The 285441-nt window shown below is 40.0% G+C and overlaps 19 protein-coding genes and 1 non-coding gene across 34 annotated transcripts in view; 8 read left to right on the top strand and 12 right to left on the bottom strand.

Annotated features, from left to right (window-relative positions):
• Nucleotides 1-62218, bottom strand: part of frmd5a (FERM domain containing 5a) — a 65413-nt gene extending 3195 nt beyond the window's left edge. The window contains exons 1-13 of one of the 2 annotated variants that reach the window (XM_030731782.1): nucleotides 61859-62218; nucleotides 16544-16648; nucleotides 14276-14318; nucleotides 13005-13083; nucleotides 9302-9399; nucleotides 8509-8632; nucleotides 7495-7582; nucleotides 7229-7317; nucleotides 6469-6532; nucleotides 6280-6371; nucleotides 5283-5357; nucleotides 3121-3189; nucleotides 2828-2934 (exon numbers count right to left, since the gene is read on the bottom strand). In XM_030731782.1, coding sequence (XP_030587642.1) covers nucleotides 2828-2934; nucleotides 3121-3189; nucleotides 5283-5357; nucleotides 6280-6371; nucleotides 6469-6532; nucleotides 7229-7317; nucleotides 7495-7582; nucleotides 8509-8632; nucleotides 9302-9399; nucleotides 13005-13083; nucleotides 14276-14318; nucleotides 16544-16648; nucleotides 61859-61960 — 1135 coding nt within the window. In that variant the 5' untranslated portion in view covers nucleotides 61961-62218. The remainder of the gene's footprint in view (nucleotides 1-2827; nucleotides 2935-3120; nucleotides 3190-5282; nucleotides 5358-6279; nucleotides 6372-6468; nucleotides 6533-7228; nucleotides 7318-7494; nucleotides 7583-8508; nucleotides 8633-9301; nucleotides 9400-13004; nucleotides 13084-14275; nucleotides 14319-16543; nucleotides 16649-61858) is intronic. The other variant, XM_030731783.1, reaches the window with a different exon arrangement.
• A 618-nt stretch (nucleotides 62219-62836) lies between these two features.
• On the bottom strand, nucleotides 62837-62908 carry trnah-gug (transfer RNA histidin (anticodon GUG)). Its single transcript has one exon. It is a non-coding gene; the product is annotated as a tRNA-His (tRNA).
• A 1708-nt stretch (nucleotides 62909-64616) lies between these two features.
• Nucleotides 64617-71954, bottom strand: malt3 (MALT paracaspase 3). Of its 2 annotated transcripts, none has more exons than XM_030731845.1 (15): nucleotides 71815-71954; nucleotides 71527-71594; nucleotides 71271-71395; nucleotides 71016-71154; nucleotides 70738-70913; nucleotides 70518-70614; nucleotides 69993-70028; nucleotides 69676-69879; nucleotides 68811-68988; nucleotides 68621-68695; nucleotides 68307-68434; nucleotides 67098-67247; nucleotides 66403-66557; nucleotides 65700-65816; nucleotides 64617-65605 (listed from the first exon to the last, which is right to left on the bottom strand). In XM_030731845.1, the coding sequence occupies exons 2-15, from the start codon at nucleotides 71561-71563 to the stop codon at nucleotides 65270-65272; spliced, it is 1953 nt and encodes a 650-aa protein (XP_030587705.1). In that variant the 5' UTR covers nucleotides 71564-71594; nucleotides 71815-71954; the 3' UTR covers nucleotides 64617-65269. The 2 variants fall into 2 exon arrangements, with proteins under 2 accessions (XP_030587705.1, XP_030587706.1); XM_030731846.1 differs by having other exon boundaries at nucleotides 71527-71612; nucleotides 71815-71906.
• A 1261-nt stretch (nucleotides 71955-73215) lies between these two features.
• alpk3a (alpha-kinase 3a) lies at nucleotides 73216-86325 on the top strand. 2 transcript variants are annotated; one of them, XM_030730720.1, is made up of 15 exons: nucleotides 73216-73346; nucleotides 73659-73929; nucleotides 74738-74859; nucleotides 75298-75415; nucleotides 75542-76871; nucleotides 79745-82109; nucleotides 82434-82581; nucleotides 83123-83250; nucleotides 83357-83392; nucleotides 83512-83786; nucleotides 83864-83952; nucleotides 84058-84275; nucleotides 84372-84420; nucleotides 84507-84842; nucleotides 85115-86325. In XM_030730720.1, exons 2-15 carry the CDS (start codon nucleotides 73802-73804, stop codon nucleotides 85170-85172), a joined length of 5400 nt encoding a protein of 1799 aa, XP_030586580.1. In that variant the 5' UTR covers nucleotides 73216-73346; nucleotides 73659-73801; the 3' UTR covers nucleotides 85173-86325. The 2 variants fall into 2 exon arrangements, with proteins under 2 accessions (XP_030586580.1, XP_030586581.1); XM_030730721.1 differs by lacking the exon at nucleotides 73216-73346 and adding an exon at nucleotides 73524-73567.
• A 702-nt stretch (nucleotides 86326-87027) lies between these two features.
• On the bottom strand, nucleotides 87028-93326 carry slc28a1 (solute carrier family 28 member 1). The gene is made up of 18 exons (XM_030732172.1): nucleotides 93289-93326; nucleotides 92981-93060; nucleotides 92829-92905; nucleotides 91911-92002; nucleotides 91576-91765; nucleotides 91336-91477; nucleotides 91033-91146; nucleotides 90468-90545; nucleotides 90305-90385; nucleotides 90111-90191; nucleotides 89872-89997; nucleotides 88819-88949; nucleotides 88550-88718; nucleotides 87904-88101; nucleotides 87674-87755; nucleotides 87476-87574; nucleotides 87281-87389; nucleotides 87028-87148 (listed from the first exon to the last, which is right to left on the bottom strand). The coding sequence occupies exons 1-18, from the start codon at nucleotides 93290-93292 to the stop codon at nucleotides 87028-87030; spliced, it is 1974 nt and encodes a 657-aa protein (XP_030588032.1). The 5' UTR covers nucleotides 93293-93326.
• Nucleotides 93327-97674: 4348 nt separating this feature from the next.
• Nucleotides 97675-105612, top strand: znf592 (zinc finger protein 592). Of its 2 annotated transcripts, none has more exons than XM_030732171.1 (9): nucleotides 97675-97812; nucleotides 98270-100509; nucleotides 101026-101204; nucleotides 101295-101468; nucleotides 101555-101714; nucleotides 102103-102366; nucleotides 103242-103354; nucleotides 103439-103556; nucleotides 103671-105612. In XM_030732171.1, exons 2-9 carry the CDS (start codon nucleotides 98290-98292, stop codon nucleotides 104160-104162), a joined length of 3720 nt encoding a protein of 1239 aa, XP_030588031.1. In that variant the 5' UTR covers nucleotides 97675-97812; nucleotides 98270-98289; the 3' UTR covers nucleotides 104163-105612. The 2 variants fall into 2 exon arrangements, with proteins under 2 accessions (XP_030588031.1, XP_030588030.1); XM_030732170.1 differs by having other exon boundaries at nucleotides 103439-103580.
• A 1131-nt stretch (nucleotides 105613-106743) lies between these two features.
• Nucleotides 106744-111620, top strand: kti12 (KTI12 chromatin associated homolog). 2 transcript variants are annotated; one of them, XM_030731825.1, is made up of 9 exons: nucleotides 106744-106958; nucleotides 108964-109015; nucleotides 109097-109149; nucleotides 109241-109296; nucleotides 109391-109470; nucleotides 109563-109722; nucleotides 109856-109918; nucleotides 110783-110851; nucleotides 111413-111620. In XM_030731825.1, the coding sequence occupies exons 1-9, from the start codon at nucleotides 106808-106810 to the stop codon at nucleotides 111554-111556; spliced, it is 828 nt and encodes a 275-aa protein (XP_030587685.1). In that variant the 5' UTR covers nucleotides 106744-106807; the 3' UTR covers nucleotides 111557-111620. The 2 variants fall into 2 exon arrangements, with proteins under 2 accessions (XP_030587685.1, XP_030587686.1); XM_030731826.1 differs by lacking the exon at nucleotides 111413-111620 and adding an exon at nucleotides 110359-110398 and having other exon boundaries at nucleotides 110783-110826.
• A 1823-nt stretch (nucleotides 111621-113443) lies between these two features.
• On the bottom strand, nucleotides 113444-114476 carry ch25hl1.1 (cholesterol 25-hydroxylase like 1, tandem duplicate 1). Its single transcript, XM_030732227.1, has one exon. The coding sequence runs from the start codon at nucleotides 114459-114461 to the stop codon at nucleotides 113625-113627; it is 837 nt and encodes a 278-aa protein (XP_030588087.1). The 5' UTR covers nucleotides 114462-114476; the 3' UTR covers nucleotides 113444-113624.
• A 4830-nt stretch (nucleotides 114477-119306) lies between these two features.
• LOC115781835 (uncharacterized) lies at nucleotides 119307-124170 on the bottom strand. The gene is made up of 12 exons (XM_030731710.1): nucleotides 124005-124170; nucleotides 122729-123302; nucleotides 122178-122237; nucleotides 122013-122065; nucleotides 121784-121928; nucleotides 121357-121697; nucleotides 121044-121272; nucleotides 120822-120936; nucleotides 120526-120637; nucleotides 120319-120430; nucleotides 119638-119750; nucleotides 119307-119479 (listed from the first exon to the last, which is right to left on the bottom strand). The coding sequence occupies exons 2-12, from the start codon at nucleotides 123287-123289 to the stop codon at nucleotides 119410-119412; spliced, it is 1911 nt and encodes a 636-aa protein (XP_030587570.1). The 5' UTR covers nucleotides 123290-123302; nucleotides 124005-124170; the 3' UTR covers nucleotides 119307-119409.
• A 900-nt stretch (nucleotides 124171-125070) lies between these two features.
• On the top strand, nucleotides 125071-126128 carry ch25hl1.2 (cholesterol 25-hydroxylase like 1, tandem duplicate 2). Its single transcript, XM_030732364.1, has one exon. It carries the CDS (start codon nucleotides 125071-125073, stop codon nucleotides 125902-125904), a length of 834 nt encoding a protein of 277 aa, XP_030588224.1. The 3' UTR covers nucleotides 125905-126128.
• A 1968-nt stretch (nucleotides 126129-128096) lies between these two features.
• LOC115781243 (tetraspanin-3) lies at nucleotides 128097-133014 on the top strand. Its single transcript, XM_030730779.1, has 7 exons — nucleotides 128097-128309; nucleotides 129277-129468; nucleotides 130744-130818; nucleotides 130998-131099; nucleotides 131234-131386; nucleotides 131501-131584; nucleotides 132158-133014. Exons 1-7 carry the CDS (start codon nucleotides 128247-128249, stop codon nucleotides 132248-132250), a joined length of 762 nt encoding a protein of 253 aa, XP_030586639.1. The 5' UTR covers nucleotides 128097-128246; the 3' UTR covers nucleotides 132251-133014.
• A 610-nt stretch (nucleotides 133015-133624) lies between these two features.
• Nucleotides 133625-142750, bottom strand: pstpip1a (proline-serine-threonine phosphatase interacting protein 1a). 2 transcript variants are annotated; one of them, XM_030730776.1, is made up of 15 exons: nucleotides 142562-142750; nucleotides 141470-141570; nucleotides 141316-141390; nucleotides 141167-141201; nucleotides 140968-141074; nucleotides 140788-140850; nucleotides 140147-140251; nucleotides 138727-138772; nucleotides 138335-138414; nucleotides 137901-137999; nucleotides 137708-137804; nucleotides 137448-137532; nucleotides 137271-137347; nucleotides 136717-136814; nucleotides 133625-136116 (listed from the first exon to the last, which is right to left on the bottom strand). In XM_030730776.1, exons 1-15 carry the CDS (start codon nucleotides 142712-142714, stop codon nucleotides 135985-135987), a joined length of 1353 nt encoding a protein of 450 aa, XP_030586636.1. In that variant the 5' UTR covers nucleotides 142715-142750; the 3' UTR covers nucleotides 133625-135984. The 2 variants fall into 2 exon arrangements, with proteins under 2 accessions (XP_030586636.1, XP_030586637.1); XM_030730777.1 differs by having other exon boundaries at nucleotides 136717-136811.
• rcn2 (reticulocalbin 2) lies at nucleotides 141683-147124 on the bottom strand. The gene is made up of 8 exons (XM_030730778.1): nucleotides 147009-147124; nucleotides 146494-146634; nucleotides 146291-146393; nucleotides 145580-145776; nucleotides 145384-145497; nucleotides 145170-145263; nucleotides 144903-145042; nucleotides 141683-143374 (listed from the first exon to the last, which is right to left on the bottom strand). The coding sequence occupies exons 2-8, from the start codon at nucleotides 146632-146634 to the stop codon at nucleotides 143231-143233; spliced, it is 933 nt and encodes a 310-aa protein (XP_030586638.1). The 5' UTR covers nucleotides 147009-147124; the 3' UTR covers nucleotides 141683-143230.
• Nucleotides 147125-148096: 972 nt separating this feature from the next.
• scaper (S-phase cyclin A-associated protein in the ER) lies at nucleotides 148097-208982 on the top strand. Of its 2 annotated transcripts, XM_030731516.1 has the most exons (31): nucleotides 148097-148478; nucleotides 153976-154093; nucleotides 154879-154955; nucleotides 156066-156263; nucleotides 158831-158931; nucleotides 160153-160266; nucleotides 160816-160931; nucleotides 161029-161315; nucleotides 161813-162157; nucleotides 164032-164199; nucleotides 164359-164425; nucleotides 164513-164630; nucleotides 165062-165173; nucleotides 165593-165733; nucleotides 165855-166010; nucleotides 166115-166257; nucleotides 166761-166842; nucleotides 166937-167089; nucleotides 168908-169015; nucleotides 174726-174862; nucleotides 179168-179233; nucleotides 179743-179869; nucleotides 186926-187041; nucleotides 193746-193869; nucleotides 195416-195645; nucleotides 197232-197387; nucleotides 199443-199677; nucleotides 201119-201268; nucleotides 206739-206930; nucleotides 207942-207990; nucleotides 208282-208982. In XM_030731516.1, exons 1-31 carry the CDS (start codon nucleotides 148308-148310, stop codon nucleotides 208377-208379), a joined length of 4455 nt encoding a protein of 1484 aa, XP_030587376.1. In that variant the 5' UTR covers nucleotides 148097-148307; the 3' UTR covers nucleotides 208380-208982. The 2 variants fall into 2 exon arrangements, with proteins under 2 accessions (XP_030587376.1, XP_030587377.1); XM_030731517.1 differs by lacking the exon at nucleotides 161813-162157.
• A 1365-nt stretch (nucleotides 208983-210347) lies between these two features.
• Nucleotides 210348-214554, bottom strand: isl2a (ISL LIM homeobox 2a). Its single transcript, XM_030732178.1, has 6 exons — nucleotides 214319-214554; nucleotides 213705-213894; nucleotides 213091-213350; nucleotides 212435-212721; nucleotides 211450-211617; nucleotides 210348-211011 (listed from the first exon to the last, which is right to left on the bottom strand). The coding sequence occupies exons 1-6, from the start codon at nucleotides 214374-214376 to the stop codon at nucleotides 210895-210897; spliced, it is 1080 nt and encodes a 359-aa protein (XP_030588038.1). The 5' UTR covers nucleotides 214377-214554; the 3' UTR covers nucleotides 210348-210894.
• A 3144-nt stretch (nucleotides 214555-217698) lies between these two features.
• etfa (electron transfer flavoprotein subunit alpha) lies at nucleotides 217699-225686 on the top strand. Its single transcript, XM_030731629.1, has 12 exons — nucleotides 217699-217830; nucleotides 219503-219652; nucleotides 221046-221127; nucleotides 221324-221406; nucleotides 221622-221721; nucleotides 221850-221960; nucleotides 222099-222200; nucleotides 222347-222415; nucleotides 222512-222594; nucleotides 223706-223771; nucleotides 224185-224265; nucleotides 225304-225686. The coding sequence occupies exons 1-12, from the start codon at nucleotides 217792-217794 to the stop codon at nucleotides 225337-225339; spliced, it is 1002 nt and encodes a 333-aa protein (XP_030587489.1). The 5' UTR covers nucleotides 217699-217791; the 3' UTR covers nucleotides 225340-225686.
• Nucleotides 225687-226106: 420 nt separating this feature from the next.
• On the bottom strand, nucleotides 226107-255064 carry tmem266 (transmembrane protein 266). Its single transcript, XM_030731628.1, has 11 exons — nucleotides 254494-255064; nucleotides 253031-253130; nucleotides 248625-248813; nucleotides 233878-234032; nucleotides 232751-232824; nucleotides 231778-231834; nucleotides 231495-231633; nucleotides 230825-230940; nucleotides 230275-230467; nucleotides 227504-227566; nucleotides 226107-227424 (listed from the first exon to the last, which is right to left on the bottom strand). The coding sequence occupies exons 2-11, from the start codon at nucleotides 253042-253044 to the stop codon at nucleotides 226787-226789; spliced, it is 1638 nt and encodes a 545-aa protein (XP_030587488.1). The 5' UTR covers nucleotides 253045-253130; nucleotides 254494-255064; the 3' UTR covers nucleotides 226107-226786.
• Nucleotides 255065-257296: 2232 nt separating this feature from the next.
• Nucleotides 257297-258340, top strand: nrg4 (neuregulin 4). Its single transcript, XM_030731070.1, is given in 5 exon segments — nucleotides 257297-257303; nucleotides 257427-257523; nucleotides 257651-257672; nucleotides 257674-257804; nucleotides 257946-258340. Coding segments are annotated over 5 exon segments (339 nt in total). The 3' UTR covers nucleotides 258028-258340.
• A 955-nt stretch (nucleotides 258341-259295) lies between these two features.
• lactb (lactamase, beta) lies at nucleotides 259296-263713 on the bottom strand. Its single transcript, XM_030731905.1, is given in 18 exon segments — nucleotides 259296-259463; nucleotides 259466-259537; nucleotides 259540-259761; nucleotides 259764-259806; nucleotides 259809-259868; nucleotides 259871-259933; nucleotides 259935-259986; nucleotides 260100-260151; nucleotides 260154-260258; nucleotides 260350-260382; nucleotides 260385-260420; nucleotides 260423-260440; nucleotides 260443-260545; nucleotides 260547-260621; nucleotides 260623-260640; nucleotides 260764-260954; nucleotides 263094-263160; nucleotides 263272-263713. Coding segments are annotated over 18 exon segments (1602 nt in total). The 5' UTR covers nucleotides 263629-263713; the 3' UTR covers nucleotides 259296-259428.
• A 2063-nt stretch (nucleotides 263714-265776) lies between these two features.
• tpm1 (tropomyosin 1 (alpha)) lies at nucleotides 265777-276868 on the bottom strand. 8 transcript variants are annotated; one of them, XM_030732469.1, is made up of 10 exons: nucleotides 276621-276868; nucleotides 276103-276228; nucleotides 275809-275934; nucleotides 272442-272575; nucleotides 272067-272184; nucleotides 271826-271896; nucleotides 270964-271039; nucleotides 270727-270789; nucleotides 270540-270609; nucleotides 265777-266885 (listed from the first exon to the last, which is right to left on the bottom strand). In XM_030732469.1, exons 1-10 carry the CDS (start codon nucleotides 276732-276734, stop codon nucleotides 266803-266805), a joined length of 981 nt encoding a protein of 326 aa, XP_030588329.1. In that variant the 5' UTR covers nucleotides 276735-276868; the 3' UTR covers nucleotides 265777-266802. The 8 variants fall into 8 exon arrangements, with proteins under 8 accessions (XP_030588329.1, XP_030588326.1, XP_030588325.1 ...); XM_030732463.1 differs by lacking the exons at nucleotides 265777-266885; nucleotides 275809-275934 and adding exons at nucleotides 268672-268907; nucleotides 269846-269924 and having other exon boundaries at nucleotides 276621-276867; XM_030732462.1 differs by lacking the exons at nucleotides 265777-266885; nucleotides 276103-276228 and adding exons at nucleotides 268672-268907; nucleotides 269846-269924 and having other exon boundaries at nucleotides 276621-276867.
• Between the last annotated feature and the right edge of the window lie 8573 nt (nucleotides 276869-285441).

Raw genomic sequence — 285441 nt, 5'->3', positions numbered from 1 at the left:
ATTATTATTAATAAAAGTGAGTAATCACTAATACTCTACACTAGTTAGACACTCACACACACCCTGTACTGTAGTTCTCGTATGAGCTGCTGAAAAAGTTTGTGTTTGTTCAGCAGAGGTCTGTTACTAAGTGCAGACACACAGGCTCCACTTTGAGAGCTGAAATTTGATCATGTTTTCCCCACAGCCAAGCAGTTGATGTGCATCATTTTAGTCTGTATTGTCCCAGGGGGAGATGTGTTTTCACAAGTCTGCCTACACAAACTATGGAAATAACCATGGTACAGCATATTGCATGGATTCCCCCATTCCAACCAGTGTACACTAACGCAAATGAGCAGTAATAAAGTTTGCTTGTTCAGTTCTTTGAAAAATCCAACATTGCCAGGATCACTAACATACTCATTCTGTATGTACATACCCTTCAACAGCAAAGCAAAAAAGCAATGTAGGGTCTTACACAAGGAGAGCTGGACAGGGCAGTAGCAGGACATCAACCCAACAGCAGGAGTGGTATTTTTTCCTTTGTGTGAGTAGGAACAGGAGGAGCCCTACCAAATGACCTCCAGCAGGTTACTCACACATATTTCCGACCAAACTGTCAGAATCAGACTCCATGAGGGTGGCATGAGGTCCCAGGCCTCCTTTAGCAGGACCTGTGCTCACAGAGCAGCACCATCCAACTCAGCTGCCAGTTTGCAGAGAACAACAGAACTGGCATGTTCTCCAGTGGCTTCAAGTCAAGCAGATTCACACTGAGCACATGTGACAGACATGAAAGAATCAGGAGATGCCATGGCAAATGTTATGCTGCCTGCAACATCATCCAGCATGACCTGTTTGGCGGTGAGTCAGTAATGGTTCTCTCTCTCTCTTTATCTCTCACATATATATATATATATATATATATATATATATATATATATATATATATATATATATATATATATAGATGCAAAAATGCCATAAGGCAGACCTGCTACTTGACCAACAACAACAGGAACATAGTGTTACAAGCAGCTATTCAGCAGAGGTTCAAAGACAAGCCAGATATACAGCACTGCACAGTTGAACTGATCACTCTGCAGTAGAAGAAATAGTACAGTACAAGAGAGGCACTCTACAGTGTACATATCAGTAAAGATGAGCTGCGGTTGAGATCTTTGCTGACGATATCACATTCTCCACCATGTCAAAGTAGCAACATTACACCTTCACTATAAAGAGAAGGGATTAAAATTCAGCTTTTAATGAGGAAGCACAACATAAAAAGGACTTTCTAAAAACTGTAGGAAAGTAGGACAGATTATGTCCAGCACCCAAGCTTCTGCTGACACCAAACTCCAGTCAAGTGAAAAGAAAGCAGCATAAAGGCTGGGTGAATGTCAGCAGCTATCTTTACTCGGAGAAGATCTGCCTCAGCTTATCCTGTGTTCTGCTTACAGCAGTGAGCTAGTGAGTAGAAAATGTATTATCTGCCATATTCAGAGCTCTTAATTTTGAACACTACAGCATAATAAAACTTTTACCACACACGCCAAATGAATATGCCGTACTCCTGAAATAGTACAATAGTGATTTAAGGTTAATAAAAAATTTTTTTTAAAAAGACGAAGCCCAAGTTTTGAAAAATGCTTGTCCAATAACCAGGAAGCACAGACAACCGTGGGAATTGTACGACTCTCACCTCTCTGAGGAGGCAGACACTAATTTAAAATATAGATTTGGCACATCCATGTAAAGCACACTCCTGGCTGGCTCTCTAATCAGTTTACCTGGGGGGTTGCTGGGCTGAATGCAGGGCAGCGGAGTGCCAGTAAGAGGGGTAATCTTGGCAGACCCCTGTGGCCCAGTTAAGGCCGGGTAGAGGGGCAGGATGCCCAGGGCCTTCCCCAGCATACGAGGCCCCAGGCTCAGCACGCGAACCTTCACATCCCTGTAGCAGTGATTGATCATACGCAGGTGGACGTTCACCCGTGTGGTGATGCGGATCAGACACTTCACCATTGCTGCAGACTGCACGTGCTTATCCTGTCCTTATGGTCCCTTTTCAGTCCAGGCCAGAGGGTGTTATTGTGTTAGGCTGAAGGGTTCTGCATTAGGTGCGGAGGTGAAAGAGTAGGTTTCTACAGCAGTACTACAATCACTAGCATTGGTCTGGGCTGGTTTGGCCGCACCCAACCCAGTGACATAAATGGAGTAAAAGACCCAGGTTATTTTCAGCTGGGGTATTAATACCACTGTAAGTCACCCAGTCAGCACACACTGGGGGGGCTGACTTTCTTGAACCCAGGGCAAAAGACCCTCTAAGACGGTACACCTGCTTCTGACCTCCATTTATTTCAGTATCCACTGAGTTGTGGTTTGTACTTGAAAGTCAGGCAGACCAGATCTAACCCAAACCCATGAAGGGGTGTACACCTGCTGTGTCCATCTCACTAACAGAAACACTGAAACCACCTGTTCAGGCCCAGTAAGGTCTGCAGGTGGGCTGAATAAGTGACTTTGGCAGCCACTGCTTTGGCCCAACATGCACACAGGCGCGCAGACATACACACATCTCTGAAATGCCGCACTGATGAGAGGCACTCTGACTGACACACACACCTGCAGCATGTCCCACCAGCACCAACTGTGCCAAATGGCTCTAGTTACATCATGTTTATGAAAGAGTGTGCATGCACAAGCGCTTTTTCTCAAGACGAGTAGGATCTCACACATAAGATCGAGATTACATCTGCTTATTGATAAGCAATGCAAATACAAATTATGTGTGTTACTGACTCAGTGTACAACCCTTGCTGCTTGGGTGAAACTCAGTTCTTACCCTCCATGATAGAAATGTGCACAGCTCTCCGACGCGTGCGCGGTACACTGCTGAGCCGAGGACCGTGGGTGATGGATGGACAACTTCTGCTGGGCACGAGGCCAGCCCTGCAGAGACAAACACAGACATGAATGCATAAACATCACCACACTGAGCTGTGAGTGAAGGTACTGTGGCCAGTAGGCGCTGCTGATATAAAGACATCTACAGTAGCTTGGTTCCTAAGAAAATGGAGGAAATTAAACAAAAATTGTGATCAAACATTCTGACCTCTCCTGAGTTCATAACTCTACCTGTGTATTTCTGGAGGTTCGCGTTTGATTTTGGCACTCTGCTCCATCACCTCTTTTGCCACTCGCCCACTGTTATAAAGCACAGAGACGATGCTCAGGATGAGTTCCACATACACACGCGCACACACACATAACCATTCACCCACCATGGTCTCACCCAATGCTATGAAAGGTCTAACTGCAGTGGATGAGTACAGTAGATGAGCATCATGATTGATTCGTCCTGGTGAATTCAGCGATATGTAACTGAATTACAACCAGTAAGACAAATGCGCGCACACAGACTTCTTGGCAAAAAATATAAAAACAATGATCATGGTTTGCCCTTTAACACTAAACTCAACATTTAACTGACTTGAGTATTTTGGCATCGGCATACTGTCTATTTGAACCTGGATGTGACAAGTCAGGAGAGGCTCTTACTGAGAAACTGAGGCTGATCTGAAAGTAGCTGCACCTTTATGCATACCCATCCCTATTGTCATATTTACTCTAAATGGGATCATCAAAATGAACATGACGTTGTATTAAATGAGACTTAAAATTAGTGATTAAGACCACAAATGTATCATAAAAATAAGGTCATAAATCAATTGAGAAGTGGGGTTTTCCGTAAATTGCTATACAAGTGCACTTCTTTTTAGCGACCTGAGGAGTCTCACCTTTTCCAGCCATTAGGGGAAAAAAAAATGTGCATTTTAAGGCACTGCCTCATTGGCTTTGTTTTTGAGACCTAGAAGCTATTTATGATTTTTTTTTTTTCACATTCCTTCAGCTGTATTTATGCAGACAGGTTCAAGTTTATCTTCTGAGATTTTACATCATGGCCATAAAACATTCCTTATCATTAGTGTTAGCTTCACTAATAATTCTTCAAAAGAAGAAAGTGTCTTTTCAGAAACAGTGTTGCACTAACAAATTTCAAATTTAATTTTTCATTAGAAACTACGTTTCATTCACCCTCAGAAAAAGCAATATCACAAATGGATATATCTGAAAACCTGCATAAATAAATGTAGAGTAGACTAATATAGAGAGGAGCAATAATAAAAAAAGAAAAATACACTCTGGTCACTTTATTAGGTAGATTGTTAAACAGCCAATCACATGGCAGCAACCTGCTGAAGTTGGGCTGGTCTGGATATCTACTGGCATTTTCCCACACAGCCATCTGGGTGAAAACGTATTGCTGATGCCAGAGTTTAGAGGACAATGGTTAGACTGCATCAATCGATAGGAAGGCAACAGTAACTCAAATAACCACGTGTTAAAACCAAGGTGTGCAGAAGGGCATCTCTGAACGCACAACACATCAAACCTTGAAGCAGATGGACTACAGCAGCAGAAGAGCACACTGAATGCCAGTATTGTGATCTAAGAACAGGAAACTGAGGCTACAATTCACACAGGCTCACCAAAATTGGACAATAGAAGATTGGAAAAATGTCGCCTGGTCTGATGAGACTCAATTTCTGCTGCAGCGCTCAGACGGGAGATTCAGAATTTGGTGTAAGCAACATGAAAACATAGCTCTATCCTCCCTTGTATCAATGGTGGCAGTGGTGTCATTTTCACTTTGGGCCCCTTAGCTACTAACTGAGCATCGTTTAAACCTTTAAGCCACGGTTAAGACTGGTTAAGAGAGGATGTGGTAGAACAAGAGAGTAGCATCATGAATGTGCACCCAACAAATCTGCAGTAACCGTGTGATGCTATTATGTCAATATGGACCAAAATCTCTGAGGAATGTTCCCAGAACCTCGTTGAAGCTGTGCCATGTAGAATTAAGGCAGTTCTGAAGCAAAAATAAAAAAAAAAAAAAGGGGGGGGGGGGGGGGGGGGGGGTCAAATCCAGTAATAGCAAGGTGTACCTAATAAAGTGACCATATTTTATAATTTTGTCATTTCTGTCTTAATATAAGTTTAAAACAGATACAAAGAGAAAACTTGTCATGACACCATTCCCCTTCATTTCCCCCCTCTGTGTCCTCTGTCTTGTGAGGTGTCAGTCCTTTCCTCCCGGCAAAAGTACCCTGACATTAAAGCACAGAAGGCCAGGAGGCCATGTCTTCTGGGAACACTTCTCGCCACTCCAGCTGGGGGTTTTCTGCAGTGTCCTCCCCTCCCTGTCATCAGTCATATTGCCTTGTCGTGTACTCTACCTGTAGCGGAAACGGCTGCCCTTGAAGAATAGGTTGCTGCTGGACACAGTGCGAACCTGACTTGACTTCTCAAGCCTGATGGAAAAATCAAACAAGAGAGGGAAAAAAAAACACAATGACAAACAAAGAGAGCAAGAAGGAAAGTATAGATAATCTCTAATGTATTCTTGGAAGAATATGGCCTTAATATGATCACACGGTTAAACTGCGAATGCCTGTGATCTTTGCTTTCTGAATATCAAAACAAACCACAAACTGGGATCAAATATCCTTTCATCAAATTATGCATGTCATCTTGTTGCACTTCGGGGCACTTAATCCTCAACACGGCTCTATACATCACACAATGTTTACATTGTCATACTAAGTGAGACATGAATATTTGATTTTTCATGTTTCTTTTAAAGGATATGTGTGCTTCTCTTATGTGTTCTCTTTTACTCCCACAGACTTCCTAGTACAGTAAGATTTTAATAAATGGAAAGCTGATAAAAGATTTTCAGTCTGCCACTTCAGACTCATCGAAAGGGCCACGTAATATCCCCTCTATCTGTGAGTGTGCTAAGCTCGACCCATCTCATGACCTTCTTTCCCGTGCTCTTCGATCTGTTAACCTCGCCACACACCTGAGCCATTAGCCTGACTCATTACACCATCACTCCCAGCCTCTGAGCTCACACACTGAGTTTTTTTTTTTTCTTTTTTGGGGGGAGGGGTTTCGTTAATCTGGAGAGAGCAGAGGAGACTCACACTATTAGTCATAGCAGAGACAGGGGAACCATATCTCAGAAAGAGCGCTGAAGTGCTTGTGGTCTCATGCCAGTGTACAGTCGTTCACTAAAGGTCAGCAGCAACTCACACCTCATTTTCTCACGGATAAACAACCTTGGAGTGGAAGGGCTTTTGAGGACACTACCCTGCTACCCTGACTGTCAGTCTCTGGGGGCTGCGGAGCAACTACATCATGATGAAAGGATAGAAGAATTAAATGACTTACTTGTAGAAAGCTTGATTCTCTACTCCACACTTCCAAAGATGCTTGCATGCCTCCGGTGTGGGTGCAAAGTATGTCAAGATGATCTTTTTGTCCTGCACGTTGAAAATAAGTGGGCGTGCAGGACAATATGACAAACTTTCCATAGACATTGTCATTGAAACATGCTTTTCCAACAATTCATGCTCTCACCTCCTTCTGATTTGCATATATGTGAAAAGTCTTGCCTTCAAACTTGAGTTTGGTCACCTCGTTCCTGTCCAAGAGACAGTGCAGCAGCAGTTACACACACAGCAAGCACAAACACAAAGCCACAGCCTCTTTAAATATTCATGATAACCACTTTTGAGATCAGATAAACAGTCACAGAGGTCTATGTTTTGGATGTCAAAACAAAAAAGTGTTAATATTCCCTGCAGACAGGAAATGGAGAATGAGCGAAACCTGAGTGCTCCTGTTGGCAAGAAAAGCCATTAGCTTAAATACTGAAAATATATTGCATAATAACTCTGGCTGTATAATCGTAACCATAACCTCTTGACTTAAAAGCATGCAGGCAGATGCTTAACAGAAATAAACCATGTTGTATAGACTTTCATTTAATCAATGAAGCATTTGCCCAAATTCAGTTCAGTTTGAATCAGCTGCAAGTACAAGCTCCTGGTATCAGGCTCTTTTCCTGATCTAGTTTACAGTCTAGCTGCTGTAATTAGCCATCTGTGCAAATGCGAGCCCCCGGCTCTCGTCACAGGTAGAGGCAGATGGAGGCACTCTGTTGACTGTGACTGTACATCCAGCTGTTGTGCACATGCTGTTTCATGTAGCTTACTCTGCATATAAAGCATGTATGTCAAATAAGATAAATTCAAGGTCTGCAGTAACAGCGTTAGTCTTCTTACAAAGAGTCTGCTGCACTTGGCTCGCACGAGAAAATGTTTCACATTTGGCTCACCATTTGAGAAAATGGACTCTCTTGTTCCCCTGAAGCACCACAAAACCAAACGGTGTGAAGGCGAGAAAAGCAGGGTTCCCAGACACATCCTTAAGCACACAAAACAATTTCAAAATAAAACTTCAACGCACATATTTAGCTAAAAATTTAGAATACATCAGACATTTGTTTTAGCCCGTGTGTCCCACAGAAATATGGACAGAAGTGTGTTCAAAATATTTATTGTGTGAAAATAGCACAGCAGTAATTTAAAAACAACACCCAACCTTGCACGGATGCGGATCAACACCATATGTCTCCAGCATCTGGGCTTTCTGCAGGAAATTTCGCTCTGATGTTTCAGGTGTCTGGCCGCTAAGAGAGACCAATTTTCTGTGTCAGTCCACCATAAACATTAAAAATGAAACACCAAAATGTCTAAAATTTAAAAGGCTTGTGAGAGAGGAACAAACAAATTGATTTCCAGTAATGAGATTGATTCATTTAGAGAGACTGAAAGAGGTTAGATAGATAATAGACAAAAGATCAGATATTAACACAAGATCAACTGAAGCAAATAAAACATAGGCAGACATATTGAGAAGAAAAAAAACATTTATTATTTATGTGAATTTCTATTCTGGCTGTCACATTAACCTAAGGATTCAGAGCAGCCCTGTGCTTACATGGCAGTAAATTAAAGAGAAACCACTAGTGGGCAGCAGTGTCTCATCCAGTTTGTCCTGTGACCACAGCATCAAAAGCAGACTTTTGATACAATTCTACCTCTGTTATGACTCAGGCTATATCTTTTAAAAAAAATTGTTTGTTTTACTTGCCCCTATTTTTTCCAGACAGCATTAACTATTAAACAGCCTCTAAATAATGCAAGATAACACATTGGCTCATTCATTCATCTTGAGTGAATGAATGAATGAATGAATGAAAGGCTTGATCAGCTCAGCTGCTGTCTCTGAAGTGTGGTCTGGTTCTTTGCTTGTGCCTCTTCACGAACCCGGTCTATCACATCACTTTCACTGCTGCTTTTCCAGTTAATGCTGTGGTGAGGACCCATCACTAATAACTGTTCAGATAAAGGGCGAGCTACAACTAAGTGCTTTTCTCTGCTATCTGCTCAAATAACAGGCAATAATCTCTCTATCCAGCCAGTACAAAACCAATGATATCTCATTAAGGCAGTCAATTACATAAATGTCAAAGGAAGTCTAGTGTTTCTATTGGCTGAATGATTGCAGGATCTGCAGGTCAGTGGAGGAGTAGTCATATATTTTGGTTCTTACATCAACTCCGTCTTGTGTATGTCTGCAATCCTTCGCTCCAGCTTCTCTGAATGTTTAGGAAAGAACTGGAACTTGGAGCTATAACCTTCTGGATGCTTCCCAGGGTCGTAATCACCAATCTCAGCTGAAGTAAGGATTGAAAAGAGTTAAATTTTAAATATATTCACAGACATTCACATCAAATAGAAGTTAGAATTACATGCCAGGGGAGACAGGCTAAACACGGCCAGGTTTGTTTGTGGTCCTTGCCGTTTTGTTCTCCCTCAGATGACCCTGATGTTGATTTCTCTCTGCAAAGAGGAGCTGACCAGGCAGCCTATGTTTAATTCATCAGACCATCGTCCTCAGAAGGACCTGCCTCTTCTCAGTGTGCTCTCTGTAAAGCCAGCTGAGACACCATGCGTGATGTGTGTGTTTACTGTGTAGGTGCATATGGTGCAAAGATGATAAGATGCCAGATAACTTCAAAGACTTTATAATAGAGCGTGATTTCTGGTTCATTACCTCACAACTGAGGTAATCACCATACAGTATCGAATAGCCTTTCATTTTTTGTGAGTAGATATCAGTTTGGTAAATCACATACACTGAGTGTGAAATTTTCATTGCATAATATTAAGGAACTCTCTGAGGAGTATTTTTTGTTCTTGTGAAAAATCCTCCGAAAATCTATTTGCTTGGCTGGCAGTATTTATCAGGACGGTGCACTGTGAGGCACAGCAAAACAGAGGTTGAGAACACAGTGAGAAGCAGAGAGTGGTACAAGTAATTTCCATCTGTCACTTTTCATTACCTTGAAGGATGTAGGCAGCTAGCATGGCCGCATCCGAGGTTTTGCACAGGAGCCGACCGTGATAGAGGTCTCTCTTGAGTTGCAGGAAGACAAGATATCTGCGAAGGACAAAAATCACGTCAATCACTCTCGCTGCTTTTAAGAAAACTGGTAATAAATACAGCTAATTTTCTCAGTGAACATTAGGAAGTAAACAATGAAACAAAGAGAGCGCAGGAATGGCAAACCTGATTTAGCTCAAAGGCTACATGTTGTGTTCATGTTCCCTATGGGTGGTTTGAATATTTCTTTTTGATTTAGCGAAATGAGGGTTTTGTTTTTGGGGAGGAAAGGATGGTAGAAAAACCCTGAGGGAAAAGCTGCTATTGATGTTGTGCTTTTCTTAAAGCTTCCAGCCTAGTTTCAGACTCACTGAACCAATCAGCTCCTGGAGTGTGAACCTTAATGATTTGCAGCAAAGATGATGATGAGTGACAATAGTGATGAGTATTATTATTACCATTATCATTACTGTTGAAAAACTACTGGGATTATTTAAGATTTGCTTTCTTCTCTCTGTCTAGAACATCTCCCCAAATGCAAATGATTGTTTTTTAATGAAGATATGCCATTAAAAACCTGCTTACACATCCTGTGTTATTTGCATGGCAGCAGATTCACGGACCTTTTTAAAAGTGATGAGCAAACTGCATGGATAACAACATCCCCAGCTATTTGGTACTGATGGCTGTTGATTTTTTGATTACACTTTAAAACATCTGCACACTGATGTGAGGTTTGAAACACTGCCAAGTAATTCTTTAACACAGCAGTTGTCATAATAGCAATTTTCACCACATGATTATGAAGGCTAAAAGAAATACAAGAAGACAAATACTTTAAGAAAAATAATCATTAAGTGTGTGTTTTGCCTATATTTAGTAAATAAATTAGATGCAAGTATAGGCTGTAGCCATAACCATACCAAAGTGTACTAAAAGAGCAATTACATTTAACTGATTGTGAAAAACCAACCAAATTTACTCATATACAGAACAGCCAATAGGGCTCACAACTGCAATCAATTTGTGGGTTCAGGTGCAAAGAGTTTGTGTATGAGACCGTAGGCTGACATTGCATTATACATGTAAATTCAACAGACCATGTGGTTAGTACGGTGCTAGATTCTTCTTCCTCTCCATTTTTTGCTGTATGACAGGTGGTAAAATTAATACCACAACCAGCCACATGTGTGCCACCTGGCACTGGATTATTTACCATGTTGCAATAAAGATACCCTGCAACAACAAAGTACACTCACTGACCACTTCATTAGTTACACCTTACTAGTACTGGGTTGGATTCCCTTTTTGCCTTCAGAACAGTCTTAATTCTTTGTGGCACAGATTCAACAAGGTGCTTCCTCAGTGACTTTGGGCCATATTGGCATGACAGCATCACAGAGTTGCTGCAGATATGATGTAAATCACCTGTTCTACCACATTCCAAAGGCGCTCTATTGAATAGAGATCTGGTGACTGTGGAGTAGAGTGAACACACTGTCATATTCAAGTTTGACAGGAATGCACCCAGTGTGGTCTTCTGCTGCTGTATCCCATCTGCTTCAAGGTTTGAAGTGTTGTGCATTCAGAGATGCTGTTCTGCACACCTGGGTTGTAACAAGTGGTTAATCTGGTTACTGTTGCCTTCTGAGAAGCTCAAAGCAGTCTAGTCATTCTTCTCTGACCTTTCAACAAGGCATTTTTGCCCAGAGAATCTATAGTCTAATAACATTTAACTTCGATTGTTCGGTTAGAAAAAAAAATGTTTCACAAAGCCATGTCTGGGACATAAATGTCTATTTGTACATTGTGACTATAGATAAAATGTAGGTGATGATCAGGTTACTGTAGGTAGGAGATGATTAGGTATCTGGACTAATGAACCACTCATTTTCCTGTAGATCACGTCCTACTAAATTTCACTGGATTTCAAGGTGTAACTAAGTGTAACACACGTTTTTTGGGGGGGTTTTTTTAGCATCTGGATACTTACAAGCTGGTGTCGGCATAGTGTCAAACCAAAATGACACAAGATACTGAGAAAATAAAAAGCAAGAGCAGCTTCAATTTAATATTAACTTAAAATTAAATTAAATTTTTATCTCTCAGTGTGTAAAATTAACTTTTGAAGCCCGTCAGTCCTCAAAGTCAAAAATCCCTTTTCTTCCCCTTTCTGATGGCCAGCTTGAACTTCAGCAGGCTAACTTGACCATGTTTACATGCCTAAATACACTGAGTTGCTGCCATGTGATTGCCTAAGTGTGTTAACAAAACAGTTGAATATGTGTTCCTAATGAAGTGGCAGGTGAGTATTTATATATTATGTAAACGCTGCCTATTTTGCATTTCTATTGAAGTTTAATGTGGTATTAACACAGAATCCAAACAGTTCACACCCAAAACAATGAGTGATCAGTGAATGAGTGCATGACTGATTGTCTTCTGCGATCTGCACCATGCTCTGCACTCTGCACTATAATGATCATGAAGTCACTCCTTCCTCTCTTCTTCATTTCCACTTTCAATTAAAAACCTTTGCCCCCACCACCACACCCCCACCCCCTCCCCCTCCCCATCTCACTTACCCACTCTATTCTTTAGGTATAATAGAATACAATGTCATGTTATTATGAGAGAGAGTGTGGACTTCTCTCCTGTTAGTACATGTGCAAACACTGCATACACTGTGCATATACTCACAGCTATTCAGACCGAGCGAATGTGTTACTTTTCACCAGTTTGTGCAGATTAAGGTGATATATTATTACAACAGGACCAGGACCAGAATGTGTACAAAAATCTTCCATGATGTTGCTTCTAATCTTTTACCCATTATCTTTCAGAGCCACTAGAGAAGGCTGTTCCTCTGAAATCTTGTTCTGCATACTATTAATCGTAATGCTTTAGACAGTAAAGTACTCAAGCATTTTAATTATGAAAGCGCATGAATAATGTTTTAGAAAGAGACATGTTTGCTCTGTCTAAAGGTTTTAGAGCACAAATTGTACTACAGTCTAATCTGAAGAAGCAAAACAATGACAAAGCACAGTTGCCATCTCTCTTTTTTTCCCATTACAAGTTGTTGCAACTGTAACAACTCAAGTTGTTTCCTGTTACAAGTTCTAGAACACATAATTACCAGGTCTCAGTAGATCTTAATGGGGTGCACATGAGCCTCAGTGTCTTTATTCACCATATCAATTCAAAAGAAAATGGCTCAGTGAGAACTGGGAATAAGAAATGCTAAAATTATAATGAATATAAACCACTGAGAATATTGTCACTTTCTGCGATTGGCATTATTATGGTAAGAACTAAGTTGGCTGAGATTTTTAGTAGATGTGTCTATGGTCATCAATTTGAAAATCCTAGGTGACAACGTTCTCGAGTTATCAAAAATTTGACCTCTGACCTTGAACTTTACCTTGAGGTCAAGGCTGCCGAGACTTGAACTTGTCTGAAATTTTAAGCATCTACGGTGTGAATTTGAACATCCTAGGTCACATGGTTCTCGAGCTATTGCATTCACAATGTTGAAAGTTGGCCGCCCGCCTGCCTGGCAGGGTGACAAAAACGCCATCAGCCTTTTTGGGCTGAGGGGTAAAACTCCAAACAGCCTTTATCAACTCGTCTGAAGTGAAAGCCACCACAGGAGGTCATACCGGGTGATTTCCTCCTTGAGAGCAGCAGGATCAGGAGGGTAGAACTTAACTCTCAGACACATGGTGAACGGAGGCTGAGCTGGAGGAAAGAAACAGAAAACATTTAAGATAAAGGCAGGAATAATGTCAATAATTGCTAACAATCAGCAGAAATATGAGTCCTGGTCAGTGATTTCAGAAATGCCTTTGGTCAAACTAATTTATAGGTCTTATGTCTTTTGATCAATGCATACATTCTGTCAAATTAACCAACAGTTTTTCCCAATATATTAATCTAACTTTAACTGTACCTACCCATCACAACTGGAAAACCCAAACACTGAATTTAAAATGATGCAATTCATGTTATTTTGTTGCTTTTTACTTACCCTAATGTAAATTCACTTAAACCTGTATTCTCTGTCCATCTGAAATCCTGTTTTTTTAAGGATATTCAGCATGAATGCTGGGAAGTATAAGCAAATTGCCCAGCAATGTTTCTATGTATCATTCTATGAATGAACTGATCGGACATTTAATCAACTAAACTCATTCAATTATTTCAAAAGTTTTGAAAATGACAACAACACATTTGTTTAAAATCTATTTTTCAGTTAAACTCTTCAACTGCATAAGTCAGCAGAACCTTCTCACTTTGTAATGAATCACAGATTAATATCCAAACTTATCAAGACTTTCACTTTCACTCAGGCTAGTTCGATTATTTGGTACAGTTTCAGTTTTTCTAAATCCAGATTAAGATTTTATAAATTTTGGAGAAATATTCAGATTTCACACCTAACAATACTGTAGTATTATAATGCAACATTGTATAAATACTACTGTACTCAACATTTTTATCCAAGTAAAAGTCTTACTGAAATAAAAAATCTCATTTTCAAGAGTGACCTGGCCGAAATGCAACTGACACCCAAATGCAACAACAAGGGCAACTTCAAGAGCAATCACATTGACCAAGAGATCTATTTGCCTTTTAAATGTATTGAACTAACATGACATTCACATTCAAGTACAAATACCTCTAAACTGAAGCACAGTTCTTCAGACTTGAGGAAACTGTTCACATTTCTCTCCTCAGACTGATCAGCAAATGTTTTGAGACCCTTTTTTTTCATTGCATCAATGACTTAAATGACTAAACAACTATCTGTTTCTGTTCTGTCAAATGTATATTATATGGATACATAATGTATATTTTATGTCATTTTAAAAGATTTAACAACTTAATTTCTAAGTCTATAAATATACAAAAAGTAACTGAAAGTACTTACATTTCATTTGCTTTGCAATTGACTTTGTGAACTCCAACCAGTGCTGCATTTGACAGAAAAACAGACAAATACGAATGACACAAACATCTCCTGTGAGTAATCCATGCATCAGCTGACACGTTCAGCTGTTACTACTGACAGTTTTTTGGGGGAAAATCTGTTAACACCATGCACAGTGTCATAAAAGCGCAGTTTGAGCAGTGCAATATGTGAACACGGCATTGCGCGGCAAATCATTAAATGCTTTGGCAAATAAATTCAAATGGCTCTGTTTGACATAACTGCCCATTTGGAAAAGTAACAGAAAAGATTTCTCATTCCCATCGATATTAAATGTTTACCATTTGATTATAAACTCTTATATATCTCATAATTTACCCACAATAATAAGTTCAAACATTTGGAAGTGGCTGAACAGGCAGAAAAATCCCATTAATTAAAGCTACACTCCTGGATTTAAAAGCTGAAAACTAGAAATAATATTTGTAACTCTCACAAACAGCTTTTAAAATGATTTTTTTTTAAACCAAAGCCAAATGAAACATTTTTATTTTATTAGAATTAGTACTGATCCATAATGTGTCCTCAGCAATAAAAAAATTAATCTACTATTAATCCTTCATTTTAAAAAAGAAATAATTTAACCGATTTGGTCATATTTCATCTGGTCTCTTATACTGAAAAAAAAAAACAAAAAAAAACAAAAAAAAAATTTGTACATGTTTTGGGTGTGACTTTGATTTTACTCTGAATTTTATTTGTCTTGTTCATCATATGCCAACTTGATTATTTTTTATAATTACTATAAATATGTTATTTTAGAAAATCTGAAATGGGAAACGTCCATGATTAAATCCAAGTGTGAGTCATATAAGTTTTATAAGACCTACAAAACATAAATATTTTTTTTCTATTTTGTTTCCATATGGGAGGAGTCACTTGAGAAAACAGGAAGAGCCTGGCTGGTTACACTGGCTCTGTTTCTACAGCCAGATCCAGATCCTCGTTTCATCTGAATTATATTCTCTCTCCATCTTTCTCCCAGGCTGTCTTCTCACCAACCGAACCCACCCACAGCAACAACCACCAAAATAGCCCTGAGTGACAGCATAGAAAACGCAGCATCAGCAGGACTCGGTTCTTGTCTGAAGAGCTACAACATGATCTGTGAACATGTTAATACTTCATGAATCCTGCAGCGCAACTACATGCCTCACAGCAGAAGAGTCTGATGGGGCGGCCTTCTGTCTGAAAGGTGGCGTGAGTAAGAGAAACGGAAGAACACAACTTTTCACTCTGAACCACAATCTGGCCTGCATTCTTTGACTAAATCAAAAACATTCAAATTTTAAACTGCATGTCATTTTGACAACAAGCAACACAGTAATGGGAGTATAAAGTCATTCTTAGTTCACATTCAACAGCTTCTGCTTTTAAAAGTTTGGATGAGATTAAACAAGACAGTTTACAAACCTAGCGCTCTAATTTCAGCTCAAAGACTATCTCACGTTGTCTTACCACAGAAGTGGGAACCGCATGCCTTTAATTATCTAAAACACCAGGCAGGAGGCGGGGACTTTTTTTTGAGGAGCCGACAATTCACTTTCTTACTAACAGATTATAACAATAATAATACTTTCATATATATTTGTCATGAATTAAGTAAGAAGCAGGGATAGATGTTGATAATATTTTATTGATACCAATGAAATTAATAATGACTTTATTGGGATGTATGATAATCTGCAAATCCCCTTATTGAGACCTGATCTTTTTTTAAGTGCCAATAAGTAGGATTGCGCCATTTTTCACCTTCTATGCAGCTTTATTAGAAACCGATAAGCATGTGACTCAGATACCATGAGTTTCATGTCATAAAAACATTTAGAGTAGAAAATGATAATATTTGAGGTGTATGATTTTGATGGATTGAACAATTTGGAACAAGGTCTCAGCTTGAACTGGTTCTCCATTCCCATCCCTCGTAAGAAGGTTAACCCATCAGGCATTAGCCAAACTTTGTATCAAGACATGAAGCTCATGCAAAAACATGAGACTAATTAAGGATAATCTTATCTGACCCCCAGCAGGAAACAGATTCCTTTTTGCCCTAATGATATTGTGTACTTAAAGCACATGCATTTATTCCTCTCAAAACGGTCGACTAGAGTAGACTAGAGTTTACCTTACTAAGAAAACCATAAATGAAATGCACATTAGTATGTACACAATCAACCCCTTGCCATGTTCACAGATACAAAGACTTACACGCTGCTTGTCTGGATCCACATATCTGATGCCAAAATAGTCTTTTTCCAGTAAGTTTAGGTGATGGCAGATGAGGTCAAACAGATACTGTCCCTTTGCGTCCCGCTGCAACAGAAGAGCAGAAAAACTCAAATTCAGCAACCATGTCAACAGGACCAAATCACGTATTCAAACACATGGCTCAAAATTTTCAGCCAAGAAAAGACAGGCCTTTAAAATGAGAAATAATTCCTGCTAGAAGAACGCTTTGTTCAGTCCAGCAGAGATATCTTGGATTCATCTAATATTAATACACAGCCAGAGCCATCTGAAGTGTCTGGAATAAACCCCGTCACACAGCTACAAAAGAAGCTTAAGGAGAGAAGGGATTAAAAGTGCTGAGATCTTTCTGGGGTTTTGCTTATACTTTGCATTCTGAGTCTCATGAGGAAGCTTCCCTCAGAGCAACGGTTCTCAACCGGTGCAGCAGGGCCCACTGGTGGGGCACAGAGCCACTACAGGTGGGACATTGAAGACCAGGGGAAAATGTGACATAAAAGCTGAATAAATATGAGGATGAGGAGGTGGGAGTGACGGGGTGGGGGGGGGGTAGAGGGGTAGAGGGTGGAGGGCTTGGCAGAAAAAGAAGCCTGAATGTGCTCTTTGGAAACTTGTCAAACGAAGACAGTACAGAAGCAAATTAAAGTTGCTCAGTATAATTTGTTTGTTTACTACTAGAAGTGCTTTACACACCTGCAGCTTTAATTGGCTAGTACATTAAATGTGATTATTACAACTGTGTGCATCACTACAGCAAGCCAGGTAGAGTAATAACTGAGTGTGCAGGTGCCATGCAGTCCAATTTCACAACAGTATAGATCCTAGTATGGAATTCTAAATGATGGGAAACATGAGAACTGCCAAACTAAACTCAAATAACCTCAAATAGCAAAGCAGAAATTTTAAGTGGATTGAAAAGCCTTAACTGGCAGGAGGTTAAATAGGTCTAAAAAGTTTTAATTAAATATGTAAAACTGAGATTTCAACAACACTTCAGTGTCTTGAATTCGGTGGTATTAAAGCGTTACATCAGAGCATACGTCTGGTAAATGTGACGAGGTTAAAAGGTTGGTGATTAATCAATATCAGGAAGACAGCAACATTAATCCGCTACTCCAGTGCTGTCACTGCTCAACCACTCCCTCCATGACTGGGAAACATCGGGCCAGATGCAAGATCAAAGCCAGGCTTTCTTTGACTTAGCTGGCTCGCCTAAACGATAACAGGGATCACAACAACGGTTATTAACTTTCTCTGTTAAACTGGGGTTTCTCTTTCAGGCTCTGTGCACGCTCACATAAAAAAAAAAAGGCATTTCACACATCACCTTTGAAACAAACTTAGCAGCAGATTAGAATCAATTATAAAAAACATTTATACGTTTTCTGCATCACCAAATTAATACATGCAACAAATAGTTTGCACTTCACTCAGCAGTTTTAGGAACATACAGCTTAACAACTTGCACATATAAAAAATCCAGCAGAAAATCTGTTTGCACTTAAAACGTGCTGGATAAAACAATGAAAACACAGCGCTTTAGATTTTAAACTGAGACTCTGAATATAATGTGCTATGTGTTCAGCAGAAGTCACCACAGTGATTTAGCCAGGTTAAAAAAAAACAACAAAAAAAAAAACAGGTTGTTTTGTTTCTTCAAACCATAACTTCACTGCTTTTTGTTGCATTTCAAAGTACTCAGCACTATCATTTCCGTAACACTTTTCAGCAAAAGCTCTAATGACGCCTATGGACACTCTTTGCTCACAAAAAAAAAAAAAAAAGTTAGACAAGCTTAAAAGCTTATCTTCTACAAAAAGCTCTGCCCCTTAGCTAACCTGTCAACATTTCCATTTTGTTTTGTTTGTTTTTTGGGGGGTTTTTTTGACAGCAAATGTAGGTCAGGAAAAACAAGCACATTGATAGATCACAGTGTTCACCTGCAAGCTTTTAGTATCTCATTGCAAATATTTACTGCCATTCAGTGGAGCTACTACACAGTTCTGTGTTGATGGAAGCTTTTAGAAGCAAAAAGGACAGATATTTTCCTCAAGCGCTATTTCAAAGCCCAACAAGCCTACAAGGACAGAAAATGTTGGGATTTTCATTTCCATCAGGGGCTGGAAAGATGACTTTTTTAAAAATCAGATATTCTCTGAACTAAATCAGTAATTTTAAATAAATTTTTCAGTGAAGTTATTTACAATAATTAGTTTAATGGGTATTTTTTAAGTCTCAAACGCCTGCATTCAAATCTAAAACAACATCCAGCTTGTGTCCATGCCTAATCAAATTAACTGCAGCCTTCCTAGCATTCAAGTCTCAGCACTCATAATGACTAATGAGGAGGTCAGCTAAGGTCAAGGTTGAGCACCCACAGTCGGCCGTCTGTCTTATTCCTCCTCCTTCTAACTCTGTACTCCTTTGCCCTGTAATGGCAAGTAGAAGCGTTCCTGGCAGCACACTCCTGCATGTCATTACTCCGGCTGTAGATAACAGGCACTTCATTAGGAAAAAGGCCTGTCAATGCCGAGCTTGTCGCTTGCCCACCATGACTCTCTGTGCCAAATGCCGAATGGAGCTCTGCGACTGGAGGTAGATGACCTTTATGTAGCAGAACTGAGGGGCTTCATGGGTGCTCGCCACTGTCACTTCAAGATTATTACTTTATTGTAATATTACTAACCGATCTGACGTGCCTGTTTAAAAACGGAGAAGGAAGAACATATCTTCTGCCTTCCTATAGGTAATCACAATAATTTTGTATTGACTTGCAGTGACCCTGGAGCCAACGCATGCCAGCTAAATGCAAAATGGTTTGGGGGTTGGGGACGAACACAATTTCCCAAGAGCTCAGATAAACAAATAAAACAAAAATGATCATTGTTACTAAAGTTATTAAAGTTTAGTTATTAATCCAAATGTTGGTTTTAATACTGGATCCCAGAGCCAAGCTATAGGAAAACACAGAGAGCAACAAACCTTGCACATTAAAAACGGCTCTGTAACAAAAGAGTCAGAAAGGACATCTGTTCCTTTGTTACGTGGAAAGGGCAAGTTTGTTTAGTATTCAGCAGCACCCTCATCTATCCTACCCCCCCCCCCCCCCCCCCCTTCCCCTTTCTTGCTCCCTGGTGCCCTCTACTCAGCACAGCTGCATTATCCTCCCACCATTCTCTCTAATTACAAGATTGAGGTGATTGCAAAAGAGAAAGGATGTCCTGAAATTTCTAATTAACACTAATGAACCACTTCCTCGCTTTGATTCAGAATTTTAATATAGCACTTCAGGAGCCGCAGCAGACTTACAAAGGGTTTTATTGAATTAAACCTGTGGCAGAAAGCATTTCAACACAACCAGGGAAGAAGGTGTGACCCTGTTTCTAACACCTGATCATGATTTGTTTAATAAATAGACCTAGGTTCAAACCTTAAGAAAAAAAAAGATCTAAAACAATCTAAACCAAGAATATACCTTAAATCTGAAAATGTGCTTACTAGGAATTTCACATGTGGCCAAAATATTAAAATAATTCATAATTCATTGCTTCAGCTTTATTTAGTGAGTTTGAATAAGAAGAAGATGCTGTTTCTTGATGTTTGAGGCAAAAAAGAGGCACTCAGTTTTAACTTCACAGCCTCAGTCTTGTTTTGAAAATGCTGAATGAATCAATAATAATACATTATTATAGAGCTGCTCTCTCTGGTTGCTTAATTAATATTTAAGGCCTCTCTCGGGCATTTTTCATAATCTGGCTTTAGGACAGCTCTCAGAATAAATGTTGTTTTTGATAGACAACTTCTACGTTTCAAGGTTGATATGAGTCTTGAACTCTAGCTTTGATTTACAGATATCGTAATGCTTTATTATATCTATTTAACACTTAATGTAAACCTACAGCAATTAGTCATTTATTCAGTTTTGATCAACAGAAAATGTATCCACAGTTATTGACAATAATTAGTCTTTTTTTCCTGTAAAAGTAAATCTCTGGCTCATATTGGGCCCATTATTTAATCTACTTTAGCCTTTCTACAATTGCTGCAAGCTACTTTGCAAGCCACTTGCACTCCAGTTACTTTTTGTCATGCTGTGTTTTACTAAATCTGTCTCATATCTAGTCTTGCTGCTGCTCTCCTCGCTTACAGCTTTGCATATGCGCACAGCGGGGTGGACAGGTCCCAGAACAGACACAAAGTAGAGCTCAGTCTCTGGAAATAACAATCAGTTACTGTTGTGTTAATCACTGCACAGTGGTGCAGTGGTTAGCACTTTTGCCTCACATCAAGAAGATGCAAATCTGCCAGCTAGCTAGATCCTTTCTGTGTTGAGTTTGCATCTTCTCCCTGTGCCTGTGTGGGTTCTCTCCGGGTGGATTCCTCCCACAGTCCAAAAAAACATGGTGATTCTTAACTGGTCACAGGTGTGAACGTGAGAATCTGAGTTGTTTTAGTCCTGTGACAGACCGACAACCTGTCGAGGGCGTACGCTGCTAATCACCTGATGAGAGCTGGTACAGGCTCCAGCACCTCTGTGACCCTAAATTTTTATAAGCAGTTAAGAAAATGGATGGACTTTGACTGGTCTGGACTGAAATGTGTTTGAATCTCTCAGGTTTCCTGACCAATCTGTTGGTCTGTTCTGATGCATGGAGCGGACATACCCGGACTCTCTTATCATCGTACTTGGGGACTTTAATAAAGCCAGCCTGAGACAGGAACTTCCCAAATATAAACAATATATCACATGTCCGACCAGAGAGGAGAAGACACTAGACCACTGCTACAGCACGATAAGCGGGGCTTATCACGCAGTGCCCCGCGCTGCACTCGGCCTCTCTGACCACGACATGATCCACCTGATCCCCGCGTACAGACAGAGGCTGAAGCTCTCAAAACCTGTGGTGAGGACAACAAAGCAGTGGACCCGTGAGGCTGTGGAGGAGCTCCGCACATGCTTCGAAACTACAGACTGGGACTCAATGAGGGCTGCCTGTGACAGTCTGGATGACTACACGGACACTGTAACCTCGTATATCCACTTCTGCGAGGACAGCATTGTGCCATCACGCACCAGGGTGAGTTATAACAGTGACAAACCCTGGTTTACTCCCAAACTGAAGCAGCTGTGGATAGAGAAGAGGGAGGCTTTTAAAAGTGGGGACAAAGACTGCTACAAAGAGGCCAAGTACAGGTTTAGCAAGGAAGTGGCCACTGCTAGATCACATCACTCTGAGAATATACAGCAGCAGATCTCAGAGAACGACGCGGCCTCTGTATGGAAAAGTTTTAGGCAGATTACCAACTACAAGCCTAAAACCCCCCACTCCACAGACGACCTACAAACTGCAAATAGACTGAACGAGTTCTATTGTCGTTTTGATGGTCAGTTCAGCAGCCTTCACACCTCCACCAGTCCCAACTACAATACAGCCAACACAAATATTCACCCCCCAACCTCCCCCACTCCCCACACCTCAGAGAAGCCCACATCATCAAGGACTCCCACCCCAGAGTCCCCCTCCTCCCCCACCCCCACAGTCTTTTGTATTCAGGAGGACCAGGTGCTAAAGCAGTTCAGGAGTGTCAAAGCTCGCAAAGCTCCAGGTCCAGATGGTGTCTCACCTGCCACACTGAGACACTGTGCTAACGAGCTTGCCCCATTGTTCACGAACATCTTCAACTCCTCACTGGAGGCTTGCCACATGCCTGTCTGCTTTAAAACCGCTACCATTGTTCCTGTCCCCAAGAAGCCAAGGATCACTGGACTAAATGACTACAGACCTGTGGCACTGACTTCTGTGGTCATGAAGTCATTTGAGCGTCTGGTGCTGTCCCACCTCAAGTCCCTCACAGCCCCCCTTCTGGACCCCCTGCAGTTTGCCTACAGAGCCAACAGGTCTGTGGACGACGCCATCAACCTGACTCTGCACTTCATCCTACAGCATCTGGACTCCCAGGGAACCTACGCCAGGATCCTGTTTGTGGACTTCAGCTCTGCCTTCAACACCATCATCCCTGATCTCCTCCAAGACAAGCTGTCCCAGATGAACGTGCCAGATCCCATCTGCAGGGGGATCATTGACTTCCTGATGAACAGGAAGCAGCACGTGAGGCTGGGGAAGAATGTCTCGGACTCCCGGACCATCAGCACTGGCACTCCTCAGGGCTGTGTCCTCTCTCCTCTGCTCTTCTCCCTGTATACCAACTGCTGCACCTCTGACCACCAGTCTGTCAAGCTTATTAAGTTTGCAGACGACATGACTCTCATCGGACTCATCTCAGACGGGGACGAGTCGGCCTACAGGATGGAGGTCAAACGTCTGGTGTCCTGGTGCAGCCACAATAACCTGGTACTGAACGCCCAGAAGACAGTGGAGATTATAGTGGACTTTAGGAAGCACACAGCCCCTCTACCCTCCATCATCCTGACTGACACCCCCATCACCACAGTGGACTCTTTTCGCTTCCTGGGAACTACCATCACCCAGGACCTCAAGTGGGAGCCCACCATCACCTCTGTCGTCAAAAAGGCCCAGCAGAGGATGTACTTCCTGCGGCAGTTGAAGAAATTCAACTTGCCAGCAAGGACCATGGTGCAGTTCTATACTGCCATCATTGAGTCCATCCTTACCTCCTCCATCACTGTGTGGTACGCTGGAGCCACCACTAGGGACAAACAGAGACTACAGCGCGTTGTGCACTCTGCTGAGAAGGTGATTGGCTGTAACCTCCCATCTCTCCAGGACCTGTACACCTCCAGGACACTGGGGCGTGCAGGTCGGATCACAGCCGACCACTCTCACCCTGGGCACAGACTTTTTGACCCTCTCCCCTCAGGCAGGAGGCTACGGTCCATACGGACCAGAACCTCCCGCCATAAGAACAGTTTCTTCCCCTCTGCTGTTGGACTCATGAACAATTACCCTAAGACTGTTACCACCACCCTCCACAAACGCTGATGACCCTATGTCTATGCACCTGTCTGATTGCACTGATGTACATATTAGTGGAATATAGTCTACATTCTTTTATCTTTTAATTAGTCTCTGCACTGTATATTTTGTAATTTTGTAATATTGTGCTATAGTTATAGCTCTAATATCTCTGTATATTTGCAATTTGTATACTTGTATATTGTCTTATAGTTTTTATACTTATTTGTTTTTTTCTGTAAGCACGAAGTACCGCAGCAATTTCCTAATGCTGTGAACCTGTTCACCCATATGGCAATAAAAACCTTCTGATTCTGATTCTGATTAATGCAATCTTTCTGATACGGCACACTGGTTCTCCAAGATCCTAAAGATCTCCCAGTGTACAATGGGCACTTCCCCTTCAGATTAATCATTAAAATGGTCTCCATGTCAACACATGAGCACAGGCCATTAATAAAAGATTATATCACTTTATAGTGAGTGGAAACCTAATGCCATTTAGAGTGAGTGAGTGTGTGTGAGTGTGAGTGTGAGTGTGTGTGTGTGTGTGTGTGTGTGTGTGTGTGTGTGTGTGCAATGTAATACTAAAAGCTACCTTGTGGCCTGGGGTGATTTCTTTGGTTTCTTAGGCAGCTTGATTTCTTTTGTCCAAGCAGATTGAGTGATTGCACTGGTTAATGTTTCCAACAGATTCAGTCTCCTGACTGAGCTGCTGTAGTTCAAGTCATGACCCCGCCGCTTCAGCAGGGAAAGGAGCACACAAAGGGCAACCCATAACTACTTACAGGTAGCAGGAGGCAATCCTTAGAGCACACTGTAAATTAAGTCTGCTCCTAGCAAGTCTTTGCTTCAAAGAGCAGAAAAACATTAAAACAAAATGCACTGTTTGCTCCAGAGTGCAAGATCAACTATTTTAGATTCAAGTAGTGGACATCTGTACTACACTGGGTATTTTTGGTGTATGTAGGTCATTTTTGACTTTTTACACTATTTTGAACTCCAGTTGCAGAAAATAAAGTATGCAAAGCTGATTTTAGAAACAGTTATTAATCAGTAGTTTGACAATGAACAGACCAGGGGAAATGTTCACACTCTATAAAGAAATGGCATTAGTTCAATTTCAAACTCATAATAATGTCACATAAAGTTAGTGAGAATGGGAATAGATTAAGTCCCAACATTTTTTTGAAATTTGGAGATTTTAATAGTTGTTCCACATAAGCTTTGGAGCAGTTAAACAACAAACACTAACATGATGGGGGGGGGGGGGCACCTGGGTGGCTTAGTGGTAAAGCTGGCGACCACATACACATGCCACGTTGCGGTGCGGGCGGCGTGGGTTCGCATCCCGGCCCGTCGCCAGCTTGCCCGCGTGTCCTCCCCTGTCTCTTTCCCCCATTTCCTGTCTCTCCCTACTGTCTACAAAAGCCGCTGTGGCCAAAAATGCAAAAAAAAAAAACATAATGGAATGCAGCATTAGAGTAATGAGTCTTTGCACAAAACACAGGAAACAGTTTGCAGTACAGTCTCACTCGGCGAAAAGTGGGCCATCAAAACATGATGGGAACGTGCAAGGATTTGCCCCAGAAATGGGAGGAATCAGGAGAATAAGTAAAGCAAAAGGGAGCTATGGATAGAGCGATACGGATAATTGCTTTTAAAGCTCTCTCAGCAGCTGAATGGGTGAAATTTGAGTTCGCATTTAAAAGAGGAACTCATGAGAGAGGAATGTTCTTTGTAATGAAATGCTGAAGTGCTTTTTTTTTCAAGACTGCCCCCAAATTATTCGTAACTGACCCTGAATAGGTGACCCTGGATGAAACCGATGAACTGCTTTATCCGTTTGCAAAATGCAACCCATCTTTATCTTCAGTGACATTCTTAATACTATTCAGGTCAACAATAACAATCTGGGAGAATATTTTTTTGGTTACCTCATCCAATTTTGCAATAAAAGGACTGGAACTATGGTAATGCTTGGGATGTCAAGTATTTATAGGAGGAAAAAGGAAACCAGAGTCCAAGTAAAATTATGATGAAGGCATGCAAGAAAAACTGCAAATGACAAGCTCAACAGGGTGACATATGTCACAGCAGCGGTAAATTTCTGAACTGCTTTAGCTGGCATTAGATGTTTATTTATTTGTTAGGATGGCTGTCGCTCAGGAGGTGCTGCAGGTCAACTACTAAGCATAAGGTTGTGATTCGATCCCTGACTGCTCCAGTCTGCATGCTAAAGTGTCCTTGTGCAAGATACTGAACCCCTAGTTGCCCTCGATGCACTTGTCAGAGTGTGAATGTGTGCAAATGGTAGATAGAAAGCACTTAGATGTAGAAGTGTAGGGAAAAATGGTTGCATGAATGGGTGTGAATGGGTGAATGAAGACATGTGTAAAGCGCTTTCAGTGCTCAAGTAGAGTTAAAAAGCACTAAATAAGAACCAGTCCATTTACTGTCACTATAAAAGATTTCAAGGCATTCATTTGTATCAGAAATTAATCAAGTAGCATTGGAACTGCTTTTAATGCATACAGGCTATCAGATCTTTTTTTATTATTATTATTTTCAATTTTTCTTTTAAAGATAAATTAGGCTGAATAATCAGTACTGTACAAAAGTCTTCAGACATCCATCATTTTTTATAGTTTGCTAGGATGATGGGAAATAGGTGCAGCAATTTATTTATAGTATAATAGTTCTCCAGGATTCTTGAAGGCTATTTCAAAACTCTTCTTTGGATGCTGACTGCCTTTTGCCCCTTCTTTTGTCTCCTGTTCTCTGCTGGGATGATCCCACATTGCTTCAATAATGTTTAGGGCTGGGCTCTGGGGAAGCCAATCCATGACTGATAGAAAAAACACACAATGGAACACTATTTTTAGTGGATTGGCAGTGTGTTTGAGATGTCATGCTCTGATTTTCAGTCCAGTTCTTGTGTAGGTTGGCATAGTTCAGCCTTTTCTCCCTGTTTCCATTCCTTAAGAATGGCTTCTTGACAGCCACCTTCCACTGAGACCATTTCTGATTAGGCTACGATGAACAATAGATGGATCAACTGAATGGCCAGATCCATCTCTCAGGTCCTGTGTCAGGTCCTTGCAGGATTCTTCCTATTTTGCGACAGGCTGCTTGCCCTTACCAGCATACCAACATGCTCGCAATGAAAATCCTAAAATGGTGATTCTAAGACTATATGATATTTACCATTGTTTTTTTGTTGGCATGTTAATCATTGGTGAGTTAACATTAGCACTGAACACACAGCATAGGCGGTTGGGATTGTGCTTTTTATGTATTTCATCATTAACCAAATTATTGATCACAATGAAATTTTGACCTGGATTTCCTGAATATAAAGGCAGATTGATTTACAACATCTGTAATGACTTCTGTTATTTGTAAGCAGCATGTGTTGTTTAAATGTGTTTCTCAAGAGTTTTGGATTTTAAAATTTCAAATAATGAAGTTATTAATGTGTCAACTGTGTAAAAACGTCTGCAAATCAAGATCTGCATTAGTAGACCATCAAGAGTATTTATACAATTTTTAGGTCAAGAAATCAACATAAATAAAGAATAAAATGATAGAATAATCAAAGCTAATGTCAATCAAATTACTTTTAATGAAGGACACTACATGTAGAAACTGAATAAGCAGAGAATTTCTTGGACTGAAGAGGTGGGAAAATTTTAATTATAGCCTAAGTTTGACACGTGAACAATAACGAGGCCTTTCGATAACCATTAAGGTGTCAAATGCAAATGTATGTAGCGTGAAAATGCTCCTGGCAGAATACCACAGGGTGCCTTTGGTTCGCTGCTCACATACATTCATGTTTCCCCCCAAACATTAGAAATTGTTACATTTCCAGGTAATAAATCATTTACTTTTTCACTTTAAACCACATATTTTATTTAATTTTGTATTGTATGAAAAATTCTACAGTTTAAGGACAATACTGCAGTTTTGTGACACTTTAGCTAATTCTGGTTTCAATCTTTACTGGAGTTTTTATTCCTGTAATGTTCACAAGGGTTTGGATGGAGGCTGATCAAGGAGATCAGTGAGGACTTTTGCTTGTGTCCTTGTTTTAAAGTGAACATCATCCATAACAGCATGGTACGATTAATGATTAGTCTTACATGCATGCTTTCTGGGTGACAAAGAGGATGTACCCTGACCTGAATTGGCTCTAGAAGTATATTTGATGGAGATCTGTTTGTGGCATGTGCTTAAATGAGCCTGCAGGGATGAGAAAATGAATATGTTTCTGAGTCATTAGTCTTTCAGCCCACCAGTGATGGATTTCATTGCTAGTTTTACTCTAATGGCCTTTCTGTCACATTTCTCAGCTGTACACAAAACTGAACACTGGGTACCAGGTTTTACAAGATACAGCTACTTTAGACCACTTTGTAGATCAAGGTTTTAAAGAATCAATGTGAGAAAAAAAAAAAAAAACCCTAGTCACTGGATTTGTCGTATGTTAGCAACCAAATATTTTATTTTATTTTGTGCATCACTGGTTACTACATCCATTTATGTGATCTTGGAGTTGTTCCCCCAGTGCATAACATTTACTAAAAAGTGTGACAAATACCCCCAAAACAGAATGAGCAGCACAATTGGTGTCATGCTTGGGATTAGCATAATAAAAACAATGCCTCTTTTTTTTTTTTTTTTGGCATTTGCACAGCTCTGGTGCTGATGCGCCAGTTCAGTCTCCCCCACTGTAGAGAGAGGCTGTCGAGCAATGACTCAGTGTGGCAAATTCAGACTACATCAACCCCACGGACCTGACATTTATTCTGATGCAATGTTAACCTCTAAATGAAACAACTGGGCAGTCTTACAGCATGCAGCATTATCATAACCACAACTAGGTTTAGCCCACAAGATGACACATTTTTACCAGATATGCACATTTGGGTTTCTGGCAAAGACACACACTGACTAATATCTATTGTTACACTGGGAGAGTAGCCATCAGCACTGCTCTGTAGATTTCTTGAAAAGGGGTGGCTGTTGAGTGCCTGTAAACTTTTTAATCCAGAAAAGGCATCTAGGAACATTGGACCTTAAAAGAAAGCACCCCAGAGCATTTGAGAAGTGTTAAAAGCTGCACTGCATGGTTTACTACCTGTCACTGTTCCCAGGCTATCTTCTGTGCCTCAGCAATAGACTCAGCCTTGGGCTTTTTCTAAACAATGAGGCGGCTAAATCATTGCTCCATTATCCTTCTCGTTGCCAGCACTAACCCCCTGTCAGGCAATGGCAGCCAGAGCCTTTCAGGCAGTCTTCACCAATGACTCTGCCTTTCAAGCCTGCCATCTCTAAAAATATGTGAAGACACCCTTCAGGCCTATTGTTAAATGACCATGCACCTTCTTTATGGCATGATTATCAATGACAGATCCTGATAATGTGAACCCCTTTTCTGTGACAGTACACAGATTTCATGGGTGAAATTGTTTTATGGATTATTTCAAATGGTCCATTCCTTTTTGCCTCCTGTGTCACACTACAGAGTTGGCTTGTGAAACTGTTTAACAATCTGCTGACACAAACAAAACAGCTGGTTAAAGCATTGCATCTACAGTAATAAAACAGCAACTGTCAGATCCTTAATGAAAAGCAAGACCACACAAGATAGAGGGCAGGAAAGAAAAAAAAGGGACTTCTGGGAAAGAGGAGAGTTCACTCAAACGCTGTATCTTTTTACTGTCAAACTTCAATTTCCCTTCTGAATTCTTGGTCTTTTTCTGTTACTACCACAGAGGGACATTTCCCAGCCGCCTCTTCTATTTTTGTAAAGTTGGCTGATTGAATCTGAAGGCACAGGAGAAATCAAACAGAAATGGCCCTTTGGTGGTGTGCACATGTTCAACTGCATGGCAAAAATACTGGATATTTAGAAAAAATATGTTGATACAGCATTTAAATGGATTGTTTTATGTAAACAGTACATCTAACAGATGTATTTTTTTTTTCAAACAAGGACCTGTTCTTATGTGTTATGTCTACCAGAATTCATAGAGTTTAGCATAATTTGGTGCTATTTGAAAAGAAGCATTTGCACCACAAAGCAGCCACACTACCAATAATTAATATTCTGGCTCCTTGGAAGCAAAATAAAGAAATGGGGGTTGCTCAAGACTTTTCCACAGTACTGTATATAATCAAAATATTTATATAAGTTATTATTTGTATAACATTAGATGTAGATAGCAAGTTGTTAGTCCCAGAAGTTTGCATAGTGATCCAAAAAAAAAAAATAAATAAATAAAAATACAGAGCTATCACTTTGTGTTGTTTGGATACCTGAGAAGATAGATTTGTATATCATAGTGAGTTTGAGTGCAGTGACAAATAAGCCCTAGGGCCCCATCAATAGAGATTTTAGTTCCCAGGATTCACTCCTCCTCCTGTGTCACATCCAGTTAGTCTTATGTGACGCTACCTCGTCCAAAACATTCATCTCGTCTTAAAGCCAAGCACCAGAAAAGTGATGATAGGTGGGGTGTTAAGCAGATAGCGTGAAAAGAGAATAGAGTTAGAATGGGGTCTGTTTATGCTGTGTTTCACAGCAGGTGTTGGAATACATATAAGAACGAAATGATTGGAGAGGTTGCAAATGAGAAGCATTACAATATATCATTTTTGCTGTCTTCGAATGTAGCTGGGTATCCTTATTTGCACTGGAGGGAACCAACTAAACCATTCAGAAAGCCTGGCTGAGACTCACAGTGCAGACCCATTGTCTCTGTCATAACTGCTAATCACAAAGACAATGACAACAGCCACTGAGAGACTAATTTATCACCTACAAAATAGGAATTTATAACTTACTAAATGCAGCTCTCTTATATATATATTTACTACCACAAACAACTCTTCTAGTTTCCTTACATTCTAAGATGCACATTGATAAAACAGCAGCTTACTGACAGATTTTTGTGACAGCATTCCCTGCTTCCTCAAACCTAGACCACAAAAAGGCTGCAAAATTATAAGCAAACTGCACATTTGCCAGGAAAAAAAAAAAAACCACACAGTGATAGGATTGTTTCTATAAAGTCAAAAGGCAAAACATCAAAGTGAGTATAAAGAGGAAAAAGCTTCAGAACCCTTTTCAGTGAAGTCAAGCTTTTCTGTAGTGAGTAGGCGGAAGCTTCATTTTTCTGGCTCTGCTCATAAAGTCACATCCAGATGGATGATAATACGTGCTCGACAGTCACACTTTTTTTTTTTTTGTGACACGGTGGGAAGTCACTGTCAATCAACGAAAGCAACTTTTCAGAAAAAGTAGCTGAATTCCCTCTTTTAGTATTTTTAACTATCCACTACATGGGTGATTATATCAATACTGTTAGGACACAAGTCTTTTTATATCTTCATAAAGACAGGCAGAAGCATGGAGTTAAGTTGCTGGAAAGCAAACCAAAAAAATGAAATACGTGGCATGTTAAGTCAAAGTACTTATCACTTGTCAGTCACAAGAGGCTAGCCAATGATCACATCAGATCCACCCCCTGGCTGGTCATGTACACCTGTACACATGTAACACCAAGATGGTGATGGCAGAAATGTTCACAACAGATCTCATATATTCACTAGGCTACATCACAGTGGCTGCGTCCATTCATTATACAGCCTATTGTATGACCACCTTATGTTCACAACAGCCTGCTCTCTTAGGCAGCTTTCTTGTAATTTCTTTAAGTAGCCTTCAGGAATAGTTCTCCAGGCTTCTTGAAGGACATTCAAAGCTCTTTTTTGGATGTTGGCTGCCTTTTGTTCTGTTCTCTGTCAAGATGATCCTACACTGCTTCAATAATGTTAAGGTCCGAGCTCTGCAGAGGTCCAACCGTCACTGATAGCGCTCCACTGCATGTTTTTCTGTCTGGCTTTTAGTGCACTGGCAGTGGATCAAAACCTGACAGTGTTTTTCTGCTTTCATAATTCCATCAGTTTTGGCAAGATCCCAACACCACTGGCTGAAATGAAGCCCCAAACCATGACAGAGCCTCCACCATGTTTTACAGTTGTAGTTACTCACTGTTGTAACTCTCTCCTGATATTCATGATGATTTGAACCAAAAATTTCAAATTTGAATTCATCACTCCATAAGATCTGTTGCCACTGGTAACACCTCAATTTCACATATTTACTCGTTAATCAGTCTGTTCAGCCCTGTGAACTAAACTATCACTGCTAGGCTGTGTAACAGCTACTACTTTCCAGACTTACAGTAATGTGTGCATATCTGAATACCCAGGTCTCTGTGTGTAAGAGTAGTACTAAACCACACAAGTTGGCTGACTGACCAGAGAAAAGATGTTAAGGCCCGTTTCTCAGAATTACCACCCTCGAGCTATTTAAAATGTCTTGTGCTTAATAGAGTGACCCTCTGTGATACCACTTCACCCTCACCATTGTCTCTAGAGCCCAAGGAAATATCACTTTACAGTGGTGAATCCAGCCATAAAAACGCAGAGAGCTGTTTGGCCCCGGAGACCGGCTGCCTGTGCACACAGGCGTGAAAGACCCACCACTGCCCCTGTGTGTCAATGCTCTAATGGAGTCCCAAGGGAGGTGCAATCTTTTCAATAAATGATTCAGAGAAACACTGTTTTTGTAGACTGCTGCTCCGTATAGTTATGACAAGGTTAAATGTGGCCAAGGGTGGGTCATGAAACATCCTGTTGATAATTTGGAGAGAAGACTGACTCGGTTCAGTGGGGAATCACAGTTTAGAAAAGAGAAGACAGAGATGGCTTTTGTTATTGGGATTTAATGATAATTAAAATCTTTTTTTTTTTTTTTAGGCACAGACTTCACAGAGAATATCAAGCTGTAAAAAGTAACTAGTTGTAGATTCTCAAGTATCTATTAGTTTTCTTAATGTTCTATGACACCAAACTAAATGTTGGAGGTTTTGGAGGATTTTGAAAAAGAGTGACAATATTTTGATAACAATTCTCAATCAGTGTAATCAAGAAAAATAAAGAGTAAGTATGCATGCACTTATAATACTAATGTATATGGGCTAAAGAATACCCTGAAACATACCCTAAAATATCACACTAAATATCAGGCTCTCATTAAAGTCAAGTTAATGTTAGGCTCCACTATAATGTAGAAAATTAGGAAATAATCTCATTGGTCACAGACAGCTTGTTCACCCACTGGGAAACAAAAAGGATATTTCAATGCCAACAAGCTCTGCTGGGTCTCATTAAACTGACCTGTCACTGAAAATGCCAAAAGGACACTGTAACAAGCCCTTCCACTGTAGGAAACACAGCCACAAGGCCTCAATCCCATTCTGATGACAATTTTACAGAAGTGAACAGTTTATAGATTTATAAAGTGTCTTGGAAAAAAAAAAATGTGCACTGAAGATAAAGGTCCTTCGGATGTTTTTAAATGAGAAAGACATTTTGTAAGGTTTAACAATGCAATGTTTCTGCTACACTATTTGCTGTTATGCCATCTACAGTATTATCTACAAGCTGTTACAGCTTTTTCCATGGCGGACGCTACAAACTGCAGACCGTTCAAATGTACTTACTGAGTTTGTATGAGGGCCCAGCAGGTCACTACTTACTTTTACTACAGAGTAAGAACAATCATTTCTTTTTCCATTGCTCGGCTATGTAGTGTGACAGCCATGAAGCCTGCAGCCCACTGTTCTGTATCTGGCAACTAAAGAGCTAACTAAAGAGGTGCTGTTGAGTTGCAGGCCCAAGATTTAGAGTGACAGCTTATTTGAGAGATTTCCTGTGGTGTCATTTATAGAGCTTGAGGGACGAGTCTCCCAAACTGGACACACTTGACATTTTTTTTCTTTGATCAGCATCATAATGGAGAGGACAAATATAAACAAAGTCGTAATCCACTGAGCAAAATACAATATATTGCCAAAAGAATTCACTCATCGGCCCTCACATGCATCTGAACTTGAGTGACATCCCATTTTATATCCATAGGGTTTAATGTGATGTCGGCCCACCCTTTGCACCTACAACAGCTTCAACTCTTATGGGAAGGCTTTTCACAAGGTTTAGCAGTGTGTTTATGGGAATTTTTGACCATTTACTACAGGTCGCCAGTCTGTCACAGGGCTGTTCACAGAGAGACAGACAACCATTCATGCTCACATTCATAATTATGGCCAAATTTTATGACCAGTTAACCTAACCCCATGCATATCTCTGGACTGTGAAATGAAGCCAGAGTATCCAGAGAGAACCTATGCAGACACAGGGAGAACATACAAACTCCACACAGAAAGGCCCCAGTTTGGATTCAAACCCAGGACCTTTTGCTGTGTACTGAAGCACTGTTCTATCCATTCCCATTCCTTCAGTCCTTTAATTTTTTTTATATGGAAAAATGCCATTTCTTGGATCAAGCCCATCAGATTATTTCACAGTTTTTCCTTTTTGTCTTCTCTGAAAGTAAACTCAGTAGCCTAGGATTATCTTCTGCAAAAACAGACAAACTGGTGACACTAAGAACTCGTTTGATAAGTGATTTGCAAAAGGCAGCCTTGATGCCACATGTCATAGGAAATACCCAGTTGTGACAGATGCTTTTGATGCATGTGGTTTAGTCAACTGTGTGGACAGCTTGACAGAACTTTTCAGTAAGTTGCCCTCAGCTTGTTCAGGTTTCCAAGTCTCAGCCAGTGACAGCAGAAGCCTCTGCGGCTAACCTTGCCTGAGGTTAACCGCGAGGAAAATGAAGAAGTGCGTAACATAATTGGTTTGCACACTTAATTAAAAGCTGGTATTTTGAGAGCAATCTGATTGTACAGCTAATATAAATTAAGCCTCTTAGGATGAATCTCCAGAAGGGGAGCAAAAAATAGAAATTTCAAAGGTAGCTGTGAGAACTCTTCTGGTCATCTTTCACTTCCATGCAGCTTAGTTTGATCTCCTCAGGGGAGCTTGGTGGTGATTGTCTTAAGAGTCACAGAAACTAAAGGTTAGAAAGGTTTCATGCAATCATACTTGGATCCAGTAACATCATGTGATAAGACAAAGCAGAGACTGAATGAGCTTTTAGCGCTCAAGAAGTTTTTCAATGGAAGATGAGGAATTACTGAGCTTAAGAGACAGACGCATTAACCAATCTGTCACGCTGTTAAAAAAGGTGATTAAATAACCGTATTTCCACATAACCATGACGATTATGTCCAGCAAATCAAGGGAAGACAAATTGATTATTTTGCTACAGTCCATAGTGCAATAATGCTCTCATTTTTGTCTCATGGTATGAATCCATGAATCCAGCACAGGCCTTTCATTTAAAATATCGTGCCTTCACCTCGTCCTAAAACTGCCTGCCAGGCTGTGTCAGCTTTAATTTAGCTTGAGCCAAGATAGCAGTAAAAGACACTTTGGTCAACAGGAAAGGTGATTTGAAACACTTTGGCTTCAAGGACTCTGATTTAAAAAAGAAAAAAAGAAATACAATAAGTTTTATTTTTAAATTCACAAATTCATAATGTGCACATAGTCAGTGAGTAATTATGTTCAATAATCATGATCTCAGTATTGATTAGTAATCATATTTATGATTTTTTCCATAAATAAGCAGCAATGCCCCCATGGACCTAATGAAAACCTTGATGGATAAATCAATCGCTTTCTCTCCCTGGTATTCCTCTGATAATATTATTCCTTATAAGCTGGTCATAAAGCAGGTGACAGTGAAGATGAGACAGGAGGAGAACCTTCCTGTACTTTTACCGCACCAGTTTCTTATTCTTGCTCCTTTGAATAGAAGAGAGCGTACAGCTGCATGTTCACAGAAGAAGGTTTAACATAATTATGGCATATGGGCAAAGCATTAGGTGGTAAATATGTTTTAACTTTAATCACAACGGTGCCCTGCTTCAAACACGTCTTTGACAGTCTCATAGCAACAGCGGTATCCATGAGCAGCATTTCTTAAAAGCCTCTCTTAGTCGGGCCCCTGCTCCTCATTTCATGCCCTTTGAATGAAGGTAGGCAACTTGTTGCAGGACATGTACAATGTAAAGATAGCACTCGGTCTTCCTCAGTCTCAAATTCATCTTCAGCTGTCTCCCACACAGCTTACATAAGGTATTGATTTGAGTGTGCCAGACTTCAAATGGAAAAACAAGTGAGTAAGAAGCAACTCTAAATAGCTTTAGCAAATAAAATATTACAAATTTATCAAAAAAACAAATAAGATCAGTAACTCAACATGACTTTTTAAAAACTTGAAAAGAGAGCTAATTGACACTTCAGGGTAAAAATGAGCAACAAAGCCAACTAAACGTGCAAAACTCCAAATTTAAGTATTAAGTTTATCAAGAGACAAGCAGGTGCTGTAATATAAAAAAGGCAACATAAAAACATTTGCAAAGTAAATGTATTTTCACATTCTTCATATTCTATATATTTTCAGTTCTAATGTTTTACATATTAGTACATAATAACAAATCACCCGGTCCTTAGCAGTTTCTAAAATCATTTAAATACAACCTCAGAGAAACAACAGCACATGACATGTAACACCTGTCACTGAGTTTATTGGCATTTGTTTATGCACAGTTCTCTTAAGGTCCTGCTATGGCATTTCAGTTGGGTATACTTAGTTTTTCACACATTTTGACTTTATTTCGGTTAAAGATATAATAACACGGTGCAATATATTGAAGTTGTATTTTCCTACTTTTAAAACCTGCTAGGATCTGACCATATTTTTATTGTGCTCTGATGTGTAAAAAAGAACTGAAACATTCATGAGAATAAAGGTTAAGATATGCTTTATCCCAAAAGTTGGGAAATTACTATGTCACTGCAGCCAAAACATAAAAAAAAAATAGCTTAATACAAATAAACAGAATATCATGAAACAAAATAGCTAAGACAGGTTAAAAAAAATTACACAAAAGGAGCTCAGCAAAATAGAAAATATGATGAGAGGGACAGCCCCAAAAACATAATGCCTTCAGCTACAGCTGTTGCTAGCACAGAGACAGCTGTGCTCTACTAACCTCTTAAGCTGCTGTTAATTCGAAAGTATCCTCATCTTAAGCTTCCTCATTTAGTTTACTGCAATAATTCTCAGAATTAAAACCAAAAAAAAAAAAAAAAAAAAAAAAAAAAAAAGGCCTCAAACAATACCTCCAGCATGTTGTTGCTCTGAGGAATGCATATATCTGTAGTAATCATGCTGGCAGACAGAGCAGACACTCTCAGTTCAGCTTCTGTCACCCTCCAAGTGCCGTCATGCTAGTTTGGCTCAGCCCAGTGAGACTCTAAAGATGCAGCGTGCATGCAGCCAAATGCTTTTTAAGGCGATTTGGAAAATTGAAGAACACAACTTCCAGATGCATTATACAGTGAACAGGACCGCTGCTTACACTCCTAAAACCTACCCACACTGCATTTTTGCATTGCTTTAAAATACAGAATCATTACTACAGAAAGCTGATTTTTTTAATATATATATTTTTATCAAAACCTTGTTTGGAGGCATTAAGTAAAGACTGGTTTTGAAATCAATGATACTTAAAGGGAAAGGAGTAAGGCTTGCTTTTTATCTCAAATGAATTTATTTCTGTATCTTTATATCTTTATATCATTGATATATGAAACTTAACCTAAGTATAAAGTTATATCTAAAGCAGTGGTCCCCAACCTTTTTTGAGCCGCGGACCGGTTTAGTGTTAGAAAATATTTCCACGGACCGGCTTTTAAGGTGTGGCGAATAAATACGTCAAATAAATGATACGACCATAACCAAGTGTGATATTTTCTACGTATAATAATAAAAAACGTGAATCCACTTTGTATTCGTATGCAACTCTATCAGCAGCGTTCTCGTAACATCCCGCCTCAACATGAATAACAGGCTCTCTGCCCACAGCGCTCCCTGGTCAGCTGTTAGAGCCATGGTAAAACATGCCTTCAAAATAAGATACACCGCAAAAACAAATACAGTAGAAATCACCTCAGTCGGATTCAAATGGCCCAGTTTGGGGTCTATTATCGAATTTCGCTGCAATGGCTTCTGCTTCATCTATGAATTTGCTTCTGCAAATTTTATAATCTGGAATTTTACTCGTAAGTGCAAGTTTGTAGCTTACACTTGCCACGATTGTCCCCGGTGAAATGAACTGATATAAACACTAAAACAATTTCCAGGCGTTGTTAGTGTGTGTGTAGTTGTGCATGAACGAGCCGATGCATGGAAGTGGGCGGACAGGAGCTGAGGAGGGTTTTAGCGCTAAACTCATCCAGTTTATGCGATCACATTTAACTGGAAATTTATTACAATGGGACCAGATTTTTCATCCGAGGTAGGTGAATATCCGACGGATTTATGTGATGATTTTATTGGAATTAATGTTAGAAAAAATCAGGACCTGCAGATGCCATCCAACTAGAGCGAAAACCCGATTTGTGCGACTTCGACTTAGGTGATTTTTACTGTATAAAGCGCATGAAAAATACAACTCACCATAACACTGAATCAGTGTAAGCCCCCTGAGCTTGTTTCTCTGATACTCATTTTTGCTGGCTTCTGGTTTGACTGGGTTCGGCCGATTTCACATGGAGCGTGGCTGCAGAGCCGCGGTGTCAAGCGCTGGAGAGTCAGTTTGATGGCTGGGTCTACCTCACTGCTATCCCCGGTGTTGATAAATAAAAATGGTAAATGGACTAGTTCTTACATAGCGCTTTTCTACTCTTGTTGAGCACTCAAAAATTTAAAGAAGCGTTATGTAGGTCAACCAACCGATTTCGTTAGACAGGCCTGAAGCTTCTGGGTTTAATTTTAGCGGTGACGTATCATGTGAGCAGAAACGTCTTGACACGTCAAGAGGAAGTCATGGAGGGAAGTAACGGAGCGAATCCGCCCATTTTTCAAAATAAAATATAGTTTAGGCGCAGATGATAAGTAAAACGGAAATAATTTAAGTTATTTATTCTTTATGTGCGGCCCGGTACCAAATGTCCCACGGCCCGGTACCGGTCCACGGCCCGGGGGTTGGGGACCTCTGATCTAAAGCATACACTTTCAGAGATCAGTACATATCTAACACAGATTTCATGAGAAATACAAACAACTCTGCTGCCTTCTCTCATTCTTTTCTGAGCATGGACATCATTAAATATCAGTGAAAAGGAGAATTAATGCATTCTACTGGGTATAATGGGACTCTTGCCCACAGTGGAAAAAATGGGATGTCAGTGTGACCAAAAATAAAGAGACCCTTGTATTCCGTATTTTGTATTCTAGCCTGAATCATTTGACCTGTTGCAGATTACCAGGGAGCGACTTGTTATTGATCAATCTACAGTACATGTTTTACCCAGCTATTGATTTTTTTAACAATACTGAAACTAATCTAATGATTACCCCTTAAACGGTCTCTTGTAGGAGAACATCTACACTGACAAAGGGTCGAAGCCAGTGATATTTAAACATCCTTGTATTTTTCCCCTTGCCTTGCTAATGAAAATGATACTCTTTCATCGTTAAACTACAGACAAAAAGTTTGCTGACAACTTTGTGGTTGTGTTTTCAGGGCTTTTTATTTTGCAGGTCAAGGCTTTTTGAAAACCTTGATCGTGACTGAATGAGGTTAGCGGATTGAAGCTGCAGGTAAAAAGAAGCAGGAGTCTGCTGACTGACACAGTGGAGAGATGACATTGCCCCGGAGGGCTAATGGGAGTGCAGGTGCATGCTGGTCCAGCCTGCCCACTTTGGACCTTGTCAGTTAAACAAAAAGTATTCTGGCCCTGGAGCATCCTAAAACCATTAAAAGGACCGTGGGTTTAAGAGAGTCACTCAAATATCAGCAAAATACCTTCAGCTCTCATTCCACTCTCTCACTAACGGAATCCATATTGTCAAAAGACTGCAGGATGTGGATGTCATATCTGATGTGCAATAAATCTGTTGCACACTGACATGAAAGTATGCACTGTTATAAAATTATGAGGTGCTCAGTAAATTCTACTATTAATGCATTTAACGACTGTAAAAAGAACTCAAATTAGGACAACTGCACAGGATTACCTTTCTCAAATACACTGTTGCATACTTGGAAACAGAAAACCTAAGTTGGAATGAGCAATTGTTTTCTTTTAAGAAAGCCAAATCATTCATGGTTTATGGTTTGCTTTAAAGGCCACAAACCATGAAACTCAACACGAACCATTACTGATGGTTTGCTACAGACATTTGAGGTGATGGTTCATCTCTGCATCTGTGCCCTTTTCTATATGGACAGGTCCAAGCAGAAAAATCAAAAAGCAGAACCGGCCTGGCCACTTGAGCAAAGCAAAGGCTGGGCCACTTCACAGTAAGCAGCCAAGAGGAACAGATTGCTTCTGCATGATCACAGTAGGGACTGAAAAGGGTCTTTGTTTGCCCCAGGGAAGCTAGAATGGCATGGCTTGGCTGCACAGGGTGGCATGTGGTCTGGTGTAACTGGGACCGAGGTGGGATGGGAGGCTGCACTTTTTGCTGTATCCCCCCCCCCCCCCCCCCCCCCCCCCCCACCCCCACCTCCCCCCTCCAAACCCCCCACCTTTCCAGCATCTACTCAGTCATGCAGCTGTGGGTGCAATGATGTCATCTGATGCTGCAGGCAGCATGCAGCCTCCCCAGTGGGTCTCATAGAAAACATGCTACACAAAGTCTGAGATTTAACAAAAGTCTAGGAGACAGATGTGTTTCCTACACCCTGCACTGGATAAAAATGCTGCAAACATAACACCCTTCCACGAGTTAAATGAGAACAAGTTTCCTTTTCATCTTCAATGTCAACCTGTGATGCGTCTGTGGTGTTCTTACATGCATTAACATTTCCCTCAAATCCCAGAGGAAGATGGTTAGAAAACTAATTAGCAAGTACCATCAACAGAAAATTGCAACGTGAGCCAGGGAAGCTAAAAATTCCATCTGTTCACACAATTACTGTGCAGAAATCTCAGTTCCATGTCTTCCAAAAGGCTAATTATGAAGGTACACTACACACTATGACTGCAAGAAGCACTGTATGACTTGATGAGTAATGCAGAGATCAATCATCTCAAAATAAAGCAACAAGAACCAGGCAGTCTGAGAAGAAAAGAGTATATTCTTTGCCCACTGTGCTGCTGCTGCTGCTGCTGCTCTACTCTAGATGGATGAGCTGTTCTGAAACAAAAAGCTCATCAACAATAAGATCTGCTTAGTCTGCAAAGCAAAACTGCAACTGGAAATGTGCAGGTAGATTTGTCAGCATACTTAAATTTATGACTCTTGCGTGATCCAGGCTACATACCAAGCAAATGACTAAGGTAAGGAAGATGAAATAAGAGATGAAATAAGAGATGATGCATAATGGACAGGAAAATTAAAAGTTTAGAATTTCACAATTTCAAAATGGATCTGACACATTCAGTCACACAACTGAAGGAATAAATGATTAATTTTTAAAAGTGAATACATCAAAACTGTTTTAGAGAGAAACACTGATGTATGGGCACATCACTTGGTTCATGGAACACATTTCTGTGCAACAGGAGTCAAACAAAAAAACAAAACACAAACAAGTGTGGTTATACCAGAGTCAGGAAATGCCAGAGGGACACAGTTCGGGCATAGGTTTGGTTCAGCAGATATTCAGTGAGACGAGCAAGCAAACACGCACACGCATGCGCACACACACACTCTCACACACACACACACACCAACATCAGACAGCAGTCACTGTATGCCTGGTTGAGTGATGATGATAAATGAAGGCAACATATCAGGAGGACAGAATCTGTCCTTCATAGAAAGATATAAGCAGCAGCTGTTCCTCAGAAGACAGAGAAGATTGCCATTAATTACAAGGCTGTCCCACTTGAATCTTTGTACTGTCCCTGAACAAAGCACCAAACCCCAACTGATCCCAGAGTGGTAGATGTAACCCAAACAATAGGTCATTGGGTTATATCCAGTGATGACATGGATTATGTCTTGTGATCTAGGCAATGTCATAACAAAATGCATGGAGGGTAACAAATTCCCTTAAGACACCCATAACCTTGAGTCAAATTTGCTTGAAAAAAGTAAAAAAAAAAAACCCTTCTAAAGTGAAATAGTCCTCTAACCCCTACTTTAGAAACCCAGAGAGAACTGGATCTTCTGCAAAACCACCAGCCATGAGCCCAAACCGCTGATCTCATTACCACCATGTAATCAGCCCTTTTAATGATTAGGGCCCCCTTTCAGCCTCCCCTCACATCATGTCATCCATCTGCTCCACTGGGATTCAGTCCTACTCTCCTAGCGCTGAGCCCACTGAAGCATCGGAGCCGGATTAGTAGAATGTGCTAATGCTGCACCCTTCAGGCTCTAATTACTGTACCAGAACAAGCAGATATTCATCTGGCTGATATATTGTTCACTGTGACGCCCTGCCAATTGCTGTCACTCTCCAGTCGTTACTGCTATGCTGATTTTGGACATAAAGGAATGGAAAAAGTGCAGTTTAGCGAGCTAAACTGAAATCTTGGCTTACACACTGGGTAATATGGTGGCAAAATATAAGGGGAAAGCTAGGGCTAATCATGACTGTCATAACATGAAGCTCTGTCATGATAAAGAAAGGAGGTGGGTAAGGAAATGGAGCAGGAATTGTGACATATTTGTGTACAGAGATAGTTTGGGCAAACATTACACAGCACACCTGGGAAGCAATGACGAAATGAGCAGTTGCCATGGTGATCAAGTTGCACAGCCTCGGAGAACTCGAAGGACGGGAAAATGTCCCTTTTTTTTTGTTCCTTGGCTGCCACTCCAGAAACACCAAAGATGAAGAAAAATACAAAAATTACAATATGACACAGCTCAGTCTCAACTGAACGGTAAGTGCAAATGCAAAAGATCAAAGAAAGGATTCTTGTAAAGATATGTTTAAGGACATCTCATACGATGCCTTATGAATCAGCCTGAAATATTAAACCGACCACATTTCACACCAGAAGAATTATTATTCACATTCACCATATGACAGAAAGTAGGGCCGCATCTTCATGGCTCATTGGACTAAATTCTAAAAGCAGCGTGTTTTTCTATAATCCTCTCAGGCTAGCAGTTACATAAAACATCTTGATTGAGAGAAATAACCCACTACTGGATATGAGAACAGGGTCACAGAGAAATAAACCTGAAGAGTGGGCTGTGATCTAAACATAAGGGACTGTGTGCAGAAGGAAGTGGAGATGCAGGCAGAAACAGCTAGAAAACCTGCATTAAACCTTCAAAGCTGCAACTTTAAAGCAGAAATATACTGAGTATATTTGTGAATTAATATTGGATGTGGCCTTCTCATCTATTTATATGGAAGACAACTGAATAATAGAAACTAGCTTCTAATATCACATTTGATTCTCTGTGTATTATATCTCGGCTTCCTGGCTGTGACTCTATTCTTTGCAAGAAGTGAGACATCCATCTGGCTTTTTTGGTGATGACATACTGAAGGATTTCTGACTGTGCTTAAATAATATTATATTGTTGGCTTGGCAGTTTGCTGTGCCCCCTCTCCCATTCGCTCACTGCCTCCCCACAGTGACTCATCAGGCCATAACCTTGACAAACGACCTTCATCGCCCACACTTGGCATAGCAACACCGACAAGATTTACAAAGCCCTTTAGCATTGGCCTTCATTTTCTTCCATCTGTCATCTTCCCAATTATGTAGGTCTCCAAGCATTTATATACTAATGATTCACTCATTGGTTGGTGCAATACAGCATATTATTGCCAGATTCAATACAGAATTAGCTGTAAGTCCATGCTGTACCTGGCTGGTTAATGAGCCTGCACAGTCTTGCTGACTGGCCCTTTAACCTTCAAGTTATGCACAACACAGGGCTGTAATAGTTCTTCATTCATGTTGAAAATGAAAAAGGATTGGTCATGAAAAAATAATAATACTACTAATATCTGTCACCAGTACACAACAAGGAAAAAAAATGGAGCAGTGCAATATGCCAAGCACTGTCCTTAGAGACAAATGCAGTGTGCAGCATGTATTACTGCCAAACATCACTGTGCCTTGAATTGGGCCAAAGAAAGCCTCAGAGGAAAGTATAACCAACACTGTAGGTAGTAATGAGTCTAGTAAGGCGTCTTACTTTTGAATAGTAAATGATGTGTTGCAAGATATTTAAAGACAAAAAAAGGCTATTAAAAAAAAAAAAAAGTCTTGCAAAGTACTGGTGTAAAATGTTGTTGAAATAATAAAGAATTCATAAAGAGCTCATGGTCCACGAAGAAGCAGTGCAACTCCTTTCTCCAGCTCTACAGAGATTCAGAGCACTGATGTGCTCACATGTCTAAATAGAGGTCTGTTTAGACGTGTGAGCACATCAGTGCTCTGAACACTGAATCAAAGTCTGTTTGATTTAGTGTTTTCAGTAGGAAGACTAATAATTGTATTTTTCCCATCACCAAGTGAACCAAGTGTGTGAACCAGATCTCCATATGACTGCGCAGTGTCCACAAAGCTTTATCTTTATTCATTACAAGAGTTAGTGCTGATCACATTAACAATGTGATGTTATTTTTCTACATGAGTCATGTGGCCCAGCACCAGCAGTCAACTGAGCAGAGCTGGAGAAAGACGCTAATGCGCACGCATTACTGAAAGTGAAGACACCCTTTCATCAATGATTTTGTGGCAGCTAAACAGTTTTAATCATAAAGGACAGACTGCTTTCATCTAATGTTTTATGCATCCATTGTGTAAATAAAATAATTAAATTATAACAATTATAAGTCTTCGTTATTTCTCTGGCGTTCCAACACTATTTCTTATCCCAACGAGGCAGAGCCTGCTTCTGTCAGATGTCCTTCCCACAGTCACCAAGCTTGCTCAAAGGGGAACAATCAAGCTTATCAGTGCAATAATGTAATTACCCTGATATGACGTTAAAGTTATGATTTGGTGTTATGTACACAGAACTGAAACTCTTGGACTGAATTAACACAAACTGAGAAATAAGGGATCTGAGTTGTTTAGCGACACATGCACCAGTGAACAAAGATCCTAATATACCCACAGATCCTTTTCACTTGTTCACATTTAATGTATTTTCCTTTTCTGATATCCTCAGTGCTCCTTAGCACAATAAACATAAGACTCTCCTTGATAATGATCCTATAAGGTTAAGCAATAACCATCATAATCATATAGCTTTCTTAACAGCACGATCTTCACATTGGTTCGGCTACTACATGGCAGAGGAGGACTGTAGTTGCAGCCAGTTAGAGCTGAAGGGCATGTGCACTTGTTCTCATAAGAAGAACTCAGTAACACAGCTGCCAGCAGCAGCCAGAGGATAATCAGCTGGATGGTACAGGGCAACATCACTGAGTGGCATAACAGCCAATAAAACAGCCTGCCTCTAGTGTCTCTCTGGACTAGTGATAGCTTCTAAAATGCATGCTACCAATAGATAAATCCTGAGGTAAAAACTGACCGCAAAGCCCACAAAAAATAAATAAACAGCACAAAGAAGCGCTAGATCACAATATTAGCATGTAACACTGAATGTAGGAAATGCTTAAATTCTTTGTGTAGAGACTGAGCAATGACATTAAATCAAGGTGATGTTTGCAGTGAATGAAATGGGCAGTGAAATATTGACTGCAGAGTCTGGCCAACATTCACAGAGTCAACAGGGCCTGACAGCTGGGTGGTAATTAACGCACCATTCGCAGAAGGGCACCATCTTGGCAAAGACTCAAACACTAACATTTGGTCCGCACTACAATTGAGAGGTGCAAAAGGTTACAAGTGAGTTCAGTGTTACAGATAGGCGTAACACTGATTTCTGCTCAATTAGCAGTAATCAGCCTTGGTCATGGTGAAATGGCACACATTTTGTTTCATTAATGCAGCCAGCAGTGTGCTGTTTCCTAGTAAAAAAAGTAGTGATGTCTTAATATAAAACATCCTCCGCATTCAGTACCAAATACATAATTCATATCCTTCATCTATTATTCAGCCACTTGCAACTTTAAGGCCCAGTGTAGCTGAAGCAATTATGTAATTAATGCAAAATAACAGAAAAGAAACTACATCATCTATTACATGTAGACCCTGGTGGCTGAAATGGTAACTTTTAAACATGCTCTACTGTTTTTTCATTTATAAAATCTCAGTGCAAGGACTGAAACTTCGTGTGACCAATAATCAAACTAATCTACAGATTAGTGATTGAAGGATAGAAAAATTATGATGAAAAAAAATATAAATAAGCACTAAAATGAAGGAAAAATAATGTATCGACAGCAGTTCTGCAAGCTTTCTAAGTTTAATGGAGAATAAGCAAAACTTCACGGTACAGCTGTACTTCCCACAAGCTACATCACTTTTTTGTCTTGATTTCAACTATACAACAACATTATCAAGCCAGAAGCGACAGGAAAGGGGTAGTAATAGGTTGTCCTGAAGGGCATTTCTACCTAGGGGCTTTCTATAATGCGCTGCTACCACAGTTAGTTACCCTCATTAATTATAGAGGCCAGTTAAAGCCTAGCATAGTATAGAAAAGCCTTTCGGGAAAGCCCAAAGGAGGAGTCAGAACAGTGGTCACTGAGCCAGCTAAACTCAGCAGCTCATTCAGGAGGGAAATTTGAGTCCTTCCTGTTCAAGAAGAGAAAGTAAGAATGTACAAGCAATGAAATAAATAAAACTCAGTACTATTAAGTAGATGTAGGGGTGACAATACAATGCTCATAAAACAAGATCATATAACAAGGCGGATCAGAAGCAGTCCTTACAGAAATATCACGCTACTATAAAAGCTCAAACCTCTGAGTATGTGTATAACTCTGGACTCAACTCCGGTGTCCAAAGACTATGACACACACAAAAGGATTTTTGAGTCCCGTGTTCAGAGGCTCTCTGTATATTTAAAGTCCCTACAGAAAAGATTACCTTTGCAGGTTTAAATTGCTTATTTCTATTCTTGTAAATGTCTGTATTTATGTGCAGTGGCTGAAATACTGTAGCCAACTCCACTACAACTCAAGTAAAGTAAATGGAATAGCCACCACTTTGACACTAAACTACGAATCTAAAGAAAAATGATGCGTATCTGACACAGCAATTAAGTTAAGCAACAAAAGACTAGTAATTAGTAGAAGGCTAAGTGTAGTCAGTATTGTCAGCTTGTTTCCAACACTGCATTTGTTTTTACTGCCTGAACATATTCCATTTTGTTGAACTTGTAAGTTCTCTCAGTATCTCTGTATTTGCAGCTCGTTTGTTTATATCACAATTGAGTTGTTCATATAATGTCGCAATCATCCCTGCAGCATGTGCACCTGTTTTGTGTCATTCATCAGAGAAAGAGGCCATAGGCTGCATATTATGTAACCTAGTAAATTTTCTTAGATGCCTTTATCATGAAAGGGAATCAAACAGAAGCATAGTATGAACAGTTCAATCAATCCAAGATATATGAGCGAATCTTCCCAGAGCGCTTGTACTCGGGGCACCAGGAGGTTAGATATTGATAGTTGCAGATGTTTTTCATGATTCATGGCCTTTGCATTGTGCTTGAGGCATCATGTGGGCAGGGGCTGCCGAGGCCATCACTTCTGTTGAGTTTACTCTTCAAACCTGCACAGAGGACTGACTGCTGCGATAAATAGCTAAGCTCATCACAAACCAGACTGGAGCATCATCACCCCCCACCCCCACCCACCCCCGACCACAGGACACCTATTGATCACCTCATTGACTGAACTGATTCACACCTAATTGCTTTCCAATGAACTGTTATGAGGAGAAATTAGGTTTATTTGAATTCAGATTTACAGCTTTGCCTCATAATGACATTACCACCATCAGTGTAAGAGGGAAGCCACTGGATTGGAATAAACCAATAAAAGCACTTTAAAGGCAAACAAAGCTGCATATATATTTTAAACAATTGCAACATGTAATACCTGATAGCACACAAAGCACTGGAAATGGATTTTCTCCTCACAATACTGTATGCAGCCAAAGAGTCCTAGGGCAATCTCATTCTTCTGTAACAGTTGGGAGACGAACATGCTCAGTAGCCATGCAAACAGCCCTTTATTTCCCTCAGTGGCACATGTCTCCCACCCTTGGGGCAGTGGGGAATCTCTGCAAACCCCATTTATTGAAAGGACAGCACAACTGTTTAAACAGTGCCCTCGAGACTGCTATTCTACAGCCATATGTCACACCTCTGTCTGTCTTCTAAGTCAGAACAATGACAGAGCTGCCACCAAAAGCTAAAGCTTTTCCAGAATCATTTTTTGTGCACAAACTCTGCAGGGTTTTTTGTACCAAAACCAAAAAGACAGCTCTTTTTTAATATTATATATATATATATAACTGCTTGAAGAGGCACCAATGTACCCATGCATATTCTTTTTTTAAGCTTCACTATGTCATACAGTTACATGTCCAAACCTTGTCCATAATGAGGGTTTCTCCCAAGAAAAATAATCTTTCTCATCTACTGTGAGTGCAGATCTGCACCCAAGCAGCCACAGTATGAGTATTATCACATTAGAGAGCGCTACATTTGTTAAGTGGCACACAATTTTCACCCTTTAAGCACCTTGTTAACCCAGTGAGCTAGCTAGCACTAGACTTAGCTGATGATTCCCTAGCTCTAGCCAGGGAATCACTAGTTATAGGAGAACAATACAAACTAATACAATCACTAATATTTGGTCCGCACTACAATTGAGAGGTGTAAAAGGTTACAAGCGAGTTTGGTCTTACAGATAGGCAAAACACTGAGCTAAGTGTCACTGTCTAAAAACAAAAAACCTACATGGCAACACCCAGGCTGCTTTAAACTGGTAGGAAAGCATCAGTAACACAAATAACCAGTCATCATAACCAAGGTATGCAGAAGAGCATCTCTGAATGGAACACACAGCACGACAAACCTTGAAGCAGATGGGCTCCAGCAGCAGAAGACCACTCATCAGATGCCACTCCTGTCAGCTAAGGACAGGAAACTGAGGCTACAATTCACATTGGCTCACCAAAACTGGACACTAGATTCTAGTGTCTAGTTCTAGTGTCTATAGTGACTAGAATATTGGAGAAACACGGCCTTTGATGAGTCTTAATTTATGCTGTGACAGTCGCATAGTAAGGGTCAGAACATGAACGCATGCATCCATCCTTATGACCACAGTGTACCCATCTTCTGATGGACAACGAGGAATGTCACAAAGTTCAAAACATCTCAAGCTGGTTTCTTGAACATGACGATGAGTTCGCTGTATTCAGTGGCCTCCACAGTCACCAGATCTCAATCCAAGTAGTAGTATTTTTATTCAGTCATTGCAGCTTTTTCATTATTGTGCATTTATTCTATTTTATGATTTACCTGTCTTTTTAATGTATTTCATAAAGGCTTTCTTTTTTTTTTTTTACATGTTTATTATTTCATTGTTCTCATTTTTATCTGATGTATTCTTAGTCTAGGCTATTTCAAATTTAAATTTCTTTCTTTGATGTTTCTTTATTATTTTTTTTTTTTTAAATTGCTTGTTATTGAACAATATATTTTTTCTTTTGTTACTTCTTAGGTTTTATTGTCACCCAGTTTGATTTATTTATCAGCAGTGAGACACATCAAACAGAGTTCATATTTAGGTGGTCTGGACTGAACAGATGGACTGCTTCTGTACTGCTTATGTCTCATGTCTCAGTTTTAATGTGAATTTCCAGTAAATATTAATTCTTCGTAAGAACTACAGATACCAGGTACTATTAACTCATACCCACTCTTCCAATGATAACATATTATAGATTGTATACAGTAAGTGTATTTACCAAGAGTCTTCAATATTTGGTGGGAAAGAAATGTAATAATTTAATAATAAAACACAGCCCATCTCTGGTTTTACATAACAGGGAACCACACAGTACACCTTAGCTCAGAAAATATCAGAAAAAAAAAAAACTCCATTCAGTTAATAATAGTGGAACAAACACCCCCAGAGAAATGCACACAGTGAAGATCATATGCACAAGTGCTAAGCATGAAACCCAGATTACTAGGAGCTTACTACTTGTCCTGAAAACCCATTTTCCTCAAGGTGCCAGTGCAAGTGTTCAGCACTAACATGCTTCCAAATGTGATACATGCGAGAATGGGGTTCCCATTATACTTACATACATTACAGGGCACACAATGACATTTTTCTGAACCAAACAAAAAAGATGATTATGATTATGACTGACATAGTGAGTGAGGGACAAATGAAAACATAAGGGACAGCGCTGGAAGAAGTGGAAAGAAGAAAAGTCATACAATAACACATTTTGATCCTGGCTTGCTGTCTACTATATCAAGACACACAACTAATGAACCAGAAATAATGAGAATGTCTTTTCCTTAACTGATTTCTACCAGCTGTTGGCAGAGAGAAAAGAAAACCTGGGAAATACATTTTTAACAGGCAGCAGTTGTCACTGAAACTCAGTGACAACTGCTGCAGTCTCAGGGCTCATTCCAGCTTTGCCAGCTAATCAAACTCAATATATGACTCAGAAATGCATTGGACAGGAGTAATGTAGAGACAAAATGTGACAAAGTTAATGTCATCCCTTGTCTTTGTTATGCTTTCTGTGACAGAAAATCTATTACCAAGTAATACCAAGTAGAGCCCCACAATATAGGATTTTTAAAACTGATACCAACATTTGGTGAACTAAAAACCTGATATATATTCTGATATTTTTTTCTTTCAGACACAGGAAACATAAACAGCTGTTATACGTAGTTATTTATCTATCCTCGCAAAAATAATATGACAATGCAGTTTAAAAATAAGCCTGTTTTACTGTTACAACATTTCGTGGATTACTTGTTTATGCTTTGCCCAACACTGCTCAGATCAGCTGGTTGTTGTGATTGTAGCATGTCAAGGGGAAACTTACAGTGTCCTCTAGTCAGTGGACAACCTATAAAACATCAACACTTATAATATAGTTAAAGCGTTTCTCCCATTGCTTCTTTACTTTTTTTTTTTTGGCTTCTTTAAAACTACAAGGCAACACCCAGACTGTATTGGCTATATTGGCAAATAGTCAATAATATCGGTCTGCAACAAATGACCATTTTCAGTCACGGTTTTGCTCTGGTTTCTGTTCACCCACTCCTATCACTTCCAACCAACCATTCCCTGCTTTCCTGCCTGTCTGGTCACCTGATTCCACTGTGCTCACCAATCCCTGCAGTATATTTTATACCATCAACTCATCACTACTCATCTACCATGCACATGTTTGTGCCTCATGCCTCATACTTGCCACTTTATTAGTTAATGCACAAACAAGCATCAATGACAATAGGTAAGAACAAGGATTTAAGTGACTTTGGTTGTTGGTGCCAGACAGGCTGGTGTGAGTGCTTCATAAAATGCTGATCTACTGGGATTTTCTCACAAAACCATCTACAGGGTTTACAGAGAATGGTCCAACAAAGAGAAAATATCCAGCAATTGTCAGTTCTCTGGGAGAAAATGCTTAGCTGATGCCGGAGATCAGAGATGAATGGCCAGACTGCTTCAAGCTGATGGGAAAACAACAATAACTCAAAGACCTTGAAGCAGATGAGCTACAGCAGAAGAAGATCACACCGGGTGCCACTCCTGTCAGCTAAGAACAGGAAACTGAGACTACAATTTAGACCGGTTCACCAAAATTGGACAGATCACTGGAAAAACACGGCCTGGGCTTATGAGTCTCAATTTCTGCTGCAACATTCAGATGGCAGTGTCAGAATTTCAGAGTCTCGATTTCAGATCACAGGGTTAGAATTTGGCATAAACTACACGAAGGGATGGATTCATCCTGCCTTGTATCAACAGTTCATGCTGCTGGTGGTGTAATGGTGCAGGAAATATTTTCTTGGCACACTCTGGGTTCCTTAATACCAACTGAGAATCATTTAACACCACAGCCTACCTGAGTATTGTTGCTGACGTGGCCATCCCATCCCATCCCATCCCATATATATATATATATATATATATATATATATATATATATTCTTACTACTAGACAGAGAAGCCTTTTAATGGCAAACACTGCAGACTGCAAACACTGTTACTGCTTTTAATCAAAACACATTTGCTGAATTGAACCAGAACCTGCACTGGACAGCTGTCTTTGTGTGTAGGGGTTGTTGTGTATTTTCACTGGCCAGCCTCTTTGTCCTCCTGCGTGCATTCATATATCTCCTCTCCAGAGACACTCATCTCTTCTGACTACTGCGCTGACACACACACAAAGGAAAGAGAGACTGATTGCATGCATGAATAGCTGTCCGTGTAATCTGCAGGCCCTGACACACGTGGAACAACAGGAGCCACCCAAGCCTTTATTTGATCCTAAGATGGAATAAAATATTGACAGATCAATGATGTTACATGTAAATATGCTGTACATATGCTCACAGAAACAATGAAGACATAATCTAGACAAATAATTACTCTCATAAAGCAACTCTGCTATCCAACTACCCACTGGAAAATAAAACTCTTTCTCTGGAGGAAAATAATCCGGAGTGGGTGGCAAATTAGACTTAGATGAATTAAACACAGAGTGTAATTTTTCAACTCAAAACACCAAAAACAAATCCGCCTCATCTCAGCATCTTCTTGTTTCACTGTAAGCTTCTGTTCTTTTCATCAACTGTGTATCATGGCACATCTGACAAAGTGTATATTGTCACTCACACATAGATAAAAGACAGTAAGGGAGAGGATACCAGGATAAACAGACCCTGTACTCCCTAAGTGCAGCTCAAGTAGCCCTCGTTACAGGCTCCCAGCCACGTCTGCAGAATGATCACAGGATCTTGTACATATATTTCCATGGGAGCTACACGCTGTTTGGCGGGAGTGGTTTTCCCGAATGGCCACTTTCATTATGATGCACAAGATCAGCTGCCTTCCACCTGGTCAACGGCACAAAGCTGTAAAGCACACTCTGCTTCAAAGGAGTTAACTTTATGTCTGTTATTATCAAATACAACACTATGAATGGGGACAAAGTATTGCAATTCTTTTCCTATTTCAAATTACCAAATTAGTCCCTAGTTTTGTTTTGCTTCATCAAAACAACTACATACCAGTATATGGTATGTAATATATATTATACTACATACCAGCAACAATTTTCAAGAGTAAATCAAATTCAGATTTATCTGTTAATACATCTGGAGTGGTTGAACATTGTGCTACAATATGGTATAATCACAATACTTCACTCATGATACAATATTATTGTTCATAGTACTCCCAGAGTATTTTATTTAATAAAATATCAATATTTAATGTCTCTGTATGGATACAATAGCGCCATGCAAAATATTGTGATATGCTGCATCAATTTTTTTTGTTTTGACCACAGGCATCTTGGTTTGGCTGCGTCACAAGCAACGACTGCATCTGACTGTTGGATTAAGAAGTGGATTTTACTCCATTTTAACTCCAGGCTACAGTCACACAGACCTAGAGACCGGTGGTCAACCCCCAAGTAAGAACAAGTTGAAAGGGAAAATATGTATTCGGCAAGTGGTTGCTGGCTAACACTTTGTAAAACACAATTACTTTGGTCAGTAGCAGATTGCCTCAGTCATCCACAGTTCACATGGAAGATGTCAGCTACTTGAGCGGTAGTGAAACTGTGAAAAGTGTGATGAAACCTGGAAACAGACACCACAAAGTGTTGGCTACAGCCGTAAGGCTAATTTTTTTTTTTCTTTCAAGGCAAACACTCTCTTTAAGTTTGCACCACGGTTTGTCAAATTTTATTACCTCCTCAGCAAATAGCTGGCATGTGTTTGCAGACAAGATGGCATCTTCCAGGCAAACTACAGGGAAACGCATCAATCTGTTGGCCACCAAAGCAATCACAAGGAGGTTTTTGGTGCAGAATCCTCTTTGCAACTCCTCTCACAGTGACTGGAGTATTTTTAAATACACTTCATTACAATGTTTTTGCAGCCAGAACAGTCGCCCCCTGTTGGCTATTAGAAAGAATGCACATGTAAGATATTCTGCATTTGCTTCACTTACAGACCCATCCATCATTTTTAATAGTCTGTGGTACAGACAGAATAAATAAATAGATCATGAATCCCAGTTTACCCATTCAGTTATTCGAATCTGGCAGTAGTTTCTTTGCAGGAGCAGAAACATGCAAATCTTTTCCAGCTGCAGTGAGTAGCGGCTGTGTTGTGCATTCTGAGACACCCGAGACAGTCTGCTTTTTGTTAATCACACAGACTCTTGGCAAATGCTGTGCATCAAATGTCAGGATGCCAGTAATTTCCAAGATGTCAGAACCACTCACAAAATATTGCTTAAAAGATACTTTTTAAATAAACTCTATATGAAATACTGTCTGAACAGAACTGTTTACAAAATGGGTACTGATGTCATACATCTGCAGTGTTTAAATGCTGTTTGTATAAGCAGTTATGAGACAGAAAGATAAACATTCCAACATTTGCCTTTTATTGAATACATTACATGTGAAAAGGGAAGGTCATGTCATCCCTCCTCTCAAATAATAATACTTGCTAAGTAATACAGGGGACAGGATCCATAAATACAATTTACATTAACTTGGAAAAAGAAAAATCACTCTTGGCCTAGCTATTGAAAAAATCAACGCAAAGCTAAATATACTGCATTACAGTGTAGTGCAAAAGTCTTGAGCCCCTTTTCACTTCTTCACATTTTGCTTCCAAGGAGCCAGACTTTCTTGTAATTCTTTAAGGCTGCCTTGAGCAATAGTTGTGCAGCCTTTCTGATGGTGTTTCAAAGCTTTTCTGTGGACAGTGGCAAAGAATTTTAAATTATATCTTAAGGCACTTTGTTAGTAGTAGCTTGTTGTTCCAATCCCCAAAAAAGAAAAAAATACAGCAAAGAACTGACACAGGACCTGAGAGATGCATGTGGCCTTTCAGCTGATCCATCTAAAGATCACTGAAGCCTCATCAGAAATGGCCTCAGTGGAAGGATGGCTGCCAAGAAGCCATTCTTAAGGAAGGCACAGAGGGATGGAAGGCTGAGGTTTGCCACATTACACAAGAACTGGATTGAAAATCAGTGGCAGTAGCTCTTATGGAGTGATGAATCCAAATTGGAAATTTTTTGGTTTAAATTGTCATCAATATGTACAGAGAAGGTTAGGAGAGGGGTACAACAATGAGTGTCTACAACCAAACAGGGCTGCAGTTCAGTCAGTGCTGTTGGAGATCTTGTTGATGGAATTATGAACTTAGAAAAGTACCATCAGACTTTCATCTGCCACGCAACACCATCTGAGAAATACCTGACTAGCAACAACTTCATTTTTCAGCATGACAATGACTGCCAATGCAGTAAAAGCATACCTGCATAGAAAAACACTTAAGAAAGCTTGCTTAAGATAGTTCAGGCTGTGCTGAAGAATAAAAGTGGTCTTACCAAATATTGACTTTCAAGCTAGTAGAATTGTACAAACTGTTTTTTTTCCCCCTTATATGCTGTATTCACGTGTATGTTTGCACATGTTTCAATAAATCGATGCACCTATTTACTAGCAAAATTGAAAGAAATGAAGGGTTGACTCAAGACAGTACTGTAGATGGTACTATTCATACTCAGATAATGTTAATAAAAATCATATTTATTTGTTGATGCCTTCTTGTTTACTTGAGCAACAGTATTTCAAGTACACTTAAAATCTCAAAACTGGAACAGAAAAACAAATTAGTCCTTGCTATGCCCCTTTTTAATAGCAATGACCATTCAACGCATTACAGAATTGATGTCTCACAGAGAACAGTGAGTACATAAATCTGCTGAGGAGACAAATAAGACAACTAAGACAACAAATGGATGGAGGCAAGGGGAGATGTAGGACAGAAGGAAGGAATGGCAATCATTAGCTCATAAAAATCCTGCAGTGAGACGGTGTGGAGCTGAACCACAAGCCTGATGATACAGAGAGAAAGAGGTGACCCGTGGAGCAGATGAGGGCAGGATGAGAAAAAAAAAGAGAGAGGAGAAGGGAAAGAGGAGAGCTGTGTCACATAAAAAATGACAAAAATGCTCCTTTGTAACACATAAATCTTGAGTACAATTAATACTGAACTAAGAGCTGTAAAGTAATCTCTAATCTCTGTCAGACCACATCTGATTTAAGCTCAGTACCTGACCTATATACTGATGACACCTACTCTAGTATAATTCTCCACCACAAAGCAACTTTTGTATTGGAGAGGAGATCACTCACAAGTAACATAACAGCTAGACTGACAAAGCGCAAACTATATTATGTTCTGTTACAGAATTTAAATGCAAAGAATTTACAAAAAATTTCTACTTGCTGTTGTGCAGCCTAAGTCAAAAAGCACCATTCTGCTTTTTTCTGCTTTCATTGTAGTAGTCTGAGCCTATCCCTGTGCTTCCTCATTAGTCTGCAGAGGCACAGGGCCTTGAAGTACAGAGTGAGACAAAGGCTGATTCTCTCGTACAGCAAAGGGCCCCGAGGCCCAAAGACAAACAGGAGCAGGGCAATGAAGAAAAGCATGGAGGAAGCATGGCAGAGAGGACAACAAATAAAGCCTGACTATGGGTAGCAGCATTGTGCAATGTGTTTAACTTTCAGCACCAATTTGAGTCAGTAGTCTATGGTAGTTCCAATTTCAGAGATAATCTGAATTTCAATTAAAAAAAATTTCCAACCTTTTCTGGGGAAACACACTGCAGATAGAATAAAATTGCATTTTCCACATCCTTTGCAGCAATCTGCAAAGCTGTGGCCAAGCAAGACAAAACAAAAACAAGAGGGCAGTTACACAACACAAATCCTTCTGCCCAAAAACAAAATATCACTCATTATAAAAGATAACCCAATATCCAAATATTAAGGTTGCTGTCTTCCTCCAGTAAATCCCACGTGTGATATAACATTGCAATTAAAATTCTGTTTGATTATAAATTGCACTTGCAAATTTTTTTGAGGTCACTGCTTAAAGGCAGCACTTATCTGATTTACGCTAAGGCTTGTGGTGGTGGTGGTGTATCACTCCTGTTCTGTCACGACTGCAGGTTACAAACATCCTTTGTTATCTGTAATTAATCAAAGCTTTGTTTCCCCCTCTTAAATGTGCTAAGCAATCCACAACTCTCAAAGTCACAGTCTCTACCAAGAGTTGCCTGCACCATACTATATCATTAATGAGGCCAGTGAAGTATGTAAATCAATCTAACGAGCTGTGCAATCTGTTTGCATTAATATAGCTGTAGGCTGTCTCCCATTAAAGTGAACCTAATCCTGAGAGGGGAATGGGCTCATTAGCTGCTCTGCTCTTGTCCGCTTCTCTGATTAGCAGACCAGTCACCACAAGGATATATTGCTTTGGTAGTGTGTTTTAATATCCATGCTTTCAGGTGGAGCACAATCTCAAGCCCCCTCTCTGTTTCTCTTTGTCACACAAGACATCCCAGACAGCACAAAGGCAGCAGACTGCTCCTGTCACAGACAGACTGCCTCCCTGCTCTCCATGCAGCCCCCCAACTCCACACACAAAGAGACACTGGGGAACATAAGAGGGCCATTTGTTTAGACAGACCCAAACAGGCTCTATACCCACCTATGACAATGCAACAAATTAAAAATGTTGTTGACATTTTTAAGAAAAAAAAAAGCATAAAGTGCTCATGTGTGAGCTCATGTTTCAATGAGTGTGTAGCAAAACGTCTTTCAGCATCTTGTCTTCCGCTAAGCTCTTTCATGTATCCCAGTAAGCCAGTGCAGGTCAGGCAGAGTTTAATTTCCATGTACTGTAATACTCTGCCGGGGCATTTGAGCTGTGTGTGAAACAGCAAAGATCTCATCCAGAGCGCACCAGCGGAGCAACGGCTCTTTGCAGTCTTTACACAATGCAGCAGCTCTTTCATTCTCAACAAAAACTCACTGATAAAGTGTAAATGACAAGAAGCCGCTCCCACATATCAAATCCCAAGAAAGGAGACTGGAGACGCTGCCCTGCCCTGCTCTGCTCTGCTCTGAGGACAGACGCTACAGCGAGGTAATCCTTAATTGCAACCAGCCATGTGCCACAGGTTCAGCCAATCATGACACTGGTGTGCAGCAATGGTGGTAAACACAAATGGCAGATTACTTCTCATGAAACATTTAGACCTAGCACAGATTTTAATCATTTATATTAAGCATGGCAACAGTGTCAGCCCCTGTGAGATCTGAGCACACAGACATATGCACTCTTTCAACTCTGGCATTTAATACACACATCCTGTGTGTAGTAAACCTGGGCTGGACACTTCTGAAGGTCCTCACAATGTAAAGTCAGCCAAGATATAGAACTGCAGTCATCACAGATCAGTGAGTTTTCACACCACTTATCCACAACAGTGACCGATTAATTAATTAATTAAATTTATTATTTACACTAGTGTTTAAATGGAATGGTGCAGAAATTCAGGTACTATATCTGCACGAGTATCAGAAAATGCAATAATTTACAGCTCAAAACAGCTTTTTTTTTTTTCTCAGTTTACACTACCTATAATATTAAAAACTATGATAACACCACAGGAATTTCACGATTAAATATGCATCAATGAAACAAATTACCTTCCTGCAACTGGTAACGGCCACATCTTTGTCAGTGGCCTTTGGAAGAGGAATCCCGACCACTGAGTGATCTCACATTTTGTTAGAGTAACTGTGGAGTCCCCGTAGCAACAGCTGAGCCGCTGGCACCGTGCTTCAATGTGAAGCACCCTCAATATAGCTACCATCCCCCTGCAGCCTCCTCACCAAGAGGTCAGCAAATCTCAGGAAAACTTCTATAGGATCAAATTTCCTCACTGTTGTAGTGAAAGAATAGAAAACTTATGCAAACTCCTTATCTTAGCATACGTTTTTCTGGCAAATGATAGAAGTGAAACTGGCCTGCAAGCTAGTGGTTTCAAATAACAAAACAATTATTAGAAAAACAAGGACAAGTATAGGTTTCACAGGAGGTAAGCTATAATTTACTTCATCAGTGGAGTAGTTGTAGGGCTGCTCCACTGTGGCAAAAATAGCCATCACGTTTTTCTGTACTCCTTAAATATTAAATATAACTCAACTAAAAAACAAATACTTAATGGTGGAGATGGTGGGAAATCTAGACCCAGAGACTGTTACTGAGCCCACATAAAGATAGAGGCTATACTGTTTTATCTCAATTATCTGGCAATAATTGTCAGAAGCCAAAATTGTAATTGAAAATAAAACTGAACTAACAGCCAAGCTAGCAGCACTGCAGAACAGTGGTTAGCACTGTCATCTCACAGCAAAGAGTCCCTGGATTTGAATCCATTGGCTAGTTAGGGCTCTCGCAGTCCAAAAACACACATTTGGCAATTCTAAATCGGCCGCAGGTGAGTGTGAATTGTTGTGTGTCTCTCTGTGTGATAGTTCTGTGCTGGAGTCCAAAACAGGGCTGCTATCCCTGGAAAGGACAGTCTCTACCTCTCATCCTATAACTCTCCCCCTGAGATCCTGAACTGGATAGGAGGAGGGAGGGAGGATGGATGGATGGCACACAGTGTTATGTTGAATACTCCAGGCCTGCAAACTGCCAAAACCTCTGCTTTTACAGAGGTGCTCACATTTGCTGGTGATCAGTTAATCAAGTGCATCTGATTAGTAGCACCTGGCTGCACCTTACCCCTCTAAATTCCTATGGAAACAGTAAGGATGTACTTAATTTTTCACACACTGCTTCTGAATTTTGGATTAGATTTGTTAAATAACTAATGACACAATATAATATTCCACGTGTTGTTGTTGTTCATCTGAAGTTGGTTTTACCTCATTTTAGTATAGGACCAGATGATTTTTTAATCACATCCTGATAATAAAAATTTAGAACTGAAAACGGGTGTACTTTCTTTTTCACATCTGTATAATAAGGGGACTATATATCCCCACAAAGGTGAAATAATGTTGGGACCGAAATCTGTTTTCTCAGTGACAGGAGTTATAGCCCCACACACACACACACACACACACACATATACACACACACAGGTTCACAGTTTAAAAGCAATATCAGCTACATAATTGCAGCTGGTAATAATGCTGAAGTTTTGCTTCAGTAGAAGGTAAAAAATGAGTGTATTTACAGTGAGCACACCCACTGTCCATAAAAAAGAATAATATGGCATTTTTCTTTAAATGTGATTCATCTGGTATTTGCAAGAAATGACAAAAATGTGAGGCACGGCTAATTCTCAAGCTGACACTCTGTGGCAACACTGCATTGAAATCACAGAGCAGAAAAAGCCTGAGGGCAAAGAGGATTTCAGGCACTTCCATCAACCTGCACCTAGACAAGAACTCATTCTAGGGCTTGTCTAATGAGATGTGCTCACTTTCCCTTCCCCAAACATAGTGAAAAGATCCATAATTCATTAAAGCAAAACTTATATTCGTGCATTACAGCTGCCACCACTTTAAGAAGACGGACACATTTTCTGCCCTTCTTCTGAAAGCCCTTGGTGCTCTGCTTTGCTCTGGTGCATGCGTACTTTGTGCTTCTAATTTCTGCTGAAGGTGGTTTTATTATGCAGACACCATGGGGGTGGTCAGAGTCATTGAATAAATGTTACCTGATTAGATGTCAGAGAACAGAAGAAGGTTGATGTGAGCCATGGGCAAAAATATGAATACGGTGCCTTTGAAAAGTTTAGCAAAAGGATGAAAGTGCAAGGGGGAAACAAGAGAGGATCAGACAGAAGCTGAAACATAAAAAGAACAAGCAAATATATGACCTGCCTCTTAGTTTGCATACCCTCTTTTTGTTTTCTTGGCAGGCCATAAAGCCAATGTGGATAGTCAGGTGGATTATACTCCTCCCTCCCTGGGCCAGGTTAGATAGAAAGATAACCAGGATGCCAGACAATCACAGCAGAGCTAGAGCATTCTCCTCTTTCACTCCACTCTTCTCTTTCCACCCTGGTGACGTCAGCCCCCTAGACCACACGACTCTGCTGCAAACAGCACACCTGCTGGCTTCACAGTCCATCTGGCCCTGCTCCATCTCTTCCTCGGCTCTCCAAGCAGAAATGCAGATCTGTTTACAACCTGGGCACACAGTCACGATCCTACAGTAACTGCGGTTTCTATTTCACGCTTGCTTGCTGGGGAAAAGAGGAGCGATAGCTCTGGAGCCTGCTGATGACAATAGATATTAAAATGACAACAATCACGCGTGTCTCATTAGTGTTTCATTGTTCCACATTACAGGTTAAATGATTCCTTGGTATGCTGCGAGAGGGGTTGCAGTGTGTGTGTGTGTCTACATGCTGCTGACTAATCAGGAGAATTCTCTCAGGATTTCCTTACATCCCTTTCCTACAACTGCAGAGCATCCACAAACAGAACAATTGCTGTCTTGTAATTGAAGTGACAGGCCCCCTCACCTACTAGTAAAATCAGCATGAACATAAAACTACACCATCATCAAAGCAACACTGGGAGTAGAGAAAGACCAAAGGAAGGGAAAGACACTTAATATCAGGGCCTGGGCTTGTTTTAAGTTTTAAAGAAATGTGTCTGAGCTGACAATATCAATAGTTTGTTCTAGGCAGTAGAAAATCCCTCTTAAAGGAGGAGATTTGCTATTCATGCACCCGGGATGATGTGATCGCTTAATGGCAACATTTAATCCTGCATCAACAACACATGGCACATTTTTGGTTATGCTCCTATCAGTGTACTGCCACACTGTGCAACTGAGGAGGGACGTTTCATGGGATACCCTATGTGCATTACATTATGGCAAAACCAACAAGCATCCCTTCTCAAGCTTGGCGATAATATGAGAGAAAAAAAATGCTTTCATTCATTAATTTAGGAGGATAGCGCGCTTCTGGCATCCACTCAACCCGAGCTTGAGTGATGTCTGTACTACAAGGTTCCCTGACGTCTCTAATCCCACGACCAAATTCTCTGGTGGTTGAGCCAATAGTGGGTCACGAGAGGGAGAATAAAAAAAACACTTCCCTGATTAAGGTTTATACAAGCCTATTCGGGATGGGGGGACGACACGTTTCTATTTTAGGTCTAATTTATCTTGGTTGACACCAGCAGCGGGGCATGCAGGCACTTGCTGCCCCCCTGTTAAATCACTTGCTTTTCTGTCTGCCAGGTCAGACACAATCGCAGCGCAGCCCAGGCGCTCTGCGGAGTGAATAAACAGGTGACTAACCTGAATGGTGCACGTATATTCCGTATCGTCCAGCAGCCTGACCGTGCAGCTGTACTCCCGCTCAAGATTCCTGACGCTGCCACTCATAAATCGGCTCAACATCTTCTCTCCCAGATATCGCCGCTCTGCGTCTACAGGACCAGAACAATAAACTCAACACCAGCGTGCAAGTGAATGTCACATTGACCACATTTCCCGGACCCCTGAAGGACCAGCAGCCACGGATTCAGCCGCCGAGGCGAGCACCATTGTTGTCCCGTTAAGTTTTCGTGCTGTGGGGCCCGTGCTAAGAGCAAAATCCAAGGATGCCCGCATCCAGATCCAGAGGCAGTTCAGCCCTGCTGCTGTGTGTCTGTCTGCGTGGAGCTGAGGATTATCTCTCACCATTCACCGCTGCCACTTGAGCAAGCGGGCGGGTCCAAATGAAAACTGACGTCAAAGTGAACCAACGGGAGTGTGAGGCATTATATCTGCGCTTCAGTGTACTTTTTTTTTTTTCTTACGCCTAATTTTCCAACGACCGCCAACTATCCACGAACAAACTTTCAAAAGAAATTGGCTTCTTTTTTATCACTCACCCACTATAGACTTAAAATTATTCACTCAAACTATGCTATGCGAGGAACAATGCCATAACGTAAATCGTCTAATGTGTCTTTCTAGCCAGACTTCTGGTTCATGATAAACCTTTTGGAAAGAAACCAAGTTATACCTGCCTGCCTGCCTAAAACCAGTGGCATCGGGTGTTACAGAAGTTCCCAGGTGATGGATATTAAATGTATTGGGCTGTCACCTGCAGGCCATTCCTCGTCATTGCAGCAAGCCAAATGTTTCATGAGGCCAACACTGAAATGTGTGTGAAGGCGTGTGTTAAAACGTTCTCAAATTTTTTACATCAAGCTGACGTAAGCGTGTGTTGACAATTTCAATAACGAAAATCTAAAAATAGCTTTTCCCCACCTTCAGAAGTGTCCTCTCTGCCGTGACCCGGATTCGAACCGGGGTTGCTGCGGCCACAACGCAGAGTACTAACCACTATACGATCACGGCGAGCTAGTGGGGACTGAGTGCACCCCGCATTTTTTTGCCCTTAAGTCGAATACATGATCATGAGTTATGCTGAAAATGTAACAAAACATATTCGTGTTATCTTATTCTCGCAGTACTTCATCTCATTTTGGTTTGCTGACACCAGCTTGTGATTTTCCACATGTTAAAAGTGTGTTTTCAGCTTTAAGTGACAAACGTCGCCTACCCAACCTGATTACCGCCCACATTTTATCTGTAGTCACAACGTACAAAAAGACATATGTCCCAGACGTGGCTTTGCCAAACTTTTCTAACCAAGCAACTGAAGCTAAATGTTAGATTATAAATGTATGGATTCTCTGGAGGAAAGTGCCTTGCTCAGAGGTCAGAGGCTAGACTGCTTTCAGCTGCAATGGTAACTTTTTTTTACATTTCCATTAATAACAGACTACTTCAAACACAATAGTCATATTTTTGATAAAATGAACATATATGTACACTAATATTATAGTTATTTTCGCTAATACGGAAATAAGGAAAAAGTCAGTGTTAGAATTGCCCCCTCAGTGGGCAAATACATCATATCAACCTACTATATATATATATATATATATATATATATATATAAATATATATATATATATATATATATATATATATATATATATATATATATATATATATATAAAAGCAGCCGTCAAAGTAATCACATTACTTGCACAAAAGTCACAAATCACCCCTCATTATTTTATATTTTGCTTCTAATGAGCCAGATTTTATTGTCTTTTTTTAAGTGGTCTTAAGCAATAGGTCATCAGGCTTTCTAAAGGCCTTTCAAACTTTTTATTTGGACATTGGCTGCATTTTCATTCATTTTCAGTCAAGTCCTTCTACCTGACAATTTTCAGAGGAATATTTGTTTGTTTGTTGTTGCTGCTTGTTAAGCCACTTAACAGTGACCAATGAATCATTCAAACATAAAGAGACACCTAACTAAAGGGATGAACCGGTGTTGTTTCCAGACTTATCTATATCTTTAGGCACCTTGTTGCTAGCAGCCTGTTACAACAACATAACTTATTCCCATTTCTTTACACAAATCTGGAAAAAGTGCCATACTCAGAAATGCTGAGTATGACCCAAAGAACATCATCCCCAGAGTTGCTTTTCTGCTTTTCCTCGGCCACAACACTGAAGATGGGTTGTGGATGAGTCTTCCTGCATGACAATGACCCAAAACATACCGGCAAGGTAACAAGGGAGTGGCTAAGAAGAAGCAGATTAAGATCATGGAGTGGCCTAGCCTGTCCTCAGACCTCTATCCTGTAGAAAATCTTTGGAGGGAGCTGAAGCTTCGAGTTGTCAAGCGGCAGCTAACAAACCTAAAGGAGGTTTCTGTAAAGAGGAACAGGACAAAATCCCTTCTGAGACATGTGCAAACCTTGTGACCAACAACACGAAACATCTTACCGGTTTGCTTGCCAACAAGGGTTTCTCCACCAAGTACTAAGTCATATTTTGCTTGGGGATCAAATACTTAATTCACTCAATGACATCCAAATCAATTTATAATCAACTTCTTTGTAATGTGTTTTTTCTGGATATTTGTTTGATATTTTGTCTCCTTCAATTAAAATGAAAGCACTAAACAAGTTAGAGATTGTATATACTGTATATACTTACAAATTCATCAGGGGATCAAATAATTATTTCCCCCACTGTATACCGTATTTACATGTATGCTTGCACGTTTCAATAAATCACTGCACCTGTTTCCCATTTTCTGAGCAAAATAGTAAGAAATAAGGGGTGGCTGGAGTCTTTTAACTATATTAATCCAACTTAAAAATATTTAGCCTATATACTTTCAAATTCATTATCTGTTGGGTATTCTTCGCTGTCATAGGCTATGCATTCAAGGGGAAAAAATCTACTTCTATTTTTTCAGAAGACTTAGCAACTACTTAGCATCACTGTCAAAAAACAACAATTAAACTGTAGATTTTAAAGTTAAACAGCACAACACATTTACATCATAAACAACCAATTTTTATAAAAAATTATCAAAGGAGTAGTCTTTATTAGATAAATTACTGACAGTACTGTCTTCATTTAATAATTTAGGCCAGCCAGCTTGCCACTGATGCAAAAAAAAAGTGTTACATACAATTAATGTTTTATAAGCACATAATTTATGATGAAATTAGTGGACAGTGCTATTGTGCTTACTGACCTAACAACTGAAAGATGGTAAAATAAACACAAACCTAAATCACTGACTCACTTATTCATTAATTATCATCATCAGTCATTGAAAAGTAACGCACATGATCACTGTAAACAAAAAAGGATTTCCAATCAGTATTTACAAAAGTAGTATTATCAAGGTTTAATGGGACAACTGAAGTCATTCTCGTCATTCTCTTCAGGTTCATTGCTCCATGTAACTGCAATTTCAGCAGCACACACCGCCTTTCTAGTGAAAGGCCGGCATGACCCAACCAGAGTCTGATGCAGAGGGGGTTTGCTGTTTGAAATGTTGCCCATGCTTTTAGCAAAAGGGCACTCTTGTTTCCTGTCTGGTGCTGCATGAATCCTCCTGTACAGCTTGCAGGAGGCCACAAGAGGTTTTCCAATGTCCACCCGCTGGCTTTCTGTCTGACGCAGCTTACTGTTTGTGTTAGTATAATGTAGATCCACCTTTATGACCATCGACTCCTAAAAAACAAACAAATGAAAAGCAAAGAACATTTACTGTAAAGAAGTAAGCATTTCTTAGAAACAGAATTAGGACAGATACATGAATGCATACCTTGAGCTTTTGAAGAGCACAAAGTCTCAGAGTACAGTCTGGGTTCTTATTTTTCATAAATAGTAGTGAGTCCATTTCATCTGACCTGCCAGTTCTGGAAAATATGTCTTCCATTGTCTGAGGATTCAAAACACAAATATTATTATATATATAATAACCAGCTTCATCAATATAAATAAATAGCTCTGTATGCAGAGCTGATTTGGCACTGAATCATTGCTATAAAGTGCTGTAACACATTCATAAATTAGCCACTAGATGTCAGTATTACGCAATTGCGAGAGTCAGCCAAACGGATGGAAGTATTACGCAAGAGAAGTGCTGCACATAACCATTACTGCTTCCTGATTTGTCTGCGGTTGCAGTATACAGGAAGCCTATATATGGGCAGAACTTCCTCACACATGTGAAATGTGGGTGTGAATGGTCATCATTGAGAAATCCATTTTGTTTAATGGAAACTGACAGCATTTTGCCATGAGCCATGTGGAATTTATTCTGCAAGAGCGCGCTAAAAAATTTTTTAACCAAATCCTGAGTTTACTGAGGAGCTTTACCAAAATCAAAAGCAGTTATGTAAAACGGTGACATTGTGTATTGTAAGTTAATTATACTGCCATTCGCAATGCTACTGCCTTTGTACTCAAGTGGCACTGTACACTTAGGCCTGTTTGAAGAGGAAAAAAAAAAGAGAAATACTTACAGGTATGCTACTTAGAGTGACTGTGCAGTCCTGAATGAAGGGGCTTGTAGTCTTTACAATGGCGAAAGCTATGAGAACATTAGAGTACAAAGCTGAGAAGCTGACTTCCACTTCAACTCCACAAAGAAACATCAGCCGCTTCTTCTGTGGTAGCTCTAAAAGGAGATGTGAAACGTTTTTTTTTTTGTTTTTTTTTAACAGAAGCGGAAAAAAAGCAAGTCTAAAAACAACATGCACCAAAACTCTCTGACAATTTGATGATACCTACTGGACTTTCAGTCACTCATTTACTTAAGCCTCAGTTCTTTACCTTACATCTAATTCGATGGAGACATTCTCACATCAACCCACAATATCAAGATTCAGTTTGAGTAAATGTGTAAAAAGAAAATACAAGGAAGTCTGAGGTGTCAAAACAGACTTCCTTCCATCAAAGAGGAAAATGCACACTGTAAAATGAACCAGTTCCTTTTTGTATTGATCAAAAAAGAATGAATTGTGCTGAAAATATATTAAACCACAATGTCTACATGTAGTGTGTCTCACTTTGAGTAGGAGGTCAGACAATACACAATTTGTTTTGTTTCAGTGGAAAATAAAGAATATTTGGGATGTGTATACAGATGTACATAACCTGTCACCTACAGTAAGATTTAAAAAATAAAATAAAACAAACAACCACTAAATGTTCTCACCATTTGCTTGTCTCCAGCAGGCGTCTCGCAGGTGAAGCTCTCTTGTGTGGCCGGTGGTCCGAACTGGATCTGCAAGGGATCGTGGTTCCTTCAGGGTGTGTTTGATCTCCACTGCCTGCTTGCCTGTGATTAGAGGATCTCTGCCCAGATCTAGTGGAGAGGAATGGAGGTTAAAGTGCAGGTAAACACACTTTTTTACTCAGTCCTCCTTGGACAATTTGGAGAAAATCAACACTGTTTACAATCTTTGCAAAACCTTCAGTTCACTTTACCTAGTACTCTGTCCATCATGGGACCTGCCTGAGTTTTGTAACAGCAGGGAGTGAGGAATGTTTCAGAAAAAAAAAAAATTGAGAGATTCATCAGAATCTCATGGCTGTATTTGAGGAACTTTGGGATGTTTTAAAAAACATTGTTAAAATTTGCACTAACTGACTTGGTTAGTTTTAGAAAACCCCTCTTCACAAGATGACAAAATTTAAAAGGAAAAAAAAATAGAAAAATTTTCATAACCAACACCACATTTATTCATTTAAATATTTTCACATACAGAGAGAGGGCTGCCAGCAGGATGTCCTGTTCTGCTATCTCTAATTTGTGAGTGAGCCCATGAGAGCACTGGCAGGGAGTGCCCAAACTGCAGAGCAGCTGTCTTGCACTCTGCAGCTCTCAAGTTTCTTGCTGCTCTCTATCCAACAGTGTGAATTTCTAAAGAATGAGGTCACATGCTAGTGGCACTTTGAAAATTTCTTCTGCCAGAGGTCCATCAAACTGATAAACATGCTTAACATCTCCCCTTCGACTAGATAGTCATTGCTTTACTTTACAAGGCGTGAGTATACAAGATTAAAGTGAGTTGAAAGCAGTTATAAAGGTTGCCTGTGGTCTATGAAGCATACCAAAAAGCAATCTCTTCCCCTCAGTTCCGTTTACCCTGCATCTCTGTCAGCCTGAATACTGAATTATGTATTTATATCTCTGGTAAATTAAAAAGAAATAAACAGCAGAAAATGTACATTTTTAGCTGTGAGTGGACATGTTTTTTTTTTTCCCCTTAGAAATGAAACTGTAACGATTTTGGTGTCAGCTACCTAAATGTCCACTCACTCAGAATTCCACGTGTTTATATTAGATCCCAGGCATTTTGGAAATGAATTACCATGTACACAAAGTAAAAACCCCATTCTTGTTTTTTGAATAAACACTTACCCTCTGAAACCTTCTCTAAGACATGCGTGACTTTCTCAGCTTGCAGGATGTGCTTGTTCAAGTACTTTGTAAAAATTCCAGTACTTTTGCCCCCGTCCTGGACCTCAAACGCCTCAGCGTCTTCGCACCTGTAATAGTTAAAGAAGGAAGTTTAGTAAACACAGAAAACTAAAGGTTTGGTTCTGCCTGTTTTTATTATACACGACTTTCTACACTTTCCAAAAACATTCTGCACTATGAAATCAGTTAATTGATTTTTTTTTTCTCTATTTGCAATTAAATACATAACAAAGCAAATACATAATAGTACATACGTGGCATAACCATAAACTGTGTTCCCGCTGGGTGCCAGTGGCATGATGGCAGATGGTATGCAACCCTGGTTGTACCTACAGAGTGAAATGCAGTTACTCAAAGAAGGAATTCACTTTACATTAGCTGAGCTTTTAAAAATAAATGTGCAAATTTACATATCTAAGTGCAGAAATTTATTATTGCACTTACCATTTTCTACAGGTGTCCAGTAGGATTAGACTCAGTGCAGTCTGCCTTTCCTGCATGCTGAGCATGATCCTCTGCACACAGACACAGTTTTCAGTTCGGTATGGTTGAGGAGCATCAACGGCCACCAAGTAGTTCCTTCCAGCATGCTCATAACCATGGCCTGCATAGTAGAAAAGGCCTGTGAAGAGAATACACATTTAGTTACCACTACAATAACATAAGTGCCGCAGTAATTCTGCAATCCTGGAATACATGGCATGCAAGTCCCACATCATCACAAAGAGGCCTGATTCATGAACAACTTTGTTTCATTATTAACAACAGAAAGAGAGAATAGCAGCAGGCAGTATCACTTTATAGCAGCAACTTAATTTCATATTACAGCTCCATGATCAAACTGTGTACCTGCCTGCTGTTCAAGAATAGTAGCTGTTGAAGCTTAATGTTTTTTTGGGGGATAATCATAGATAGAAAGAAGGAAATTTAATTGACAATTATTCTCCACAAACACCATATAAACCTGCTCTCTTAACATATTGCAAGCATTCAGAAATATGTCTGTGTAGACTCTCAGTCATCCAGGTCATGATAGTTTCAAGAGCCTGAAAAAAAAAAAAAATGGGCCACTGGACTTCCAACTCCAATCTGTCAGCTCCGCCCAGATACGTAGAGAGTCAGCTGTTATCATGTGTGGATAACAAGATAAGAGCCACAGAACATGACAAAGGAAGTAGGTCCCACATAAACCTCTAAATAACAATATCAGCATTTTCTAAGAACATAAGTTGAATATTGAGCTAACGAGAAGCTGTTTTAAAAAAGAAGTAGACGGGAAGGGAAAAAAAAAAGAAAAAATGCCACTCACCGTAAACGCCTTTATCGAGGAGCTGAATGAACTTGTCAATAGCAGCGAGCATCTCCTCCCTGGTAAGATCCAGCAAGGAAACAACTCTGAAGCCAAGCTGCCGCAGGAGGTTGCCCAGCTCGTGTACATCCACAACGGGAGCCATCAAGGCCGGGTGGTTGAAGTAATTCAAGTTGCCAATAAGTAGCGCTACTTTATCAGTGGCTGAAAGAAAGTTCAAAGCCTTATTCAAAATCCCTGCAATGCAAGAAAATTCTCAAACACTGATAGTTTTCCTCTCCACACATTAAATGATACTTTTTCCATTAAACAATTACCTGTGAGTGCTGCTGGAGGAAGTTGATCGCTTTGTACTAGAGAATGTAAAAAGAAATAAATAAGCACAAAAAAAAGTCAGTTTATGTTAACCAGAAATTTGAACTAAAGTAACAACTCTGTCTGGTGAGTGTATGCAGTGCAGTACAATTCAACAATCAAGAGTATTATCTGTGAAAGTCACTTTTATTCCAAGTAAGTTATAAACAGGAGAAATACTTCAAGAACTAGTTTCACTTCACATCATTTTCCTGTCGTGTGTGTATAAGGCTCAGACTAAGTACTATTTGGAGAACAACTTCCTTTTTTAGTCTGTAGAAATGGGAAAGTACCTCCAGCATAATGGAAACAACTTAACGCCTTAGAGCTAAATCAGTGGAATAAAAGGAGTGTGAAGAAAATATTTTTTTTTTTCTTGACACTTTTTATTAGTAATAGAGGAAGTAAAGGGAGAGGAGAACGCTGTGCTAAAATTGGGAAAAGACAGGTATTACTGGACTGATTTAAAAGTTTCACTTTCAGCTTACCAATGTCAACATCCACCGGCTCACTCCATCTCTCTTCTAGTGTGTTAGATAGTGAGCATAGGTACGTTCCTCTGTGTTCACCTGTTGCACACTCAATCTGCAAATGTAATAAGTCATATTGTTCATCTATCTGTACCACAAGTGAAATATTACCTACACTGTTTTTAAATAAATTACACAGTGGGGTGAAAGCTAACACTCGCCCGCTGTCCCTCCTTACCTGCAGTGTGTCACTTGTCTTGTCCAGCAGTGGTCGTCCATTTCTGTACCACTGATAACGAGGAGCAGGGATGCCAAAGGCAGTGCAGCGTAGAGTGAGTTTTGTACCTGACTGAATCTTCTGCGGCTTGGGGTTGATAGCAACGTACGGCTCACCCTGCCAGTCTACGGGCAAGCCTGGCATTTCAAAGAAAGAGACAGAAATTAATATTCACTCACAGTGTGTAAACAGGCAAAGCTATACAACAAAAATGATGTGCAAGCAGCACAGTGCATTACCTGATTTATCAATGTCCAACACCTTCACCTTCACCCAATCACTGAACACACAGTTACAGTACTGGTCATTCACTCGGCACACGTAGAGCTGAGTTTGTTGAGCTTTGATGGTCAAGTCTGCTTGAGTACCACCAGGTACCTTAGGGAGGAAAACATTAAGAGCAACAAGGGTCATTTCCACGCTAAATAAAACAACTGTGCTTGAGTAGATTAACTCAAAACCAACTTTTTGTGACTTGAGTTAAATTCACATACTTCTTTTGCACCATCAGTAAACCACTGGTACTTGAGGATGCCTTTGCCCTCAGCACGGACGCGCAGAGTCACCTTATGGTTCACAGGTACACAGGCAGAGACAGGATGACGCACTATCACAATTTCTGAGGAAGGAAAAAAAAGCGAGGACCTCAGTTTCCTACAATCATGAACTGAGCACAGCCTGAATTGAGTTGTGTTTAACTGGAAAACGTAACACTACTGAAGCGGTGGCGGTGCTGTGAATAAAACCTACCATTGATCATTATGCGCTTGGGGAAGGATCCAGTCATCTGTGCATTTTCTTCTTCTTCTTCTGCCGAACTGTAAGAAAATCACTGCCTATAACATCACCACATAGAGAAAAACTCCAAATGAATGGCGCAAAAAAGGAAATCAATGTGTTTAACCCTTAACTTCTCATTTCTAGTGTCAGCTGTTCACTGTACAGCTCAGTGTACAAAACTAAGATACGTTAAAAACGTCCTAACTGAGTCAGTCAGTGTTTAATATGACCGTAAAAATTACATGTTTTACTGCATACCTGCCGTCAGCCTCGCACCAGTTCAGCAGCCTGAATATATTTTCCTGTTGTCGAGCTTCATAACTTCAAATATATAGAGCAAACTCTTCCTCCCTTTCCCGGAACGAGACAGCGCACGCACACATCACCGTTATGTCTGTAATACTGGAGCACCCTTTCAAGAAAACAGTAAAACGCAACCTATAAACAACCATAAATCTTCTTTTAGTTATAACGTAAAGGCATGTCTTACACGTAAAAAGCCAAATAAGAACACTCCCGCGCCTGTTAGATCTATGTAAATAATTTAAATTAAAAGCCAAGCCACTTTTTTCTGACAATACGGTAATGAGCAATCTGGCCCCTTTTCAGGTGCTGCATAATCGCAGACTGAGGTCAGAGTCTGGAGAGTCACGAAGTTAAAATGTGTCTTTCAGAGATAGTGCCTAGCTATTTGAGTTTCAGTTAGTTACAGAAGTCATATGCTAGATATCTATAGGGGGATAAAATTAATATGTGCAAAGGAAACATACTTCAAAACATTTAAATGTGCCCGTCTGTAAACATGTATCTGCAATACGTGTTTAAAATGTATCTTTATATAATTTAACAGCTCTTATGATCAGTTATGAGCTCTTATTGACTGCTTATAAGAATTTAATTAAAAAATATTCAAACAGTATGTTTATTGATGTTTAACATGTACTTTTAATTCGTATATATTAAAAGTATATAATTGAATATTTACTTTTTTCTATTGGAGATATATGGGTATATTCTATTTTTACAAAAAGGCATTAAGTTTTATTATAGATACAGGCTTGATTTGAGGAGCTTTACAATTTGTTTGTAAAGGCTACATTTTATGTAAATGTATTCCACCCTGAAGGCAAAAAGAGTCAGAACAGCCAATTTGAGACAAACCAGAAAAATGTAGCAATCCTGAAAATAATTTTAATATTTTATAAACAAGTCATCAGTAGCTATTCCTAAACTCCCGTACATTATTCAATTAAAGCACAGGTTTTGTAAGCCTGTTTTTGTTCGATAGGGTATGAGCAACAAGGAGCTCAGTGTGATTTGTCCATGTGTTGCAATGCAAAGTGGGGGGGGGGGCTGTCCTTTAGCAACTCTTGAGCCAAGCATAGGACAGACCATACCATTGGTCGACACCAGCTACATTCATTAACCAGGTCCACATATAATTCACAGAAGTGTCTCACTAAGATGGGAAACAGCTTTTCCAACTTGTTGAGCAGGATCAAAACACAGCAGGGAGAATTTTACATTGTGTCTGTTAATGAAAAGACAGATTTGAAAGAAATGTGTTCTGGTTTAAATCGTCAACTTTTGCCCTAAAAGCAGCTTGTTTGTAGCCTTCTTTACTAAATGTCTAAAGTCTAGTTTTGGAAAATCTGATGTGCTCTTGGACCTATTTGTGGGCCTGCTATAAATAGGGCCCCTCTGGCAACACATGCATGTCTATGATAGGAGGTTACAGAGATTTCCTTCACAGACTCTGGCTCCAAAGTAACACTGACAACGTCTTAATGGTAAGTTAGAAAATTTACAGTGTTTTACGGTGAACAAGAAACACATCACTTGTATTTTTAACACATACAAGTGAATAACTTCTTAGGTGTGTGTTTGACCACTAACAGCTCTTTCACAACCTGATAGCTGATCCTATTTATAACTTGCTCCAATGCAAGTGCTTTGCTTGGTCAGAAAGGACAAGCACTGAGGCTGAAATGTGTGTTTGAGTTTCATTTGGGTAAATAACCCAGAGTGTGTCTTTTGCTCTCATTAATTAACATCCAGCAGGTTTTGTTTTCATTCTGAAGTGTTTCTTTTATCTTCCCCAGGAGCTCCTGCATGGACAGCAACATTTAATCTGAGCCTTGATCTTGGAAAGCCGTGGATGTGAAAGCAGAGTGGTTTTGTAGCGTGGGTAATTTATCTCAGTTATCTTGGATTGTACATTTTTGGCGTACTACCTCAGTGGACAATGACTTCTAGAAGGCCGATGACTCGATCTTTTTCTGGCAATGGGAGGACAAGCAGCTTCAGTGAAGAGGAGGTTCCATCTTCCAATGGCCGCAATACTTACCTCTCAAATGTCAGGCCTGAAAACAGGTAGACAAGCTTATCTATTATTTATGTATTCATGGAGTATGTTAAACTTTGTTTGTTTTGTTTTTCATTTTTTTTTTTTTTTGTGAAGCACATTTGTATTGTAAAAGAAAACAATTTAAAGCACACAGTGGTCAAGAAAAAGCTTCTGGGTCAGGCAGGGGAAATAAAAAAAAACAAACATAAAATATACTAAAAATTTCTCTATTTTGTGTCATTTACCTGGTATAATAAATGATAAAACTAGTCCCATTACATAACGTTTGCCATATAAAACACAAACACTGAACTGTTCAGATAAAATCCCGTACATCACAGAAATAATGCGTGTGTATTTCTTATCTATGAATGACAGAAGGAGGGCAGCTGTGAAACAATTTTACTGAGGTAGATTCCAGATATGCAGACCATAATTAATCGCTGTCGTTGCTTCATTTGCTTCTTCTCTGAATAGCTATTCAAGGTATTCTCACTACAGGCCAGCGAGGTAATCTCTACTTTAAAACATTTCTCCCCACTAACATCTTAACTACAAAAACTGGTTTACCCCGAGAATGAAACCAACACAAATTTTGACTGACCTACAGTGGTTTCAGTGCTGGGTTGGCAAGTTTGTTTTGCTTGACATCTCACAAGTTTGTGTCAACCTTATCACTACCAGAAGTTCCGATTAACATCCTTTCCTGTTGTTTAAAAAGTAATTGGAGCGTACTGCTGAGGGGAGAAGGTCACCAAAGTGACTGCGATCAAGTGTAAAACTATCTACTATTTGAAGCAAGAAACTGACTAATGCATTCCTAATTCTTTCCAGGAGCACATTGTGCAGCGTTATGGCTCAGCTGACTGAGGACATACAGCCATCTTTCGAGACTACCTTGAAATCAAAGGCAGTCTCAGAAAACTGTAATGTGAAATTCACCTGTGTGGTATCAGGTAGGCCTACTTCAAGGGCACGTCTGTGCTTGTTGTTTGTCTAAGTAACTGAAACCTTTCAGATTGAGCCTAGTGTGAAGTGACAGGATGTGACTAATCTGAAAACAAGAAAGAAGGATTTCATTTCGAAGGCAGCACTTCTTCCTGAATTCCTTTTTAAACACAACGCAATTTTAAGCTTGGTTTTCAAGATGTTTTAGCCACAGGCAAGCTAGATGGGTGGACCCATCCAACAGCAGCAGCTGTTCCTTTGTGACACATCGCAAACATGATGCAATAGCCAAAATACATTCAGGCCAATGCTTCCTCACTGTGTTTTGTTAATCATTCAAGTGTTTTCTAATATAAGGGGATTTTCGCTGTTCAGTATTTAGAGCACAAGGAGTGTAATGTTTACTGGCCAGAGGCAAGATATTCATTTTAGTATTTCTTTGTCAGGTTACCCTGTTCCAGAGCTAAAATGGTATAAAGATGATATGGAAATGGATCGCTACTGTGGACTCCCAAAATATGAAATTCATCGGAATGGAAAAACCCATACTCTTCATATTTACAAGTATGTAATTATATATGTATGTATGTAATTTACAAGTAAATCATACTGTATATACCATCCTTTAAATTAGTTGATAGATAGCGCTTTGTTTGTTTTAATGATTCTAACAAGAGTTTGTGTTTTCAGCTGCACATTAGATGATGCAGCCATCTACCAAGTCTCAGCCAGCAACAGCAAAGGTATTGTCTCCTGCTCTGGTGTTTTGGAGGTTGGCGCCATGAATGAGTTCAAGATCCACCAGCGGTTCTTTGCTAAGCTGAAGCAAAAAGCAGAGAAGAAGAGAAAAGATTTGGAGGAGCAGACAAAGATGGAGAATAAAGAAAATGTTCAGAGAAAGAAACCACTGATTAGCCCAGAACATCCTCAAAGGAAACGGTCTGTCCCCCCACCAGAGGACAGGGTAGTAGCCAAGGAGTCTGAGGCTATGGAGGAACTGGGAGCTACTGCAGAACCTAATGGAATCAGCTCAGGAGTCAAGGAAATAGCCCCTTTGGCATCCCTGGACAGAGGTCTGGATGATGAGATGGCACAATCAGAGGAGACCTTGGCCACTAAGAGAATAAAAATGTCAAATGGTGTAGATGCTGGGATTAATATCAGCAGAAGCCATAGTATAGGGAGTGGAGGTGAAAACTGTTACGATGGAGGAATCAGTTTGGCACAGTTTTTGGCAGAGACTCTCCAGTCCCAGGCTGCTGAGGAGAAAGAGAATTCATCTCAAGCAGAAAAAGATAAAGAGGTGGATAAAGCTGTTGCCAGTGACAATCAACAGCAAGAGAGGGATCAAGAGGAGGTGCAAAGCAAAAGAGAAGAACAAGAAAAAGTATTACAGAAAGAGTGTGAAAAAGAGAAAAGAAGAGAGGAAGAACTAGCCATCAAAAGGGTGTCGCATACAGTAGCCCATGGCAAACATGGTTCAGAAGGCAAACATCACAGCAAAGGCCATAAGGATCATGACCACCACAACATCCAGACCTCCATCTCCTCTGTGCTCCACTCAGTCAAAGACTTCTTCTTTGGCAAGAATAAAAAAATCTCTCATGATCACACAGAGAATGAAGGGGCTGATTTTGACCACTCAGTGGAGCCTCCTAAACCAGAAATGCCACCATCATTTCAGCTCCAAACAGAGCATAACCCAGAGGTTTCCAAACCTCTCACAGAGGAAGCTGTGCCGATGGAAATGGATAAGCCCAGGGAGCTTTCAGAAACTACTGTGGCTACAGACCACCAGTCACTGTCAATAGAGCCAGATGCATTTAAGTATGATGAATATGTACAACACACGGCCCTGCCACCATCGCATGAACTGCCACAAGAGAGTAAAGAGGAGTCCACAAGGCCGAGTGTGACAGGGGGTGGTTATGCTGTGGAGGCCATGGAGGTGTCTGTGGGGATGGAGAGCAATGGTGCAGGTGAAGAAATGTCATCGTCCAGGGTTCAAGTTCTCACTGAGGTATGTACAGAGGTTTTCCATGCTAGCTAGTTCCCATTTGAGAGTTAGGTTTATACTGCATTTGTGTGACACAATAGAGCACAGGGTGACCACAAGAAGAGCTTCATTACCACCCACCAAAAACTTGTGGGTGAGCAATGGTGATGAACTTCCACCAAAATGGAAAGATGTGCATGTGCACCTGGGGTTGATGTTGTGTGGCTGTCTGATCACAATCATTTCAACACCAAATATGAGTCAGTTGTATTAAAAATTAACAGCTAGATGAGATATCCACTTTGCATTCACGTTCTAATCAAATTTAGTCTGTCTTTAAATATCTTTCCAACATCCCTAAAAAAAAAACTTGTCACCTTCAACAAGTGACATCTTGTTGAAGGTCATATATGGCTGACCAGATTTACCCTGAAAAAACAACACAAGTTGATCCAAAATTTAAAAGTGGTAAAGAAGAAAAATCATGATTGGATGCCACATTCATGGGTCTCCAGGACAGTCAAATGCAAACACTCTAGCAGGAATATGTAATATCAGCGATCAGCAACTGGTGAAGTGAGTCACTCTGGATTTTTGACACAACTGTTTTGCAGCAAAGATAGCTCACATGAGGGACAAGCCAAACAAAACAGTGTAGGTGAAATAGGGAAGTTTAAGACAAGTTTCACTAAATATATGCAGGGGTGGGGGATGTTGTGCATCCACACTGTAAGGTAGGCTGCAGAATGATTTGCGTGTTGGCTGCGGTGAATGGGGCAGCAATGCGTCAGAGATCATGATGAAACCTGAATGTCAGAAGGGGCTCTCGCATTACAAACAGGGCTTTGCATTAAAGAGGTCCAGCGGTAGTAGAGTGAGTCCAGCGGCAGGTCTCGGCATGAAAGAGGGGCCGTCTGACACAGGACACATTCCTCACTACCCCCCATACCTTAAAATAAACCCTTTCCTCATCGAGAGAAGAGAGAGGAAGGCAGCACTTCTGTCATATCGATGTCCAACGGCTCACTGTCAGAAAATTGCCTTTTTCTTTTAGGTTAAACTGATGCAATGCATGGGCCTATAGGAATCTTGCCATTTATAGCAAGCAGCATCAAACTAATCACAACACAAAATCTTTAAAAGGTACAATTCTGAGATTTGACTTGAGCTTTTCTTTAACACTTTATCTCAGCAGTTACACAATTAAATATGTGATAATATTAAATTGATATTTACTTGAAAAAGCATTACACTATTACCTTTACAATTTTAAACTAGACCTAGTAGTTGCGTAGCCTTAGTTGCACATATTAATTACATATTCATTCTGTTTTGGTTTTGGGGAATTTTTCTGTTTAATTTGTTGTCTTCTTGAGGAGAAATGGAAGAATTATGGGATAATATGTGATAACTTAAAGTTTATGTGGGTATTATGAGTCACATTAAAATGCCACTGAAAGTATTTGTAGCTTTAAGAAGGTAAAATTGTCCACATTCAATTGCAAGCTCTTCTGATTCAGATTCTGGTTTGCTGAAACCCAATTGTACTTTACATTCACAAATTTCTTGGGGGGGGGGGGGGGGGCATTTGTTTGCTTTTGTCAATGGTAACTTAGCGTTAATATCCAAGCGGTGCTAATGATCTGTGGAAAAGGGAACTGAAGTAACTATGTTTAAACATTCACCTGCAGAGCAATTGCATGTCCGTAATGTGGAACTACAACTGTAGCTTTGTTATGTTGTGGCTCAGTGTAAGGTTTTATAGATGAGTAATTGGAGGAAGTCATGGCTTTTATTTGAACAATGTTTTCTCACATGAGTGTGACACCTATTTATACATGCTACACAGTTGTGACCATAGCTTCATTTTTAAAACTGAATGTGACACCAGTTCCTTTCCATTGAAAGCTGCAACTTCTTTTTTTCTTGGTAGTCACTACCGGCCGCACTTGTCACGAGGTGTCATGTGTCTGCGTTATTGCTCTGTATAAATTTTAATGATGTGAGTGGGAAAAACAAGAGCCCAAAGAGGAATAAAGCAAAGCTAACTAATAACACTTCTTTATGTAACATGAAGCTTGAGTATGGACCTCTAAATGTGTTTAGATTAGAAATTTTACTCTTCAGAGTCAAGTTTTGTTCTTTTTTTTTAATCAGTTACAGTTGAGGCTTGAGGCTGCCCAGTGTTTACAACAGATTCCTGTTTGTCATGCACATTATGACTGGTCTTTGGCCACAAGACAAGCTGTCATTCATTCACTGCCCAGCAAATACTTTTGTGTGAACTGCACATCTATGTCAGCTATGTGGGAATTCCCCTGTTTGTCTTTCAACCTCAGAGGCAAAACAAGTGCACTTTCAAACCCAGTAGCACTTTTTAATACACACCTTTTTCACATTGTTTTGTCCTTTTTACAAAGAAAAGCTTTTAAGTGTTTAATCCAGAAGATCAGGGAAGGTTGATCAGTTAGAGCTTACAAGAAAAAACAAGCAGTTGCCTTGCACATGACAAGAGTTTTTTTTTTTTAGACAAGGATATATTGATTTCCTATTGTGGTTCTTGTTTAATGTTTACTCAAAAAAGCATGTAACTTTGTTAATGAATTACTACAGTACTCTTCCTTTCTTGTGGGGGGTGAAAGATGCTTTTGTTGACTTATGGCAAAAAAACTTGTCACAGTCTAAATATGCCACACAGTCATAGGTCAGAGCAGTAAGTTTGCTGTAACAAGCTTCTTAAAAAGACTTGACATAGGTCTGAAGGACATATAGTTCCTCTGCAACTAGCAAATGAAACTGGTAAAAATATTTGAATCCACAGGATGCAACAGAAGGCATCTCTAGAGTTAATCTTGTACTTGCAAATGCAGTCACGGTGCTTTTTTACTTCCAATCAGGCTGAAGAGAAAGACTCTGATGTGGTCGCAGTTATCAAAGCAGTTCCCATGATCCAGAAAGAGCCAGATTCACCACAGCTTAATCACCACCCTGAGAGCGATGAGTCTTTTCCACAGAATGAGAAATCTGTCTTGTCACAGAACCAAGGCCCAGCTGATAAAGGGGAGACCCCCACTGCCAGCCTCAGCAGCTTGGGAGAATGCTGGACTCTCCCTCAAAGTGTTATCTCAGCAACAGACAACCACAGTCTTGGAGAAACGCCCACTGAAACTTTTCAAGAAGAGGAGAAACAAGGTGGGCCTGACATGGAGGAGGGCTGTTCTTCACATGAGTTATGTGAGGACGAGAAAGCTGAAGTGAAATCAAACAAGCAGGCATTTTCAGGTATAAATGGATCTGAAATGACTAAATTGTCAACATCTTCTCTGGAAAGCCAAATAAAGTCATGCGAATATCAAACACCCGATCAGGTGCTTTCCTTTCTTTCTGATGTGGAAGCATTCAGTGCAAAGGGAGATCATGTAAAAGAAGAGACCAAATGTGCTTCACCGATTCAGGAAATGAATGCAGGATTTCCGCCCACTGCACTCCCTGAGAGTTTAGACAAGGCTGACCTAAAAATGCACCATAAACCCACTCATTCTAGATCACAGGAAATTACAGAAGTCAACGATGTTAGTGCAATGCAGAGTTCAAGCACAGGTTTTACAATAAGCGAGGGAAGATGTGAACAAAACAAAGCGATGAATTCTGTTTTAGTGAAAGAAATAGAGCGTGATTTGTGTGACAGTCTACAAACACGTGAGCAAGCATGTCTAGAACTAGAGCGCACTGAAGTGAGTTTACAGTTTGAAGCAGAGATAGAAAAGAGGACTCCAGTGAACATAGAGGAACCAGTTCAAATAAAGATAGCACAAAACAATCTAACGGAGGAACACAACAATACTGCATCTCAAGACATCAGTGAGAGTGGTTGGAGTGATGAGCATGCGTGGCCTTCAGAGAATATTCCAGCAATCCAAATATCTACTACTGAAGACATCACAGATACTAAATCAGCTGTGCCAGATCTAAGCCAAAGTGAACAATTTCTAATCCCAAAAATTGAAATAATGGAGCCTGAGCTCAAAGAGTCCACTCTGCCACTAACTATTTTGGCCCTAGACAAACTGGAGCCAAGTAATTTGCAAAAACATGATGCAACTCATGTGCCTGACTTGCTGCCCACGCAGAAAGGTATGCAAAATGATTATCACATTTCACCTACGGATAAAGTAGAAGAAGTTGCTCAATTACATGACAAGACAGAAAAGCCACACGTGGAGAGGAGAGAAGAGCTCCCACAGATGGGTTATGCATCAATTCCTGTTATAAATGTTTCATTTACTGATGACAAGGAGGGTGATGCATGTGTAAACAACCATGTCTCACACACACAGCAGGCTGTTGAAACTCCAAGGGGGCCTTTGTTTGTTGTGCCACCGATTTCTGTCACTTGTCATGAAAGTGATCCAGTACTCAGCCTGCCCACTCACAGTAAGCAAACAGAAATGGAAACTTCAGATGACACGCAAAGGGGAACAAAGAATGACAGTGACAAAAATGAGGCTGTGAAGCCTGAAAGCACTCAAAACAGAAGGCAGGACCTTGAAGAATCAAGTGTGAAAGAGACCACTTCCACTTTGCTATTTGAAGCTCTGAAACCAAAAGTTGGTGACACTGTTCCATTATTCAGCAAAACAACAGTGGACATAATTGTTCCTGAAATCTTGAAACCCAAATCCATAAAAGATGTCAAGACAGAGAATTCAGTGTCTGTTGATGATCCCCAGAAAAACAGATTTTCCGTTGAGAGACTCAGCTCAAAACCCCCGACGAGTCCCGCAAGTCTTCGCAAATTAATGTCCAAAGCTGCTCCAGACTCAGACAATGAGGCTGCAACAACTGAAGATCTAAGCGGAGGATCAACCCCAACATCGTCTCTTTCCTGTGAAAGCAGCCCCCGAATGAAGCGCAGAGACAGTCTAACACTCATACGGTCTGCCACGCCTGAGGAGTTGGCCTCTGGAGCCCGCCGCAAAATTTTCATCCCAAAACCTAAAGAAGATGTAGAGGGGACACCGGTTGGTGTGCTAGATACTCAAGGGAAGAAGGAGACCCCTTACATGTCACCCAGCCAGGCCCGCAGGGCATCATTACTACAGGCTCAAAAAACCCCACCAATTGAGAGACGCTCTCCGCTGCTGAATCGCAGAAAGTCCACCTTGGAGGTACCCAAAGTGGTGGGGGAGACTCCCACAGAGGAGCCAGCTGGCACTAAACGAGAGGAGAAACCTGCTGAAAAGAAGACTGACCCTTTGAAAGGTAACGTTTTTGGGGTTTTTAATTTGGTGAAGGTATTCTGAAGTGAACAACTGGTTTTTGTTTTTGTTTTTTTGTATTCATGCTGCTTTAATATTAATTACAAATATGTTTAGAATATGAATAAATAATTAGTATCTGTAGAATCACAAGCAACTATCTGTTAAATTACAGTCCACTGTGTAGTAGATTTATCTTGTCTAATTTGCCTGTTTTTATAGTTCTCTCAAAATATATTATACAAAAGGTACCTAAAATACACCACCACTCTTTTGCACTATATAAATTTCCTCTGCCCACCACCGCCACCTTTCCATGCATCACCAGCCCCGCAGGTTATCCGTAAGATCCGAGGAGAGCCATTTCCAGATGCCTCTGGACACCTGAAGCTTTGGTGCCAGTTTTTCAACGTGCTCAGCGACTCCACCATTAAGTGGTACAGAGATGAAGAGGAAATTCTAGAGGTGAAGAGAAGGTAAGTTTCCTTATTGCCTCATATTAAAGTCATCACCACTCAAACCACCTGTAAAATCATATTCAATTTGTTTTAGGTATTAACAGAGCTACTTTTCACCTTTCCTGTTGCTATTATTCTGAGGATTTCCAGCCAAAATGAAAACTGGGCAGGTTCCAAATATGAAACAATAATGCTTCCAGGATGAACAGGATTAATTTGGGCCTCAGAGGGCATCCCGTGGTCTACTGTCATTCTCATATTCTCACTGCAAAGATGTCCAGCTCATGTGACTGTGAACGCCACAGCTGTGACACAGAGAGGTGAATCTCTGGCTAGACACAGAAACTGTAACCTGACACAATATTTTCCCATCTCCAGGGTGCATTAAAAGTCTATATATGTGCTAATGGTTGCTGTGTCAGCAGGCTGCTGCCACGCAGCACGAGCCTCTGTCTCACAGTGACATCTTGTGGGTTGTTTGCGAATTGGAGTCTCTCGATCTAATGTGTTCGTGATTGTGTGCACGCGTGTGTTTATTTTCCCTTTTTTCGTTCTCAAGCGGAGGAGATGAAAGTCAAGTAGCACTGGCAATTGTTCTGGCATCCAGTCAAGATTGTGGTGTATACGGCTGCACGATCACTAATGAATATGGGATCGATACAACCGACTTCCTCCTCAGTATAGACAGTAAGAGACAGCATGTATGGAAAAATATTCAAAATTGTCTTTTACATTTTACAGCATAATATCACTTATAATTTATACAAGGTGTTTTATGTTTTCTTTCTTACAGTTATGTCTGAAATACTACTAAAAGATGATCTGGAAGGTACTTTATAGTTAACCACTCGATGCATCACAGCTTTTTTTCCTTTTTGTTTTTTTTCTTTTTTTTTTTAATACGCTTTTCTTTAACTGAATTCCCACCATTTTCTGTTTTTGCTTCAGTTGGAGAAGAGATAGAAATGACCGCACTGCTGTTCACCAAAGGCTTGGCTGATTGCGGCACTTGGGGTGACAAGTATTTTGGCCGCATCATGACTGAGACAGTGCACCTTGGGGAGGGCTGCATGCACAAAGCCAGCAGGGTGAAGGTCATTTATGGCCTGGATCCTGTTTTTGAGTCTGGAAGCACTTGCATTATTAAAGTTCAAAGCCCCATTGCTTATGGGACCAAACAGGAGAGCAACCTTGCAGAGAGAAATCTAGAAATTACTAAGCATGTGAGTATCATCTAAGAATTTTTGGTAAATTGCTCCTTGTATATTCCAAGTGTTTTATGAAAATCTTTGTTTTACAGGAATGCAAAGTCCAAAACATGATTCGGGAATACTGTAAAATCTTCTCAGCTGAAACGAGAGTTATTGAAAACTTTGGCCTGTCATTAGAGTAAGCAGCGTAAATTAACTCTGATAATTGAATCCATTACAAATATATTCTATACAGTATATTACTGCTTGTGATCATCCCACTAATATTTCATGTTGCTCACAGAGTGATTCCTCGATATTTGATGTACCGGCCTGCAAATTCTGTGCCCTATGCCACAGTGGAGGCTGATCTTACTGGCTTATTCCTTAATTATTGCACGATGGATAATAAAGGCAAACTGACTGTACAACAGATTTCTGAGACAGAGCAGAAATGCTGCAGCTTCCAGCACTGGATCCATCAGTGGACACATGGCAATTTGTTGGTCACTCAGCTCGCAGGTACGCCACACATGAAATAATCATGAAAGCAATCATTTAGAGTATATATTAGTTGAATCATGACTATTAAACATTCTACTTGTTTTTTTCCCTTAGGTGTTGAAACAAAACTTACAAATGTGAGGGTTGTCACCAAATCAAAAGGGTTTGTATCACAGTCTCTGCATGCACGTGGACTTGTTTGCTTGCTGCTAGAATAGCTGAAATAAAATGTTGTACCCTGTTTTTCAGATACCAAGGATTAACTGAGTGTGGCTCCCCTGAGGTATTCGACCAGTTCCTGACACTCCATCAGTGCAACTATTACTGTGGGCTCCTTGGGCTGCGCCCGCTTAAGACTATGGACAGTTTGCAGCAGCCCGCCAAGGCAAAGGGCTCTAGAAGCCCTCTGCTCAACCGCAAACTGGGGTCTACCAGTCCACAGCCACAGCGAAAAGGAAACAGCCCTCAAATGTCTAGAAAGGCAAATTCTAGCCCAAAGGTGACTAGAAAGGTTCAGGAGACAGAGGACAATAAATCAAGTGTGAAACCCAAGCCTGCAGAAACTACTGATGCGGTTGAAAAAAGGTAGGAAAAAGGGCTTCTTGTTTCCAGCAGTATTTCATTGTTTTTAATGGTTTAGCATTAAGTGTTCCTTTCCAGTTATCAAAGATGGCAAGAACTTGAAGAGTAGGAGAAAAAGAGTCATTTGTCAACCTGATGTCATAAAAACTGACTGTGAATTTCTGTCAGCTGTGAGGAGACGTCCATCCTCAGCATAGTTAAATGGTTTGTGATAATGTGTGGCATGATGGGCACAGGGATTTTCACCTTATATTCTGCTTTTTTTTTACCTTTAGAGGAGAGGAAGCACTGGGCCATATTAAATTTGACATAACATTTCTAAAAAATCTTTAAACACCCGCCTCAGAGTATTATCAGCTCTATGAGTGGACAAACAACTCTCCAAGCAACATTTGCCGAATAAGCCGACAAGAGATGTCAGCATTTAAGTGTTTTCATTTCAAGAAATGTCGTGTATAAAATGCACATGGCCACAGTGCCACAATGGGCGTATGTATTATTAGCAATCGAGAATGTATTATGGGTAAATGCTGCATGTTCGCATCATGTACAGAAGGTGTGTTGATGTCATTTATGAGATAATATTTATTGTTAGCATTAAAACTTTCTTCACAGTATTTCTTTACACAGCAAAGTTGAGCTCATGCTGTGGAATAACAGCACCATTTTTAGGTAAAAAAAAAAAAAAAAGAAAGAAAAAAATTTTAGTGTGCACTTTTTTCTGTTTTTTTCTTTTTTCCCCCCAATCAATATTGTAGAATTTATACAGCTGAGTATGAGTTGCAAAACTGTATTTTAAAGCAACTGAAGGGATTATCCCAAAGAGGAGAGTCGTTTTGGCAGTTTATCTTTGGTCAGTAGAAAGCAGGAACTTTATTAACCATTTAATTCTTATGTTATGCAAAGTCACCAGAGACATTTGGAAAAGATAAGCATGAAAACCTTCTCAGTTATCTCATGAAGTTTGTGTTATTGGTTAACAGAGGTTGGTTTTCTCTCACAAATAACACAGAATCTGTGTGAAGAGCAAGCTTTGTGAATTTCTGTCTCTATTATTTCTTAATAAATGTCTGTAAAAGAGTCCAAACAGCCGCTCGTAAATTTCAGCTGCTGCCACTTGTGAATTGACTAACTGCATGAAGCCTTATAAATGAAGGAAAAATACCAAAGTATTTAAACTGAATATTTGAAATAACAAAATAAGGTGATGATGTTGCATTGTTTTCATGTGTACATAAAGTAAATGGACTAAATATCCAAAGTAGCGTGAAGAACAATAATAATTGAATGAGGGAGCGTGTGAGTGACTGAGTAAAGGAATAAATGTTTGATTACAATGTGCACAGTCTTTGTCACACTATGTCTGCTTTTTGTAAATAAATACTTATGTAAAATATGTTCAATTGTGATTTTTTAAAGTATATTTGTCTAAAGATCATAAACATGATAAAATTAAGGAGCTTTTCAGTTTTATTTAGAATATTTACATTAATCAAAGTCCTCTGAGATTATATCTCAAAATATTTCTTTTGATTCCCAGTTTTGGCTTTTAAAAGCGAATGTTTAGATTCATTCACAATATAATACTGTACATGAAAAATAAAATCATAGATATACAGGTACTGTAGGCTTTGCATTTTTACAATAAATGTGACACAAATATATAAATTGGCATGTGGAAAAAAAAAAACCAGACTGGACTTCAAAGCAAGAACCATAATGCACTGATCATAATGCATGAATTTGAGCAAATAAAATAATACATAAAGAGGAACTTGATTGCAATCAGCACGTGATAATTTACTAAGTGGTTTTTCTTTTTTTGTTGTTGTTTTAATATTTTCGCTTTCGATGTACTAATGGCCGTGACTCCATCTGATAACAGCTCTAATTTGTTTACAAAAGCTGTTTTTTTAGTAAGTAATTTCATGTCAATCCATTCAGTTAATATTTTATTGTTTTGGTACTTTAATATGACTTCTGACAGTGCTAAACTTGTCAACTAAAGCGGATCAGGTAGCTTGTTGGCAGTTTTTGTGGGCATAAGTGATTCACAATAACCTTTTCCAATTAGACATTGGTGAATCAAGCAAATTGAACACTTATACTTGCAAACCTCACAGAAAAAATAACAGAATAATAATAGAAATGTTTTTGCATGTGGCTTACTGCTATGTATTGCTCTTCTCTATATACAAACATCCACATCAGGAAGACCACAACACTGGCAACATTTGGAGAGAAATATTGTGGCATTTGCTACATTGTTCCATATTCCTTCAAATGAGATGGTCCCATTCTTTATGGTACTGCAAAAGAATTAATTTGAGATATAAACATATAGAAACACATTACAAAGAGATACTTAATTGCCTGCATACACATTAGACATGTACTCATAACCACAAGCCTTTTTTTTTAATTAAAATGTAAATGCATACCTTTTAATGAGGTCTTGACAGCAAGTTTGAATGTTTGAATCTGTGGGATTGAAAGCTGATGATGCCCCAAAAAGCTGCACACAGTCAAATGGAGGAACAAAGAGGATACCTGAGAAATCAAAGTGAGAGCTGCTCAGTAAAAACTCCACAGAGCAATGCTGTGAAGAGACACTGGAAACACAGGAAAAAAACTACCTGCAATGCAAGCATTGACGAGAGATACACAAGTCCCAGTGATCATGGCTCTAAGCACCAGAGCTGAGATGTCATTTCTTCTTGATGGGCATATAGATGCTTTGAGAGAAGAAAATACACTGTGTCAGAAATCTTTACTGAGAGAATATATTCTGGGTCAAGACAAAAAATGTGACAATGATATGATTAAATACTCACAAAGGCCTCCAATCACAATGCCCAGTGAACTGAAATTAGCAAACCCGCAAAGAGCATAAGTGGTAAGAGTTTCTGATCGGACCTGAAACAAGAAAAACATGTTATGTGACTGCACATCATGTAAAAAAAAAAAAAAAGAATTTAGAAAGTCTGTTTTCTGTGCAACGAATAGTGGCACATTCATACTGGCAATATTTAAAATATACTCCAAACTAAAAGCTTTTACTCACAGATATCCACTGTTTTCCATCTTCAGTAAATTCAGGAAGTCCATCGAGCCTGTTTTGCTTCAATTTAGATAATGTCTGGTAAGCCACAAACTCATTGAGGAAGAGTTTTGTGCCAATTAGCTCAGCCACAATGAAACTCTCGTCATATGGCACTCCGATCATGAAGGCCAAGGGCATAAACACATACGAGCAAATTAACTACAAACAAAGAGAAGATAGTGGTTATTTGGAATTTGTTAAACTAATATGTTAAATTCTCAATAAAAAGTAAGCAAACACTGCTTCTGCATTTTGGCTCAGTTTTTGTTAAATAAATAATGACAGTGTAATATATCATGTTTTGTAGTTCATAAGAAGTAGTATTTACCTAATTTTTTGACCTGCTATGGACAAGATGGTTTTACATGTTACATGCAGTAACATGTAAAACCTTGGAAATTAATGACCTATCCCAGATATTAAAATGCTAAATATTACAATATCATTATTGAAATTATTAAATATAGGTGTTCATTATTAGATAACTTTCTATTGCCATTAGCTGAATTTTCATAATAATATTACAATATAAAAATCTAATTCTAAAACCTAAGGAGTTTCCAAAATTATCAAGATACCACAGTAATCTTCTTTTGTTAAAACACACCTGAAATGTGACATCAGGATTTCCCACCATTCCTCCAAGCCATTTCAAAGCTGCATTTATAAATCCAAGGATAGCAAGAAAGGCTATAAGATTTGCTGCAATGTTAGCAACGAGACCTATTGACGCGGATGCTCCACTGCTGACTGCTTCCAGAATGTTTTGCTCATCGCTAAAAAGTTAAAAATGAATAAAACAAATGCAGGGAAAATATTAATAATTTTTAAAAAAAATGAACAGCATTATGAGAAGAGATTCAAATGTGTACACACCCAGAAGCCACTTTGATATTCTGCTTTGATTTAAAGCGACTCTCCTCTGTTTCTGGGTAAGAAAGCTTGGAGATTGCCAGCGCACATGGAGCAGCCATCACAGAGGCTGATATCAAGGAAGACGCATCAATCTGTGAAATACAATTAAAGAACATAACATAACAGTGTAGCAATTAGTGTTGTGACTGACTAGAACTGCACATCAACCTGACAGAGCAAATAACACATGTTAAATCATGTAAATTGCATCTACATCGCAAACTGCTGACAGCTAAAAGCTGTTGCTGGTAAGCAAAAGTAAGTAAACACAGCTACTGATATCAGTCCTCATTATGTTTTTATTATGCTTGTTCAGCTTTTTACCCATATAAAAATATAATGTTAGATAAGATATGGAGTCACACCTATCTCTCTACCAGCTAGCATCTTTTCCTGTTTAATTCTGGGTGACGTTGCTTCCCAGCAGAACTACCAAAACTGAAAATGAAGCTAGGACACTTTTCAGTGACCCTTTCCTCCAAGAAACCTCAGAAGCTGCTTTTTTCTCAGCTCCAAGACCTAACTGGTCTGTGTTGGGTATTCATGTGTATTTCCAGGTAGATGCACCCCAGGGTTCAGTCTGTTTTTCTTTTTTCCTTTTAATGTTGACATTAGGAGGCTTTTTTTTTAACTGGCTGCTTATTTGACATTGTTTGCAAATCACTTCAAAGCCTCAGTCCAGCTGAGCAGTTACCTCCTTACACTTAATGTTCCTGCGGTAACAGAGACACGGTGCTGTGCTTGTTCTGTCTCAGCAGGTTAAATTAACAGCAAATGTCCTTGAGCCAGAAATCAGTACTGGATTGTTTTTAATGTACCAATTATTAATACAATTTTCTGGCTCCTGTTTCATTTTTTATGCTCTTATCTTTGTCTCTTTCTTTTGTATGTTTTATATGTTGCGAAGCACTTTCTAATAAATACTTATATATGTGATAAGATGCATTATACAAGTATAGTATTCCTAATAATATATATGTGCATTATATACTGGTAAGAAAAATTTTATCTCACCCCAAATGAGATGAATGCCCCCATGACACTGCCTGCAATTGTGGCAAATCCACCAGTCATAACAGCATGGATCTCTGATTTGGTCATGTCCTTCAAATAGGGACGAATCAGCAGCGGTGCTTCAGTCTAATGTACAAAAAAAGTATTTTTTTTCAGCAGTTATTCACAACCGCGCATACAAAAATGCAAATAAAATGTTCTTAAATTAGTGTCAAACAAAACATTTTAACAACAAGTACCTGCCCAACAAATATATTGCCTGCCACACTCAGGGTCTCTGTGGGAGAGGTTCCCATTGTTATCTGCATAACCCATGAGATCTGCATGAACAAAAAAGAAAAACATGGCCCTTTGGTCACAGATTATTACCGTATAAACAATATGCACCCGGACCTACAGAATCATTCAGGATGCTGCGAGGGACACATTTTACCTTCAAAATGAGCCACTGCATAATCCCCAAAAAGTAAAGGACAGACATCACGCTGCTAAAGAAAATAACAATGGGCAAAGCCTGAGGAGAAATCATAAAACTCAGGTTAGAGTTGAAGTTAAATCATTTATAATCATGGTTGAGGGCCCACTCATTCACTTACTTGAAAGGCAAAAATATCTTCAATCAACTTATCGCCAAAAACAAACGATGACCCTTCTTTGGTATAATCGAGAAATATCTGAAATTATATTGTAAAAGGGAAATTCTTGATTACATTTCATTGCATTATTAATTTACTTAGTTAATGAATTTATGAGAGTTTGGATACACATACCAGCACATTTTACTATGGGAAATAAAGCTGCTGATTAGTAGAGATAATAGGTTGTAAAAAATATTATGTATTAATTACCAATCCACGTGCCTATGCACACACTTAACCCTTGGAGGACCGACCAAAGTGTAAGGCTGAACATGATAATAAAGCAGCTCTAAAGATAAGCATGCGTGCCTCCATAAATTAAATGTGCCCAGTTCGATGTGTCATACAAGTCTCCAATTTAAATGGAAGGTAAATGGATAATAAAATAACAGAATGAATAATAATGTTAATTGGGAGCTTTATGCTGAACAGTTAATCCTTAAATTGCTAGTACAAGTCGCCTTTATATGAGCCATCACTATAATTTACAATAAACAGTCAAATACACATTCTAATATAATACCTGCACTTGTTTTCCAAGCCAGTCGAAAGCTATAAGTCCAGGCTCCGTTCGTATAACAAAAAGGCCGATACAGAACTGCAACCCGAGACCCCAAAACACAGGCCTCCATGATACCTAAACAGATATGAGGAAAAAAATACTTCAGTTATTATTACTAGGAAGCACCTCAGCTAAACCTTAAGATGGCAGAGGCACAAGTTCAAATAATATGAGGAGTCTCAGCTACACATCAGATATGACACCCAAGACTCTTTCAAAAGAGATGCCATTGTAGTAATGGTTATGACTCAGTGGAAAACTAACCATTGCCCTGTGCGCTGAGAAGAGGAATATAAGCATGACGAACATGCACACACCGCCAAATGAGATCAGCTGCTCAGGACGCTTTCTTGTGTCTAAAACGAGCCATAACACAAGCAAGACCACAACGGCTACAATGAAAACCCTGCAAAACACATTAAAGCCACACACCATGACTTACAGTATAACAACAAGTTGCATCACAAGGAGTCTGTTATTTCACTAAACTTTGATTTCATTTACCATTTTAGCCATTTCAAGTTGGATTTAAAGCATCTGACAACAGGTTGGAAACACCGACCAATGCTTTTCCCCTTGTACTTCTTCAAAAGTTCCAGTGATACAGCAGCAACAGCCAAACTGGTCAGGACCACAAGAGCGATGGCCCTGTGGAAATCCAATACACATGCTGCAATGAAGTACGCCACATAACCTACAGAAGAGAAAGGCAGTTGATCATGATCATTGTCTATACTGAAATTATTTTATTCAAAGAAATTTCACAAGTATTCCCTGTGTAAGGGACATCCTACTGAATACATTTCTGCTGAATAAACTGATGGTTCATAAATTATTACCTGCTCCAAGTATACCCAGGACAATGTATTTGAAGGGTTTTGAATGAGCCTTGATGTAATTCTCTGTGGCATTAATTGGTCTGGAAACTTGGCTGAAGTACAGAAAAAAAAACAGAAGTAAAGTCAAACTGGGTATAAAGCATATTTTCAATGCAGTTCTCTTGAGTAATTAGAAAATGATTTGATTCTACTTGTTTTCAAGTGCTGTATAAACTATATGGACAAAAGTACTGGGTCACCTACACGGTACACGTACAGGAGCTGCTTCACTATGGAAGCGAATGCCATGAAGCTCCTGGCACACAGTTTTTGTGCTGATGTTAATGGCAAAGGAGATTTGGAGCTCTGCAGTTGCTGACTCACATTGGCGACTTTTAGACACTAAACGCCTCAGCACTTGGTGACCTCACTCTCTAACTTTAGCCACTTTGTTGCTGAGTTGCTGTGGTTACTAAACGCTACCACTTTGCAATAATATTTACAGTTGGTTGTAGAACAACTAGGAAGGAAGAAATTTCACAGACCTACTTGTTGCAGCTGTGGCATCATGTTACAGTGTTACACGCCCAAATTCAGTGAACTCTAAAACTTTCTTGACAAACGCTTGCAAAGGCAGACTGCATGATTTTATACAGATGTGACAATGGGACTGAAAGCACCTGAATTCAAAGATTAAAAGTTGTGGCCCAAGATTTTTGTTCATGTAGTGTAACAATAATCCAATCTTAACAGTCACAGAATACAGCTACACATATTTTGTGTAACATATGCACACAAACTTTGATATAAATAAAGGACAGGAGAGCACCTGCTGTAAAAACTACACCCAGAAATACCGAACTCACAATAAATCTGCACTACAGTATCTGTAGTTGCTGTTTTAAGTTCTAAAAACAGCAACTACTTGAACTGACATACCTTAAGTATGATCCCAGCCCCTTTTTGGGCTTTTTGGTCTCACTTTTGATGCTGTTAGACTCATTAATGTCATCCTCCTAAGAAAATACAGGCATTTCATTGTTAAAAAAAAAAACATTTTAAAGTAAAATATAGGAGGATGTAGCACATACCTGTATTTCAAAAGCCTGGTTGTCCACACCATTTCCATTAGTGTAGCTTATCTTATTAACATGGGCACTGCTTTGGTCCGCTGAAAAACAGAATCATCATTCACTTCCATGCAGCTGACAATGAGAAAACAGCTTCAACCTGAACAACCCGGAGCGACAAATAAATAACAAATCACATCTGTTTTTGCTCTGTGAGATAAGGGAAGCCTAAAATATGTCCACATAATCCTGAAATTAGATCTTGTGAAAACTGTTGAGCAAAAATACAAGTTTACAACAGCAGAACAAAAGCAGAGTTAATGGCTTACTCATTGTGTGTCCTCCTAGACCCAGCTGTCAAGTGCTGTGCTGTAAAATACACTGCAGCAAAACATACTCTGCCCTCAATGAAACATCTTATCATTAATTAACAGACACGTAATGTACTGCTCCAGTCTCTCAGGAAGTACATGACAGGGATGTTTGTTTCATTCTGGGGAAACGATTTAACACACCTTATGAAGCAATACTTTTGAGATGTGAGGCTGACCACGTTTTTCATGCCCCGAATCGCTGAAATGACGCAAGATAAGCCTTGAATTTGCTCTCAATAGGCTGATATTAGGTAATTTCACTGGAAACATAGTGGCTCAATCATGACTTTATCTTTAGGAGGGTGTGCTCCATCTATAAGTCATAGAAAAGTCCCATTTGCAAAGATGGCTGTCTAAAAATAAATTTCTGTCAAGCTTCTGAGTAACGCATATGATAATCAAGAATAAGTAGCCATTACATCACGGTTTAGTCTACAGTTATGTTAATGTACCTTAAAAATGCTGCTCAGTTTGTGGCTAATAACTTCAAAATTAAACCCCTAAAAAACATGTAACTCTAATTTTAAAAAAAGTAACCATAATATTTGCTACCATTTATGCCCTGAAAGGCTTTAATACATACTCTTTTTGGTGAGTCAAAGCCAGCAGTGTCTAGTTAATTTGTATTAAAGCTTTTTTTTTTTTTTTTTTTTTAATGATTGTTTTGAAGAACAATCACACTCAATACTCCAGAATCAGAGAGCATTAAAATCAGCCGCAGCTGTTATCTGGTCAATTAAGTATATTGCAGCGTAACCTGTACTTTACTTTAATGGTGATGATTCACGATTGGATATAACACCAGCTGTTTGTTCTGCTTTCTCCTGGTTAAATATAATCTTGCCTAGCACATAAAAATCTATGATTCCTTTGAAATACAGTTAGTGCATGCTTGGTAACACTCAATGGGAGCTCGTTCTGTATGGAGGAAGTGATAAAAAATAATTAATATTTAAAAGTGCAGGTCATTTGCCTTCAGTTAGAAAGCCTGGCAACCTGAAATCCATTAGCAGATCTTAATAACCAGTAACAGATTTTGTAGCACAACATTAACATTAACATTCAGCAGCCTGAGGTGTTCTTTTTATATTAATTTCCCAGCACACTCGGTTTGGCAGTCAAATGTGATTAATGTACGGTTAATGCAGTAAGAAACCCTCTATTTTTTCCATCATTAACCTGAGTTTGATGAATTTGTCAATTTATATTTTAGTATGTATGATTCACAAACCAGCAAAATAAATTTGTCTTATCTCTCAAATATCAGTGCATACAGTCACTAACATGTTACTTCTGTTAAGGTTACACTTCATAAAGCTTTTATTTGCTTATTGTTATCAAATGACAAAGTGCATGAGCCTGTAAACTTAATGTGTGGCTTCTGGAAACCCTGATTATCGGGAAGAAGACTATAATGCCTTCATAGCCCTCGGCTCTGTCTTACAGGACAGTAATAACGAGCTCCTTCACTAGAATATTGGCTCTTTCCCAACTGCTCTTTCCCAACTGCTGGGGTCATGTATCTTTCAAAAAACCCTCCTTACCAAATGAGACTGGTGCAACTGGGCAGTACTTTCCAAATTACTGCCAATAAGACAGTTTTACTTACAGTTTTACGACTGCCAGTTTAATTTCAGATTGTACTAGCGTACCAGTTAACTGGTAGCCTAATAAACCTTTTTTTTCCCCCTTTTATTTCACTTGGAAAACCAATCCTGCAGGAATGCTGCTGGCCAGGAAATCCTTGGAGTGCAATAAAAACCAACAGTAAAACAAATGCTCATCTTTAGCTGCGTGTGCCCTGTAATTTACAACCTGGAGCCTTTCCTTTGTTTACATCTTGATTATAAATCAAAAGGATGATGAAGAACCAGATTGCAAAAGTGGACTTGAGGACTGAGCATGCTGCAAGATCAACGTCCAAGTGGTAGTTAATGATGTTGGTACGGTTCTAAAAACATTATAAGATTAAGATTAAGATTTAAGATTAAGATTAAGATTAAGATAGTGTTTATTTGTCACATGCACAGTTATACACAGTACAATGCACAGTGAAATGTATTTTGTACCTGCAACCATATATACACACACATATAAATAAGAAGAATAAAAATAAAAAAAGTAATTCACACTATACACTATACTCTATATACTATACACTATACACACTTTTATAAATTATAATATTTACATTGTGCAATAATGGTCCAGTTAGGGCTCAGAGTTGAGCAGACAGATGGCTTGTGGGTAAAAACTCTTCTTCAACCTTTCAGTCTTAGTCCTCAGGCAGCGGTAACGCCGGCCTGATGGGAGCAGGGAGAAGAGAGAGTGTCCGGGGTGGCTGGGCTGTTTTAGGATCTTCATGGCCCTCAGCCTGCACTGCTTGGTGTAAATGTCCTGCAGGTTGGGGAGGGTGGTTCTGATGGTCCGTTCAGCTGAACGAACCACCCTTTTTAGGGCCATGAAGTCCTGCTTGGTGCAGTTTCCCATCCAGGTGGTGATGCTCCCACGCATGATGCTCTCGATGGTGCAGGTGTAAAAGTTCCTGAGCACCTTGAGTGGGAGCTTGAAGTCTCTCAGCCGCCTGAGGAGGTAGAGACGCTGTCTGGCCTTCTTCACAGTGATGTTTCTGTGATGAGTCCAGGACAGGTCCTGTGAGATGGTCACTCCCAGGTATTTGAAAGTGTCCACTCTTTCCACCTCAGCACCACTGATGACAAGTGGATGGTAGTCCCTCTGCTGCTTCCTGCTGAAGTCCACAATCAGTTCCTTCGTTTTGCTGACGTTGAGCAGGAGGTGGTTCTCCTGGCACCAGTTCTCCAGGCGGGAGACCTCTCTCCTGTAGGCTGTCTCCTCATTGTGAGAGATTATATTTAGCAGAAAAAAATAATATGCGCATCTTTGTCCAGATCTCTTTGTTTACATAATCCTGATTTAAACATATTTGCAGAGTGTTTTACAATATGTCGCGGTATTTTGCTTTCATCTGGACCTGAGAGATTTTCCTCAGGGGTTTCTGGTGAATAGCACTATTTGGTTGCATTATGGGAACTGTATGATTTAGTGTCTTTGGAGCTTGACTTTTCTTTAAAACGAGTTTAGTATAGCAAGGCTTGATTACTGCAGTTGCCTTTCAGTTAACTAAAGTTAACTAACTAAAGGCAAGAGCTTTAAGAAATTCATAAAAGAGCATAGGGACACCTGGTATGATGCTGAATTGGTGCAACTGCAATCAGTGTTAATTTCGTTGATGAAATATTTTCGTCATAGTTTTCGTCGACGACCCTTTTTTCATGACAAAAACGAGACGATAACTAAATAAAAACTACCTAAAAGGATAAAAAATGATGACGAAATTAATTGATACTTTCATCGACGAATGAAAACGAGATGAAAATGCTTGGCGAGGACAGCATCCAATCAGAACTGATTTAATTTTGTGACAGGGCGGGACAAGTTAGGAAAACATCCAATCAAGCGCACAGTTGCACAAATTTTCTCTAAACCCGGGAAGGCCAAACTAGCCTGTGATTTGTCGTTACTTCCGATAGAACTAAGTTATGTAAACAATGTCAGCAGGGAGAAAGAGAAGAGCCGATGTATGGACACGTTTGTCCTTTGACGTTGTGACAAACAAAACGATGTATAAACCATGTAGGGCAACTATCTCCGAGATAGTATCTCGGGTAAAAACACAACAATTCTCTGCAAACAGTCATCCAGATCTCAATGCAAAGGTAAGTATTTTAATGTCATGCAGGGTAAAGTGTTTTTCCCAGTTTAGCGTTTGTGTTTAGAGAAAATCACCACACCGCAGTGGATTATCATTTTCCTAATCTTAGTCCTAAACACTGCCCTGTACCTTTCAGAGCTGTCCTGCTGTAAAACGCTGGTATTATCTCAGTAAAGTAGTGTTAATGATCAGGTGAGTGGGAAGCAGGTGAAACGCTAATGTTAATATTATTAATAATATTCCATAACTTTTAATAAATGTTTAATTTTGTATAAGTGTGTATAATGACTAATTTAAGGGAACTGAAGAAAAAGCATTTACATTTTACACCCTTTATATTTTAGTGACTAAATCGACTGTAGATTTGGTCGACTACATTCTTAGATAATTCATCGACTAAAACTAGACTATAACTAAAACAATTCAAATGACTAAAGCTAAATTACATTTTCGTCAAAAGACTATAACTAAAACTAAATCAATATTTGCTGTCAAAATTAACACTGTAGTGGACCTTTAATATTATCGTAAAGCGGTCACTGTCGCAGCAACCTCAGGTCTGTAAGACAGTGCCGAGGGTTTGAATCTCCCATAGAGGAAAAGGAAAACGAAGTTAACGTCAGTAGCTTGTAGCCTAGCTATGAAACCTTAAAACAGCCTAGCCTAGCTTGTGAACACTTAGTGCAGACAGTTAAATGGCTGTATAACTAGTTTACTAGAGCTGTTTAACACACTCGGATCAAATGGTAAACACCCTGTGCATCGATTTCTGACGCGTTTACTCCTTTGGCTGAATTATTTGCGCTGTAGCATGTTGCTAATATAGGTGCTAACTCGCTTGCTTGGCTCCGTTATGTGGCTAACTTTTAGCTGGCACCTGTGTACATCTTCTACAGCATTTATCCACTGAGTGGGTTGTCGAGAGCTTGAAAGTTTGTGCTGTATGTTAATTTGCATGTGATGTGTGTTTTATTGCATGTTTAGCGTTAGCTGCACGTACGCTGCAGATCTTGCCCATGTTTAGCTTTCTAGCTAAAGCTAGCGTTGACATATGACGCTTCCCAGCTGCTAAATAGTTACTCATCAATTCTTAAAACAGTCGTTTTTTATTTTAACGCTTATTTAAGCTCACTCCCTGGTGTCTGGTGTGTAGTTGAAGTTGAAATATAATATGTTAAGTTAAAACTGCGTGTGTTTTTGTAGGTTTGTGAAACCCTACAGCCATGGGTGACATGAAAACCCCAGATTTTGATGATCTCCTGGCGGCTTTTGACATCCCAGATGCAACTGGATTGGATGCCAAAGAGCCCATCCAGGGGAGTCATGAGGAGGCGGAAAGTCAGTTGAAACACACAGGGTTGTGCCTGGATGACGGCTTACTGACTAACCAAGCTGTCCCACCGGCAGATATCCCAGCTGTAAGTGTTATTGTGAAAAATACAAGTCGGCAGGAGTTGCTGGAAGATTTTGGTGATAGGCTTCACCCAGGACCAACATTACAAAATGGATTTAGGGGACAAGAGACCAATGTGGATTCTGCTGAGACAACTAGTGCTGGCTTCTCCAAATCATTTGCTTCCGCTTTAAATGGGAGAACTTCAAGTGAACTTCCTGGAAAGGAACCTATACCCAATGAGGCACCATTGTTTTCTCAGCCACTGTCACATTTTAGTCCGGTCTCCAGTCCTGAGCATGAAGACAACCAGTCAAGCAGAGATGAAATGCATCCAAAAGAAGAGAGACTCTGTTTCCCAGAAGCTTCAATTTTGGACACTTCAGGCCCAGACAATCCCAAGAAAATGGACTTCAGCATGTTTGATAACTCTTCCAAGAACTCTGATATTTACAAGAACATACAGAGGATTAAAGGAGCAGAAAATACTAGAAGGGAGGAGCCTTCTGACATTTGTGGTAGTAGTGAAGCAGCGAAAATGCCTGGACTGCACAGTGAATTACCCCCACAAATCAGTAACCAGAACTTCACTGAGACCAACTGCAATTCAGGAGCGACAGTGGATGTTCCCATCTCTTATCCACATGTCAAGTCTCAGACATCTAAATTATCCTCTTGTCTAGATGCTCTGGCAGCTCTGAATGCTAGAAAAGATCCCAGTGAGCAGACAAATCACAGAGAATACCCAGCTGTTAAAAATGACTGCATGAAATCTAGCCCCAAGGTGCCCATATCCCCACGAAGTCCCAGAAGTCCACTTGAAGTGGTAAAACGGTTAAGGAAACCTTCTGACAGCCCTGTGAGTATCTGCAGTGATAGTAGTGGCAAAGCATCTCCTGCAGTGGTATCTGGTTCACCCCCAGCCATACCCAAGGTCAGAATTAAGACCATTAAAACCACATCTGGGCAGATAAAACGCACTGTCACCAGTGTGCTCCCCGATTCAGAAAATGACGACGCCCATTCTGCCTACGAATCCTCTCCATCGCAGAGTATGATTAGTGAAGATTCGTACTGTAACTTATCTCCACATCAGTCTCGAACTCCTGATAGCATTGTTGGGTTACAGACTAAAGGTAACACAGCCAATACACCTCCAGGAAAAGTTTCAAACAGAAAGTCGGAGGAAAGCTCCCGGAGGTCAGGTCTAAAGTGCCCTGCAACAGTAGTCCATAATACTAAAGTGAAAAGATCTGCCTCACATCAAGTGCAGAAACCAAAGAGAGTATCACCCACTACAGGCAATGCAGCTAGCACAAACTTCCTACCAAAAGCAATGCACTTAGCTAGTCTAAACCTTGTCCCTCACAGCGTTGCTGCTTCAGTAGCTGCACGGTCCACCTCCTATCAGCAAAGTCAACACACACTCTCCTCCACAGTCTACAGTACTGTCCCATTAGTGCATCAGGTCAAAACAGCCAGCCCTTATCCCCGCACATCAAATCCGAACACAGCTGCGGGAACCTTAAACAGACTATTGACCAGTGCCAACCCTGTGCCTACATATGTGCCAAACTTGAACCCCCCTCCTGGGAGCAATATCAACCTTCCACCACATGGATACTCTTGCCTTGAGTGTGGGGACTCCTTTGGGGTGGAGAAGAGTCTTGCATTTCATTACAGCAGGAGGAGTGTTCACATTGAAGTAGGATGTACACACTGCGCAAAGACTTTGGTGTTTTTTAACAAGTGTGCCTTGTTGGCTCACGCAAGAGAACACAAGAACAATGGCACGGTGATGCAGTGCACACAGCTCAATTTGAAGCCCATAGCGGAGGAAAAAATGTTTGTGCCCCTGAGTACTGAACCAGTCAATGTGGGCGCTTACTCCTCACCATTAGGCTTGCCTAAAAGCGAACCTGTCCTGCCTTTATATCCGGAAAGTGTCATCCGCCATCGACCTCGTTGTTTGGAGTGTAACAAAAAGTTGCCTGACTACAAAGCACTTGCAGGCCATTACCAGAAGCTGTCAGAAGATACAGAAGAGCTGGTGAGTTGTTAGTTAGCGTATTCAAGTATAAGCGTATTCAACAACAATTCACATGAAAAGGCCAAAACAGTTTTTCATCTGCCTTGGAGAATTTAGCAAGTATCCAAGCTTATTAGCTCTAACTCTTAAATGGTTTTTAATCTACAAATGTCACTCAAACAGAAGTAAAAAAGTGCATTTTGGGGGCTACTTTAGCACATTTGATATACACTTCCCAGGTTTATCATAATGGTATCATATCATGTCTGGTTCCATCGTGTGGCTAATTGATCTGATTTGTTTCTGAACAAAAGCTGATGTGTGGATGACTAAGGTGATTCTAGCTACAGACAGGCTACTTGTTTCTATGATAAGTTCCTACTTTATTTTTTTAGAGTTGAATTTATTTATTCTCTATAAAAAATAATATAGACATTCTCTATATCACCAGACTTGTCCTTTAAAAAGCACTGTTGTTTGTGTTTTTTCCATTTTTTTTTAACTATCTTTTTGCTCTTTTCTGTTGTTAAATAACAGATCTGTAAAGTTTGCTCAATGTTGCTGCCCAACAAGTGCAGCTTCAGAGCTCACCTACGCATTCATGCACATAAGTCCCCTTATTGCTGCCCTGAGTGTGGTGCCCTGTGTCGTTCTGCAGACATCCAAAAGCATGTCAGGGAAAACTGTCTGCACTATGCTCGCAAGGCTTGGTACAAGTAAGTAACTTAAGAAATGCAAGTTTTATTAAAAATTCCCCACTGTGTACAGGACATTGTTACAATAAATATTTTTCTTTTCTTTCCCAGATGTCTTCACTGTGATATGGTTTTCCGGACTCTTCAAGGACAAAAGGTTCACATCGAAGAGAAACACTGTGAAGTCTTGTATAAGTGCTCCATTTGTCCAGTTGCATTCAAGACCTCCGACAGCTGTGAACTGCATTTGAAAAATAAACACAGCACTAACAAAATAACTCCTGAGTAAGTTAATGTCTCATGACCTGCCTGTTGAAAGCTGTGGGTTACTTTTCACAGGCTCTTGTAATGGTTTTCTCTTTCTTTTGTAGGTTAATCTTAAAGTGCTCCTGTGAGAAAATTTTCAAGAAAAAGCAGATACTGTTTCAGCATTTCCATCAGAATGCCAGCAAGCGTGTTACATCTGTATTCAAGTGTCCAGAATGCAACTCGGTCTTTCCCCAAAAGCAGCTGTTAATGCAGCACTTCAAGGTTAGCCCTAAATATATGTACATTTTATTAAGACATACTTTATATGTTTTATATATATATATATATATATATCAAATAGTGATCTCTATGAGATGACTTTAGGAGTTTATATGTTTGCCCACACCTGTTTTTAGAAATCTGAAAAAGACAGCTTAGTCCATAGAAACATTACTAAATGTGTCCAGTGAAAGTAAGGTTTTGTTCTGTTTCATGTTGTTACTTTGTTAAACATTTCAAACCTGTACGTGATGCAGAGAGAGCAACATGGTGCACGGTCTAACAATATTGTTCTTTTGTCAAAACTCTGGCATACAGTCAAATGTTGCTGAGTAAATACTGAATTTAATACCATATTAAGTAACTTGAAGCACAATTGTGTGTTCTGCAGGGTGTGCATGTAGGAAACATGACAGAAGACACAGAGAAGAACAAAGAAACAGTGCAGGCTGACTGGTACCAGGAGTCTCACTCTGCCCAAAAACTGAAGCGTCACTACCCTGTTAAACAAACAGGTGGTCCTAGAGAGAAGTCTGAGCAAAACGGCAAAATCCCAACTCGCGTGAAACCCGCTGGCTGGACATGTAGCGAGTGTCTCCAGCAGTTCACTGAGCGAGACACCTACGTTTCGCATGTCAAGACCAAACACGGAAAGGTAACGGTGCATTGATGCCCACACTGGCGTGTGTTGAAGCAAAACATTAACGGGTGTTGCACTCTTAGATGCATCTTGTTTGAGTTAATATCTTCTTAAAATCTTTGATAAATATACCAACAGTGTGACACAGAAGGTAGCTCAGACTGCAGCATCAGTAAATCATGCAAAGACTTGTCCAGATTCATGTATTAAGACTATGGTACTTTCTGATCCCTTGAATTTTCATGTTGCTATCAAATAAAAATATTTATTTGATTATTTTGTTCTTACCATCCCATGAATGGTAGTGAATTGGAATTATTCTGGAATAAATATACTGCTACGCCCCCATTTTTATATAAAGAAACACTTTTACCTCCAAGTGCATCATGGAGAAAGCAGTAGCGCCTGCAAAAAGCAAAAAAAGAAAAAAAAAACAAAACAGGAGAATTTCCAACTGAAGAAACTGAAACAATAGCATCTGAGGAGACTGCGCAGACTTTTCCAAACACGTGTTGGGTCGTAATAAAAGTCAAATAATTGAACCAACAAATAAACACTTGCTCCACCAGTTCTCTTCCATATAACCACATTTTCTACCTGAGAATTGTGTAAACATAAACTCTTCCAACAGCCGTGAGTACCTCATAAGCAGTAATGCTGAAATGAGTCCAGGACCTCTAGGTCAGAGTGGATGGATGCCTGTTTGGCATGAGACAATCAACAGAAGTTTTTACTCTGTTTTGCTTAAGCACTGTTGGTTATTCTCAACTGCTTGACATTTTCAGTTTGACTTTTTGTAGTTTTATTTAGTTTTTTTTTTCTGACTTACAATCAATGCCGTATAAATCAGTGAAGCTCATCTGCTCTCTTCTCAATATTTTTGTCAACAGTCAGTGAAAAAGTATCCATGTCGACATTGTGAGCAGTCTTTCAACACTGCAATCAGACTGAGACGACACATTCGCAATGACCATGATGGGAAAAAGAGGGCTTACACCTGTTGGTAAGATTTGAAAATCTTGAAAAACCAACAAATAACTTTAGTCACAAATCCGTTTTTAAATGGTTCCTCCTCCCTCTACATTAGGTATTGCACGAGCAACAATACAATATTCACGACAAGTGTGATGTTGAAGAACCACATCAGTCTTATGCATGGAATAAAAAATCCGGATCTTGGCCAGATGCCGAAAACACCAATCCTGGTAGGCATAAATGCTTTGGACAAGGTAGAAATTTATTATTTCTCAGCACAAACAACATAAATGCTGCATATTGTGCTGCTCACCAGTATTAAGTGTCCTACTTGTGATTTTTAGGGGCTTGTATCAGCAACACCTGATGCGAGCAAGCAGATGGAGGGTCAGGATCCTGCTGGTAATCTCGAGGTTCCTTCAGCTAAGCGTCTGAAAATGCAGTTCCGCTGTTCAAAGTGTGGCTTCATCACAGACAGCAATGCAGAGTTCCAGCAGCATATACCTCAGCATAAAACTGATGAAAACACTCCTCAGTGCCTTCACTGTGGCCTGTGTTTCACATCTGCGATGTCTCTCAGTAGACATCTTTTCATTGTACACAAAGTTAAAGATCCAGAGAAGGAAGAAGTGGAAGATGTTCATGAGATGGAGCATGATAATCTGCCAGTTGGATCAGCAGAACCTGATGAGGAAAACTATTTGTTTGAAGATCGAAGCAAATCTGATCCCTCACAGGCCGGAGAGCCAGAAAGTCCTCACTGTTCCAAGAGCACAGACTGTAACTTAAATCTGAGCACTCACTCTCAGACAAAAGCAGTCTCTCTTCAGCAGTGAGAGCCACCTCAGCTCCGCTTTAAAGCTGCTTTAATATCCTTGGTTTTCATGTGAAAGTCATAAGGGGTGCTTAATGTTTTTAGGCAGGTGGTACAAAGATAACCTATTAAGAGGCAGTGCAGTATATTCTACCAGATCCATATATTTAATACAGAACAATATTTTCATATTCTTTTTTATTATTATTTAACCTTGTATGTTGGTAATATATTAACCTTGCCTTTCAGACATAACTGCACTCATACTACAGTTAAATAGTTCCCTCCCACCCCACACACACAAAAAAATGTTTCATCCACCCAGACAGGAGACTCAGGAATGTCTTTGTTTTATGGTTTGGTGTTGATTATTGTAACAGTGTAAGGGTGGAGTTTCACTTTTTGTAATCAATGATAATTTAAATTTTATTTCAAATTCTTTAATACTTCACACTAAGACCTGAGTGAAATTCAGGCTGCTTTTTTTTTTTTTTTTTTTTTTTAAAGATTAGTAGAATTTTATACTTTTTAACAAAAAATTGTTCACTATTCATTTAAAAGTAGTGCTTTTGCATTCATGGATTGGCCTTTATTTTTATTTTTTTTGTTCTGTTAGTTTGGGGTTTTTTTTCTTTCACGTGTTTGGGAGAAACAGAGGTATTACATGTGTTCTGCAGCAGTATTGAAAATACCTCAAATTGCCAGAAGTGTATTTTTCCGGCAAGCGAACAGTCAGTGTTACGTCAAATCAGGGTACATTTGTTGTGGATGATCCAGAGCAGGTGTGAGAGTGGAATTCATCGGCATATCAGAGTTAATGTTTCATAAATCAGAACCTGGGAACCTGAATAAATACACAGTGACTTAAGAGGAAAAATATTTCTTAGATTAATGCCTGGAAAAGGGGATACTTTTTGTTTGTAGGCTCTGATATGTGAAGCAACACCTCTTGTTTTGTATTGACTACGTGACAGTTCCTACCTCCATGGTAAATGGCAGTGATTGTTAAATGCTGAAAGGCTTTGAGAAGTTGCAGTTAATCTCAGTGCAATGTAAAATAAATTAAAAAAAATAGTTTAAAAATGTATTATCCCACATTAATAAATTTTATAAATTATTCTGGGAATGACATTAAGTCTTTTTATGGTCATATTGACTTAACTGACAAATGAACTTTTCTATGAAAGTGCTGTGAGCTCATTGATTCTCTGTAAGCCCTCTGTATCACCACACTGCAGATGTTTACCTGCAGTGGCTGAGAGGAATTACTTGTTCACGATTTGTCTTTTATAATGCTTGCTGAAAGATATTTGTACTTTTGATACTGTGTACAGTGAGGACTTGATTAGGAATTTGTGTACTCTACAGTAGCCAATTAAACCTGGATTTGCAACATTTCTTAAGCCATAACATCTGTTAAGCATGCAGTGGCCCACGTGCCTTGCTGTTACATTAAAGTACTCACAAATAAATTGGTGCATTTAATTACAGATCTGCTCTATCTTGTCTTTTATTACAGACATGGTGGGGTAGAAAGGATTTCTATGTAATCAGGCTTTGATAATTAGCAGTTTTGCAGTAAGGTCTCGTACTTAAAATCATCATAGCAAGTCACAAAGGCACGAGGCACTCTAATGTGCATCATGCATCCAATAAGCAACAACCACAGATGGATGAGCTCATCCCATTAGAATATTAAGCCCATCCTTTCTCAGTATAACTGCCTGTACCCAAAGTAACAGAAGAGATTTTTTTTAATTAACCAGCTCCAAATTAACTGAGAAATGAAAGGCAGTGTGACAACGATCTGCAGAGGAGGACTCCTGTCTTCTTTCATCCTTATCTCATACATTGCTTTGACAGCTTCAGTGACTCTTGATCTGACTGAGCTGAGAAATAAAGTTTCAAAGCTCAAGGTGAATCCCAGGGGGAATCTGTGGGCAACGGGTAAGTAAAAAATACAGTATATATAGTTGTGTATGTAAATGCAATATTTACTTAAGAGTTTTGCATGTTTTATTTAACAAGGGCATTTCATGGGCAAGAAGAGCATTGTGGATAGTTCCTTTGTGCAGTCTGCCATTGAGAATATAAAAGATCCTACTGGAGTCAGAGATGTTAGCCCTCTGCACAGAGTGGGAGACCTGCAGGCACTGCTCAGGATGCTGAAAACTGCCCAACAAAGACAACGAGAACAGGCACGAGACATGTAAGTTATTTATTATTACTACTTCAAAAGTATTGATGTTAATCCTTCAGTTTTACAACTTATTCTTTTGTTTTGTTTTTTCCTTCATTCATTTAGAGAAGGACTTCCAGCTTGATCAGCTGTTGTATCCTGATGATGAAGAGGAGGCTTTCTGCTCTAGTGAAAATCAGCTAAATTATGTTTTGTGTTTTGTTTTTTTTTCTAATGTAACATATTATGTTGGCAAGTGGCAAATCTTTCTTTTGGTTTACTTTAAATTGTGTATGATTTTATTAAAAAGCGCAGAGAATCTAATGGAAGTCTGTGTTTTCATTTGTATTGAAGTCTTGACGTTAATGAGGTTTTTGGCGCCTCCTGCTGGTCGATAAATAAATCTTTTAGTGATCATATCCGGGTGAAAGTAGCAACGTGGGTTTTAGCACAACTCAGGTTGGTGAAAGTGGTAACTAACTTCAATTATGCCCCTAATAGTGGTGTGTGGTTACCCCTGTAGTGGTAAGTCACGAAGGGCAGAGGAGCTGAAGGTCTATTTTGAAGAGAGCACAGAAAAAAAGGTTCACGTTGTTGGAGACGGAAGCCTGGGCGCTGAGAAAAACATTGTTTACGCAGGCAAGTACGCTTAGCTTAGTGTGTTTGTGAACGCTGTTACCTTATCTTGGATTTCAGTCCTAGTTGGCATGCTTTTTGTATGTTATTAGCTGCATAATACTGAGGAAATATTACCGCTAATCCACGACCACCAGAAGATTAGCTGGGGATAAGTGAGTAACAGAAGCGTAAGTGTTGAATACATTAGAGCTGAGTTTGGCGTGCCTGCCTTATAAATGCAACTGTTATTCAGTGTCATTCAGCGGGATTAAGCTGTGTTTTCTCTTTACAGTTTGGTTCAATTTATCTTTATTTGCAACAATAATCGTCCCTACAATCTTACTGAGAAGATAAAGTAAAGTTAATGACATTCAGTAGTGGCATATAATGGTGCATCCTGGAAAAGCCCCCAGCAGCCTGTCTAAAGCTACATTCGTAAGGGACTGGATCCAGACTTAGCTATAATATTATAACCAGAAGTTCTCGGGGTAATTTTAAAAGTAGAGAGTGTGTCTGTGTCCCAAACCCACAGCAGAAGAGCCGGATAACTGAAGGCTCTGTCTCACTGTTGTACGCTCCAGGAATCACATGTAAGAGCAAAGTGCTGCATAGGGATAGTGTGGAGAATATCGCAGTCAGATTAAATATTCCTTTATTTTCATTGCATATACAAGCATACGCAATGAGATTCGGATGCGCTACTTGAACAGTTGCTCTTGCAGTCAAAAAATGTTAAGGAATAACTAAATAGAGTAAGTAAAAGAAAATAGAGTAAGTGCACACAAAATAGTAAAATAAATATTAAAATTAAATACAAAATCCACAATCAAATAAAATTTTTGGTGTTCAGTGTCAGAGTGGAGAATAAAGCATCAAAATTATATCATGATATTTCAAGAAAATTTGCAATAATGATATTTATGACGATGTAGAAAAAATGTTGAATATTTTATCGGTGCTTGCAGCTTGCAGGCAACAGCATTTATAGGTCTAAGTAACCAAAGGGCATTTTCTATCCTTTTCCAGTGAGGTACTGGTATTGATGCCATACTATCTCATTTGAAGTGTGAATCTATTGCCACAAGGTGCCAGCAGCAGCAGCATTATAGTGCAATAGTAGTAACACAGTAATAAGTACTTTGACACAGCATAAGTCTAATGTAAGTACAGAAGTAGCCTAGGTAGTGTTTTCCCTGTAGTGAAAGTATAAAGTAGTTGCTGAGCACTTCAGTTTAACAATAACTGAAGTAACTTAACCTTGTAGCGCTTCAGGAGCTGCACAATATAGTCACATAATAAAAATGAAAAATATTTTCTGCCTGGGATGTTTCGTCTTGGGTCGAGCTTTTTAATCAGCACTGCTTTTCCACCATGTAGCCCCATCAATAATTTCCATCCACCTTTTGGTCTTCCAGTCATATGGATTCATTTGTTTACTTTTGGCTCCCACATCACCAGCTGCTTATATCTCCTCCTTCATAGCCCGGTTTTACCCAGTGGCGAAACAAGTTTGTTGTTTCTGCATTTAGTGAGATTCCCACATATTTTTGAAAAGAACTTTGCTTTGCTGGAAGTTGTTCAAGTAGCTCCCATTTTTCAGCTGCTAAATCATCTCGCTCTCAGACATACCTAGGCTTGTCTTGTTGTGCGCACTAGGGAACATAAATGCATGGTGTTGCTGTCACAGTATCATGATATGACACTTTTTATATCACATAAACCAGTATTATCATGGGCAGTATGATATGGCACAGCCCTATATGGTATTGGGAGGTCTTTAAGGAATTATTCTGCCTATACTGCTAATACCCACTCACAACAACTGTCACTATGAATAAATAACATTGGCAGCTTATTTTTCTTTTACAGTTAAAACTGTGTTTTTTTTTTTTCCCCCAACATTTTCCCATTATAATGAAGGAAAAAAGGTTGTTTAGTGATGCATTTCCTTAATTGTTGAGATGACCTAGAAGACTTGGACTGGGTAGATTTGTGCGCTGACTTAACCTTACTGGGTATGTTTCAGATTCACAAAAGGAGAAAAATGTCCGAGCATCTCTCAAAGCTGAAGTGGAGAGGTGAGTTTTTCAGATTTGTTGTAGGATTTGATATTACACAACTGTCACACACATTTTAATGCAATTTATTTGTTTGTTTAGGAAGGTCAACAAGGATGACATTGTTATTCTGGACTCATTAAATTATATAAAAGGTAAATCTTACTAATAAAAAGTAGTAATAATAACAAATTATTATTATATTAAATATTTTGATTTACTATTTAAAATTTAAATACCTTACAGGCTACCGCTATGAACTGTTCTGTCTCATCAAACACGCACAGACACCACATTGCCTGGTGAGTATACTGAAGAAAGTGCTTTAATATATGTATATTTTTAAAACAGTTGTTTTCAAATGTAATATTGGCGTTGTTCTTTTTTTCTCTGAAGGTCTACTGTTTGACATCCGACGAGCAGAGCTCATTATGGAACACAAACAGAGATCTTGCTGAGCAGTACAATCAGGACATGTGAGTGTGAAGCCTCAGTATAGGAGCATGTCACTCTTACCTTACCCACGCTGTTGGATCTGTTTTTGTAAATTGTCTTGTGTGTTTTGAAGCTTTGATGCATTAGTTCAGAGATTTGAAGCTCCGGATTCCAGAAACAGATGGGACAGTCCTCTCTTCACGATCCTGAAAGACGACACGCTTCCATTTGAAGCCATTTCTGATGCACTTTTCAAAAGAAAAGCACCCCCGCCGAACCAGTCTACTCAGAGTGTAAGGACATCCACAGATGCTAGTTATAACCAGTCAGAACATCTACAATGCTTACTACATGCATGCCGTGTTGTGTGGTCTTTTTGACTGATTGTGAATGAGACTTTTTTTTTTTTTTTTTTTTTTTTTCCAGCAACCGCTCTCATCTGCAAACTTCTTGTATGAGTTGGACAAGATTACTCAAGATGTCTTGATGGTATGTCTTTTTTGTTGGTTTGTTTCATTTAGTAGTCATTCAGGTGGTTTCCTGTGACAGTTTTTTGTCACTGAACCAGACTATATTTTGTGTTGTCATATTTTAAGCGAGACTCAGGCACTGAAAATCCAAAACATAACAGAGGGGTCATTTTCAGGTCATTGTTTCATTTAAATCTTGAGTTACAAAGTGCCTGTTGGGGTGTAAACATTCCTCTGCATGATCTAGGCTTTGTTCCATGAATAAGAAGGTATTAATAGGTATTTATAACCAATGGAAAGTTTCCAGCTTTAGATTTTACATCCTCATCCAAGCTGCAATTCTGGCTGAAACCCATAACAATACCAAAATGCCTAAAAACCTGTGAGAGTCCTTTGCTTAAGGTTAATAAAATGCATGTATTAAAAATACCTATTTTCCAAATTTATTTTTCACTGCAGTCCAACCAACTTATAGATGTGACGATCTGAACCCCTGCAGGTTGTAAGCATGGGAATTTCTTTGTTTGCTTTTCTATATGAATGTGGCATGAGTAACAAGTCAAGGCAGCAGAGTGATAACCTACTGGGTAATAAAAATTAGAGACAAATAGATTCAGTAATAAAAATAAGTTCTTCTATGTCCTTGATTTGACTTTGAATACATGTATTAGTGTGTTGCGTGTTGCTCTTCCTTCTTTTTGCACTGAAGTAACTTCACACAGATCACGATGTTCTGTTGCACAATATCTGCAAATATTTCCTGTGAAATAAAATTAGAGTGAATACTTCTCTAATTCAGATTCATTGTTCCCTAAATTCTTTGTGCAGATCGTGTTTTCCTCACTTTCATGGGATGTGTTTAAATGTAATTTAAAATTTTCAGGCAATTTTTAACGTCCAAAAAACGAGCGTTCCCGGGGACCTCATCTCAATTCCAGGATCTTCGGAAAAGATATCCTTCTTAAACTTGGTCTGCACGTGTCCATTTATTTTGAACACACAGTTTTGATTTATCTTTGCACATTAAACAGGTTTTTGTAGTTCTGTGAGAGCCGTCTGCCACAATTTACGACTGTGTGAAATATATTACCTCTGTTAATTTCTGTCTGCCTCCTGGAGGTAGATGAATGTGTGTGCATCACACGACTTAAAAGAAAGGTAGCGCTACTAAGCACTGTTAAAGGTCTTGCCTGTAATGAAGTGTTGTGGGATCTGTGCGGTGGGGAGAAACCAAATTATTTTTGTGGACTTTCATTGGTAGCAGCACCTTCTCAGAGCCGGCCACTTTGATTTTTTTTTTTTCTTTGAACATTAGTCCAAGCAAAACATGACCTAAACGCACATTAGGTTCTGTACTGTGCAACCTCTAATGAAATGGGCATAATTTGAATTTGAAGTGATGCCAGTAACATTCAGTACAGGTTCTATCGTTGTTTTGTCCTCCTTAAAAGTTGAAATGTTACGTTACGCTCAGGCTGTTGGAATTTTCATGCTCCTTAACTTGATGTTCAACGTTGAGCTCACCAGAAACATCAACATGGCGGAGCTGCGGAAGCTACGGCGCCAGTTCATCAGCTACACCAAGATGCACCCAACAGAGAACACGGGGCAAATTGCTAATATGTTTGTTCAGTATTTAAATAAGAGTCTGCACTGACATTTTTTATGAGATTTGTTTATTTTACATTTTCTGTGACAAATAAATGTTCTTAACAACAAAATTTTAATGCACTGTTTATTTTTGGTGTGTGTGTGTGTGTAGCTCTATTTTTGATTAAGAAATGTAATCATTACCAAAATTTAGATATAAATTACAGATTAATTACTATATACTGGATACTTTATTGAGGGGAGCTTAAAAAAAAACTCTAATCATGAAGTTCACTGACTTTCAACCCATTTGCACCCGTTTTGGCCTCCCTCACCAGATTGGATTTGTTCAGTCTAGGTGAAACGCAAAGTAGGGTCATTAATTTATTTTCTTGACCTACTTAGACTAAATGTGCTGCTATTCATTTTCAAGAACAAGGGTGATGTGTAGGGTTCTTGTAACTACAGGGTGGTAAAGCTGATAAGCCATACCATGAAGGTAAAGTGATCAGGGAGCAGCAGTATGGCTTCATGCTGAGAAGAAGCACTACAGATGTAATGTTTGCTTTGAGAGTGATGATGGAGTTGCACTGTGTCTGTCAATATAGAAAAGGCATGTAATAGGATGCCAAGAGTAGAACTGTTGTTTTGTATAAGGAAGTAAGGAGTGGCAGAGAAGTATGTGGTGAGGCATGCGGTAGGAGTGACATGGGTTTGAGGTCAGTGGTTGGCTCTGAGCCCCTTCTTGTTTGTGATGGCGATGGAGAGGCTGACAGATGAGGTCAGGCAGGAGACTTCATGGACTATGATGATTGCAGGTGACATGAGCTGTAGTGAGAGTAGGATGCAGGTGGAAGTACCCACTGGAGAGAAGAGGAATGAAAGTCAGTAAAAGCAAGACAGAACGTGGGGGAGACAGGTGTAACAGTAAAGCTGCAAGGAGCAGAAATAGTGAACATAGATTAGTTTAAATATCTGAGGCCAAACAAAGCAACAAACAGTGCACAACAGAGGTGAAGAGGAGAGTGCAGGCAGGGTGGAGCAGGAGGAGATGAGTGTTAGGGGTGATTTGTAACACAAGGATAGCAGCAAGAGTGAAAAGGGAGGTTTACATGATGGTAGTGAGGCCTGCTATGATGTATGATTTGGAGACAGGTGGCAGACTTCAAGATGTTAAGATTTTCATTGGGAGTGACCGGGATGGACAGGATCAGAAATGAGTGTATCAGAGGGACAGCTCAGGTTGAGCAATTCGGAGACAAAGTTAGAGAGACAAGGCTGAGATGGTCTGGACATGTGCAGTGGAGGGATAGTGGATATATTGAACAAAGGATGTTCAAGATGGAGCTGCCAGGCAGGAAGAGAAGAGGAGGACCTCAGAGGAGATTTGTGGATTTAGTGAAGGAGGACATTGTGAAAGAATTGGTGTGACAGAGGAGGATGCTAGGGACAGGGGTGAGATGGAGACAGATGATCCAGTGTGGCAACCCCTAAAGAGGCTTCCTTTTCAAGCTCCATAGGAGGAATGGCCTGGTTATTTTGCTTATTTAATTATTTAAAATTACTTGTATATTCAAGTCTGTATAAATTTATGGAGTCAGAGCTCAGCAATATTGAGGTCAGATTAATCTGAATTCCCTTAATTGTGCCTTGCACTTGAACTCGCTGTGACAAGCTTGACAAACAGTAGTTTTCTTGTTTATGAACTCTGTTTTCCTTTGTGGAATTTGGAAGCAAAATATAGCTGACTAAGGTTCTTTCAATGGTTTTATATTACGTAAGAAGATTGTTAGAAATCCCAGAGTCCAGGGAGTTGTTTACAGCAATTTGCTTGCGGTTATGAGTGATTACTACAGCTTCGCTGCAGTGTTGAATGAACAATGATCACATGCACACCTGCCAGCTTTTTTTTCACCTTTTATTCCATTTAACTGAATGAAACAAGGGCAACAGATTCTTTGTAAACAAGATCCTGTTTTTAATTCAAAATTCAGTGAGTGCTTTTAACAAAGTTCACTGAGAAACCAAATGTGGAGGCAGCAAGTCATCAGTAATTACAGGATACAGCATTAGAAAGAATTTTTCAGTGCTAACAATGTGACATAAAAAAATAGACTTTATTTACAGAGCAGTTTTCATTTGTTATTCTGAGTTTTTTTCTTCAAAGGAACAGCAGTGCCAAAAATTCTGTCCCAGTGGCTGAAGAAAGGAGCGTAGTTACTGCTTGGCCTCTGGTGGTGCATGTCGTGCGCTGGTGCTCCACCCAGCAGTCCCAAAGGCACCACATGGTTCAAGGTCCACGGCAAGTCGTAACCTATGTGGTCCTCAACAGACATCCAGATACTAAAAACTGTAATGCACCATGTGGTCAGTGGGTGACAGTTTAGAAGAATTGGGTTGTAGTTGCTCCAGAGTCCCACACTCATCAGTTCTGGGATGCTGAGTCGCTCAGCTGCCCACGAGAAGGGTGCCATGTATTCATGATGGACTGCATGGATCCAGCGGTAAAGGTGAGGATACTTATGATGCATGAAATGCCAAATATAGTACTGAGTGTCAAAGAGCAGAATCACAGCCAGGCCATCGATAAACAGTTCGCACACTGTGGGAGCATCTCGTGGCAGTGGTGGTGCAGGCATAAAGAGCGTACCAATTATTACAGCTGGCAGAACAAAGAAGATGTGGTTATAAATAGTGACCATGAAGCTGTTACACATCATTTTCAGAGTTGGTTGCTTGTCTGGCTGGATCTTGTACTGATGGAATAAGGGCACCTTTTCTCCCAAGAGGTCCAGCACAGCAAAAGGCAAGCTGAAGAAAAAATAGCTAGAAAAGCCAAGCAATACAGGAAAAAATGGAGATGAGATGAAAGGCATGTAGTGAATAAGTAAATAGTCCCAGAATGGCTGCAGAAGATGGTTTGAGGTCCTGCAGGGCAGGAACTGCAGAGATGGTTCACTGATGTTCAGCATCTTGGTGCAGTACCACTGAAGTCTGCTGCTGGTGGTGCAAGTCTCAAGATCAAGGCCTTATATAGTGGAGTTTAACCGAAGGGGCTTTGCTCTCAATCACACCATCAGATTACTTTCCCAGCAGCTTAGTGTATGAACATAAGATTACAAGGTCAGAGAGAATAGCAATAATTAGTTTATGTAAGGAAGGCTAAACAGTTTTTTGTGAATATCCCCAACTTTTGGGTGTCCCACTTTGGAGAATATATCCTTATCTCACAAATAAACTGCTTGTTTTTTGTTGATAAACTTGCCACATGACATGTGATGGTGTTATCTCATCTTATGGAAAACGATACAAATGAAAATGTTCTAGTTGTGTTGTTTGGTTAGTAAATGGCCAAAGCTGTGTCTACAGTAACTCATTTGTTTTCACTTTGCATATTCACATGATGCTGGTCAACAATCTGTCAGATGTTATGTGCTTTAAAGATGAAATGTGCTATTTCCCATTGTGCTGTTTTCCCAAACGGGTCAGTCAAAATAAATAAACTTTCCCGAATATATTTAGAGCCCAGCCTGTCATGCCAGGTCTGAGTGTTGTGTTTAAGTGAGATCTCGTAATGACATGTAAATATGTTGCTTTCGTCACTTGGCAGCATGTCTGTCCATGGATGTCCCCACAACCAAACTTGTGTAATCATGTAAAAAAAAAAAAAAAAAAAAAAATATATATATATATATATATATATATAATGAATTGAGTGGACTCACGGTCCTGTTAATTATTTATTACCACTGTCAGTGTAATTTTTATAAAAATAATTATGAATTTCAACTAAAGGAGTTCAGAACTTAAACATACGGCCGCAGCATTTATGGGAGTATGTTTTTAATGAAATGAATATACCCTTAAGAAAATCTACTATGGTTAACTATGGTTTTTATGCAGTAACCATGGTGGTTACTGCAAACCATAGTGGTAAAAACCATAGTGGATTTTCGTAAGGGTATGCGCGATATTCTCAGTCACATGTTTTCCCCCTTATGCGCAGAAGATTCAGTCAAACAACGCAGCCGTTTTGACGTGCCAGAATAAAGCCCACCTTCCATTTAGCGCTATTTGGTGATGTGTTCCATTTAACTTCAATATTTAATATGAAATAACCTCAAATGCAACAGCACAAGACGCTGTCGATTTACAAAATAATAAATAAACCTCCATTTATATTCTTAAGAGAACAGCCTGCTCCGATGACCGACTTTTTCTGTTTTCCTGCAGCGTGTCCCCTACTCTTTGACCCATATCTGCAAATCTCCAGACATGGGGAGAATCTGTTACATTTCCTGAGATCAGCAGCACACTTTCGAGATTAAGAGTTCATCTGAAAATGACCCGACTCTGTAATGAGTTTTACAGCATCACAAATCCGCAGCGTCTAACTTGTGAATGACGGTAAATTCAAGTTAGTGCTGATCTTTTCAAACCAGCAAACGGTGCGTTTCATTTCTTCGGAGATGCCCTTCATAGCTGCAGGATGTGGCAGACAGAAGTCTCGGTTCATAGCTGCTGTAGGAAGAAGCTGTGCAGCTCACCTTTTTAGGGAATTCTGAAGTCAAGTGATCAGGCAAGTGTTTGTAGGAATATTTCGAGGATTTTTTTTTTATGAGTCTCCTGACGCTCTAAACCATGCCCGTTTCTCTTTTATTTAATTAATTGATTTTTTTTTTTAACTCTAGTACAGCGGTGCTTAATGGCTCAAAGAAAAGGTCATCTGTCACTGATTGCAAGTGCTGAAAGTGAAAGTCAGTTTTTGATTTTATTGTTGTTTTCGAGGTAGACCGTACTGAGCTGGAAAGTCAATATTTGGGATGACTACTTTTATTTTATTTATCTATCCAGGTATGCTTTTACTGGACTGGCTGATCTGCTGTCAATCAGATGCTTTCCAGGTGGTGCTACATGGTGAATTAAAATCTACTTTTCTGCATTCCTAATTGCTTCAGTTTTGACAAGCTCTCCAACACCACTGACTGAAATGCAGCCCCACATTATGACAGAGCCCTCACCGTGTTCTACAGATGGCTGCAGACACTCACTGTTGTACCTCTCCTGACCTCCTCCATACACATTGATGATGCTGTGAACCAAAACTTTAAAATTTGGATTCAGAACTCCAAAAGATGTGTTGCTACTGATTTTCAGCCCAGTTCTTGTGTAATTTGGCATCCTCAGCCTTTTCTCCCTGTTTTCTTTCCTTATAGAATTTATTAAAGGCATGACATTTAGATACTGTTCTGACATTTAGATTCTTTAGGAATTAGGACAATTAGGATTCTTTTGTCCTCAACTTGTCCAGTTTTCTCAAATTTTTTTGGTCACATCCAGCGAGGAAAAGGTCATCTGGGGTCTGGAGTGAGCAGACCATCTTGGTCCAAAGCAAACCCTGCACAGCTCAGAGGTCTGGTGGTGAAATAGGTACATCAATAGGTAGTGAGATGTGCCAAAGTTGTTGCTCAAGCATAGCAGAGGCAATGGAAACAGTGGGAAGAGACTGATAAGAGGAAGCTTGCTTCGAAGGAACTGTGGAGCATGGAAGCTCACCGAAGCAGCTTCTTCATTTATTCCATGTGTAATGTCCTATCATCTCCAGTCAACCTGAAGCAATGGTATGGAGAAGATCCAAAGTGCTTGCGCTGTTCTTCTCCAGCCAGCCTGTAGGCCATTACACCCTGCGGCACAACCAGTTGTTGAGGTGCCTTGCAGCTGAAACCAGAAGGACATCCACCAAAGCCCTACCTCCTCTGCCACCTAAGTCTATCCCTGTAATAGCATTTGTGAATGCTGGTACAAAAACAAAAGCAGGGAATACGCTTAAGGAACATCTCAGCCACTTTGTGGGGGGCATGGGACTGGAAGCCGGTGGTGGACTGAACTCAGCGGTTGTGCTTCCCTCCAGAGATTGTAGAAACTAATTTTCAACCCGACCTTGTGCTGTGGTCCTCCTCCCTTCGCAGAGCTTTAATTATTGAACTAATGGTGCCGTCAGAGGAATCCATGTACAAAGCCCATGAATGGAAGTGCCTTAAGTATGCCGACCTCGCAGCTGACACAGAGCAACACAGCTGGAATATGACAGGGTTTGTGGGCATATCAGCCACTAGGCTGTTGAAGGACTTCAGAATTAAAGGTGAAATCTTGCGGCAGTCCATCAAACTCCTCACTAATGCAGCGGAGCATTCCAGTCACTGGCTCTGGCTTAAGAGGAGAGAGACCACCTGGGCTCCAAAAGAGCAGAACCGATGGCAGTGTAAGAAGAAGCCACTGCAGAGGGAGGCACAGCTGGGATGCCAGGTGCTGCTGATGCACCCTCTGGAGGTGTTGTGGAATCATCATCGAAACACCAGGGAAGGAGGGCACCCACCTGATGACCCCAGTGAAGCTTGTGATCCTTCTTCTACACATACTATGATTCTACCGCCGAGGTGCTGGTGCTTGTGCCAGTGCTGGTGTTGTTTTCAATGAACCGGTGAAATGCTTAAGAACGAGCCTGCGTTTACATTGCGCTTTGTGAACTGATCCTTTACATATGAGTGTGAGCGGGTCCTCATCTGGACACAACATGCTGTTGTGCTGCAAACATATTTTATGGTCCAAACAAAATTACTGCAGCATCTGTGTGCAGCACAAGGTAAACAGACAGCGATTATGAGCAAGACAACAAGTACGCACTTTGTGTCCTTTTACCTGTGATATGAACTGATACAAAACAGCAAGTTCAGCCTTAGGGCCCAAACTAATTTACAGCCATGAAACTTGTATCGCTTTTCTCATGTAGTAATACACACCATGCAGTGAAATGGTAGTAGAAAACTGCAGGACTGCATGCCCTTCTGCCGCTTTCGTCACACATTCTTGGTTCCAGACCAGCTAGCTTGCGGTGCCGGAGTTGAACCCATTTTTAGGCCAAGCACCGAGTGCATTCACGGTGGAAAAAACGCTGAACGGTTCGAATACTGGCTCCGGTACCCATCAGTGGAAAAAGGGCCACAGTCAGATGACCCTGACCACATGGCAAGAAAAAAGATCCCCCACCCTGGGTATGTGTTGGTTTCTAGGGATTGTTTTATCTAGTCCTATCACAGAACTGAACTGAATACACAGCATGTCATGCTGAGATAGGCCAAATTTTCAGCTATTAACTCCTGTCAAACTGTTATTTTTTTTTTTAGCATTTTTCATAGTCAACTAAAGAAATGAGGAAAAAATTGCTTTTTGCAATAGGCTGCTTGAGACAAAACCAGTTCATCCCTTTAGTTAAGTTTCCTTTTTGGTGCTTGAAAGATTCATAGGTGGGTGTTAAATAGCTTTAAAAAAAAAAATTCTCTGAAAATGATCAGGTACAAGGACTGGACTGAAAACAAGTGAAAAAGCAGTCTATTGGTCAAGACCACCTTAAAAAAATTCCAATAAAGTTTGGCTCCTTGGAAGCAACATGTGAAAAAAAAAAAAATATGGGGTGACTTGAGACTTTTGCACTGTATCCAATTTCAGAAGCATTGTGGCTTTAGACCATTTATTATAAGAGGATCAACCCTGTCAGATAGATTAGGCTGACTAGGTTAAGCTTAATGTTTAATCTGTGTAATGGGATCAAATGACCTCATTATGCTTTTTCAGTCACCAGGTCAATCCTTCTACTAATTTTGCCCTTTCTTGGACATATGACCTCTGGAAATGTCATTTTAATAACTAATATAATATTGCAAATACTTGTACACTTAAACCCAATTTAAGTCTAAGGTTCATGTTTAATCCTCAGACTTTAAATACCAGATCATAATAACTAACACTTCTCACAGCGGTTAATGATGATAAAAACACAATTTATTGTGGAAAAGATTCATCACAACTCGTGCATCATAATGATTTGTGATGAATTAATGCAACAGGGCTCTTCTTCACCAACTACTTCTTCTCACCGCCGGCCTTCCTTGAAACTGTTTTGTTGGTGCTGGCATATTTCTGTCGATCATTTCTGAAGAGAAATGAGAATAAACTGATTTTTTAAATCACTGATTTAAAATAATAATAATAATAATAATAATAATAATAATAATAATAATAATAATAATAATAATAATAATAATTCTTACTTATCCCATCAAGTTTTAATCATTAGTTAACATCAATTACCTGCTCATTTTGACTTTGTTTCTACATCCCCGTCCTCCCTCCCAGTGGGTGGTGTGCATGCCTTTTGTCATCATGCCCCCACAGCTGATGCAGGGCTTTCTGTTGCCATATGGCTGCAACAGCAAACAAGGTGTGAATGAAATTCAAATTCTGTTACCATTTAGAGATAAAGTCTAGCATCTGCCATGCACTTGTTTCCAGACATAACCAAATGTATTTTTAATTAATGAATAATAAATATGCAACTCCAATACAGCCAATCCTTTGAGCTTTCCTTTTGTATATGCAGCCCTTCTCTACTTTATGTGAAGCAATACAATGTTTAGGGATATTTACTCATGAATTTCACATGTATATAGTCTGACATTATCTTCTGCTTAAGCCAAATAGTTAATATGAAGATACATTGTATGGCTATAAGAGTGAAATGTAAAGTATTTGATACACAATATGTTGTTTGGAGATGTTTTTATAAACTTTATGCTACTTTTTTATGTTAAAAGGCACAGCAACTGCTGAAACACTGACCTCTATGCTATGTGCTAGTCTTGGTGTTTATCTTGGCTATTAGACTTTCAGTGAGCAGACTGTATGGCTTATACTATTACACAGAGTGGACATCAAGCCATGTAACAGTAAATGCTTTATAAGATGTAATTACACTTCAAATCTATAGTCTACCTGTTCTTTGGCACAGAAACCACAAATCATCCGTGTGGCGAGTTCCATGGGGTGATCCTGGTTCTCATCGTGACACACATCACAGGGGTATGCCCGGCCGCAGCAGGGAAACCTGAGAACACGGGCACAAAGCTTTCACCAACTTCCACATGCATTTCTTAAAGTTCCTGTATTGACACATAAAGAGAGAAAGGTCAGAGATAATACCTTAACCAGCGATGGCTTTGTTTGAAATGTTTGCATGTTCCTTTTTCTGGCAGTGGCTTCCCCTTTTGCACAGCAGGATCTCTTAACTTCTTGTAATTAATAGCACTTGAATCTGCACAAAAGGAGAGGGGAAAACAAAATATCACATTATTTTGGCCTTTGTGGTCTGATGAGATATAAATGTCCATACTTAATGTATTGTGTAACTTTTTAAATAACAACAACAATAGGGTGATCTGGAAGAGGCTCCCAAACCTTCATTTATCCTTTGATATCAAATGTAGGTGAGCTCTAACCTGTTTTATTGATGCGAGGCTGAATGTATTGAAATTTTGTGCTCTCGGTCAAGATGCTGAGTTTTGTGTGGCAGTTTTCACAATTAAACTCCTTTGTTTGTCCGTAGACAAGGTTCTGATGAAAAAACAAAAAAGGCCCTTTTACAGAAGCTCATAGCTTCAGTCGGATGACATTTCACAGTGCTGATGTTCTAGTACGTTAAGCAGGACATGTTTCATCACCTGCACTGGGCCCTCCTGGGAACAGCTGAGACAACCCACAGTGAGTTCGCAGTCCCGAAGTACCAGGTCAACAGCTGTAGCGTTTTGGAGGTCCAAGTAACCCAGGACATCACTGTAATGGTGCAGCATGCACGGCCTGAATGCTGCACTTATGCTTGTGCTACAGTTGTCACACTGAGCCGCACAGGGTGTCCTTCCACTGAGTGTCAGGTCTGCAGTCACCTTACACCTGTAAACAGAATGAGTAAGTTAGAAGTGTGGATGAGTTCTCAGTCTGGAAAAACAGTCTCTAGTGTTTGTTCATTTTTATAACCTGTTACACTGAAGAGAAACAGTAATTTGTGGGGCAACTACGGTGGCTGTGTTCTCTCCCAGCATCAGTCCTAGCAGCTTCACTTCTGTGCCCCTGCGAGGATCACTGATCTTAATGTTCTCCACCAGACGACTCGTCTCCTCTTGCTCCTTCCCCTCATCACCACCTAGATTCTCCTGCTGCACCAACTTCTCTTCCTCCTCTGTCATTTCAATATCCTCATCTCTGTCTGCAGCAGCAACATCAGATGCAGGCTCAGATGTTTCAGACACAGTTGCCTGGAGCTCCTGATAGGGTATAAACTGAAGTCCAGCTTTTTCTAAATCAACGTCTTTTTTCAACTGCAAAAAGAAACATATGTAGATAACGTAAAGGTCATTTTGATATATATTGAGCTAGAAACACAATGATAAGATTTCAGGTTCACCTGTCGGGCTCCTTCAGTAAACAGCCTCTCCAAACTGCGATCTAGCCAGCGAAGAAAAGGCCTGAAAAGCAGCTCTACCTTTCCCATGAGCTGATTGGTTGCATGCTTGGCTTGAAGCCACTCCAATGATGCTTGCTGTACATGTCTATGTAGCCAAAAATTTATAGTGATGACTGTAACAGCTGTCACTGCAATGAACACATAAAAAATGAACTGTACCTGCTTTTACCTCGCCATTACTGGTGGCAGATCCTGATCCAGGGGTATATCCAATGTAAAAATCTAAGCAAAAAAAAATGTATCAAACTGATGAGAAACTGTTCTTTCCATTACAAGCATTTGTTGTATTCTATATTATAGAAATTGTGATCTAAGTGGAAGCAGTGGTCCTTACCTCTTGGGGGTAATTGTCTGGAAAGCTCACCATGATGTCAATTTCTTTCAGATCAAAAGGCTGCAAGTTAAAATGTAATGTCAATATATTTCCAGATAATACTGCAATGATCTGTTATGTACATCTTTTTTTAAGATGAAGACAGGTGGTATTAAAGGTGGCTCATAAATAATTGTGGCCTAAATTCTGATTACTGAACTAATAGTTCTTGCTGGGGTTGATGGCTAACAGACAAAAAAGGAAAAATGAGTAGTACAATTGTAAATACAAAGAAATACTTACTTTCATGTTCCAGTTTAACCGATGCTAAATTATACTATACTAATTATAACTAAACAAAAATGTACTTTATGTGCTTTCATATTGTGTTAGAATAGTAGATGAGCTGCAATATTTGTTAATGAATGACGTCATTGGTCTCCTGTGTTGCTCAATTACGGAGAGAACCTGTTTAGGGTTACAAATTGAAACTGCACTGTACTGTTAGAGAAGTGATCTGCATGTGGATTTTCCCACTAAGCTCATAAAGAACAAGAAGAGGACATGTTTACCCAGTCTGGATCGGTGGCCTCCACAGTTGCCCTGTAATAAGTAACTTTCCCATCACTTCGTTCCTGAATAATCAGCTGGTCTTTGGGAAAACGCTTCTTTAGCTGCTTGATCTCTGTGTCTCGTAGCTGTTTGGCGATATCCTCTGTCATGTCGCTGAGCTTCACCTCCTGGAGAACACTGGGGCGGGACACTGGTTGAATCCTCTGTTCAGCTCTTGTTTGATTGCCAGGAACAGGCTGGTCATCCAGTAGGGCTAACTCTGGTGGATGCCAGAAGCGGCATCTGCCCTCCATGGTGCAGTTCCCTGCGATGAAGTAGCGGCATGGCCGGCGGACAGCTGCTGGGGCAACCCTGGTGCTATCAGTGGGTGGTGGCCTGTGGCCCACTGATTCATAAGTTTCCTTCTCGTGAGCTCTGGCATCATCTCTTACATGCAGAAATTTACACTTCTTCCCAAAGTTGCAATGCCGTCCTTGAAAAAAGAAGCGGCACAGCTGCTGTGTCGGAGCAACTGCCTCTGAGGCACCTTCTTCTGCCCCCTCTTCCTCACTGTTCACCATATTTTATTAACACCTGATTAAATGAAAACATGTTTTACACAGGTTATAGAGCGGTATCTACAATTTAATAATCAATTCTCTCCCAGACTGGATGATTGCTTTTCCTTATTTTTACTTTTACTTGAGTAGAAGAAGAAGAGAAGGTATCCAGTATTTCACAAGAAAAAGAAAATCTGAAGAAACTGAAAATATTTCGTGTAACAAGAGGATCCAGAGATGGCCACTCATGTTTTAACTGAGACTAAATTCTAAGAACAGATCATGCAATATCATGCATGCCACACTGCCCTTTGGTTCAAATAAAGTGGGAGGGAGCTCTGAGCATGCGCAGTCCATTGTTAATTGCAAACTAGTTTATGGGACAACTTCAACCAGTTTTATTAGTCACCTTGACCTATTTAAAATCTTTCTGAGTGTGAGAATGAAGCTGAACATAAATGCTATTGTTGAAATTAGCTAGAGATAACCTAATGGGGGTCCTTCTGCCATCCGCACTACCTAGAGCTGTAATTAGAAATAATCCATTTAATTGAATAAAAGAGAAATGGGCACGGTGTGGAATCTTGGACAATTTGGACAATAATTGGTTCTCATCGTGACCACCTTAGTAGTAATAAGCCAGTCAACGTGAAAGGGAATAAAAAAAAAGTCAAATCAAAGTTAGCTAAACGTCTGCTAGCGTTTACTTAAAGGAGTTAAATTGAAAAGGCATTACCTCGGCTATCCAGACGTCCGCGTAAAGAGGCTTAACCCGTGTGCTAGTGTGCTAATGACAACTACAAGCGTTTAAATAAAAAAGCTCAACCTTTTAAGGCTGCTGGATATCAGGTGACTGCACGGTCAGCGATACGTGCTATAAAACGTCCACACCGTAGGCTGTAAAAACATCAGCGCGAGAGTTATGCGTCATTACATGCGACCAAAAAAAAAAAAAAAAAAAAAGCCTTTTAATGATGTTTTTCTCGAAAACAATATGCATGTATTAAAAACTGATGCCGGGGCAAAAATATTGGTAGGGAGGATAAATAAAATATTTCCACGGAGAATACATAAAATAAAATAAACTTTGATCAATTGCCAGTAGCTGTTATGGAGGCTTTGAACAGAGGAAAATAAGCTAACGTGGATAATCCTCAACTGGGGAAAAAAGAAAGACATTTGAAACTGCTGTAGAGTGAAACCATCATCTGCTGATGACCATCCTTTATTGTGAAGGAAAGCATCTAATTAACTACTAATTGGACCTTGTGGTGAGGTTATTGGAACCATTCCTTCCCCTCTTACCTAATGCAGCTACTGTATGAACTGCTTAAATACGCATGAACCTGTTTTCATTTGAAATATATTTATTTTCCTGTAAAGACCTGATAGTTGTTTATGTGGTTTTCAGATTCATTGTAATTCCCATACTATTGAAAGTGTGACTCTTGTGTTCTTTATACCTCTTCTTTAAATCCTTTGTTCTGTAAATGATGGCTAGCCTTGTGCAAGATCTTCCAAGTATTTTTTTTATATTGGTGGAAATGACAAATGCATTATCCTAATAGGTGATGCAGCATAAACAGAAGACAGAATAATCCCCTATACATTACCAATTCCTATGTGGAGAGCTATAAGTTACCTGGTGTATAAATAATTTATTGTACCTGGTTGCCACTTGATACCACACAGACAGAAAAGCCTAAGCAGACACACATGGATAAAGTGTTTACCAAAGCTGCTGTTTCTGGCTGAAGCACCTTCTTCCCTCAGACACCGCTTGTAGTTTTTTTTACTTCAGGATGGATCTTGTAGAAACCAGTGTAGATATTTGGATGAGTTGGTTAGGAGAAAAGTCTTTGCTGCAGCCTCTGTGGGACAGCCTGAGGCTCAACTACAGAGACTATTTGCGATCTCCACTCTTCCCCATTGTGCTGACTGTCTCTTCATACTTTATCTTCTGCCTCCCTTTCCTTCTTTGTGACATAATGGGGGATAAATGGCCATGGGTTCAGCAGTTCAAGATACAACCGAGCCGTCGGCCAACGGCCTCTGCATTGCTGCACTGTGCAGGCGTCACTTTGTACAACCATGTGTTTCTTGTGCTTCCAGCATCAGTGGCCCAGTGGGCATGGAGGCCACCCGCGGACCTGCCAGACCAGGCTCCATCCCTGCTGGAGCTGAGCGCCGGCGTGATAGCCAACCTCCTGCTCTTTGACTTCCAGTACTTCATTTGGCACCTGTTACATCACAGGATCCGCTGGCTGTATGTCACCTTCCACGCCATCCATCACAATTACTCATCTCCCTTCGCTCTTGCCACTCAGTGTCTTGGTGGCTGGGAGCTGGTCACAGTGGGCTTCTGGACCACCCTGAATCCTGCGATCCTGAGATGTCACCTGCTCACTACACTGGCCTTCATGGTGTTGCATGTGTATGTTTCTATAGAAGATCACTGCGGCTATGATTTCCCCTGGTCCACATCGCGGCTGATACCATTTGGCATCTATGGAGGGCCCAGCAAACATGACGTGCACCATCAGAAACCCAACACAAACTTTGCACCGCACTTCAGTCACTGGGACAAAATATTTGGCACACATGCTGATTTCAGCTTCTCTTCAGCTATGAAGTAAACTATTACTCGCAGTGAAACCCATGCTTTTGTGCTTGTTTTTCAAATGACGTGCCTGTAAAACATTTAAGTGTGAATGCTAAAGAGATTTTCCTTAGTACACAGAGCAAAGCTGCTGTCAGTATTGTGCTGAGAGTATTCTGTATCTTTAGTGACATTTTGCCAATTTAATATTATTATGAAAATATTTGAACTATGTGCATGATTTAAATGCGTGGTTTGTGAGCTTGAGCTTTAGGTTTTGCTAATCATTTTCCCCCTTATGTGAAACCTCATGTTTCCAGTGCATGTTTTATTTTTTCACTTTAAATCTGCAACAGGAATTTATCTAATTATCTTATTAGCAATGCAATTGTGAAATTCTGAGTCAGTGCTAATGTTAAAAATAATTTGAGCAATGAGATTCTAAGTTCTTTTTGTCTGGTCGGTTCTTTTTTTGTGGTTATTTATTCGAAGGAAAACAAAGAAGTTGTTATCGTTTTTACCTGCTTTAAATTTTTTCAGCTCATCATTATTTATCTTTGAACATCTACACAAGCACAAAATTAATGTGACACAACAGATAAGCAGCTACTGCTGATATTTGCTCATAAAAATGTACTACTGATGCATACCTAATGATTATACATTAATACATTTCTGTGTATAAACTACAACAAAATGCAAATTTTTGTGACTGCAGATGCTTTAATTCTTTTATTAAAGAAAAAAATTAGCTTCCCTTAAATCTGAATCCCTATTTTTCCTAACACTTTTCATCTTCTGTTTTTGAGCACATATAGTCTGACCAGTAATTCCACACTAATGAAAGTCTACTTGAAATGTTTTATGTTTGAGGGACAAGCAAGTAACCAGGGATGTAAAGCATGCGCCCTTGAGGCAAGAGCCAGCCTGCCAGAAGGTCCGTTTTGGCCCACTGGATGATTTTGTGTGAAAACCACTTTCTAGAGTGCAGACAGGGTGGAGTGAGTGGAGATGAGTGTCAGGGGTGATTTGTGACCTTAAGAAAAGAGACCTTTAGAGAATTATATGTTTTTGTGGAATAGTTGTACTATGGTGCATAGTTTGTGGCCCATTAACTAAAATGAGTTTGACAACCCTGAATTAAACTATACACTCACCAGCCACTTTATTAGGTACACTTTACTGGGTTGGACCCCCTTTTGCCTTCAAAACTGCCTCAATTCTTCGTGACACAGATTCAGCAGGGTGCTGGAAACATTCCTCAGATTTTGGTCCATATTGACATGATAGCGTCACACAGTTGCTGCAGATTTGCAGGAGTGGCACTTGATGTTTTCTTCTGCTGCTGAAGCCCATCTGCTTCAAGGTTCGATGTATTGTGCCTTCAGAGATGCTCTTCTGCATACCTTAGTTGCAACGTGGTTATTTGAGTTAACTTTGCTTGAAAATATCAGCTCAGTCTTTGCATTCACCTCTGACCTTTTTAGCCCAGAGAACTGCTGCTCACTGAATATTTTCTTTTTTTTTCTCTGTAAACCTTAGAGATTTTGTGTTGGTGTTTGAAAATCTCAGTCTGACACCAACAACCGCCACAATCAAAGTCACCTAAATCACCTTTCTTCTCCATTCTGATGCTCAGCGTGAACTTCAGCAGGTTTTCTAAATGCTACCACGTGACTGGATGATTAGATAGTTGCGTTAACAAGCCACTGAAGGAGTTTCCCTAATGTAGTGGCCAGTGGATAGATTCTACATGAAGTGTCTGCATAGAGGGTGCAGTGACACATTTTGAGCAGCACAAACACAGTCCTGGGTATATGCAGATGGAAAAATCTGGCACATGATGACCCAAGCTGTAATGCTGACATAGCAAATAAAACCGACTTTGTATATCTGATCACTGACGCAGTTCAAAAGTCAGTTGCTGCCATGTCATGTGACTGGCTGATTTGATAGCTCCCTTAACAAGCGGTTGAACAGGTGTACCTAAAAAGTGGCCGGTGAATGTATATTTTGCCACTAGATGGCAGCTAACCACTATATTTAACTGTTTCAGTTGACTTTTAACACTTTTTTTTAGTATTTCTAATACAAATAAAAGCCAGTTCTTGGCTAGAGAAAAATATTACTTAGAGGGTGGTCAGATTAACTGGGCTGTACCAGTCACCATTTTGGGGGGAGTGGTTAACTCGTGTGTTTGTGTAGGGCACGGTGTAGGGTGTGTTGTTGCAGTTGTCGGTGGTGGCGCTGTGACGCACCCAGCTGTCCAACAGTGTGCTGGGGTTATGGAGAGCGAATGGTGCAGCCAGCTAGGAGATGTCTGAGTAGAAACCTGCATTGTTTTTCCAACACGAACAGCGTTAAATCCCCGTGTTGACGATGGGGCAATGTGGTATCACGTCGTCGAAGACGGTTTTGGTCTTTCTTAACCTGATTTTTTGGGTAAGTTTGGAGGTTTGTACCGGTATTAGACGTGCGTCACATTGCACCGGCTATAGCTAGCTGTGTGTTTGTGTGCGGACAGCTGCACAGCTAGCTGCGACCTTTGTCTCGCAAGGGAGGGATTAGCTTGAGGAAGAGATACTTAATAGGTTCGGTAACTTCAGGCTATCATCTTACAGTAAATGAACCATATGTTGGTACACTTTATAGGGAAAATGAATTGTTTGCTATGTTGATTCCTGGAGTGAAGTTTTTGTGTGTCTTAGAGTTATTACTGTATTATTAGTACTTATAAGTACGTAGTAACTTATAAGTCTATGCTATTTAAAGCAAAGACATTACTTTTATTAATTTATCCTGCAGTATGTGGCCTGACGATGACTACAGAGTAATTCTCTAACTTACTGCATATTTCTTTAAAATGCACTGCAGTGTAATATTAATGGCTACTGTATTTTCTGTGTAAATTTCTCAGAATAAGGACTGATTAACTGTAGTTGTGTAAAAGCAATCCTAGCATGTTGTTTTTAGCTTTAATGTTCATCCCTAGTGCACAAGACACACGTGAGACATGTTTCTTGTTTCGTGTTTTTAAATGTGTATTGCCACATTGGTGGTGGTGGTGCAGTGGTTAGCACCGTACCCTCACAATAAGAAGGTCCTGGGTTCACGCCTTTCTGTCTCCCCATGTTTGGATGGGTTCACTCTCTCTTCCTCCCACAGTCCAAAGGGGTTAGGTTATTTGGTTATTATAAATTGGCCATAGGTGTTAATGTGAGTGTGAATTATTGTCTGTCTCTCTGTGTTAGCTCTGTGAGATCCTGGTGACGTGGCCAGGGTGTGCGCGCTACCTTTTACCTTATGACAGCTGAGATAGGCTCATGACCCTGAATGGGATAAATCAGAACATCATAGCTGAATGGATGGATAGTATTTATTATATTGTTTGGTTTTTTATTGCCCACAGGCCGCTGCTGGAATCCTTTGCTATGTTGGAGCCTATGTCTTCATTACATATGATGACTATGATCACTTCTTTGAAGATGTGTACACTCTTATCCCAGCGGTAATCATCATTGCAGTTGGAGCTCTCCTTTTCATCATTGGGCTCATTGGATGCTGTGCTACAGTGAGGGAGAGCTACTGTGGACTTACAACGGTCAGTAAAATAGTTTAAGCAGTATACTAAACAGTAAAGGTGAATCCAAAGCAGCATTTATGAATTAAAAGGTAGGAACAAAGTAACTTGAACCAGACCAAAGACAACCTTTTCACAACTGTCTTTTTGTCAATTTTTAGGAAACACAATATTTCTTTTCACTGTTTTGCTGATGACATCCAGGTGTATATGCCCGTCAAACTGAACCGCAGAGATCCATAGGAACCCCTGCTGAACTGTCTAAGTGACATTAAGTCCTGGATGAGAAACAATTTCCTAAATCTTAATGAAAGCAAAACCGAGGTCATATGCTTTGGCAAATTTGACCCCTCAAGCAACTCCTCTGGCACTCCGAGTCATTTGGCTCCTCACTGTCGTGATGCTGTAAAAAATCTTGGTGTCATTTTAGATAGTAGTTTTAAAATGCAGAAGCAAATAAGTGCCAAGGTAAAACCTTATCTCCCGCAACAGGACCTGGAAAAAGTTATTCATGCGTTTATTACTTCCCGCCTGGACTACTGTAATTCCCTGTATTTTGGCATAGATCAATCATCTGTGCACCGCCTGCAGGTAGTCCAGAATGCGGCAGCTCGTCTTTTAAGTGGTATAAAAAAGCATGAACACATTACCCCGGTCCTGTCATCCCTTCACTGGCTCCCTGTCCATTTAAGAATCAATTTTAAGATTTTATTGCTTACTTTTAAAGCCTTAAACGGACTGGCACCTTTGTATCTGTCTGAGCTGCTTCACAGTCACACCCCTGTAAGAGCTTTGAGGTCATCTAACCAGCTGCTCTTACAGAGGCCTAAAACCAGACTAAAACAGAGAGGTGATCGAGCTTTTGCAGCAGCAGCACCAAAGCTATGGAATGATCTACCTCTCCATAGCCGCACAGCTCAGACGATACACACATTTAAATCTTTATTAAAAACACATTTTCTTTCCTTGGCATTTGACTGCAGTACTACCTCCTTTTAGACGATTGCTTCATGGTATTTTATGGTATTTGTTTTAAATGTTTTTAGTTGTTTTATGTTATTTATTGTCTTTTAATGTTTTCATTTTATTTATTTATTTATTTTTATTTATTTATGTATTATTATATATATATTTTATTTTATTTTTTATTTATTTATTTATTTTTTATTTAGTATAGTCCTTGGGGTTATAGTTCTTGTAAAGCACTTTGGTCAACGTCGTTGTTTTAAATGTGCTTTATAAATAAACTTGACTTGACTTAACTTGACTTGTCAAATCTTGAAATTCAATCCACAGTTTGTCGTCATTCTTCTGCTGGTTTTCATGACGGAAGTGGCAGTGGTGGTTCTCGGATATATTTACAGAGCAAAGGTAAGAGAGTGCAAGTCAGTTCATGTTTGTTTTTCTGGGCCTTGTTTCATATGTGACTTTAAAACACAGCAGATCTCTCTGGTAACACCCAGACTGTCAGATGGCATAAAGTTGATTTGACCAAGGAGATGTGTCAACAGACTTTAGCTCACCATTTTTTTTTTTTTAACCCTTTCCAGGTTGAAGATGAAGTTAATAGTTCTATCATGAAAGTTTATGATGAGTACAATGGCACGAATAGCAACGCCCAGAGCCGTGCCATTGACTACGTTCAGAGACAGGTGATGACAAAAATAATTTTTCTTTTCAAGCTGTTTGTTTGTGTTTGCTTTTTTGTTTTTTTTTTTTTTGTTTTTTTTTTTTAAACCTGTGTGTTTGCAAAAAGTTGACACTACTTTTGACTTTTTGTTTTTAGCTTCAGTGTTGTGGGATTCACAATTACTCGGACTGGCAACACACACGCTGGTATGAACAATCAAAAAACTACAGCGTACCCATCAGCTGCTGCAAATCTAACGCTGGAAGTTGCACGGGCTCTCTTACTCATCCTGAAGATCTTTACCAAGAAGTAAACAATCTCTAATCTTTGGTCAAGTTGTCATGCTAGAGACACAAATTTTTTTTAATGTTTTTTTTTTTTTTTAACAGAACATGTATCTAAACATATTGCATGCTTGTGCAGGGGTGTGAAGCGCTTGTTGTGAAGAAACTGCAGGAGATCATGATGTATGTCATTTGGACTGCGCTGACATTTGCTGCCATGCAGGTATTTAACTCAGAAAGATGTCACAATATCATCAATATTCTTGAGTATTAGAGCTGGGTACTGGATACTATTAAGTAGCAGGTGACAGGCTTCAGCTACACACCACCTGTATCTGTCATTTAATCACTGTTACTGCACAGTTTCTGAAAACCATGTTCAAACAGCAAGAAACCCCAATCAGTAATTTTGCATTCCCTTGACTGCAGATGAGTTTGTGTTATTTTATTCCCAGTGAAGCTATGAAAACCCAACATCTCCAAGATTACTCTCAAGAAACCAGTTCCACACTGATGAAAGCTTAATTTGTATTAATCTGGCCAATTTTTATCCTGATTAAATTAGCAATAAATATTAGGGAAATGTGTTCACTGGATTACGAGCAGCCACTACGTGATGCGCAGAGCTCAGTTTTGGGAAAAGGCACGTAACACAGTGCTAAACACTTATCCATCTTACTGCATAATGAAAGTAACAGATATTTGCCATAATACATGCTTCTATATAGTGCAGCACTTCACACCTTATAATGATTGACGAGATTTAACTGAGTGGTATACTGTCTCTTTCCTGTAGATGCTGGGGATGCTGTGTGCATGTGTCGTGCTGTGCCGGAGAAGCCGAGATCCTGCCTACGAGCTGCTAATTACCGGGGGCACCTATGCATAAAGAGAAAGTATTTCTCACCATAATATTAAATGAGAATTTATAGGCGAGAACATGGAAAATAACCTATTACCACACTAACCTTAATGCACTAACCACAGTTAAGTTTTACCTGTTTTTTTTTCCAAAAAGCTATTATCCAAATTCTTTAAAGGTCACTGAGAGTCAGACGCTCATGTTGTTTGCTCTGAGGATGGCATGAGGTTTGTTCCTTTTTACCAACCGAAACCTGGATGATAATGCTCAGAGTTCTATGTGGGTAGTGCAATTTCCTCGTTGGTTTGCACTATATCTATGGCTAACACATTGTATTTTATCTTTAAAATCTGTCATGTACTTGAAAGAAAGCATATAATTTACTTTGTACCTCAACTGCTGTTACTTCTGATACTATTATTCTACTATGACAACTACCCCTGCAGCTCCTGCAGCTCAAATGTTATTTTTAATCAGCAGTGTTTTGTCAAGAAACAGTAAAACCACAGTAGAAGTAAAGGACACCGCATGTTTTTGTGTGTAAACTATGTAACTTCACTGGCATTTGTGTATTCGATCGTTATTTTTCGAATCCTTTAGTATGTGGAGTATTTCAAATAGTAGCGTATTCTTATGACTTCACCTCATAGCTGCTTTTGTTTTTGTTGCAGTTTCCTGATGGTAGTTTTCGAATGTGACTTGCTGATATGTAGCAACGGCAAGACTCAAGAATGTAAATGCAACATATTTAAAGAAAGGAAGTTTAAAATTAAACCAAATGTTTCCCGGTGTGTGGGTTAAGTTTCTGTTTATTTTGTTCTTTGTTTTCTTTCTTATGCCCAGATAAAAGAGTTAAAGATGTCACCCATATTGAATCGGTGTGAGAGGTTCTACCACGCTATAATTTCCTCTCAACACAAAAGTGCGTGGTTGGTATGACAATGCAGTTTGCTTAGCACTTTAAAAGTCCTCAAACTGTATTCAAGGTTTGTGGACTTAATGGAAAAAAAAAAAAAAGAACAGTATTGTATCAGCTTCAGTGACCGCTTGCTGTAACTGATCAAACATCAAAAACATTTGCACACAGTTGAAATGATGGTAAAAGGGCTTTGGTCACATGATAAAGACTCAGCACCCGCGCCCACTCCTAGGTAACCAGATAGCACAGACTTGTCAGCCACAAAACCTAAGAATAGAGCCATGACTGATCTAATAATCCACCTAAAAAATAGTCTTAAGTACAATGCTAAACATGTTCAGGTTTTTTTTTTTTTATTATTAGTGGGGGCTAAACTCGGTGATGATTAAAAATTTGTGTTGGTGTTTAAAAATTACAAGTGCAGGTTTTGTCTTTAAAATATTTAATAAATATAAATAAACATTGAAAACATTTAACCTTCTTTTGTGTTTATAATACAAATACCTGCACATTGAAACTGTACAAAAGCCATTTCTACGTTTTCTGTTAATTAAAAACAAGACAAGTGATGCAATGTGCTGCTGCTGTTACACTTAAGTTTTAACCATCTTGGTCAAATTCATGAGGTGTAACATGCATTCATTTCTGCTGCAGTCTTTTATATTGCTGCCACTAGGGACTATGGAAAGAAATGAGTCTCACAAGTGTCACAAATGTGTATGATATGATCTGCAAGGGTCTTAATCGGCATCTATGTGATCTTCCTATTTTCAGCTTCATCTTCAACATCCTTCGCTCAACGTGTTCACTAATCCCTCCTCTGCAGCCTTGGCTCTCTGATTTGCGTGTAATTTTGAGTACTCAAATCCACACACAGAAAACAATTTGAAAACATCAAACGATATTATAAAATGCATGTATAAAAACCTGAATAAATAACAATCTTTGGGATATTTGTTTCCCTCACTTACAAAGCTGGCTTAAATGTGTGATCGACAGATATGCACAGATCATGTCACATGCATATGGAAATTTAAGACATTTCACCCTTTTAGCTTTGCCTAGTGTGCTGCATTCAGGTGCTAGTAGAAAACAGGCAAATCTGGGCTCCCTATTTTACTTCAAATGAAACAACTGTTTTTCCCCCCTAAAGCAATACCTCGAATAGAACACATACACTTACCTAATATAGACACTATTCAGTAGCATATGAAGGTTAATATCTATTTGTAAGTTTTGGAAAAATAGCTGTAGACAACATGATGGAATATCCTGTGTTTCATAGGTTAAGTTATTACTTAATATGTAATCCTGAACTATCAGCATTTTGCCATCTGAATTAACAGGTTTCTACTAAATCCTGTAGATTAGTTAGCTCCTATAGCATTAATTTTTCAGTCAGCCCATTTTGATCTAATATCTTTTTAGTCTGAAGTACTCTGAAGTGAGACTTTTCACAATAGTATATCACAGTTCATCATGAACACCTGTCAGACAAATTACATTATGGTACCAAGTTTAGTCTGACAACTGTAATTAAAAACAACAGTCAAGTAAAGGCAAGTAATGTGAGTGGCTTAATTGGTTGAAAATAAATTGCAATCTTGCATAGATTCAATTGATTTCAGGGTTATACATTCAGTTTATTCCACTGCACTGTGTTGAAAAAAATGTGGCATAGTCCTACAATCTATCATCTTTGGTTTAATGTCTGAAATGCTGCCAGTGGATCTGTTTTGACCAACATTTCACTTTATTTTTGAGCTTCTTTGGTGCACTCACATTTTAAATTAATGATCTGTATTATTACATTACATATCTGTGATTATATGTAGGTAAGCTGTGTCAAATATGAGCAATTCCCATATCATTTTCTTCTGACAGTGTGACCCCGTATGCAAGTTGGTTAAAATAGTTCAGTATCAATCTAAAAAGCGTGATTTCAGTGTGGCTCATGTACTGATGAATACTATTTGGGGGAGGCTTTTTTTGCTTTATGCCACTGTAAACTATTAATTGTCCTCCCATCTAGTTTCTCTTTATGGTTCTGATTGCACAAGTCCCTTCAAAACATACACAAAACTATCCTATAGAAACAAAAATCTTTCTGCATCTGCATGTAAAAAGAATGTAAAAGAAATATTTATGTTTTTATCATGACTGTAGCTTCACCTCACTTCTCCTTTCTACATAGTTTCCATTGAAGCACGACATAGTGAGACTGCAACATACACCACTGACTTTTGCTATTTTTGAGTTTGTATGTAGTCAAGAAATAGTTTTCACACAAACTATGTCATGACTTCTTCAGCTTTCACAGCATGTTGAAAGAAGTGCTGTTGAAATTTAGACACACTGGACCCGAGACATTTTTAATAACAACTCTCTTTAAACAAGACAAGTGTTAAAGGCTTTAGTGATTTTACCCAAGTTTGAATTTTCTTTGAACTGTCTTTCATGTACTTTAAGATTGACTTTCCCTAAAATCTTGATTTTTATACACCCTATTGTGTCTATTTTTGTTACTTTTAAGCAAGATATTTTGTGACATGTCTGGTTTTTTTGTTTTTTTTTTTGAGAGCAAAAATCAGATCTGTGAAGCTGAACTTTAAAAATTGTGCATACATGATTATACACATTTGTGACACTTTTGGGACTAATTTCTCTCCTTAACAAGGTGTCAAAACTTTTAAATCCTTACTGGGGCTTCAATGGTACATTTAAAAGAAAGGTAAATGGCAGATAAGATGAAACTTCTGGGTTATTTCAATTCCATGGTCTTTACAACATGTACACAGAAATGTAGTAGTTATACAGCCTTACATATAGCTGTCAGATAGACTCATTCTTTAGCCAGATAAGATCCTGGAACCAATCCAGATGCACCATTTCTTTGCACGGTCCACCAGCCATCTTCACCTTGGTCTATGACAACCACAATATCTCCAACAGACAGAGGGAGTTCATCCTGTCCCTAAACAAGTACAGAAACAATCAATCAAAGGATGATTCTTCAGATTATCTAAAAATGGTTTGAAAGGCTGTAAAATGCAAATAAAAGTAGAATGCAATGATTTCAAATCATGTAAACCCTAAATTATAAAATATACTGTATATATAAACATATCATATTGTAGTTTTCCTTTTTCATTTTAACTGGTGACTTTACCTGGTGATATTAGCACCTTCACCCTAAGGTTTTTTTATAGTTCCAAAACCTATTTTACCCTAATCCTTTAATGACATCTTACTGTTGATGGTAAAATCCCAGAGGTTTTTTTGTGTGTATGTGTGTGTGTTTGTGAGGCTGGGGTGGGGTGGGGTGGGGTGGTGGGGGTGATACTTTAAGAAATGTTCTCTAATTGTTCAAGTATTTCCCCACACAGTCGTTCCTGGAGTGATGAAACTAGATAAGCACTCTTTGTGGTGTATTAAATAAAATACAGGCTTTGACAGATTTGTAAATCATTGCATTGGTTTTGTTTATACGTGCCATCCCAACATTTTTGAAAACTGTGTTATAGATATGAAGGTGTCTCATGTAGAAGTTAAAAATCTGTGCCAACAGCCTGACCTGTGCCACATAGTCGTATATAGCCTTGTACTCCTCACTTCCCATTTGGGATGTCTGGATTCCAGGAATGGAAGCATATACTCCATCTGATGATTCTGCTGAGTAGAAATCATGCGTTACTGTGTGTAGCCACTCACAAATTTCAACTCAGAGTGCTACATCTCATCAGAGCTTTTGCTAGCTGAATGAATAATTTGTTGTTGGGTGTGGTTTACAGCAGTATTTCCCATTTCCTCAGACTGAAACCACAGCCAGATAAGGTGAGCTGAAGTACTCCTTCGTTAAACAAGCCAGTTGGGTTCTAATTGTGCACGTTTTTTTTTTTTTGTTTTTTTTTAATGCAGACTCATTAATCAGATTAGCTGATCTGCTTCCACATATCCCATCATAACTGCATAAGTGCACACTGCAATTCCCTTGCTTGGGAATCATTTGTTTAAAGAATACCAACTTGCAAAGCTGTTCCACACCGTGTGTTGCCAGGATCAAATGGCTTGCACATTTGTATATGTCCAGTTACAAATTGCAGTGTTATCCTAACTTTGGTACATTACCAGTAGGCCGAGCAACTGTTTCATTGATGTTTGTTTTTGCGCCACTGGAAGAGTTCCCTTGCAAAAGATTTGAAAACCTACAAATTGGAGAAAGAATTCAGTAAGGGATACACAAAAGGTATTGAACAAGAAGTGTGAGCTATGTTTCTTATTATCTTCATTTGGTGGCATTCAGACCTCTTCATGACTCCTACAAATCCAGCACTGCCATTTCTCTCAGCTGGAGAATTCTTGTCGTAGTAATTTTGGAATTCAACCGGAGCTGTGAAAAGAAATAAAACTCTATTTTTCCAGCTGCAGTGGTGTGTTACACCATTAATTTTTCCTGTTTCCTGTGGCATTTCATTGCATGCTTTAGAGTTAATAGATAATATTAAAATTTTTAGCTTGGAACATATTCAAATCCAAATCAGGAAGGCAGCAGGATGAATAACTACCTGGTGGGGTTGAGCCAGTGCTTTTCATCTCCACAAAGCCGTTGTTGTCTGCAACAATGTCACACATTTCCAGTGTCTTCCTCACATCTTCATAGCACTGAAAGAGCAGTTTGTCCAGAATTTATTTCAAGTGCACGAACATTTTGAGAGTCTGTCCAATATAGGTGTGCAAAAAAAAAGCAGCTGCACCCACCTCGTCATCTTTCACACATTGCATTGATAAATGGTTACAGTGCACCCACAGGGCATTTCTAATTACACTGAGGCGGTCTTCTTCTTGCTGCTGAAATATCTGCAAAATAGCAGTTTGAGTTAATATCCATTTTTTTTTAAATACAGTTGGGAATGGCTTTGTCTGTAAATGTGTTGGGAGTTGCCATTTGAAAGTGACCTTATTGGTCACTTGCAGTTGCTGAATGCCTTGATCAGCTTTGTTGCTGTTATCAGATAAAAAAAGACTTTGTCACCTGGATATGTTTTGGAAACACTAATGACACTGTTTAGTCTGTGAATGGAAAGTATTACACATCCTCACTGACATGAGATTCAGATATTGACCTGGTACAATCTAAAAGTCACAGTCTGTTCTAATTTGAGAGAGAAGAAATGCCAATTTTAGATGCATACCTCACATGTGTCAGTATGTGTTGATTCCCACTCTTGGCGGACCTTGTCAAGCTGTTCAGTGTTTGACATGTACTGTTTCTCTAAAGGAAATGAACAAATTACAAGGAACATGAAACTAAAAATTTTGAGTTTTAATGTCTCATTTACACACACACACACACACACACACACACACACACACACACACACACACACACACACACACACACACACACACACACACACAGCACACAGTACATAAGATTATGTGCTGCATTTTAAACTCTTCATGGTGTCATCAAGTAAAACAGGAGTTCACATGAGCACCATCCTGAAACAAGATGTCTGGTAAAACAGTTTCCTACACACATTACAAACATCCCTTTTCATTTTACTTAATCAATGATCCTTACCAGCCTCTTCTGCAGCCTCTCTGCACTGTTTAAATTTGTTGTTCATCTGGGAAAAAAAACGGGGGAAAAAAAGAACAAAAAAATGAGACACTGGCTGTGCAAACATATAGAACACAAACAGTGATATAAACCTATAGCTCATTACTCAAACAATAAAATCAAACAAGAGGATTCAATTTCAGTAAATGAAACAGACTCACACACACACATGCACAATATCTGTCATAATAGAAAAATAAAAACTTTTTAATGAAGATTTGTTTCAAGTATGCATCATTAATAATATTAACAGTTAGACAGATATGACGGGCAAAAAGAAATAGGATGATGTCTCTTGGGCATAATGTGGGTTTGCCCTAAAAACTTTGGCTTCTTACCGCAATCTAAAGTCATGCATATTACCCTAACTCTAACTTTGCCATAGGTGTTGGCATAAGCCCTGTGATGGACTGGCAGTGACCTCCTCTCACCCTGTTTGCTGGGTAGACTCCAGCCCCTAACCGTAAATTAATTGGATGGATGGTAAGTAGATTGTTATGTAGCTAGGTATTTGTGATTTAACATACTGACCAATTAGGTCTTAATGCTGACTCAACCAATAAGTGACACCAAACTATCACTTCATTAATCACAATCATGAAGTAATAGGGTAATACACAGTAACTATGCATCACTTTACTTAAAATTCTACTTAACCTTTTTTTTTTTTTTTTGCACAGAAAGAGGAACTAATGAGTCAGTTTGGGGGCAAATTAGCAGCTGGTAGTTCAGTAAGTTGTGCTTTAGTCACTTGAAAAATATACGGACTATCAACTCTTCATTAGTTAATATATTATGTTATCTAGTAACACATTAACTGCTCCAGAGACACTCATCCCGAGTCGATATAAAGTGCCCAGTTCCTCATTTCTTAGTAAACATCTTTCTCTGTAAAGTGTTGTCTTGCATTCATCGGAAACATTAAGGGCACTTGAATCGACTAAATGCAAATGCCAGTCTTGATGTTTTTGTCAGTCAGATATTTGAGTTTCTCTGCTCAGAAATGATGCATGCTCAGAGTTTTACTCTAGAAAGCTTTTTTTTTTTTTTTAAATTCATATTCATTTGCTAAAGTTTCTCTGAGCTCACCCTAAATTTGAAGATGTGTGCATACAAGCCTGACTTGATGGCATTGCATTACAAGAACAAAAGTCGAAACTGTGAGTCCACAAACACCGATGACTGATGTGTGTAAAGCTGTTTCCAGCAGTTAAACCATTGAAATTATTCATTTTAAAACTATATTCAGAGTCTTCTTGTGTGTATTTACGGATTTAAAAATATTCACTGAATGGTAGCGACTTTGCGCTGAATGAAATAGGACATGGGGGGGGAAAAAAAAAAGGTTACTCAAAAAAATCACACAGCAGAGCTAATCTACCTTTTCAATCTGTTTGGGAGTGGCTGTGGGTGCGGTGCCCAGCTTCTCAGCTGTTAGCTCTGCCTCATCTGCCTCTTTGCAGCGCTGTTCATAGGATCTTTTGGACTGGAGGGGAAATCAAACAGAAACAATGTGAAACTGTAACACCCGTGCACTGCACATTAGCATGTTGCTTCACAAGGCTTTGACAGGAAAAGGGGCGGGGGTGGGGGGGCGCTTGGGCGATTGGGGGGGGGGGGGGGGGGGGGGGGGGGGGGGGGGGGGGGGTTGGTTGGGGCAGAGACAGTAGAGGTTCAGTCAAAAAAAGAGATGTTAAACATGTGCAACTGGAGAAACAAAACAGTTCACTCACTTCCTTCCTCTCAACAGAGCTCAGGCTTCTATGATTATCTACAGTATCGCACCAGGGTGCAAAATCTGGCATGTTTTGGCCTCTTAAATGATCTAAGCCAGTGCTTTACAGTTACAGTGATGCCCAAAGTCCATTTCCTTACAGAAAAAAGTCAATGAGATTGCTCAGTCTGTCATAGTTATACGAGTGATCAGTCTCCTCACTCAAACTCACACCATTATGAGCGTGTGAAAGAGATAGCTATTACAAAGCTTTGGTTTCTCACCATGACAGCAAGGACTGAGCTCACCTCTAATGTTTTCTTGTGGAGGGAGACTTTTGTCTTCTGGACCTTCTCCATGATGACTTCATACTAAGAAGTGAGGACAAAAAACATTGCTGTTACCAGGAAACCAAAGAGAAGCAACTCTTCTTAAAAAAAAAAAAAAAGTCCTCTATGCAAATGACAAAAAAGCATTCAAATGGGTACCTTTTTTCTCTGTTCTTTCTGTCGCTCTCTGAACTGCTCCATTCTCCTCACCTCCTCCTTTAAGAGCCCCGACAGCTGAATGTGCAAGTTTCCTACATTTTCAAGTTCTTAAAAACAACAAAACACACAGCAAAAAGCATAAAGGAATGAAGGATTAAAAAAAAGCTTTTGGTAAAATGAAGTGATATGTTGTACTTACGTGTTTTCATTTCATCAAAAGATGCCTTCAAAGTGCTGTGAAAGCAAAACAAAGGACATTTATAAAAATGAAAGCACTGACATAATCCTATATGACATAATTATCACTTAGGTCAGTGTAGTGATGCGCAATTTCTCCCTGATACCTACCAGATCTCATACAAACCGCCGGCCTTGCGGGCAATTGTGATAAGCTCTTTGCCATATTTCTCCTCTGCTGATGCTCTGTATTGACATTTTAAAATAAGTTCAGCCGTATATTAATGCAACTTTATTTTAATCATGCACAAATTGTGGACTCTACCTCATTTTCAAGAGCTCCTCCACTTCTTTGCATGTTCGTCGACCATCGTTAAGCCTTTGCAGAATAGTCTCATAACCAACATTGCTGATGAAGTCTGATCCCTAGGATCATGAAACACCAGACACGTTCACTAGCGAAGCTCTCAACCATAATAGGAATCACACACAGATATTCAATAGTGGAATGAAAGCCCAAATGAATCCAAAACAATTTATGCTCATTTGAAAGAAAATCTTCCTGTTGCTCCAAATTTAAATAATCAAAGGAAACACCTTTAGACGGGAGCTGAGGATTTGAATGATAATCAGTGAGGCTTGCTTAGATTTTTTTTTCCATGTAGGTGCACTGTACATCTCCTCTACAGTCAAATGGAAAGTGTTATATGCTGTTACATGACAGGTCCTGAATGGAAAGCAACCATGTGGGAGGAGTGCCAAACGTCTCTATTCGTGTAAAAATGAGTTACATTTGGCACAAAGCAGTACGATCAGGTGAATAGGAACAGGAAAGCGAGGCTTCTGAGTTATAGAAGTTGATTGTTCCTTCTGATTGCCCAATTTTTGAGGCTTAGCTCATGTATTTAACATAAAAGTTGAACCACTGCATTGTGGTGCATACATGGTAAAAGGTGTTCTGAAAGGCTCAGAATCAGGCTATCTGTATCTGCCTGATGAACAGGAAGCCCACAGTTGTGGTGAGCTATTATTTTACTTATTTATCATGAAAGAATGAGCTGAGAGAGAATTTGTTCGCTCACGTGACACAGTTTAGTTTAGATAAACTGGAGAACATGAACACAACCCAGACACAACTTACCAGCACTTACTGTAACAATTCAGTGTGTTTTCAAATGAGAAAAAGAAAAGAATTAAAAGACAGGACAAAGGAATTAACTAACTACAGACAGGCTATGACAAACTAAGTAAATCTCTGGCATATAGTCGGTAGTGTATAGACATATTTTGAAAATATAAAGTTTGAAAGCTCCAGTGAACATTGGTTTCGTGGTTCAATAGAACTCAGTCAACTTTAATTTTGCACATGCAAAAGACTCACAAGAAAAGAGGAATTAGTAGCATGATAACAACTCACCCAAAAGGCATCTTTAAACTGTAATGCCATCCTGGCAGTATTAAAAAAAAAAATAGTCCCTGCTGAAGAATACACTGAACTTTCAATCACTTTGTACTCCAAGCAGCATGAACTGCCTGTGGCTTGATGCAAATGTAACAGATCGTGACACATTCAGGAAGCGAGGCTTCACGCTGCAGTTCTCGCTCCCTTACTCATTTGATTTAAATGAGGAAGAGCTGCAACATGTCAGCACTTACCAAAAACTGAAGTGATAGCTGACACAATTTGAAAAACTGTATCATGTAACCAAAACAAACTCTGGTTTGAATCAGCAATGGGGTTGGTTTTGAGTTTGTTTTTTTTTTTTTTTTTATTTTAATTTATATAAAATGTCCTTAAAAAGTTCTAGAAAATTGCACTGTGAAGTTCCTTGCTCTTTAAGAGCAATAAAAGGAATTCCCTACAATATTATGCAATCCAGTACTTTGCCCTGTAACATGTACTTTTGTGTAAGGCTTCAGATGTTGCTCACATTTTGTTATTTGTTATTATACATGTACTGAACAACAGGTCATATACTATCACAAAGGAAATACCACAACTTATCTATGACAGACTGGGAAAAAAAAACTACATGAAATCTTTACTGAAACCAGGGACACCTCTACAGTAAACCAAAACAGATGGTTATAGTTCATCGTGTGACAGGTGTAGATGTCTGCCATAGTCTGTCACTTCACTATTTATGAAAGTTTCTTGATTTTTCAAAACTTCAGCCTCTGAGATCTGCTCATCTCCATTAAGGTCCATTTCCTTGATGAGGTGGAGAGCCTGTTGATGACAGGAGAGCAAAAAATATCAGTGAATATGCCACCAAACCATCTTGGAAAAAAATAAAGAATTATAAAACTATACAATAGTAAGCAGAGAAGCCTCATCTTAGGTCAGATTTAAGATCATTTTCTAAGACCTCTGGGCAAGCAAGGGTGTAAATGTAGGATGTGTGTTCACCTTATTTCTAGGTACGACACATGCTTTTAAAAGGTGTGGTTGGTCAATTAAAAAAAGAAAGACAGAAAGGAAAGCAAGCTACAGTCTGTGAATACTACCATATAATGAACACCTCTCTTGAATTAACTGAAGACACAGACCTACTTGCACAGTAACCCAATCACATGCTGCTTTATCTAATCAAATCTATCTGATATTAACATGTTAATAGCTTTCCTTAAATTACTGCTGTGAAATGAACCGTTACATTATGAGACTGTTACAGTAACTCTGCTGAAGGAAGATAATGCGAGTGCACCTCTTAGGACACAGAGTGCTGTGAGGCAAGTTTGGGTGTGCCTTGGGATTTTCTGACAAACTTACATGATGTCATGAAAATGCACAAAAACTGATGAATGATTTGTTAGTTTAGTGTATCAGAAGGTGTCCTTTGTTTGGTACACCTATTCAACTGCTCATTAAGACAAATATCTACTCAGATATATCTACCCAATCAAATGGTAGCAGCTCTATATATGTATTTATTTAACTTAATTTTTTATTTAAAAAAAAAAATCTATGTATTTAGGCATCTTGACATGGTCAAGATTTGTTGACATTCAAACTGAGCACTGAAGAAGACAGGTGACTTTGAACTTTGCACGGTTGGCGCCAAGGCTGTTCTGAGCATTTCAGAAACTGCTGATCTACTGGGATTTTCCCAAACAACCATCTGTAGGGTTTGTATTTTTCTCTGGGAGAAAATGTCGTATTTATGCCGGAGAATGGCCAGACTGCTTTGAGATGACAGGAAGGCAACAGTAACTCAAAGAACCACTTGATACAATCAAGGTACGCAGAAGAGCATCTCTGAATGCACAACCTTTAAGCCGATGGGCTACAGACCATGTCAGCTACGATTCACATGGAATCACCAAAATTGGACAATAATCCTAAGATGGCACCCCAGCAAGCTAAAGAGGCACTCAGGAATCAAACATCCCCTCGAAAAGAAACTTGGCCTACTTCAAAAGAGCACCGGATCTGAACAACAGTCCATGTGTTGAACTATGTCAAAGTGTCAGATAAGGTGAGTAAGGCAAAATAGAAAGTGACAAAGAAACAGTATTAAATACTAGTGGGACTTGGCCTTAGCCAGAAAAAATTTGAAAACCATTTGCATAGAAGATGGCTCACAAATATTACTGTAACATTATTGTATCTGTAATGCTAAAATAACTCAGTGCCGTTCAGAGTTTAGAAAACCTGCCTCTTGCCCTATGACAGCTGGGATAGGCTCTACCCCCCCCCAACCCTGAACAGCATAAGTAGAAGAGAATGGATGGATGGATATGCTGGAACACATTACTTCTTCTCTTGCTGATCCATAGCTATTTGGTGCAACCCAGCGGAGCTGCTCCTCTCGATTCAACTTGCCATCCTTATCTTGATCATAAAGTTCTTTAAATCGCACTGTTTCTTCAATCTCCCACTTTGAAGGGGAACCATCTAATTAAAAAAAAAAACAACAACAACAACAGAAAAACGTTAACACTGCACAGATGATAAAGACTGAGCACTGCAGAATAAAACAACAACCAGGCCGCAGTTTTTGTTTTAATCGCCGCAGCCTTACCATCGCCACGAACGTCTCCGATAAATTCACTTTGACTGATGAACCCATCTTTATCTGTATCATATTCACCCAAGACATCCTCAATGGCAAAATCCTAACAGAAAACAAAGAAAACCAATTAGGATTTTTACATGAAATCTAAAGTGCACTCTCTGGATGGAAGCATGCATTATCATATCAGGTTTTGCAGGAGTAGGACTTAAAAGTATCTCACAGCCATGTGATCCACTTCAGAAGGGTGGGTGAAGGCTAGAAACTCTGTCACATTGAGTCCAGGTGTGCCGTCCACATCAGCAAATTCAAAACGTCTCCTCTCCTTTTGGTGGAGCTGTAAGGGATATGAGCCTGTATTAGGGTCTGATAGATATATTAGTCTGTAATGTGTAATAAGAGAATTAAAGAATGCTCACATGTCTAAGAGACTCTTGTTCTGGATCCTCCAGAACAGCGTTATCATCAAAACTAAGAAGCTGGTCATGAGCCACGCTGTTGTACTCCTCCCATGTTACAATACCATCTTTGTTGGTGTCAAACTCAGGGAAACGCTCCTCCACATCATCCAGAGCGTATTTTCTGTAGACGTGCTGAATCCAGAGAGTAATCTCCTCTGTGGATAAAACACGCAGGCTGAATATGACTATTACCACCCTGAACTCTCACACTCACCCACCGTAACTGTGCAACACCCACATCTCTGTGCAATATTAGATTATTCATACTGAACAATATCTAACATTCCTATATTGTGTAATATCCAGTATTCATTCACTAGTGCAATATTCATTCACCAAGTGCAATATTCATCATCTTCATTATTATATGTATACACTTATTTACTTTTCTTACAATGTACAGATGCACCAATGTATGTATATATTTTTATACATTCTATTTTTTGTATATTTTATACATTGTTTATTTTCTGTATATTTCTTGATTATACTAGATTATAATATTTTTATTTTTATTTTAGAGAGTTTGATTTTCTGTTGCATGGCACTGAACAGGAGTGGCCCTCCAATCTCATTGTACATCCTGTATAATGACAATAAAGGCATTCTATTCTATTCTATTAATCCCTTTTGTTTGACTTTGCTTTGCTGGCAGAAACTTAAATGTACCTGCACTTAGTAGATTATCACCATTTGTGTCAATCTTCTTTACAATGTCCATCATTTTTTTCCTCTGGTCTGCTGGGCTGAGTTTCTTTATTTCATCAGTGTTCTGTGTAAACGAAGCAGCGCAGAACGTGAGGAGATGCTGAATGCAGAACAGAAACAGGGCTGAAGAATGCAAGAAAATGAAGAAAACTGTTAAAAGCCACCTCATCTCCCAGCAGTACACTCATGTCGTGTTCAGGGTTGTGCTGCTGGCCGATGTAATGGTCATCATGCAGATGTTTATGGGAGCTTTGTCCATACCCAAGCTGAAGAAGGAGCAATACCAACAATGTAGATGATACCATCTGTTGAGTAAAAACAGACTTGGAGTAAAATAACACGCGGGACTTGAAAACAAGTGCACACTGAAAACAGGCCCATCAAAATGCAACTGTGCTATCTGGTGGCCAGCAAGTGTAAGCTAAAACAAAAAGCTGATCAGGCTAATGTGAAACGCTGTGTCTGCCATGGTGAAAGACATGGACAAAAAGGCAAAAGGTCACCTAGATATATTGGAAGTTGTCGAAATGCTGTTTATTTATTCTGTTCAGCTGCTTAAAAGAGAGCGAGAGTGAGAGGATGAGACCGACAACCATACAGGAGTCAAGGAAAAACAACAGCGTTATCTAAAACAAAGAAACAAACACAAATAAAAGAGAAAAAAACAAGCCAATAATACCTTCACTGCAATAAAACATTCAAATAATATAGAACAACGTGGGTGTTATTAGCACGGAAAGTTCTTCGTACTAATCAAGTCTCCACGGTAGGGTCTTCCTAGTTCAAGGACATACATCCGATTATAAAATTCAAAATAAAACTATTATGCACCAAAATAATCACCTAACGGCAAGCAAGTGCACATAAACCCATTTCATAAATATACGTATACCACTCATACATCTATGCAATTTTGCGCTAGTCCAAAAATATTTTGTCTGTCAGCATACCACCTCACAAATGTGATATGTGTGCTTCATCAGTTTACCTGTCTAGTGTAAAAAAGTTCAGGAGCAATCAAACACCAGGTTTGTAGCCCCATTAAGCAGTTTTTTTTTCAGTATATAGGAAACTTTGGGAAAAACAAAAAAAGAGAACTGTAAAAAACGAAAAGAGTGCATTAACCTAGAATATAAACGCAAACTTAACACATATTAATTGAGAGTTTAGCAGGATTTTAAATCTGCTGCAAAAAGTGCCCATAGTTTGTACTTGACTTAGAGACCATGTTAATTTGTTCCACATAAGTTGTTTATAAAGCTTCATTATTTTTGTTATTACCCACTGAACATCAAGCAAACCGATTTCATAAAACCCTTCTAACATCCCAGGTCCCAGTGCTTAATATTAATATACTTAACTTACTGAATGTGTATACAGCAGGGGGAAAAAAACAGCTGTAAGATAAAAATTAAACGTATATACAACTGTTGAACAACATACACTGTCAACTATTGTAATACTAGTGTGTAACGTGATGTACTTGTAAAATGGTATTTTCACGTTTTTCGCTTCTTCTTCTTGTGATTTTAATGGCAAGCCTTCACATTTTTTTTTTCCAGAAGACCTTTATTTTGAAGTCAGGTTCCTCCCTCTTGTTTTCTTCCTTCTAGTTGAAGATGACTTCACATCCTACCAAATCAACCAAACTTTCTTGAATGTCCCGCCTGATCTTAGTGGTTGCCATGGTAGACAATTTGAAGTCCCGCCCCCTCAAAAAATGTATCCCACCCTTTGACCTGGATCATAAACTACATGATTGGCTGGCGCCCATGTTGTTTCCGCCTTACGACGAATTCATTGGACCATCCTAACGCCTGTCAAAAATGCAACCTCAACAGACTTCCTGCATCTGTTAGGCTGTCCGCACTGTCATGTATTTATCTGACATGTTTTCCCCATCACTTCTGACAACAGGGCGACTTTACCCGTAGACTTTTATTTGCCACCGACTGAGCGTTGAACATAAAGCGGGTCGATGTCCAAAGACAACCGCCACGATGGACGGAGGCGCGGAGCAGGGCAGCACCGTCTCGGCCCGAGAGTTAGCAGCCAAGGCGGGGACGGGAGGGAAAGGTCTGGTAGCAATAGCTCAGGCTCCTCGCATGGAGGTGGCAAAAGCAAGAATGCATCCATAACGGCTTTGAAGGTATGTTTCGGTCTGTTGTTGGCAGCTAATAGCTGAAGTAAAACAGTTAATTTAATCGAAAATTCCGACGCATTCCTTGCTAGGAATGCAAGTTCTCGCGATAAATGAACACACTTTGGGAAACCATACCTTCTGAAGGTGTGATATTGTCTGATCTCGTTTCTCCTGTTTTTTTTTTTTTTTGTCCTCTTGGTAAAGAACTATGCCTGTATTAATATTGTTATTATAACTAATTTACGCAATAAATGTGAGATTTATGTGAAGGATTAGGTATTCTCTGCATACATGTGTTGTCATATCTTTAAAGCCAAAATGTGCCAATATTTGGCTAGGTAAACTAAACCGTAGTAATGTAAATAAGTCAAATCAAAATATCGTGCTTCCCCTGTTTGTCCCAAAGTCTCATTGCAGACTTTCCAAGTTTGTACCATTTGTATTCAGTCAAACCATGTAGCCTTGTGTGTCTGCCCCTAGCAGCATATGAAACACTGAATGCCAAGTCCAATCAGATCCAGAGCATCACTCTGTATGGCTAATGCACTGTGTTAGCACACACTATCTCTGACCCTGCAGCTATACTCTCATCACTAGCGAGCACAGGATGGGGGGGCAGAAAGCCAGAGCTGCTTTGTGCACATGACTGCGCAGTGTTGTGGCAGAAGGAGAGTGAGAGATGAGAAGCGGAGAGAGAGCGGGGGCTCTGATGCAGAGCAGGGAGAGGAGGGGAGCTGTTAACATTGGAAGTTGCATGCAGCGGTAGGCAGATAGGCAGCAGCAGGCAGTTAGTCGGCCCGAGAGGTGGCTGCTAACTCAGCAGAGTGCTCAGGGGCTCAGACTAGATTACAGGCAAGAGTTACAGAGTAATAAAAGTGTAAGGGAGGCGTGGTGGGCTATTGAGCACTTGTCTCTCTCACTTGCCACTAGGAGAGGAGTTGACACAGCTGGGCAAGTTGCTATAGCAGTGTGGACTACACAGAGGGAGTCTATTTTGGTCCTTCTGTCAGATGACGATGTCACCTTGCACAAGTGGCAGCGCTGGTGAGGGGGAACAGGTTGCCTGAAGTGGGCTGCTAAGTATGTCAGGAGTGGATAAAGACGAAGAGCCTGCTTACAGACTGTACTTCTATTCTGTATGTATCCTCTGATGTTTGGATTTTTAATGCTTTTACTAATGAGCTTGTTCTCACCCACTCCACTGTCTTGCTACTTCTGTTTGTAGACCTTGCCAGAAGGGAAACCTTACACTTGCCCCTTACTCAGCACAGTCTAGAAAATACACATGCTCTCTTGTGCATGTGGAAGGACTGCCTGGTCAAAGAAGATGGCAGAAGATATGCTCCACATTTTATCTTTCTCTTCTGTGGTACAATGGGAGACAGCTTGTTTGCAGCTGATTAAGTGGATAAAGAGAATGTTGCTTTAAGCCTTTTTGGCCTCAGGTTGCTGCACTCAGATAGCCATCAGTTGCGAGTAGGTAAGGTATTTTCAAAACACTCGTCTGTCATCCACTGGCTGCCAAGCACAGGGAATACAGAATAAACATTTACAGCCATTAGATGGGAAATGGTGCATTGATGCTGACCTGCCTCAATAGTCCTTGCTCATTTTGGTGGATTTGTGGTGCTTGATATGTGTTTGTTTTTTTGTTTTTTGTTTTTTTTTTGGGGGGGGGGGGGGGTTATCTTTCTCTAGTCTTTTTTCTGCTTGACAAAATAAATCTCAAGCCACTTGACATGTAAAGAATTTTGCTCACCAAAAGTAGGTCAGCTGGGTATCTCCCTTAGGGACATTAACTAGTATCAGAGTGATACACGCATGCTGTTTCTGCATATGTAATGCCTAATGAGCCACGTTCACTTTATTCTGTTAGCTTTGCCTAATTATTACTTGTTACCTCTGAAAGTGTGTGCCTCATCTTTTCAGTCTACAAGAACAGCTTTGCTCTCTTGTCTGAACAGTGATGCTTGTGAGAGATGCTGGGAAAAGAGAGGATGATTTGTACCATGACTCATTTGCTGTTAAGAGAAGAACTGGCTCTGTTTTTATTTTTTGTTTGTTTGTTTGTTTGTTATTTTCATTAAGTCTAAAACTATGTTTTATAGTTTAAAATATTCAATTTTGGTCTGGATTGTAGTCAACAGTAGATTAAATAATTTATGACAAGTGCAGAAGTGGTACAGTCTGTTCTGGGGGGAAAAACACAGTGAGTGGAAGATGCAGAATGGTAAACCTCCAAGTATTTTTTTTTTCTCTGTTGTTTTGTAAGCTGTTTTGTAAGAAATTAGAATATTTAGTTATGTAAGAACCAAATAAACCATGGAGACTGCAGTGGTACATCATTTTTTTCACTCCATTGTAACATTACATTGTTATTGTTCAGCAGTTTTTCTTTCTACAATAATGCATCAGCTGTCTAACAGTTACTGTAAGAGACAAACAGTTTCTCTCTAAGATGTGGATGCAGAAAGATGCTGAGACTACTTTTCATCACATGGGAGTCCAGTAGGTGAAGGGCACAACTAATGTTGTCTTGCTGTATTTATTTTGGTTCACAGTGTCGACTTCACCCGAGGTTACAGTTGAGTTCACTGATGCATACTCATTGTGTAGGTCAACCATGATGCGTCCTGGGCACAAAGTGGGTTTAGAGCTTCAGCCTTTAGCTGTTTCTTGTCACAGTGTGCACTTTTATCTCGCAGCACTGTGGCTTCAACCTTGGCTCCTGTACACACACACACACACGCACACACACACACACACACACACACACAGACACAGACAATAATTCAATAATTTGTACATTACAATTACAGTATGCTCTTTGAATTGAACAATTATGGCAAAATTTAAATGTTGCCATTTAAATTGACCAAATGCTTTTTACGGTTGATTTCCTCGTTTGACTGTTTTTGCTGTTTTTGTTTGTTTGTTTGTTTTTAAGGCTATGAAGACACATTATATTGCTGCACACTGTGTTTTAACAGCTGAACAAAATCACTGTCTGAGGTATATTTAAAAGTAGTAACCATAGCAACAGTGCTTAGGCTTCAGGCCTGCTCATTGCTAATAGAACTGTTATGGTTAAAAGAATTAGGTAAGGGCGCCCGGGTGGCTCCGTGGTGGAGTAGGCGACCACATGCACATGTTGCTCTGCGGTGCAGGTGGCACAGGTTCACGTCCGGGCCTGTCGCTGATTTGCCCGCGTGTGTTCCCCTGTGTCTTTCCCCCATTTTCTTGTCTCTAAACTGTCAACAAAAAAGCTGCTGTGGCCAAAAAAAAAAGAGCTAGTCAGTATGTGGGACATGTGTAATCTGCTGACAGTAAGTAACTGCAGCAATATTGGGAATAAATAAGCATGTTTATGTACATTTCCTTGTGTTAGAGAACTGATTTCAGTTCAGGAGATGAGGCTTGAAGTGAGGAGGAAGAGGATGAGGTGGAAATTAGGGAGGAAAGAGAGCACAGGTAGAGGAGGAGAAAGGCTCCTTCGTATTAATTGATTAATTTCAAGTTTATGAGACTGCATTAATTTCTAGGAAGACATAATTACATATTAGTCAATGTAGATCTATGAATGCAACTTTGTTTTTTGTTTTTTTGTATTAAATAACCTTAAAAATTACTTACTCCCTCTTATTTTAACAGTAGTCTCTAAATGTCTGTGAACTGAGGAGAGAGTCCAGCAATTATCTATATCTTATCTGATATAGAATTCTAGCTGCTCAACAGTCCTGGGCTGTCTTTGTTGTATTTTTTTGTTTCATTATGCGCCAAATGTTTGAAACTGGTGAACTGTCTGGACTGCAGGCAGGCCAATTCAGCACCCGGGCTCTTCTACTATGAAGCCATGCTGTTTTAATATCTGCAATATGCGGTTTATCATCATCTTGCTGAAATATACCAATCCTTCCCTGAAAAAGATGTTGTTTGGAGATGCAGCCTTTTGAACTGAGCGCTAATGACAAGCTGGATGGTCCCTCTCCTCTTCAGCCCGGAAGACGTGGCATCCACGTTTTCCAAAAACAATTTCACATTTTGATTTGTCTAACCACAGAATATTGTTCCACTTTGCCTCAGTCCATTTTAAATGAGCTATGGCCCAGAGAAAACAGCTGTGTTTCTGGATTATGTTCGTCTTCTTTGCATAATAGAGCTTTAACCTGCATTTGTGGATGGCACAGTGAACCGTGTTCACATACAATGATTTTCTGAGCTCATGCAGTGATTTTCCTGACAGAATCATGCCTGTTTTTAATGCACTGCTGCCTCAGAGCCCAAAGAATTTTTTTATACCCAATCATGTTACTGATCTGTGTTCAATTAACACAATTCGTTGCAAAATGTTCCTCCAGCTGTTTCCTTTTAGTACCACTTACTTTTCTAGCCTTTTTTGTTTCTCCCATGTCTTTTTGTTTTGTTTTTTTAGCTCAGCTGTTTAGAAGAAAAAGCCGAGCTATTGTGGTAGCCTTGGCGGCAGCGGCATCTCTTCCACAGAAACACTGGCCATAACTTAAGCACAATCTCACCTAGGATGGTCAAATTCACACCTTAGATGCATACTGTTCAAACTAGAACCATCAAACTTCACACACTTGTTCACGGACTTTACTATAACAGCACTTTCACACACACCCCCACCACCGTTATGAATCCAAAACAGCCGAGCGTTGGCACCCACTCAGCAGTGCTCTTGCTTTTAGATGTTTGTGCCATTAATTTTAAAATAACCTTTTTTTTTTTGTTTGTTTTGTTTTTTCCTTAAATTGGTACATTTTCTCAGTTTTAAAAATTCATTTTTTGTGTTTAATTGTGAGTAAAAAAATATCTTTTTTACAATTAGGGCTGTATTTAATACTGAGTAGGCAACAGGTTTTTGGTGTCATTGCAAAAGGATCATAATAACTCAGAAATCTGTCTAGCCTGTTATGTGAGACTGGCCAATTGTATGTCTTTTCAGACTAGATCAGGGGTACACTGTAGTATATGCAGAGCAAAAAGACAAGTTGGAAGTAATACACAGTTAAGCATAAGGCTTTGGGAAAGTGTGGTTTAAAACCTCCATGCAGCCAAAAGTTGGCATTGACTTATTTTTGGTACATTTAAAGGTTGCACATATAACTTTGAAATCACTATTTAACTAGCCTCTTCTCTTCTTTTCCCTTGTGCAGCTTTCTCAATCCAGTGTGTGAATGTGTGAATCCACGTTTTACTCGTCTCGCAATACAATGTGATTTCTTGTCTTTGGCAACATTGTGACAGTACAGTACACTGACAAACTGTAATGGCACAAATAATTCATTTGTATACCCTATTGTATTGTCTTTACCTTACAATATAAAGCGCCTCGAGGCGACTGTTATGATTTGGCGCTATGTAAATAAAATTAAATTGAATTGAAATAATGTGACATGTTCTAATGCTCTATCCTGTCTTCTGTTAGGTCGAGGAAAAAATGAAAATCCAGTCTGATGTGTTGAATCTTGTGTCTGTCCTGCAGGCTTCGTTTCAGCGTTCTAACAGCCATGACAAAGTGCGAAAGATAGTTGCTGAAGAGGGCCGTGCTGCTCGAAACCTCATTGCCTGGAGTGTGCCTCTAGAGAACAAAGAGGAGGAAGGTTGGTGGCTTAATGCGAAGGAAATTTTCTCTTCACGCTGTTGTTTTATAATGCTGCAGATGTTGCTGCAGATGTTGCTTTAAATGTGATAACTGTATCCTGGAGTCACTGGCTGATTTTTAGTTTGGCCGTCTGTTTTTTGCCAATATTATTCAGGGATGTGATGTTACTCATTGAAAATGCTGTTAACTGTTCTACACCGCCGACTGGAACCAGATGGTTATTTTTCATCTCATGGCTCAATTGATAAATTGAGTTCTGCAAATTTCTTAAGCAGACTGAAGTTTAGACCTGATGTCTGCTCCTATGATTTAGGACAAGTAAAATATTTAAAAATAAATGGTGGCACTGTGTAGTAGTTCAATAGTTGCTAAATATGTCTGTGTGTGTTTTTGGAAATGTTGTCATCCCTTACCTACTGAGAAATCCACACAACAGGCTCGCCTGCATTCTCATTTTCACTCTGGTTTCTCTTTTATTTGTAGGTCAATTCAGTTTTTAATTCAAGGCCTCTTTGCTGTAGTGTTTGAAAGTTCCAGCTCTTCAAATTGCAGTTTAAAGTCTTATTTTTTTTTCCTTTGCTACGTAATGCTTTACATAATCTTCTGCAACTGAATGATTAATCATTTACATTGAAGTGATTATTTTCTGGTTCACTTCTCATTTGTGACATTTTTAATTATCACATCCTCAATTATAAATTGATTGTTGGCTTAGTTTAACCATTGATCGTTTATTTATCCACTAACTAAATGTAGGCCTCCCCCCCTCTTATCTTTACTTAGCAAAGTCCAAAGGCAATTCCAGTGGCAGTTCCAGGGTTCAGAGGATCAGTGCTGGGCAACAAAGGAATAAAAAACAGGTGGGAATACCATCTTCTAACACTAGAGGGCACTTTTTACTAACCTATTTAATCTTTGTCTCCTGCCTCAGTTCCCAAAAAGAAGCTCACTGCAAGTGTATCTGATGGTTGTGTAACTCCTAGGTTTTGCATTCAGTTAAGTCAATTTTGCAAGAGGTGATGTCAAAAAGAGGGGAAGAAAAGACAATGATACTGTTCTGAAGATGTGTATGTGTATCAAGTTAGAGCTCTGATAGGGCTTCACAGTGTGTATTTCTCTCATGTGCGACTGAAATTTGTCAAACTGTGCGAAGATTATTGTATCAGTTGGACTCTTTGTGAGTGGGCTTCAACACAAAACAGCTGTTTGTAGTACAAAGCCTAGAAATGAAGTAAAAGTAACATCACTTTATATGACACTGCTATACGATCAGTGTTTGTGCTTTCCCAGCAACTCCCAAAACCATGACGTGAAACCTTCGGCTCGCTGCGGTGTCAGTGTCAGCAGTCAAAATTGCTCTTTTAACATTTAGTTTCTATCACTTTTTAAACTGATTAGCTTTTAATTCTAGCTGTCTGAAACTGGCATGTGCTGGTGTGTACTATCGTACCATCATTTCAAAACAAACAAAAAAAAAATGCAGTCAGTCTGATATATCTTATGCTTCTGTTTATGGCATACTGGAGATTTTCTGCACAAAAAAAAAATACTTTGAAGATGAATTAAGTTCAGTCAGATGCCATTTCTGTACCAGATCCCTGGTTCTGTTCAAAGTGTTTAGTAAAGATCTGAAGTGATCTTTGTATTAAATTAGTGAGTCTTTGTTTTGTTTTTGGGCTTAAGTATAGATTGAATATTGCAATACAATGTGCTATAGTGTATGTTTAAACAAAAAGTAATGTAATTTAGTTTTTGCGATTTTCATAAATGTGTCAATTTTTGTCCACGGGGCTCTGCTCTTAGTGTTCTCCGTGGTGTTTCACTGGTCATAGCGTCAAAGTTGTCCTCCCTGTTTCCATCATATTTCCTATTATCTTGGTAATATAACACCTGTGTTGGCTGCCTTAGCCAACTAAACCAACAGTTAGGGAAAGACATGGCATTTCAGTAAGTTTGCTCTTTCACCACAGAATGCTGGTGTGGAAAATAAATCCACGGCTGGAGCCTTGCTGGAGAAGGGGGCAGAGAAGAGCCCCACTAAAGTCAGACAGCCCCGCAAGGTGGATCTCCGAGCGCGCTACTGGGCATTCCTCTTCGACAACCTGCGTCGGGCTGTGGATGAGATTTATGTCACATGTGAATCGGATCAGAGCGTCTTAGAATGCAAGGTTAGTCTACTTCAAGGAGCAAAAAAAACCAAACCCAAATGAACACTTGGGATCACTGGGTTTATGTTCTGACCAGTACAAATGTCCTCGTCAAGGTTGAAATGTCATATGATTTGTGAACACTAGAGGGAGACATTGAGAACATGACAAACGGCTCACATTCCCCTTGAGTCTGCTTTATGTCAAAGGGGGTCTCTCAAGGCTTGCTGGTGAGACGATTATCACAGGGCTATTTCTTTGCCTTGGCATGGATAATATTGATGACCAAGTGTAAACAATATCTGTGTGTTAATATTTGGCCATCTCTGCTTTCACATAAAACTACCAACATTTCTGGCACGAGTCTGTTTAGTGGAACTATATTTTGGTACAACTTTGGTGTAGCACTGCTGTGTCGCTCCAGGGCGTGTTGGTGTGATAGTACTGGTCATTGATTCTTCTGCCATGCTGCATAATGCTGAACATTGTTCTGCTGATGGGCTGCGGTCAGTACCACGGCCCTCTGGTGTGGTCGTCTCGCTGTCATTGCCACAGCGCAGCTCCCTATGGTGTGATCAGCACACTGTCATATGTACTGTGTCAGACAACAAGCTGCTAGGTGGGGTTTTTTTTTTTTTTTTCTTCTTCTTCAACCCCCCTTCTTTCTCATACCACTATATCTCTCGACACGCTAATGCTGTCTAATGGCCATGAAGCTGGGCGCTGTTCATAATCCCCCATCCCACCCAGCTTGGGCTTAATGGACACTGATAAATGATGGAGTCATCTGGAGGGGAAGCAGAGTGCTCTGATAGCCCCCAGCCACAATCCCCTGGTGTAGCTGTGGGCAATCAGTAAGTGTACTCTCTCACACAAACAGCCCACCATTTTTCCACCTAAAAACTTATGAACATCAACACAATCATTATCAGGAAGTAATTCTCTGCCACAGCTCTGTTACTGTAATACTTTATGTAATTTTGAGGGGAACCTAGTCCTGACCTAATAATGTTTTTCCGTTTAGAGGGGAATTGTCCTGTATGCTTAATTTTAATGCCCAAATCCTCAGGCCTAATTACTTCACACTAATTGTTAATTTGATCTATTTTTAACTTATAAGACATATCATCTAGAACAGGCAAGAAACATACTCTGCATTCTTGTTGCCTTCATGTCAGTTAAGGGTCAGAATTGTATTTTCTGGAGTCTGGAGACTTCTATGGTTTAAATAAAAATGCAAGACAGTGCAAACTATAAATATTTCCTTGAAGTCAAGAACCCTGACCTTGACTGAACATAAACTGGCTGATCAATTTTGTTCCTATGTATGGACCACAAGCCGTTACTGACCATCTTGCTTTATGACAATACCTCATGATGATTAAACCCATTTCTCATCATTTATTATGTGGTGGTTATTTTGGGGTAAGTGTGTCTGTTAACATGCTGAAAGTCGTTTTATGGTGCTTTCACTCACTGTTGGTTTAGCTGTCAAATGCACAGCAAACCTTCATTACCAAATGAACGGTGAGCCACAGCAGTGGACATTGGTTGTTAACCAGCCCTAATCAACAAACCTGCTCAATGCATCTTTCACTGGCCTGACTTGTCTATTAACTAAAAGCACTGTGGAGCTTTTCTCTCAATTACCACTCCCTTTATTCTCCCCATCAATCAGTTGTGTCTGTTTCATTAGAGCTCTGGAGAGGAGGGGAGGAAAAAAAAACAAAAAAACTCCATAGCCTACCACCTCTGAGTAACCAACACTGGCTGAATGCAGGTGGAGATAATGGGAATTTGTTAAAAGGGATTTGCCTTCATTGTTTTTGAAGCTTTCAGTCAAGTGTTTTTCTTTACACTCATTGAAACTGTTTGTAGTCATCAAGCACATGTCACCTCTTAACAAGCATTTGAAATGCCAATCACTATTGTTTTAATTTTATTAATCAATTTTTTAAATTATTGGAAAAGATCTTTGTTTTTCTGTCTGATTGCAGTAGTATCTGAGACACCTTGGACACTAGAAGATAATGAACAAGGCTGAAACGAGCTGTTTGTTTGTTTTTCTTTTTCAGAATAAAATCCAGTTCATTTTCTCAAATTTTTTTTTTTTTTGATAATAAAGGGTCATAAAAAGGAGAAAAATACCAAACTCAGTTTCCCAGAGTCCAAGGTACCATACTGAAATATCTTGTTGTTGTCACTAATATCATGTTCAGTATTCTAGAGAGTACATAAAAGGTGGAACCAGTGAATATGAAATTTCTAACTGTAAACTCATACAAAAAAAAATCTGGTAATGATTTTATTTATTTATTTATTTTAAATAATATTTTGTAAAAATATGAGTATGGCTTGGATTTTGTGGTTTGAATAGTTTAAAGTGGATACTGCAATGAATTTAAAAAAAAATTTTTTTTTCCTTTAGGCATATGTAAGAACAGTTAAAGATTTTTTTAGGGTTGAACAAATATTGAGTACATATGCATCAGTTATTTATTTTAAAATTAAGTTTTTTGTGCTGTATATTTTCCTATTTTGTGTTTTCTAAATTGCAGTTTCTCTATACTGTTACTTACTGTCTTCAGGAGGTGTTGATGATGCTGGACAACTATGTACGGGACTTCAAAGCTCTCATAGACTGGATCCAACTTCAGGAGAAGTTGGAGAAAACAGATGCCCAGAACAGGTGATCTTAAGATGTCCTTCACTTTCTCAATGGACCTCATTCACAAACATTGTGTACGCCAGATGTACATTTAACACACAAATCTGTGTGCAAACAAATTACATGTATTTGTCTATTTGCAAATTTAGAACTGCCTCAAATCATACTTGCACACAAATGGTGAAAGCCTGACTGTCTAAAATATTTTTTAAGACAACTCATTAAAGTGGTATTAGTGACTCTTTTTTGTTATTATTTACAGTTTTATAAAGGAAGCAAAGTTAAAAATAACAAAAAATATAAATTAATAAGCAGTAATAAGGAATTAAATTACATGTTAAGAACACAATATATTAAATGAAAATGTGAAGACTTGAGCTTGCTTTTTAAAATTAAACATATTCTATAGGAAACTGTTTCAACTCTAGGTTTTACTAATATAAAGACCAAACAAAATGGAGGGCATATAAAAAGTTCCAGACATTTAATACTCAATGCATCACTCCCAAGGATCACTGTGCCTTTTTTGGCTTCCTCCTCTGGCACTATTCTTTCAGTTTCTCTTTTTTTAAATTTTTTTTTTCCTCTTTGCATTTTGGCTTTAGCAGTGCAGACTTACCTCTTAGGAACAGCGTCACTGCTTTCTCCACAGTTCACTGAGGTAAATGTGTTTCCTTATATAGAAACACAGGAGCATGGCAGTATGCAGATTATGGATATCAAACGCAAGCCCTTTCAATTTTGATTTACTAGCATACACACAAGAACAAAACTGGCTAGTGCGCAGTTTTCATAAATCCGATGGTACTTTTGCACGTGCACTAGTGCTTGCACAGGGTAATTTCTACGCTTGTGAGTGAAGCCCGGTGCTTTCATTTTTCTCTCATTGTCATTCATTTCCCACTTTGAATTGCTCCCAGAGGTGGAACTAGAATTGCTGGTGTCTGGTCCTTGGCTTTGAGTCACAAACAGAATGAATCAATAGCCTTGGCTTTAATTCAAAGAGATCCAAGAGTTTATTGGCTTCTCTTTAACACAGTGACCATTGCAGCTGTAAATTTGAAACGGGCTGTTAATCAATAAAACAACCTGGAACTTTTACATGCCTCATTTAGTGCATACATTGCTACAAGTGAATCAATTGCATAACTGATTTGGCAAATGTGTGAGTTAAGTCTTTGTGTTTGGCAACTAGAAAAAGTTTTAGTGTTTAGTAATGTATGCCACTTTCACTTTGCTCAGACCCACTTCTTTAGCCTGGGAGGTACGTAAGATGTCTCCAGGACGTCATGTGATGCCAAGCCCCACAGACAGAATGGTACCTACTCCAGGTGCACGTCGCGCCCTCACCTTTGGGTAAGTCTTTGTCTGTTAATCTTCCCAATCTAGCGTTGTATTATAAGGCATCATGTGATTCACCAATCAATATTTGTTATAATGCATTATGCTTGTTTTTGAAGAGGTTAGGAAGTGCAGACTTTCTAGCAAGACAGCCAATGAAGCATTTGTTTAATGCAATTTGTTGAGTGTTTCACTCTTGGGCCACAGAATCAGTGGAAGGTGTAGATGAAAGTGTCGGTTAAAGACTGCTGAAGCATCGGTTCAATATGTGCTCTGCTCTGTAATCTGATGCTGCAGGAAATGGATATTGATCATGACGAAGGCCTGTTGTCCAATATCGTCTATTGCTATCTCACAGTAGAATGTACTCAGATGCTTTGGCTAGACACTGTCAAATATTGCTGAAGCTTTTTAGACAGGCAACACAGTAGGAGCTGCTCAGACATGCGAGTTTTTAGTTTGTTTGTTTTTAAAGACAATTCTACCTGTTGATTGTAATGGGCTCACTTTGTAGGTGAACATTTGTTTTTTTTCTCATGCATGCTCTGTATGTATCTTAATCAGTGGTCCTCCTGCAGCCAGGCTCTCTCACACAGGCCCCAGCTGGGCAGACCGAGTGAAGTGCACTCAGTCTGTCCTTGGCTCCAGTCAACCCACCACATCCCAGGCAGAAAAACCTGGTAAGAAACCCCCATAAAATCCCACTTCACATTGTACTTAAAAGAGAGTGCAGTTTAATCTTCTTCTTGATTTATGGAGTGCCTCGTGTGTTCCCAGGTAAAAAAGATGCAGAAGGCTGGGAGACCGTACAGCGAGGGCGCACTGCCAAACCTCGCTCTGCCGCCATGGTTGCCAAGGTCTGTCCTGTCTTGGTTAGTGTCGCCCCGAAACAGGAGAGCAGCAAGTGTAACCAGTCGCGTGTTCCACCACGAGAAGAACAACAACTCTATCCTGAATGTCCCCAGAACAAGGACCTGACTCAGGTGGTCACTGAGCAGCAAGTCCTTTTGGAGCCTGAGCTACAAGAGCAGGATGAAGGCCCAGAGAATGGGCAAATAATAGAGGTACTAATGTTTAGTACCTTGTGACGTCTTTCTGCCCAAACAGTCCCTGGATATCAATTATTCATGATAAGCGTGTATTGTAACACTAGACCATTTTATCAGCCACATTTGTTTTTGTTTTGGGCTTGATGGTATTCATAGACAGACTGTCGAGACAGGCATATCAACTTTGAAACGATTGATTGTACACTGACATTTCAGAGGCATAAGGCCCATTTTCACTGTCATGAAATACATACTCAGACTATGCATCAAGATGCACTTGGTAAGGGTGTGTTATAGCCATCTAATCTGTATTTCCATTCTCTTTGCTTATTTTTAATCATAAGTGAATATTTAGGGCATGCCAGTTCCAGCTTCCTTGCATGATTTGTGTTTTTCAGCTGTGTGTTGAGTAGTGACTAGTTTGGTTTCATTTAAATTTTTTTATTGCTTTTATGAATTGCTTGAAATATGCATGTTTTTAATTGAGTTTGTGTGTGTGACTGTTGGTGCAGCCCCCAGCAGAGAGTGTACAAGACTCGGGGCAGTGTGTCGACGCACCCCGTGAAGACGCGCCTTCCCCCATAGCAGCTCTTACCCCATTCCAAGCCCCAGAGCACACCCCATCCATAACTTCACCAACAGACATTACCTTATCAGTCCCAGTTTCTGCTGAGGCCCTCACCACATCCCTAGAGCTACCCCAGACGGATGGCCTTGGTACACAGTTGGCCTTTGGGGACAGTGGGGCTGAGGGGGGTGCGTCACAGGGCATGGCCACATCTGCTCCAGGACAGGCTGAGACTCCCATGGCAGCGGTGAAACTGGAGAGTGTGCTGGACCCCACAGAGCTTTCTACTGTGAGTGCTGAGAGATGGAGGAGCAGAGGGAGGGGAGGGCTGGGAGGGCAGGGCTCCCCAAGGGTCTTTTACCGCCTAAACAAAGTCAATCTTAAGAGACCTCCAGACCAAATGTGCAGGCAAGACTGCATAGCTCTGTGTAGTGTTGTTATAGAACCATTCACTGTTGAGGATAGTTGTGCGTAGATGGCCACTGTACTGAGCCAGGTTTTATTGGTCACAAAAGGCTGCACAAACTGGAGTTTTTCAGTATGAAATTGTTAATTACTGTTGTCTTCTACTTCAGGCTTTGAATTTACTTAAAAGCCTTATGGAGTATGCAAACACACATTTCCGTACATTTAATAAAGGATGAATATGCATATTCAAATATACATCCAAATTAAATAATGTCAGATTTTCAGAATTAAATAATTGAATTATACTATATAGAACTTTCACTCAGATCTGCACTGAAGGATTTTTGGTCTGAATTTTAACTAGTCTGATCTTTCTCAGAATACTGGTATACTTAAGCTGAAGACTGAAAATTACTAATGAATACCTCCACAAAAACCAGATCCTTTTGAGAAGTGTCTTCCTTGTTAGTTTACACTTGATTTAAAGTACTTCCTGCCTGAAGTAGTCTTTGCATCAATCCCCTATTATCACAATGCTTAAATTCCTCATACTTAAAACCTTTAAATAAACTGCCAGTTTCACAGAGAAAAACCATGCCTCCTTCCACCATCTCTTCATCCTCACTGTTAATGTGCCCTGCATGACTTTTGGATGCTTCCTCACTTGTGATAATTGTGACAATTGTGTGACACAAACTGTGATTGGGTTGGTATGTTATACCCCCCCACCCCCACCCCCCCGATATTTCCAGTTACAAATCAGACCATCTTTGCACAAGCTAAAATATATACAGATGCTCTCATGAATGCTTTTCTTCAATTAGAAATGGAGTTCCTGTTTTGTTTAGAGCAGGGATCCTCAAATCCAGGCCTCGAGGTCCGGTGTCCTGCAGGTTTTAGGTGTGTCCCTGATCCAACACACCTGAATCAAATGGCTGAATTTACCTCCTCAGTATGCAGTCAAGTTCTCCAGAGTCCTGCTAATGACTTCTATATTTGACTCAGATGTGCTGGATCAGGGACACTCCTAAAACCTGCAGGACACCGGACCTCGAGGCCTGGATTTGAGGATCCCTGGTTTAGAGCATTTAACAGTATTTACTCAGCGACCAGAAATATAAGACTCCTGCAGTAGCTCTCATGGTTTAGGGATAGAGCTACAGAAAAAAAAAATGTAGTGTTACAAATGCTGGAGTGTATAGGTTTGATGTGGGATAATATAGCTTTGATGTAATATAACTATCTGCATTCATTTTTGATAAAGGAGAATATTGACAACATTTTTAATAGATGCATAACTTAAGGTTCTATATATAACTAAGAACATTTTTTACATTCAACAAAACTTCTTTTGGTAGCGCAGTTGTTCAGAAGCCGCTTAGATTGGCACAGCTATGTGGGCCTTGCGGTTTGTATGTCAGCTGGTGTGGAGAAAAAATTTACAAAAAGGTGCAGCCAGTATCAGCACTGTAGAAAATGAGTATTGGAACCTCTTCAAATATTCAGCATAAAACAATGAATGGTGTACTTTTTCGAAACCTAATAATTCTGAACAGTGTATTGATTTTTTTTTTTTTTTTTTTTTTTTTTTTTAAGCAAGGAGAAAATTGTTAAAATTATTTAGCAACAATTAAAAAAAAAATCTTTTGAATGGCATTACCACAACAGGAATTTCCAATCTGGTCACTTAGTGTACAGTGTGTTAGTTTTAACATTTAAAATGTGTGTGAGGTTGAATCTGTGCTCTGTGTCCAGCCACAGTCTATGGCAGAGGTCCTGGCCAAGAAAGAGGAGCTGGCAGACCGGCTGGAGAAGGCTAACGAAGAGGCAATCGCCAGCGCCATTGCTGAGGAGGAGCAGTTGACAAGAGAGATTCAGGCTGAGAACAACGACCTGGAGACTGACAATGAAAGTGACTTCTCTGTAAGATCAATTTGTGCTTTTTTTTTTTTTTTTTTTTTTAATTATGGTTGTAAATGTTTGATACTTATTATTTGACAGTGATTTAAAAATAATATTTAAAACTTATTTTGTTATTGTGAATCCACTTTAAAAAAAACAATCTATAAATGTTTACCACAGTCTAGCATCGGTAATGGAGGCTGTGGAGCCAATATGGATTGGAATGACATGCTGGCAGATTACGATGGTATGAAAGGCAACATCTAAGAGTCAAAGATATTTTTGTAAAGGTAATTGTTGCACTGAAGTCTGTTTTTTGTTTTCTTTCCTGTAGCTCGGGAACCATGGCGTCAGACTACCTCTTGGGGCGACATGGTAGAAGAAGAACCTGCTCGGCCTCCTGGACACGGGATCCACATGCATGAGAAATTGTCTTCACCGTCACGTAAAAGGTATAATACGAATACAAATACCTTTATTAGTCCCACAATGGAGAAATTACAGTTAACAGAACACCCATCCAAGAAATACAAACACAGAGACAGTGTTATTGATCACATTTTCTTTTTTTTAACCTGCTGGTTTTGTTTATTTCATATCTCAAACTAACAACGTCTAACAGTTCAGTCAGTTTTTCTTTGCCTTCCTGAACAGCAACTAAGTTTACGCTTTTGCAGCCCTCTCTCCTCCCTTACTTTGACAAGGATTGATCCCTGCATCCGGAAAGTCAAAGGCTCACTTACTGTGTCTGACCTCTTTCTTTTTAGCTTGCCACCCAGAATGTCTAAACAGGCCCTAGGTGTCTATTAGTCTGTGTCTGTCTTTCACATTGTTGATAAGGAGAGAGAAAGAGATGAATGATGCGTTTCCATATTTTCGACAGGACCATTGCAGAGTCAAAGAAGAAACATGAGGAGAAACAGCTGAAGGCACAGCAGCTGAGGGACAAACTCAGAGAAGAAAAGACACTCAAACTGCAGAAGCTGTTGGAGAGGGTAAGTCTCCACAAACTTGACAGAAAGCACCCCGAAGAAGCTCCATGCAAGCTAAGCTCAGCCTGGCTCACAGCGAGAGATTCTGTCAGCATACTGCCCGATAGAATCACCAAATATTGTAACCTATTCCAGCTGCATCTAGGCCAGCTGGCCACAGGCAGTCGTAATAGAAACTCCCAGCCAAAATCAACAGCCTTTCATGAAGTTTGTTTTTGTACTCCAGGCCATGGCAAGATGAGTGAGTCCCAGAATAATTCAGGTTAACCACATAAATCCATGAAGTGGTGTTTAGTCTCATTAATCCCCACATGAACACACTGACAGAGGTTAGAAACTGAGCAGTCAAGAATCCATTGTCTGTTTGGTCTTAAAGAGTACACTGTGAATTCTTCTTGCTGCTTGCTCTTCACTTTCTGCAGGAAAAAGATGTAAGGAAATGGAAAGAGGAATTGTTAGAGCAGCGGCGGAGGATGATGGAGGAAAAACTATTGCATGCCGAGTTTAAGAGGGAGCTGCAACTGCAGGCTATTGTGAAGAAAGCCCAAGAAGAGGAGGCCAAGGTATAGGAGCGGATCCCAGTTTAACTTGGGAAATTTCCCAGATTAAGCTGGCTTGCAGCCATATATTTTTATATACTTTTTATATATTTACATATCCTCATTCAAGTATGTGTCACTGCAGGTGAATGAAATTGCTTTCATCAACACCCTGGAAGCCCAGAATAAAAGACACGATGTCCTTGCCAAGTTAAGTGAATATGAACAACGCTTTAATGAACTGCAAGAAGAGAGACAGAGGAGACAGGAGGAGAAGCAGGCCAGAGATGAGGCTGTGCAGGTGATTTAAAAAAAAAAAAAAAAAAAAACTTCCTTTGCCTTCATTTTTGTTTCCTGGTAATTTAAAAGTCTTATTAATCTCCGCGCTCTTCTGCTCCTGTGTAGGAGCGTAAGCGTGTCCTGGAAGCAGAGCGACAGGCAAGGGTGGAGGAACTGCTGATGAAGCGGAAGGAACAGGAGGCTCGCATCGAACAGCAGAGGCAGGAAAAGGAGAAAGCTCGAGAGGATGCAGCCCGGGAAAGAGCGAGGTTTGTACTTCCAAATCACTTCAGTGTGAGTGGAAAATTTAATTTTTGTACACTTTTTTTGTTTTTTGGGGGGGAGGGGGGGCGGGGGTGATTGAGATTTAAATGGGAAGAAATTTGACTTTTAGCCTTTCTTGAAACAATTGTGCAGTTTTTTTCCTGCACATGGGAAGAGATGCTGATTGATTCTGTCAAGCAGAATGTACCTGACCACAATATTTAGTGCCCTAGCTAAAGAGTCAGGATACTTTTATGAATGATAAATTTTAGTTTTTGATTTTTTAGAAAATCTTTTTCTAAATTTAATGTTTTCACTTTGTCATTATGGGTTACTTAGCGTAGATGGAGCGTAGCCATTTTATTCAAATGAAATCTACAAGTCGTAGTGTCCAAAAATGAAAAGCACCTTCTGATTTCACTGGCAATATTGCTTTCATTCCTGCTGTCAGTATGAAAAGTGCTTTTAAAGCCACTTGTTTTTCACTGCTTTATTTTTCCATCTGCAGAGACCGAGAGGAGCGTCTGGCTGCACTCAGTGCTGCTCAACAAGAGGCCATGGAGGAGCTGCAGAAGAAAATTCAGATGAAGGTAAGTTTATACTCTGCCACCTTGCTTCTTTAACAGACATTATACGTGAATCCGTATTTCCCTTATGACCCGTGATTTTTGGTTTCTTCCATAGCATGATGAGAGCAGCCGCAGGCATATGGAGCAAATCGAACAGAGGAAAGAGAAGGCTGCTGAGCTCAGCAGTGGTCGACATGCTAACACAGACTACGCACCTAAACTGACACCATATGAGCGCAAGAAACAGTGCTCACTGTGCGGCGTTGTGGTATGTAAAGTTTCCCATCAGTCTCAGGGTCAGTGGGAGTACTTTACTAATACTTAATGTGGTGTTCTAACTATCAGTGGAGGAACAGGTGAAATTTTCTCAAACTCTTCATTTACTAATTAACTTGATTATTTTTATCTCTTTAACTAATATATGTGTGTCTTTGCTACATATGGACATGAGGAAGGCCAAAATGAATAACTCAGGGCAGATCTGTGGTATTTGACAGGCTGTATATACACAGAATTGCTGACACGAAGGTGATTCAGAGGAGTTTTGAAAGAGGGCACATTTAAATGAGGATTTAACAGCACCGATTAAACACAGTCTCCTGAACACAGATTTATTACTGGCCATGATTATGCCTTTTTTTTTCTTCCCCCTTTCTTATAAGCGTCGGGCAACAAGCAGACACATTTATCTCTGATTAACTGTCAGCCCCCAAAACAAGGGTGGGACACCTTGAGTTTTCAAACCAACATCAGATAAAGGGGAGGGTAGAGGTGCAGGGAAGAAGGAATCTTGTTAAAATGTTAGATGACCTTGGCCAGCATCTGACACCAGGGATCATGGATGGATCAGCAGCAAGCACTTTATTTAATGATATTAAACACAAAGCATTCCAAATGGGCCTGTTTCCAGAAATGGCACAAAAACACTGCCTGTTGTACACCAGCCTCTTGTAGTTTCCATTTCTCAGACATCCACTGCAGTTAGTTAGAAATCTGTGACGAGTCAACAGTTGTCATCAGTTTGCATTTGTATTTTTTTTTTTTTCTTTTCAAATGGTTAGCTGTTTTTGTGTTGAATGGTCCTGTTGTGCTAAGCTCAATTTATATTACAAATAAAACAGAACAATTAAGTAAGATAGAAAAGTATATCAGTAACACATAATGTGGCATAGGTAGTTAAACAAATTTCCTGTCTTTTGGTTTTTGCTTTGAGGTGGACTGTTGTTGTTGTGTTTTTTTGTTTTGTTTTTATTCGTTTACCTGGAACAAAAGGTCTCTGCAGTTGTGGTTTCATTAAGCTGTAATTTAAAATCAAATCAACAGATGGAAAAGATTTCCTTGTTTTCTCTCATTTTGAGACGATAATGGATCGATGTAGCTGCTCCACACACTGTGTGTGTGTTGTGTTGCAAATGTTGTGTGTGGGGATGCTGTCACAAATTTTAGAAAAGATCAAATTTGATAGGAATCTAAAAATGATGGCAAAACATGCAAAAAATCAAGCTGTTGGCAATAACTCGGTTAGGGATAGTGTTTGGTTTTGTTTTTGTATTGTTTATGTTTTGTTTCGTCCCCACCCCACCCCCCCACTCTTTTGCTCTATGTGATGTCAGTGAGCGCGACTATCCTTTAATATGTTCATCTTAGTTAGGCACAGCAGTCACTCACACCTGCTGTTCAGACCTTTGTTTGCATAGGGGCAGCCAATCAGGCAAAAAAATAGTTGGCTTAATGGAAGGTGTCCTTAAAGGGGAGAGGAGTTAAACTGCTCATTTCAGACAGTGAATGAACTGAGGGGCCGCTCCAAGGCCCCATAATATGATAAGATAAATAATGATTATTTTGAACTGTCAGTCGTGGAAAGCTACTATAGTAGAGTCTAAGAATAATGGTATGTGGATTTGGAAATGAGGATAATAAATCCCCTTTAAACTGAGGTTCAGAAGGGGCAGTTCATGTCCCATTGTACATGTCTGCATGGTATATTGTTTCACCTCGATAACATGGGGCCCTGTTGACCTTCTCCTGCCTCTTTCTCCATTGTGTTCACAGTAGTGACCTCTGACCACTCTGTTTGTATTTGTAGATAACCTCAGAGGTGCACCTGTTCAGCCACACCAAGGGCAAGAGGCACCAACAGGCTGTGCGAGACAGTAGCAGCATCCAGGGACGGGAGCTCTCCGATGAGGAGGTGGTACGTATCACTGTCACCCAGCTGGGAACAAACATCCTCTCACTCTGCCAAAGAATATTGCCCTTTGCTTGTTTCATGTAAAAAGACAAAGTGCACAGCAGTTGTCTTTTATGACATGGTCATTACTGACGTTTATGCGTCCTCTTATATACTGCCACAGGCTTGTTGCTGGCTTTGTGAGATTACAAATGAGCCTTGAAATGTACTCTGTTAAGGTTCAGCACTTCCATGGAGAACTGACATCACCCCCTTGTCTCCAGGCTTCTTTTTTGTGTGCGTGCGTGTGTGTGCGCGTGCGTGTGTGTTTGTGTGATGGAGCACTTTTCCATGGGAAGGCAGCTCATTGATGCACGGTAACCTCTCAGGCTGCAATATGAGATTGGCTTTTCAGCAGGGCCCATTGTGAGGCTGACAACTGTTGGTGCTATATGCAGCACCTTTGGCCTCAGCAGCTCCTTCATTCAAGGCTTTTTTTCAGTGGGGAATAATTGATAACTCTACCTTTCTTTTAAATCATTTCCTTTTTCCAAATGCAGGTCATTTTTTTTTTTCTTTTTGACAGCATCATAAACAAGGCTTTGGAGGGAAATGCTTCACCATTATAATTCTATAAACAGTTTATATATTAACATAATTATTTACATTTGTTGGTTTTTTTTTTCTTTTTGTTTACTAAATATTGGTTCAGTAAGCACAATGCCAACACTTTACAACTGTTGTACAACCTTTATCATTTTTCAGCACTAATCAGTCAGAATTTAGGGCATTGCTTGAGTAATCCTGCGTCTTAATCTTGATGTCATACTTGGACAATTTGTATTAGCTGTGTTATTACAGGATTGAGGTGTTAGCCATTCTAGTACCTCTATATATAGAGGTACTATATAACATTTAGATGTCCAGAATTACTTTTTTTCTTATTGAAAGTGAAGAGATTTTGTTTGGATAGATTAATCTGCCCCCATATTATTTATATCAAAGCTCAGTTTCACAGTTTCATTCACACTTCTGCCAACTATTTTTCACTTTGGCTCTATAACTCTTCCTGCAAGTGAAGGATTTTTTAATTAAAATGAAGATGGTTTGTCCAACTGCGCAGAGGTCACTCTGTAGTTTTTTAGCAGAAGCTGATCTGCTCTCATGTTTAGTAATTTTTTCTCAGAGACTTTTGAATTAAATTGAAAATGCTCTTCTATTCAACAGTGTGGATCGATTGAGTAGATATGAGTAGCAGGCTTTAGATTGTATTCATTTTTTTTTTTTTAACTTAACACCTGTTCTGGTTTGATTATAATGCAAGTAATACCCAGAACCCATCTAACCTAAGGGATCTGTTTATTAATTGCTTTAGATATTGGTTTCTCAGAGGAAAGACTGTTCTCTTTAGTGATTTGCAAGCACAAACATTAGAGTGATCACCATGCTACAGAACTGACCTCACTGAGGAGACTGGCTAGTCCTCAAGGACTTGTTGAAGCTGTAGTGATAGACCAGGGGTGGGCAAACTTTTTGACTCGTGGGCCACAGAGGGTTCTAAAATTTGACAGAAGGGCCGGACCAGGAGCAGATGGATGGAGTGTTTTAGTAATTCACCTCATAAGAGAAAGAATAACATGGGATATGTAGAAAACGTGCTTTAATTTTAATAGAAAATTAACAAAAGCAATACAACAAAATATCTCTTCCAAGTCCCACAGTATTTCTTTATTGAAATGACTCTTAAAACACTGAAAATTCCATTAACAAAATACAGTTTAAAAAAAAAATACTAACAGTTACCATTTTGAAGCATTTAAAGTTTTGATATCCTTCAGGATATTATCATCACTCTCCTCCTCAACATTTCAAAAATGGTTGGACATGCAGATCGAAACAGTGACAAAATGCCAGTATGTGGCCATGTTAAATATATCTGGTGTGCATTGTTTATATTGAGAAGGCAGTGCACCTGCACACCACTTATGAGCACACCTTAACAGAAATGACATGTAACACGTAAATGCATGTTTAAGAGCAGAGAAGCTTACTTTTGATTTCAGTGGGAACAGTGTTGTTGGTGTCCCTTTTTAACAAGCGCATCAAAGTCTGGAGTCAGTTTTGTTGTGGCGATTCTCAGGATGGATCTGAGGTGTCGGTCAGTCAAATTGGATCTGTGGCTGGCTTTGTTGAAGTTCATGACGCTGAACGTCTGTTCACACACATAGGTCGAGCCGAACAACGCCAGAATCTTCTGTGCCGTCCTCCGGAGGTTTGGAAACACCGCTTCATTAAGTGACACATAAAAGTCATTCAGTTTAAGAGAGTTGAACTTCTCTTTCAAGACAGCATCAGCCTGAAGGTCTATCAGTTCCAGCTGCATCGCTTCTGGTGCTGTTTCGGGGTCTTGTGACAGGAGACAGGCCACCAACTGAAGTGACTTGTTAATTTTCTCAAAATCAACAAAGCGACGGCAGAATTCTTTGTGGAGCGCATCCAGTGTCTCGCTGTATTTCTTAACTTTTGCGCCAGCCTCCTCTTTCAGTGTAGCTAGTGTGGGGAAATGAGTGAATGACTCATTTAGGATTTGCTTGGAAAATAAAGCCAGTTTGGCTTTGAAGGCTTTCACGCTTGTGTACAGGTCATGCACAAACCGATCCTTCCCCTGTATGTTCACGTTCAGCTCATTCATGTGTGAAAATATATCCACAGCAAACGCAAAGTCACAAAGCCAGTTCTTGTTGCTCAGCTCAGGAAATTCGTCGGCCTTCCCCAGTAGCTCCAAAAATGCACCGATCTCCTCTTTGAGGTCCCACACTCGTTGAAGCACTTTTCCCAAGCTTAACCAGCGGACACGGGAGTGATAAAGTAGGTCATGGTGCTCTGCATCAGTTTCCTCTAAGAACGCGATGAACTGACGGTGCTGAGTTGTCCACTCCTTATTAAACACTCGACATTCTCTGTCCACTTTTCTTTTTTTAGCTCCGCTCATCATTGCAGAAGGGTTGAGCTGTCAAAGAGGGAAAACGCTGAATAATGATGCGTTCATGCGGTGTCGGAATGATCGTAAAAATCACTTTCCCACTGGGAAAAACAACTCGGCAAGACGGGTCTTCTGACACCACTTGAATGCAGCGTAAGAGCGCACCTCAACAAAGGTCAGTGTGTCAGAGTATCCCATCTAGCGATAAACGCCACAATTGCAGGGAGAGTAAAACATTAACAAGGTTTACCATTATAATTGATTCAAATTCGGGGGGCCGGATTAAAAAGCTTAACGGGCCGCATACGGCCCGCGGGCCGTAGTTTGCCCACCCCTGTGATAGACACAAATTGAGAAGCCTGATGAAATATCCAGACTGCCAGCTGAAGCGAGCCTCTCCCACCATACACTGTTTTGAGATCTGGCTGTCGACTAGTTATAGCAGCAAAGCTGCTGTTAAGAGTGGTCACTCAACCAGAATTTATTTGTGTAGTGCAAGTGATTTAAGATTGTTTATATGATAATTAAGCAATAAGTAAAGACTGGACGGACATTTCCTACACTGCGTTTTCTGGGTTTGCTTGTGTTTTGTATGACTTGTGCACTCCTTTTATGAGTGTCTGATCAGGTGGAGTGGCAGCTTAATCCTGTGTATCTTTTTACCAAGGAGCCAGCATGAAAAAAAGCTGTTTGTTCCATGCCAAATGGAAGTGTACCATTCCAGCCTTTATATGAGACAAAAGATGAACGTCCTGTAGAATTAGTGTTTCTGTCTTTTAGATCTGTGAAAGAGCAGTTTGTGTCAAGGGAAAGATGAGCGGTTTATTGTACTATAGTTGCAATTCCCTCAGCCAGCGTTTGTGTAGCTTAGGTGCCTGAACCTCTGGAACAATCTGTCATCAAATCTACTTATCTTAAATCCACAAATTTTACATAACATGGTAAAAAAAAAAACAAAAAAAAACTCAAATATATTTCCTCTAATATATCTTTCAGTGTTATCCTGTAATATTTAAGATACATTTTATGTGACTGTGTGATTTTGCAACAGATGTGTTGTATCTGTTGCTGAAGCAATTCCATTAAGTGAAAGGCTAGTGGACTGGATAGCCTTTCTGAGAGATTACTGAACTGCTGCCTTCTAAGCGAGGGAGAACTGCGGTCATGAGTCATTACTGACCTGTGATATCAGTGAAAAGAGGGCAGAGGTGTACATATACAAATCTGAAGCAACAACCCTCGCATGCAAAATTATCATTCATTTCAGCACAGAAGCTTCTGAAAATATTGCTACAGCTCTAAATGGCAAATTTTCTATATAATTGAATATTAATTGCTTTTAGGAAAATTGTACTTATTTAATAGTCAAAACTGATTTACATCATCAAGACCGATTGTGTCGTATGGTCAAATTTAAACTGTCATCAAGATTGATCTCATCAATATATATTTTTTTAAATGTACAGAAACAATAGAGTCACGCTACTTTTCTTTTGGAAAAAACAGGATTTAAAAAAAAAAAAAAAAAAAAAGCAATTCATAAATGCTTCCAAATTCACTTCATAGTGCATGAATAGTGTACGTAATTTCCCCATTGTGGGACTAATAAAGGTATTCATATGAATTGAGTCCCTGGATCTGGATTAATTTGATCTTTTCTCAAACATCAAAACAGTGTCTTTTTTTCCTCTCCCAATTTGATATGTGCCTGTGAAGCAGACTGTCCCATTCTGAAATGGTTTTGCAGTGGTAATCCTTTAGCTCTGGCACTAGTTTGCTTTTGCACTCTTGAGCTCACCTAATGACACCTATTTCATATAACACCTCTATATAGAGCCCTATTCAGGCAGCAGGTACAGGAACAACTTTGACCAAAGGCTTTAGCATCACACAAGTTAACTTGACTGCAGAACTGAAACCCTTTGTCTGAGGCCATTGTATCCTCGGGGGTGCTGGATGACAGCATAATTGGGTAATTGGTTTCTTGCACATGTATTATGCTGTTCAAATTGGGTTACATTCTCTTGTCTACAAGTGGAAATATCAAAAATGTCTGACAGGTGTTGCTTCCAGACGGGAAACAACACTTCCTGGCCTTCAGCATGTCCACGAGCAGGCAGGTGGCTTCAAAAGAGCATCAAGTATTGAGAGTAATTACAGGATTCAGTGGTGTTACTGAGAGGTATACAGCATTTTATAAGGATTACGTTTTCTGTTTTGGAGCCTGTCTTGACTCCTCAAAGAGGGGAAACAAACAGCACCACTTAATTATTAAGAATAGGCGCTACTCTTCCCCTGATATGAGTGTAGTCTCTTTTGGCATTTGCTATCTTTCAGGTGACTGTATATATGGTACAGAAGGATGGCATAAAGGTAGCGAGCAATACTGTATTACAAAAACTGTATAATTGCTTTTTTTTTTTTTTAAAAAAAAACACCAGTATATTTGGTGTAAGCAGCAACGTACTGTTGTAGCTGATGTAGCTGGTCTCACCAATACTACTTACTTTTTTCCCAGAATAATTTAATCAGAAGTGATTTATATTTACAAGATGCTTGAATGTGTTATAAAACCTTAAATGCTTGTGTTTTAGTAAAAGTACCATGTTTGCAATCAAGGAAATGAGTGCTTTAAAACAACAGTTACATACTGATGTTTGGGTTTGTTATAACCAAATAATCCAAGAATAATTTGTCAGGACTGTTTGATGTGTTGATTCTTGTTTTTTTTGTTTGTTTGTTTGTTTCTAGGAGCATCTTTCCTTGAAGAAATACATTGTGGATGTTTTGACAGACAGCTCTGTTTCTTCAGAAAGCATAAAAGATGGAGAAGAGCGTCAGAAGGCACGAAAGAAGGCCAAGAAGCTCCGTGCCAGGATGAACTCCAGGTAATGCGTCCATTTTTCTCTGTTACTGTTGGTCTCTGTCTCCCACACCATCCTCTCATAGGCAGGAGAGGACAAACCGCTCCCAGGACTTTTTTTATGAGTGACAAGGAGATGAAAAACAGATGTTATGTGCATCCTGGCTTTCTACAAGGTAACACTGATGATGTTAATTTATGACCACTTTCTGTGATTGGGGAGCAAAGCTGCAAATCGATCCGCGGGTCCCCGGCTTTCACCTGTAAAGAGCTTTCCTCCAAATTGCTGCCATGGCATTGCCAAATCTGAAGCTTTGCTCAGCTTCCACGATGTATGTTCAAGTATGTATGAGCCATGCCTATTTTTCTTGTTCCGAGTTATTGATTTTTTAAATGAAGCATCAAAGAAAATCAATAGCAATCAACAAATAGAAGGTGATGCCACTGTGTGTCAGAACCCGGACCTGAGCTCAATCAATCCAGCTGCCTGTCAAAACAGAGAATGAGGGAACAGACAAGCAATACTTGCTGTGAGATGGTACTGATGCTTATTGGGAGGATCTTGAGATATACCCTCAAATGACAGCCGCATCACACGCTAAAAAAGAATTAAAGAGTGATAAATCAATATATTATGTCCATCATCCTTGGTTAGAAGGCGAAAAATTACATTAACAACAAATATGTATAGCAGGCATTAATGAAAAATCATCTGCTAAACATGTTTTTTTTTTTTTTTTGCTATTTTCCCTTGACACTGTTGGTCCTGTACTGCTTTGGATGTCTCTTCCTCCATCTTTGATTACTGAAAACTGATCCCAAAGGTGAATTTGATAACTCGTCATTTTCTGGTCAGGAACTGTATCAATATAACACTATTGTTTTCAGTTTTGATATTAGTTTTTGCAACTGAGCTTGAAGATGTAATTAAAAGAAAACAGTGCTGACACACACCTCAACAAGAGCGTAAAGCCTTTATATACTCGCAAAAATACCAACATAATGACACGACTGTGACTGCAGAAGTAGAGCAGGTGTTGCACTGTAGTGTTGGTACTTTGAAACCCCCCACCACCACCACCACTTGTGTTCCTCCTCTCCCTCCTGTCCACATGGGGTTGAGTGTCCTCGAACAAACCCTGGTCTGGTCAGCACCTTCAGTGCATGTGCATGCATGAATGCACTACTCACTATAAAAAGTACTATAGTGCAGTCCCATTTACCAATAACAATATAATGGGGGGTGTGCTGGTAATGTGATATTAACAACATGATATTTCTTTTCTGCTGTTCTCCTCATAATCACTATTAGTTATGAAGTCTGAGGTTGGTTATTGGAATATCCACTTAGTATTTTGTTATTAATAGTTATAGTTTAATTTGAGAACATATGTACAAAGTGATTCAAATGAGGGTATGATTTGTAGTTTGTGCTATTGACTTTTACATTGGTATTTCAGAAAAAGTTGGATAACACTAATTGACTTGGTATAGAATCTGCTTTTCAATTTTTGTTTTTTTTTTTTGTGGGGACAAGAGCCATACATGAATGTAATAGCATATTTATTTCAGAAATGCCTGTTTATTTAACTGCACTGATGGTGAATGGGGTAATTGAGCTGTACTGCCTCCAGTTTCCTCAACATTTTTTTTTTTCTTCATTCCTGTGAGAGTCTCTCGCCAATTTAAGCCTGCCTGTGGTGGTTGAGTACATTTCATCATTTGTTATCACAGAGGTCTGTGCTGTTTTATGATTGTAGGCTGACCTAATGATCCTCCAAAATCTCATCACAATTAAGCTGTGAATTTGACAATGAGTGAGTTTTCTACAGTTTTAATAATTTATAGTTCAGAAGAAGGAAGGTATTCCAAAGAGGCAGCTACAGCTTTCTGCTGCAATGTTTTATTCTCAGCTCTGCTGTTTTTGGCTTCATGAGGCTCAGCGGTACTGAGAAAGTGACAACATGATCTGCCTCTGTTCACCATCACTCGCGCACCAGCTCTGCTGAGACTAGCACTCAAAGGCAGCAGGCCTTCAGAGGTCATAAATAACACAGAGCCCCTGTAAACATAAAGGTGAGCTGCTTCACCGCTGGGTGGAAATGAACCGTTTTATTGGAACACCGTATGGTGTCCGTAAAATGTGAGTGTCTCTCACAGGAGTTTAAACTAGACCTGCATGCAGCCCTACCGTGTCATAAAGTGGCACACACACTTTAGCGCACTTATTTGGCTTACCTCCTCTACTAATAAATTTTTTTTTTTGGAAAAGAAAATAAGCTATTGAAATTTAATGTAAGTAGCCCGTTAGTGTCAGGATGAGTTCTGAACTTGCAAAGTAGAGTATTCACTCATCCTCAGATATGAGCTTTTTGCCTGTTTCTGGTTACTTGTGGTTTGTTTTGTTGGCTGTGTGGACCTAAAAGGGTGACGTGTATATGAAGATACGCCTTATGGACTATGGAGGACTGCATGAGGTGCTAAGCATGGCCTTAACTTAGGTTATCCACCCCAGTCCCTTTAGATAAAAGAAAAAAAAAAGGAGGTACTCTTAAAGGGAAAAATGTGTCTCTTTAACAATACACAGACAAGCTAATTGGACTACATTTGAATTATTGAAGCATTATCACTTTTCTGTAGGTTTTACCATTTGTTATTGACTCAAAAATGCATCTGTATTGCATCGTAGCCATGATTTGGATGTGGCCATAGAGAAAAGCCTTCGTAAATAAAAATAAAGGTAAAAGGAATTGAGATCCCTTGTGCTATAAAGTGCTTATAGTCTCACACTATAGAATTGGGCTTTCTCCGTTATTGCTGAACACTGAGATTTATTGCCCATTTTTACATGACTATAATAAATTGTGTAGCAATTGCTCCCCGTTTAACCTGATTAGATATAAAACTGTCAGATTAATATTGTAATATCATGAATGGCAAACAGAGTGGATATAGTTCAAGTCTTAAAGAAAACCTGTGCTACTTACTTATCCTGCTCACATGGCACATAAAATCACTACATATTCTGAGTGATTACTGAATCCTGACACTTGAGGATATTTTTTTTCTTTGCTCATAACTCAGTCTGTTGAAAATTAGATCTAATGCTGTCGTGTTTGTTAAAATGTGTGTTTGTGTGCATTAGTATTGCTGTATTTTCATGACTTTTATTTTTAATGTAAAATAACATACATACTTTTGCACTAAAGTACTTTTTCACTACAAGTCATACTTACTTATTCACACACATTGGGTGAGTCAGGGGCAGTTTTGTGTTCACTGTCTTGTCCAAGGATCCTTCAACATGCAGACTAGAGGAGCTGAGGATCAAACCACTAATTTCCAATTAGTAGAGGACCTGGTCTACCTTTGAGGCCCATGCATAAACAAAATTAGCATTAATATTTACTTTCTGAATGCTCAAATATAGGCCCAGACTATCCACTGGTAAAGTTTTTAGTGTCTTGTTGTCTTGGTCAACTGTGAGGTGAATTATCAGTGTCTTTTGGATGACTGATCTACTGTTCACAATCTCTTGTGCTCAAGGGCAGACTTTGGTTAGACCAGGTATGGTCTGCGGGGAGAAATCCACTTGCTGTCTTCCAGGAAGAGTTTGATCCTATCAGTGTTGTGATGGCTAACAGGAAGGTGCCCTGTCAACCTCTGATCAATAGTTACTTATCATGTCTGGAAGCATGTGATTGACAGATAAATTGACCTCTCCATAACCCATTTTCACCCACAAACACAAAGTTAGCCTTTTTCAGAGTCGGCTGTTGGCTAACGCCATGGGGATGACAGTTCTCTAATGGCCATGGTTGTATTGCTTCTAACCCCCATTAAATGTTTGACAGTGAGGGCAGCACAGAACTCTAGCCTCCTTGTTAAAAATGGCAGGAGGGAATTAAGCCTTGGTGACATGAGTAGATGGCAGCAAAACACTAGTCCCTGCAGTGCTGCTGTCTGATTATTTTAAGCTAAGTTACATGGTGATTGGCTGACAGGCCAAATAAACAGACTTGGTTTGAAGTATTTTCTCTCTCTCTCTCTCCTCACACTTTGATCCATCGTGTTCTTTACTGACGGGCCAAACACTTTTTTTCCTGGGATTCAAGGAATTCTGTCTCTCTCTCTCTCTCTCTCTCTCTCTCTCTCTCTCTGTCTCTGTCTCTGTCTCTCTCTCTCTCTCTCTCTCTCTCTCTCTCTGTCTCTCTCTCTCTCTCTCTCTGTCTCTCTCTCTCTCTCTCTCTCTGTCTCTCTCTCTCTCTCTCTGTCTCTGTCTCTGTCTCTGTCTCTCTGTGTGTGTGTGTGTGTGTGTGTGTGTGTGTAGAGCAAAGGAATATGAGACATCAATGGAGGCAAAGACTCAGGTCCCTGACTCCCCATACAAGGCCAAGTAAGTGTTTTTCCTTTTTTCATAATTTTTAGATTTTTCTTCAGTATTAATATTTTCCGCTGATGTTTGTAGAACTACAGCTAAAGCTTCCCTTTAAAAAAAAAAAAAAAAAATCTCTTGCTTATTTTCTCAATCATATCTTTAAATCGGCTAATCTGTAAGCAAATAAGACTCTGGCTTTAAAAGGATCAGTTTCCCAAATAGAAAATGATTCACTCACTTTTAGATTTGAAATGAATCATTTTAGTAATTCAGTCAAGATTAATTGATAATGGAGTGTGGATATATCTCTTTTAGTTTGAAAAGTGTCAAAAATAAACATTTCAAATCTGATATTAATTCATAATTAAATATTTTCTTTTTAATGTGTGACTGAAAGTGACTTAGAGTTCAACAATTGCCAATTATTTATTTGTTTTTTGTAAATTGATCAGTTGATTAAACATTTGAAAATCTTAAATTAAGGACTGGCATTTTAATAGATTTCTAACTTTTGGCTGTATGTTCAGGTTGCAGCGGTTGGTGAAAGACCTGTTGAAGCAGCTCCAGGGCCAAGACAGCGGGCAGTGGGCCAACAACAAAGTGTCTGGTCTGGACCGAACTTTGGGGGAGATCTCTCGCATCTTAGAGAAGCAGGTAGAGGAGCACATGAATAACACAGACACACTAGGCAATGTGTATGGGTTTTTTTTTTTTTTGTTTGTTTTGTTTTGTATATTTTTTTACTGTTTTTTGTGTTTTTATGAACCTAAAGCCTTCCCTGTCTTGAATGTAAAAGTCTGTCACAATGGTTTTTGGGTGCCTAATATGTTAGACTGAGACTTACGGTTTCACACTGAGCAGTCTGCTGCAGTGCAGAGGTCATGCCAGCCGTTTCTTCAATGATAAGTTCTGTTTTTGCTCTCTCCATACTAACTTGCCTTTGGTTATTGGTTAATGAAGACCAGATTAACAATGTTTACACTGTGCACATGGTACCAATAGAGGAGCTTCCTAGCACGAGCGCAAGCATTGTCTTGTGTCTGTGTGGTTTGCACGAGTCAGATGTCACTGGTTTAGACAATGCTAAATTGGATTTCCAGATGAAATGTCATTGATACACAAGACTTTATTCAACAAAGATATTTTAATTTAACTTTACTATAAAAGGAAAGGTTAGCTTTTAAAAAAACAAAACAAAAAAAAAAAACACACAGCTGTATAAATATATATGATTTTTAGATGTAATGGCAAACAATCTTAACTACAATTGAGTTGAAACAAGGCCCTGGAAGCCTTGTTGCTTTTTTTTTTGTTAACAGTAAAAGTCACATCAACTTGAGACTGAGGCCTAGAATTAAAACACCTGCCACCATGTTTATGATGAGGAGAATATACGGCCCACTTCCTGTAATGAGGCATAAATTTCCTGCCAAGTTGTGGTTTGGGCCATCAAAACATCCCACTGAGCATGCCTCTGGGCATGAGGATAGAGACATTATGGTGTCCCATCAGTGGTGACGGGGCCGGCTGGAGAGGCTATTACCGAATTTCCCCAGGGAGGCAGAGAATAAAGTGGCAGAGGTGGGTGGCATGGTGTTTTGTAAGGAGAGAGGAGGAGACCAGCGTGATGTGAGTAGCACACAAGCTGTTACTACATGAGGGCTCCTCCTCTCAGCTCCACATGCTCCCAGAGGGAGGCCAGAGGTCACTGGGCCAGAGGAGATGGGCTGCATTCAACAGTGGTGTCACTTTCAATAGGGAAATCAAGTCTGGGTGCTTTTGCCTTGTCTTTTTCCTCAGTTTAAAAGCTATTGAACTATTTTGTCAAGCTCTGCTTCATCATCTTTTTGCAGTGGTATCCACCCGAAGCTGTGTAGAATCATATTTAACCAATGAGGCAGTCTGGGGAGTACTTCTCTCCTTAATCCCTTGACAAAGTCAAATAAATAGAGTCTCCATCAGCATGACTGTCTGGCCCCTGAGTCACTTCAAGTCGGAGCCGTTATGATTATTTGACCTAACAAGCATCTCTCATGTCATTGACTCACCTAGAGATTTGTTTTTCTCCCCCGTATCTGATTCAGTCTCCACTTTCTCTCCTAATCCCTTAGACAACACCCGACGCTCCTCTCCTGCGCTGCTGCTGGGGTCCCACCCCCCACCACTCACTCCTTCTTTACTCTGGGCTACGTCTAGTCTCTGACCCCACTGTGTTTCTCCCTCTGTGGCCTCTAATGATTTTTCTTGTGTCAAACCTTGTGTTTTTCCCCCTCCCTCCTTACTTAAGGTGATTAAGAGAAGCAATTCTCCCAATGTGCTGCCCCTTGCTTTCTGCAGCACACTTGCCTTATTATTAAGCACTTGTACTGATATATTGCCCAAAATGTTTACCACTGCCTTCAGCTGAAGCCTGTCTAGAAAAGGGCAGGAACACGGCTCTGAGAGCCAGATACATTGCCAAGAATTTACATTTTCATTTGGTAGCACTCAGAGCCTGGTTTGGCTGAGTAGTGGGATTGGTGGGAGCTGTATCTGGAGACATGGGGGAAGGTGAGGGGCAGAGTGGAAGGATTACAGGGTTTCTCACTTGGGCCTCCAGCTGACTGACAGGTAAAACCCAGATCAGCAGTGTCAGGTTTTTCAATAAAGGAAAAAAAAAAAAAGAGAGAGAGAGAGAAACGTATTATTTAGTCCACTTAAGAAATGTTTTGTTTTTATAAGCAACATATTGTTCTTGCACATTTTAATTGAAGTCTTTTAAAGTTGTTTAAAGTAAACTGTTTATTTTGTAGAGAGTTACAAACTCAGATGCTGTGGTTCTCAGACAAGCACATTCACAGTAGCCCTGAACGTTTCTAGACATTGCTTGGTTTAGGTGCATGTGAGAACACAACTATCTGAAGCTGTGGGAACGAATATTACAGTCTTTAACCTGCATAGAATAGCATATATAAAAGCTTGATGTATTCACAGCTAGTGACTTTTCATTCTGTATCCTGCCTGTTTTTAGCATTTACGATTTTAAAATGGGTTCTCCAAAAGCATCAGTCCTTAAAATATGTAGCAAGCCAATGAATGGATGAGTAATTAATCTTACCCATTTTTAAGTCACTCATCAAGCAAACCTTTCAGATAATTTTGATATTTTTTACTGAATTTTTAAATCAGACTTGTAGGTCACTGACTTGGAGGTTTTCTTTACCCTAACCAGATGGTGAAAATAGTTTTAAAAAATTATCTGGGACATGGAAAATGAAAAGTGTCTTAGTTTCAGCTCCAGTGTTACAGAAATTTCACATACTCGGCTGTCATTTCTGTCTCCCGAACAGCCCTGTTATTTCTCCACCATGAGACCAATAGGGAGTGAAATAGCTTTAAGCCTCTTAGTGTATTAGTTTGAACTGAAGACAGTTTGTGGTTTCTGTGGTAGGTTTTGGTTTTTGTGGCCTTTTGATTAATCATGTTTTTGTTTAATTTTTTTTTCTTAAAATAAACAGTTTGTGAATGCAGAGCAAATGTGGAAATGGAGGATTCCACACAGCCTCCTAAATCATATGCCGTTGTGACTTGTATAAACACGAGTTTATACTTAGAAATTTAGACTTTAAAAATGTTTACTCCGGCGGCCTTGTTGTGGTTTACAGACGACTTGGCCTGCTGTATGATGATGAAATGTATGTGAGGAGATGATCATTTGGCGCACTTGGTTGTGAGGGGGTGAACCCCGACGTGAAGACACAGATACAAGTTTAAGTCTTGCCTTAATTTACTCTGCCAGTTGTTTTCCATCTGTTCATGAGGCAGCACGATCATCTCCTCCTCTTTGCTTTAATTGAATTGTCTGGTGGTAGAAGACTACAAAAAGCAATTTCTGCTGGCCACTATTACAGAAAATACCAGCTGCTTTGGTTCTCCCATCAGCTGGAGTAACAACAGTTACCCAGGACAATAATTAGATTAAGTCCTCCTTATGTGTTATTCAGGAGCTTTGTCTGACTTCCACCTTACTGCTTACTCCTCATCCTATAATGTGTACAATTGTAGCTTTTACCAGTCTGCTACCAGTCAAAGACCAATTAGAGCTTCAAGCACCATTACTAGACTTTAAACTATGATTATATCTGGGTTATGATTAGCCTAGTTTAACGCAAATAATTAGAGCAAGGGATAGATTTAGCCTACAGTAAAATTTTATGTCCATGAAGTAATTGTCTCAGACCACTGAAAATGTTTTACTGGATTTCACAGCCCACATTGTATCTATCAAACTGTCTTTGATGTGTGCAGATTGTGTGACTTCATAAGAGACATTTTAGGCATAACTCAAGAAGTCATACTGCAATTGTTACCAAATGTCACATTATCTAATAGCATGAAATGATGAAGTGAAGACCTTTTTATAGAGAAAAGGTCAAAGGTCAGCTTCACTGTGCCACTATACATTCCTGCAAAAAGACACAAGAAGAAATTCAAAGTAAACTTCAGCTTTACTAATAGAGACCTATTAGTTGTTGCTGTTGTCAAACCAACTGACAGTGCTATCACCATACTGATAGCATGTGGCTAATAATGTGCTCTTCAACAACTCAGCTTTGTCATTAGCCCAAACTTTGCAACATTACAGTGTAGGCAAAGGCTTAAGATATAGTTCCCCTATTTGTTTTTGAGCTAAGATGGCCGTAATGAATAGGGAGGGAACTGCTAACTGATAATCTTATCTATTCTTGGAAATACACTTATTTGCAGTCTTACCCAAAGTGTTGGAGTATCTTATTGGGAGGACTGGATGGAGGATCTTCATTGTAGCTGTCTCTTAGGAATGCAAGTTGTGAATCCTCTGATCTTTGCGAAAGAGAGCACTGTTTTCATTCTGTTAAGTATGCATGCAAATGCAGCTTACTGTGTATATATGCTGTCACTTTAATTACCTTCATATAAACACAAATACTGTTGCCCTGCCTCGGGTCTGTAGAAAGGATATATCATCACCAGATGTTTGTTCCATTTGCTTAGAAAGGCAACTACATTACACGGTGGCAAGATCAGCAATTGTAGATGACAGGCCGCTATCATACATAACAAGCCTTTATTTAAACGTCATGTTTTATTGAAATGTGTGTCCCCACGGTCCGTTTTTGTTTTCTGTAGACCACCTAAAGGTAGTAGTTTAGTTAGTTTGAACTTAATCCCTTTACCTGTATTGTTCCAGATAAATCTGTCAGCAGAGCAGGAAAGGAACTACCAAGCAAGAAGGTGTATTGTTTTTTTTTTTAATACCATTTGATAAGCTGCTATGAAAGAGCTGCCTTTTCTCATTTAACCCAGAAGCTTTTAGGTTGATATGTTCATGAGAGGGGTTAAGCCAAGCTCAATAATCAAGACCTAATTGATTAAATATGGAAAATTCTGGCAGGGTAAAGAAAGGAAGTCACAATTAAGGTCTCTTAAAAACCCTTACTTTGACTCTTGAAACTGTCTTGGATACCTTTCCCCATTATGTTTAAGGCAAAGGGTTTTTGTGTGTAAATTTTTTTATTTTTTTTTTGTCTAACACCGGAATTGAGGAGCCGTTACTTCAGCAGCCAGCATAGATGACAGATTAAGAGCTTATCTGTAATTTGCTAAAGCGTTTGTCTTTCAGTGTGTTTGGGCTTGTTGGCAACTTCCCAACTGTGGAACAAAAGCACTGTGAAGTGGCTGGATTTTAGTGCTGTCACAGCTTTGAGGAGACCGTAACCTCATTAGGTGGAGGAGTGACCTGTAGTCAAACAAGGCTCTCTGCATTTGTGTGAGGAAGGCCCTCCATCAGCAGCTCACCTCTACTTCCTTTCCTCCTTATCCTCCCAGGCACAAACATGCCTTATAGTCAGTACCTGCTCCTGGGTTTGTATTTGTTGATGTATGAGATGCTGTAGCAACAGCATCCCACATAATACCAATCAATCTTTCGTCACAGGAGACAGGGCCTATCTATTTACATGATGTTAGAAATCTAATCCGCTGTAATTATATGTTTCCTTTACAAAGTTATTTTATTTGTATTTTTTATATTGTATGTACAGTAAGGGGGGAACAATTTCAACAACAAGAACCAGTGGATATAAATTGAAGTAGGAAATATTTCTTTAAAGTATTATTTTATTTCTGCTGGCTGAGTAGGTATTGATTTATTACACTGTTAGATGTAAGCTTTCTGCAGTTGAGTTCATTTCTTCAATGACTACAGGGACGTGTGTGTGTGTGTGTGTGTGTGTGTGTGTGTGTGTGTGTGTGTGTGTGTGTGTGTGTGTGTGTGTGTGTGTGTGTGTGTGTGTGTGTGTGTGTGTGTGTGTGTGACAAGCATATGTATCTAATAACACTGATTAAGGAGTCAGTTTTGCATTGATAGAGGAACAGAGTAAAACTTTCTCCTTTACTTTCTCTTTTAAAATTAATGAGATTCATTCAAAGAATATTTCCACCAACCATTCTGCTGTGATTTCATAAGTTAAAATACCCTATACTTGAGATGGGTGATAATTTTTGCTTATAACTTGCCATATCTTTAAGAATCAAATCCTCTTTGTCTCAAAGTGCAACCCATGGGCCAGTGACAGCCCTTGATAATATTTTATGCAGCCCTTAAACGTGACAAAAGAATACAGTTCATGTCATGTTATGATACAGGAACACAAAATAATGCTAAGTTAGCATTGCACTTCTGTTCCAACTCTTCTGTTTTAGCTATCAATGCTGGCTGCAGCTTTCTAAGGCATCTCACTGAGAGTTAACAAAACTACAAATCAGCATCAAAAGTGACTGAATTCGATGAGTAAATGCCAATAAAAATGCCACCATTCCCCTGAACAAACATAGTACAAACATTGACTGAAGGCATTTGATTTGTGCTTTTTCCACTGTGGCCCTAAATCATGTGCCGCCCCCCCTATATTGGCATGCAGTCATCAAAACTTTGAAAACTCCTGGTCTCAAGCTTTGCTGTCCATAACAAAGTTGGCTGGAAATTTAGCATATGGATGTTAATCAATTAATTTTGTAGAAGGGTTTATAGCTTTCTAAAATGCATTGCCATATTCTTGGTGTGAGAGCCTTTAACTCTCTGTTTGGAAGTGATGCATTCAGTAATCATGCCAGCTGGTGGCATCAGCCAGTGCCCTGTCATTTGTATTAGAAAATTATAATATAAGGTTGTAAATAAAATGAGTAACAGCGTGGAAGGAAAACAGACATCACTTTGATATTAGGCCATTTAATCAAGCTCACCTAAAATGGATTGTTTCAGACCCCAAAAAAGCTATACAATAGTGATAATAATGCAGTAGAAATAAAGGCTCTTGGGTTTTCTCTATCCTATGCTATTAGAACAATTGAAGTTGTCCAGTTGTTCTGTTCTTAGATCGCCTGAGTGGCATTTTCTCAGTTTCACCTAGCCTGTTGTCATCCATTGAGACCACCCTGGTGCTAACCGGAGCCTGCAGAGCATTTACCTTGCACTGAAACTTGACTGTTGTGGGGTGGAGTCAGGTTCTGCACTTTTGAGATTAAACAGGAATACTTTAAGGATCACTTTGTTTCACATTTCATTCCTTTACCCCTGTAGGAGAATGAGAGGCTCTATGTAATCCCCTGTCCAGCCGGCTGCTTGTTGTCCCCTGACTATACCTTTCTTTCTTTCTCACCCACTTTCTTTCTCTATCCTTGCCAAAACAGAACAACGCAGACCAAGTGGCCTTCCAAGTGGGCGGTGGCCTGTCTGCTCTGGAACAAATTTTGCAGGTCATCACTGCTGCTTCCACACCTACTGCAGTTCCCCGTATTCCTCTGAAGTGAGTATCATCACAGAATTATGAGTTTTCTGTCCATGTGAATCAAAATATGTGAATATAATATAATATAATATGCAGCTGCTGAGGCGTTTCAGCAGTTAGCAGCTACCTGAACGTATCGCTGTCATAATAGTTAGCTAGCGATGCAGCCATTAGCATTAGCTAGCAACCATTTTGAGTTGCTGCAATGAAATAATGATAAAATGGGCTAGCCTGCCACATAATTTGTTCAATTTGGTTGATAATTTTCATTTCCATCAAACAATGTGGCATCCTTTCTTTACACGTTACCTAGTCCATGTCAGTATAGATATCAGCACGATTTTTTTTTTCCCCATTGAGATCTGATGTCTTTTCAAAGTGTTTCTTTAATTTTATTGAACAGTATTTTTTGTTTGTTTGTTTGCTGTGTCCTCCAGGTTTATTGGTTCTGACTTGATCAAGGAAATGATTTTTAAAAATGCTGACTAGTTGTTATGAAGACTCACCAAAAAAACAAAACAAAATGAGAACGGTTTGTTGTTTATCAGTGACAGTGCACCTTAATCACTTTTTTTTTTTTTTTTTTTTTTCTGAGAAAGACCAAGTTCTCTTGGGAAGTGTGCAAATAGTCTGGCAGTCTGGCTTTCATTTATCACCACACAACAATGCCAGAGTGTTGAAAGAGTATAAGATAGTATTAATAGTTTTTCAGAAACCTAAGAGACAGGAATGCTTGTGAATGATCCATATTGTTCAAGGTCCATCTTCTCTGCTCTCCTATGTTCACAAGGATATAGCTTTTACAGTCCTCCACTACAGTGACTTCTCTATAACTGTTTTCTTTCACTGACAGTGCTGCTCTATTTGCTCCATGTGATTGTTTTTTGCAGTCGCATAAAGCGAGTGAGGTAATGTCATCTAACCTACTTTATCAACGTTTACAGTTGCTTCATCTCAATAAATACACTCAAAATGTATTAATGAATAACAGCACTGCCCTTCGCAAAATGGGAAGCATTTCCATTCCTGTAATCAATTTGTGTTCATTCTTTTCTCTTGAAACACAAAAAGCACATGTGTCCCATCTATCATTTAGAGTACGGCGTATTTTTGAGTTGTGGGTCTGGCGCAGGCACGGCCTGCCAGTAGATAACTTCAGAGAGCCTGTTGTAGTCACAAGTGGGACTCTGTAATGGACTTGAATGGCCTTGCTCCCCCATTCATTAGCATTTACTGGTCTCTGAGTCTCTGCTAATGGACAAATGCTTTCTATATTTATAATGCTTTTAAAGGGCATCACATGTATATATTTTTGGTGGTCTCTCTCTTTCTCAATCATTGCAATTTTGTGGAATTTCAAGCAGACTTCTGAATTGGAAAAATTATGTTAAATTGAGCCTGTTTTGCAGCATGAAGTGTGCACACAAAACCTCCTTGGCTTTAGGATGCTGACATGCTTTAGTGTAGAGCTGAATATTAGGGCCATGTGTTTCTGACATTTGCTAACAGTTCAAGCAAAGTCTCAAGTGAGGGAGAGCGGGGGTGATAAATAATTATAGTAATATCTTAAATGAGCTATTCTTTTCAATAGCTACTCAGGATTTTCTACAGGGGATTTTTACAGTTAGTATCAGATTATCTGTAGACAAACAACATGTATGCGACCTGTTTTCTTTTCCAGTGATTGTTATGACAGTCATCTGATTTTTGTTTCTTATACTGCTAGACTCTGCATTTGAAGTTTTATCAAACCTGTGTAGTTTATACACAACATTCTCGTTATATATCTTAATAAATTAATGCACTTATTACAGTAACAGTGTATGCACCCCAGAGGCTTGCAAGCACAGATTTCCTTTACGGTTTCATAAAATGTAGTCAGTCAGGTCAGTGCAGTTGGCAGCTCATGGCGAGATGCAACATAAGGACACAGCCCGGCCGTCTGCTTATCACTATCTGTCATCTGGATTGCTGTGTGGCCTAATGGGCTGCTATACAGATGCTAACCCCTGAGTGAGCTACATTATCTGTTTACAGTGATGCTGCCGTATTGATCACCTCCTCCCACCAGATAAGCAGAGTGATTTACAAAAAAAGGCAGCTGCCGAGATGCTCCTGCCATATCTCTCCCAAGGGAGGCTGTTTCCATCTTGTTACCATTACATTAATGAGCTAATTCCTTGACGAGGCTCCGCTAATGTTCTGGTGTAACCCTGTGGTCGCTGGAGTGACTAGATCGGGGTTTATGCAGTCACAGTCATTAACGTCAGCTGAAGACATGATATCTCACAAAAGGCACAATAACATCCCAAACTTTGGCATGAGCTATGTTGAATTTACATCAAATTAAATGTATTACTTTTGATTTGCATCGTGTATTATTCTTCCAGTAATTCATATTTGTTGCCATTTAAATCACATTGTTATCTGAGATATCGCTTAGTATTATTAAGTGCTGCAACTAAAGGTTGTATCCTCTCAATTTATTGTACCAATAAAACTTTAAAATATAGTGAAAAATCCATTACAGGTCTGTCTGTCTTATCAAATTAACAGTACAAAACCAAATATTATTCAGTTTATGTATCTATTTTTGCTTATCTTTAATGTCAACAGAACTCAGACTTTCCCATTTAAGACGCTGGAATTAATTCTTGATATTTGTACTTAAGATTCAGCCTAAAACCAGTTTGTTTGTTTTTTTTTACACTGATGGAAAGGTATATTGAGTTGGTATTTAGATAGCAGATGCCTTGTCCTTCTGTTTTCAGCAAGGGTCACTGTAGAGGGGAGAGGAACAAAAGGCAAATGGTCTCAGTACAAAGCTTTATCTTTCTGTAAACAAACCAAACAATGAAAGAACAGAGGTGCTGATCTGCGACATAAGGTAGCAAAAATCAAATTCAAACATTTATTTTCTGACATGATCTTTTTATTTTAAAAAGACTGTGTCAGGTGAGCTCCATAGAAAGGTTTGAGTCCTTGGAAATGCGTGTTAACCCAATTTGTCTTTCCACCTCTGTCTCACATGACCTGTTGTATCCTGTGAAATCAGACCTGCTACCTGTGGTTTAATTTCAGGATGTTTTCCACCATTTGTGAGTGTGTGCACGGTGCGGCGTGATGGCTCATCAGATTTCTCCTCCTTCACAGCAGGCCAGTGTGGCACGACAGCCAGGGTAGATGTCTTGGAAGCACTCAGGGTATCGGAGAGATCAACAGCAGAATCAAATTAAATGTCATTTAGATAGCGCTGAATGAGGGGATTGTTTGACAGCACAAGGAAATGGGTTTGCTCCTCACCTTTTATTTTGGCTTAGGATTCTTTTTCTTCCCCTGTTTAAGAGGCAGGGGCTCAACCTGATCTGGAAGTTAGTCAGATTTCTGCAGCACTGCCCCCGTCAGGCTTGACTGCACACATAGGAAACTCACAGAAAGGGCGAGGAATGTGAGACTGAGGTTGAGGAGCACAGATCTCAGGGCTGATAACTCAAGGCAGTGACAAAAAGCATAAAGACCCTTTTATATGCTTGTTGTCCTGTTGTCAGCTGAACAGACAGTTGGCCATTTACCTTGATAAATGGGCTTGGGTGAAAGATAGCCGCAATCCATAATCATATATCTCAGTGCTAGAGAACCAATGTTTATGGTTGTTGCCTCTGATTTATTCCAGAGAGTTTATTAGCCAGACACTTTGAGTTATTTTGCGGACAAATCCTCTGCTTCTGCAATAGTTTCATCCTGTTATATCATTTATTTATTCATTTGTCTGTCTTTGCCGATTATGATATTTAACTACCACCTGGGGTTTTAGCAGGATAGAACCTCAGTGGTTTATGGGGGGGCAAGACAAGATCAGGTATGCTCCTTTTGCCTGTAGGCCTCATGTCTTTATGGTTATGCATACCTTTACATGTAAAATAATATTGGTTGTCTGGGGTTAAATTTAATGTAGCAAAGTACATTACTCTATTATTTGCATCTTATCGTCTCTCTTATTCTCACGTTTCCATCTGCATTAAACCCCTCTCTCAAGACCATCAGTTATAATTCATGTGGCTAGTTTAATGCCCAAGTTGAGCAGGGCTAGTCAGCAGTTATGGTAGTTTTGGAAACCTATTAAACACAATATCTCTAATGTAATGAAAATCCCATAGTGGTGTAGACGGAGGAATGTGGACAGTTTAAATAGACTGGCGCACATCAGTCCCCGCAAAGTTTTTGTGTAACGTGAGAAAGAGTGGTGTGGCACTTTACCAAATTGTTCCTCAAAATCTTTGACTAGAGCTGTCAGTGAGGGGTGTTCAGAGGGGTGCGATTCCCAGAGGGGCTGGACTATCAGGTGTCATGCTCATCAAGCTCAATTAGGTGGGAGGAAACCAAAGACAGATCAGTGTGGTGGTTCATTGTAAACTCTGGTGTAAGGGCATAACTCACACGCCTTGCACAACCTACTCACTTGTTGAGAGGTGACCATAGACAACCCTGATTAGCTGTGTTACAAAGCAACTGAATGCTCATTACATGAACAGCGAATTAAACTTGCTTAATAAGTGATTTAATGAGAATACACTTGTCAGTCTTGCATTGAATTAATTTTTTAAAGTAGTTTTAACAGTTATGCCACTGTTAAAGTAATTTTTTTTTGTAATAAAACACTCTTTGTAATATTGTTTACAACAGTAAATATGCAGTATATTTTGAGAAATTCCTTATAGTCTCCTCTAAGAGGTGGTAGCTGAGGAGTCGTTGGGGCAGCTGGAGCATATCGCAGTTGACACTCGCCAATATGTCCTGGACTGGTCATCAATCAGTCACAGGGATGGTACCCTGAACAGCAGAAACAACAGTTTTTAGATGGCAGCATGAATACAGGGTTATACCTTAACTTTATGTGACTGCCGGGGGACACACACAAAAAAAAAAAGGAAAGAATCACTGCACCATGCTAAACACGGTTATACTGCACTTAAAAAGTCTACTGTTTACAGACCAACGGATATGTGAAATAAAATGAAGTTGATAGCATGGCACTATGTTACAAAACTGCCAAATGGAAACTGGGCAATAAAAAGAAGATTGACAGTGCAATAAGTAAATCCTAATGACTTCGGAGATAGAAAAAATGTGCTTTCAAGTCCAGTCTTTCAAGAGCTTCTCATTCTAGACTAACATCTTCATTTCTATTAAAATTCCATTATACAAAGCTTTGGACAAACATTTGGCAGATTACCCAAATCTCAGTTTAACCTGAATGCTAACATTACAGTAATCAAGTCAGCCCTTTCTTGCCATTTAATCTGATAGATAATATGATAACCTTACTATTGTGCACTACTTTACTCAGATGTCACATAATCTCAAATGACACAATGGTGACTGTAAGCAGCAAAAGTAATTCATGTCCCTTTTGAGGCATGTGCACAGCAGCTACTACTGTTTTAAATTAAAAAAAACTATTTTGAGTTTCAGTTGTCGTTTCGGTGTTTGCGTAGAAACTTATCTTTGTGCCGTGTTTACTCGAGAATTGAGCTCTGAGAATTTGATTCTGCATGACTGCACAGAAAGTGAAGTTTGGTTAGATTCTCATGTTACCTCAGCTATTGTCCCGCAAAAGCTCCCCGCATCAGTGCACTTTACCATTATTTAACTTTTTCCACTGTCTTTGTGAACTGCTTGAGTGACTGTCAGTATACATGCCATACATTAATGAGACAGTTTGTAAGTTTTTAATGTGATTGTTAATTTCTCTCTTTAATGGAAGTAATCTTTGTCAAATTTGGATACCCTCCTCAAAATATAGTGCTGCTTGGGCAGGCCATACAAGCGCAGCTTTACACTGCTGTGTCAATAATGTTAAAATCAAAACGACTGATCTTCCTACCAGCAAATGCAAGGCAAAAACTGGCTGAAGTTATTGACAGACCTTAGTGAACTTCCACCTAATCTATTTTTCTTCACAATGCCAGTGTGGTTTGACCGAAAACGCACAGCAGATGTGAAGGTTCGGTAGATATCAAAATGTTTACCACTTGAAATAAACATGGCCTACTTTAGGCACTGGAGAGGCGGATTCCTTTCTTCCAGCGAGCAGATAGGACACGCTGTTTCTCCAATGGCTAAAATATACAGTTGTCAGAAAATATTAACTGATGAAACAGGGCAAGGGGGAGTAGCAGTCACAGCAGAATGATTGGTCAGTTATCTGAAGCATTAATCTTCTCTGAGGCTTGTTGTAGAGTAGACATAATACAGAGGCACGCTGACTTGCTCAGCGCTGACTGCCGACTGCTGCCTGGGGCTGCCTGGTGGCTGTGCTGTGAGGAGCTGCAAGAGAAATAGTTTTATCTCTCCAGCGGAAATGCTGCACCATCTCTGCCAAGATGAGACCGAGATTGCACTCAGCACCTCTGAAGGTGGCTCTCATGAAGGGAGTCTCTGCATAAGTAGCTGATATGGGTGTTTTATATCTTAAATCGGCTTCCTTACTCTTGCTGTCAGTGAGATATGCTTTTGACTTGTGAAGACAAACTGCCCCCTTAAGGAACCACAAATATAGAAGAGTGTGTTTGGTTTTCTAATGCCTGCAGATAGTCTTGTCATTGCCCCGATAACATTTACATCCCAGTTCTTCTGCTTCTTTAACAAATTGCAAGGAGTGAAACAGTGTGCCCTAAGGTTTGCTCTGTGTTAAACTTTCTATTTTAATCTTTCTTTCTTAGATCTCTCTGTTCTGCTGTAAATATCTACAACCTGGCATGTTCCTGCTGTGCACTCAACTGCTCCTATGTGCTGTTTAGCAACAAGATAGTCCTCCTCATGGACCTGCTGTTGCATCAGCTAACAGTAAGTATGTGCATCCCAGTACGGAAGATGGAAGATGCAATGTAATTCAGTGTTGCCAACATTATTTACATTTGTATTAAGTACAGTAAATATAAAGGAAACATGGTCAAACATGGCCTCTACCCTTGCCACACATAAATGTTGCACATATTAAGAATTCATTGTTTTCTTTACGTTTATCTGCACATATACACTGGTTGTTCCATAAAGGAAGCTGCGTTCTTACTGGTGTCTACCACAACCACACTGTTAATGAAAGACAGGGTATGACAAAGAATTAGCGAGTAACAAAGTGTTGCCCAGCTTCTCCACAGATGCCTCCTGACTGAGGGAATGTGAGAGCATAGTCACTCAGGCAGGCAGGGAGGCTGCATTGCGGCGACATGTCAGCCCCATATCCCTCAGCACTCTGAGAGAAGAACTGTAAACATCAGTCCACTCCAAACATCCAACGGTGGCGGCTCACTACACAGACAGGACAAGGCACAGACACAGGGCTGTGGTGCATGCATGAACTCTACTGGGGCTTTCTCCTCCAGTTGAGTTCCAATCCAAAGCAGTCATATTTCCTTAGGGCACAGAGGGAGAGGTTCGCCTGTATGCTTCAGTTTATATAAAACATATCCCCGCAGCTGCTCTGCTGACTGACATATCCAACAGCACTGCAGGAGATAAACTAACTTTTCTCCTCGTGTTCACCACAGATTAAGAATTGAGCTCAACATTTACTCATGCTCCGACTCGATCATAAGTTGTGATTTTTTTTATTTTTTTTTAGTTTACAACTTTTAACTTTTAGGCAGTTTTGCCTACGCCTGCACATATTCATGTGCGCGTCCATGTTTTGGAATGTGCGTGAGTGTATAGCAGTGGGGGTTGCACTGCCATATGAACATGCCCCCTTTTAATTAGATTTGTGGAGAATGTCGGTGGATTTACCTACGCTGTCAGCATTCACCCTAACCATTAGACCAAATGGGAAGGTTCGACCTTTGCAGGGTTTCACATTAAACAGTGGCACTATATTTTAGCAGTGGACTGCTGTTTTCATGAAGTTTGCCTAGAAATGAAAATGGTTACCGTTATGGTTACAGGCTTTCTCAGTGCCTCCATGCATTGTTATTTAAAGTGTAATTAATACACATCACAATTAAATCAATGTTGTGATATCACAATGTTTTTAATTATAGCTGTTATGAATCCTTATGTTATCTGCTAATAATAAAATGCCTGTTATTCTTTACATGAGTGAAACCCGAGTTAGCATAATTTGTTAAAATTATTTATTTAGTGCTGGTTATTTTCTGTTTTCAGCTTGAATGTCTTTGAGTGCCTTTTTCTGTAAAAACAGGGCATTTAACATTAACATCTTTGTTAATTAAACAGTATTTAACAGCCTTTAAAATTTTTGCTAAAGGGTCATTTTACTCGTCATTAGGGGTTATTAAAAGAGCTAATGCACATAAAATATATTTTTTAATTGTTTGTTGTGCTGTCCTGCTTCAACATAATTCTCCCCCCACCCACCCCCCATCTCTTCTAACAGCTTTACGTCCCCGATGAGGACAAGTCAATTTTTGGGCGCAGTGTAAACAAGCAAGTCTTTGAGGGTTTGACGACAGGCCTTCTTCAGACTATTTCTACTATCCTGGTGTCCCTGTGGCCTCATATCTCTGAGTCTGGGCAAGGTGAAAACACGTGCATTTCCTCCCAAGATATCAAGGTCAAGAGCTCTGCCGCAGAGTCCTTCAACACTCGCACACAAGACCTAATCAGGTATTTTTTCCCTCCATCGCTCTGTACTACTCTCGTGATGCTTCTCCTCCTGCATGGTTCCCCCCTTTTTTTATTGTTTCTACATCCCTCTTCTTTTCCGCTTCACTGGGTTTAGAGTTGGTCAACCTGTGATTTCCTCAACAACATGTCTTATGTAAAGAATAGCTTGACAAAATGACAGTTTGCTTGGAAATGGTCCAAGTGGTGTCGTGTTAGAATGGGAGTAGTGTGAGAATGAGGTATAATCTGGCTTCCTTCCAGCTTGTGCTGCATTTTAAGTAAGCTCCGCTTCTGAGTGGGAGAGTCACAAAGTAGCATAAAAAGCTCACTTCCAAAGCTTTGAAAGTTACCCTTGAACCTGGATTTCAAGCTATGTGGGTCTGTGCTATAGCAGTCGAGGCTGTGATGGAGAAATGTGGACTGTGAGGAAAGGCAGGCCCAGCCTTATGACACCTTGTGGACTAGTGCAGTCTTTCCAGTATCCCTCCCACAAACCATGATTCATCTGGACAGAGCAGCTGCACAGGCCCACCAATCTCATCCACTGACCCAGTTATAACCCTTAGAGGCCTGAGAAAAATGGTGTCTTCAGACTGATAATCCTGAGTACGAACACAAGATTTACCTCAACTGTCTTAAAATGTGTATGCGAGGAAGGACAAAAGATGAAAACATTGTAAGCATTTGCAAAAGTTTCCCTTTTATAATAACCTATTGTATATATCACTTAGAAGGAGCTCACTATTTCCTTTCTGCTCATTGCTAGTCCTCAGTTTGTTTTTCAGGGCTTTTAGTCTACTATCTATGTTGTGTTTTTGATGCTTGGTCAAATAATGGAATACAAAGTGGCAACTGCGACCACCAAACAGACTGTTAAACAGAGAGCAGGCACAGGATAAAAGTGTGATGAAAGATCCTTTCAGCTTAAGTAAAGTCGTGGAAGAGGATCAAGTCAAAACAATGGGACTTGGTTCAAGTGTCCAGTGCAGGTTGAAAATGGTCATAATGTTTGGAGAGGAGATCAGAGAGTGACAGTTGTAAAGTTCTGACAAAAATGCTATACAAAAGAAGTGAATGTTAAAAATGGTGATAAGACGAGGGAAAACTGACTTCACAGTGACCGCAGCAGCAGCTTGAAAGTCTTGACTGGCAGCTTCACTTCCCTCTAGATTTCCATAAGCTCTTTGTACCCAAAGGTTAACACATGCTGGAGCTTTGAGAAGACTATCCCCAGGTCAGGAGACTGTTAAGGGCCCAGAGCTAGGCTGGCACAGGGGCCACAACAGCCCTTTAATGACACTATTAGCAGTGATTTGTGGCTGAAAGAGTACAGGGAACATGATCATGAGACCTGTCATTGGCAAAGACAAATTGAAGATATCACAGTAATAGCAGGGGTTGGAAAGCTTAGGTGAGGTATTGGCTTTCAGCTGTAGTGCTGTGGAAGTATGCACAGTAAAGGTCTTTGTTTGCCTGTGTGCGATTAGCTTTTTACCAAGAATGTTGTCCATGTTTAGCTTGTTTTAATGTTTAGGAACAAATTTAATAAACCACGGTATGTTTTTTCTCTCTTGTTTGCTTTCCAGCTATGTGGTAAACATGGGTTTGATTGACAAGCTGTATGGGTGCTTCTTGTCAGTCCAAAGTCCTGTAGACGAGCACCCCAAGATGTCTGCCTTCCTCCAGCAAGCCTCAGCTCTGCTGCACAGCATGTGTAAGCTGTGCTTTGTCGTAACTGGACGGTGAGCTTGACTCTTACTCGTTGCACACCTCAACATCGTTGTGATCTCTTGATCTTCCTCTGACAAACATGTGCGCGCACACACCTCGCTGTACAAGTAATGACAGAGGCTGAGTCACTGTCTTTCTTCTTTTTTTCAACTGTCAAAAGATCCATAAAGACGGCTCTCATGGTTACTCAAACAAAGTCTGTCGTTCCTCTGCAATCAGCCAGCAGGTCATTCACTCCAGTCAGCAAGCTGGCTAAGCTGTCATTATTGAAGATGGAGATAGGCATCTACTTGACCCAGTGCTCTGTCACTCACCATAAACCTTAGCCTGCAGTGTGGGGGGAGCCCACCCACGTGTGCTACGATGACCTCCACTCAAAAAGATTCAGTGGCGCTGCTGATAGAGGCTAAGCATGCTATCACAGCAAGGGACATCAGCACCGCAATATTTGACTTCAAAGGGGGGAAAAAAACTGACTGTAATAACAGAAATACCCTTTTACATTGTGCATGAGAATAACATTTAAAATGAAATAGCCATGCACTTTGATTGCCATCCCAAATCTAGGTAGCTATCTTTTCTAAACAAACGACCACTGTGCTGCTTCACCTTGCCAGCTGTAATATGCTGCAGTATTAATAACAGTCGCTTCACACTGCAATGGTAGAGAACAGCTAGAACTATGTATGACATAGAATATTTGTGAGAAAACGGTGTTTAATGACACTAAAAGCAGCAACCAGTGAGCTCTGTCCCACGACGGCTATCTGTATGTCATGCATAAGTGCTTGGTGGGGTAGTGGGATATTTGTGCCATGCCAGTTGCTGTGTCAGGAGATTATAATGGCATTACAAGGCTGTGTTCTTGCCTAGCAGCATATTTCACACAAAGCCTGTTGGCTAACATCAAGTATCAGCATGCACTGAAGGTTCCATCCAAAGGTTATACACCCTCCATTCTGAATGGCTGCAAATCATAGCGGGTGCTGCTGCAGGAGTCTTAAATTGTCTCTCTGTATGAGCCTAGGGTTTTCACTGGAATCATCTGCATTGCAACGGAGAATCTTGAATAACATTACTGCAGTAATTACTTTAGTTTTTATTCTTTTTGGTTACGATATTTCATTTTAAAGATAGCAGTAATGTTGACGTTTATCTGCATATAGTTGGGTTCTTAAGTCAAATTTCAGCTTAGGTCTTATGAAGTTTTTGGCATGAAGATTTTACTAAACCATTGAACTGTTTAAATGTCATGATGTATTTGAGCTTGCCTTCCAAGATTATCCTGTGATATATTTTTTGTTAAATGTAACAAAATATTATGTTGCCAGTCCCTTTTACCAAGAGGGTAATGTCTTTGTTTAGCCAAACAAACCTGAGGCAGGCTTTGATTAAATGTAGTAGAGCTCTCAGTACCTTGTCAGACAACTCACTGCAGTCTACCAGCTTGAAATCACTCCCATGAGCTTCACATTGTGGCATTACTATGTTTATTGTAGGAGGAGTGCAAGGGAAAGAGCTAATCTTAAATCTTGAAGGTCCTGCTCCTTTGCTAATCTGGCTGTCAGTTTATGGTACTTGTTAAGTCAAAAATGAAGCTGCTTAGAAGCTTCTTGCATGTATAAAAACGAAAAACCGTTATTCCATGAATAAACCAGAGACATACAAATAGCAGAAGATGAACTTGAGAGCTGCCGTGTGATCCAGCCGGGTAATACGCAACACATTTCAAACTTGGTGCTCTTCCACTCACACCAGTCAGTTAATGCAGCAGTGCTAATCGCGTAGTATCTCTTATCTAAAGGAAAGTCTTCTTTAAGTTTACATCTGGTGAGTAAATCAAAAACTGCTGAGGTCTGTGCTGTTTTTTTGTCTCCTCAGTTTTGGGATGTGTCAGAGTGAACAGTCAACATGACATGCAGAAAAGCATAAAATATTTATATTTGGAATATTTCCTTGAGCACCTTAATACTATGCAATGTGTTCCAGTGTGATTGTCTTTGTCAGTGATCACCCCTATTTACATTTTTTTTACTGAGTATGCATTTGCATCTCCTCCTCTTTAGTGCTCCAAGTATATTCGACAATAAACGCCAGGACCCGACTGGATTGACGGCGCTGTTGCAGTCGACAGATTTGGTAGGGGTGGTGCACACCCTGTATTGTATCCTGCTGCACAGTTTCTTGCCAGAATCTGCTTCCCAGAGTCAGGAGCCCTACGGCCCTGGGGTCATCCAGGTGGCTTTACAAGGCATCCGCTTCCTCAACAGTTTTGCCCTTCTTGACCTGTCTGCCTTCCAGGTAAAATGAAAAAATATATTCTGATTTTGTTTTTGTGTTTTGTTTTTTCAGTGATTTCAAAAATATTGAAGACACTTTTTTTTTTTTTTTTCCTTCATGAAGGACATTAACAATAAATGAGTTTGAGAAATGGCTAATCCTCTGTTAGTAACCTACTGTTCTTACTTATTTTAATTATGAATAAAAAAAAGTATTGGAAAGAGCTGCAGAAAAAGTTACTTAAATTACTTACAAATGTTTAACTTCCTTGGATTTAATAAATCTGTGTACATGATCGCATGAATGTGAATTCCTTTACTCTCATCTTTGTACTTTATTCTCCTCCAGCACAAAGACGACCTGTGCATATAAACACAGGTGCCCTTTGACCCCCCAGGTCATTTTTTGGGGTTGAATAGAACAGCAAGGGTCAGCAGTTAGAATGGAAAACGAGTGATTATCACTGTATGCAGGGCCATACATTACCCAGCGTGAAGAGGGGAGGGCGACAGCTTCACTGTGCTAAGTCACCGCATAGACTGAAAGCCAAAAGAGTGATCGAGACTGCTGTTAATTATTTTAATGTCTTGTGGTAATTACTTTGAAGCAGCTTCCTCTCACTGACCCGCCATATTCAGGCAACTCGAAACAGCTGGAAATGAAAGCATTTTATTGTAGTTTTAGGAACATTTTAAATAAGGTTGTTTTTTTAATTTTTTTTTTAAAGCCATGAGTTGTAATCACCTTGTGTTTTGCATTACCTCACTGCAACAGCTAGTACATATACTTGGAGTGGATGGTTGATCATAATCGAGGCTGTTATTCAGACTACTTCTGCTACCATATAAGTTCTCAGTACTGTGTTTAGAAGGGAATTTCACAAGGTTTCAGCCAGTAGTGCAGAATATGCAGCGACAAACTTGAAAAATCAATGTTAAGAATTTAATAGTGAAAAATATTGCATTTCAAATGAGGACTGCGTGTTTCACTCTTTGCTTTGAGGTTTTCTTGTTTTCCTTTTCAAACCAAGAGTTTTGCTATTTGCTTTTAAAAATCTAAATGTATTTTCTGCTAAATATATTTTGTTTTGAACCGTGAAACCAGCATTCAGTTGTTCCCACCCGCATTTCTTTTTCCCAGATATTGTGTTTGAATGCTAACACACCCAAACCTCTAGCGCAACTTGTGATGATCTTATAGCACTTTGTCATGCTGACGTGTTTAATAAATACTGTCTGCTGCCTGCTAATAGTATGTCATTTCAGAGTGGGATTGGGGTGTTTTACGGTCGGACCGCCTTTGATTTGCTTATACGTGTACACCACGTTTGTTCCCACTAGCAAAAAACATATATAACCTTTTATTACTTTGTTGTAAAAGCTCTTTGCAATAACAGTCGTAGTCAGTTTATGTCTAAATTACCTGTGATGCATGTTGACATGCTTTCTCTGTGACCTGTCAGTCTGTTCTAGGGGCAGAGGGCCTGTCTCTAGCTTTCCGGCACATTGTGAGCTCCCTGCTCTGGTACTGTACCCAGCAGTCATCTGAAGACCTGCTGCACGAAGTCATCATTTGTGTAGGATACTTCACCGTTAACCACCCTGACAACCAGGTAAACCAGCTTGATCCTGAGGTACACTCACACCATATTGCCATTGTACCAGGCAAAGAATTTAATATAAAAAATAAATAAATAAATAAATAATGAAAAGGGGGTAGTAATGTTTGTTGTTTTTATTTAACATCTAGTGTGTACAATTCAAAAATAAGGCATTTAAGAAAACACTGTAAAATTTGTGAAAGTTATTTTTCTTATTGGATTATGAGTTAATCTGCATATGATTTTTCTCAGTTAATTTTTTGCCAATGAAACCAGACTTAATATGTTCAGATTGCTTTTTGTATCAAATCAAAATTAAATTAACAAAAGTTTTAAATCTTTATTATTATGTGTAAATCTGGAGTCGGTTAATATTTGGCTCTTTTTCCACTTAAAAAAATCTTAAAATGGGTAGTCATCATTTCAGCGCTACTTAATGCAAAACTTGCATTAGAGTTTCTGTCTTTTGTCAGATAATTAAATGTTTCAGCACTAGTTACATTTATTGCTCCCATTTGTTCAAAGTTATCAGTTGAGTTCAGAAAGCCCAGAGATGTCATCTCACTGCTGTTCTTCTCATCTATTATTTGTCGGGGGGGGGGTAGTTTTGTAATTGTAACAAAAAGCACCTGTTTAAAGATTCATGCCTTGGCATCTTCCTGCTTTTGGTCCGTGTGTGTCATCTATTGTGCCACAGAGCGACCTATTGTTCGCTCCTTTTAAAAATGGGCAGTGTGCTGGTCCTGGTGTTACAACTACTTAGGGGGCTAAATGGAAGTGAGCAGGATGCAGTGGCGTAGACCTGGCTGTTGTGTAATTGGCTGTCATGCATGGCCCGTCTACCGGGCCCCTGATTAGTCGTGCTACAGTTGGCTGGGCTTTAAGCTAAGCCTCTCTCACACAGGCAGCAGCTACTGCTTCAGTCTCAGATATGTCTTTTACACCCGCACTGTTGCAGTCGACCCCTATCACAACAATTTATGGGCTGGTTACAGATTTTAATGTGACCTTTTTTTTTTTTTTCCTTTTTTTTTAAACTTTTAATTAAAGGTGCGTCCAGTGTCTGTGCTACTTTGGCTTTCCTCTCTGCTGCTATCCAAACTAATTATTCTGATGTACACAATTAGCATATGCTGGACATTATAGATCCAATTTCCATACTATATTGACTAATTGAATGAGGACGATTAACTTAAGCATTTGACAGACTGTTCATCTTTGCACGCCCACAGTGATGATAACAAAGCAGATGTAATCCCATATTTTATAAAAACATTTGCATGTTGCTAATTTGATGCAAAATCTGTAATTCCTTCAGAACCTGGAAGTTGCCAATAAGAATGTTTTGAGAGAGCGCCAGATACTTACCTTACATTTGAATCTTTAAAAAAAAAAAAAAACACTTCTGTGTATAGATTGTCGGGAAACAAGATCCCACACAACCTTCACACGGAGTTGATCTTTGCCAGTGGTCCAGTTCCTGGAATGCGTCCATTCAGTTCTGCACCAAGATGGATGGCGTTAAGGAGAATATTTAGAGCAGCTTGAGCTTTTCTCAAGCTAATGTAAGCACTGGCAGAACACAAAAGCAGCCTGACCCAAGGCCTGTGCGGTCACAGAGACTGCTGATTCACTGTCAGCACACCGGCTTTTGTTTATATATATGCTCTAGAAATAAAGCTGCTCATAAAAACCAGAACTTTGAAGCGGCCCTTTACATAGTGATATATTCCCTCTGGTCTGGGGGGCATGAATAATTCACCTTGTCACACAAAAAGCCATTGAGAGAGTGACATATGTAGGGTTGTGTGTTTTTATAAGTGTGTCCCTGCTTATAGGGGCCACTGAGTCATGTAGCCATGCATTTCATTGTCTACTGCTTGTGTCTGTAAAGACTTTGACACAAAAAAAAGAACAAGTGAACCCTGTTTTGTAACTGTACTTTCTTTTTCCCCAGAGAGAGATGTGCTGTTAATCTCCTTGTCTTTAATACATTAATCCACTGTGATGATGTTGGAACTTAAGTTGACGGGTGGTAATTATAAACTGGTGACATGTTAACCCACCTGACTCTTGCTTGCCTTTTAGAAAGGTAAATGCAATTTTAGAGTGTGGAAGTCTTAAGAATACAGCACATGGAAAATTGCCCCACACACGCAAGCAAAGTAAGCCACACACAAGTAATGGCATAACACACACACAGCAGTTCTAATTTTAAGTACTGTATGGTTATTTCACTGTACAAGCATCTGAGAGTGGCTGGCTCCTCTGCGCTTATATTTAATCAACTGTTGCGTTTGTACCAGTAACCATTACGTGAGCTACGGATCATCTCTAGACTGAAATTCTCACACGTTTCCTGAGCTCATCATTATCTGTGGGGTCAGTCCTCTTCTTCCCATTCTCTTTAAGGGCGTTTCCTCTGCCCCGCAGGCCCAAACCAAGCTTTAGGCCTGTAATTCCTGTTAACCTGATGTTGAAACTCTTCCTTCAGCAGTCCATTACTGCCAAGACAACCAAGCCCTTACTGCCTGCAGGGTAAGTGCAGCTCGTGCAGACCATGGGGAGCCAGCAGCGGGAAATGCACACTCTGTATCACCCAGCAGAGTAAACAGAGGCAGAGAAACACAGACATGCACACACTCCACTAACTGGCAGAAGAGTGCCCGATTGTTAGCTTAGTAGATGATTTACACCCACCTCTGAGGGTGAAACACGGGTCCAACTGATTTTAAATGAAGCTGAGGACGTTTTTATTCCTGCAGACCTTTCAGTGAGGAGTGTCCATCTGTCTGTAACACTGTTGTCAGGCTAGTTTCAGTGTAGAATTATCATTGTTAGATCTGGGACAGGATGACAGCGGCAACTCTTAATAAAGAGTAATTAACCTTTTTTTGTGCAAACAGTGAGATTGTTTTTGAAAGGACTGACAGTTACCTTAAACGTCAAGTTGGAGTGCCTTTGTCAGTGTCTGCGGCTAGCGTCCAATTGTCCAAAGGAAGTTTACACAGCATCCCGCGTACGTCCCAATAAACCATTCTAACTGTTGTAAAAAAGCACTAAACACTTATTTGAGAAACTTTGCTTTATGCGGGCTGTTGTGCTGCTTGTCTTATCAGTCAAGGAGTTCCACTGAATCTGGTTTATATTGTGGCTTTAAGTGTCAGATATATGACCCCGCTCTGGTTCCTCCTGAGGTGTTTTGGGCTGTCCAGACACAGCAATGAATGGAAATGCCTCTATGCATCAGCAGTTGGTACATTACAAATGTAATCAATCAGAAATAAATACCATCATATGTTGCAAACTCATCCATAGAGGCTATTTGTTATTTGAGAATTGTGCTTTATTGTGAGGCTGTATGATTAACTTTTTTTTTTTCCTTCTCTGCTTTAACTCTGGTTTCAGCTTTGACGCTGCCTTTTTCCCAGGAATTTGTTTTGTTTCAGAACATTAACTTTACACACTCTTTGTTGTCACTGTGAACAGTGAGGAAGTTATGTAATGGAAGTGTCATAAAAAGGGGGGGGGGGAAAAAAAAGGTCATGTCTCTGAACTTAAAGAACAGAGCAGCCAAGACACTTGACTTTTTACAGGGCCTGGATTATACGTGGACCAGACGCACGGATTCACATGCTTGTTGTTAGTTTTATGACGTCGAGCTCTGCCCTGGAGATACTTCAGCAATGCTACAGCATAATCTTTAGCTGGAAGCCATTCCAGACTCCGGTGCCGCGCTTCACCTGGTAGAGGTGCGGAAAGTTGGCAGGCGACTCTGTTTTTACATCCAGACTCTTGCTGCCACCAGGCTGTGTTTTATGCCTTTCTGCGTCAGGCACTTGAAGGTGGACAATTTGTTTAGGCAGCTGAAGATGGAATTGTGCATAGTGCAGGATTATGAGATCCCTGGGTGATTTGTGGGTTGGATCACCTTAGAGCTCCAACTCAAACATCCAGTACTTGCTGTGGTGTTAAATTATGATACCCCAACATGAATGCTCTGCAGTAATATACAAGAATGAAGAGATACTTTAGCTTTTGCATAATCATAGTTTTGGCTGTCAGATAAAAATCGACTGCATAAATTTACACGCCTTCATTTCCAGTTTTATCTTAGGGCAGCATTGCAACAGGAACGATAAAATATGATGATTTAGGCATTAATGGAAAAAGTAGCAAGAAAATGCGAAATCTACATTGCTGTGAAAATAAGCAGCTGTACATGTAAAAACAACCAGAGCCTGTCTTTTAAATTCCTCAAAAAATAAAATAAAATAAAATACTGTGAGACTGGAAAGTGTTGCACATGCTGGGAGAATGTTTTCAGCAATGAAGTAATACACACCAGGGCACAAATGATTTGCATGTTCTCTTAGTACTTACATTTCAGGTTGACAAATTCACTGTTTCTGCCCTTTTCAAGGACTTGTATTACCTTAAAGTTCAGACTGTCCATATGGATTCTTTAAACAAATGATGATGGGAAATGACACTGTTTTGTGTCCCCTTGAACTCCGCTGTACAGGCCAGCTCTGAGAACCTTCACCTTGAACAGATAAAAGCAATGAATTATCGCTTTGTTTATCCTGCTGCTCGAACTCAAAGTGCATTATCAAAGGAGAAACCAATGGAAGAGTATTACAGAGAGTATTTTTAAAATCTTGTAAATCTTGTGAATTTATGTCACTGTGACTTGTGGACCTCTCCTTGCCCTTCTGGTTTGCATTGGTGTGGAGTCTGTACCTGTAAAGCAGCGCGTCATGTTTTTCAGCCAGGATTTAACATGTTGACCTCCCGGCTCTTGGCCGTGTGCTGATGGTCCTCTCAAGCTCAGGGGCACTGACCAGAGCATTAGGCGGAGACCCCTCTCTTTGCAGCAGCCACCTTTCAAATCAAATGAGGCTGCTAGTGATTTGGTTTTAATACTGGAGGTCCGGATGTAAGATTGACGGGCTGTGATGGAGAGCAGGATGTCGGCGGGGTGAAAATGCCATTAATGGTATTGCTCATTTCTTAAAGTGGGGGTGGCTACGCTGTTGGTAGAGGTTTGCTCACCCTGCCTTTCACACGCAACCCCACCCCTTCATACCCTTGTTGCCCTGTTAATGCCCTCTCAACCTGAGCTTCACTCCTTCACTGATTCACTCCTGCTTTCGTGTTGCTGAAAGACCTTAAAACGAAACTAGAAAGTGAAGCTTTAGTCACTAATGACAGCATCAGCTCACATTTCTCATTTTCCCTGTTGCATGTTCCAGCAGCTCTGCTTATAACCATTTTGCAACAAAACATCCCATCATTGTGTTTTATAGCCTGTGATTGTGTCATGGGAGGCTGTGCCCCCCAGGTCTCCTCCTAATGGCTGTTGGTGTGTTGTTTTTAGTGGCAGATTTACATGTGGGAGGGGTACAGGGCGCTGATTTACAACCAGCAGTGCCACTGACTGGCTCGGTGACTGACTAGGCTCGCTCCCTGTGTGTTCCAGGTGATAGTGCAATCTGGCCGCCAGCCCAGCGTATTGCAGAAACTGTGTCAGCTGCCCTTCCAGTACTTTAGCCACCCACACCTCATCAGAGTACTCTTTCCCTCGCTCATCTCGGCCTGCTACAACAACCCTGAGAACAAGGTCATCCTGCAGCAGGAGATGAGCTGTGTGCTGCTGGCCAGATTCATTCAGGTAAATATAGAAACATGGTCATACCTGTACTGCGCATTATAAAACAGTTATTTTCGCCAAGACAAAAAAAAGCATGTGGAGTCAAAATAAAAACATGCTTCAAGGTCAATATTTTTGTGTTGGAATATATATATATATATATATATATATATATATATATATATATATATATATATATATATATATATATATATATATATATATATATATATATATATATATATATATATATATTCCAAGATGTAACATACATTCCTGATGCAGTTGCAGACTTAATGGCCAAGCACTGTATGACTGATACGTTCTTCAAACTGTGTTGAATGTTAAAACAACACACACACAAAAATTGAAGCCCTGTTTTGTATCAGTGCATCTATTTTGATTTCTTGTAGATGGGAAATTTGCACAAATGTGGAAAAACAAATATTATAAATATATACTCCTGTTTGATTTTATGAGTCCAGTCTTCTAAATAAAATATCCACACTCAGTTAATTTCACTCACACCATATGGAAGCCTCTGTGCATCACCTGATTGACGACCGCTCACCCAGGCCCTGGCGAATCAGTAACAGGCCGGGCTTTACAAAGATAAACGGTTTCCTTCACACTGGATTTACCTGCCACTGGTTCAACTCCCAGTAAACAGCTTGTCTCCTTCATCTTCCTCCCTGACAACAAGCCCCTCACCACTCTGCAAGCTCCACTGTTTAGACACAGATTAACTTCCATTCAAAGGGAGACAAGCTATTGTCATGTCTTTCAAACAAAGCAATAATGCATGGCGTCTCGCCCCGCTGCCCTCGTCTCTGTGTTAACCTCAGGAACATTCCTCCAGGTGGTACAATTTAATCCAGAGTGGTTTAGTTTACTGAGTAAATCCCAATGAGATTTCTGAATGTGTTATCTTTTTGGCTGGAAGCTAGCAATTTTAATTCATTCAGACATTACTGGTATTATGTAATCTGCAGCACACTGTATGATGATACTAAAGCTTATTAATTTTTTTAGGATTGTGCTGCAGACGAGAAGGAGTCAGACAATAAACCAAGTAAAATGGGTGAGTTGTTTTGTTCAGTTCATTAAATGAAAGCAATAAACTTAATATTAGTTGTGTAGAAATATTTTAATTTGAAGGGGTGGTTTAAAATTATTGCCTCATAATTCTGTAATTAGTTTGGTCTTTTTTATTATGTACTTTTTAAAGGATTTAAAAAAACAAAAAAAAAAACGTTCATGAAGAATTTCACCACCCACTTGTTTTTGTGAAATTCTACTCTGGGTTTTAGAAGGTTTAAGGATTTCTGCTGGAGAGCTGATATAATATAGCTGTTCTTTTCTGTATGTACAGTTTCTCAGCCACTGGATTACTGTGAACTGCCCAACCGCTTTCCAAGAGATCAGTGGGATTCAGCCCTGCAGTTTTTCCTCACAAAGCAGGAGGACTGATGGAGTTGCAGACCTACTGACAAAGCACTGTATAATCATCAAAAAAAGACACTAACATATGGAGATGTTTTCAGATTTTTGTTTGGGGTTTTTTTGCACATGAATAAATGATATGCTCTTCAAACGTTGTCAAATATTTTCAAGAAAGCCTTGTTGTATATTCGTGCATCTCTTTTGATTTCTTGAAAATCATTTTGATGCCTAAGAGGAATTTGCACAAAATGTCTTATTTCAGTGAGAACATGCACACAACTACTTCATTTAATGTCTAAATAAGCCATTTACTTCTGTTTGTTCCTTTTGTAAATAGTAATGCGTACATTCTGACAGCAGTGAAGATCTAAACGTGACGTATTTACTTATACTGTAATATAATTTGCCAAATGTTTTCTTCTATACTGTGTGTTATTTGATTGAATGTGAATTACCAGAAATGTTCTCTAGTCTACATAATGCCAGTTAAAATACCTTTGCCTTGATTTCTGATATGCGTTGTTATATTTCTCAAGTTCACATTTTTTCTCTGTTCACTCTTTGTTAGGAGGCATTTTCAAATTAATATAATTTATTGAGTTTGTAATCTAAAATAAAAATATATGATTATGTTGTGTCATTCTCCCCGTTTTTTTTTTTACTTTCCTGTGTGGAATGAGCAAATTGTTAAATTTCACTTAAGCTCCATGATGTCCACGCTAATTTGGCTTTGTAATGAGTTGAATAATGAAGATATGCAATTTGGTTTATGATTTCATTGGCTATTGTATTGCTGAAGAAACATGATACATATAAACTGGTTTAGCTGTATATAGTTTTAGGATCTAGCTGCTTCCAGCTTACCCCATTTCCATTTGGGAGCAGTGTTGATAGTGAAATTTTGAGGTGTGTTTAAAATGTAACGTCCTGATCAGTTATAAAATCATCATTTTTAAAATTCTGGGATAGTATGCTCATCATTCCAGAGCCCTGTAGCATTAACATTTTAATTATTATTAAATAAATTATCACTGCTTTGCCACGTTGAAATATTTATCAGCATGTCTTAATGTCTTAACAGGATTTTTAATTTCAATCAGACCCCGTTTCCTTCACCAATAAACGAGCGATCCTCCCCAACAAATTGTTGGGGAATAATATGCCAGGCGCGGGTTGACCTGCCTGCTCTCTTGTCCAGCGGCTATTTGTCGCTCAGGATTCCTACTGGAATGAAAATAAACTCGAGACACGCTAGGATACGTCCGCGGGCTGGGAGTCCCCTCACCGCTGCGCGTTTTGTTGTGGGTCCATTCACCGTGTCCTTTGCAGGTGATGCCAGATGTAGATAAGGGGCCGCCTAAGCCTGTCGTCTTGTCTAGACTCGTAGCCTAACCATGGGCCTTAGATGGTAGTAACACTTTTTTTTTTTTTTTTTTTTTAAAGGGGCCGATTTTTATCGTTTTATCACCATAACTGGAACACAACTTTACAAATGATTTGCCATAAAAACAGCCCCAGGCTAAAGGGGAGCATAATAATACTCATACAGCGAGTGTAAACATTCAAAGCCATAAAAACACATCCAGACAAATTAAGAAAGCCGCAGCCTTTTGTGTCTGACTCGGTGAACCGTAATGCATATGCCAAATATTTTATAATATATTGTCGACTATCAGTCACTGATCCACTTGGCGCGGAAATGCAGCGGACCTAAATATAAACAGATTCAGGTTTGCAGGCTCCTGCCTCGGAGTGTCGGCGCTTGCAGCTATAGAAGCCCGAACACATGTAAAACAGAGAGATTGAATTGGCTGAAGGAGCGCATGTTTTGCATGAGTTTTTGCTGAATGTTTCTAAACTGGTGAGCTTCCCCATATCAATCAAAGTCACGCTTTATAAGCAGCAGATGCGCCTGTCATTTCCCATAAAACTGATTTATTTTTACTGACCATAATTAAAATCCTTGTGAAGGTTTATGGAACAAATGGATTTTGCATGCAATAATCAATCGTTTTATTGTTAAGTCCAGCCATGTCTGTCTTCATAATAAATAATAATAACTTATTTTCTGGAGAAGCCGCGAGCAGCGCGCATCTCTCTCATATCTGTTTCAATAATTTACAGGAGTCAATAGTGAAACTTAGAAATCATGCACATCTACACAACTTGCATTTTTTCCCCCTTTAAATCATACTGTAAGCATTAACGTTCAGACGTCCAGAGCAGGCTCGCGCGTTTAAATCCCACCATATATTCCGGTTCAGTTCAGGTGTTGGCAACGTGGAGGCAAGGCGTCCCCATAGCGCGAAACCCAGAATGTCCATCAATAGCTGTGCGTCCTGCTGACGTGTCATGGGGCAGGAGAGTGAGATAAAGTACCTAGATGACCTCAAATCCTCCAACTGGGACTTGAATGATATGATCCTCCAGCAAAATCCATCCTGGTTCCCTTATTCGTTCTTCATTGAATGTCACTGGGGTTCTTTGCGCATTCCTTGACACGGATGAGAGTTCTGTGCCTCCAGCTGAGCCCGGTTCCTCCTCACGTGTCCACGGGACTCGGCACCATACTGTTCGGAGTGTCCGGCAGCTGAGACGACAGAGAGGTCACATCACTACCCGAGGAGTTTCCCAGAGAGCCCGCCTCAGAGAAAGACACCTGCCGGGGAGGAGCAGAGAAATATGATGAATGTTTTATGTTTTTAACAAGACCACGTTAGGGAGACTTCGACATGTGTGAATATAGCTTTCAAATAGATAATGCGAATTTTTTATTCTTTTTTGTTGTTGTTTTGTTTTGTTTTTTAACATTCATCCATTTAAAACCGAGGCCTAGAACTCATTCCTCTATCAATCTCAAGAAATCCCATCATTGATATGTTGAGCAGCATATCAAGTGACTGTAATGTGTGGCCTACTAGTGTTGAGGATGTGGCACAAAAGCTGCAATTTCGGCTTAAATGTTGCGAATCAGATGAATAAAGTCGAATAAACAGTGAATTTTAAAAGTCTTTCTCCCTCTCCGCGCATATACATGTAAGAAACACCCTTAATGTTATTTCAGTATTTTAATATAATTTATGACATGCAATCCCACCAGTTGTTGGAAAGCAGGCTGGTCAAGATCAGTCTGTAGGGCGAAGTCGCTGAGGGTTTTCCACGGAGGCTGGTAGGATTGCACCTCCACAGGATTCCCCTGCACGGTGTTATCGTGCCGGATAGGACTGCCTGCCACCAGAGGTGTGCCTGTCAGGCCCTGCAGATTCTACAGGAGGGATTAAAAACACTCAGTTCATTCAAATATGCGTCAGCCAGCAGATGGATAAAGCGAGGATAAAAGACAGTGTGCTGTTTAACCAAATGAACTCCTACTATCTTAATGTTTTTGCATTATTGGTTTATTTGCCTTGTGGTGTTTTGCATTATTATGTAATGTTTCCTTGGGTGTGTGGCAGGAAGAATGGCTGATACCGCACTCAAATAAATAAATAGTTAAAAAAATGTAATAGAAATGATAAAATACAATCTATCCCAACACATTTTGATAGAAAACTAAAATTTGAGGTAATAACCACTATCTTATTATTTTATCTATTTATCCATCACAAAGGTAAATTGTTAAAGAAAAAAAATGCGTAATAACATTTTTAACCTGTGGGACAACCATTTCCGCGCTAGTCTTTTTAATAATAAAACATATATATGTAATTTTTATTCAGTAGCTTAAATTTACAATTATGCTCTGATTTGTCACTGAAATTTAAGATACGAACAAAAAAGTAGTTTTAAAGTCTCAAATAGCTTTCTCTAACATGTGATTTCATTTGTGTTTTTTTTTTCTTTTTTGTCATTGTTTTAACTGCGTTTCTATTTGTTTATTATTCTTATCCATTATTCATAAGCATTTGGCCTGCCTTGTCATTTTGTCGCTGGGGTTCAATTGGCCTATTTTATATGAAAATTGCCGTGATGAGCTACTGCGCAGTAGTAACAAAACACGTGTGTTGGCAGGTGTTGCACATGATGAAGCACTGGATTTGCGTAACTGGAAATATTTTTTTCCGGTGAACTTGTTTACTCACGGTTTTGTCGCTGTGTTGCTGCTGCTGAAGCTGTTTCATCAGGATGGACTTCTTCTTGTCTTTGCAGCGCTTGTTCTGAAACCAGACACGGATCACCCTCGGGCTCAGGCCGGTCATCTCCACCAGCTGCTCCTTCATCAGAGCGTCCGGTCTCGGGTTGGCGTTGTAGCAGGTCCGCAGTGTGTGGAGCTGCTTCTCGTTGAGCACTGTCCGCACTCTGGTGGTCTTCTCGGACTGTTTGTGGACATGGTTCCTGTGATGTGGAGGGTGCCGGACCGAAACTGGGTCTAAGGAGACGAAAAATTGAAACGCTAAGTTAAATAACTGAACGATTTACTTAAAGAGGAAAAACTAAACAAGTCTTTAAAAAACAAATATCCCAGGGCTTATTACAATTATCTACAGCCAATGAAATTACATTAACGCCATCAACACAACCGATGTAAATGTGTAGGCCTATTATAAAAATCAAATACTGAATTATAAATCTTTGATTCAGCATGCCAATAAATATTCTAGACAAACAGGGTAATGTGTGGCCTACAAATAATAATAATAATAATAATAATAATAATAATAACAATAATAATATTAAATAAAAAAAAATAAATAATGGCCTTTCCCCCCTAGTATGTGAATGATAATCCAGCTGGTACCTGAGATGTGTAACGGTCTGGTGTGAATGTTCCCCGGGCTCAGCGGGCTCCCTGCAGAGGCCCGCTCCATCATCAAGCCGTGGTCCGCCCGGCACAGCAGCTCATCGTCCCGTAGGGAGAACTCGTCTCCCGGCAGGAGGTGTCGGCTGCACACGGAGCACCGAAAACACTCCATGTGATACACATTGTCCCGGGCTCTCATCACCAGGTCGCTGCTACAGAAGCCCATGTTACACTTTGCACATTTGATGCCAAATAACCTGCAGAGGATCACGGAGATTCGTTGGTCCCATGCATTATTTTATTTATTTATTTCTTATTTATTTCGACTTAAACAAATCTGATGCTGATCTCACTCCATGATCCCACCAAAACAAGCACAAATACTTAATTCGTTTAATAATCACAGGGAAAATAATTTTAAGCCCTGTCTGTAACTCAAATCTGATTGTAGTCTGCGCTTTAATTACTGTGCGCATTCACAATTAATATAGCCCATCATTATGGGGATATCATTTTACCTCGTTTACCTCGATATTTTTGCTCAATTTGTATTTTTCAGGACTTCTAAAAAAATTTTTTTAGACAAGCAGAAAACTCTGCTGAGTTACTACCTTGCATAATCTCTTTTACAGTAAGTCTTTCCGTCTCGGACGAAGCAAGTGCAGGTCTCGTCCAGATGCTGGTTGCACTCTGCACACTTGAGGCAGGCTGCGTGCCACTCCAGGTCCGGGGACACTCTCAGGATATACTGGTCGTGTATCTGACTTCCACAGCCCACACACATTGCGATTCCCGACTTCTCTGTGAAGTGGGAATACGATAATGCAAGATCGTATGTGCTCTTTTAATCCTCACGACATCCCTTTAAACCCACGCACAGCTTAAAGGAGAGAAACTGTTGCGTACACATCACAACAAGCTTGCAGGTCCATTCTAAGAATATTGCTGAATTATTATAATTAGGCCGCAGGAGCTAAAAATATCCCCGAGCGTAACGACATGGGTTTAAAGACATGAACACCACACACACATGTTTTACACAGCCAAGTTATGTTAAAGGTGTTGCACGAATAGGATTTGTGGAGGGATCTCTTGGAAAATTTTCGGGATTTCTGCAAGCCTTGAAAATTAATCATCAAATCCAGGCGTCTAAACCCCGCCAATGACATAAAAGTCCAAATGAAAGCCACAGAAATAGAAAGGGAAGTAGAAAGAATTATCTTACTTTTTGAATGATCCCCCATATCATCCAAGAAAGAAGTGTTGAGCAGAATATCCACCATACAGGAAAAATAGCCGAGTGCAAGCCGACAGACGGAGGAAGAAGAGGAGGAGAGGGGCAGAGGAGACCGTCCCGTCCCGGGCTGAATGATAAACTTGTATTCCTCCTCCGAGAGGTGGAGAGAAAACAAAGATCATCGACCAGTGACGTCTGCAAACCTGGACCTCTGTGGATCCGGGGAGAGGGTGCCATGCAAATCTCCTCCAGGACCCCTGCTCTTTCTGTTCTATTGGCTTCTTGGGCTGGTTTTGTGTGTGTGTGTGTGTGTGTGTGTGTGTGTGTGTGTGTGTGTGTGTGTGTGTGTGTGTGTGTGTGTGTGTGTGTGTGTGTGTGTGTGTGTGATTTTTCATTTTCATTTTCAAGAAGTGTGACTTAGATGCATAATGAGGTTGTTTAGTATCCCTTTCCTTTAAAATGCGCACATAGGCCTTAGTCTTTATATCCTGCACTCCTATGAAATTGTCATTTTTACTTCTGCTGAGATTTTTTTCTATTAAAGCAGGCATGATATCTTTAACGTGATAGGCTATTAATCTAAGGTGTAATGAAAGCTTTAAAGCTATTTCTTGATAGTCTTCGTATTCTTATTGTTTGGTTAAATTGTAGTTGTTTTTGTAAATACCACAGTAAATTTTTTTTTCTTGTCTTCAAGTGACTGTCATAGCTAACTAATACTCACACCAGCAGAGAGCCCTCTGCTGGACGAAATGTATATCAGCTGAACACCAATCAGCTGCAGAACTGAAAAATAAATCTTGTTCATTGCTGTGAACTTCTTTGCACTTGAATTTTTTGCTCGAGTGGAAAAGAAGTCCTATAATAGCAACCTGTAAGGTTTCCTTAATAAAATGACCTCAGGTAATTGAAGGTTATTCACATCTACAGATTTTTTTCCTGTTTTCACATCTCTCTGGCACACCTCTCTGACTTGCCCCCACACATCCCTCCATCCTAATCAAAAACAGAGATTGCCTTATGCTTGCTGTTAAAGGAATAAAAAAAGAAGGAGGGTGGAGGGGATCATTTTTATGTCGATCAGCTGCAATATCAAAACCAACAGAACATAATGTTGAGGTCAACCCTTGGACTGTCAAAACAGCTCTGAGCCTTGAAGTATGGACAAAGAGACCCCTAGGGATGTCTTGTATTGTCTGCCACATAAAGTGAATCCTCAGTTCAGCGTGTGGCCTCCTTGGGTTGGACCTGTTACATTCCTGATCGGGTTGGGATCAGGGACATTCCCAGGATTTTATCAATGGATGGCACAGGAAGGGAGAAACAAGAACAAGGCAGGGGGTGCACAGGAAATTACAGGAAAAGTTACATTTCTTCTGATCCTATTAGTGGGCTCATCCAGTCTAAAGGCATTGGTGGCCACGCCCCTGGTTGGAATATGGGGATTTCTGTGGCCAGGTCACTGCCTTGGGCGTTCTAACGTCCCTGGAGCTCAGGATGCTGGAGAAGACTGCTGTCATCAGGGAGTGACATTGCCATGAAGAGCATGCTTGGTTGGCAGCAGTGTTTAGGTTGATGTTACATGTCATCTGTAACATTTGCCTGAATGTCAGGATCCAGTGTATTCCAGCAGAGGGGTGCCCTGTAAGAAATTATGATATTCCATTTAGTTGCAAATAGTTTAAATGTTGTGTCTATTTGGTGTTAAAAAAAAAAAGAAAGAAAGAAAAAGAGTGCAGGAAAGATTTCATTCAGGTCTTCATTTCTCAGACTGCAAACAAAGAGGCTCAACTGTTTCAAAGAATCAAATGTGAATATAGCTCTGCAATATTACATAATTTTTTATAAAAATTTCTTTCTTTCTTTCTTTTTGTTATTATGCATTTGACCTGCACAATACTTGGACAATAAGTAAGAGTAATAAAGTGCAGGACGACTTACAGTGCATGATGAGCTTTTCAAAGCACAGTTAACAACAACTTAGTATTAACTTAGTACCAAAAACATTAATAGCTACTGTTTTTCTGCTGTTTGAGACTGGAGCAGACTGGTTGAAAAGTTCTACACCCTTGCACTAACACCCTTCCTCTGCTGCTGGGTCTTGGACTTCCTTACAGACAGATCTCAGGCAGTCAGAGTTGGTACTAGGACATCAGGCACAAAGACAGAGAGCACTGGGGCCCCACAAGGCTGTGTGCTCAGTCCACTCCTGTCCACCGTCTTCACCTACAACTGCATCACCTCCCAGAGCAACAACTCAAGCATTAAGTTCGCTGACGACACCCCTGTCATCAGGCTGATTACTAAGGGAAAGGAAGCATCTTATAGGGAAGAGGTGGCCCAACTGGTGTCCTGGTGCCAGAAAAAATAAACTCTCCTTAAATACAGAGAAGACTAAGGAGAGGATTATTGACCCAAGGAAAAGGAGAGACCAGTACACCCCATTATTCATCAATGGGACTCAGGTGGGCAGGGTGAAGACCTTCAACCTCCTCAGCACTTACATCAGTGAAAATCTCACCTGGACCTACAACACACGGCAGATTGTCAAGAAGGCTCAACAGAGACTCTTCTTCTTAAGGAAGCTGAGGAAATTTGGATTACCCTCCAAGCTCCTCAGGAGCTTTCACAGATGCACAGTGGAGCGCATCCTGACAAACTCCATCACAGTGTGGTATGGGAACTACACCACTCATCAAAGTGGCACAATTCATCTATGGAGTTACCTACTTATAATACTATATAATGAAGAGGGCCCACAACTTCATCAAGGACCGCACCCACCCACACTACATACTGTTCACACTCCTGCCGTCTGACAGATAACCAGGATAAAAAACAGTTTCTACCCGCAGCCCATCAGGCTATCGAACCACTGACTTATTAATGAACTGTGATTACCTGCCTTAACTCTCAAAACGGACCTGTACACCTGCAATTTCGCACACAATAGAATACAAACTTTATCTTACACACAGTATAATGCAATCCTATATAATAACACTCATACATTATGAATGTCTTACCATTCTAATAGTATGCACAATTGCATTTTAAATTCTGACCATACTCTACCCTTCATCTGCATTCTTTCATTTTAGTTTAGCTTATTTATTTTAATTGTATGCAGGGCACTCGTAAAGTAAGAATTTCATTGCATTGCTCAACATAACCACTGTGTATGCGGTGTATATGACAATAAACTTCTTGAGTCTTGATTTTTTCTTTTTTTTTTTACACAGACCCGCATATAGACATACATACGTATATATATATATATATGTCTATGAACACACACACACACACACACACACACACACACACACGCAGCAAGAGTTGACCGGAAGTTACGGTTCTTGATGGGCGATATCTCGCGAGAAGTCCTCACTGACGTCAGATGACCTTTGGCACAGTTTTGTGTCTGCAGGACTGGAAGCGAGCAGCAGCTTTCGGCGTTCAAGATGAACAGAGCGCTTAATAAAACAAATCTAAAACATTTGGTAAGACCAACACTGACACTAACTTATAGTGTGACATTGTATCGATCGGTTATATCAGTTTATATCAGTAAACGCTGGTTTCTTTGCAGCAGCTTCTAGCTTTTGCTATCTGGCTTAGCTGTGCATTACGCAGGTCATTGTCGTTTCCAGCCGTAGTGTTGGAAATGAATGAATTAACGCACGTGGCGGTATTAGTTAAATTAATGTGACTTTAAGTCTGCATACACACACCGGTTTGTGAAATAGGTTGAAAACGAGCTAATATTTTTTTCTAAACGAAAGCTAGTTGGTGTTAGTGTAGTGAGCCTCGCGCCTGTGAATCAGTTACGAAACTCACGCGCAGGTGTTACCGAAGAGTCACAGTAAAAAAGACACAGGCCTGGTGAGATGTGCAGTCGTACGCAGTAAGTTGAGAAAAAAGTAGCTTGTGAAATTTCTGTATTTTGAGCTTTTCCCTGTCAATCCATTCATTTTTGTTTAAACTTCCCCTCCCCGCACTTATTTATATTTTTCTTTTGGAAGATGGATGTAACATGACTCAATGTGATGGAAACAGCCCACATATTTCAGTCATGGGGATGAAACATATATTTATCTACGGCCACTTTTGCAGAACAGGGTTGTAAAATTAACATTTATTCTCAACCTTAATTACTTAGTATTTGGGTACGGAAATGCTACTTAGAAAATTTTCATTGGTTTTAGTCAATATGTAAAGCCTAACCAGTTTAAACGAGTTTTAAAGACCAGTGTCTGCCAGATTAAACCACCTCTGTCACTGTGAAACTACACAGATCCAGCCTACAATTTGTTATAAAGTGGGAAGATCAATATTGATAAAATGCTTTTAGTATTTATTGAACACCGGGTATTTTATCGTGCCAAAATATATTTTAAGGTATTGCACTTTTTTATGTATTCTTTTTTTTTTTAACTTAATGGCTGCATATGACAAAAAATCCTAAAAAAAAAAAAAACTGGAAACTTGAGCTCAAAGTAGAAGATGTAATGAGGACAGAACACTTAGGTAGGTTAGCTACAAACCTTTCAGGCAAAAATAAAAAATGTGGCTTGCTTGTATAACCGTTGGGATTGCGCTATCGTGCATATAATCCTTTTCACAGGAACAAAGATTCAGAAAGTTTGGTGGGAACTGCTGGTTGACTTGTCATGGTCTGTCCTTTTTTTTTTTTTTTTTTCTTGCTTGTCTTTATCTGAATGACCTTTGCATCACGTGGCTGGCTAGCCATATGAAGTCATGTCCAGATGAAGCTGGCAGTATCCTGTTTTACTTTAACTGAGCCAGCTGCAGCTGTTTTAGAGGCTGCCCTGTAAATTGTTTGTCTTCTATTCTGACATTATGTGTGCACTTCCCCACAGTATCCATTTCTACAGATTATCTCAGACTGTCCATCAAAAAAGAAAAGCAAACCCATCTGACACAGTCATATATAATTTTATTCAGAATTGATTGTGCAGTGATAATGATTATGGATTCTGTGGTAAATTTTAGGTATATGCAATATCTATCACTCTTTAAAATGAAAACACATTTGGTAAGAATATAGTAACATTCATATATTACAAAGCATGTATTTTATTTTTAACTCATTTAGCAGGCAGAACCAGCAAAACACTGATATATTATTCATTTTGACTGATGTGTTTTCAGACTGGTCTCCTCCAGAGGTTTCAAAGCACCTTGGTCATTGCAGAGCACAACAATGAAAAATTGACCCCTATTACGCTCAATGCCATCTCTGCTGCCAGTAAAGTGGGAGGAGAGGTGTCCTGTCTGGTCGCTGGAACAAACTGTGCAAAGGTAGGCAAAGTCTTTGAGGTGCAATGTGTATATAAATGAAATAACTAACATGTTATTTTGGAAATGCCACGCTGAATGGTTTACTGCCATTACAGAGCACAGGTGATGTCCTATATGGAACCACAAAGTCAAACAAAACACAATGAAGCACAAAAAGCAGATATTGGTCATCACAGTTATTACTGGGGTGTTTGTGCTTCATTAGGAGAATAGCCAAGAATGTAGTGGTGTGTATTTAGCTGTACCAGTAACACCATGGGGAATCATTTAGCTTTTTACCAGGACATGTCCTTCAATGCACATATTAAACAAATATATAGGACAGCTTTCTTGCATTAGGCAATATTTTTAAAATCAGAAACATCCTGTCTCAGAGTGATGCTGAAAAACTAGTTCATGCATTTATTACTTCTAGGTTGGACAAGCTCCCTGAAAAGCCTTCAGTTGATCCAAAATGCTGCAGCTAGAGTACTGACAGGGACTAGAACGAGAGCATATTCCTCTCACATTGGCTTCTCTTCATTGGCTCTCTGTTAAATCCAGAATTGAATTTAAAGTCCTTCTCCTCACATACAAGGTCTTGAATAATTAGGCCCCATCTTATCTTAAAGACCTTATACTATCGTATCACCCCAATAGAGCACTTTGCTCTCAGACTGCTGGCTTACTTGTGGTTTCTAGGATACTTAAAAGTAGAATGGGAGGCAGAGCCTTCAGCTTTCAGGCTCCTCTTCTGTGGAACCAGCTTCCAGTCTGGATTCGGGAGACAGACACCCCCTCTATTTTTAAGATTAGGTTTAAAACTTTCCTTTGGATTTGAATGTATTTATTTAAAAGGGACAATGTATATTGATGAACATCTCAATGCAAGTATGCCAGAATTAGCCAAAAGTCTACTTTTCATCTGTTGGCTCTGGCAGGTCAGACAGAAACAGGCCTAGGCCTAGACTGCTGGGGGGGCTTCCCATAATGCACTGAGTATTTCTTCTTCACTCACCTCTTTTCACTCTGTTTTTTTTATGCACCACTCTGCATTTAATTATAACCTCTGTAATTCTCCCATGTGCGTCTTTTGTCCTGTTTCCCTCCTCTCACCCCTAACTGGTCACAGCAGATGGCTGCCCCCCTCCCTGAGCCTGGTTCTGCCAGAGGTTTCTTCCTGTTAAGTTTTTCCTTCCCACTGTTGCCAAGTACTTGCTCATAGGGAGTCGTCCGATTGTTGAGGTTTTCTCAGTATTATTGTAGGGTCTTTATCTTACAATGTAATGCGCCTTGAGGCAACTGGTGTGATTTGGTGCTATATAAATAAAAATGAATTGAATTGTACACATGGAGATAAGAAAACATTTGTGGATCCAAGAAAGTTGGATGTCTTTTTTTTCTGTTTTTTCAGGTTGCAGAGGAAATCAGTAAAGTGCAAGGTGTGAAGAAGGTCCTCGTGGCCCAACACGATTCATACAAAGGTGCCCTACCAGGTATGGTTGATGCTCTTTGTTTACTCACACAGCAAATAATGTATTTAACTTGCCTTTTTGCCTTTCCTTTCCTTTTAATTTTTATAACCTGCTCATATGGTTAAGATATCCAGAACAGGTATCACAACATTCATAGCTTAGTCTGCAAGCTGCCTGGTGTTTCTGCTGTTTGACTTTTTTTGGTTTGTTTTGTTAGAGGAGTTGACTCCACTTATCCTCCAGACACAGAAGCAGTTCAACTTCACTCACATCTGTGCCGGTGCCTCTGCTTTTGGAAAGGTACGTCATGGAAAAGCATGGTACTTGTTTAACTTGTATTTCTATATTTTAATATGCATTTATTTTTCCAGTCATTAAATGAAGTAAAATTCTGTTGTACATATTTAAGTGAAATCAGAAGCTCTTACTTGATATTTTGTGAAAATCCTGCTATGAACAAAACTCCAAGCAGCATCCCTATGAACCATCCTGAGGTCACCTTTGCTCTTTTGTAGAACCTGCTTCCCAGAGTGGCTGCCAAGTTGGACGTTGCCCCAGTTTCAGATATTATTGAGGTCAAATCTGCAGATACTTTTGTCAGGACCATCTATGCAGGTAAACCTTTTTCTAAGCACATCACAGTATAGAGATCTGGCATTCTCAATTTTGAGTAGAAAATTTTGTTGAATCATTTTGGCTTTTATGTTACTCAGCTGTGGAAATTAAATGTTGGCATTACACAGGAAATGCCCTCAGTACTGTGAAATGCAACGAGCCGATCAAGGTCTTCACTGTCAGAGGGACGTGCTTTGAGGCAGCTCCAACAGAAGGAGGAAGTGCTGCATCAGAAGAAGGTGTAGTAGCTTACAGATTCATCCTGTGCTGATTAAGTACATGCTCAGAAACGAGGTGAAATTTTGGGTGATGTTTAACAGCATCTTGTGTACTTTTAAAAAATTCTTTCTGGTCTTTTGTCATTGTCTGATCTGCAGTGCCTGCTTCTTCACCTGTTGGAGTTTCTGAGTGGCTGAAACAGAGTCTGACAAAAAGTGACCGTCCAGAGCTGACAAGTGCTAAAGTTGTGGTGTCAGGAGGTATGCATGAAGTGCCCATCTGTCACAGAAAGATGAAGTTGAAGCTCGCGTTTGTCAAAATGGGGAAAATATTTGTTTGTAAACCTGCTTTGTGTTTTTGTCAAAGCATTGCTTAATTTTGTCTTTTTTTTTTTTTCTTTCCTCAGGTAGGGGCTTGAAGAGTGGAGAGAACTTCAAGTTGCTTTATGACCTTGCAGACAAGCTGAATGCTGCAGGTAGCCTATGATGGTAGAGTTTGGGTCATTTATCACCTGGAAGGTTGCTATCTCCCCACCCCTCCTCAATTTAATTGCACAATGTTCTTTTTCCAGTTGGTGCATCCAGAGCTGCTGTGGATGCTGGCTATGTCCCTAATGACATGCAGGTTGGACAGACCGGCAAAATTGTTGCACCAGTAAGTTAACAAATCAAAAACATTTTTCTTTTTAAACCATTTTTGATTTGGTTATATTCAGAGTTGAGGTTTGAACTCAGTTGCAGAGTCAGTGTGTAAACCTGTCTGTTAGCCTTCATGTAGCAATTCAGTTATGATCACAGTGGGTGATTCTGTCAGGTTACTCCAGCTGTGATTATTCACACATTAGAACTTACAAAATATACATGACGGCACATTTAGGGCCCTAAATGATTTAGTTGATCCATTAAAACAGAGAGCAGTTAATGTCTGGTCAGAGCAGACCAGTCCAGGCTGTCCAAATTAGATTTTCTAAATATTATGACAAGTGTGTGGAATTCAGCCTAGTTAATTAAATACAGTTTAAATCTGGTTAGGTTTTTTTTTTCACCCCACCAATCTAAGAATGTTTAGTGTATCAAAGAAAGAGTTACCTTTTATTCATTTGGAGCATGTAAGATAATCTGTTCCATGCTGCTTAAAGCAAATGTTATCATACAGTTGTCTGTAAACATCAAAGTTCAATGTTCTGATATGTTTGCTGTAATCAGAGTTCTGATATTAAACTACACCAGAGTTGTAGGGTACAAAATAATAACTGGCAGTCTTGGAGAGACATTATAAAATGTTCAGAGATTTGTATGTTTAACTTCATTTGTTTATTTAACTAATTGGAATCAGTCAGAGCTGTGTGTGAACAAGGTTCTGGATGACTGACACAAATGTCATTATTGTGTTAGGATGTTTTAGTTAAATAAAAAAAATTCAATTTGGAACGACAAACTAATTGCACAAAAGTGCACGTTTGCTTTGTGGAAATAGAAACTGGTAGAAGGGAGTCTGCAAGATGCCGTCATGTTTACAGAATGATGCTCTGCTCCTTTGATACTTCCAAGTGCAACAATAACCCTGAACTAAAATATTCATATGGCATCACATTAAATTGGTAGGAAGAGCTTATCTTCCATGGAGGCTTCAGGAGATGTAGGAGTGGCTGACCCTTTGCAGCCTCATGTAGTCGGACCTACCTGATCAAAAAGCCCTGAGTTTAAAGTTCAGACTTTGAGCATTTAACACTTGCCTGGCTGTGTGCTTTTCTTCGTGTTCATAGGAGTTGTACATTGCTGTTGGGATCTCAGGAGCGATCCAGCACCTGGCCGGAATGAAGGATAGCAAGGTAAAGTCACTGGAAGCTTGTGTGCTCCATTTTCTATATATATTTTTTTCTGTGCATTTTTTTTCTCTTAACTTTGCTCTATTTATTACAAGCAATTAACTTCTAATATTGAGTCTAATATTAAAAATTAGCATCAGGTTGCCTTGGTTCTTTGGTTACAGAAATTGTGGTAAACCTTGTTTACTCAGTACAGTTACCTGCTGACATAATATTGGCCTCTCCTTTGTGTGGTATTTAATTGTTTTTGTATAGTTTATATCAGAAATATTTTGCTATTCCTGTATAACTTAAACACATTTCTGTGGCATTTCATTTTTGAAACAGTTTTATTTCTGTGTTCATTTAGAAAACAAAGGTAAAATCTAAAGGTAATGGAAAGACAAAGGTAACATTTTAGGTGTTTGTCCTTTCAGACTATTGTTGCTATCAACAAGGACCCCGAGGCTCCCATTTTTCACGTGGCTGACTATGGCTTGGTAGCCGATCTTTTCAAGGTAAGCCTCTGGGATTGATATTGCTATAATAATACTGCTATGATCTCACATTAGGAAGCAACCAAGCAGTGCCTGGATTTACTTTGTATGTTTTGAGAGTCCTGAGTGATAGTCAGAATATAACATTTGCTCTCTCCTGGATAAATTTTGCATGATGCCTTATTCCACTTAATGGAAATGTGCAGCTGTTGAATTATTAAATTCTTGAATTAATCTGAGGCGAGTGCAAGCTGTAACTCTCCTGACATCAGAAGATATAAAAAAGATCAATAGTTGCGTAGTAGTTGGCTTCAGTGTGGGTTTTAAGCCTCTACTCGCCAGGCCTCTTATATGCTTGGTTGCATTCAGGTGTCTAGCTGATACTTTGGGATTGTGAGCCAGGTGTACTAGCATGACTTAGATTGGAGTCCAGTGTTGCCTGCAAAAGTCTATTTTCATTTGTGTCCTGTTGGTCATCATTTATTTAGGTCCTCAGTTGTGCCCGAGCAGCCCAGGTGTCCTGACAAACTCTGTAGAAGTGATTAGTAATAACAGCTTGTGGCAGCAGAGTTGCAACCTGCTGGGTGATGAGATCATCTTACATGTGTACACTCCTCAGATAACTGATTAAAATGGATAGGCTTTCTACTAAATGGTGAATTGATATCCTGTACCAAGTGAGGTAGGGACTGATTCTGCTGTGAAAGGTGCTCACCTCACCCCAAGAACAAATTAAAATAATCTTATGCTCACATTTAGCAGCTAAAAAACCCTTTGAATTTTTTTTCTAAGCTGTACAACTTGCCTTATCAGTGTGCTTATTTATAGGCCAGAATATTGCTCGACGCTGATCAGCCTTGCAAACAGTGAATTTTTCAGTACCTGTAGCCTGCTATGGTCTTGATAAATCTCAGTGAGCACCAACATGCAGCATCCTTTGTGTAATAAACTCATACATCTTATGATGTGGATAATGCTGGGGAAAAACATGACAGGTTCTGCAGTGCTGGTGCAAAAATACTGGTCCAATGCTAAGCTTCTTCACTGTTTTCTCTTAAGGCTGTTCCTGAGATGACTGAAGCTCTCAGCAAGTGAAAAAAGACTGTTTGCACAGTTGGGACACAGTGAGACGAATCTGAGAGCGACCAGCCTCCACCTTAAGAAATTTCTAAAGTTGGTTGTCCTGGATGCCTAGAATTTCTTCAGCATCTTCTCTCCATTGAGCCCAGTGAATATGTTGTACTTACCTTTTGGCTGGAGGTTTCCTTTTTGCTTGTGGTAGTACATATCTTATTTGTATGTAACTTTCTGTTATATTAAAGGACATCTTTATGCTCAAATTTGCAGTTTCTGTATCTGTAAGATGAAGCACTTTGTGCTAACTTAGAGGTTATGTGCCTAATGATATGCTTTTGGAAAGTTTATTAAATGGACACTAATGACTTGTTTTATTAACTTGCCATGTTTTCCCTTTATTGGTTTAATTTAGCAATGCTGTCTTTCCATGATCAAGATAGAAAGTACCTGTTGACAGAACAATAAAGAGTTTGCAATATGGTGGCAAATCTGAAAGGTTCATGCTATACTGTTCTGTTCAGCATTTTACTGTAGCTTCCAAGTTCCTCACTCTTTTTGAGCTGTGGCTAGATGACCAAACCCATTCTGAAATATTTACACAACTTCCAAACATTAAAGTCATACCAGGAAAAAAAGATTTTAGACCTGAATTATGTGAAATATGTCATGTGTAGGAAGGTTTTCAGTTTGTTGAGTGAGGGTCATGCTGTGGCTTGCAAAATCTCACACACCAACTCAGCTGGGTTTGGTCAGCTTCCAGTCATAGCACCTGGATTTAAAAAAAAAAACAAAAAACTCAACATAAGTCATCCATCAATCAAAAAGATTCTGCACTCTCTCCACTCAGAATTTAGATAAAAATGTTAACGCAAATATAGAAACAGATTAGAAAGAAGCTGAGACTTATCCAATGTACCCTGCAGCAGTCCATCAAAGAGGACTTTCTTTAAGTTTGGAGATACCAGACATGAAATAGTTCGTATACCTGCACTACCGGGGAATCCATGTCTTGTTTCCTAGAGAAACTCTTAATTTCATCTCAGATCAGTTCCTACACCAGTATCTCCACATCTACAAAGTGTATCAGAGGAACTAAGCCCTCAGCACCATCCTCTCACTGGTTTCATTTCCTAGAAATCAAACTATAATATATCAAAAGTGATTTCCAGTTTTCAATTTTGGACTTGAGCCCCATTGCTGGTTTCTTTTAGTAAAAGTTTTTATGAGTGTCAATTCCTGATAAGTGTCACCTGATAACAACTCTGCCTTCCTCTCTTGTCCGTGCCCTTTGTTTGTGCTGCTCCGACAAGTTCATCCTCTCAGTTCCAGCAGTACAGAGAGGATGACAGACATACAGTTTATGTGCCAGTGACTCCCAGCAGCAAAGTTGGGAATTTAGTAGAACATTAATTTTTGTGGCTGAAATAAAGAGCGAGTCCTGTTAGATTCTATGTTTTGCAGACTCTTATGTCTCTGATAGACGGTTGATTTGAGTATCTACTGGCCCCATCATCCTATACTTTTCCTCTAGAAGAGGCTCGTTACCCTGCAGATGGATGACTGTCTTGGAGTTGAGCCCGACTCTGCTTTCCTGGTTCCTCTTATTGTAGATGTTGACCCTGTGTTCCAGCTCGGGGCTGGTTTTTGTGGAACCTGTGGGGCTGGGTGGTTTCAGGTTGACAGGGTCCAGGCCCTTCTGCGTGAGACAGGAGTCCTCAGACAGAGAAGAGAGCAACTCCTGCACCACAGCGCTGGGGCTACCCCTCTGCTGAGTGCCCAGGGCTAGAGGGCTGCTGTAGGGTGGAGGGTAGCAGCGTTGGTCGCTGTAGTCTGTGGAAGTGGAGGCTTCGCGCACCGTGGAGCTGCAGTCCATGGTGGAGCCAAATGTGTGGCTGCTGATGCTGTGCTGACGGGCGCTGAAGCTGGTGCGGGACACTGTGGTTGTGGAGGCTTCGCTGACCGAGCTGCCTGTTCGCTGCAAACGGCTGGACGGCACTGCATCAGCGCTCACCAAAGAGGATGGCAGCTGGCTGGGGTTGTTAGGCAGGTGCACATCTATGGCTGCTGTCGTAATGACACGCGCTGGGTCTGGGATCCCTGTATCTATAAAATAGCACAGTGAATAAGAGCTTGAAACATTGTGGTGCCGCTTGGAGTGAAGAAAGAGTCTGTTGAAGCTTACCACTGCTTGGCTCACTGTAGTACTGGCTGATGTAGTTGTTCATGTCATCTTGACCATGTTGATCTAAAATAATAAAAGAGGAAAAAGTTAATTCAGAGTGAGTGTGTATGTTGGTGTATAGATCACACTAGTTCAAAAGTGTGATATATGAATGGTAACGTTGAATACTATAGAATCTGGAGATTTGCTGGCCACTTTATTAGGTGCACCTGTTCAGCTGCTTGTTAATGCAAATATCTAGTCATAGCCAGTCACATGAGAGCAACTCAATGCATTTAGGCATGTAGACGTGGTCAAGGCGACCTTCAGAAGTTCAAATAGAGCCTCAGAATGGGAAAGAAAGGTCATTTGAGTGACTTTAAATGTGGCATGGCTGTTGGTGCCAGACAGGCTGGTCTGAGTATTTGAGAAACTGCTGATCTACTGGGATTTTCCTGCAACCATCTCCAGGGTTTACAGACAATGGTCCGAAAAAGAAATTATCCAGTGGGCGGCAGTTCTCTGGGTGAAAAGACCTTGTTGATGTCTGAGGTCAGAGGAGAATGCCCAGAGTGCTTTGAGCTAATAGGAAGAACTCAAATAACCACTCGTTACAACCAAGGTATGCAGAAGAGCATCTCTGAATGCACAGTCTTAATTTCTCCTGTGACATTCAGATGGCAGGATATGAATTTGGACCTGATAAATGTACAGTTGATTACCAATCTTTATGCATATTTACTGCTTGGCTGTCTCTAGTGGTGTAATGGTGTGGGGGATATTTTCTTGGCACACTGGAACAGTCTGAACAGACTGAAAACAAAACACAAGAATTGAAAAAGTGTTTCATAACAGCAGTGTAGTTGTAGGTAGATATAAATTAGCCTCTTTATGTAAATGTAAATATCTTAGAAGTGCAGGATAGAGTAACAGGTAATTAAAATGGGATTTTTGTTCAGAGGCAAGTCATGTTTCTTTCCATTGTAAAATCTAAAATTTTGGCCTAATTTGAAAATGATGATATTGCTTATATGAATGCATCTCCCTCCACAGTAAAACTTATCACACTGTGCTGTGTGTTCATCAGTTGTATTTTATGGGATAAAGGTGGGATGGTCCTCTTTTACGAACTAGTCTACTTCAAAAATTGTCCAATTACTTCTGCTCTCTTGTTTCATTCAAATGCAGAACTTCCAATATCAGGTCATGAGCCATTTTAAACTGAACATTGCTCCACACAAATTGAATGAGGTACAAAAATATACTGCTGCGTGCTCATATTTCATTATCACATTTTAAATTGTCATATTTATGTATCAGCCATCACTCTTGCAGATCCATTAATTTTCTTAACTGCCTATAAAACTCAGGGTCATGGGGATGCTGGAACCCAGCTGACACAAGGCAAAATGCAGGGTACATCCTGAACAGGTCACCAGTCCATCAGAGGGCTGGCACAGAGAGAAAACCTCTCACGCTGACATCCCACCTACTGTCAGTTTAGACTCACCAGTTAACCTAACATGCATGTCTTTGGACTGTGGAAGAAAACCTGTGCAGGATAAAGAAGAATATGCAACTTCCACAAAGAAATGCCACAAAGAAATTGTACATCTCTCTCTTGAAAGACAGATCCAAATTGTAATGAGACTACCTGTTTAAATAAAGGATTTAACAATAATAATTTGGAGGAATGTTATACTCGCTGGCAAATGCTATAGATTAATAAATCAGATTGTCCCTACAGCAATGTAAAACCTACGTTTTAGGGTGTTATAAATCATTTATTACATGTTTGTACTATACTGCTTGTAAAAGCTAATTAGGGGGACTTGAAATAGTTACGTGATGAAATAATGATTATTTTATTTATACTTTAAGTTAACAATTGCACCTCCATAAAATATAAATAAACTCTTTTAACTGCCTGTTTTTTTCAGACAGTAGCAGAACAGTCCAAAAGTCCTACAATCATTTGAACATAAACGCAACAAATTGTTTTATTACACAATATGAAAAAAAAGTAAATGTTTTATATTTTTGCAAGATAAATTACTACTACTTAACAACTAATGAGTAATTACTATTAATATATTAGCCGATAAAATTATTTCAGCTCAATAGTAATGAACACTTTTGGTGTGTGGATATGTTTCACAGATAGTAAATGAGTCAAACTGTTTCTCTTAAGTGCTTTCCAAGGTCCCAAAGGATCAGCACCGGATGATCAATACCACATGAGTATTACGAGGTTCAGGCCCAGTTAAAAGGTTGTCTGACTAGAAACACTGTGGCTCAGATGTATGGTAGATCGCGCTGTGATTTATAGCTTTGATAAAGGAAAAGCCTCAGTGTTTTGAGCCCTGACATCACCTGTACTGACAGTGCTGTGTTGCTTTTAAGTCCTGTAAGTTATGACCTGTCACTGTGTGAAAGGTTTATAGTCCATCTAGGTGCAGCACCAGAATCTTGATGTGGACTCTGAGCTGAATGTTTTTGAGAAGAGGACACCAACACTGGCTGCTAATGTGTGCGTTGCCCACCATTAACAAATGGTCCTACGCTCCACCATGAAGAACGGAGCAATGTTCAAGTTTTTTACAATCAGAATGGATTTCTTTTCAAAATTTCCAACCAGTCCAAATCCAACAATCTTTCAATAACAAGCCAACTTCTTTTAGTCTACCAATTGGACATGATTTACCATGGGAAGCATAGCCTGAATTCCCTCTCATGCACACAGGTCTTTGATAACCTGTAATACAAAGAGCTTGGGTGTTCCAGACGGTTACCTGCAGCACCCCCAGGCTCTCTGGCTTTGGTTGGCCTGTGATGCTCAGAGGCCCCGGGGGCCAGTCCATCCACCTCCTGGAAACTGCTGCTCTGTTTACCCCACATGTGGTGGATCTGCATGGCTGCTTCACGCTCTGCTACAAGATCCAGGTCCTGCTGAGCCAGATGGGCCCTGAGCTGCCTGATTTCAAACTAATGAAAGAAGAAGAGATGACAGAAAAGGAAATTTGAAATAAGACAAGTACACAAATAACAATCTTTGTCTTAAAATGATATTTACTGTTTTAGTTTGTTAATGTGGCTTAAAACAAAAATAGAACTGTTATTATTTTATTGCTATTGAGTTAATATTGCATAGTGCTGGTTATCTGATATCCAGACTGCAGTAAAAGTATTATGTAGCTATACTATGAGATCAACTATCTATCATCTTTAATGTCTTCTTGACATAAAATTAAATTTTTTCTTGTGTATCACTTTGCTGCCCTCTGCTGGTTACATGCCGCTATAAGGTCACATGACAGATGCAGAACAGATAAGAGCACGTACAGCCTGTTCTTGGCAGATCTGGGTGAGACGATCAAGCTGTTCCTCCCTCACCGCCTTGGCCTTCTCATACTGCTGGATCTCCAGCTCCATTTCCACCTTCACTTGCAACACATAGGCTGGAAGAAGAGGACATATACTTTTTTTTTTTTTAAATCTTGTGCTCTTTTGATTTATTTTTAAGTGTTTAGTTTAATGTAAAAAGAAAAAAAAAAGGTGAGCCCAGGTTTACCAATGCTTTTTTGAAATAATAGCCTTCATGTTTCCCACAGTCAGTGGCAGGTGGGCTACTAACAGCAAAGTTTGTGGTTTAAGAGGTGTATTGTTTAAGGGAAGCCTTTAGGGAAAATTTGGACTGCTTTATATTTCTAGAAACTTTGCTCATGGTCAGTAAGTATTCTTTTGAAAGTATCTCTTAGGAAAACCACACAATGCCAAAGAAAATCAAATCAAATCATTTGCATATAGTAACTTTTCTGTGAGCACTGAAGCCATTATCATAGATTATGTCCTGCTACCATCATTGCTGGTAAAAAAAAAAAAAAATGATAAAAGACTTAACTGAGCCAACAACCTACAGATTAAAGACACTGATACTACTGGGAGCACTATGCATTATCTATCTGACAGCAAAGGACAGGATGTAGGGGACACCAGCCCCTCCCAGCCTCACCATCAATGATCCTCTTAACCCTCCAGATACGCAGTGTGATGATGAGACCGATAGCATCCCAGGGGCTGCTGGGGCCGTTGGCCACTGTGGAGGCCACCATGGGGGCCAGAGAGAGTACGATGACAGCTCCATCAAACACCTGAGAAAATACACACACACACCAGGTTACTCTTATATTGTCCTAAGCTTCTATAGCTGCCAGTCTGAGCTATGACATTGAAGGAATGACACTGCAGTGAAAGAGGGCCCCAAGTCAGGGCTAATGGGACTCATGGGAGCTTACCTCTACTTTGTTCTCGATGTAATCCCATATCCCCAACACCACGATCCTGAACACCGTCTGAGACAGTCGGGAAGGGGGGGCAGAGACGGGGACAGTGAGCAGGTTACAAAGGGTAAGATGGAAGAAAACAATGACAGCTAAATTTAAAGAGAGAGAGAGAGAGAGAGCACGTGGTGGAAGCAGAGCACACACAGTCTGTGATAATTCTCAATAATAAATGTGACATTTCATCCCCTCCTTTACTCCTTCAGTGGCAATTCATCAGTGGCTGTGTATGTCATATTTATACACAGCAAAAGCAAAAATTAGAGACACTGGACTACCGCCTTCTGCTGACCCAGCAGGGGCTGCAGAGAGCAAACAAACCTTCATCTTCTGCCACATGCTAACCACCATTCTGAACAAACTCCACAAACCAGTCAAAGCGCTGACTCCACTGCTTCAGAGTAGCACTAAGGAGTTCCCTCTGTTGACTCCAGCTAAACAAAAGTTAGCATTTAGATGGTCAAGTGTAAGGAACCAAGACAAATGTGGCCAGCTCCAAGGAAAATGGTAATCGATACAGCAAACTTACCTGAGGCATCGAAATTATTTAAAACTAGCAGCACAGAAAAGCCCCATCTGCATTTTCAAATGTGTGTGCTGCAGATCAATCGAAAAACCTAAGGAAAAGACCGTGCCAGCTTTAACAACAGCAGTTACACACGTTCATTCAGAGTACATGTGCACGATTTTAAATATTTTATTTATGAACGCGATCCATGGAGGTGTACACAAGTTCACCTGCACTAATCACAATCTAATCATGCTGTGACAGAGGGCATCGGGCATTTCATGGCGTTATTAGTATTGTAATGAGAATCTGTCGGTGTAACTCACTGGCCCCACATACTGCACAACATAGCATTAATCAAGAGGCAGCTGCATCAGCTGTAAGTGAGACTGTTTTTGCGTCGAGCGGAGGAAGACTCACCTCAGTGAAGAACACAGAAAGAATAGCCAGGCTGATCCAGTGGATGATGCTGGCAAACTGGAATGCATTATTAACTAAAGGGAATAAAAAAAGAAAAAAAAGAAAAACTGATTAGCAGATAGCTAGGTTAAAGATTGATGCTGCATTTTGATAAGGATATAGCAAACAGGCTGTACTGTACATGATGCATAACCTTGACAGGGTGATTTGGTGAAAAATGCAACTGAAGCATGAGGCATCATGACAAGTATGAGTTCAGTACATATTGTGCATGCATGTGTCTTCTGTCTATTCATCAGGCTAATTGTGGACAACCTCAAACAGCACTACGCTGTCAGCTGAAGAATTTCTCGTCATGCCCCACATCTTCCCCATCTGTCTCTGTTTGCTGTGCTCAGTGATCTGTCTATCAGTCTATTCATCTTCCTCCAGTCCTCCCCACAATCACCCGGCAGCCAGCGCTGCATTGCTTGATTCCTTTGTCTGCTATCTCCCTTCACACATTTGTCTTACTTTCCTTTTGTCTGTTCAGTGAGCCAGTCCCAGGGGAACAGTAAAGACCTGAATGCATTTGGATATTGCTGGTGTAAGACCACGTTTGTTAGCCCTTTGACATCAAAAAGGCCAACGCTCCTGACCTTCTGCTTATGATAGATGTGGATCTCTCCACCATGCCAGATAATGTAGATAAAGGTGATACCGGGGGTGACATGGGTCAGACTGGAATTTTGAGCACCTGACATTCAGTGTTAACTATAGAATACTAATGGAAGGGTTTTATTTCCAAGACCATGATTGATCAGAGCCTCGGGTCCCAGAATTGATCATAAATGACACACACTCATTATACAGTAGACTTATGGGATGAGGTTTGCAGTCAGCAGTTAGTTTAACTTCTATCAGGAAACAAAAATTGACATTCCAAACATCTTTAATGATACAATAGTGTACGGTAATATTTTACCACCTAGTGGGACATTAAAAAACAGTTTCCATAACTTAAAAATACTAATATACATATTTCTTTAAATAAACATGTTCCCTTAAATTCTAATCTGAATCACAGCGACTTTATTATTGAATGATTGATAATTTAGGGTGTATCACATTATTTTGGTTTCACTCACACTGTAACAGCTTGGTGTCTATGAGCAGCTCCAGCAGCAGCAGCACCACCACCAGAATGACACAGGCTACTAGGAAACAGTTGAAGCCCGCCGACAGCAGACAGACCTGCCACAGCGCTGCCCTTCGTCCACAGCATGGCTTCAGCCAGTTTGACCTGAGTTGGGGGGGACCGACATAGAGAGGCAGAGAAGATAAACCATGAGTCTTGTTGAACAGACTGCAGATCTGACAGGAACACTCAAGGTCAAATCAATAAAACACATGCAACATCAAGATAGAGCAAATTTGTAGCGTATTCAGCCCTCAGTTCAACATTCTCCTAAAATGTTTTTCAGCAGAGGACACTATTCTGTGTATAAGCCATAAAAAATGCAGAGAATGCATGCTGAAATGAATTTACACTCTTAGATTTAAGCATTTTTAAAACGGATTGTGAAGCATAAATACAGGCTCTGCCTGGACTGAGATGATATATTAATATGAAGCAATTCTGTGCATGAATTCATGGGTGTCACTGCTTCTGTGTCCTTTTCCTCAACTCCTCTTAAAGCTCTTCCATCTGGACTTTTTTCTGCATCTTTTCCTTCCCATTAAAGTTCTCTTTTCATGACATCATTAAGCAGTGTAGTTAACTTACTACCAGGTGATGCTAGTCATACCTTTGCTGGAAAGGCACGACTAGACTGTTTCACCAGAACAGACAGTAGATATATATTTATTGCTAAAATATCAAAGCATCCACAAAGGAGTTAATAGGTCACTCGAGTTAAAAAGAAAATAAATGTTAATGCTATTTCACTGCATAATAAGACAGACCTGAGTGAAACTGTCTAGCTTACTGACTTTTTTTTTTGTTACCAACATAGCTGGAAGTTAACTTTTTGGTTCCCTCTTGTTTGAACTCTGTATGACTTACTGGCTAGCTGCCTGCCAGGCTGGTTCCATGATGTAGCTCGCCTGGCATGACAGTGGGACTGCACATGCACCATCTGGAGGGTGTATATACAGAGAGCCAAGTAGATGTTTTCTCAGCTGAATGACAATTTCTTCAACTGATTTTTTTCCCCCTACAATAATGTTTCTGCTTGCTTGTTTGAGAGCACAGCAGAGGGAAGGCATGGAGGGGAAATATGCAGGAGTTGGAATGCCCAAGCACAGCTTTTGTGTGCTATACATGCTATTATTCCCACTGGTGATTCAGCTGGTACCTTATACAGTTTTCTCCACACTGATATATATTTTCCATTAGTCTGGAGTGTCCCTAGTGTGCTTGTTCTTTGGACAGGTACATTGTGGTTGAAGATAAGTGTCACACTTGCCTTAAATCCACACTTAACCTCCTCTTCAACTTTTTCCAATCAGAAACTGGCAGACTGAGATGCAAGGGGAGTTATGGTCAGTAAATAATGATAAATTTGCAAGAGTCACACAGGACTTTCCCAGAAATAAACAGGACATTTACATATATCCCTGCATCCTACCTGCACACTAACCAGAGGTACTCTAGAGAGGAAAGTCTTTGCGCACATGCAGGGTTGCCATCTTTTTCATAAGCAGCACTGAGAAAGGCAACACAGTCCTTTGAAAATAGCCACTATCTGTTGTCACCTGTCCCCCATAGGAGCAAAGCTATGGGCAATGTCTGTCAGAGGAGAAGAGAGGATGCAATTTATTCTACTCTTTCCTTGCTTCAGCTTAGAATGAAGGAGGCAAACACTGAGAGAGAAAGCGGGGTGCAGCCAGTTCAAAGGCATTGGGATTCATCCAAAAAGAGAATTGGAGAGAGAGCCAGAAAGGAAGGAGGGGGAGTTGGAAAAAGGAAGAATGAAAACAAGAGAACAGAGAAAGATACAGATTTAGTTAAAGGATTTTTCTCATTTTTAGGTCTTTTTTTTTTTTTTTTTTTTTTTTGTTTTGGTCATCATTCCTATAGATTGATTTTTGCAAACAAGATGTGCATGAACCTAAGTGTTGTTTGTTCAGTAACATTGTTCACTTCTGTTTTTACCTTCAGATTTAATGATCTGCATAAATTAGCTGAAACGATACGATGGGTTATTTGCAGCCTGTATGACTGACTGCTGCTTCTTGGATTTTTTTCATTGCCCTGATGCTCCCATCTCAGAAATGACTTTTGAAATAGTACAGTTGTCTTTGAAAGTGTAAAGAAGGAGGGGATCCTGAGGAGTGGTGCATTTCTGCAGTTACAGCTCCGTTGTAGCACAGCTACATATCCTCTCTATCCTTCATCAAGGTCAGCAGAGGGACTGGAGCTTGGCCACACTGTGCCAGTGCTCTCCCAGTGGCTAACTGATGCACTCAGCTCTCTGTAACAACCTTCTGTACCAGCCAGTGCTAACAGATTAGTAGCTCAACACCTGGGGTGACAAAGAGGTGGTTCAGGGTAATGGTATCATTAGCAAATACCTCAGAGACTTTCCCCAGCACCAATTCGTTCCCAGGGAACAATGTCAAACCCCATCTGCCAGTGGAGAAGAGCCAAGAAAAAAAAAAAAAAAGAAACATTTACCTAATGATGTGCCTCACACACAGTCACAGGACATTTGTGCACCATTAGTTAGACAGAGTGAGATAGAATGAGCAACACATACGCCAAGAGAGACACCTCACTTATCTTCAGGTTTGAAAAGCATGATTTAACTTATACTGTGTGGAATCATAATTCATTCAGACCTTTCCCACAAGCCAGGCAGAAAAGGTATTAATTTAATAAACCTGTAAAGAAAAACCCTGTCTGGAAGCAGAGTAAATGGCAGTGATGGATTAGCCCAAGCTCAGAAACTTAATTTTAGGGAAATCACTTTAAACCTTGAACACTGAGAACCTGAAGTATTTATGAGGAAGTGAGGCTTCAGTGATGGAGCAAGCCAAGGAAGAAAATCGCCTCACTCTCTTGCGGGGTCAAGTCAGGTTCACACTAAATGGGTAATACCTCAAGGATTGCTCATGCACGCATTTGTACAGTGCTGTGAAAAAGTTTTTGCCCCCTTCCTGATTTTTTAGTGCATTTTTTTTTGTGCATATTTGTCACACTGTTAATTTTAATATTAGACAAAGATAGCTCAAGTAAACACAAAATGCAGTTTTTAATTGATGGTTTTGTTTCTTAAATGATAAAGGTTATCCAAATCTACCTGACCCTGTATGAAAAAAAAGCAAAAGTCCCCTAAACCTAATAACTGGTTGTGCCACCCTTGGCAGCAAGAACTGAAATTTTGGCCCACTCGTCTATGCAGAATTGCTTTAATTCAGCCACATTGGAGGATTTTCGAGCATGAATAGCCTGTTTAATATCATGCCAAAGCATCTCAGTCAGGACTTTGACTAGGCCACTCCAAAACCTTAAATTATTTATTTGTTTTTGAGCCATTGCGAGGTGGACTTGCTGGTGTGTTTTGAATCATTGTCCTGCTGCATAACTCAAGTGAGCTTCAGGACATGAATTGATGGCCAGACATTCTCCTACAGGGCTTTCTGATAGAGAGCAGAATTCATGGTTCCATCAATTACAGCAAGTCATCCATGTGCTAAAGCAGCAAAGCAGCCCCAGACCATCACCCTACACCAACATGTTTGACTGTTGCTATGACAAGATGAACCTTTGTGTTCGTTTTGGTCAGCAGTGGTTTTCTCTATCATGGATGCCATTTTTAGCCAGTTTTTTTTTTTTTTATTGTTGAATTGTGAACTCTGACCTTAACTGAAGCAAGTGAGGCCTCCAACACTTTTTTCACATAGGGCCAGGTAGGTTTGTATACTGGGTTATCTTTGTCTAAAATCAAAGTTTATTTTGATCTGAAACATGTAAATGTGACAAATAAGAAATCAGGAAGTGAAAACATCAAATGCATGCTTTTAAAAAAAAAAATTTTTTTTATGCATGCTTTTAGAGACACTGTGCACAGAGGACATTAAAGATGCAGGGTAGTATGAACTGTAGACAGGTTTATAAAAACATCAACGTGCCAGTGACTGCAGTGGCAAAATAGTGAGGGAAGATCGAAGTGAGTCTGGCAGCAGCACAGAGCAAGGGGATTAGATCATGATATTGATCAATGCTGTATATGATGCTGGCTGCAGAATGGCCACCGTAGTCACACAAAGTAGACAAAGACGTTAAGCAGAATGACTGGCACTGATGAAAGTGTCTGGTTGCTCTGCTGGGGCCCATTCACACAGATGGGACAGCGTTTTGGCTCCATCCCCAGCTAAGTAACTCTCACAGAGATGGGGATCCTCGTAGCATGTCTTTTATTATGCTGTCTCCACTAATTGAGAGAGGATAAAATACAGTGTAAACTCATCAGGTAGGAGTTAAATGGAAATTAAATCAAGGAAGTGGTGCTTTGTTTGTGTCCATTAATTTGTAGGTTAGCAGATAGGGTAGGAGAGAAGGGGAAGACTGCAAATGAAATAATTTATTTAGAAGGAATGAGTGAAAGATTAAGAAGTCATCAAAGGTATTGATTATAGCACGGACACACACACACACACACACACACACACACACACACACACACACACACACACACACACACACACACACACACACACAAATAAAAGAAAGCAATAAACAACTGCAAACATTAAACACTAATATACGGTCACTTTTGATGCTGTCTTCTAAATTACTTTCTGACACTCTTGATTGGCTATTAAGTGAAAATAAAAATTTTAATAGCACTGTAGCTTTCATACAGTCATACACATTCCTCCCACTACATACACCCACATACACCTAACACATCTCCTCAACCATTTTGAGTGGGAGGACAGGGTGGGCAAGGTCTTTCCACACCCGGGTTTCGTGCACGGTTGCGGAGGGCAGAAGTTACCCCTGCCTACCGCTCCCCGCTGCTCCCGACTGATTGTCACTGCCGCCCCTGGGATGTGGGTGCCTGGGGGTCCTGGGGTGTGTGGCCGGATGTCTTGGCGTGGCTTCTGGCCCGCTCCCTTGGCGGCTGTGTCCTGGGGGTGGCTCGGGCCTCTTCGGCGTCGCGGGGGGTTCTGCTGGGTGTCGGGCGGTTCCTGGGTGCCTGGGGCCTCGGGGCTGCATTCTCGGCTCGTGCTGGGGGGCCCGGCCTGCCGGGGGGGGTGGGCTGCTCATTGCCTCTGGCTCTCTGGGGTCTTGCCCATTGACCGTGGGGGCTCCGTCTGGGGTCTTCCTCCTCTGGGGTGTGCGCTGTTGCCATTGGGATGTGTGGTCTCAGGTCTTCTGTGCTCCTGGTGGGCCGTGGATGACCCGGGTCCCCTGGGTCTTTTCATGCCTGCCTCTGGATCCCGGGGGGGGGGGGGGGGGGTTGCGGCTTCTTGCCCTCATTATTGAGTACGTTCCATGACAGAGGAACACACATACATTACTACAAACTACAGCAAGACTTTATGTGTGTGTATATGCATGTGTATATATATGTGAATGTTTATGTATGTGTAGCTTTTATCTTCTATTTTTTTCCTTTCTGCTCTCCATCTCTCTTCTTCTTTCCCTGCCTGTCAGATCTGGCAAGAATAAATAAAATAAAAATACAATTAACAAGAATAGCCTATAGAAAATTTATAGCGCACTTCTTGTAAAAGCAAATATGTCTGGTACAATAATGCCTTCGGATTATCATTCTGATTGCGAAAACTGCCAGACATGACAGGTCAAAAAAAAAAAAAAAAAGAAAAAAAAAGGAAAGAAAAACAAGCACAATAGGCTGCAGAGCTATGATATTTACCATGCATTCACCCTTAGTCATGATTTGGGTCTAAAATACGTAGTGTCCATTCAATGTGTGAGCCTCAGCCTCAGGTTATCAGCACAAAACATGAGTTTTACCAAAGAGATACAGTATTTGCTGCTTAGAGCAGTTTTTCTAAAGCTTCTGAAATGTGTGTATATAAAATAAAAGCAGAAAAATAAATGATTTACAAATCAATTAAAGGATATATTTAATTGAAAATAGCACAAAAAGATATCAAATGTTGAATCTGAGACATTTTATTGTTTTTGAAAATATTTTTATTGATGCCAGCAACATGTTTTAACAAGGTTTTGCCCCCAACACAACAACAACAACAACAAAGTCCAAGTGGAAAGTCTCACAGCTATTTAGGTTAACTGGCAACAGGTCAGTTAGATCCATCCATCCACCCTTCTTTATCCCACTTGGGTCACTGTGTTACCACAGAGGCAAGTATCTCATTCTGACATCCACACCCTGATTGGGTACAAAAGAGCAGAGAGGGTGACAGAGACAACATGTCGCCCTCTCTGCTCTCGTTCGCCACTTTGTGACAGACTGTTAGGCTGAATACTTTGACAGTTTAAGAATAACATTTCTCAATGTAAAATCTAGTGGCTCTGTAGTGCAGTGGTTTACACTTTCACCGAACAAGTGAAGGATCCCCGGTTTGATCTCGGGAGGAGACACAAATCCATTTGGGGTTGTGTCAGGATGAGCATCCAGTGTAAATAGCTGCCAAATCAAACCTGCAGAGCTGCATGCTGCGCTGATCCGTCATGAATAAGGAAGTAGCCAAAAGTAGCTTTATTTCTAAATGTAGAATACATACATGTTTTGAACAAACACAAGCTGCCATCCAAACATCTTTGGGCTTTACTTATTTCAACAAGACATTACTAAACTACATTCTGCATGGCCTGACTTAGCAGTAAATGAGTAACATGCTAAACTGTTGACATTCTACATTAAGCACTTATGAAAAGAGTATTTAGCTTTCAGTAGTTCAGTTCAGTTTCAGCAACTCAGCTCTCTCAAATGCTTACAGAGGGTTGTTAAAGGAAGAGGTAATCCTGCAGAGCGGCTAACATGCTCCTGTCCTGACTTGTTCTTGAAAAACATTCCTAGCATTAAATTTAAATTGAACTATATTTTTCATTACAAAAAAAAGTGAAAGGACTTTTGGAAACTTGTTCTCATATTTTCCCAATATTAAGAATTCAACAAACGCAAATAGGTTCATAAAATTTAGAAAAAAAAAAAATCATAAAATTTCACATTGCATATATCGCTGTATGTGTACTTTCATTCTGATTCAAATTGCAGACATTGTGTAAATCTATCTGACAGGCCAGACATTTTTAGAGTGAATTATCTGAACATGTAAGGGACAATGACAGATGCTACTTCTGAAGCATTTTAAAACGATGCTACTCGACTCAGGTCGCCTGCCTCCCCTCAGTTTCTCTCGCTCTGTTCGGATAACTATAAAGCCCTGTGGTTCCTCCTCTATAAACTTCAACCAATTCACACCAATCTGCTGAACTCAGCAGGCTCGGGCAGGGGAAAATGGACCACAACTGTGTGTGTGCCTGCAGGCTATTGAACAGCAGAGCTTGGAAGACTCCATCTCATTCAGGCTGTTCAAGCACTCTGCATTACACCTCTCCCTTAGCTTACTTTTTTTTTTTTACACTTGAAGAGGCGTTTAGTCATAGATATGAACATTGATTCATTTATTCTTTTTCTTGTCCTTGAGAATTTCAGTTTCTCAAGAGAGCTCAGGCCGGCACCGCCCAGATGTCTTGAATATGAAGACAAATGCCAACTTACAACTGACAAAATTCTTTCCTGTGAAATACCCAGTGAGTCATCTGTGTTATCAGAGCCAAAAAAAGCAAAGAAACCCTGAAAGAAGAAACCAGCTGGCAGTAAATATGCTTAAGCATTGGTAATCAACTGTACTTTTAGTGCTGCTAGCAATCTCTTACAAATTCCTATCTGAAAAATTACCTGTACTAAATCAAGGTAAAAGGACTATCTGCACCTGAGAGGAAATGATGGCAGCTCTCTGAAAATGTTAACTGAATGTCTTAATGACATTAAAGCCTGGATGGCTTTACATTTTTTACATTTTAACAAAAGCAAGACTGAGGTCATGATCCTTAGACCCAGTAGTTCGAGCAGTACTGCAAAATTGGACCTGGGCCCACTTGATCTTTATGTGAGGCCCGTAGTAAATAACCTTGGTGTGAAAATGAACTGTGATCTAAAGCTGTAGAAACAGAAAAACATGAGTTATACATGCTTTTATTTCTACTAGACTTGACTACTGTAAGGCCCTGTACGTTGGTATAAACCAGTCCTCTCTTTCACGCCTTCAATTGGTCCAGAATGCAGCCACTCGCCTTCTTACTAGAACTCCTAAAACTGAGCACATCTCCCCTGTGCTGGCCTCCCTTCACTGGCTTCCGGTATGTTTTAGGATTGATTTTAAGATCTTATTGTTTGTTTTTAAATCTCTAAATGGGCTGGCCCCATCATATCTTACTGAACTCCTATGTTCCCTCTAGGTCACTGAGATCTGCAGACCAGCTACTTCTCAGTGTTCCTAAAACTAGGCTTAAGAACAGGGGGGACAGAGCTTTCTCAGCCATAGCCCCTAAACTATGGAATGAGTTGCCCCTTTATGTTAGGTCAGCTTCTACTCTGCATGCTTTTAAAGTGCGTCTTAAAACTTATTTTTATTCCTTGGCCTTTAAATTGGCGTGAGAGCTATCTCTCTGAGCTGTTGTATTGTTTTTTTATATTTTAGATGTGTGTGTGTATTTGGTGTATTTATTTTATTTTTCCTATGAACACTTTGGTTAACTCTGTTATTTTAAATGTGCTTTATAAATAAACTTGGATTTGGATTTGGAAGGCGCTGAAAACAGTCCTTAGAGATTTTGGTCCATGCTGACATGAGAGCATCACACAGATGCTGCAGAGTTGTCAGCGTCACATCCATGATGTGAGTCTCCCATTTCACCACATCCCAAAGATACTGCTCTATTGGACTGAGATCCGGTGACTGTGAAGGCCACTTGAGTACAGTGAACTCATTGTCATATTCAAGAAACCAGTTTGAGATGGTTTGAGCTTTGTGATATGGTGTATTATTATCCTGCTGGAAGCAGCCATCAGAGGATGGGTAAACTCCAGTCTTAAAGGGATGGACATAATACTATTGTATATAATACTACTCAGGCAGGCTGTGGTGTTTAAACAATGCTCAATTTGGTACCAACGGTCTCAAAGTGTACTAAAATAATATCCAACATACTATTACACCACCACCAGCCTGAACCACTGATACAAGGCAGGATGCATTCATGCTTTCATGGTGTTTATGCCAAAATAAGATGCTACCATTTTCACCCAGAGAACTGTGGCTCACTGAATATTTTCTCCTTTTCAGACCATTCTCTTTCTTCCTCATTCAGCAGGCCATCTTGACCATGTCAACATGCGTAAATGCACTGAGTTGCTGCCATGTGGTTCTGGGACAGGTGTACCTAATAAAGTGGCCGGTAAGCATGCATGAAACATTGCAATATTTTCAAACCAAAGTTATTGGTCTGGCTCTTATTACATGTGGAGGACCTAGCGTGTATGTCTCGTATGCCACCTGTGTCCTTCTAACCTTCTTTGGGAAAATGGATGCTGTTTCTCAGTATAACAAGACATTTCCACTGGTTTCTGAAGGGAATCAGCTATCATCTCTTCACTCCATGTTGCAACCTAGCAGAAGGGGCTCAGCGATAGTCCCAGCCAGAGAAATGGGCCACAGATACTAAGCAAATGGAGATGGATGGGGCTCCATGTGCAAAGCAGCAGACAAGCTGTCCCTGATAAATGGTTTTTCACCAGGACACTTGATCTCTCTCGCTCTCAGCCTAAAAAGCAATCTCACACTTTGCATGTCTGTGAATATTAACAAACCCTCCAACCCTGCACTCAAATGTCATCTATTGTGTTGCACATGGTGCCAGGCAAGAGAGCCAATTTGATAGAGAGGACTGTTACTGTGTGTGTTTGAAATAGAGTCAGAGGGAAGAAAAAAAAAAAAGGAGAGAAATCCTGTTCTCTTTTCAGACATCCATCAACACAGAACAGGGACAGTATGGCTCTGGTTTCAAAAACTCCATGACATATTGCTGCTGCCAAGCTTCACACTAGGCTCTGGCAATGTACTTCATAGCTATATTCTACAGTCTGGATTTTTCTAATTATTACATCTTATTTCAACCTTGAGCACTTCCAGCTTTGGTTTTATAATGTGCAGTTTGACATACTGCTATATTGATGCATTGTAGCAGGGGGGAAAATGGGTGGAGAACTTTTTTCAGGTGGTAAATATTTTGTTGGGTAGTGTAATTAGTCCAGGCTGGCCTTGACACATTTTTGCTTATCTAATATCTAACATTTCATCTAGTACTGTATCAGCTGTGGTCGTCGCCATGCAACATGGCACGGGGCTAATTCCACACAACACAGAGGGAAATGACACTCATCAAGCCGCATCATCTAGCATGATCTGCAGCTGGCAGCTTTGAGGAGCAAAGTCACCAGCTCCATTTTTCTCTCCTCTTTATCCTCGCCGCCTCTTTCTTCTCCAGTCAAAATGGCAGGTTAACCCATATGAACCATCTGTCATTGCTGCAGTGCTTCACACCTCCTAGTCTGGCCCCTGGAAATCAGTGGCATATGTTACTACTGCTGTGGGCAGCAGGCTGATCTGGGGATGATAAGTCAGGACAAGCTTAGGATGTACAGCCCGGGCTTCAAAGACTGAGGCCAGGCAGACAGAAACTCTCTAAAGTGCAAGAATCATAAAACTCTTTGTAGATTCATGCCTAAAACTGCGCATACACTACCAAAAATGTGCAAATGCATTTTCTTTTTAATCACATCAGTAATGTGGTGCATATTTGTATCATTGATAAATTTCAATGTGCATACCCACAAGCCTGATTTCTGCTTCCACCTTTAGCCACGAATGGACACTCCTTTATTATGTTACTCCCACATACATTTTCTGTTTGCAAAACAGACATGGCATTGAAAAGCAGCAAAGAAAGACCAAATGTGAAACGGAAACACACATCAGCAAATTAAAAACAAAACAAAACTAAACTAAAATTAAAACAACAAGAAATATATATTTGGTGATCTCAATTGTGGAAAAATAAACAGAAGAAAAAACTTCTAAAAGCTACAGAGGACCCTAGCAGAGACTAAAATAAGCAATAGTCGGACAACAAACAAGAGGCAAAGAAGCACAAGGAAAGCAGGCCAATATGCAAGCACAACTATTTATAGCACCAATTTCCAATAATAATAACAGACCCAATAACATTTAATACACACTAAATGATTTGTACTAAAGTTTGTGAATGGTAGATTGTACATATTAATAGATAGGCGTTGTTTGGAAACAAAAACTACAACAACTGCTCAAAAGGTGGCAAAGGGACCCATTGTCAGTCACCCTCATGAAGCCTGTTTATGATTGTTTGGTCAGAGACGTTCACATCAGTGGCCTACTGGAGGTCGTTCTGTAGGGCTCTGGCAGTGCTCATCCTTATACAAAGGAGCAAATACCGGATTAATGACCCTCTACAGATCTGTCCAGCTCTCCGAGAGTAACTGCCTATCTCATGGAATCTCCTCTATGCACTTAAGACTGCGCTGGGAGACTGGACTAACTTGCTGCCCCTCTAGAACACCTGTTGTTAACACCAAAGCAATTGAAACTGATTAAGAGCCTCCTCTGCTAATTAACTGTTCAGATCAGTCTCCCAGAAGTTTAATTGACTTGATGTTATACTCTGAGTAAAAAGAGTTCCTTTAATTTTTTTGAGCAGTATATTTCTGCTTGCCTTACTCTAACATGTGGTTTTATGAATGTGTGAGGTCCACACAGTCTACATTCTTCCTTTATGTGTGGGAAAAGGTGTACAAATGTTTTTTGTGTGTACAGACTATTTATACATCTGACACTTGGGAATCTGGGCTCCACCTAGTACAAAGGTCACTAGCGTCAGGGAGTGAAGCAAGTTTAAAGATGCCACCTTGTTCCTTGGTTGCACAGCTCCAAAACAGATTTTTGGGTTGAAAAAATGGAGTAACCTTGAACAGATATCACTTCACAGTTTTGCTATATTTTTTTGTATGGCTTCCAAATTTGAGCCAGGTTTGAAAATAATTCAAGTACTACAATATTTTAACAGTCAATAAGTGTGCGCTTTGGCTGGTCTGGTCCCGTTTACTAGCCCTGTTATACATCAAATGCTACAAGGTTGATTAGATCGTTACAACCCCCCACCCCCCCCCCCCCCCCCCCCAAAAAACAAAAAAAAACAAAAAAAAAAACAAAAACCAAAACCAAAAAAAAAAACAAACAAAAAAAAACAAAAAACAAAAAACAAAAAAAAACATGAAGAAGACTGAAATAGCTGATTCACATAAAAAAAAACAAATACTATTAAAAGATAGGGGACTATATTTAAATCACCAAAGGTGGATGGGAAGTCGCACTGCCCTGACCTTGGACATTATACCAAGTTTGGGGAAAGAGTGAGCAGCCAAAAATCTATTAATAATTCCACCCAGCTCACCACTGCACCGAATCTGCAAGTACTGTGTGTGCCCCTTGTAGTCCGCAAGAACATCCACCTCCTACATAGTCACCCACGTCTCCTGATAAAGCGCCATGAGAAGCTGCTATGCAGGGCTAAATGTGCATCTTTGGTATGCTGTTCTTCTGCTCTCTTTTCACAGGAATATGAAACAAACGCACCAAAAACAGAAACCACTCAAAGTTTCACCATGAAAAATTTTGATGCGGGTAATGAATGATTGTTTTCCATCTGCTATTACTGGTATCAAACAAGTTTGTTCACACCTGCACATATTTGTCTGCTGTCATAGAATATTCAGAAGAGGAAAAAGGCCTTTAACAAGAGCTATAGTGAGTGAAAGTAAGTGACAGTCGCTTGAGAAAACAAAAAGTTTTTCTAATCACCAAAAACTGAATCATGGTATCATTGCAACACAATAGGAGTAGAAAGGGAGTGAAAGCAGGTTTACATTCCCATACAAAATCCTATACGCAATCATTTACGAAGCGCTAAATTTAGCCAACTGAATGCCCAGCAGAAGAGTCTTCATGACAGCACATTCCAGTAAACAAGAGAAAATATATTTACAGAGCCAACAGAATAACAGATAATAATAGACTGATCAATTCATCGCTCCTTACTGGATGCCAGCATGGCAGCCTTTATTATTCTTGACTAATTTTAAACCATGTGACCACCACTGTGTCATTCCTTGGATGTTACACACTTCATTCATAAAGGCAGCTGTAACCTGTGGCACCGCTGCTGTCACCGAGAGCACTTCCAAATGACAAATGCATGTGTGAAACTGTAATGATAGGTATGCGCTGGGATGCCTGTGACCTGAAAATCAGGAATTCCAATCTCTAAAAGGTCACCGAACACAGTTTGACGCTCTCTTTGTGAGAGATTGCTTAATGTTTTTTATCAGTTTACTGAGTGCTTCTAAACCTTGTCAAAGACAAAGAGGGGGTTTTCTCTGATCAGACTCATGATAAATAATATTTACACTGATGAATTCATAAATCGTCCACAGTCATATCTTGGCTCTGCATGAGTTTTTCACAGCACAATGCTAAATCCCAGGGGACCAGGGTTTCATATGGTGCCCTTTGAGACTGCCTACTGCGATGATGATTTTGCTGGGGCTGCCAGATCCTGCCCTTTTCCTGTGGCATTGCTATGCATTTGTTTTCTGTTCATTTTGTGAGCAAGTGAGTGAGAAAAATATGAAGTACGATAACAGAGTGGGTGTTTGGGACAGGACCCATCTGTCCTTGCCCTCCGTCCCACAGAGCCATCAGCCTGGTCCAGGCTATACCAGGCAAAGTCCAGCGGGATATGGTCATCTGACAGACCAGGGCTTGGATGGCAAAAAAAAAACCCCCAAAAAACTGGATGCTCTAATTAAGCTTATGCTGTTTGTGTACTTTTTCTGCATGGATGCCAGCATTGCAGCATGCCAAAAGGGTTGTGAGTCACGCTTCCTGAGTGGAAAGCCATGGACACTTGCTACAGGGGTGCTCTAGGAGGGGTGTGTCCTGTACTGAGAACACTGGGCCAGCGACACGGCGATATGGTGATAAGAAAACAACACAAATGCAGGAAAAGCAGGCTTCATGGAGAGAATCAGGGCTCTGACATTTCAGGAAAGCTATGTTGTTAACAACACTCTTTTTTTTTTTTTCTGACAGAAATCGACATTGTGAACAGAAGCTTGTCTGGTGAGAGAAACTGCTGTGCCATTGAGCTGAAATGAACACATCAGTGGAGACATTGTCCATTTAACACGGTGACACTAATAAATTCAGTGCCAAATATCCTCCACTCTCGGACTCCAATATAAAATGAGGAATGATTCAATATGCCAGGTGTAATTACAATGTGCAATAACGAGCAATGGAGAGAGTGACGGCAGAGCTTCTCCCCGCCAGGGTAGATTATAGATTGCAGTAATTGCAATTCTACCTTAATTATGAATGTAGCACTATCACGCAAAAAGCAGACACAATGAGTCAGACACCATATCTCTAGTATCTTACTAATTGTGGAGGCAAATATCCAGAACATCAATCAATATATAATTACATTTTTGGCTTTTTTCCGTACACATATTAATTATACAAAATTTTCATGTGCAATTGTGCTACTGGTTTGTTTGCAGTTTTTTGCACAAAGTCTTTGGTTTCATGCAGTTTGAGAGACAAATCATAAGCTGACCACATTGTGGTGCTGGTATTTGTTACAAGTGCTTATTAGCTATGTAATCACATCAAGAAGTACCTCAAGCTGCCAAGCAAAAAAAAAAAATAAATAAAAAATGATAGGACCTACCCCTCTCTGTTATCCTCTTCATCCGGGTTAGAGATGAGCTGGGATCCAGCGAGGGATATGTCCAGTGCCGCCAAAGGCAAGTCTCTGTAGGCGAAGCTGACCAGCTGGGCTGGGGCCACACACTGGTTGTCTTCCTCTACCTGCTGGGAGATGACCTCCAGCTCTGAGGCTCCAGCCTGGGGAGGAGCCCTGTCACACACAACACACAACACAAATAGAACAGCATTAAAGTCAGAGAACCGAAGTTCTTCTGAGACTTGCTGAAAATGTCATCCATGAGTAGTTTTGCATGTTTTAGCTGATTATACAATAACTGCAAATGGTATCTACATATTGTCAATATGCAGTAATTTGAGTTACAAAGCACAGATGACAGAGTCGCAGTGCAAGGTTGTATGAAAGAATGCTGCTCATTTGAGCCGGTGCTCCTACTTGGAAAATGCCTCAGCCAGTGCAACAATGACTAGTGGAACAATTTGTTAGTCATATACAGAGTGAAATTCCTTATTTCCAGTTTTTACTGATTTTAACCACACAGATGGAAACAGTTTATTGACAAAAACAATACCTGCACCAGCTTTAATGAGAAAAGTGTATTCCTGCTTTCTAAAGTAAAAGAACAAATGCAGAATGGCCCCATGCCTTATAGGCAGGTGCTGTTTTCCATTCATCAGTATAGACTCATAACTTAGATTTGCCTGAACTAAGTTTTGTTAAAATTAAATAAAATAATTGATGTCTGATAATCTGAGTCACTGAACTAGACCTCAGGGCTGTGTTAGTTATTGTGGTATCAGTGGCTTTTGGAGCATTTTTGATTGGAATTTTCTGAGAAGTAATATGCCTTGCTGAGTGCTGCAGACCAACCAAGAAATTTGGGTTTTGGCTCTAGTGAGTGGCCCTTATTAGTCTGTTAGTTAGCACCAATTAGCAGGTACAGGTATCTGTGCATTGCATCCATACAGTATGAACACAGTTTACTGACCAGGCTTATTGGACTTGTATGATAACTTAGCAATTCATCCTCTCTCCAAAAAAGTAACACAGCAAAAGATTAATGTTCAGGCTTCAAAATGCAGAGTCCAGAAACCAGTAGGTGACATCATGTTGGCTACATCCATTTTTTATGTACACTGTATGAACAAAACTGTATTTGTCAAATTTTATAAATGTCATTGCAGGGCAAGCCATCTTTTCCCTTTTGGTTTAGTCACTTCATGTTCTCTGTGAAGTTAGCTATATTTGGCAGGACCGGACAAGGTGTCACTTTATCTGGCAATGAGGTCTTAAAACTTAAATGTGCAGGGAGGCCTGTGATATCGCAAGCTCAACCAATAGCAGACAAGGAGAGGACACCCTGGAAGAGAAGAGTCACATTGCTTGGCTGCAGTCCCAGTGCAGCCAGTGTAGAGACATCAATAACCGGATCACTTAACAGTGGGGGAAGTCATTGATTACAAGGCAGAGGGATCAAAAGCCACTGGGTTGGTGAATTCTACAACCTCTGCGCTGGCGGTGAAGCAGAAAGGGTGGAACCAGTTAAGATCACTGAGCAGACCCACCTTCATGGTAAATGTTAATGTAGGGAGACCTTCAAAAGAAATAGGTCCTTCTCTTTTCTGATTTGTTTCTTGACTAATAGCTGTGTATTCGACTTCCTTGAAAGCTTATATTGTTCTTCCCATGGGAACTCAAAAATCACTTTAAATCTATTCTTAAATTGAAATACAAGGACTACAAAAAAATCATTCTGCCCTCATTTCCATGTCCTCAGTACATAAAATGCCATGAACCCTTTATCTAACACATCTGTTATGTGAGTCCAGCTAAAAACTGATGTTCAGCTTCAGGGTCAAATGCCCATATATAACTACGTCCGATACAAAACATGCCTGCGTTGTTATCTGTGGAGTTGGCACCTCTGACCAGCTGCAACAAGGACGCTAATGACTGATGACAGCTACAAACTGTTTAGTGCATCAAAATCACATTTTCAGACAATCACAAAGCAGGCCAGGAGCCATTATGTGCAGAGCCCAGTGGAGTGGCTGGTTGCCATTGTGGGGAGGGAGTGGAAACTTCACATATGAACCCCCACCCCCCACCCCAGCAATGCAGGCAAGGACAGCCAGCAGCATGCTAAAGGCTAGTCTCTTTTCAGAGACACGCAATATTAGTAAACACCACAAGGAAGCAAAAAGGTTAAGAGAGAGTGTGCATGGCTGCAGGGAAAATCTCGCACCCATACAGAGTAAAACTGAAGGCTTACCACGAACCCAAAAGATGCAGTTTTCTTTTACACAAGCTAATGTTTAGAAGTGTCACCCAGACTCATACCGCATGGCATTGTTTTACACAGCCAGGTCTAAAGGTTGTCATAAAAGTAAACTGTAACTAAAATTTGTCAGGTTTTTTTTTTTACACTAATATTCCATTACTACAACCCATTACTTTATCCATTCACATGAATGGATAATGACTAAAATAAGACTTTATTTCATTTAATTAATGCCTAACAAAAGTTACTTTTTTTTTTTTTTTTTACTTCCAGCATTAATGACATACTGATTGATTATTTGGTTTAATAGAAAAATCTGGGACTTTGAGTTAGAAGCAGCCAGCATACATCTCCGTATTACACTGGCATATAAAAACCATCTAGTTTGAAAGGGAGTTATGGGTGAACGTGATTTAATTAATCTTTCCACACTGGTTCTGAAATTGTAGCTGACATGTCATACAGCACAGTACTAAAGCCCAGGCACCAAGGTTTGATAAGAAACCAAGGCAGTGCTTAAGACTTTTGTGCATAAATAACTATTAATATTGACTAACTTTAAAACACTGCCAACAACATATGAATGCTAAATTTAAAAAAAAAAGATAGAATACATTATTGGATTCTGTCATGAAGGTTAAGACTGCTGCCTTTATATTTTAAATAACCTGTTCTGAGCAATAAATCCCCTGCTTCTGTCACTGCAATGGATATAAAGTGCTGCCTCGGCATGAACTGTTGGTTTGCAGAGGGCACTGGTATCATTGTCATTCGGAGCGCTCACTGCCACAGTATCTCTGGCCGGCTGTCTATAACCCAGCAGCTTTGTCTTACCCGGTGAGTTAGAATGTGGACAAATTGGCTGCTCCTTGGTGCACAGCAATTTGCTGTCGTGATATCATCACAAGCTTCTGACACAATGGTGAATTTATAGAGATCAGATATTTTTGGCAACCCCTGTGATTCTGAGTTTCAGTGGGACCTTGTTTTGACTTTGATGCCTGATACATTCAAATCTGGTATCCAGACATCCCAACAGCAGATATTTTATTATTGCTGAAAGACAATTACAGACCTGCACCAACGACAGCACCAAGTGTAACAGTATGGCTCATGGAGGATTTTTTTTTTTTTTTAAATGGTCTACTGCACAGAAGAATGAGGTAATTAATTTACCTCACTGACTATACAGACAGTGGGGAAGAAACAACCACCTCTTTGTTTTGGTGCTTTTTTCACTATTAGAAAGAAATTAATATAGCTGGACACTTTAAGCTATTTAGTGAATCTTAAAGGGGAATCTGTGTTTGGAAAGTAACTTAAACTGAGAAAAAGACTTAATCTTATATAAATAAAATTATTCATCTTTTTTAAAAACTAAATATTTGTATTAAATAAATAAAACATGGGATGGAGGCAGAGGATTTAAAACAGAATTGAGTCTAAGAGAGAAGCTGGGAAAATAACTCTGCCACTTCTCAGACAGTCAGCTGCACTAAATATCATCAAATCATGCCTTTGTACTATGAACCAGGCAACACATTCTCTACATTATCTGGCAGCAGACATTATGCACCACTGTCCTCCATTAATGTGCTGTTTTGTGGCCCAGGTAGTGGCCCCTGTTTGTAAGTATTAGAAGCAGCAGAAGATGCAGCGGACTAAACCCATTTTACATTCAACTCTCACTTCACACTACTCCACTCCACTTCCTCCCACTCAGCTCCATTCCCGTGCTCCCTCTCTTTACCCTTCTCTTAACCACAGCCGTGGCTGTCGTCAGAATGCAGGGCCTGTCTGGAGGACCACACACAGAGTAATTATTAATAAGAGAAGATGACAAGTGAACATCCCTCCTGAATGTTAAGAGATGCCAGCGGTGACTGGAGATGGCAGTCCATTCTCTCACTCTCAGAAATACTTGGACGAGGACAAGCGCTACTTTCCCACTGATCTCCTGTTCAAAGTCACTCACAGTAGGCACATGAGAATATGCAGGTCCCATTCTGCTAATCACATCCCACCACGCTGAGACTGACTTTGCATAAGTGTTCATAAATAGAGATTTAAGATTTCACACTCTCTCACACATGCTTTCAAACAAGACTCTGGAGGGTGTTATACTTACTGAGTGTTGCTCATGTTGAGGTCTTGTTGCTGCAAATAGACGTCCACACTAAATAACCCCAAGTGTGAAATATGATTTCACCACTGCAGAGACTGGGCTCCTGCCACACATAAAGAAAACAGAAGAAAAAAAAAAAAAACAGACAAAGCACATAAAGAGGTAAATAATGGGAAAGCTCCCTCTTCTGAGACTATTTGTGGGATGTGATTGGTAGCTCCAGAACAGAAAGTAATAGGTCTTGTGGGGAGATTGCCCAATGTTAACAGTAAACAATTATTCTGAAAATTATGAGACATCTATATATAGCCTTGTAACACAAATGCATAAAGAGCTATCAATGAAATATCTGTGCTTATGCTTTTCTTGAAGGTGCCTTGCCCTAACTCCAGCTTTAGCTATGCTCTGTTCAACTATTTTCCTGGGGAGCACTAAACTGTAATGGATTTTAAATCTCCTCCAATATACGCTCCGCTCTGTGAATCAGGGGCTGAGAAACATCACACCTCTTGCATAGCAAGTGCAGCAGGATGCTAGCTCTTTGTGCCACAGGATAGAGAGCCATTGATGTCCAAGCCCATTTAGTGAAAGCCTATTCCGGCTACTGAAATGGACACATCATGACCTGAGAGGAAAGTCAAAAACATAGCCACTAATTTAACATTTAATTAAATCACTGCTATCTCAAGCAAAACAATGGCAATGATAGCATACTGTTGTCCATGTCTTAGAAATTTAGAAGATATTTTATGAATTTGGTGTAGTGTGTGAGACACAAAGGTACAGCAAAAGCCTCTGGACATTCAGAGGTGAGGAGTCAGCGTACATGGCCACAGCAGAGTAATGTAGTGAAGTGCAGCAGATTAAATGCTACTCGGGATAAATCAGCCCAGGTCATTCAAGGGCTGAGAGTGATATTGTGGCCAATAAGAGGTGAAGAAAGTCAAAAAAGGATATCACAGAGCCAAAAGTAAGGAAATATTATGGAAGTGATCAGAAAGGTAAGTCTATTCAAAGATGTGTGCAAATCTCTCTCTCTCTCTCTTTGGAGATAATGCACTCCTTAGCAAAGTATTTCTAGAGAGATCGAATTTTACAATCAGCATCTTGACTTGCCCCTTGACTTGCCCCTTATTACTATAAGTACAGCTTTCAGTAAGTGCTTCATCAGCTGGAGGGGGGTGGTTGTCCAAAATGCAGCACATTTTTTCTGGGATCTTTTCAGTTCACCGTGAGCCTTTTCTGTCCGAGGCTTTCTGGATTTAACGCAGTCAAGATGCATTGCAAACATCTTCCACTAAATCATTGCTACATAAACAATTACTGTGCTGTTAACATCTTTCGCACTGTGCTGAGAGGCCATAGAGCCTCATCATGTTCATGTTTAAATCAACTGAGATGCATCAACTCCACAGTGCGCTTTAAATTAAACACCACCTAGAAAAGGAAGACAAAAACACACTAACCTCTTGTGTTTTCTTGCTCTACATTGTGTAAAGTGTGGTCGTGACTCCTTTGCCCTCGCAGTGATGATGGTTATATCTCCCTCCTCGCCGATGATGATGATGATGATCAGTGTGAGGGAAGCTCGGATCTTGCTGTGTGTAGGTTGCGATTAGCCCTAATTTGCGTTGGCCAGGCACCCGTATCGCCTCTCGGAAGATAGCGCACGACAAAAACACCTACTCCGGACTGTAAGCAACCATCCTTCAGAAGGAGACGACGAGGCTGTCACTGAATCAGGAAGATAACGACATCTTCGCAGGGAGGCATAATGTGCTTGCAGGGCTTCCCCAGAATTACATCAGGGACTCCATGTGCCCGATAATAATAAGAGGTTCACGACCGGGAGCTGTCCAGGTGCTGAAAACGGATTCCAGCGGTTACAGATGCGTGACGAGCGGGCGCCCCAGCGGAAAACCGATAGCCTAAGATTGACCAAAAACCTTCGCAATAGTATCATAGGAAGCATGTATGTAGTCAGTGTTTCCACTAAGCCATAAGAGCCCGCAAAAGTCCTCCTTTATATGCCACCCTGGAAGCGTCGACGTAAAAATACTCTCGCTTCACTTCACCTCTGAGCTTCAGAGCTCCTCGCGATAAACAACCCACCCGCGCGAAAAAAGAAAAGAAAAAAAAAATCACTAATACAGTGACAGTGAAGTGTTTCTGTGACCCTCAGTGGTGAGTTTAATGCAGTTTATCAGGCTGCAGAACACCAACAGCAGGCTCTCTGCGACATTAGAATTGCATCCTAAAACGCATTAACAGGACTTAGATCCCCAAGCATCAAATAAGGCAACATTATAAAGGGTTTATAAGTTGTGACTAATGGCTTTACAAATGGCATTAAACAATTTGCTAAGGCTTTAGATCCCTTTGCAGAAATAAAAAGTAGTCGTCCTTAATACATGCTCATGAGGTTTTCACTTTCAGTGCACTAAGCCATCAAGCCTGCACTTATAAATGTATGATGACACTGCATCTTTTTTTTTTTTTTAAAGTGCTAGTACATTTAAAAGAAAATTACCAGGACTTATCAATGTATTTCTAATACCCAAATTAAAATTACGGACAAACACAGCCCATGAAACTAATTAACAATTATACTTTCTGTACTTTATTTACTTTACTAAATACACACAGTAAACTCAAAGTGCAGGCTGAATCAAGTGTGTGTACCTGTTCTCCAAACACTTCTTGGAAGGGTGGGTTACAGAGCAAACAATCCTGCAGTCCTGTAAGAGGTGAAAAACAAATAGTCCACAACACAGCAAACCACATGAAGACCCCCCCCCCCCCCCCCCCCGTTTTCTATACACTATTTTCTTCCACAGCTGCAACAGAGGGAACACAATCAGGAAGTTTTGTTTCAAGAAGACAGTAACTCCCACTAGATACTTACTCAACTGTCATCGCATACATTGGAAAATCATTAGGAAGGGCCTTTTGTAAGAGCCTGTATGAACAGGAGAAATGATTACAAGCAGGTCAAACCTGTTCACGTGAGCATCAGCTACTATTTTAAGACAGATATGAAAAAATGTGAACCTCTCCTCTCATATATCCCATGAAGTATGGATTCATAAAGGTTATAAACCAATACATTTTTTTGATAAATTTTAAGGGTTAAGAGCTAAACAAAGCAAATAAAGCACATGTTACTAACGGAGGGGTTTTTGTGAACTTGGCCGTAACCATTTAAAAGCTTATAACTTATGTATAAAGCCTTACTGAATGATTGGCTATCGTCAGTTAGTTATGAACTGTACACCATTTAAAAATAGTCCTTCAAAAAAAATAAAAAAATAAAAATAGTGCCTCATTATAACAGTCTTACCCTAACAAAAAGTGTAAAAAGCATTAAATAATCATAAACTGAATGGAAAAAAAATCATTAAAATCCATTTGCCATTGCCACACTGGATGATTGTGGCATGTATAAAATGAGAAAACCCGGGTCACAAAAGTTTAAAAATAGCCAGTTGATGAGTCAACTAACGGTTTCTAAGCATAGAGTGGTAATTATCTGTCTGAAGGAAGTGGTACAGTGTTTCCGTTGACTATAAACTCTACCCACGATTACATTCATGCATTCTTTGCATACCGTTCAGTTTCAGTTGTACCAAACCCAAACATACCAAGATCACATTCACATCAGGTGCTTTATGTCACCAATTCTCTGTCTGACGCAACTTACCCTTCGAAAACAAAACCAACATGTCATCTAATCAGTCTTCATCCGATCCTCTCACACAGAGGTCAGCCTTATTAAAATGACCTCCCAGAGGCTCTTCAGACCTCCAAAAGCCATTTTTGATTTGCTCATACACCAATAATGCCACCATTCATTACAGACTAACAGATTACCAGCCTGTATCCTGACATTTACCTTGCAATGTGGACAAACTGCAATCTCAACATATTTTAACCTAGGGAGGAGCTCACTCACATTAATGCGTCCTCTGAGATCCAGGTGTCATTATGACTTACATACAACCGAGGACCTGAACTAACCACCAAAAGCTGGGATTTTGTGAGCTGGTAAGTGCAGATTACAGATTTATTCAAAGAGATATATGAGATATATTTCTCTAACAACAATAATCAATAATAGTTTAGGAGTCTTTCAGATTTATAAATTGTTTATAGATGTAGGTTTGCCTAAAACATGCTTTCCTGGAGTTGAGTGCTCATGTTCTGTTCTTTGCCAAAAAATGTTTTCTCGTGTTCTAGAGCCAGCAAGGGGGAAAAAAAACACTACAAATGATGGCAGGTAATGATAATTAAAAAAAAAAAAAAAACAAAAAAACACTTAAGGGACAAACAAATTCTATTAAAAAAAAAACACACCTTTTCAGTTTTGTTATAACTAACCTTCCTTATTTTATCTCTGTAGATCATGGAAGCCCTTGCAATGGGCAGGAAGCCACCTACTGTATGAACGGAGGGACATGTTACAAAATAGCTTCTGTGGACACACTCTCTGTGTGTAAGTTTAATGAAAACAATTGCCTTCCATAGGAGAAGGAACTCAAAGAATGTAAAATAAATTGAGACTTCCCAACATGGCAACATTGTTGACTAATTTACAAATTTTTGTGTCATGCTATCCAACTTCAGGTGCAATGAAAATTATAAAGGCAAGCAGATTGTGAACACTGCAGCTCTTCAGCTTTAGCCCCAATTCAGAGGAGGCCGGTTTAATTGCAGCCGTGGTCGTCATTGCCCTCCTTATCTTGGTGGTGCTGGTAGTCATTATCTACTACATACGCAAGTAAGTACATTATAGCTTTAGGAAATGCTTTCAAAGCATCTCTAAGTAGTATCAGGAGGTGTTTATTAGTTTATGTTACAGAATCTTGGTATTAATGTGCACACTTCCCAAGCTTATAACCATACTTGTGTCCACAAATAGGATGCTGAAAGCCAAGAAACAGAGACAAGAGAACCAACAGAACCATAGGCAAGAATACTGGAAGGTACAATCAAGAGCATGAACTTTTCTTCTGATGTAAATTACTACTCTGTTTTTGTTTGTATATTTAATGGCTTCATAAAATAATTGTATTAGTGTCATTTATCTTGTTATACTATCTGAGGTTTTAAGTACGACTATAAAAAAAAAGAAAAAAAAAAGAGTAAAACTGTTGCATTGACCCTAATGGCAGGGTGACGAGTATCACACCAGCATCATTCTGGTGTTAAATCACATTTCAAATCTGTATGCCTTGTCTAAGATATATTAAAGTGCAATTTAAGTGCAACTTTTTGAAATTTGTGGCAGTTTTGGGATTATAACTAACTTGCTGTATGTGATCATGAAATATTTTGCATTTGTAAATATATACTATTATTTTATTGAATGGTTTGAATATGTGATTTCTGGTGCTATGCAAATACATACTCTTACATTCTCTTGTTTACCTATGGGGTCTTAATGGACTAGTCATTCTTCCACCACAGCGCCTCATTCCTAATCTTGCATCTAATCTTAACCCTTAAACCCTATTTGCCCATTGAAGCCTCATGGACCCATAAGAGTGATCTCACTTTACAAAGATGTCAGCACTCTGCAGTTTTAAAACTAAATTGGATCTCACAGTGCTGGACATGCAAGAGCACATGCATGTGTGTAAGGGTCTGTATAATTAGGTTATCCAAGCCATTTATCAGTGCCCTTAAATCTAAAAACAGGGGCACAGGAGATCCCAGGAGTTCTAGGAAAATGGTGCCATCAAATCAGCTTCAATTTGCAGTACAGAGGAGGAAATTAAAACTTGTCGGACTGCATTTTCTATAGTTTGTCAGTCTTTCTGTGTTCCCCAACACATCGACAAAAAAAAAAAAAAAAACACACGTGGGGCAGAAACAACTGTTGGAATGCTGACTACATGGTTTCACTTTAAAATTCTTGCCACTATTAATGACTGGCTGCACACTCATTTGGGCATTAGAAGTTGGACTGACATTGCGCACTTCAGTCAGTTTTACATTTGGCATTATAAAAATGCTACAATGAAAACCATCACAACAGTGAACACACTGAAATCTACTCTGGAGCAGTGCAAAACTGATTTAAATAGGAATCCACTTCAACCCACTGTGAATGAAATATTTTTATTTTTCTTATAAGCAGAAATTCCTTTAAAAATGTACTGGATTAGTGTCTACTATACTGTATAAATTCACAAACTAAATCACAGGTTTTTTTTTTTTGGGAATCTGCTTCATCTAGTGGCAGAATATCTTCCCTATTTAATGCTGTTATTGAGAACATGAATTCAAAAGATTTATTTTTATTTCCTAAAAGCCCAGACACATTGAAAACTGTATCAAAATGACAGAAGACCACAAAGTTTGCCTTCAATATAATGCAAACACACAATGCTCTAAAGAACTTACTCTTTTCTGGCTTTGTCAAACTCACGCGCAATTTCAACGCAGTGTTGTTGAGTCCCACGGACTGCATGTTAGTAATGATGGTGACCACCACCCCCTGTGGGAGAATGGGGTCTGTTCTTGGCACTGATTGATCTCTTCACTGGGTAAAACCAGCAGGACGCTGCTAGCCCCCACAGCGCCTCCTGTGTGTGACACATAGTGTCTGCGTTTTCTGCACTGGCCGTATTTCTGCACTTTCTCCACAACCAGCCAGCCTTGAGCATACAGTCCATCCTCATCCCAGCTGGCCTCAGTCCCATCAACTGGAGCCCATAGCTCTATGGCTGTTTGGGTTTGAGAAAGCCAGGAAGTAAGCCCTTGGTATCCTCCAGGTGGGGACCACCTGGTAGCTGTAAAGCAGAGCGTTACCGAATAGCAGCAGGTCTCCCCGCAGTGGAAAAGGAAGCCGCCTCCTGCCCACTTGTAGGAGTTGTCTACGTATGGGCAATTCACAACACTACCCACGCTTGTTGTGATGATAAAATCTGTGGAAGTGCATCGACAGGTAATACGAACTCACTAGTAGATTTCATCCAAAAAATGAGCATGAGCACTGAGCATGAGCATCATGTTTTATAGTAATTTGGGTCATAACTTCAAACTCGTGATTATATATATTACCTGGAGCGGGTGGTAAATAATAGGGTCATTCTTGTCAGGCACTGTATTGAGCATTCCCACTCACAGAACATATTCGTCATGACATCCAGGAAGTGCTGATCAGCAGCCCGCTCCACAACAGCACTAAGCAGCGTGAAGGCATGAGTGGAGTACAGAAAAGTAGTGCCTGCATGGAGCAAACATACATCTGACTCATAAAGATATTAGCATTGCAATTGCGTTATTTTTTTTGCAAGTAAATGCAGTACGAGATTTACCAGGTTTGAAAATCAGGGGGTCATTCTTAAAAGGTCCAAAGACTGAATGACACTTTCAAAGTTGTCCTTAAGTAGTATTCCTCATGCTCAACTCTTTTTTTCTCTTGGTGTTCTGATCTGTTGTGGGTTTCTCTTTGTTTTCAGATGAGCTCGTTTCAATCTCTTTTTCTTTAACTGAGGGCTTTAAAAGTCGCTTAGGCTTTCTCCCTGTCCTCCTTCACTTTCTTCATCTTTCTCATAATGCGCATGCCACTCAGGTGGGACAGAAGCATGGCGTGAGGTTATTGTGACCTGAAAAGCAAAACAAACAACAGGGTAAACATGAAAGCCAGCTGACCATAAATATTTTTATGTTCAGCTTCTCTTTTTTTTTTTAAACTACAGTTTTGTTTTTTTTTTTTTAAGGTTACTTACATCTTGGCCATCAACTGTTTTTTGGGGAAACTCTGGGACAATTTTTTGGACTGGGACATCAAGATCTAGTTTCCCCTCCTCACAGAGTAGTGCAGCAGCTGCAGACGTGAGGGGCTTACTGATGCTGGCAATTCGCATTACTGTTTCTGAAGTGCATGGGACACGATTCTCCCAAATCAGCATAACCATTCCTAAATTAGACAAAGAATTTGAATGAGTTATATAAGAATGGGAATGCATTGTAGAGGAATATGCTGGGTGGTTACTCATGAAGCATTAACCTAATTTAATAAATTAAGATTATTTAGGACATATTACAGTAAGGAAGCTAAACCAGATCCTTAAAATGTTTTTAGCATTGCAACAAAGAGCAATACCATTACAATGTATATTAAATAAGCAGAGACAGTAATCTAAGCACTTTCCAGTGGTCCACTTCCAGGTGAGACCAAAGCAGCCACATGTCTTGACCTAAAAAGTCTGTTTTAAGTCAATTGGCTGTTTGCCAACAGTGATATGACATTAGCAACAATAAAAATTTTAGGACTTGCTGCCATTCTTGTGCAACTGTCAACCTTTTCAACCATCAGGCAGTGCTACCAATGTTATATCACTGTTGTTGATATAACATTGGTAACAGTGTCCACATTTTTCATATAAAAAAAAAAAAAAATTAAAGGAACACTTTTTAATCACACTATAACATCAAGCTAATTAAACTTCTGGGATATTGAGCTGGTCAGTTAAGTAGCAGAGGTATTGTTAATCAGTCTCAGCACAATCTCAAGAGCATGGAGGAAATTCCAGGAGACAAGCAGTTATTCTACAAGAGCTGCACAGGGCTATAGAAGGTTCTTAACCTATCAGCAGGACTGGTGTCTGCTCCTCTGTGGACAGAGGAACAGGACGAGCACTGCCAGAGCCCTAAATAATGACCTCCAGCAGGCCACTGGTGTGAATATCTCTGACCAAACAATCAGAAACAGTCTTCATGAAGGTGGCCTGAGGGCCTGACGCCCTCTACTGGGCCTTGTGTCCATTGCCCAGCACCGTGGAGCCAGATTAGCATTTGCCATGGAATACTAGAATGGGCAGGTCCACCACAGGTGCCCTGTGCTTTTCACAGATGAGAGCAGGTTCACCCTGAGCACATGTAACAGATGTGAAACGGTCTGCATAAGGCGTGAATAACGTTATGCTGCCTCTAACATCATTCAGCATGACCGGTCTGGTGGTGGGTCAGTGATGGTCTGGGGAGGCATATCCATGGAGGGATGCACAGACCTCTACAGGCTAGCCAATGGCACCCTGACTGCCATTGTTGGGATGAAATCCTTGGACCCAGTGTCAGACCATACACTGATGCAGTGGGTCCTGGGTTTCTCTTAGCTCATACAGGAATGTGAAAAAGAAGGTTTTGCACAGGACTCTATGCAGTCCTGTGCAAAAGTACAGTCCATGATACATTAGCTTGTAGAAACAATTATTAGCATTAACTGTTGTTTTCTGTATGACTTTGTCAGTCTGTCACATTGTTGTGGAGGAATTTTGGCCCACTCTTCTTACAGCATTGCTTCAGTTCATTGAGGTTTGCGGGGATTCCTTTATGCACAGCTCTCATTAAGGTCCTGCTACAGCATCTCAGTCGGGTTGAGATCTGGACTTTGGGCTATTGCAACACTTTGGTTCTTGTCTTTTTCAGCTATGCAGATTTGTCATTCTGTTGCAAATCTGCAACAGAAAATGGCCCAAACTTCTGCTTTTATAGAGGTGGCCGCACTTACTGATGATCAGTTTGCCAAGTTATTTGCAGTACACGTACTTACCCTCTTATTCCTATGAAGCAGTAAGGGTGTACCTTAGTTTTTCAGAGTCCTGTAAAAATCCAGCTCTCAAGGGGTTAATGATTTTAGGTTTACAATGACCATTGTTACATAATTTTCTTCTCAACAAATTGTACAGTATAGGTCAGCAAAGATTTACAGCATGAATATTTCATTCATCAAGATTTGATGTGTGTGTTCCCTTAATTTTTTTAAGCAGTGCACATATTGGAGGTACTGAAATAATTGCAAGTTTGTTCTTTGTACACTCTTATTCTCTTTTTCTATAGCAATAACTGCTATCCCAGCTGTTTTTTTTTCTATGTGTTACTCATGTTTGTGTTTGTATTTGATTAGGGCTGGATGTTTTTCACACTTCTGTAAACTTCATTATCTCAATATGTGATGTGGTGTGGTGTAGTGTGGTTTGGGATGGGGTGGGGTGGGATGGGATGGGAGGGGGAGAGAGAGATAAAGGATAAAAATGCTGTGCAGTCCAGCACCAACCTTCACACCAGACCTGAGCACCATCCACAGAGACTCCAACTACCAGTCCGGGAGCCCCGACCTCATCCTGTCAACACAGACACACGGAGATGCTACAAGTGGGACTGGATTTAAAACACAGTAAAGGGACACTGCCCAATCAGTTGTAAGCAGTTCATAAGCCTACCTCCGTGCCTACCTTTATCCGCTCCACGAGGTCTCTGCTAACCTTTATGGCATCTCTGTATCGATCTGTCTTTTCTGTTCTCTTAACTTTAATATCACCTGAGCTGCTGGCAGCGTCACTGTTGTATTTCAGCCCGACAGCTAAAGCGATCCCCACACCAACCCCACACACCCAAAGTACGGACTTTGACGGGTATTTACAAAAGGCTGACCCTCCCACATCCCGCCTTTGTTGCTGAATAAAAATATTAGCTGACATCTGCTGCTGTCTGGCTCGCGCTCCTGCACGCGGTGTCATCGAGGGGGGGTCGCGCGGTGCTAGCAGGCTGCATTTAGTAGAAAAACGCCGCGGAAAAAACAAGCGCAACATTGTGAGAAACCGTGCTCCTTTTTCTCGGCGATACACCGATTACTTGTTTACTTCCTGTGCGCGTCCTCGTCTCGAAACGGCTCGATCAAGACCAAATAAATCAAATCATGATTCATAGAACATCGAGCAAGGGATATTAGCGAGAAGAGAGACCAGGGAACAGAAATGAGTCCTTGAACAATATCAGCCTTTACCTACTTGTGTACTGGCTATGCTGTCCTACGCAGCGTAAACAGAACACGACAATAAACTGTAGGCGCGCACACACACACGGTAGCGGGTCTCTTCATTTAGAGAACAATATGCTTAAAAACCAAGTTGTCTGAATCAAACATGAGACATTTTTATATGCTTTACAAATAATGACCCACAAATAATTAGAGAAATACAAGTAAAAGTTGAAAACCTACATTCCACATAAGAAAATGCTTAAAAGACCGGATAATAATGCACCTTGGTGATCCACAAGCCGTGAATGTAGGTGGGGTTGTAGGGACACTTTCACAATACCCAGATGGTAATCCCATTTCGATTTGGGGGACTGTGCTACCCTGAAGATATTAGTTTAGACGGTTTTGAAAAGTTGATGCTGAACAGTGCTTTTAAAAATAAAATTTGGTATTCAGATGAAGTCATTCGTCTTGATATGCATTCCATTAATATACAAATGCATTTGTTTAAAAAACAAAAACAAAACACAAGCACACACAAAGTTGGGAGCATTCCATCTGCAGTGTCTCAGAATGCCAACCCACATAACCACAATAGGCCTACATACGCAAGCTAGAGACCAAACTTTGTGCATCTGCATTCAGAATAAACTCTGGTTCTCTCTCTCACCCACACACAGACCCTTATCTTTCCACTGCTTCAGTGAAGGAATTTTAGAGGTCATGCCAACTATTTAACTGCTGTAAGCACGCAATTCTGTGCCAGCACAAAACAATCAATATATTTATTGTATTGCATGTGCATATATGCATGTTAATTTTATTTTTCAACTTTAACTTCAGTGATAGCTACCAAGTAAAGTGAAGGATTTTTCACAATATGCACTCACAAGCCACTTTTAGGCACACCTATTCAATGCTTAACACAAATCTAAAAAGTCAATCACATGGCAGCAAGAAACATTGTTCAAGTGACTTTGAATGTAGCATGGTTCTTGGTGCCAAACAGGCTGGTCTGAGTATTTCCAAAACTGCTGATCTACTGGGATTTTCCCACCAATCATCTCTAGGGTTTACAGAGAATTGTCCAAAAAAGAGAAAAGTGAACGGCAGTTCTCTGGGAGAAAATGCCTTGTTGATGTCAGAGGTCAGAGGAGAATGACCAGAGTGTCTCGTGCTGATAGGAAGGCAACAAATAACTCCTGAAACTGAGGCTACAATTCACACAGGCTCACCAAAATTGGATAATAGAAGTTTAGAAAAAATCTTGATCTGATGAGTGTTGATTTCTGCTGTGACATTAAGATGATAGGATCAGAAATTGGTGTAAATAACATGAAAGCATGGATCCATCCTGCCTTGGATCACCAGTTCAACCTTATGTTGGTGGTGTACTGATTGTTGGGGTATATTTTCTCAGCAACACCAGAACCTACCTGAACATTGTTGCTGATCATGCCCATCTCTTTATGACTACATCTGCTTAGATCATGTCAAACTGGTTTCTTGAACATGAAAATGAGTTCACTGTACTCAAATGGCCTTCACAGTCACCAGAGCTCAGTCCAATAGAGCACCTTTGGGATGTAGTGGCAGATTTGCATCATGGATATGCAGCTGACAAATCTGCAGCAAATGCGTGTTGCTATCGTGTCAATATGTACCAAAAATCTCTAAAGAACACCTTGTTGAATCTATGCTACAAAGAATTGTCAGTTCTGAAGCAAGGTCTACCTAATAAAGTGTCCAGCAAGTGTATATCCCATGGTTTGATTGTTAAACTGTCGCAGTTTTATTAGATAATCATTCAGAAAGATTTCCAAGGGAAATGAGTTAAAAAAATTTTAAAAGTGAAGATATTTTAAGTAGTCATGGGTGAGCTGCAGGGTACCAAAGCAACACATGACAATGCTTTTGCACAGCTGGAAGCCAAACTGAGGTCTGAGGAAAAAAAAAAAAAAAAAAACAGAGCCGGAAGTAATGCAAAATGCTGCAAAATTAATAGATTTATTTTTAACCATTTCAAAAATGTAATACATTCTGCATATGGGAAGATAGTCTATTAAATAGGCTTCCTCTTTTCTTTTGCACTGCAATTAAGCTTCATTCAATTACAGGTCACCTCTGATGGACAAAAAGGCCATGTATGTACCACAAACAAAGTTAGAAAACTTTCAAAACATGCTTTTATTTATATTTATTTTTTTACATTTTAGATATGACACTTGAGACATCTACATTAAAACATGCTTAAAACAATGCACAACCAGTAGACCAAAAAAAAAAAAAAAAAAAAAAAAAAAAATCATACTATTAAGACAAAATGAAAAAATTTTGAACTTTTAAAGAAAATGAACGAAAAAGGACTGGCATCTTGTGCCATTTCTTTAACATTACAGTAGCACCAGTATACATACCGACAGTCACTGCCAATGTATACGTACACTTGTGATGACTTTTGTGTGTGTATTCAGTGGGATGCAATGAGTCTTCTTTAACATAGTTGCTGTATGTGTAATGCTGAGGTTTTACTAAGTGCAAAATTTCTCCACTTTGTCCTTGGTATGTGCATAATCAAGGTGGAATGCTACGTACCAGATCAGCTTCAATGCAGATGTAGAAAACAATTTTGTAACCAATGGTACATGTTATTTCACCAGATGACTTGTCCCCAAAAAAAAAAAAAAAAAAAAAAAAATCTCAAGGATTGCAAAAGGCAGACATAAAAACTGGCTTGCGAAATCAACCGTGTTTCTCAGTTTAGGCTTTATGAGAGGGTTATGGTTAAGCTTTACTTCCCCTCAGTTTTGCTCCTTTGTTGAGTTCTGCTGTAGGCAGGACGGTGCAATAAGAATAGCATCTGGCTGTTTGTCCGCCACCACTGGCAAAGTACGAGAAGAGGGGATTTACAAGAAGCAAGGTGCAAATACATTAAGCCAAAAACCACAGTGTGTGTGTGTGTGTGTGTATTTGTGTGTGTGTGTGGGAGGGTCAGACTGTGCTTTCACAAATTATTGAGTTCCATTAGAGTCTGGTCCAGCATCTGGTGCATTTCGAGGTTCTCTTCTTTAGCTTGTGATAGTTTCTCTGTTAGAACAATCAAACGAAGAAATTTTAATTTCACACAAGCACACACAGGTGAATCATTTGATTAGCTTGCGTTAATAATCAAGCTGGCTACATCATTCAGGTCAGTCAGTAAATCTGAGTGCTTTTTAACCTGACCTGCACAATGCTGACAGCAAACAAGAGGAACACACAGAACAGCAAGCAATCATGCAGATCCACAAATGCACTGCAGCTGATACAGAAGACACCATAACAGTATACAGGAAGATTATTACAGTGCAGGTTATAATAGTTTATTAATATTAAAATGCTAAACTAAAGGTTAGAAAATGACATAATTAAAGATAATCCCTGATTTTTACTGTTTTAAATACACTTCCACCAACAGCAGCACAGACATCGAGCAGCACAGGCATCACACTTTGGGCAACGTAAACGAAAGAGCTTTGGATCTTACGCTGGATCTGATTGTCATACACACACTGAAAGCAAAACCGTAGTAAACAGATCAAACATTTGCACAAGTTAGTCCTCATTCAAGGCCACACGAAGTTCATTAGTGAGAAGGCGGTTTTTCTCAAGTTGATGGTAGAGCCGATCTTTGCAGTCAGAAAGCAAGTTGAAAAACAGAGAGAGAATAGGAAATCAGAGGAAAAACAGGAAAAGAGAAAGTGTAATGCCCTTTGACATCTACCTTCTCTAGAATGGAGAACTGAGAGATGGGTTTAATCTTTGTAACACAGTGAAAAATATCCGAATAGTCATAATAATGAATAATATTACAAAACAAAGTGTTTTGAAGGCTCCTGTTTTATATTTTCGTCTGCAAGAGGTGAACCAGGGCTGTGTGGTGGAAGAAGAAACAGAAAACAGAGTATCACGCCAAAGCAGTAACCCTAAACCCTAAAATGGAATCATTAAAAGTTGAATAGAGAAGAAGCAGAAAAAATAAACAATAAATTCCATCGCTGCGGTGTCTCATTATTCACTCAGTTTCCTGTAAAGCATCTGATTAAATGTTGCAGCCAGTCTCCAGCCCAACTGGTTTCATGTTTAAAAAAGGTTTAAGGATGTAGCTTAACGGATTCTGCTGTCTGATTTTAATTATGAAGTCCCAAATTGCTCACAGCAGAAAACTGCTCACTTTTGCTCCTCTTTGTCAGAATTTATGGCAAACGACTTTAATAAAAAGACTCAGAATGTGTCATTGTGTGTTTATTTAAATACATGACAGGATACCATGTATCATACAAAGCCTGTTTGTCATAAGCACCGATAGCAGTCAATATCATCCAATATTTCATCATTAGATGAGGCTCCACAACTCTTACATTCTGTTCTGTACGCCAACCATTGCTCTACGTCGCCGCAGTCTTCCCGATAACAGCCCAACGCTAATTCCCACCAGTTCGTACATCCTTCCTGCCAATTACTCCTGTCACAATACTACATGTTCAAAAGTGCTTGCATGCATCAGTCAACTAGACTCTCCGCTTTCAGTCAAGTATCTGTAGATGCTGTAGGTTTCTGTGCTTTAGCATTGCTTTGATATTCCTATTATAGCAGCTTCACAGAAAAAAAAAAAAAAAAAAACAGAAACTTTTGAGAAAGAAGAAAATGAACATCAACTGAAATCCATAAAACTACACCAAGAAAAGGAGGAGTCAGGAGCTAATGTTTTGTTGAGATGCAACAAAAAAGAAAGTCAATAACATAACTTAAAATCAAGGCTCCCTGGTTTTATTAGAGCCACTTAAAAATAAATATGAATGAAAAAGAAATGAAAAAGGACAGAGAAAAGAGATACAGCTCACATAGAAGGAAGGACGTTTATTTCTTTTTACACAACGCAGAAAGATTCTAGGATTCTGTACAAGTGATGGGACGCAATTAATGTTGACATGAAAACATGAGGAGGAAAGGGAAGCGAGGACAGAGAGGGAAGGGAAAAAAAAAAAAAAATGGAGAAAAGGCTGGAGAGAGCAGACAGATGCTGCTCAGCCGGCAGGAGGCGTCTTTGATGAGGTGTAAACAATTTATCTGTGTGGAAGAGAAGAAGTACAGTGAACCGGGAGGGGGTCGGAGGGGGACCTACGGAAATTTGAGATGAGCACCAAAATACACCAGAAACATGGGAGTCATGGCAGGGCACCACAAATACCACAATGCACAGTGTAAGTGCATTCTGTGCATTGAAAACACTTGCTAACACACACACACACACACACACTGGAGGGTTGGGGCAACTCCTTCCTCTGATTACAACTTCCTGCTACATCGCAAGTCGCAGAGCTTAACTGACAGATAGTTGTGGTTCCCACAGACTGGGAATTTTATTTAGCAAAAACTGCGGGCTCAGCCACAGTGATGGCAGCTTCTCCTCACCTGGTATGACAGTGCAAATGAGGGTATCACAAGCACACATGGGGCCTTTCTTCTGGACAGAAGTAGACCATATTAGTAGAAGAGTAAAATGGAAACACTACACATAACCATGGGAAAAGTAAAGAAATTCACTGAAAACTGTCCATACTGCAGTCTTGGGTAAATCAACAGCTTGCATGCATTACTTAAGATGTAAAAAAAAATGCCCAGAAATATTACAATGAGCATTAGATTTTTTTCTATTCATGCATGACGCTACTTCATTTTTCCTGTATTCTCAAAAATCAAAGATACTGACAAAAAAGGCTTACAGTATCATCATAATTACACAAATAAAGACAGAGTTGTAATTACTACAAGTGTGGCTCAGGTACAGAGACAACACAGTTCCGTTTTAAGACATTAAACTTATAGACTATATAAAAAGTAAGTAATTTTTTAGTACAGGATGAGATGTTTAGTTCTAGTGGGTGGGTGCAAGAATAAATGAGGGAGACAAAGGAGGTGAGGCAGCTGATGTGTGGAGAACATGGGTACAGGCGAGGGGGGGGAGGTGGCGGCGGAACAAGCAGGTACAGCATGTAGAAAATTACATGGAAGTCATGTCGTTGAGGGCGTGGTCCAGCTCCTCGCTGATGGCCTTGTACTTCAGTTTCTGGGCATACAACTCATCTATTGGTGGGCCAAGGGTGCGTGTTGGGGGGGTGTGGGTGGGTAGGGCAGTCGTTGAAAGAAAGCAAAGGTGGAGGAGCACATGACAACGAGGTGAAAGGTGAAGCATCCAGACCATTTGCAGGACAGGGAAGGAAAAATAGAAAGAGAGGACAGAAAGTTGAAAACAAGGAGGAAAAAAAAGGAAACAAAAGTTACACCAGAATGACAGAATGGAAGTGCAACAGACGTAATGGTAAATTCCTCAGCACCAGCAGAAATGGGCTGTATTTCACTGCCATACGGTTCTTAGTGCTTATAAGAGTAGGTCTCCATATCTAAGCCTAACGTCGCTGCTCAGCTTCAAAGCCGTTCTTTCCTACCTGGAACCGAAAAAGTAACCAACTAGATTTAACACTGAAAGGATAAGAAGTACCAAAATAGAAGTGTGAAGCTGTCTGGAAAAACAAACAAACAAAAAAAAAGAGCCATGATGACATTAAGAGGAAGCAGGATAGAGCTCAAAAAGCATTTTTTTAAAAAAAAAAGCACTTACCCAAAACAATTCCACTGACACAATAAACATGTTAAAATAACCAGAGTAGCATTCTGGGTTCAGAGGCACAAAAAACATACCTTCCAGGTCATCAATGGTCTTCTCAAGCTTAGCTACTGATCTCTCAGCGAACTCAGCACGAGTCTCAGCCTACATTACAGACACAGAGTCGCAAGTCAGTCCAGCACTTGAATACTGACACAGTGACTTGTGTAAATTATCCTGGATTGAGCTTAAAATGCCAGATAAGGCCTCGTGAAACTGTACCTCCTTCAGCTTGTCAGTGAGGACTTTGATCTCCTCCTCATACTTGTCCTCCTTCTGTGAGTACTGTGGGCCAAAAATAACAGTGATAAGGAACCACAACATGCACAGAGTTAAACATATTTGACATTTATAGAAATGAGTCTGAAGTGAAAAGGATCTTCTGTTCCACATCCGGCAATTCTGCTGGGGAGCCGCAGGGTTTGACAGCATGCAGTCGCCCAGAAGGGTCACACTTACCTTCTCAGCCTGGGCCTCCAGTGACTTCAGGTTGTTGGTCACAGTTTTCAACTCTTCCTCAAGCTCAGAGCATTTGCTGGTGTTTTAGGGGATAAAGTTGCCAAGGACGAGGAGGAAAAAAAAAAAAAAAAAAAAAAAAAAAAGGAGGGAAACGAGGACGGACAGATCCGGAGGTGGATGAGGGAAAGTAAGAAAGAGGGGGGGGAGGGAGAGGAAACAAAATAAATAAGAACTACAGGGATTTAACAAGGAGGGAACGCCAAGTACCTCAAAAGTGCCTTAACAGAGCAGGAATGTGAGAAAAGCAATGTCAATCTTGAATTCACACAAATTAGTAGTGTGTTGCAAGGAAACCAACAATTTGGGTGATGGCATTTTTTTGGATCGAAATATGGTGCATTTGTGTGGTGTTATTCTTCAGCCCCTGCCATGTTAGGCATGAAACGGTCTAATTATACTTAGAATTAAAGAGCATAATGAAAGAGAGGCGCAAGCACAGCAAGCAAAAGCAGTGAGAAGAGCCACTCAAAGATACAAGTGTGTTAGAATTTCTGTTTGCAGTACCTGTATGACTGTGGAGTTTAGTGATTTCATGCTTTGCTCCAAAACCCTTAGCTCATCCTCCACTCTTCGAGCACGCCTGTTAGTGGGTGTGGCGCACATGTGCAAGCCAAAACCATTCAAACCATGAGGAGCATGCAAATAATCAGCAGATACATTAAGAACACAGGGCACACTGTTCAAATGGAAACAACTACTACACATTTAAGTGTTAGCGCTCGAAGCTTCCTGAGTATTTAAATTACAGCATATGCGCGAGTTTAAGCAAAGATCGAGCGCGTGGAAAGGTGAAACGGCTTACCCTTCTGACAGCTCAGCGCGCTCCTCTGTACGCTCCAGGTCGCCCTCAATGATGACCAGTTTACGGGCCACCTTTACGTGCAGCACAACAAAGTGTTTAGAAACAACAAACGCTGAATGACTGTGAGACAGTTATGATTAGGCTGCATCCAGCTCACAGTGTTCCATACGCATTGGTTGCAGAAGTATCCATTTCAAAGCTGGAGACAAAAAAAAAAAAAAAAAAAAAAAAAAAAACTTGCCTCCTCATATTTGCGGTCAGCCTCCTCAGCGATGTGTTTGGCCTCTTTAAGCTGGATCTCCTGCAGCTCCATCTTCTCCTCATCCTTCATGGCCCTGTTCTCAATAACCTTCATGCCTCTGTGTGAGGAAACAGTCAAAGAATGCTAAGAATTAGGTGGTGAGACTTGACAGACTTCCTACAGTTTCCCTGAGGACCCATGTGTAGTTAAACAGTAGTGCTGGCTAGTAAATCTTTGATGTGCTGGTTAATCGTTTTCCGAAATTAAAAAGGGCACAGTCATTTCTACAAAGGAGTGGAAACGTGGTCACGAGGGCTATTTACCCTCTGCTGCCTGGCCGCTGCAGTCTTAGCCTGCGCTACTCACAAAACTCACCTCTCACTCTCATCAGCAGCCTTCTCAGCCTCCTCCAGCTTGGTCAGAGCAGTGGCCAGACGCTCCTGAGCACGATCCAACTCCTCCTCAACCAGCTGGATACGTCTGTTAAGGGAAGCGACCTCTCCCTCAGCCTAAGGAGAGAAGAAAGGCACATCAGGAGAGTTCTTTTGAAGACCGATCAACAAATCGTTGACAAATCACACAGCAAGATAGTCGATCCAAAGCATACAGCTGGTGAATTTATTTATTTATTTGAGTAGGTGTCTCCAGCACTGTTTTATGCCCTCTAATCATGGCTGTTCCAAGGTGTTATCTGTGAGCCACCTGTTGGGAAAAAGCCCTCCCACCAGGCCTGCTCCTCATTGACTATGTATAATGATAATTTCCCAAACTAACATAAGGCTGAATACCTTACCTCATTACTGAGCCCCCCCTTGAGAGAAACATTAACAAGGCTCGAGTCAAAGGGCCTGGCACAATTAATGAACACTGAAAATGACTGCTTGCATTGTACAGCTACAAAGTAGGCTCCCTGGGGTCTGAAACATTTAAGTGTAATTTATCTGGTCATCACCGTAACCTGCGGGTGTGTGTTAACTGAGCTGGTATCTTTACAGAAAAGCTGATGTGCATGAGTACGCTGAAAAGAAAAAAAATAGGAGGGCCTTTCTATGATTATTCAAACGTGTAGTTACATCTGCTTCCTGATACTGCTCAGCAGGTATCAGAGCTGCAGTGCTTACTGAAAAGAGGATACATTCAACAGAAGCCTGCCCATAAGGCGAAGGTCTTTTCAGACGCTTTCCCCCTGCAGCTCTGGACCAAAGTGCATTTGAAGTTTTAAAGCATATATAGAAGTCTCTAATAACCTAGAAACCCATCAATGGTTTCTACTCTACCTAACGCATATAGTTGGTTAACATAAATTACAAGCTGTTACACTAAGCCTGAGATTAACTCTGACTGCTTCGAGCCTGTGCACAAAGATTTATTTCCCGTCTAGATAACTGCCGCTGAGTCCATTGCTTGTTGCCGTGAAAAGCTGTTGTCCTTATATGGGCAAGTCAAAGAGCATAAGCTGACAGAGCACACTGGCACCTTCACATGTTGCCACAGCAGTAATTTCCTGGTTGCTGAAAAGACTTTATTCAAATGTTTGGCCTGGTCCTGATTTGGCTGGAGCAGTGAATTAAAGGGGCTTACTAAAAAGCAGGTTTACCGGAAAAGTTGCGGCATCAAAGGAGATGCAAGTGAACTCGGAGATGAGACAATACAATGGCACAAATTGCCACATTTGTTGCTGAGCCGCTATGGCATCAGCGGCCTAACGTTGCCAATTAGAGGCGCTTAGCCAGGAGCAGCGGGCTATCAAAGCCTCATCTGAGACTTGCGGTGGCGCACAGGGGAGTCAAGTAAAGCTCAGCTTCCAGCACCGTGATGCGTCAAGAGAAATCCCGCTATGTCACTGTGTATCAATTCAAACTGTCGCCCTACATGAACTTAACACAAGTGCACAGGAAATGCTATAGGGGGGAGAAAAAAAAAAGCAATTTTGCGCTCGCAGGTGAGGCTCTAAGCGCGGTAAACGTGCTTACTTGTTCCCTGGCTTTCCTCTGAGCGAGCAGCTCCTTCTGTAATCTCTCGGCTCTCTCTTCAGCACCGTCTGCCTGGTCTTGCAAGGATTTGATCTTTCGTTTTACTGCATCCAGCGATGTAACTCCCGCCATTGTTTGCCGTACCGCTATATAAAAAAGACTACACTTTGCGCTGCAGCACAATTTCCGAGAAACTGACCAGAAACGAGGTGACGTCCTTGATTGTGCAGAAAGCTGCGTGAAGAGGGGCAAAACAGTGCGCAAGCTTTCTGAAGACGCACTGTGCGGTGCCTGTATTTATCCAGGAAGTACGGTGATTACAAAATAAGCCTTAAAAAATAGGAATCCCACAGGGCTGCGCAATACTTTAAATCGTGGAAATGTGTTGCACTGCCCCATAAAATAATAAAATGTAATAAAATGTAATAGATAAAAAATACAAATGCCTTTTAATGACGCGAACACACCCTGTCTGTCACAAGTGAGCATACTTGCAGTGAACAAACTGTGCTACAGCCCCCTCTGCGGGTCCGCCGTGAGCAGTACATACGTGGCAGTGAAATGCTTTGAGAGTACAGGCCATTCAGTGAGTCCTCACTGACTACAGTAATTACAGGCTGCGTTTGAAACTTTGCAAATATCACGGAACAGCCATCCTAAAATATGTAAGAGGAAAAACAAGTCCATAAAACACAAGTGGTAGTTAAACTTATTTGAACACCCCACGCAAACTTTCTGGTAAATATCGTAAGGGTAAAGGACACTATTATACTTTCTGTAGATTATGAAATACACAGTGGAATACGAGAGAGGAAGACTGTCTTGACTTTTGACCCGCTTTGCGCCCCCCCCCTCCCCAATCCACACACACCCATGATATCCAATTAAAAGATTATTACAACGGAGGCCGCGTACAAGCCCCTCTGAGACCTGATTCCTCTGACTGACTTTTACAAGCAAACATCTCTATTAAAGGGACTGTTATCGTGAAAACATATCTTTATGGGGACCCGGGTGACGACATTTGAATGCTAAAAACTAAATTCTTTACATAGTTGTTCAATACAGTATATTGCCATGTATTTATTCAAAAGAGAAGAAAACACTGGGGCAACAAAATCACTTTTTAAAAAATGGACAGTTTATTCAAGTTTCTGAAAAAAAAAAGTTTTTTTTTCTTTTTTTTTAAGTTAGTGTGTTGCCTAGGGCATTTCGATGGGGAACTGTTTTTCTTGTGGTCAGCAAAAAGCGCAGCACGCAGATGTGAGCTCTATCTTGACCATATAAAGCAGTGGGCTATATTTATCCAGGCGCTTGAGCTTTTGGGAAGGCTGCGCGTTAGTATACTTCACTTATCGCTCTGAAAAGACCTAAAAACGCAGAGACCACGGTTACAAAATTTCATAGAAATACCAAAGAGGCTGCAGGGGAGAATGAACTGAATCTGAAGTAAATGTTTTAAAAGTGTTGCAGTTGAACGGTTAAGCTGACCTTCTTTGGATTGACTTGTGATTGTGCACGTGCATTCTTGACTAATCAGGAAGCGACAGTTCCAATTGCTGGTCTAAATGTTTCATTTAAAACAATTATTGTTGAGGATTAACTTTTCAGGAAGGGCAGTGGGGGGAAAGTCCATCCATCCACGAACCGGGGCATTTTAAATTTAGTTTCTCTGCGGTGGTAACCTGTCGCTTCCCTCAGAGATGGCAGAATGGAGATGTGGGCAAGCGTGTAGGAATGGTGCCATTGTAAATCCCTTTCTTACTTACATCTGTGGCTTTCTTCTCAGCGAGCTCAAGTTTCTCCTGGGCATCTTTAAGAGCCTCGGAGTACTTGTCCAACTCATCCTCAGTTCCCTTCAGTTTCTTCTGCAGAGCTACCAAATCGTCCTCAAGCTGAGTTTCAGTGCAGGACAGTTTCAGAGGTGATCAGCGGAGAGTCGGAGTTGCGTGAACGCGCACAGGCGCAAGAGCGCATACACAGAGAGAGACAGGGGACAGGACAGGGGAAAGAAAGAGACAGGAGAAAAGTTAGGGAAGCCCATGCACTTCAGGATCAGATACCTTGGTGGCGACCTCCTCGGCAGTCAGCAGCTTTTCTTCAGCCGTTTGGAACTCCTCAAACACTTTATCTCTTTCGTCCTCAGTTAGACGCAATTTCTTTTCCAACTCTCTTATCTCGTCCTCTAACTTCACATGCATATGAAGACATTATAAAGTTAAACAGAATATAAAATAAACATGCAGTTTTCAATGATCAAGCGATATTTCTTTTAAATATATTGAATCAAAGTAATTTCTAGGGTATATTTACATTAGCACTCGCTAACGCAGTGGAGAGGATGACTTTTTATCATCGTCTCCACTTAATCAAAAAAATAAATAAAAAATTAAAAAAATTATTCTTAATTTAATCCTTAACTGGGATTATCCATGAAAAATAATTAATCCGTTTTTAGGAGGCGATCCATTTAAACTGGAGCAGCTGTATGCCGCAACTGGTATTCCTGCTTTTTCTATGCATCTTTCGGGTTTTCCAACAAAAGGAAGTTTAAAAAAAAAAAAAAAAAAAAAAAGCCGACCTGTTTGCTTCTGTCCTCTGCTGCTTTCTTGTCTGACTCGGCCTGCTCAGCTCTGTCCAAGGCATTCTCCTTGTCGAGCTTGAGCATCTGCATCTTCTTCTTAATGGCATCCATGGCTGCTTAGTGCTGCACCGACAAAACGTCCAAAGGAAAACCAAGGAGAGACTGGGAGAGGGGCTGGGGCGTCTGTGCCTAACTGAACGCTAAGCTGGAGTGCGGGCTCTGCCTGACTTTGCACTGTCAAATATGTACTTTCAAGGTGGTGGTGGTGGGGGAGTGACTGGATTCCTTTGGACATCCAATACTTTTTCGGAGGAGGCGTGTGTGGATGCTCGGGCGTTTTTTTAAGGCTCTGCTTGGCTATTCGTTGCTCCCATACATTTGAGACGCCTTTATATGGGGTGTGACGAGTAGGTATGCTCCCACGGAAATGGTTCCTGCCATTTAATGTCGGAGAACATGCAGAAAAAGACTGTTTACGTTTGTTTTACCACCCTGGTCACCCATTTAAAAAACACAGCATGCGGTCTCTGTCTCTGCTTTGGGTGGCCTTTCAGTTTGTTCACTTTCCAAAAGTTTCTGAAATTTGGCGTATGCTTAATTTGTAAGGAAATGATCTTTTCTGATTATTTCACAGTGGCAGTACCTTCCTGTTTTCCTGCATCTCTTCTTGCTCTGGACAGGCTGGGAGCGGGACCACAGCCAGCTGCAGAACAAGCTTTTGTCAACTTGTAGTCAGTGTTAGTTCTTTATCTCTGCCTGAGTGTGTTTGGGTGGCTGAGTGAGTGAGTCTAAGTTCCTTTGGAATAAGCTGTAGTGGCTTTCTGTGATAAGAGAGGCTTTTGGTTAGCCAAAAAAGCCCTAGAGGCATTGTTCACAGTCTGGGGGGGCTCAGCACAAGGAAGTGTTTACCTGATACCGTATCGGATATCCCTCCCCTCCTGAGAAGTGTTAATGTGTCATTTGACTGGCATCACAGCATTCTGGCAGGATTAGCTTTATACCTCAATAAGAGCAACCAAGTCACTGATTGGCTTGCCATTTGTGAAATGTTAACTGTTTTATAGAATATTTAACATCATGCTATATGTTTTTTTTACTAGCCTTAATATAGTTAAGCAGTTATTATTCTGTGTAATTATATGTAAAACAGAAATTATATTGAACAATAATCACTCTGCAACAACTTAATAAAAAGTCAAAACACGCTGCTGTGGTGACTGAGGACACTCCAAGTGTCTTTTAGTCTTCTCTAGGATATTTTTAGGATCGCCTTCTCTTCCATGCACCTGCCTTAGTCTGTAATATGGATCCAAGACACTGTGCCAAAAGTAGAAGGTCTAAAGGCATTAGATATGTCTCTTAAAATAATCCCTGTCTTGCTCAGGCTTTGGCCTGTTTTAAAGATTATTGCTGCCATGCTTGGCAGACTTGCTAAATAAATAATTACATAATACGAAGCAAATTTATGACAGTGTCAGAGAAAGACGAGACCAGGAATGGTGCTTCATTTTTTGATTTATTTATTTATTTTTTATTTTTTAGAATTTGAGGAACTCCGATAGCAAAAAGCATTTTCATACTCTAGACTCCCAGATTTATAATTATTCATGGAAGTGAACGACACTGTTTCCAGGCTTTATGTCCACCTGCTCTTCTCCCAATCTGCATCCAATACACACAGTTTTAAAATCACACCTCTGGAAAGCTTTTCTCTATAATTATTGAAAGTTGCTGCTACATACAGAAGTCTTTCCTGAGTCTTGCAAGACTGACTTACTAAATGAAGACATTTTCTTTATTTAATGCTTCATGTGTTTGGTCTTTTTTTTGGCATATTGTGCACAACACTGAATGTTTCTTGATATAATGCCTTTGCACAGTTTGCAGATTATACTTTCAGTAATTTATATTTTCTGAAGTATTTATTTTATAATGCAAGTTAAAATGCACTGCTGGTTCTTGATTAGGAATTTCATATTCATTATCTTAAACAGGATTTTGATTGTAATGGTATGTTAGATTTCCTGTGGCACCCTTGGAATGAAAATAAGCTCAGATTATGATGTTTTACTCTAACTTGCTGGCACATTAAGAGAGGCCCTGGGCCTCTCTTAATGTTTATTTTGAATGAAATCCAAATATTAGTGAAAAACCTAATGAGCGCCAAGTTACATTCCACTGGAAAATTAAAGGTACTCTCACGTTAAGGCTGAACTGAAGGTAACATTTAAGTTTTATTTTCATTTTACAAATGAAAAGGCAATAACAAACCCTTTCAAAATTTGAGGGTTAAAGCATTTAAGAAAGCTACCACATGGAAAAGTTTTTTTTCAAGGCTGCTGAATAAAAAAAAAGATCTAGACATGTAATTTTGAGCTCTTTGAAAGAAGGAAAAAAAAAAAAAAAACTCTGCCTCTAAAGCCCATTAAAGCTGCCAGCCTTAAATAAATCTAAGCCTACAGTACATCCTACAATCTGTAACACTGAAAATGTGATTTAAAAAGAAATGCTTTTTTGGGACATTATGAATAACTTTACTCTCATTATGCATTCTTGTCCCACAAATGAAAACAGTAAACACTCATTTAAGACCAGGAATGTTCTTAACATTCATCCTCAGAGGTGGAAACAACTGAGGGGATATAGTCTGACTTTAGTCAAGGAAGAATTCAGCCCTTTCTCCGACTGAAAACACAAACTTGCCATCAAACAACTGTTGCCCATTTTCTGGACAGATCTGGGATACTCTGACATGTTGGAATTCTGATCATCTCTCTGCATCATGATTCAGCCTGCAGGAGGGGACAGCTGAGTGAGACAGGTGCGGCAATGAGCAAAATTCATGGTATACATAATTATATTAAAGCATGTTACATTACATAAGTATAGATGTAAGAGGTGGTAGAAAAGAAGTCAGATTCTGCTTCCAAAATGATGAAGTAGATGACTTGTGTAACAGGGACTGCTTGCTATCCTCCCAACACAGAGCAGCCGTTTAGAATGCTTTAATGCCCGTTATAATATTATAACACTGTAATAGTTAATCTGTTAGTCCTACAGTGGCAACCCACTCCGTATGTGGAATGTCCGGTTCTCCTCAGTCGACGCTCTGGGAGTAGCCGAGCTTTACTTGGCTGCTGTGCCTGAAAGCATGTTTGCATAAGAGGACACTTGGGAGAGATATTTAAGGTCCAGTCATGGCTTAAATGTTACTACATTAGAGAAAGTAACCATCTGCTTCTGCTGTGTTCATTGCGTTGTGTGCCGTCACAATGTTTTTCTGATGCAAAGACCGGCAAGTTCTTCCAGGAAAATACTTTAAACCTTTACTGAAGTTATGCCAAATCATTTGAAACCGTGAGCCAACATGCGAGTGATTATTTTCTAATGATGTGTAGTATTACTGATTGCATAGATATACAACACTGATCATTTCAAGGGCAGTTCTCTCTTCATGTTGAGTGCACGGCCACTGTGTGGGTCACTGAGAAGTACAGTGATGGCAGGCCCTTCATCAAATATCATCTTAAGGTTTCTGCAGACATCGTCCAGATATATATATAGAGAAAACCTCTTGGCCTTCTGGGACGGTACCCCCGTGATTAGATAGCTCCATGCAGGGGCATTTAGCATAGCAAAAACTGAGATGGGGTTCTGGGAGGGTGCAACTCAAGCTGTAACCTAAGCCCATGCTCTACTGATGATGGGTTTATTCACAGTAATGTTCCACTGACATATACTGGTAGTCGTAAGACTTGAACTGGTTATTATTGAGCACAGGTGGACACCTAACCACAGCGATGGCACAGAGACAGCGGCAGTATTTAACTTGATGGATAGTTGCAATAAGGTTGTGACACTTTGACTCACACCGTTTTGTGTGGCGATAAATCTGTCGTTAAGGGTGTAAATCACACACGAGCATTCCTCATTCAGTTTTAATTCCAGTAAGCCTATTGTTTAAATGACAAACGCTGAGAGCCCAGTGTGAGCTGATCAAAAATTCACTATTTTCACCAAAGTCAAATTCCTTAGGATTGAAGGTCAACCTAATTCAGCTGCAGGTGTTCCACTGAAGATGGGTGGCTTTCTTCCAGTGCCAAGATTTTGCTGCAGCGCAAGTAGCTGCTGTTAAAAGAAAGGATCTGTCATCACAAAGCCTGTGAGGACCTGTAAAAAAAAAAAAAATCTCTTACAGTCCAGGAATTAGGCACAAACCTTCAGTAGTACAGAAATACTTATGAGTATTGAGATTTGGGAGCTAATTTTCCAAGTTTGCAGAAAAGCCTCAGTGACAATACGAAAGCCACAATGACTTAGTGAGCAAAAAAACAAGCCGAGCTATGGAGAAAAATTCCAGAAGTTTACGCGTCCAGTATAGCAAACACAAATGTGGGTAGAAGTCATAATGGAGGAATATTTGTGGCCTCGGCAGGGCGCCTCCCAGACGGTTTGTTTGTGTTCCCCCCTTTAGAGGGGGACAGGCAGAGAGGCAAGATTTTAAGCCATATCTGATGCTGCTCAGTCAGCTTAGACCAGAAGTAGGGGGGGGGGGGGGGGGGGGGGGGGGGGGGGGTGGGGGGGGTAGGCATCTGGGGGGGAACTGTCACGATTCATTTCACACTTATGTGGGATGCCATGCCACAATCCTAGTGTAAAATAAAATTCTCAAAAGGCAAGAAATGTCAAGGCAAGAAGAGTGGAATACAAAAGACAATTTGTCAGGCATTCCGCTTTACAAATATCACTTCAGTCTAGCAAAATTAAATTTTTTGCCCTTTGTGTTTATTTGTGCACAGAAGGGCAAGTCAAGAGGGAAGTGCAGTAAACTATTGTTTACAGGCAGCTTCAGCTTCTCCCAGTTCCAGATAAGGAGTCCAACAAAAAATCTTCTCTGTGGATCAGAAGCTGTTAAAACCACTTCCTAAACCTCTTCTTGCTGCATTTCTCTATAGTTAACTTAAATACTCGTCTACCGCTTTGTGCTTGCTGACGTACTTACCCCCCACGTACCTAATTGTTGTTTCATTTTGTATCTGAGTTCACAGCTGCCTAACATCTTGATGATAGCTCTCTTCAAATATTTGCCTTCAATCTTTTGCCCCTCATGTCACAGGGCTAGAAGTTTCCGTGTTTGCGCACGGAGGGAAAACCTTTCATATATGTGTCCATATATGGGCTCTCTGGTGTAAGCGAGGTAGACAGAAGAGAGGGCTAACTTGCGGGGGCTTTTTGTGAGGTCCAAAAGCATACTCGATATTTCTTTCCATTCCTTAGGGCTGTAAAATATCTTGGTATGCACTTCCAACTCAGCCACTGTTCTCCCTGCCTGTCAGAGCTCTTTGGCACAGAGAGCCGAAAGAGTGGCCAAAAGAGGAGGATGCTGCCATTCTGTTGTATTTCAGTGGTTTTTTTTTTTCTTGATGTTTTTTTAATCACTTTATACAAACTTTTCTTCATACATCCTCTCATGACAATTCTTCTTGAGGGAGAGTCGTTTTCATCACTTACAGTTCCCTATTCAGTAAGCAAAAGCCTTTACGTGGTGTAAATCCAAAACAGAAGAGAGTGCTTCATATCATGTCTGAGTATGAGTTTCAGACCCCAAACTGACTAAAGAAGTGTGTGTGAGAACCTCTGGTGATGAGACATTCCAGTGTGGTTCTGGGTGGCTGTTTGAACGCATGCACTGTGTTCACTGCGCCTGGGTCACAGTGGCCTCTCTGCAGTGAGGAATGCCACAGGAACCCACAGCTCAGCAACACCTGCATTTTCATACCAAAGCCTGTCTGTGGCCCCATGTTTGATCAGATGCCACGGCAGTTTCCCAGCCAAGCTACGACTCACCACACAGCTAGGGATCTAGATAAAACAGTTGTGCGAAGTCAATCATAAAGCAGCTGAGCGGCTAGACGTGAAAATAAATAGACATTCATTTGGTGTGGTCTGCTCAGTTCCTGCCCTGGGGCCTTGGATTTCTGAGATAACAATATACAGTACGATAAGAGGGTGATTATACTGAGGCTGCCTGAAGACACTCCCATCAAAAGAATGGGAAGGAGTAGTGGTGGGAGGATCCTTTTTTATTAAGCAAAAGCACCAGGACATGAGTTAAATCCTGCTTCAAGAAGTACAAAATATTATCAGCAAAATGTACTCAAAGGACTGATATGTGTTTGTATATGAATTTGGATTATTAACCATAACATTCACTTCATAAAAGGTAGACTATGCCAATGAACAGATGTGGGATCACTGGCATTTTTGTGGGGTTCCTAATCTCAAGCATGTTTTCTTTTTTCTGCACTAACTACTTTTAGTTAGACAATCAGCATTTGGAAGTCAGCAAAGGCACCTCTTTCCTTTTTCCGAGCCTGGAGCAAGCAGATAAATTGCAACGAGAGTGCACATTTGTTTGAGCTTGTGGCTTCCCAGTGTGGGAGGTTGGCCTAAACCACTACTTGTGCATTTATAAGAATAGAGTTAGGTCAGCTGAGGTATCTATATGAGACTCTCTTCTGCGTTCCAATCAATCACACGCTGACCTTTGTGCAATTAGCACATGTCCTTAACAAGCTCTTAGTGGCTTTTTGATTTTCATGCTCCTGTTCTGCATCTGAAAGTTCTGCTAAACAGATGGTAGAAAAAAATAAAATGAAATCATCAACTGTAACCTCAAGTGCATCTTCAGAGCTGCTGCCATCAAAGCCCTCCTAACTATCAAAGAAAATTTCAGCTTTGAACTAAACTTCCATTATGTTAATGTGACAATGAGGCCAAAAGACATAATTTGGTAGTACTTCACAACACAGCCAGTGACTTTACATGTAGTTTCCAACAATTATAACTCAGATATTCTTGTGAATTAGGGTTTAATTTTTTCCTAAATATACTTACTGATCCCCAATGATACCTAAAATGTAGGAAAGGTAGACCAAGGGAGTAATAATTGGCAGTTTTAAAGAAAAGGAGAAACAAATTATACTTTAGGGAATCCTCCTCCTCCTCTTACATTATAATTATATTATATACTACTGTGCTGTGCAAAAGTCTCAAGCAACTCCTTATTTCTTTATTTTCTGCTAGAAAAATCAGAAACAGGTGCAGCGAATTATTAAAGCATGTCAAAGCATACATGGAAATACAGTATAAAAGGCAAAACCTTGTACAATTCTAACAAGCTTGAAAGTCAGTATTTGGGATAATCACCTCTCTTAGGCAGCTTTCTTGTGATATCTTTAAGTAGTTTTCAGGAATAGTTCTCCAGGCTTCAAAGCTCTTCCTTGGATGTTGGCTGCCTTTTGTTTTTTTCTCTGTCATGATGATCATGATGATCTCTATCATGATGATCTGCTTCAGTAATGTTGAGGTCCAGGCTCTGGGGAGGCCAATGCATGACTGATAGCGTTCCACTGTGTGTTTTTCTATCCAGATATGCTTTTACTGAATTGGTAGTGTGTTTCGGGTAATTTTCATGCTGAAAAATTAAGCTGTTGCCAATCAGATGTTTTGCATGGTGGAGCTAAATCTGAAAGCATTGCTCTGCATTTATAATTCCTTAAAATTTAACAAGGTCCCCAATGCCACTGGCTGAAATACAACCCTACAATGTGACGCATCCTCCACTGTGTTTTACAGATGGCTGTAGACACTCACTGTTGTACCTCTCTCCTGACCTCTTCTGACGATGATTTGAACCAAAAGCTTCAAATTTGGATTCATCACTCCATCAGACTTGCAGATACTGATTGTCTGCTGTAGATAGGTTTTTAGGCCTGATACTTCTGCTTTTGTCCTCCACTTATACAGTTTCCTCATTTTCTTTTTAAGCAAGAATTTTAATTGTGCAAAAATACTATTTTATACTTGTTAAACTATCTTATCATGTTTTGTAGATTTGACCAAGGAAATTGGAGCATGCATTTTTGCAACAGGCTGATAGTAACAAAGTGCTTAAAGTTACAATTTAAAATCAGTTCTTTGCTAAGTTGTCTGTTATGTGTAGACACAACACTGGTTCACCCTTTGACTTAGGTGTCTTGTTATGCTTGAAGGATTCATAGGTAAGTGCTAAATGGCTTAACAACAAAAAACATTCTTCTGAAAATGGTCAGGTACAATTACAAGTACATCTGAATCCACAGAAGCAAAATATGAAGAAATGAAGTGTGGCTCAAAACTTTTGCACATTTTTGTATATATTATTTTGTAGTGCACTTGTAATGCACTTCAGTTAATCTGTACAGGTAGCGATATCTATGTATATCTATCTATCAATCTATAGCTATATGTATATCTATCTATCTATCTATCTTGCCTGTGTGCGCATGCACACACACACACACACACACACACACACACACACACACACACACACACCCACACACACACACACATATATATATATATATAAACGCACACAGGCTGGTGCAGAAAAAGGGTACACAGGCAAACTGTCTTTATAAAAAAATGATAAAATTGATAAAATGTATATATTATATTTTGTTTTTCTCACACTAAATTGTGTGAGATTCGATGTCAGTGTTGAGAAAACTTTGCTGAGCAGAGAGTGTTTATTCAGCTTTAACACAGGGTGGGGAGGCCACAGGATTGAGAGAAGAAAAGGAGCCAGAGACTTTTTTTTTCTCCACAGAAATGTGGCCTGTCATCTAGCGAGTGTTAAGCAAAGTTTCCTTATTAAGACAGAAGGGTTTGGACGGATGAGTATTACATTTCATTCTGGACAGCTTAAATCCCAGGAGGCGCTGCAGATCAGTTCCATTCGGCAGCACCATCTCAGACAATCTGCTCCTCTGGT

The sequence above is a fragment of the Archocentrus centrarchus genome, chromosome 6 (genome assembly GCF_007364275.1).
Source record: "Archocentrus centrarchus isolate MPI-CPG fArcCen1 chromosome 6, fArcCen1, whole genome shotgun sequence".
NCBI classification, from domain to species: domain Eukaryota; kingdom Metazoa; phylum Chordata; class Actinopteri; order Cichliformes; family Cichlidae; genus Archocentrus; species Archocentrus centrarchus.
This window is presented reverse-complemented; position numbering and strand designations above follow the sequence as displayed.

Coding starts and splice junctions, on each gene's coding strand:
- LOC115781835 (XM_030731710.1), bottom strand. CDS start 123,289: ATGGTGAACAGTGAGGAAGAGGGGGCAGAAGAAGGTGCCTCAGAGGCA. Junction 122,066..122,177: donor CAGACAATTACCCCCAAGAG/GTAAGGACCACT, acceptor TTTTTTGCTTAG/ATTTTTACATTGGATATACC. Junction 121,698..121,783: donor TTACTGAAGGAGCCCGACAG/GTGAACCTGAAA, acceptor TTCTTTTTGCAG/TTGAAAAAAGACGTTGATTT.
- LOC115781243 (XM_030730779.1), top strand. CDS start 128,247: ATGGGGCAATGTGGTATCACGTCGTCGAAGACGGTTTTGGTCTTTCTT. Junction 131,100..131,233: donor TTGACTACGTTCAGAGACAG/GTGATGACAAAA, acceptor TTTTGTTTTTAG/CTTCAGTGTTGTGGGATTCA. Junction 131,585..132,157: donor TGACATTTGCTGCCATGCAG/GTATTTAACTCA, acceptor TCTTTCCTGTAG/ATGCTGGGGATGCTGTGTGC.
- pstpip1a (XM_030730776.1), bottom strand. CDS start 142,714: ATGTGTCACGATCTGTTACATTTGCATCAAGCCACAGGCAGTTCATGC. Junction 140,851..140,967: donor AGAAAGAACAGAGAAAAAAG/GTACCCATTTGA, acceptor CTCACTTCTTAG/TATGAAGTCATCATGGAGAA. Junction 138,415..138,726: donor AGAGGCTGCAGAAGAGGCTG/GTAAGGATCATT, acceptor CATTTCCTTTAG/AGAAACAGTACATGTCAAAC.
- malt3 (XM_030731845.1), bottom strand. CDS start 71,563: ATGACTGGATCCTTCCCCAAGCGCATAATGATCAATG. Junction 70,914..71,015: donor GTTGGACATTGATAAATCAG/GTAATGCACTGT, acceptor TTGAAATGCCAG/GCTTGCCCGTAGACTGGCAG. Junction 70,615..70,737: donor AGACAAGTGACACACTGCAG/GTAAGGAGGGAC, acceptor TTACATTTGCAG/ATTGAGTGTGCAACAGGTGA.
- rcn2 (XM_030730778.1), bottom strand. CDS start 146,634: ATGGTATCATCTACATTGTTGGTATTGCTCCTTCTTCAGCTTGGGTAT. Junction 146,394..146,493: donor GTGTACTGCTGGGAGATGAG/GTGGCTTTTAAC, acceptor TCGTTTACACAG/AACACTGATGAAATAAAGAA. Junction 145,264..145,383: donor CTGAAGTGGATCACATGGCT/GTGAGATACTTT, acceptor GTTTTCTGTTAG/GATTTTGCCATTGAGGATGT.
- scaper (XM_030731516.1), top strand. CDS start 148,308: ATGTCCAAAGACAACCGCCACGATGGACGGAGGCGCGGAGCAGGGCAG. Junction 161,316..161,812: donor AGAATGGGCAAATAATAGAG/GTACTAATGTTT, acceptor CTGTTGGTGCAG/CCCCCAGCAGAGAGTGTACA. Junction 165,174..165,592: donor TGCAGAAGCTGTTGGAGAGG/GTAAGTCTCCAC, acceptor CACTTTCTGCAG/GAAAAAGATGTAAGGAAATG.
- alpk3a (XM_030730720.1), top strand. CDS start 73,802: ATGACTTCTAGAAGGCCGATGACTCGATCTTTTTCTGGCAATGGGAGG. Junction 73,930..74,737: donor AATGTCAGGCCTGAAAACAG/GTAGACAAGCTT, acceptor AATTCTTTCCAG/GAGCACATTGTGCAGCGTTA. Junction 74,860..75,297: donor ATTCACCTGTGTGGTATCAG/GTAGGCCTACTT, acceptor TTTCTTTGTCAG/GTTACCCTGTTCCAGAGCTA.
- ch25hl1.2 (XM_030732364.1), top strand. CDS start 125,071: ATGGATCTTGTAGAAACCAGTGTAGATATTTGGATGAGTTGGTTAGGA.
- slc28a1 (XM_030732172.1), bottom strand. Junction 90,386..90,467: donor AAGATATTTTTGCCTTTCAA/GTAAGTGAATGA, acceptor ATTTCTCCTCAG/GCTTTGCCCATTGTTATTTT. Junction 89,998..90,110: donor GCAATATATTTGTTGGGCAG/GTACTTGTTGTT, acceptor TTTGTACATTAG/ACTGAAGCACCGCTGCTGAT.
- znf592 (XM_030732170.1), top strand. CDS start 98,290: ATGGGTGACATGAAAACCCCAGATTTTGATGATCTCCTGGCGGCTTTT. Junction 102,367..103,241: donor TCAAGACCAAACACGGAAAG/GTAACGGTGCAT, acceptor TTTTGTCAACAG/TCAGTGAAAAAGTATCCATG. Junction 103,581..103,670: donor GCATAAATGCTTTGGACAAG/GTAGAAATTTAT, acceptor TGTGATTTTTAG/GGGCTTGTATCAGCAACACC.
- tmem266 (XM_030731628.1), bottom strand. Junction 232,825..233,877: donor AGACACCAAGCTGTTACAGT/GTGAGTGAAACC, acceptor TATTCCCTTTAG/TTAATAATGCATTCCAGTTT. Junction 230,468..230,824: donor AGATCTGCCAAGAACAGGCT/GTACGTGCTCTT, acceptor TTCTTTCATTAG/TTTGAAATCAGGCAGCTCAG.
- etfa (XM_030731629.1), top strand. CDS start 217,792: ATGAACAGAGCGCTTAATAAAACAAATCTAAAACATTTG. Junction 221,407..221,621: donor GTGCCTCTGCTTTTGGAAAG/GTACGTCATGGA, acceptor GCTCTTTTGTAG/AACCTGCTTCCCAGAGTGGC. Junction 221,722..221,849: donor TGTCAGGACCATCTATGCAG/GTAAACCTTTTT, acceptor GGCATTACACAG/GAAATGCCCTCAGTACTGTG.
- tpm1 (XM_030732469.1), bottom strand. CDS start 276,734: ATGGATGCCATTAAGAAGAAGATGCAGATGCTCAAGCTCGACAAGGAG. Junction 271,040..271,825: donor CGCGCTGAGCTGTCAGAAGG/GTAAGCCGTTTC, acceptor CTAAAACACCAG/CAAATGCTCTGAGCTTGAGG. Junction 266,886..270,539: donor GACCATTGATGACCTGGAAG/GTATGTTTTTTG, acceptor TTGTTCTAACAG/AGAAACTATCACAAGCTAAA.
- kti12 (XM_030731825.1), top strand. CDS start 106,808: ATGCCCCTAATAGTGGTGTGTGGTTACCCCTGTAGTGGTAAGTCACGA. Junction 109,016..109,096: donor CTCAAAGCTGAAGTGGAGAG/GTGAGTTTTTCA, acceptor TTGTTTGTTTAG/GAAGGTCAACAAGGATGACA. Junction 110,852..111,412: donor TTCCAGGATCTTCGGAAAAG/ATATCCTTCTTA, acceptor TTGATGTTCAAC/GTTGAGCTCACCAGAAACAT.
- isl2a (XM_030732178.1), bottom strand. CDS start 214,376: ATGGTGGATATTCTGCTCAACACTTCTTTCTTGGATGATATGGGGGAT. Junction 213,895..214,318: donor TATGGGGGATCATTCAAAAA/GTAAGATAATTC, acceptor CCCACTTCACAG/AGAAGTCGGGAATCGCAATG. Junction 213,351..213,704: donor TGTAAAAGAGATTATGCAAG/GTAGTAACTCAG, acceptor GATCCTCTGCAG/GTTATTTGGCATCAAATGTG.
- ch25hl1.1 (XM_030732227.1), bottom strand. CDS start 114,461: ATGCTGAACATCAGTGAACCATCTCTGCAGTTCCTGCCCTGCAGGACC.